Below are 288358 nucleotides of genomic sequence, written 5' to 3'. Positions count from 1 at the left end.
AGACAAATACAAAAAAGTTTATTTTTTTCTTTATGGATGGTTACCCCCTTCACTGGCTCTTCATTGTAGCTCATGTCACATAATTGGGAGCCCCCCACCCCTCCCACCCCCACATAATCAATGTGACAGCTTGCTAAACAAGCGTGCTGGTATTTGTAGATAACTTAGCATTCCAACCTCTTGTTCAAATATGCAACTCTCAAAAAAGATTACACTGCAAGACTGGGAAGACTAATGTTGAATTTTCAGATGACCACAATAACCATAATAGTAGTATTATAATATAATATTTGACCTGTAAGCGACTTGTAGTTCAGCGCAATTAACTACCACAAAATTTCGGTAAACAGAAATAAAACATTTGGGTAACAAACTGCACTTTTTCAGGAGTAATACATGTAGCAAGTTCAGCTTGAATAAATATTCTGGTCACAACATACCAACTCTTATTGTTAATATTAATATCCAAAGCATACATCACAGTTTACAGTTGTCACAGATGTTACAGCTGTTCAGTTTTCATGTGAAATTATGAGACTAGCAATATTTTTTCTTCTTCAAACTTCATTTTGAAAACGGGCTGAACTGATGTCTCACTGCTCGTGTTGATTTTTTGTGAACACATTTACAGGTCCTAACCATTGAACAACCAATTCAAATTATAAACACAAGATATAATAAATTGGAATTATCATTTAATCCACTGTGCTCAAGCAGTTTATGGTGGCAATAAAACCTTTTTATTGGTTTTGATCTACATATAGACCTTTTTAAATATTTTAAATAGAAACCAGCCATGAATAGTTAGAGTGGTTCTAGCTCCAGGGTGACTCCTGAAGAAACTTCCTGCTTCTGGTTGACTGAGGATGAAAATTTTGGGGTCAAAGCACGTTTGAATAGCTTTAAGGCAGCCTGCAACACAGGTTAACATTGAGACTATTTTATTGTTGCTGTCAAATCAGCATGGATTCTTAGTCAAGCCTTTGTCCCTGCTGCTTTACCACCTTCACCTTTAAGTCTTACACGGACATGTCTGTAAAGGGAAAAAAATAGATTAAAATGATACGGTGCTTAAACTTGCAAAAGATTCATGACCTGTTAACACAGTGGGGGGCAAAGTCCGATATGCCAGCGTATCCTATTAAACCCAGGCAGGGTGTGCATTAAGGAGCTGGTTCTCTTAAACATACTGATCAAAATATTAATGGTCCCTTATAAACACTGTGCCTTTATCTGACGGGGATTTACTTTATAAAGACCTTAATCCAAGAGCACAGAGCAGCTCTGCTCATTAGTACTGGCCTTTAACTCACACTCCAGGATGACATACACACAGGTGGACGCTGAGCCCAGAGTGACTATTGTGTTTATGTTATCTTTTCATAAGCTTTGTTTGAAATTTGTCAGACTGCATCACTGTTTAACCATATGCCAGTCAAACCTCACATCCCCAGATGGGTGCCTTTCTGCTAACCCTGCCCAAGGCTGTTCAGCCACACAACTTTTCTCCTGCATCCAGAGCACAAAAACACTATGCTGACTCAAATTTCCTTTTAAATGGAAGCGTATGCTGCCTACATGCAAAGGTTTAGGTCCCCCCATGATAGCTGCAGAGAAGCTGACAAGACAACACTGTAAACGTCTGGTTACAGGAAATGTGTATCAAACGTGCAAGCATGTTGTCCTGCTATAAACCTACACAATCAAGCGTAGGTGAAGAGTGATCAGTGAGGTGAATTCTCAAATGTATTTCAAATGTTGCATTGTTGTTGTTGTGCTAAACTAATAGGCAGATGCTACAGGTATAGCTCTAAAGAATGTCGCATCATAGGCAGTGTAGTCCGTGCTGCAGGGAGAATGGACTGCCATACCCGTTATGTGTCTGTGAGCGAGGGAGGGAGAAAAAGGAAAAGTACGAGTTGTCATCGAGCAAAAACGGGAGCTGGAAGCATGGAAATATAATAATAACCACTGCAGCCAAGAAGAGTGCCTGACGAGCCCAGTTGTAAGTAAGCTATTAAGACTCGACTGTACACTGTGTTCGTGTTTTCCTCCGAAACAATAAGTTCCGTTGGAGCAGCCTTTCAATGCCTCTCTCTGTCTCTGGCTAACAAAGTTGACCCAGACAACAAAGTAAAGCTAGTTTTCGGCTACGAGCCGACACGGAACCCACCGTATTAGCCAGAGGTCCCTTTACTACGGTTCGGAGCCGCGGACCGTCAGTAACAGTAATAAATCACAGCAATAGTACATTCACGTAGTTGTAAACAGCATATATTAAGTAATCCAAAGTATTCAGAATACGTTACTCTCATTGAGTAACGTAACGGAATACGTTACAAAGTACATTTTGGGGCATGTATTCTGTAATCTGTAATGGAATACATTTTAAAAGTAACCTTCCCAACACTGTGTGACAGTCATATAAACAGACTAGTTGGCTGTGAATCACTGTGAAAAAAACAAGTACACCATTACTGCTTTCATATTAATTAACAGAACAAGTAGCAGCCAGGTGCTGCGAATCAAATGTACTTAATTAACTGATTTCCAGCAAGTTTGACCATGAAAGCTGAAGTTTTGGCAGCCTGTTGGTCTGGAGCATTCAGGTGTGTGTTAACACAATGCCACAGTCCTTCCAGTAGTGGATTTACAAGCAAAGTCTCCCCAAGGTCACATCATGCAAAGTATTACTTGCATGATTACTTCCTGTTCTCTTCTCTCTAAACAGAACAATGCAGCACAGGTTAAATTTGCAGATTGTCATCTGTCCTTTGGACAGACAAAACCATTATGTACAATGTGATGTTTAGCAAAAACAAAAAGAGCAAGTCCACCACATAATCACTCTAAAGCACAGCGATGGAGGGGTTATGATCTGGGCTCGTTTCAACCTCGAGCACTTCTGTATACCAAAGTATTCTAGAGTCAGACATGAGACCACCTGTTTGGCAGCTAAAACACTCCAAAAAACTGTGTTGTTCAATGGTATAATGATCCAAAGCACCCCAGAAAATCAACAGCAGAATGGCTTAAAAAAACCCAAAGAGTCGAGGTGTTGCAGTGGTATAGACCAGCGGTCCCCAACCCCCGGGCCACGGACCGGTACTGGTCCTTGGGTCATGTGGTACTGGGCTGTGAGCGTTGAGGCTCGGGTGTGAAATTTATGGTTTTCAGGGTTTTTTTTATCATTGTTTTTTTTTTAATCATGTTTATCATTAACTCGGTTTCCCTGGGTCTTTTCCAGTGTGTTATGAATAAATCTTCTGTTTTTTTGGTACCGGTACTGGTTTTATTTTGTTGTATTTACCCGCGACACCTTAAAGGTCGGTCCATGAAAATATTGTCGGACATAAACCGGTCCGTGGGACTGCTGGTATAGACCAGTGTCCAGAACTCAACCTGAATAAATTAGTTAAGTTATCCCTACTATGGTGGTGTCATCGGGTGTACTTAGTTATTCAGAGGACTCTTTAAAAACTTTATTTCTCGCATAATCACATTGTGATATATATGCATTTTGTTCTACTTGCTCTTCTCTACTCAATTCAAATGCTCAAATCCTCATTCACTTGTTTATACGTGTGCTTTTTTCCTCTGCTAATACTCAGTGTTAGGCTAACGATACTGAACTCAGAGTTCAATATCATCCCCAAAGGATATTTTGACATGTAGGTTGAGAGAACCAGGGACTGAACCACTGACCCTTTGCTTAGTAGACATTCGTCTCTTGTTCTTGAGCCGCAGCAGCCCACAATTTAAAAAGAGGTCTCCCTCTCAATTGCCAAGGCATACTTAAAAGGCCATAATCATTGGGATTCGCTCTCTAATATTATAAGGTTTACCGTACGACTATAGTGCCTTGAGGCAAGTGTTAGACCACAGCCTAGCTTTTGATATCCTTGACCACAATATTTTACTTTAGCGATTAGAAAACACCGGTGCTATTAAAGGAACTGTGTTGCAGTGGTTTGAATCATATCTACATTAATGGAAAAATTATTCAAACTCCTGTTGATTTTGTAAGTTTGCCCACTAACAAAGAAATAATCAGTCTATAATTTCAATGGTAGGTATTTTGAGCAGTGAGAGACAGAACAACAGACAGAATGCATTGCAAAAAAGTGATGGTGACTATTCAATTCAATTCAATTCAATTTTATTTATATAGCGCCAAATCACAACAAAAGTCGCCTCAAGGCGCTTCATACTATGGTCCCAGCTGCCTTGAGATCACTGACAGGTTCCTCCTGAGAAGTTCTGGGCTGGTTCCACACCGTTCTCATTGTCATTGAAACTCGAGGTTAGATCTTGCGTGGAGCTCCAGACCAAGGGAGTTATTTTATGGTTCTTCTATGTTGTCACTGTTGTCACCGTCTCACCTGATGGCTTGCAGATGGTCTTGTAGACCAGTCCAGCCTTTTGTAGGTCCACAATCTTCTCCCTGACATCCCTGGAAAGCTCTTTGGTCTGGGCCGTGGTGCAGAGTTTGGAATCTGGATAGATTGATTGTTTTGATAGACAGCTGTCTTTTATAATGTCAGGTCGTTACCTGTATAAATACACCTGGGAGCCAGAAATCTTGCTGATTGATAGGGGATCAAATACTTATTTCCTTCATGAAAATGTGAATTAATTTAATTAATTAACTTTTTTGAAATGCATCTTTCTGGATTTTTTTGTTATTGTTCTGTCTCTCACTGCTCAAATAAACCGTTGAAATTACAGACTGATCATTTCTCCGTTTGTGGTCAAACTTACAAAATCAGCTGGGGTTCAAATATTTTTTCCCTGACTGTATCTGACAGATTCCAATTCAGTTCCACTGGGGTTCGGTGCTGGAACCAGTACTTTTTACTTTATACATGCTTCCCTTAGGCAATATTACTAGATAACACTGCATACATTTTCATTGCTATGCAGATGCTACCCAAGTTTGAAGCCAGTTTATGCAAATCAACTGGTTAACCTACATGCATGTCTTAAAGACATAAAGGCCACCTGGGGAACACAGCTGAACAGAATCTAACTAATTAGACAGGGAAAGTAAAGCTGGACAAGTGACTATCAAAATAAAGCCGAAATTAGCAGGAAATCACTGACAGTGAGACCAGGACTAATACATATGAACTTGAGACAAAGACAGAAAATAAATACAAAGACTAGACTGGAAAAACAGAACACGATTAATAAACCTGTCAACTAAGCAATAGGGATACTAACAGCACAGACAACAGGATCATCATAAGCCCAGGAACATAAATATAACACTATAACCAGAATACTAAATAATACAGAATGCAAACCCAAAACACATGATTATCAAAAATACAAAATCAGAAAACCCCAGATATCCAAGACCAAGCGATCATGACACTTACAGACTTTATTCTCCTAACAAACATTTCACTATCAGACTGCTGGCTCACCTGTGGTTACTGCAGTTTTCAAACTTAGAATGGGAGGCAAAGGCTTCGGCTTTCAGGTCCCTCTAATATGGATCTAGCTCCCAGTTTGGATTTGGGAGACAGACATTACCGGCATTTAAGATTAAGCTAAAAACTTTATTTTTGACAAAGCTTATAGCTGCCCTCCCTGAAACTGGTTTAGTTAGAGGCTATTCTTCACTGTCACAAAGTGCGGCTCACAGGGGGATTCGGCCTAACAGGCAACTGTTGCTGTGAAAATGGTACTATACAAAAAAGCTGAACTGAATACAACTAGGGGGTCCTTAAAAAAAGAAACATATGAAATAAAATAAAAATATGCAGATAATACACTCAATAAAACAATTTATTATCGCATAACCACAAGAACAGATCTGATACTATTAGGATATTTTATTAATAATAATAATAATAGTAAGACATTGAAATGCAGATTAATAATCAGTCTTCAAACGTTCTTAGTCCTGGGAGGATTTGCCGACAAAAGGAAAATAAGTAAATATAAGTAATAAGTATAATTTAACCAGTCTTAATTGTTTGTTTTGCTAGTTTTTCAATAGCTCTAAAAGTCTTTAGGTGAATTTCTATACAGCATTAATGGCACCCTCAGAAAACATCTAATCTCACATAGTCAGCAAATATGTGAAGTCTGTAGTGTTTGGTTAAACTCTGGACCTTTCAGTACTAAAATTATTTGTAATAATTGGACGCTTTTTCAGTGCAGGCCAAAATGATGGTGAACGTTGCCTAAAAATGTCCTGCCCCTGCATTTATCTAAAGCTCTATAATTATGCTCATCATTAGAATCACTCATCAGACAATTTTGGAGGTCCTACAGTGAAATTAAGATGTTAACAGGTCAATTGTTGAAATGCAAAGAAGGAAAAATCATCCTTAGAAACCTCAGTCACTTGATGTTTTTACTTTGCATGCGGCATTTAGGAGTCGACTTTCCCCAGAAGACTGTCAGAAACAAGCTCATAAAGGCTCACTAAACTCTGTATTTTCCTTCGGAGGACACACTTGTTGTGTTGTTGCACTAAAAAAGGACCACAAATCAAGGCAAGAAAACGCTAACTGAAGCTAGCTGTTGTCCACAGCCGTGCACCGTGCCATTTTAGACAACCGTGAGTGCAGCTGTTTGAACAGATGTAAGGCAGAGTGACTCAGGAATCTGTTTTGAACAATCATCCAAAGATTAAGGACGTTAAAAGCAATTGCGAGCCTTTGTTTTGACAAGCTGAAATATTCCTCAAACATAATATTTACAGCAGACAAGCATCTTCACACTAGACACTAGACTGCATGGATGAGCTCCGTAAGTGCCTTGCATCAATTTAGCCTTGTAATGTCCAAGTTGGATCTTGAGCTGTACTCTTGTCATCAAAGGCCATAAATAAGGTGAAACCTAATGTGTTTCTCTGTTGCCTTCTTCTCTGTTATTGTAAGCGTTACTGGATCTAATGATAGAGAGGCCTGGTTGGCGGTATCAGCCTCGGCTCCCAATCTAAACACTCTGACAAAGTGCAGGTGTCCGCAGCCTCCTCTGGCAACTCGGTGGAAAACATTAGATTGGGGCAGGGCTTCCTTTATAGTTCTTAAATCGAGGTGCAGGTCAAGGGCTCCCATCCGTGGCTCTGATCAATACTGTGACCCCAGCAGTCTGCCTGGAACAGAGAGAGAGGGAGAGAGGTGTAAACCAGATGCTGACCGATGACCCTCCTGCCAGACATGCTGCACCTACAAAGGAAGCCTCTGATGGATGGCAGTTCGAGATTACTCTTTTTGCATGTTTGTATATAAGAATAGTCATTTCCCAGCACTTCTTGTCTCCTCAGTATACAGCAACTTCCTTCTTAGGGTTTTAAGGGCATCCATTTTTCAACCACTGAAGTTAAAAGAACGTTGAAGATGCGTGCTTTTACTGCTTTTACGATTTTTTTTTTACACAGTTAGCATAAAGTACATTTCAAATGAGTTGGCTTTTTTTTAAAAAAGCCAACTCATTTGAAATGTACTTTTTAAAAAAAAAAAGATTTGAACTCTTTGAACTTTTCTCTTGTAGATTTTATTATGGCAGTCAATGCATTACTGCTGATAGAGCTATACCAACATGGTGGTAACGCACTAGCCTACTTAATGTTATGGGACTGAATATACACTCAGCTACAAGTTTGTTAAGTACACCAGGCTGGAGGTCCTTTTGCTTTCAGAACTGCCTGATTTGTTTTTATTTAACAAGGTGCTGGAAACATTCCTCAGGGATTTTTCTTTCGCGTTGGCATGATGACGTCACACAGTGGCTGCACATCCATGATGTGAATCATTCCACCACATCCGAGGTATTCTACTGGATTGAGATCAGGGGACTATGGAGACCATTTGAGTGCAGTGAGCTCATTTTTGAGTTTTGAAATATGGCGTGTTATCAACCTTGAGGTAGCCATCAGAAGATGGGCACACTGGACAAAAGGGGATGGGCATGGTCAGCAGCAGTCCTCAGCTAGTACTAACAGGCCCACACACAAGCCTTAATCATTACAAGGCAGCATGGATCCATGCATGAATTTGTTTACCCCAAATGCATTTCAGCAGAAATCGAGACTCGTCTGATCGGGCAACTTTTTTCTAATCTTCTGTTGTCCAGTGTTTGTGAGCCTGTGTGAACAGCAGGCTCAGTTTGCTGTTGTTAGCTGACAGAAGAAGCACCCAGTGTGGTTTTCTGGTTCCTGTTGTGCATTCAGACATGCTCTTCTGAATACCTTGGTTGTAACGAGTAGTTTTGTAAATTACTACCCCCTCCTTATCAGCTCAAACAGTCTGTTTGACATAAAGAAACATTTTCATCTGAAGAACTGCTGCTCGCTGAATATTTTCTTTTTCAGACCATTCTCTGAGGATTTCAGGAGGGCAGCTTTCTTCCACTTTATGATGCAAGGTTTGAACTTCTTGATTGTTTCTATATGTCTAAATGCACATGCATGAGATATTTGTTAGGTACACCAGTTCAACTGCATGTTAACACAAAGTGTCTGGTGAGTGTAAAAAGCATACGTTGGGCACGCTATATCAAAGTTTTAAATTTCCTGTTCCTTTAGCAACATAAAGTGATACATGGAAAAATAAAGAAGTAAAAAATTTATTATTAATTAGTAGATATTAATTACTGCATTTAGTAACAAAGCTTGGTGTTACATGTGCAGTCTTACACTTGTGGTTGGTCAGTTTCACATAGGGTGGAAGTGCTTTAAAAAGTTCTTTAAACAAGGACCTGAGATTGCCGGTCATCACAGGCTCCTGTGCTATAATGTCAAGCCCTGTTTTTAGCCTGGTGCAATAACATCTTTTTCTCCTTCATAACAACCGAGCAGGAAGTGGCTTTACAAATCTGTTTTTAATTACATCACTATAGTGTCATGTGATAGTTACACGTCCTGATGAATTTTCCTCATGGTTTCACACAGATGTAAATATAAGACACATAACACAGTATTGTATTTAGCATCTTTCGTTAGTTAGCATAACTTAGCGTCAGTTCACCTGCGCGTTTCACTAATGTTAGCTTACAGCTGATGGACGCAACATGCTGTGACGTCTCTGAAAAAAGGAACATTTTTCATAATGTTTTTAGGTTGTAAAATGACGACAATAAGAAAGACAAAACTCGTGATAAAAACTTTGGCCATTTTTTCCTCAGATCAAAGTAAAGAAGAGCAAAACAGTTAAGTGCGCCGCCAGAGTTTGACCCAAGTGAGTGCAATCCACTCCCAGTGTGTTACACTAACAGCCACATTGCCCACGCTTTGTTCTCTACAGTTTAAGAACTTTATCTACCTCACATCCATGGATGTAGGAGGAAGCCTATGTAAGCACAGCCAGCTTTTCAACCAGCAACCTTCTTAATTTTTCAAACAAGCAATTTTTAAAAACATTGCTTGTACTAAACTGAGAGGAGTGGACCTGTTGAATGTTTCAGCCACAATAACGCCAGTTAGCCATTATTAAAGCTTGCTACATGCACTGCAAACCACTATTATGATATATTCATCATGACCAGCTACTTATTTTCATTGTACTTTAGAAAGAACATTTACCTGGTTGTAGGCCGAAGCACGTACTGTTACACTTACTGAATAATAACTTTGAATTTGTAGACTATATCTCTGATGTTGCATTTGCTCTCCACACCTTTGAAGAATAGCAGTGACAGTTAGCAATCAATGTAATCTCACACGTTTGGACAGCTCTGAAAACATTCCACACCTCCCGTCATGCTGGAATTAATAACTGCTGAGTCGTATTTAATGCTCGATTGCTTCTCAGTCACTGCAGACAGAGCAGCTCTGTTTTGTGTTGACAAGAAACAGCCTGCTGATACAGTCAGTCATTTTTTGTGCTTCATTCATTTCATTCATCTGTGACAGATTTCATCCTATTCAGGAGAATCACTAAAGACACCAGAAGACATCTTTGTGCCTGTACTATACCCACTGCAGGAAGACGGCAGCGTTCACGTCATTGTTAAAAGTTGTTAATGTTTTTCTTCAAGATGCCAAAGCAGCAACTCCATGGGATGAATAAATCCAGTCAGCCTTGGATCTGAGTCATGAGGTTTCAGGTTTGAATGGATCGTGCCATAATTCATCATGAATTCATACCTTTCAATAAGACATTTGTCACCATCTGTCAAAGTCATAGACTGAGCCATTTTCCATGTCTTCAGCCTGACCACCTCACAGATGAACATTAACGCTAGTTTGCTCGAATAAAGCAGGCCATTTAAACAAATGTAATCTATTGCAGTACAAAACCGAGCTTACAATTTACAACCGCTACTGTAAACTTTTGTATCGGAGATTAAGACTTTCTGTGGCTATTTTATAGAACATTAATCGCTGAAAAAACATGCGCCTGTAGAGGCAGGGGGTTTAGGCTAGCACACAAACTCCACTATATGTGATTGCCACACCAGTCCAATACCATTGCCAAACTATTGTTAATCTTATGATGTCCAAAGTCACTAAATTCTCATTTAGTGACTTGTGACTGCAGTGGGTAGCACCATTGGCTCACGACAAGAGGACCCTGGCTTTGAACCTACCAGGCTGGCTGAGGCCTTTCTGCGTGGATGCTGAATGTGTTGGGTCTCACTTTGCACACTGGCTTCCAAAGACAATCCAGAACTGCTGATTTTAAATTGGCCACACTATCCACCACACTACGACTGCTGGCACAGGGTCCTGCTTACAGATAAGTGGAAGAAAATTGATAGATTGAAGGAAGGATGCCCCAAGTGGTGTGGGATCTTGACTGAGAACAGAATATAAAGGCAGCTGGGAGCTTTTTGAAATGTCCTTTGCAAAGCCTGGAGAAGTATTTCTGAAGACTACCTAAAGAAATGACAGGAACGCTTCAGGCTTATGGTGAAGTCTGGACTCTGAAAGAACAGTTATTATAATGTCCATTTGATTTATATTTAATCAAGACAATGCTCATGCATGGGTAGTTTTTTTCAGCATGCCTTATTGTTAATCACACTGGCATTTAGTAATAAAATAAATGGTTTATTAAACAAACAATGAGACCACACACAGATATGATACTCACCCAGTGCCTGGGACAATATGTTTTGTCTTCCATACTAATCACTATGATCCCATTGTAGTTGTAATTCTGTGCTTTGCAGTCATCGGGAACCAAATGTATTATTTCACCATACTGTTATGATAGCCTAATTCCCTGGGTCTGCCCCTCAGCATGTGAAACACAGCATAAACTGACATACAAATGCAAACAGCCGAGCAAGCCGCAGGTGTTAAAACACTCCATTGAGCAGCGGGTAATTTTGACATGTTTTTGTTTCATTAACGCTGTATTAATTCATCTGAGCGTCCAGTACACCTGCACTGTGAACAGAGAGATTTCCCTCAATACTACGGCATTCTTCAGTGACAGCTTGACATGTCACGGCGCTCTTTCGCCATGTCCCCACCTGTGGTAGTCACAACAATGTACCCCTCAGACACACACACGTTTCTCCATCCCAACACCAATCTCCTAGAGATGTTGTTTTGACAGACTGTGTTTAAAAGACAGCTGCTGGAAGCGTAGCTCAAAGTGTCAAGCATCATGTAAGAGGTCGCCTGAATGTTGGCTGACACAATCAAATTGCAATCCATTAAGAGCTCGGGGATGATAGCAGCAGCAGTTTGTAACTCATCAGCTTTGTTAATGGCCTGTCTTAATGTTCACTGTTAGCTGATGTCATGGCACGCCAGTCGAGTCTGAATACATAAGTCGGAATGTGTTCTGTCGTGACACGCAGCACTTACAGCAAACAGGATCATTTTATGATCATGTCTCAGTGACTCACTCGAAGGTGCCTCGAGGTGTGAAGTGACAATCTAGATAAACAGGAGGTGCTTCTAGTGTAGGCACTCTAAGATATTTAATTACTCTACTAACTAAAAAGAAAATGTGAAATATGCACAGAAAAAAAAATGCAATTGAAAAAGCAGAAGGTTGTCTCTGATTCAGATTTGTGGCCAGGTGATTGAGGATGAGGAAAAGGAATATGAAACCACAAGGGTTTTTGCTGAATTTTATAAAATTGTTTTGAAATGTATCTCATTATTATTCTTTGACATAGCAAAACAGAAAATATCGACAAGTCCTAAACGTTTCCAGTTATAAGTCTAGCTTGCTAAGCTACAGGTTACATGCAATCCAGTAATCCTAGAGGTTTTCTAAACCACCACATGGCCTCACTATATCACTGAGTCATGCAGTGTGTGTTTTAAAGTATCCACAACTTAGTTACTTAACTATTACTGATCACTTTTGCGTCCTTTGAAGTAAAGAGTTTGCTAATCTTTGTGTAAGCAGTAGGTAGGCTATCTATAACTTACCTTTTGTCACTTTCTCATGCATGACATGAACCCAGTTTGTTTCTATGCAGTCCTGTGACAAATGATACCCTTACTGCTTCCATAGAAATTAAGAGGATAAGCAAGGTGCTGCTAATCAAACACATTTGATTAACTGTTCATCAGCAAGTGTGAGCACGCCTAATAAAACACAAGTGGCAGTTTCCTGATCTGGAGGATTCAGGTGTGTGTTTACATAGTGCTACAATCTTTTCAGGATGTCACAGCAAATTCATTCCAAGCTCAAACAAAAGTTACATCAGACTCTACAGGTCTTAATCTGTTAAATGTTCATGACAATACAAAGGGTTGCAAGAAGAAAGCCTCTTGTCTCGTCTGTCTCTGCCGTATATATCACATGTCAGCACAAACACCATATACTGACTGTGAAATAAGGTGGTGGAGGGCAGCTGATTTCCATTGCTTTGCAGCCACAGGACCTGAGCATTTGAAGTCACAGCTCCTCCTTATAGAGGCAAATCTGAGGCCATCTGTCCAACAGACAGATCAACAACAACAGGAAAACTGCTGCAAGCTTACCAACAAATCTACAACCCCATATGGAAAAGATATATATAAATCTTATAAAGTTTGTATCTGTCTTGTGTGAAACTTGTATGAAAAGCATACAAGAGTGAAAACAGATATAAGATCCCTTGAAAAATTATATAATGAAACTTGTATGTTTTGGATACTTACTAAAACAATATATGAAAGTAATGAGAAAGTGGCCACTTTCATGAGTAAATCATGTAAGCCTTATATGATTTACTCATGAAAGTGGCCACTTTCACGAGTAAATCATATAAGTTTTTACTATTTCTTTTCCATATGGGACAGAAAGGCTGGAAAAAGAAAAGAATCAAAGTGTTGCAGGGGCACAGCGCAGTCCAGACCTCAGCCTGATTCAAACACTGTGGCGGGACCTTAGGAGAGCTGTGCATAAACAAATATCTGCAAACCTCAATGAACTGAAGCAGTGTTGTAAATCATTACACATCTTCATAGAATCATTAATTTGTCTGTTACAATACTACAATCATTAGCATAACAATAAAGAATGCTTGATATTAATATATTTATATTTATATCAATCTATTAACCAAGTTAGCATCTTTAAATAAAACTACAGGTGCAGCAGTATATCTTCCTCTTGTACATGTCCATAAAACGTAGTCAGTCAGCTGCTGTATTCCCTGTTCTTCTACACAGTTCAGTTGTTTCTGCCTTGCTGTGACAACAGAAACATCCTAGCTAACTATAACTATAATCCATTGTTTGCCAAACCTGCAAGTCTAAGGTCAATGGGAACTGTTTGTGTATAGCAGCTGAAGAAATATATTAAACATCTGCCTTCTTGTTACTGCAATGTTGTGGCCATAGTCAGCTGTGGTTATTTCAATCTCATAGCAAAGTAGTGCTCTCTGTCTCTGAGGGTGTTTCTGTCTCCTGTTAAGAGGCCAGCAGCTTTGATCTGTTGGTTTGTGCATGTTGCTTGTGGATGAATCTCTGGTCTTTGACGGTAAACTGAGGGGAGACCAGAGTGAGAGGCGAGCTGGTCTGCTTTCACTGCTCGCAGATCATTTACAATCTATACTTTGTATGGAAACACATCTAGCATTAGCGAGAAAACAAGCTTTAGTGATTCAGCAGCGTGATAGAAGTTTCATCGTGTTATCCACCTTAACCAACATGTGTGATGCAGAAAAGATGAAACTGGAAAAATGTGTTAATTAATCCTTTAACATATTAGCAAGAAAAGCTGTGACGATGATGGAGAGTGAAAGCGACGCTGACAGCACAGTCAGTATGAAGGCAAATCGTCTCTGCTGGCCTTTCCCATCACTGTTAAGCACTAAATGAACAATGCTATATGATGGTTCAAATTAGCCATGTATACCTCTGGGCAACAGTAATCCAATAATTTTATGCTTCTCTGATAAGTGCTGAGTATGAACTTGAAAGTATTTTTCTATTGTGGCATATCTTCATTAATGCTGACCACAGCACCTCTGCTCTATGCTTAGCAGGAGTTATAGATACATGAAAATGAGTGACATCACTGACCATGTTGAAGTAATAAGGGTGAACACAGTTTAATTTGTTGCTTCCACTGATGTGTACTTGTTTGAGAAGCGCTCATCATGCTTGCCCTCCCATGTGTTTTTTTTTTTGCCAGTATCATAGCAATGAGGCTGTATTTGGCTTTGGGTGGTTCAGTCATGGTGGCTGAGTGACGTGAACCTTTGCTGGCCCCTCTTAAAGAGGACATGCTGATTAGGTAATCACCTGTGTACACAAAGCCCGCGTACTCCTTTCCCTCCATATCCTCTTTGACAGGCATGAAGGGACGACACAGTTCTGCTTTCACACCCCTTTTCATCACAGCGCAGATAACAGCTTGGCTGCAGCCTGCTAGATGGTAAAACATATTTACTGTCTGAACAGAGACCCACCAGGTGAGGTCTGGCCTGGCCTATTGTCCGTGCGTGGGGAATAAAGGAAATGATGAAAAGTTAATCTTTTAATGTAGGCCACATAGAAGCTAATTATTGGCTTACCTCTGTTGCTACAAAGCAGGTTATTATATTTTATGAAGATGTTTTCTGGTTAATCCATAATGCAGCCTTCAACTTATATGGTAACGTTTCCCAATATTAACCATGTAATTTTTTTTTATTTTGGGTGTATTTTCCAGTATTTAGTGAAGAAATACATAGTGAAATTGAAGATTTTAAAAGAAAGTAGACACAACTAACAAGTCAACCAAGCCAAAAAGACAGGTAATGAGAACCTTTAGGGTATATTAAAGAAACGCCAAGACATGACTACACAAACATTTTCAGGTCTTATACAAATGTGTGTTTTGTGTTGTGTCCTGTGAACTAAAGGCCACACCAAAGCTCTGTAATATATATTACAGCCACCAGTTAAAAATAATGTGTAATTACAATGTAAGGAGCAGAGATGGGCAGCAACGTGCTGTAATCCGATTACTTTTTCAAATAACGAGTAAAGTAAGGGATTACTATTGCAAAAAAGTAATTACATTACTGTTACTTTCCCGTAAGCACGCTGCATTACTGGATTACTAAACCGTGATTTTTTTTGCAAGAGTGTCTCATGACAATGACGTACGAGTGTGTGACGTCCGTGGCAGCAACAGACGTGTGCAGCTCAACAAGGGATAATATGGAGTGCAGGAGAGAGTACGACCGTGCAGCGTTTAAAGTTTGGAAGTACTGACATTTGAGTTTGATTCTGTAAAAAATTACAAAAACATTAGTGTCCGCTGTTCACTCTGTGTGGGAAGAAAACGTCTTTCTACAGCAAAAAATTAAACTTCAAATCTGAGCGAGCTCCAAGCACGCTGCCACGGGAATGTGACATTCACAGAGAAACCCCCGGATCCTCCCACTGACATGACCACTGTGGCACCGGGCAAACCTCCACCCGCCCCACTCCTGCTAAACAGGTGACAACAGATTTAAGAGCGACAGGACTCAGTGCTGCTGAATCTTTGATTTTATTTATTTTTTGCTGTGTTTTGCTTGCATCTATTTGAAAGAGTGAGTGTAAACACAAAACTTTGTTTTATTTTATAAGCTGGAATATGCAGGAAATAGGTTTAAATGTTTACCCCTTATCTTTATATTTTTACATGCTGTAGTGCCATTTTGGGAGTATTTCAAGTTGCTATACATCAATACAACCATTATAGCCCAAATTTTTATAATATGTATGCATTAAGTCCATAGTAACCACACAAATTGCAAAAAAGTGCAATAAACTACAAAAAAATTTAAAATAATTTTTGTTTTTTGTTTTTTACATATATTTCTAGTTAGAGAAACTTAAGAGGTTGATCCCTCAAAACTGTAAATACAAAAAAGTTGCACAAAATAGTTTCCTACCACAGGAAATTTATTTTGACTGTCTTCATAGTTTTATCTTTCAGATACACCAATTTTTATATACTGCAGGAAAAACGAAAATAAATATTATAATGCAAATTTGCAAAGAAAAAGCATGTGCATCAAAATTAACTTTTTCCAGCAGTGCAACTTGAGTTCTAAGCATCCCAGAAACGATACAGAAAAGCATGAAGTCAAACATGACTTTTAAAAACAACAGTGTAGGCTTATAAGGCCCTAAAGGTAAAAAAAAAACCTACATTTTCCGTGAAAATTACATCACTTCCTGTTTCGGGCGGGTAATGGTGGACATGCGATAGTTCGTGCTGATGTCTATTGCAATGTAGGAAGTGTTACGGACAGCTGATCGGATCGGCAAAGCGTGTTTCTGGAATATTATGTTTTGTTGCTTTTATGTAATTTTTGCAAAGCTATATGTGGAAGGAAACGGTGACCTAAGATGTAAGTACAACTCCTCCGGTTTCATATGCAAAAAAATTATTGCGCTAGCTTACGTGGTTGCAGTTCTACAGGGATTTAAAAATAGTTACGCAAAACGGAGCGTGCCCGTTCCGACCGGCTTTAAAGGGTTAAACACATTTCTTCTTGCATATAATATAATTTTTAGTTGATGCAATGTGCATAAAGTTAAAAGATTCAAACTAATAAAACAAGTTTTTAAAAGAGACTTTTTCATTTGATCGAATTTTATATGATGGATTATGCAGAAAAAATAGAATTGGGCTGAAAGGTCTGTTGCTTTACAATGTATTCAGGTTGTGTATCATGTTTTTAAAAAGTAACTAAGTAATAAAGTAAGTAATTACTTTTGAAAATAAGTAATCAGTAAAGTAACTGGATTACTTTCTTGGAGAAGTAATCAGTAATTAGTAACTAATTACTATTTTCAAGTAACTTGACCAACACTGGTAAGGAGTGGACGTTATAATACTCTGTGATATCCACTAATAGCATTGTGCTATGACAATGTATTTAACAAGCTTGTGACGTATTCATGGCATAAAGATAACCCGCATTCTTTTAGCATACTCTGAAAGTAGTCATTCCTATCAGAAAGAATCAGTAGGTCATGTGTCAGTGCAGCAAACTGCTGTTCACAAATGTGATCTCAGCCACACGCACTGCCTGGATTGCCATTCATGATACGCTAATTAGCTTAGCACCACTAGCAGACGAACTGGGTTGCTAAGAGGAGAAGGCCCCGGATGGACCGGCTGCCCTCAGAGACGTGATGTGGCTCAAACCTGCGCTGCTCAGCAAATTGATTCAGTGGCACGCTCCGCGCTGAATAAAAAGAGCAGTGAGTGGGGGCAGTGAGAGACCAGCAGTCCATTCATTAATCACTGAGGTAAACAGGCCATCCAGTGACACCTGGTCGGGTTAATGCCCAGGACCCCAAAGTAATTACCACTCCCCTCCCCACCCGGCCCCAGCCAGCCACTCACATGAAAGCTTGTGATTATAAAGGAAATGGGAATTAGCAGAAACATTTCAGAAAGGCGGTCTCCAGTCCGCTGGTAGTGGAGAGGGCTCGCAAAAAAGCAGGGAGGGAAGGGGAAAAAAAGTCGGTAGAGATGTGGACTGATTGGAGTTTTCCCCAAGGGGCGGGAGGAAGGGGGGGGGAGGGAGGACGATGGCGGGGTGGGGGCGGTGGTGGCAGGGGTCAGGCCCACACCAAATTAGTAGTGTCTGTTATTTGAAACCAAAATAAAGCAGGAGCAGCAGTAAATGATTTCCCCAATGCTGGAGTGCTGGGTTCTGGGTTCTCTGTTGAAATTACCGAGAGGCCACTTCGCAATTAGTGGTTTGTTTCTTTTAGACTGAAATATGGCCATAATTCATAGCTTTCAAGCCATTTCATTGGGAAGATGTATTGGCTAGCCAAAGTGAAGAGGTAATTGTAACACATGATATGGCAATTTGTTACCCAAGCAGCAAGTACACAAGGTATTTGCATGGAGATGTATAATGGCAAAGTGGTATTTCAAGGAATAAAAGCCATTTGTTTCCAGTCGGATGTAACTCAAAACTCAGCGTTGCAGTTATTGTGCATCTATTCATTAGAGAGGTTTGAGGTGTAACACTCCAGTGTGTTGCTCAGCTTGTAATGGTTCCAGTTAGTGTCTTTAATGTCAAAATGAGCTAGGACGTAACATAGCTTACATTTCCTCTAAAGCGAATGCTCTCCAGAGCTTTGGCACAGTCAGGGCGAGGCCTTCATCTCCACAACGCTTTGTGCTCTCTAAAGAAAACAGGTATCGGTTACTGTGTGTTTACAAAAGCAAGAAAGAAACATTATTTGATAATTCTGGATGTTGTTCTGCACGCTAGGTGCCCTCCAGGCCCTTTGTTTCCTGGAGATTAACAAGCTAATCTTCTCGCAATGACTCATTACGCTCTGTATGTAATAATTACTGTGTGAAGTAATGATCTAAATACAACTGTTTCCACTCATAATGACTCTTTCATTTTCCAGAACGTTGACCTGGCTCGGCAGCAGTCGAGCTTTTTTTTTGCCAAAGTGGATGCAGAACATTAAACTCCTTTTCCCTCCCCCCGCTCGTCACAACATTTACAGTAAAACTTCATACTTCCCAAGTGACTGCATCAAGGTCAGATTTTCTCTTGGTGGAAGTGAGCATGCAGTTTTAATGCATTTATATAGAGATAATATGTTGTAGTAATCTGCAGGTTAAACTTTGGCAGAGTTTGCCTGCAGCACACTGAGCTCCGTCTCTCTCCAGCCCTCCGCCTGTACCGCAGGGGCTATTACACAAGTCCCTTAATGACACTTAATGATTTAATTGTGCAGAAATCATGGAAACAAAGTGATACATGACTTACTCGTGTTGACATATAGCAGACGCAAATCCATGTGTTCTCTCTCCCTGAAAGGAGGGACTATGTGCTTCTCTCGCCTCGCCCTGTCCCTCTCACCTATCTGCTAGCACTTCATTAGGCTAACCACAGGTATTTAAATCAAACATAACCTACAACGCTAATTCTTGGGAAAACAGTCAGCGATGTTGATCGTCACAACACTGGAAACCTGTGGTTATATGCCCTCAAAGTGAAAGCCAAAGCCGTGTGATGATATTTTAGGAATAATGTGGTCTTTATCATATTTTTAGGTTGTCGCTGCTGAGCTTAGCCTTCTCCTGCATGCTCCACTTGTTTCCGGAGGTTTACGTAAAATACTCAAAATCCGGAACCATCCCAAGGCAGAATCATTGAAAATGGTAAGCAGATTAGCAATTAACCGCATCGCTGAAATTCTCAGGGATGGGAGCGCTCTCTCGTACATCTGCTTGACTGCTCCCCAGCTGGTGATAAATGGAAAACTACACTTAACATCCTCGTCTTTTTCTTTTTTAAAATTTGGAAATGGGAATGTTTACAATTACTCTGCAATAAATGTGGCTTCAAGTGCACTTAAAGTGACAGCAAGAGTGGGTGTAGAAGTCCACTTTTGGACTGAGTACCTGAGGATCTACACCCAGCAGCTTTAGCCTTAACCTGGATCAGAATCAGCAGCCCGCTATCAACTGTTAAATTCATTTTAAATGGCTGAGAACCTGACATGAAAATATGTTGTCCAGGTAACGTTCAAAAGGAAAGGTGACTCGAGCATCATGAAGCGACATGTTCCAGTTGCTGCTTTTTTCAATAATGACATTCCTGCCCGTTGCTGTCTTTATAATGGGGATCGTTTCAGCCTGACACAGTGAATGTCACAACTGCACCACTCTCCACATGTTATCACCCGGGGCAAAAACAAGCGAGCTGTGGTCAAACGTACCAAATCACACTTACTGATTTTCATATATGGACACATTTTAACAGCAACAGAAACTGTGTGAATTTTCATTAGGATTAGAGGATCTGTCAGTACTGGGTACAAATCCAGTACCAACTTTAAATATTGTGTAACTGCTTTTGGATCATAAATTGCAAATAAATACATTCAAAAATATGAATATTGAACTTGTATATTGACTTATTTTAATTAATAAATAGAAACCAAGAAAAATGCAATGAAAATTTAAATAATTAAGTATTTATGTTATTTACCTGACTTATTTGCACCATTTCCATAGCTCTATTTAAAGACTAGTACATGCACTCATAGCCTGAATGGTTCATTGTTGCACGGATGTACAGATATTAGATTCAATGATCCAATCCATTTATAAATCGCAGGTTTTTTTTATTAGATTTTTGCTTACACAGATTGTGTGTACAAAATGAGCAGCATGCAGGAAGTGAGTTTACTTCAGATGTTTGTGTCTGAACCATGAACTGTAACTGAAAACCTAAAAAGCTAGAAGAGCTAGTATCTAGGTCTGAAAAATAAAGCCAACATGAAAATGCCTTCAACTTGCATTCTTCATCATGATCACCAGGGGGCGACTCTTGTCGCTATGTGTAAAAAAATACTACTCACCTTCCTTGATCTAGCGTCCGTAAGCAACTATCTGCTGACTTTATGTCTTTTATCAGTTTCTAGTTAAAAATATTGTTACATTTTTATGAAATATGGAACCTATCAGCAAAAAAAAGGATGATTAATAATGGTATGATTTAGGGTGGAGTCAACCTCCACTGTCAGATCTTCCTCGTGCTAGCGGGGCATAGTTTTAAAAATCTAAGAATGACTTCAGCTCAAAACTCAAAAACTCCAGCTTTGCAAACCAATGAGCCATGTCATGTGGCGAAATCCATCTTTTGTATACAGTCTTTTTTTCCCCAAGGGAAAAGTTTGGAAGCAGGCTCAATATCAACTGGTATTTATGTTTATGATATGCTATGTTTCCATCATTTCACTCCATTCATTACAGCTGACAGAAAGCACAGTTAGACCAACCAGCTCACTGTAACCTTCATTAAAACAGCAGGATTTCTGTGTTGAGATTCTCACAATAATCAGAATTCTTGCAAACAACATTTGTAAAAGTGTAATACAGCAGTTAAATGAGTTATTAATACAACTTGAAATGTGCCCGGTGTGAGACTGCACTGGGGAAAAATTCACTCCAAAATCCCGGCTACATCCCGCATCAGAGATGTGCCTCGTCAAACTTATTTTGGTTTTTGTAGTAACCCATGTTTAACCTACTGATACCCACGGGAAAAAACAAAACAATTTTCACCATAGGCCTTACGACACTGTGTGCCCTCCCAGAGTTTCTCTAGCAGCCGAGTTACTTTTGGCTAACGCAGCCAGCAAAATGAACTTGAAGGAATTCCCCCTGGTAAACTGATCTGCTACGAGTTGAGACACAGCAGTAGGAGGGCAAAGGCCTCTCTGGCTGGCACACATGGTCAAAAGCAGCAGAGCATTAGAGTTAAGGATGAAGCTTTGTGTGACCTGCTCTGCATGCATGGTTTTAGAACTGATGATTCAGCTGTTTTTAATTGTTTTAACATGCAGAGTCCTTCTGTCAGACTTCCATGACTACACAGCAAAAACAGGTAACTTTACTCCCTCCTGTCCTGCAGATTTTTTGCCCTTTGGTGCCTCCTCCTAGTTGAATTTGAATCAAGTCATTCATGACTTCACTGAAGGCGCTTCATTGTGTCTGCATTGTTTCCTGTGCAGCATGACAGCTCTGCATTAGGAGCAAAAGGAGACTGAGGGGCAGTTTTTTTCACCTGACAAAAGTTAAGCACGAAAGCGCAATGTCCTTACAGTTAAAATGTTTTGAAGTCATCACACTTGGCTGTTTTTAAAGATGGATGGGATGGCTTTTAAAGAGCTGACGTGAAGGAGTGCAGATACCATGATTAAATATGTCTTGTATACAAAAGAGATTTTATTGCTCCATGGTTTCGGACAAAGCCATCAGCACAGTGCACTTTTCCACTGGGTGCTTAATGTAAATTCCTGCACAGTGTTTATAATTTCCACAGCAGGTGATTCACTCAATCAAAGAGGGAGCTCCACTTTCCAGAGAGCCTGGACTAAACCTGAAATTGCATGCAACATCAGAGGAGTACAAGGTAACCCTGCTTCCCAGGATCCACATTTATTCGCATCCAAAAATAAACCTGATTTGAGCAGCTCACAGATGAGGTTAAAATAGTTATCCAGCTGCAGAACGTACGCTGAATTAACAGAGGTTTCTGCATCGATAATCGTCAATCTTCCATGTCAGAGAGGGTCTTCGGTGCAGGTCAGAGGCTGCCACATGTAATCAGGGAAGATCACAAACTGTCCTGGAGAACCAGAGAGACTCTTACCAAACCCAGATGGGATCGCTGTGGCACATGGACGTCATACATTACCTCAGTCGCTTGTAGGAACAAGCGAAAATAAATAAAAAACACTCCTATACATCTGATCTGTGGGTCCTGAATTTCACTTGTAATTATATTTTTATACACGCGTGCGCACACACACACATTCTATATTACGCTCTGTATGTAATAATATATGTATATATATATATATATCTATATATATATATAGATATATATATATAGATATAGATATAGATATATAGATATATATAGAGATATATACAGAGATATATATAGATATATATATATATATTATTACATACAGAGCGTAATATAGAATGTGTGTGTGCGCATGTGTGTATCTGTTTAAAAAAAAATATATATATATATATATATCTATATATCTATATATAGATATATATATATATATATATCTATATATATATATAGATATATATAGATATATATATCTATATATATCTATCTATATATATAGATATATATATATATATATATATATATATATATATATATATATATATAGATATATATATCTATATATAGATATATATATATCTATATATATAGATATATATATATAGAGAGAGATATATATATATATTATTACATACAGAGCGTAATATAGAATGTGTGTGTGCGCACGCGTGTATCTGTTTAAAAAATATATATATATATCTATATATATATAGATATATATATATATATATATATATATATATATATATATATATATATATATATATATATATATATATATATATAGATAGATATACATATATATATATATAGATATACATATATAGAGAGATATATATATAGATATATAGTCTTTGGTTTTAAATAATATTTTCACTGCTGACTATTTCTCACTAAAGCTTATATGAGACCCAATTACTGCATTTTTTTTAAATTATTAAAAAAGCAATGAGTTTGATTTACCTCCATGGTTAACACAGGGTTGTGTCAGGAAGGGTGTAAAACCTGTCACACTGTGGCAACCCTTGGGAAACAAGGAAACAGCTGAAAGTTTGTTATAAAAGCATTTAATTTCCCAAAGAGTAATTAAAGTATCCCCTCCGGTCTCTGCTGTCTATAGTCTGGTATCGGACACAGACATGCATACAATGTTCAATATCAGTATATCCAAATACAGTCAAAGGGAAATGAAAAGTAAATAATGAACCAGAATTTGACAAACATCAAAGACAAACTGGATTAGAGTTAGTGCATTTTAATATCTCCAGATTTCTTGAAGGAACCGTGCAGCCATGCATTATAATAGCACTGTAAATATCAAAATATAATATAGTGTAAATATACACTTTGCATTTCTTTCTTTTTCTCCTTTTTCTTGTTCATGTATTTAGTTTAATTGCAATCCTCTCATTTTTTACTCTTTCTGTCTGGTCTCTTTCTCTTCATTCACAAAGCTCAAGCTTTCCTTCTTTTTCTAAAACAAAGATAGTTGTGATGTAGTAATAAATATATAAAACTGTTCTGAATGAAAGAAAATGTAATATTTTTACAAACCACGGAAAATCTCTTAATGCTGCAGTTGTTTATCCCGTATCCCCATTAGGCTGGAAGACAGGACTGCTCTTTGCACTTTACAGTATGGAGGCTCACGCTGCTTTGCGTTTGACTCCATGTGCTTTTATTTAAGAAATACCTTGAAGGCCTTGCCAGTTTTCCTTAAACTCATCAAAATCAATACACTCCAGTTACCTGTCTCCCAAGTGTAAAGATTTGTGACATGTTTTGTTATATTGTGTCTTAAATGGTTTCAGCGCATGTAAAACACTGAACATTCACTTACAGCAGTGACTTATTACCATGCAGCCATTAATTCTGCTCACTTGCCCTTAAAAATTAAAGCAAATGTCCTCGTGCCAACTGCACTCTGAAATATGAGGTTTCCACACAGGGTCCTTGTGAAGTGGATGTAAACTCTTAAAACCACGGCAGCGCTGTGTTGAACTTGAGCTGTTTGATGTAGGCATGCCTCTGGGTTATCTCAACAAGCACTGTTTTTAAGATTTACTTCACTCGTATCTGATCGGGTATGAGTGCACGAGGATTTATTTATCTTTTTTATTTGGAACTGAAACGTAATGAAAAGTGATTTCTCAGACATACACAGGCTAATTCATCTGTGGAATTAAATAAGCTTTATCCACACTGCACACCCACATGATACACCACAGTGATTAAGCCATTCCAAACAACAAAAGCATAACAGTGCAAAGATGTAAAAACGTATATATAAAGATCTATCTATCAGTGCACCCTCTTTCAATTATAAGGCCTTATCAATCAGGACATAATGAAAATAATAATAATCTGCTTCTTCTATGTCATTTTGCAATACATAGTCAGTACAACGTGTCTGTTGTAGGTAGCCAGGTGTTGCTAATCACAGGCACTTCATTAACTGATCATCAGCAGATGAACCTCTTTAAAAGCAGCGGGTTTGGCAGTTTGTTGGTCTGCAGGAAAGACAAAAGCAATGATTGTAACATTAGGGGAACATTAGGCACAAGTGATAAAACTTTAAAGACAGCTGACAACTTTCTCAGGCGTGAAACTCACCCCAACCTTCATTTATTTACACGCTGTTTTCACATATTTTACCAAACACAGCATTATAACAAGAGAACGTCTGCGTTGTCATTACATATGTGACTTTTTGGTTTCATTTTTATATCTTGTTTAATCATCCAGGTAAGAAAATCCCAGAAAGTTGATTCTGTTTCATCACTCATCCATGTGACTTCTGCAGGAATATTTTTTGCAGTATTCATTTTCACATCATAAAGTCTGAGTAACACTGCTAACCGTTATCAGTGTTATCACAAAGTATTTTTTGCTATTCATGTCAGCCTTGAATATTCATAAATGTCAGCGCTATTTATTCAGAATCCCAACATTCATAAACGTATTAGCACGCAAACGTACAAACAGCGGTTCCGATGGTTAAACGAAAGATTTAATACGTAAACATAACGCCGCTTGTCCACATCATCATATTACGATATACAGTTTATTACATTTTAGTCTGGTTTTGAGAAAACACATCATAAATTTATGAAAAATTTCTGTTTATAGTGAGTCATTCAGACAGCAATACATGTCTGACATGTGATTGCAGTCATGGTTTGTGTTTGTGCAAAATAAACAGGTCTGTGTTTGTTTCATTGTTTTTATTGCTGCACACTTTGCTGACATCCATCAGCCCTGACCTCCTCATTAAGAAGCTTTGCAGTGTTAGAACAACATCACACTCGGCCAGCTTTTGTTTCATCGATCATAAATCACACGGCCGTTACGTGTTCTTTCTTGTCAGGTAAATAAAGGCAGGGATCTTTCCAGGATTTTTTAAATGGGGTATCACAGGAAGCCCCAAGAACAGGGCAGGGTGATAAAAAAAATGGCATGGACATGAATTTTAGGATCATTCGCGGCCCTGTGCTCACACACATGCATGAACTGAAAAGTGGCTGCACATGAAACATAAGTTTGTATTGAAAACACTCTTTAAGTAAAAGTCATAATTCTACGTTACAACTAATGTACTAAATGTACCTTTACTGAATTATAATTATTAATTATGTTGCAGCTGAAGATTATTTTATTTACTTCTGTGTTACTGAGCACTTTATGTAGAATAATACTGCATTATGTACTGAATATAATAAGTTACTAAAGTTTTAAAAGCTTCAACATGAAGAAAGTGCAAATACTTTTCATGCTTGCACAATATTTTCAGTTCCTATTGTGACTTATTAACCATACATTTAGTACATAAATCGGGTTTGAGTAAAGACAATAAGTCTTGAGTGGTGCTTCAGTTGTGATTTGAATTCCAAATTAAAATCAAACTCTTGGAGAGTAAGCAGGTAAAAAACTATGTTCAGCTTCAGCTGATTTAGCTTGTTTTACTTTTCTCTCTTTCGTCGCAACTTTAATTCTACCGCTGATGCCTGATGGATAAGTGCAACAGGCCTGATTATGGAGCTGACAGTCAGAATAAGACATAATGAAGGCACATCTCTTTGCTCGCAGAGGCAACTAATTAACTGTCCATCTCTCACAGTATTACAGTAACAGTGATAAGGTGGAACATGTTCACAGCTGCACCCAGTGCAATGCTCAGATTGCTCAAAGCTGCAGAGCATTTCTTATTGTCCTGCGTGCAAACATTTTGTGATGACTGCATAAATACACTACATAGGTGTCCATGTCAGTCTGAAAACCTGATCAACAAGACAGAAATCCCACAAAGGCTCATAACTGCATCTTGTTAATCCGAGCGTGGAAAGCAAACACAGCATTAGCTACAGAAACTGCAGTCATGCTAAATTAGCCGGCCTGACAATCACACGGCTGCATGGCAGACTGGGAAGATCCACGTGATTCTCCAGTTGACTTTGAGTCAAACGTTTAAAAGGGCAGAAAGATTTATTTTGATAAGTCGGCACATGTGAGATGGCAACAGCTTGCCTGAAACTGCACATTCAATACTGTCTAATAATGCGTGCAGGGGTTTGGCAAGCGAGACTGGGTGGAGTTTGAGAAGGAGCATTCCAAGTTTTCAAGGCCTGATGAGACATTGTTAGCCTCAACATAGCTTCAAACTGATATCACTTCTTTAAAAAGTTAAAAGCATAAATGATGATCTCAAATGAAATCATCACAAAACCTGCTTGCAAAGCTGTTGCATTTATCCCCACAAAAAACTGCTGGAGACGTGGAACAGATGCTTTTTTGCTGGGGATACTTATGAGTTTAAATCATAACATCTACACTGGCTTAATTCAGTAATTTGATTTTTATATGGTTTACTCACTGTCGTGGCTAAGCTGGACACCTGAAGAGAAGAGAGGCATTTACACATTTTTAATGTCTGTTTTGTCAGTGGAGCTAAACTGATGACAGAATTTGATGATTCTGCATTAGTGTAGCTTTGTGTATACCCAGCATCTATGTGAAACAAAAATTTAAGGGATGCAAATCTCTTTCTATGCTCTTTTCCTGGATAATTGATCATTTCTGACAACTAGTTTTTGTGTAATGGACCATTCTACTACCTGCAGCTAGAGGCAAGGACATAAAGTGTAGCTATATAAGCCCCGGGGTGTCAGAAACATGCGAAAGTATATCCTGCCAGGGCTTCAGGACACTGACTCTGCCTTAAAAAGCAAACAATGCACTTTCTGGAACCATTCCTCCTCTCTTACCGTACCACTGTATAACCTCCAAGATATTATGTGGTCCAGTGACTTTTATGTTCAATCGTAATATCACATCACTAAAATTACATCACCACACACGCCTCATTCATTCACCAAATCCTTAAATAAATGCTAAGTGATGCAATAAATAGACTGTCTATTAGCGGTTTACACGCTGCTTTAGCTAACAACCTCGTGTCGTTAACATGGCATCTATTAGAATGAAAAAGGTGGCTCAAAGTGCAGCTTAGCATTTGCTACTATCTGTTTTATCTTTAGTAACTACATCACTGTCTTCATGTGTGTCAAAGATTTCATATCAGTTAAAACTTGGAGTCCTGATATGGCAAATTCAGTCATTTCATTTCAGTCTTTTCTCCCTGATACTGGTATAGCTCTATCACTACGGCCATTTTTCCTCTGCATGTCCACAACTACATGTCCAGTTGGTTAGAACTCAACAAGTTGTCCGTCTGTATTGGAAGTCCCACAGGATCTTAGCTTGACCATTCTCATCCATCATAGAGTGCGTATCCCATTTTGACCTTCTCTCTCCCCAACTGGTCACAGCAGATGGCCCCGCCCCTCCCTGAGCCTGGTTCTGCTGGAGGTTTCTTCCTGTTAAAAGGGAGTGTTTCCTTCCCACTTTTGCCAAAGTGCTTGCTCATAGGGGGTCATATGATTGTTGGATTTTTCTCTGTATGTATTATTGTGGGGTCTGCCTTATAATATAAAGCGCCTTGAGGCAACTGTTGTTGTGATTTGGCGCTGTGCAGTTACATTGAATTCAATTGAACTTCCAGGCTATACTCTATATGGTTAGGCTTTGGGAGATTCAGGCCTATGCAGAACAGCAGTGGATACAGAGCATCTCCTTGTGCAGTTGGCTTGAAGTTGGCCTTTAGTAGGCTCTTAGGATCCTGTTGATCTTGTATAGTTCTAGGCATCCCAGGATCTATGTGTGAGCCACTGAGTCATAGGCCTTCTTGTAGTCAATCCAGGTGGTGCACATGTTGGCCAGTCTGGTCTCAAGTGACTGCTCTATCTACCAGGTGCTGGCATTTTGCCCCTCTGGTGTTTGTGTCAATTCTTTTCTGGGCCATGTGTTTTGAGCCATGTGTCTATTCGTCTTAGCTGGTATGATACCTGCCAGGAGCTTCCATGTGGTGCTGAAGCAGGCTATTGGGTGGTAGTTGGAGGGGATGAGTCACTTTTAGGGATCCTTGGGGGTCATGACTGTCCGGCCTTCAGTTAGCCATTTCCGATGTGCCTCATCTATTAGCAGTTGGTTCATTTGTGGTGTCAGGTGCTCGTTTCATGTGGTTAGCTTCTTTAGCAAGTAGGTGTGAATCATGTCAGAGCCTGGTGCTGTCCAACTCTTCTTTCCTGAAACTCTTTCTTGGATGTCTGCCACTGCAATGTTTACTGAATCCTGTTCAGGAAGATTACTGTGGTGGTTCAGGAAGATCCACTAGCCACTGAGCATTGTTGCTATGTGTTTATACAGCAGGTAAAACACGTACTGATCATGTCACCAATTTCATACCCCACCAGCTGCATGTCTTTGGACTGTGGGAGGAAGCCGGAGTACGCGGAGAGAACCCACGCAAACACAGAGAGAACATGCAAACTCCACACAGAAAGGCCTGGGCCTGTTGGTGGAATCGAACTCTGGACCTTCTTGCTGGTGCTGATCACTGTGCCACCGTGCTGCCTATCACCAACTACCCAGTTCCATACTTTATGATTCTCATGGGGGTTATTGCAGAATGAATTTGGGGCCAAAGGGTCATCTGTTTGATAGTGTTATTTGTATAAAAGTGCCTACAAATGTTTACACCATCTTTACCAAAATATGCAATCAGTAGAGTGAAATCTAGACATATTGATGGACACAGCATTCAAATACAAACAGTGCTTCAAATAGGTCCATAACAGTCAAAAACCTTCAGTCATTTCAATTTGTCTGTTCTTTCTTTCAACTGCTCCACTTCCTCTCAGATAAAAGAGAATTTAGACCAGTTGAATGCTCATTATTTTCTAACATTTACGTGATTGTGGACCATGAATTTATTTCCCAGGCTAAGACTGTCAGAGTTCTGCTGTAAAGTCCTGACGTGTCTGAAGGAGAACATTTAGTGGGAACATGTGCCGTGCTATGTAAGCTAGGGATGTTTCTATTTAATGGGTAGGGTTAAATATTCACTGTTCAAGTTTAAGATTAACATCCTACAATATTCAAATGTTGTTTTAAATTTTGGTGAAGTTTATAGGACTGCAGTGGGCCAAATATAAATCTGGTTTTTAACTTTTTTGATCACCCCTCATATAAATAAAATTTTCTACATCATTAAAATCACTGACAGGTAACATGATTAGACCTGATCATCACATTATAGTGTAACGTTCTGGAAGTTCTTTGGATCAGTGCATCTTTAAATTCATACACAAAAACATATTTGCATGAAGAGAAAGAGACTGGAAATTTCCCCGAGGCTGTACTAGCCTAGATACTGTTGCAATACAGAATGAGCACAAGATCATTTCAACAAAGAGATTTTTCACCCATTGACCTCAAAAACAGACACAGTAAAGCATTTTAGCAACAGGTTTGTGTTTGAATCGTGATTATTTCCTCATTCATCACTTGTGTGACAGGTTTATCCAAGGAGAGGATATGCCTTTTGAAATAGTCCGATTCACTGCTTGTGAATCATAAAGACAGATAAAACACAGTCGGTTCACGAATGATGGTGCTTGTGTGAAGCAAATGGCCCGTGGTGAAGTTCAAACACCGACACTGGAAAGAAACTGGTTTGTGAGTGTGTCATAAATCTCAGAGATACCGCGTGTGGTGACACTGTATCCACATTTCACACTTAAAGAAATCACAGGCGCTAAATAGCTGGTTATCATTCACCCTGTTCAGCAATTAACTCATTATTGGCTGTGTTTACCGAGGCTCTGGTGTGAAGGAATTCCCCTGGAAATAGTGATTTCTGTGCGCTCTGGAAGTCATTGGAAGACTTTGTCCACCACAGTTAAGTTGTCTTCTGTCGTTTTTTGTTGGGGGGGGATTTTAGCAGCCCTGCAAATAATATTTCATACGTGGCTTCAGACTGCATATAGCTTCCCACAGGGAGAGCAATACAAACACAGCAATTACAACTGCTCTAGAGAATCAACATTACAGCAAAAAAAAGGAAGCAGACTCTAGTCCCCACCGTGTAAGCAGTGCCAGAGGTTATTGTGTTCCCAAGCTTAATTATCCAAACTGCTGCTGAACTACACTGTAAAGCGTTTTGTCACTCAGATTTAAAGTTTGTGAGAACCTACAACGTCCTAGTGAAATCTACATGTGATGGAAAACAATGCAGCCTTGGCTTTCCCTGGACGCTGTTACACGGTTACAAACTGGATGTCTTTTGTAATTTCCTAAAAGCATAAAATCTTATAACCACACTTGGAAACTTCACGCTGAGCTTTCGCTTGAAAAGAAGAAAGAAAAAAAGTTTGTGTGTAATCATGTGTAGCTGCAGTAATTTCTTAAAGTCCTTCAGACTTGAAGCTGTCACTGCAGGCCGTATTATTAGCATACAGCAGGCATCTTGCTGCATGTTATTTTCCTGGTGGGTGGTCCGTGCTTTGCTTGATGTGGAAACTGAATTAGCGCCCGGCCAATTTTGTCTGCGATCTGGAAACATTCTTTACCTTCCAGAAATGAGCTTAATATAGAGCTGTAATAAAACACCTCCAGCCTCTGGCGTGTTGTTTTACCAAATAACATCTAACTGCCCATTACTCCCCATTAAGGCTAATGGTCACACTAATTAGGATAATTCCATAAAAGGCCCTGTGTTTAGACCAAACTGTGGATGAGTATTAACTTAATGACAACAGTGACCACTCTCAAACACTGCCAGTATGCCCCTTTTGTTTTTTGTTTTTTCAAACCCTGCTTTGGGTCGAGTCAGTGTTGAGAAGCGCTCGCTCAGCTCTGTGAGGTTGTTGCTGCTCATGAGGTCATGTTACACTTCATTTCTCTTCATAATGTAACAGTCAATTAAACTGGTTTTAAATGCTAATGATGTTTGTGTAAACAGCAGGATTGTCATGACAGGCTCTTATTGAAGTGATAATAATGGGAACTGGTGCTCAAGATGTTTTGGCTGCTTGTTTGCTTTTTTTGCACATTTATGATGCATGTAGTGACAAAGTCACAGCTAGGTTTGTAAAGCGCGTTATTTTGCCTGACCATCTCACACCCTTCATCTGACATCTTGCAACTTGAATTTTTATTTCACTAGATGAACATTTATTTATTTATTTTTACCAGTTTTGGTACAGTTCTCGAAGTACACTAGCTGTAAGTTTCCCCTTCCATGATCAAACTAGGGCTTTTTCACACGTTACCCACTACGCCACTGTGGTAGGATCCAAATTTGTCAAGTGACCAAAATGATTCCAAATGAAAAGTAAAATCGATGTGTAAGTACACAGTTTACTGATGTTCAGAAAAATGTTGCGATGGACAGGTGGGGTTGAAAATCTTGGTCGTGTAACCCGTTCTATCTGATGAGCCAACAACTCTTTCTTCTGAGGTCCTTGCTATGACTTAATTACTGTGACACTTAAATAAAAATAGGGTAGCCACTCACATCCTGTTTTGCATCCACTGATTGAAGACAACTGCAAATGACCTCCTGGTCCATGAGGTTCACATACAAATACCCGTGCAGATGCAGTCGTGCCCAAAAGCTTGATATTTGTTGATTCAGGTTCTCTTAATCTATTCTTAAGATTGTGCTTTAGGACCAGTGTTGGTCAAGTTACTTGAAAAGAGTAATTACTGATTACGTCTCCACTAAAGTAATCCTGTTACTTTACTGATTACTTATTTTCAAAAGTAATTAGTTACTTTATTACTTAGTTAATTTTAAAAAAACATGATACAAAATCTGAATGCGTAATAAAGCAACAGACATTTCAGCCGCGTTCTATTTTTTCTGCAGCGTTCATGTCAGTGGGAGTATCCGGGGGTTTCTCTGTGAATGTCACATTCCCGTGGCTGCGTGCTCGGTATTTGCTCAGATTTGAAGTTTAATTTTTCGCAGTAGAAAGAAGTTTTCTTCCCACGCAGAGTGAACAGTGGACGCTGATGTTTTTGTCACTTTTCACAGAGTCAAACTTAAAGTAATGTGAGTACTTCCAAGCTTTAAACGCTGCATGGTCGTACTCTCTCCTGCTCTCCATATTATCCATTGTTGATCTGCACACGTCTGTTGCTGCCACGGACGTACATCATTGTCATGAGACACTCTCACAAACAAAATCCCGGTTTAGTAACACAGCGTGCTTATGGGAAAGTAACAGTAATCTAATTACTTTTTTTGCAATAGTAATCCCTTACTTTACTTACTGGAAAAAGTAATCGGATTACAGTAACACGTTACTGCCTATCTCTGTTTAGGACTCATGATGTTTTCTGGTTATAAGTTAAATCAGCCCCGTCACAAATTTGACTCCAAGAATATCGTCACGGTAACGCAGAGGCTGAGGTCGTCCGTTAGCCGTGATGCCAAAATGATATAATTAGCTGCTAACATCCTTAGACGCTAAAAACAAAATGAGTTTTCTGCTCCCCACACTGTCTGTGTCACTCAGTTTGATCAGTTTGCCCAAAAACCTCCTGCAGCGATGGTGTGACGGAGCAACCCTGAGCAAATTCCAGAGGATGTGTTTTTGTCGAACTGAAACACAAGAAAGTAATTGACTACAGTGGAGCAAAGAATGCTTTTAACACTGTTTGGATTTTCCCCCCTCTTTCATCCAGTTTCCATGCAAAGTCTTTGAAATCCTTTTAGCAATCAAGGCGATTTTCTCTGGATGTGCAGCACAGTTTTTCCCAAATGTTTAGAGCAGTTTAACGCTGTAATTTTTTGTTTTCATAAGCGAAGCAGCATGAACACACAGAGAGCCAGCATACCGTATTAATTGTATTTTTGCGGGTAGTGCTGATTGCCAGTCTGCATTGCCACTCATTAACACTGGCTCTGGAATGGCCGCTGTTGTCCCAGGTGCTCTGTGTTTGGAGAGAGAAGGCTTCCAACATTAAATACTTCTCAGAGGAAGTCTCTCCCAGGGCCAAGGCTGCGCAGCCAGACCACATTGAAACACTTTCTGTGTGCTTTTACTTCCTCCGCTTTGTGTTGTTAAATGTTAGGATTTATGTAACGCTGATCACAGCAAGCACTGGGCTGAAGTCACAAAATAAATTTGAAGGCTGAGTCAAGAGCTGGAATCGGGAGGCAAGTCAGAACAATTAGCATTGTTTTTTTTACCAGAGCATCCAAGGGTAGTGCGAGCGAAGCACGCTCCAGACATTTGTTTGGATCTCTGCTATGTAGCTTTCAACATACAAGATTAACCTGAATTGTTGTCAACTGATTGGATGGAAATTGTCGGATTAGTGCTTCGCTGTTTAGGCTACAATTGTCATATACAATAGACACAACAGCTGCTGCAGACTAACAGGCCCAGCAGAATAATGCGGTACTTACCTCTCCTACAGCATTATCGCATTTTGCTCGTTTTTGCTCCACTTGGAGCCAGAAACGAGCAGATGATTTGCAAGAATCTCCAACAGTCTCGCCATTTCCATGCTGTGCTCATTTGGACTTGTGTGAGGCTGTTAAATGTTGCTGGCAGCACTCCAGCAGGCCTAATAAAATAAGTGTTATTATTTCTGACTGGACTTTTGAACGGCGGCCTGAGGCAATCGTGCTCGAGTGTATGTGTGTGCGTGTGCTCGCTAGGCTCAGCGCGGCTCAGGTCTTCGCCAGCTGAGGAGCCGCTAAATGGAGTTGATTAGTGCAATTGGAGTATTCAAGAACAGAGCAGCTGCTTTGATTCGGCCTGATTGCTGTTTGAAGGAAATGGCCAAGAGAGGCACTGTTCTGTCAGGAACTGTTTGGAAGACTCCAGATGCCCCTCCCCTGCTCACACACTCACAAGGACACACACACACTGCTCGCAGACCTCCCACTCACATATTTTCACTCCATACTCCTCAGTCCGCTCAATTCAACTCGTGCCATTGGAATATTAGCCGTGTGTCAAACTAACCATGAAATAATGAGAGCAGTGCTCCCCGACATTAGCCCATCGACTCATGACTCATGCTGGCTCTGAGCGCTCCACAACCAAAATGGCACAAAGAAACACACATGCTGTAGACTCAAACTTGCTTTAAACGAGTGCCTTTAAGTTCATTTATACTACTTTTGAAAGTTTACCGACTGAGTTATCTGTACTTCTGCTGAACTTTTCTACCAATTTATAAAAACCAGTATTCCCAAAAATTGGGATCACTGTCTGTTAAACTGTAAGTATTGTTTGCAGCGAGTCTTGCAGTCAAGAGACTCCATGGAGTGGAAGATTTGGTTTTGCTTTGCAGCCACAGAACCTGTACATTGCAGCTGAGTCAAATGTGAGGCCATAAGCTAGAACGTGGTCATGCAACTGGACAATAATCCCAAATATACCAGCAAATCTACAACAGAATGGCTGAAAAAGAAAAGACTCAAGGTATTGCAATGACCCAGTCAAAGCACAAACCTCAACCTGATTAGAATACTGTGGCAGGATTTTACAAAAGCTGTGCATAAACAAAAGCCCCACGAACCGCAGTGTTGTAAAGAGCGGGCCAAAATTCCTCCACAACAATGTGAGACTCTGATAACGTCATGCAGAAAATGATTACTTCAAGTTATTGCTACTAAATGGGTTTAGCTTTTCATGGGACTGCAGAGTTTTTGTTTTTAATGTGTTTAACTTAAAACAGTTCTTCTAATTTATTTAACATATCCTTCTTTAGCACAGCGTGTAAAATCATATTGTTAGATGCAGATTGCAGATTTCAATCAGCTGCATTCGGTTTTCTTACCCTTCCCAGTTCAAGTGCATAATCCCAGCTATGGTAGCCAGTGTAGGACAAGCAAATATGCCAATATGCCAGGTATTCACATGTATTTACTTTGTAAATCTTTGTGGAAGGAGTCTTTTTGAGGCTTACTTGTGTCCAACGACAGCGATAATGAGTTATTGAGAATATCTTATTTAGGGTTATAGACCAATCAGTGTATATTTAAATACCACATTCTTTTTTTTCTATTAATAAACCTCAAAAAATTACTTAATGAACTTTTAAGTAGTATGCACTCAAAATGGAAAAGTTCACCAACTTAAGTTGATGTTACTTAAATTTACTGTATACACTTTAAATCAATCCAAATAACAACCTCACTTGATCTAAAGTGCCTCTAATTTAATTTGTATGATTTTTTAAAGTTTAATCAAAGTTGTGTATTTGTTGCTTGCACAGAAGTGCATAGTTGTACTTGTTTCATTTAATAATTTGTAGTTGATTTTTCTGAATACAGAACACTTTTGGCTAGACTCATGGGACTGTTGGTTTAACTTTACATCCTCGGGTTAGTAGGCCTGTCATCCATACTTAGGGTATGTTGTGTTTAGAGTAGAAGTTTTGTAGATATGTGCCAAAGAACAGTCCGACAGTTTAGCTAGCACTATGCCACCATGACTGAGACTCAGACTTCCAGTCAGTTTTCTTTGTCAAGATTGCTGTTCAGATGTAAACTGTCACTCTGAGGTTTTTTACACAGGACTGCCTCATGATTTTTAGCTTTCTGTCTCACTACATATGGTAAATACTACAAATAAGTACTCAGCTTTTTAAAAAGGCAGTCATAGTGTTTTTTTCTGATATTACTGTTTATAAAATTCTTAAACTGAAGTTAACCTAAGGTTACTTTTAAGTAAAGACAACTTTTTTTATACATTGCAACTCTGTGCAGTCTTAAATTGATTAAGCAACGTTAAGCTATAGAAATACATCCATTCATTTTAAATCATTAACACAACATTAAGTAAAAAATTTAAGGTAAACTTTATGGTTTCTATTGAAGAAGTGTTATTACACAAATCAAGTAATGTGCAGCTATGCACCTTTGGTGCAATTTAAAAAACTAGAATTAATTAAGTTCAGCAACTCAAATCAACTAAACTGTATATGTGTACATTGTTTGCATGTACAGGGTGGCACAGTATTCTTATATGCTTCCTAAAGCAGACACCTACATCAGCCACTATAGCAGTGACCCTCTCAGTCCTGTGATTTTCACCCGAGCAGATCTGTGCCAGCGCGGCTGGACAATATCAGTCAGGCATAGCGATGAGGATCACCTTCCAGATCTGCTGGGTAGATGCTCATTTTTCCCCTTTCTCACTGGCGCTAATTCTTAAGTGATGAATGCTACGCTCCCGATAAGCCATTTCAAAAGACGAGAGAAATGAAGCGAATGTGAAAAGAATCGGGTTGTGCTGTACTCAGGTGTGGCTGCTTCACGTTTCCCTGCTAACTGTTTTCTTAATCCTCAAAAAGTATCCCATAAAAGAAATGGGAATTCTTACACCGCGATGATTTTGTCACACAAAACTCTTGCTCAGACGTTTCCACCGAAAGCCACAGGCTCACCAGAGGCAACCGTGCAGCAGTGGAGCTGCAGTACTGTGTGTACTTTGTTCTGGCAGTCACTCACCGAGCTCAAACACATTACTTCTCCAGCCATGCCAAGTCTGCAGGAATGAATGTACATACATGCTGCTGTTTCCTCTGCCTCCCCTGCTGCTGTTGAAACATGAATGACTCAAAAGCAGTTCGGCGCATATTTCACTAAGCTCGCTCCTTCTCTCAGAACCAATCAATCAAATGCCATTTATGTAGAAGGGTAACATACGGTGAGGTAAATGCAGTATTATTGTGTAATCCGGCTCACTTTTATCTGGAAATTACCCTCCAGTAAAGGGAATGTCAGGGGAGGAAACAGATTTTATATTCCAAAACTGACATTAATTTGCACTTAATAACAAAGTATCCGTTATATTTCTATTTATGTTTTCTAAAAGGTCAATAAGAAAAGATTTTATGTTCACATAAATTCTTTGTGAACTCACCAGGAGAAGTTTAAAGGACCATTAATGGAACTCTAGTTGTTCACTTCCTCTAAATACACTGCTATTTACAGGCCATTGCTGGTGACAGGCAGTACTGCTAGGTTAAATATGCCTTCCTTTATGCGCATTACATACATGTCAAGTGCACAGGACCTGCCTCTAATTTACATCATTAGGCCTAAAATTATTGCTTCCTTCAGTTATTTCAGGAACCAGATCTAGCAGGGAAAATGCAATTATCATGCTCAGAGTGATTCCAAGTGGAGAAAAAACATGGATTTCTGACAGCAGTCCTTTAACCTCACAGAATTTGAAGCTTTTCTGGATATTTTTCCATGCTTTGGCTAAAATATAAAATCTGACTCAAAAGGTGTGGACTGTGGAGCGGCAAAGGAAAGCCAGACCTTCTTCAGGAGATCACAGAGTTAAATGGAGGCAAGACTGAAAAAAGTCTGGAGTAGGTTGTTAGGTGTGCAGGAAACAGGGGGTTGGGCACATCTGAGAGCAATCCCAGCATGTGACAAAACGCAGACATAACAGTCTGCTCAGACACTTGTTACCCCCACATAAACACTTGCCTGAGTGAGATAGCGGTGGAGGGTACAGCAGTGGAGGGCTTGTGTCAATCTGTCATTTATCAACTGCTAATTAACTGTTAATTTGCCAACCTTTGGGTTCAAGCATGCAGTCGATTTATTACTCCCAACAAACAGTCACTCCTGAGGGGTCCCACCGCCTGCTCACACCGACCAGCTCACGGCCTTGGAGAGCCCTGCGTGAACCATCTGCTCCCTTTGTTCACCTCTGCTATGTCTTTTCAGTGATGGAGGTGATGGAGTTGTAAGGCTTGTTGTTATGTGTGTTTGTTTATTGCTACATTTAAAGACATGGCTTTTCATTTCCAAAGATACAGCAAAAAAATAACACACAATGTAAACATAGCGTTAGACTATTTTTTTAAAGGGAGTTCAAAAAGTTGAAAGCTCTCGTACAGCTGTTCCAGATGTTATCGCGAAGATATAAGAGAGAGGTGGTTCTCTCGGAATAATACAATACAGAATAATAATCAATTAGCAAAGATATAAGGGCAATAAAAAAGGCTGAAGTAGCTCCAGTCTGCCCAGAAAAGAAAGATAAAAATGAGCTATACATGTTGTTGAACTCACCTGTGCTCACAACAGTTTTAGCTGTGTGGTGGTCCCATTATCCACGTAGAGATGGTAATATATGCATCTTTGTTTTTTTGTCTTACAGGATCCATAATGTACATCATCACATTAAGTGCTCAGACAGAATAAGCCAAAGATGTTAGCTTAGTCCTTTTCAAAATGAAAGCTTGTAAACTGTAAAATAACTACCCAAAGGCATTCAAATATTGGCTGTCACCAGATGATTTTGCTTTTCAGACTTGGCAAGCTAGCGAGGAAATATGTACTGTATGCTAACATGTTAGCACTTAGCATGTTAGCATGTAAAAATGTACATGTTTATATGCTAACATGTTAACACTTATTATGTTAGCATGTACATGTTTATATGCTAATATTTTTAGGACTTTGTGCTCTGTTACAGTAGCTATTAAATACTTAATAACTAAAAGTATGGTAGCACCGGCCCTAATGGTAAATGCAGAAACATGCACGTACGTGTTACTTTTGCACTATTTTAAACATAGTTTATATTTATTTTTGGGTCCAAAGAAAGTTTACTTTGCATAACATAACAAACAATCAAATTAACTCTGAAGCTAGCATGATGCTTTTTTAATATTATTATTGCTGTATTCTGATTCATATTTTTGCTAAAGATTAACCCACGATCCCACATGTCCCGTTTTGATCACTTGTCAAACACAAGCATGAGCACATTTTGGGTAATCCTTTTCGTTCTGATACCTAGACTGACCAAAATTGATAAAAACTGCCTAAACTGCTTATTCAGTCTGACCCAAAATTAGTGATTGAGACTACAAATTCAGCAGGAAAATGTTTACAAAGGTCAAGTGAGATCATCGTTTGTGGTTGCAAGTCTTTTTGCACCTCCCCCGGTAGCCTTTAAAAAGAATGCACTTAAAGAAGGCACTTCAGTGTTTTACTTGTCAGAGCCAACTTTTATACTGTAAATACCTGCCAGCTGACACCAGCTCCAGGGTTGTCATGTGGCTGATGGTATTATGTCTCTCCCATCAGGTTACTTCTTTAATATTTAACATGCAAATGTTCATCAACAATATAAAGACACTGACAAGCTTACACACTAACTGTAACATAAATATATAATACTGTCATATTGAAAGCTAAATACACTGTGCATGGCAGCAAAGAAAACACACTCTTGCCATTTAATAGTGATATGTGATGAAAAATGTCTTTGACTTTAGAGCCAAGTCTGTAAATTATTCTGGTGAAAAGCTGTCAGCAAGTGAAATATTCAGAATCCGGTCCATCCTGATCGTTTTCTTGGCAGACAGCAAAGGGGGGGTGTTGGTGATATCTGAGAGTGGGTGTTCTCCCGAGTGTGTGTGTGTGTGCCAGTGCAAGAGAGTAAAACAAACATGGGTCTGCCTGTGTCCATGTGTGTGTGTGCTGACAGCAAAGGCTATTAAGCCAGCAGATGGAAGCGCCTACCACACTGAGGTGACAGCACATGTCAGAACGACAGAGGAAATGCCCCCATAAAGCATCACTGTTGACAGCTACAGCTTGGGCTGCCTGACACCCGACATGAAGCTCTGCGCCTGGCCAGGTCACGTCTGCTAACACACACACGCACCCCTCACAGATCAAACCATTCTAGCGGGAGGACAGTTCAACAGGTCTCCTCAGAACCACCACAAAAGCCTCCAGCCTGCACAGGATGGTTGGTGTTAGCTTCACCACATACATCATACATGACAGCAGGCCAACATTAGAATCCTCATTCTCTCTGCTGACAGCGAGAGGAGGGAGATACGCTCTTGCTTGTTGTGCAAATGGAAAATAATTCCAATAATAAAACCAACTCTCCACACTAATCTGTTCCTGTGCATGCTCCACTTAAACATAATTACAGTGAAACAGAATGCGTGGGGCTAATCCCTTTAAAATGAATCAGAAACTCAATGATAAATCTGCAGCTCATGTAAACAGAGGAGTCCAATGAGGGCTATTTGAAATCCTAATTTCTCAGGCTAATCACCTCTCGGAGCAAAGACAGACTGGGATTTCAGCGGTTATTACGGAAAGGTATGCCCAGAGATAGCAAACTCAAGATTGGATTCGGGTGCCCCTTCACACACACACACACACACACTTTCACCCACTTCAGCAATTACGCTCACTCAAGCGCGCAAGTTTGAAGCCTGGTGCCAAATGAGACCGTTTTGCAGGGATTTCACTTCCTTCTGCAAATCTCGGAGGCACTTTTGAGAAACGACAGACTATTTACTAACAGTCTGATTGCATGTGTTGTGGGGCAGAGGAGCAGCACACCTGTTGGACACAGGCACACACACGCACATACACAACGTGAATGACAACCTATGTGGAATCAAAATAAAGTAGCTGCAGTGAAAGCTCATAAATTTGGTCCGCCCCGGCATGAAGGCTTTGAACCTTTCCGCACTGTATTTACCTCACCCTTACATTGCCATGTGATGATTAACATCTGCATAAGTAATTAATCCTCGTTCCATGTAATATTTGTGAACCAGGTAAATGAAGCCTCTTTTTCCAATTTGCCTAACATATTTGTCTTGGGATTAAAGTGGCTGCATTTAGCGGCTGCTCAAACATACTGCCTCAGTGTGCTCACCATTAGACTGAGCATGCCTGATTGAAGGACAGGGCATGCTCAGTCTAATGCGCCCTCTCACAGTCCAACCAGAGGATTTCCTTACACCAACACCCTGGCCGCCGCTCGCTTGATCAGACCCAGGACTCAGTGCATTCATCCCCTGAGCGTACGGAGGGGAGGGGGGCGTCAGCGTGTGAGAGCTCACCTCGGTGGTAATGACAGCCCACTGAAAGCAGACCTGCGGTGCACTCGAGCTAGCCAGATCTTTTCAAGATGCCTGCAATCAGGTGCTCAGGACCATGTCATTGCACTGGCACACAGCACCGGTTCGAGCCCACTGACGGGCGATGCTTCCTCAGACTGTTCCTCGGTGAAAACGCGTGAGTGGGCGGCTTGGCTGATGGGGATTCAGAGTGAAAATGTTCTTGTTCTACTCCTGGATTTTTTTGGCCTCTTTGCAGAACTCCCACTTTGCCAACCGTACTTTTCACATCCAGCTTAATTATAACTGAGAGCTGCTGGATATTGCTTTTTCTTTTTGAGTGTTCAAAGCTTTGAATGCTAACTGTTGTAAACATCAGAACCATTAAATGTGCTTTACATAATCTTACTCAGGGCAACGGTGAGGCGCATCTCTCTGAAGTTTATTTCCTGTAACACATCATTTAGGGCCAAGCGTTCCCAACAGGTCATTAAAATCCCTATATAAGGACAAAACTGCAAATGTTTGTGCCACAGGCTGGAAAAACAGCGTTCAATCAAAGCACTTTAATTTTAATCATTCATGTTTCCCTTGCAGTTTGGTACCCACACTTTGAAATTGAAGAAACAAAAAATAAACACAGCGTTTCTGGTAAAGAAAACACGGACAAATTTACCCCACTTTGTCTTTCTGTCTGTGATTGTTCCATGTGCTGCCCACTCCAACACACCCACTTGTGCCAGCAGAAACATACCACTCACCCACGCACGCACATACAGGTCAGATATGGAGGGAAATAGTGCTACCATTTTCATATTTTCCCACATTTGTAAAAACAAAGTTAGATTTTGAGAAACCTTGACACACAGTTTTTCTCTGCCTTTCGAGATGACCCACAGGAATAATCTCTTTGATAACTTTAGGGAAAGTTCACGGTCTCAGTTCAGGTTAAAGCACCTTTGTCATAATGGTATAAGGTATCCAGCATTTGATTGACCCATCCATCGCCCTGAGGGGGTCGCAAGAGGGAGTCATTGGACATTTCTTTTGCTGAAATGACTCAAGAAGCCACATTTCCTCACCTACAGTATGTTGTAATCATGGATGTAGCTACAACACTCAGCCGTGCTTCTATTACTGGTCACTCATTGTATTGCAGTCAAAAAAGCCAGTTTAAACCATCCTTAAATAATTCAGTTTTTATTTATGTAGCAACTGCAACACTCACCCCAAGGAGCTTTATAGTATGAGCTAAAGATTCGACAAATGTAAAAGTGTTAAACCTCTCTGGTCACAATATCAGAAGCTCTGGGCTGAGTGTTAGTGATGTGACGTTGTTTTCTGGGTTAAATCAAGACAGCAGCCAACGCAAAGCTTTAAAAAGACATCCCATTTATGTCTCAAAGGAAAGGAAGGAAACTTGTCTTTTTAAACTACAAACACTAGTATGAAAAACAAACAGAACTTTTGAAAGTTTGGTCGACCAGATCAAACCAACAGTTCTTCCAAAACACGTTTTTGATGTATTTGACAGATTATAAATAATGTTGAGCTCACCTGTATACTGTTCCCAGGGAGTTTACAAAAGTATATTTTGGACAAGACTTAGACATAAAAGGTCTTTCCAACATAAGAAAACATTTTATGCTTCAAGCCAATCTCAATGTTGTTTAGATGTCCGACAAAGTTGTGTTCAGTAAAGATGGCTGTGGCTCAGGAGGAAGAGCAGGTTTGCTACCAATCAGTGGTTCAAACCCTGACCATGTTTCAGTTACCATTGGGCAAGACATGCAACCCCAAGTTGTCTAAGTGCATGAGTGTGTCTATAAGTACAGAATATTAGTGAATGAGGCTTATACTAAAAAGTGCTTTGAGTTCCCAGTTTGTGACATGAAGACACATCTTTTTAGCAAATTAACCAACTAATACTTCAAATTGTACTAACCACCGATAATCCTTCTGAACTTCGACTTTTTTGTATTATACTTTTTTATCGAATAGAAGAAAAAGAAGATGAAATCTTCTCACCTGACTAACAAAGAAGAGTCTACCATGACTCAAAGTGAAGATCGAACATGCTGACATCCATTTCTCCTCCTACTGAGTTAACGTTCACGGTCTTCATCGACCTTACCCCATTAGGCAAAATCTCGTATGGAGATCCACACCGAGGGCGACTGATGGTCATTTTATTTTTCTACTATTTCCAACACCAACAACTGTCACCTTCTCACCAAGCTTCTTGCTGATGGTCTGGTAGCTCATTCCAGCCTTGCACAGGTCTTATTCATGAGGCAGACACTGATTTTGTGGACATGTGCGCTTTTTACCTTGATTGATTGTAATCTGTGTGCCACTTGGGCCCACATCCAGTCTGTGGGGGGCAGAATTCTGGTTCAGTCACCAAATACTTATTTCGCTCAATGACATGCAAATCAATTCGTAACTTATATATTGTATCTCTCTCCATTGAAATGAAATTACCATAAAAATGACTGTTAATTTCATTGTAAGTGAGCAAACTTACAAATTCAGGTTCAGATACATTTGCCTTCTTTACTGGAATAATATGACCAACATAATTGCATTGAGATGGTCGGACACACATCTATTGTATGTGTACACAACTTTAACGTCTTTGTGATTGAGGAAGAGTTACACACGTGACCAGTTTTGACTGAGGAGATGACCTCAGTCATTCAGTTATGTTTTCTTGGTGTCCAGAACTGTATGCATTGTATGGCGTCTAGGACAATATACGCACTATTTTTCCTCCATAGTCTTAGGTCTGCCATACGAGGTGTTGCCGTGAGGCTTGGGCCATGTGCGGACACTGTGCAGGCTGCTCTGTGGTCCAGCCTGCTCCGCAGCCCTCTCTGTATTATTACAGCTGTAAGTGTGCCAGCCGGGGGAAATTTGTCTGCAATTCACCTGAATTAGAAGCGCTAACCCAGCTCTCCCGTGGCATGCTGTAATGGTTTGTTTATTTTTGAGGTTTTGCTTTTAGCAAATCATTCCTTATCTGTCATTTGCTTATTGTCCCATTGAGAAGCTCCAAAGGGGCTTGGCGTGGGGGCGGGAGGTCGTTAGCGCACGGCCCACGGAAAACCCCACCTTTACACTCTTTGGCTAAACAGAGCGACTCTGTATGGGTAACACATCCATCTAAGTGCCTGCATGATGTTTTCTCTGCTCCACACACCCTGGCTTTTTGTTTATCTGGCTTGTTTAAGATTTCCAACAAAGACAGACTTTGAATAAATGCCACTGTTATTCTAAATGAAAGATTCAACCTGCCTAAAAATAGATCTTGATTATAAAGTTTCTCTCTGCTCACGCTGACTGCAGCACACATTGTTTTAGCAGCACAGCTTAGTCTGTAATCAGTGAGGCGGGCTCTGCAAATCCCCCTCAGTAAGCCACATGAATGAGGCCATCAAGATGTAAATTATCACATGATTGTCTATAAATCATGTCATATGGTGCACAAATATGGTAATGTGGTGAACATCTCAAATCACTGAAACGCTATATTTTCTTCAGACAGCTCAAATGAGCATGGGATAATGTTATGCTTATCAATTTTCCATTACGTGTTTCATTTTCTGGGGTCACTCAGAATTTGCTTGTTTCCATAAACAACGTTAAAGCAATTGGCCGAGAAAAAAGAAGGATGAGGATGATGTGAAATCGCCCAAAGGGGAAGAAATAATTAAGATACAAACAGCCGTTCTAAGGGGGTTTAATGGGAGTGACACAGCGGCCGAGCGCTCCTTGATGTGTGGCTAAGTGTGTGTGTAATGGTCCTGCAGATGTCTTTAGCTTTCCTGCCTATTGCGATGTGGTTGGTGTGGGATGTGGATTGTGTTGGGGTTTTTTTTTTTTTTGTAGCCGGGGTTGAGCCGGGCAGCTTTGCTGTTCTAAATCAGTGCGTCACACACCACTGCCTCCCTGTCAGAGGCCTATCTGCTACCACTTACTCAGAAATGCAACAAATTTTCTTATAATTGCTTAAAATTCTGTCGTGCTTGTAAATACTTGTGCTTTGACAGTTCATTTATTTTGTTTGATTGCTGCCGACTATATATAGCGCAGGGCCGCCTGCATGCAGATTCCATGTGTCATCCAAATTCTGCAATAAGACAAAAGCAGCTGTGATGATTATCCGCTGGTTTCAGGGTGTTTATTTACTCACTGAGGTCGAGGAGAATTCGGCTATAATTGACATGCGTTCGAGCTCGGGATGGCATCTCTTATGGCTTTCTATGGGAGTGTCTGACAGAAGCATAGAAAGCTCATTATCTTGCTTCTCGTCATTTTCTAACCCCATTTACTGTCAGATGCGATCAGGTTTGGGAGCTGGTGCACAAACGCAAACTAGTGGAACCTTTCAGACAGAGTAGTGTTAAGTACTGGATCTTTATCGAACCTCTGAGTTTAATCAGGACAGTCAGTTTACAATATTTATTGCAACACTTTAATTTAAACCCACGTGTGCAGCTCATGTGACTCTGAGCTATGAAAACTCCTGAGCTGCATTAGTTGCTTTTGGGGGTTTTATACACACTGATTATTGATTTTACACACTGATACTGAGTTTTAAACTTATTTTGGGCAGCTTTTAGGGGGGAGGGCAAGCCCCTCCTTGCTCCCCTGTAGAGCTGCTCCTGTTTAAAATGACAATAAGACATTATCCTGTGGACATAAACACTGTATAAAGTAAAAATAAATTAAAATGAATCCACATTCAAATATTGCCCAATTCTGCAAATCCCCTTTGCTCAGTCAACTTTAATGTCATGTACTTTCTTGATTTGCTTTTGTTGCTTTTATTGCCCATGTCATCAATCTTGCTTCCACCCACATAAAACTGGTTTTTGGTGGGAAACCTCAGCATGACCTGTGCTAAACAGCAGACAGAGTGAGGCTGGTAACCAGCTAATGAACACGGTCGAGCTCGAGCGTTAAACATAGTAGAGATGCAAAAGTGAGCCAAAAGAATAACTTCCATTTAAGGTTAATTTTGACTTATTCGTTGAATCTGTGGCTACATAAGTAGCTGACACCAGTATTTACACCCCTGTGGCTGTGTAGTTACATTTCTATGAAAGGCACACGTTAGGGATGGACACACACACACAAAGCAGCCAACAAAGAGAAAAACATTGTGTTGTTCTTGTGTAAAATAAATGCAATGTTTATTCTGACCCAATTCAATTATTTGTCCAACATTTCCTAAAAGATCATTTAAAAAAAAAAAAACAAACGTGGGAACAAACATGTTTTTTATGATTTATTTTATTTAAAAGTGAGTGAAACAAGATTACATTGTGACTAAATGACCTTTTAGAGGCTTTTTCTTCGAAGGCTCTTTACTCTCCGTCTATTCTCTGACACTTCTATCCAAGAATTTGTCCACCAGTGACAACAGCTGCATCTAAGCCTCATCTCTGCTTCTCCAGCACACAGACAATTAAGCACAAAGGAGTGACAATGTGGCTGCTGTCCATCCCGAGAGAGCCTCCAGCGGCTGCCACGCTCCATTTCAGCTCTACAAACACGCGGTAATGTTGTTCTGATTAAAGGCCTGATAGTGTGGCTGTGGATGAACAGCAACTGCTCTGCAGTCAAACAGGGTCACTGATTCTGTGGGAGTCAAGATGGGAAGATGAAGCCAAGACTCCTTCAGATACAATCAAATATGTTTAAGGGATGCTTCACTGATTGCACTTTAGATGGATTACAAAGATGCCACTCGCTTTGACAGATTTCCACAACAATGAGCTCTAAGTTGTTACAAGTGATCCTAATGCAACACAGAGTTCAGCGGTTGGATCGTTTCTCCTCAGGGCTCACACTCAACTATGGAAACGCCTAACGAAAGAAAAATAAAAAACAAAATCTCTAAATATGGGATCATTGGCCTGATGTAGGAGATAAAAAATGAAAAAACGGTGGCAAAATTGGAAAAATAGAAATGTTTTGACACCAAAACTCAAAGTTATGAAATTAAAAAACATTAAAAATTGTCACATGAAAAAGTAGAAAGATTTGATGATTCATATTATGTAAACTATGTAAGGTAAAATTGTTTTTTTTTTTATTTGAGGCAAAAAATTTAAATTATAAGAGAGAAAGTGTAAAAACAATTTTTTATTATGTAGTAAAATATGAAATCATGTTGAAAAATACATAAAAATATATTTTTAAACTTTGATTTTTTTTTTTAAATCAAATAAAAAAGATAAAAACTTAATATAATTATTGACCAGTGAAAAACATTTGGTCAAATTCTCAGCTTAAATGTCACGTTAACGCTCAATTTAAATATCAATGTTGTTATTATAAAAACAGGTCTCATTAAATACAATCGACTGGAAAAAGAAAAAAAAACGACTCGTTCAGTCGTGTCCATGTCAAAGTCAACAGGTTCATACAAACCTTTAAAAATCATTTGAATGTATTTTCTCTCGTTGGCCTAGCATCACATGGCGAGGTTGCACGCTGAATGCCTCTTAAACCATGGTGGCCTCCTCTCTTCTCTTAAACCAGGCCTGCAAGATAACTGCACAGCATTCGTCTTCATAATAAAGCCTGGCTGGATTTGTCCCCCATTTAGCCGGGCTAAAGGAAAGCATTACAGCCAGCAGGCATGTGACCACATAATTTCAGCCAGAGAGGCCTATGCTTCCTCTGTTTGCTGTCATTATGCCCTCTGTAAGCCACATAAAGGCCCAGCCATCCTGAGGAGATCGCTGCACTCCTCACTGCTCGGCCTGATTGGCTATTATCTAAATGAACCAATGTTCTATATCAGGACTTCTGACTACATAACTACCCTGTTAATATTCAGAGGAAGTGCTGGAGGTCAGGGAGCTCTCAGTCGCTTGACCTCGGGGTCGCAGGAACCTGAGCTGCAGAGTGGCACATGGCAATGAATGAGCCCTAATGGTTTAGATGGTATCTGTTACACAGCCGGGAGAAAGCCAATCTCTCCGGGCAATCTGACTGTGGAGAAAAAGCAGAGGCTCGAAAATAAACCCCACTTGTTTCAAAGTAGGATAAAGCTGCTTCACCAGCGCCCCATTGAAATGCCCATCTAGAATGACGAATAATTACACACAGATGACCGAACGGCGGCTTCAGATGCGGCGCGCCTGTACGCGCCGTGTGCAGCCGCAGTTGTTTCGAGAAACTCGTCCAGGAAATGCAGTGACTGATTTGGATTGTTTGTTTGTTTGCTCAGTGCTTAAGTGACTTCAGCACCCTGTTAAGGAGGCCACATGCTATCTGGGGGCCACTCTCAGGAGCCTGTCTGGAAGGATTAGGTGAGCATTTGCTTCGTTTGGGCTAAAAACCGGGCCTTTGTGCAGACGTTTAAGATACTTGTTGATGCGTGGCGGAGCTTTGAGTTCCCTTAAAATACTTTGGTAAACATTGGGCTTATCCGCAGCAGCAAAACCATAACCTTAAAGAGCGCTTTCAAAAGCAATTTCCCTCCCATACTATTGCGTGTAAACAGAGTAATTGTACTTAGGAGACTCCCACTGTCAGCTGAGTGTAATTTAAATCCACATCATCCACAATGAAATCAGAGCCACTTAAATAGAAATAGCAGTGTCACTCAAAAATATTCTTAGTACTGCTGCCACTGCTTATGTTAGAATTTATAGTAATGGTATTATTTAAGGTTTTTCTTAGTTTTCGACTAAAATTGCAAAATAAGCTACAATTTTCTTATTACAGATCCATGTGATACTTGGATAGCAGAACTTTTGAAGAAGAGAAATAAACAAAAAGAGCACTGAGACATGCTCAGATGCCTCAAGACAGTTCATATTTTAAGGTAAAGATCCTGCAATAGCAAAACCCAAAGGAAGGAAGGAAGGAAGGAAGAACTCCTTTTTAACACCAGGGCCAAATATCTCCAGCCAAGACATGTATAGAGACACCACAAATGACAAATATAATGTCAACAAAGCTTCTTTAAATATTTCTGTACTGTATTTTATACGGTGGCCCTGAGAGGCCAAACGGACTGCAACTTAAGAAAACACAAGCAACAAGAAAAACGCTGCAAAAGCACACAAAACACAACGGCAATAGGAAAAAACAAAACAGAAATAGGAAAAAAACAGATTTCCAAAGCACATGGGAAGTAACCCGACAGACCAGTTGCAGGAACCAAAATATGCTAAGAGTTGTGCTGGGAGACAAAAGAAGTGGAGGATCTGTCGGTTTTGTGAGGAAAGAAAAGATGAGCAGTAAGTGTGTTAGCCTAACTATTAGCCTAAAAATCTGTCATCAGTATCATATGAATCATGATAAAACACACCTACCATGTTTTGGGTTCCTGCAACTGGTCCGTTGGGTTTTGTGTGCTTTTGCAGCGTTTTTCTTATTGCTGGTGTTTTCTCATGTTGCAGTCCGTTTGGTCTCTCAGGGCCACCGTAACTTTTTCTGTATAATGACACATCTGTTATATTAAAGCTACTAAAATACAACAAAATTACCATTGTGTCTTGGTAATAATAACAACTACACTAACTATCTGTTTGCATTACAAGTCATTACCTCTAAGGATAATAGTGAAGTACTGCTCGACTGAGCTGTTCCCAGCAAAGAAAAAAACCTCTAAAAACAACTGGTCAGCTTTGCTAACACATGTTTGCATTCATACATTTCAGAGCTAAACATGTCGCATGTGTTGTTTGGCTCCGCTGTTTACAGGGCGCAGTGACAGCGTATAACCTCGCCCACCCCCGTCCACATCCCACACACACACATAAAGTGTGTTAACCTCTGAAGCAATTTGCATTTATTTACCATGTGCTGCTACATGTGTCCCGAGGTTGGAGTTGGATACAAATAATGTGGAATGAAAAAGACGCAGGAGGTCTTTTCATTAGAGAAGGAAAGGCGTTTAACCGGGGTCCTGTGGAAAGATGTAAATGTGCTGCAGCTACCAAAATATGGATTTACACAACGTGGCAATAACAAGGAAAACGGTCATTAGAAAATGTAGCACTTCAGTTCTGAAGAAATTTCAACTCCATTTATAATTCAGAAGGAGATAACTCATTTTTATGCATTTTAAAAATATTTATTAAACTGAACTGGAGTTAATGGTTGAGCTTGTGTGGTCCCACCTGAGGACTCCAGTTCCACCCAGACAGAGTCATGATTGTGGTTATAACAGAATTACAGAACCAGCTTAGTAAGAGTAGAGCATCTAATTCCATCTTTAGTTATGGTTAGCTGTAGCTGTTTCACAAAGCAGCTACTCAGATATGCAGTTGTAATATATTTTTGTTTACCATTAGCGTCACCGCGGTTCCCTCAGCGAGAAACAGGATCAGGATTTTTCCTTTGGCATTCTGGATTATTGGAGATAATAAAGTGTGGGATACTTTAATAATAAATAAATACAGACATGCTCAAATTTGGCATCATTTACTGTTTTTCACTGGAGCTGACCAGAATTTGCTGGAGCTTCTACCTAATTGAAATCATTTTAATATCTATAAAAATCACAGCCAGCTGTGTTTGAACAAGCCCTACAAGCACATTATATATATTTATTTATTTATTTAATCAGTGGCCATTACTATTGCACACTGCGAGCTGGTGTCGCACCTGGAGCTTAAGTCAGTTGTTACAGCTGACAGGAAACCATCTTTGAATAATTTATAAAGACAAGAAAATATTTTCCCTTTCTGTCAACATCACACAAATTCAGTATCAAAAAAGTGGCACCTGCAGTTCAGCTTGGTTGTTTTTCATAGAAATAATCCACTGCTGCATTATATAATGACATCTCACTCATATCTCAAGCACTGAGTGTGTGGTGATATTTTAATGAGTATGATTCTTTAATGTGGCACCGACTGAGACAAAAAACCCAAATGAACCAAAACTGTCATGTCTTACTGAGACGGCTGCTGATAGACGCTGTGACCACTTAGTGAATAAAACAGCCTTTCTGCGGAGGCCTTGATCACGCTCACATTAATGATACTTTCATTTGGGTGGGCTCTTGCTTCACTTGTGACAGTCATTTCCTTGATGGGCAACAAAAATTAGCGATGACGTGTTGTTTTCCAGGTCCAAAATTTATGCTTGCCAAAGGTTAAGGAAACACGCCGCCATAAACGTGAGCCTCTGTGTTTGTCTTGAAACTGGGCAGCAGTTGCTTGCACTTCTCGAGCTGTCGGACATTCGTCTGCTGCCGAGGCAATGCTGTGTTTTGTTTGACAACGGTTTTTAAGTTTCAGCTTCCTCTCAGTGCTCGACTGCAGGAGAAGACTTTTACAATGTGAGCCTTGTATACACTTGTTAGAGCAGAAGGATGCCAGCAAACCTCACCTGCTGAATCAAACATGTACCGTGATAATCACTGATGGTAAGTAATGAAGTATATCTGCTCAGGCTGCTCTGACATAGTTATACTTTGTTTGACAACTTTAGTTTTTTTCAGTTCTCCTGGGATGAATTGTATGAATCCATGGCATGTTAGAGGCACCGTTTTATTTATTTTCCAGTTTCAGGATCCTTTTCAATTAAAGCTTGTAACAATATTTGACATAAGAAAAAGATTATAATCTGAAGGATTGATTAAATCTGTGGTCTTTAGGTCTTTTTGGGTTGGCTCATATAAAGAAGGGCTGATCCATCCATTCTCTTCCACTTTAGATAGATAGATAGATAGATAGATAGATAGATAGATAGATAGATAGATAGATAGATAGATAGATAGATAGATAGATAGATAGATAGATAGATAGATAGATAGATAGATAGATAGATAGATAGATAGATAGATATTATCTGAAAAGTTTTGTAAAAAATACATAAATAAATATAATAAAAATAATAACAGTAGTGCCCAACACATGCATGGACATGGGGAGGGTCTAACTGTAAAAAAATGATACAAAATGAGCACTAAACATTAATTTCACTAATATGTACTATTGTTGGACGGCCTGTCATATAAAACAAGAAAACACAAATATTTTATAAATCCTTTAAAACCTTTTTTAAACCAAATGTTTATGTGACGAATAACAAAATGCATTCACGTTTGTGCACCCAGATTTAAGCTGGCACACTGGAAATGAATCAAGCATTCAGCCCCTGTACATAACTGTAATTTTCAGTCTTAACATATGAAAAACTATTAATATGTGTTACTGTTTTTCAGCTACAAACTGTAAACTTGGAAATGTATGGATGCTATGCTGCAATAGACAATGGCTGCTGGGGAACTTCCCATAAGGCACTGAGCACCTCTACTCATGTCTTTGTTCATCGCTGCTGCATCCTGTTAACTTTTGTGTGTGTTTTGTCCTCGCCTCCCTGTGCCACAGGCAGATCGCTGCCTGCTTCTGTTGGGGTCTCTTCCTGTTAAAAGGGAGTTCTTCCTCCACACCGTCACCGTCAAGTGCTTGCTGATTTCGATGGGGTTGTCTCCCTAACATGATCCTTGAGGTGATTCTTGCTATGAAGTGATGCTTTATGAATACAAGTGAATTTAATTGCAATAACATTAAAAATAAAAATCCATGTCTTAACATAGAACAGGCGCTTAATTTTGATACTTTGTTATTTGCTGATATTAGTCTTGGACTTATTTCGAGTTAATAGCCACGGGGGGTTGTAGTTCTTTCACCGTCAAGGTTAACTTGATAGATTGTTTTTTAAGAAGCAACCTAGAAAACACAGGAAAACGGTGTATCTTTGTGCGTTTGGGTGTCAGCAGAAGCCAGACATCTCTCTGCACCTCAAAGCTTCCCGCCAGCAGAGGAGTTCCTGCTGGCTGACAGAGCGGTTAATCCACGCAGAAGGGAGCAGCTCCAAACAATTGCTGAAAATTGCAAGCGTTGAGTATGCCACTTCTCATCACGAAAACAGGCTCTGTAAGCTTTCCCAATGTGTTGGTAGAAGAATGACTGCACATTATTGCTAATGACAGGCCTGAACTGGGAAGAAAGGGATGAATAAAAGGCAAGAGGAAAAGTGTGGTCGCGGTGGTGTTTGAGGGGTGATTCTGCACCATTGCACGCCCAAACAAAAACAAAACTTAACCTGACATTCCTGCGTAATTTACACATCTCTTACATCTGGCACATTTGTCTTGACCAACTGGGACTTCCGTACAGGACCGAGGGGGTGTTCAAAGCAGTGCAGGGCAGCACATTCACATCTGTGATCGCTAAGGCCCCGCCGCACGGCCATGAGAGCAGTTGCACTGTAACACTCTGCAGGCATTGTTTTTAATACGCTGACATTTAAATTGTGATCCCACTTGCCCTCTGGAGGGGACAGATTTTGGCAAAGAAACAAGTGAGGAGAGGTGTTAAGGGAGCCGAAATTAAACAAGGGAACTAAGATTTTTGAGCATGAACAAAGATGGTCTGGGTGCATTTGAAAAATCTGTTTTTCCTAATTCTACATTTCCTACAAGTGAATTGTTTCCTTTTGTATCAGCTACTCTTAACAATTACTAAATAATAACTCAATACTGACTTGGTTCACTTTGTGCAAATAATCACTGCAGGTAAACAATCATTTGAAAAACCTAATGCTAAAGTCAACTTGTTGCCCTGTCGTGTGTGTAGCTGTGGCCTGTAATCAGCGGGCCGATGATGCTCGGCGGCGCAGCACTTTCTTCTCCTCCCGTGTGCGAAAAAGATCCTGAGAGGACAAACTGTGTATGAGATGCTTTCATTTGTCAGAGCACTTTGGCATTTTTGTGTTAACAATTAGCTAACAATAACAACTCACTTTGATGCTAACCAGGGTGGAAACGGGGTCACGACCTTTAACAGCCGCCTTGCTTCGCTACACCCACAGATCTCCTTCTCTCTCTCTCTCTCACACACACACACACACACACACACACACACACACAAATCTAATGGACAAATTCAATAAAACACCAGTGTGGGGAAATGCAGATTCCCATGAAGGTTTAATTTTGATTAAATCAATTGTGTCCAGATGTGCTATTAGTCCAGGCTTAAAACGGCAGGAAAGAAGCGACACAACGTACGAGGGCCCAACTTTCCTATTACTGCAATCAGTGTGTAATTACGCAAATGAAGAGTCCCTTGACTTATTTTTGTTGGCGACGCTTGTTTTAAATGTGCTGATTAATTTTCTTATGATGCCTTCATTCATGGTTAAGTCGCTCCTTCTCTTTGAGATCGGCTTTCTTTCCTTCTCGGTGAGAAAAATTTGGTTAATATGAAGTTTGGTGCAGAATGTTTACGGTGAGAATCCAAAGATAGGATCTGGTGCTGTCAGCAAATGTTTTCAACACATTGTTAAAAAATGAAAAAATGTAAAAACTGTACAGCATGCAAAAACAAAACTCCACTGTCAGCGAAATGTGAAATGAAATGACAAATGTTTACCTTGAATGGTGAAGCCTTCAGATGAAGCACATGCTGTCATCTGCCAATTATCACTGCTGTGTTTTTATTTGAATCCTTCTGACCTTTACTCAGTTTAAGAATTCTACTTACTTTTAATTTGTAGTTTAACAATACAACGTTTTAAGATTTTACATTAAAATAAAATAACAGAATAACTGATAGCATTTCCAGTCATTTTACTTCCCTACACACGAATAATCATTGTTGTTTCAGGGCTTCACTACAACTTAACTATTAGTGTTTTTTCACATCTGTGGGGGAAATATCATATGTAGGAGATGGTTACCTTCGGGGTTTTCTTCCAGAAGGCAAAGCCACAGTTTTATTTTTTTTAGTTACAACACAAACTGTAACTAAGTATTTTTTTTAATCAAGCAGAAAACTGAAAATAAAACAAACAAATAAACAAAAACATTTAGCTTCAAATCTCAAAACAATGAATCATAAAAGTCTATAGTTACTTTCAGATGTGGCACAGACATCATTAAGTTCACCTTTAAATCCTCATCCTCAAGAAACAAACATCATACATCATATATATATGATGTATGATGTTTGTATAAATAAATAAGTAAGTATAAATAAATAAATATATATATAAAGATTTTCAGATTTCTTTAATTCTACAATAGTATTATTGCATCAATAATCCTATCATTCTGAATTATCTAGACCTTTTTTAAATTGTATATATATTCTATAATTTGGAAAATACAAAAACATATTTTTAAAAAAATGACATAATTACACTCATTATCACATCTGCCTTACTGGCACAATATGAATATTGGATTTTTTTTTTATATATATTAAGCTTAATGTCGATGCACCTCTACTCTGAAGAGTAATTAACGTAACCATTTTTACTAACATCCTCTCTGCTGGTAAAAATCTGCACCTATTTCTTGTATTTCTCCATGTGCTGGATTTGAAAGCTTCCTCTCCATAGACACATTTTTTGACTCCATCTAGTGGCACAGACTCGCTGTTGCTCCACTCTTGACTGTCTGACTGCAGATTTAAGAACAACGTCAAACGTCGCGAGGCAGTAAAGGTTTGATGTAGCTCTCTTCACTGAGCACATTCTGCGTCTTCACTTCTTGCGCACAGGACATTTAACCGCAGCCACACCTGCTGTGAAAAGAGTCGGACTGCTTTGGAGCGCTTTTTAAGTTAATACAGTTTTAATGGTGTTGACTTTGGCCTGGTTTTAATTAATGACTCGGCTAGAGCTGTGGGAGGAGTCCAAGAGCCGTTAATCGATGATGTGCGTAGTGCTGGATTTGACTTTTAAGCAGGACAGTGTCAAGCAGGAAAGCAAAAAGAAACCATGTTTAGTGTTCACCACACAAACTGTCACAACGCAGGTGGGACAGGAACACATTACAAAGTAGGTTTTCCACAGTAACTGTATTGCAAAAGTAAACAAGGCGGACAATCATATCATTCAACAACAATATGTTTGTTCCTCGGAGTTGAATTTGCCATTTCTCCATGTCTTAGAAAAGTGAGCTATGATCTCCAACAGAATCGTCTAAATACAGAAAAATATATTTCAGGTCAAAAAGGATTGTAAATACTTGGTAGTACTGTGAAGAACAGTAAGGGAAGACAGCTACAACAGGTATCATTCACTGTCCTGGCACAGTGGATGCATTTAATAGGTCGGACATACAAAAATAAACCACAACAAAGCAACACACGTATTGTACAAAAGAAAAACCTGAAAAGAGTGTTTGATCAGAGCGTTTCGGAGACGAAAGCAGAGCGCACTGAGACCATGTCGAAAATGTCCTGACCAAAATAACGTGGAAAAAAACACAACCCAAGGTGTGATGGAGGTGTGGACGCGGCTGCTTCGAACCATAATATTAACAATAGTAATGATAATCATGTCACATTGGAAATGGTTGGAGACAGGATGTAGATAAAAAAGTTTGCCAACGTGGGTTCTAGTGTGTCAAATGTTCGTGGTGCCCCCCAAATACACAAACGCCTAAAAAAGAAAGCAACAAAAAGTAAAGGGTAAATTCACAACTTGATGAAATATTCAAAACCAAAAGAAAACAAAAACTCTTTAGAATTGTACAAGTATAAAAAAGCTACAAACATTAATAAATTACATCACTGACACATAAACACTTCACAAGGTGCTAGTAAAATAACTCCAAAACCCTTCAGGATACTAGAACTCGAACAAGAGGCTGGTCATAGAAACTTTAAGTGTTGCTTTTTTTAATCCTTTTATGTAATTTTCCCTCAAAGCTTCGTCTCTCGTTCAGACAGAATCACAATACAATTAGCTTTGTGTATGTAAGGCCATATGACAATAAAATGTATCGTGTCTTCGATTGTTTTCCAGGCAACACCTTTACGTCTAATGACAACATAATACTAATAATAATAAAAGTGAACCTCTGTTATTAAAAAAAAAAATACAAATAAAAATTAGGACTATAGTGTATATCCATATATATACTTTTATTCATTTATTCTTATTAGCAAAACCGGTAAAAATGCTGAATGAAGCCTTATGGGGGAAAGGATACAAAAAGTAGTAATTTAAAAGGCTATGTACAAGCTACATTCTATATACTGTGATGTGTGAAGCTATAAAAAATGCAGAGATGCGCCTATGTTGTCGGTGCTGCCTGGGAAAGCAAAAGAAGAGAGAAAGTATCCCCATGTAACCGCAGACGTGACGTGGATGAGGCTTATCATCAGCGGCAGGTCCCGTGTAGTGTCAGTAATCCTATGGCCGATCCTCCTCCGTCTGACTGCGTTCGCTTTGACAAACATCTGGACGGCGCTGCCCGCGATTCGCTTTTTGTGCTTTATAGTCGCTCCTCATTTGCGATCCACGGCTCGGCACAAACGAACAAAGGTTCCCGCCGACAGAGACGCACGCGCGCTAATCGATTCTGATCAAACACGAGGATGTTGGGAAAGGAGGAGGTGAATTTTCCCAGTTCAATCGAGCGTGGCAATGATAAGCCGCATCCATTTAGTAGGAAATAACCCCCACCCTCAAAAACAAACAAACCAACAAACAAACAAAAAAACCCTGACCCAAGCGCACATGCAACTGAATACATGCAAGGGATACTTTCACAAATCTTGGAATGACTGCAATGTAATTCTACTTCATGTTTTAGCAACCCCTGATAAACTCACAGCTGTAGTAAAATGAGACATGTTCTCTTAAAAAATATTTATAGTAGGTTCTGTACACTTTTAATATCTGAAAGTTATAAAGTATAAGTAGAGGCAAAAACCTATTTGACTGATGTTCTTCTTAGAAATTCAAAAATGCATGATTTTCTTCTTCTCCCATCTCGTTTCAGTCTTTTATCTCTTTTCCACGTCGTTGGCTTTAATCGGTGAACGGGGGGGTGAGGTTGGGATGGGACCCAGCTCGTGAATTCCCAGTCCTACGACAGTCCGCTGCATGCTACAGAAGGAGCTTTCCATTTCGATGGATCTTTAAAATCTTTCCAAGTCTCTGTTTGGCTGTTGCCATGCCTTTCTTTAGCCGCTTAGCTGCAGGAAAGACAAGAAAAGACAAGAGGTAAGATGCCGAGCCAGCTTACAACATTTTGGTGATGCATCCTGACATGTTCGCACCAATATTTGCTAGCTTAGTGGCCTTTATGCTGGAACATGTTCATTGACCTAATAGCAAAAACATGTTTAACATACTCATACCCAACAGGAGCCCCACAGGGCAACTTTATTTTTTCAGTTCAATTCCATTTTATTTCTACAGCGCCAAATCACAACAACAGCACCTCAGGCGCTTTATATTGTAAGGTAGACCCTACAATAATACAACAATCATATGACCCCCTATGAGCAAGCACTTTGGCGAGAGTGGGAAGGAAAAACTCCCTTTTAACAGGAAGATAGTGATTTTTCATCAACAGTGTCTGAACATGTTGTACCAGACTTTTGCTTGTGTCTAACAGACAGTGGAAAGACTTACGCTCACCGCATACTTTGTTAGGAATGTCTGGTCCAGCTACGAAAGACAAATATCTAATTACACAGTCACATGTCACCACATGACCTTTTGAAGTTCAGTCCAAATAGAAAGGGGAAAGAAAGGTGATTTAAGTGCCTCTGAATGGACTGGTCTGAGAAACTGCTGACCTACTGGGATTTTCCCTCACAAGCATACAACCATCACCAGGGTTCACACAGAATGGCTCAAAACAGAGAAACTATCCAGTTAGTGGCAGTTCTCTGGGTGAAAATGCAATTCAGTTCAATCTTATTTAAATAGCGCCAGATCACAACCACAATCGCTTCCAGACGCTTTATATTTGACGGTAAAGACCCTACAATTATACTGATAATAATGCCTTGTTAAGGGCAGAGGTCAGAATGGCCAGACTGCTCTGAGCGGACAGGACAGCAGCAGCAACTCAAATAACCCCTCACTACAGGAAAGGCAAGCAGAAGAGCATCTCTGAACCCACGCCATGTCAAACCTTGAAACAGATGGTTACAGCAGCAAAAGACCACATGTGGGTTAGTAATGGAGTCAATCACTAATGTCATGTTTGTATTATTGATTGATTGATCATACTTTATTCATCCCGAGGAAAATTGGGTTAAGGCTGCCAGCCGTGCCAGCGCCAATGTTTATATTAAACATTATAACCGTTAAACACACAGGAGTGGCTGTAGCTCAGGAGGTAAAGCAGGTCATCACTGACTTTACCTCTGGGTGCTGCAGTCTACATACCAACTATACTTGACAAGATACTGACCCCAAGCTGTTCTCTGATGCTTGTTAGACACAAAGCGTAGCACAAAGTGCCTGCATGAATGAGACTAGTTTTACTGAGTGCTCAGGTAGAAAAGTGCTATATAAGCATTTGCATTTGTAATATTACTACTTTGCTAGTAACATTAGGCAGCATGCAAACTCAGATCATGCAGCTCGCTGCTGCGTTAAGTGTCTGTCTAATCAAGCCAAACTTGGCTGAATGGACTTTGGCCACGAGGGGATAACTACAGTAAACAACAAGTGGGATTTGCAGCAGAGGGACTGTTTGTGCTTTGGCATCTTTCTTCTGGCTAATTTTAGTTAATGCCAGTGCGCCTGCTATTTCTGACAAAATGGGCACTTTTAAAAGTTAATGCCAAATTATAGCATGTTGTGTTGTGGCCAGCAGAGGGGAACAAGACAGATCGTTTAAAATTCTGTTAAATAACATGTCTAAATGTCATTTCAATACTGGCGGGAAGAACCACATGCAAATGTAAATTAAAAAGCAATGCATTAACTAGAAGCAACCTAAAAGGATCCCTAGAAAACCTTTAAGTGAGACGCATTTCCTGGAGGAGGGAGTCACTCCCACTAAGTATCCATCATTGGCAGTTCACAACAGTTCACACAACTGTCTCTCATTACAATAGCGTTGCACTTTACATGCTCAAAGAGCAGCAGCCGCCAAACCAAACTGTTATTTGCTAATTATTATTGATTACTAGTCCGGATGAAGCTTTAGAAATGCTAAAAAAAAAAAAAAAATCCTGGAAAGAACTTTCATTTGGCAAGATGGAAAACATTCATTTCCTTGAAAAACTGCTCAATTTAAAAGCCATTAGATATTCATTCATTACTGCTCCATTACTGAAAAGCTGCTACAAGAATCTCTGTGTAAAGAAGGCGAGTGATTCAAATTTATTCACGGGAAGTGAAATCTTAATCCCACAGATTACTAAAGCTTTAAAGACTTTTAAAAGCAGCATTTGAAATTTTCTAATGAACAAATAGCCGTGCATGTGCTTAAAGGGGACCTATTATGCTTTTCCTTTTTTCCTCTCTTGGAAACACACTGTTACATTGGCGTTAAATCGCTCATAATATACACTGCAATGGTTTAAAGGGAAATATATTTACAAGTCATCTCTGTGAGGCACAAAGTTCTGTCTTGTTTCTGCATGACCAACAACCAGTGACAGTTGCTCTGAGGATGACGGGACCATCCGTTTTCTTCTGCACACTCCACACTCTGTACACGTGCTCACCTTTGGCGTCTGCTGAGCCCACACGATCACCCTTCGCCATGCCGCTGCTGTTGGTGCTTGTGGAGTTGGTGCTGTTGGGAGAGGACATGGACGGCCGTCTCTGGCTGAGGAAGACCCCCGGTGCCATGGGCTGCGGCCCTCCCGGTGACTTGACCGTTCCAGTGTTGAACTCGTGGTCTGTCAGGCTGCCGTCCTGGGAGTCCAGATTGTGCTCCGGCGAGCTACTGTCCTGAGAGATTTTCGGGGGCTCCTCTATTACTAGCGCCTTCTTTTTGGTGCTTTTCTTCTTCTTCTTGGTTTTTTGTTGTTCCTCCTTTTGACACATCATTTTTTGTTTGAGCAAAATGATCAGAAATATCTACTGTTGTGTAAGAATACAGTGTGAGTAATTTACCTGGTGGGAAAGCTTTGCTGCAGCCGCAGCCAGGCCTGTTTCTATGGACGCCACCCGGGCTCCATCTCTGGCTGGCCGCTCGTGTCGGGGAACTGATGGTCCTACGCGGGCTGCCAGGACATCCATATTGGGGTTTAGAACATATTTCTTTCATAAAACTCTGAAGCCAAGATGCTTCTTAAACAATGCCAGTGTTCACCTGTGGGGCTGTACGGAGTGTCATCGCTGCTTTTCCGTTTCTTTGATCTCGATTTGAACACAGGATTATCCTCTTCGGACTCCAGCGAGGGGTAAACTAAAATCGAAACGTGGAACAGATTACTCACATGTCATGCATGTTAGCTCATTGCTGAGAAGTTGCAAAGTAAAGCTGCAATTACTTCAGTTTTCTGTAAAACGGAGGAGATGGCAGCATGCGGTGCAGCTGCAAAGCAGCTGTTGACTGTCGGTTCACAGTGCAGCCATTCCAATCTAGACCTTTTAATATCTGATAATTGGATGATCAAGATAAAAAATGACCTGTTTATAAAAGCAGAGCAGAGTGCCAGTCTGTGGGAGAAGCTTCGGGATTTCACAGCGAGAATGTTCGTGCTAAGAACAACTAATTGGACCAATTAGAAGTTCAAACAGCTTGTAAAATAACAGTTTGGAACGCGTGTTAATCGCTTATTAACAAGCTAGGAGGCTCCAAACAGCTGTGTTTGGATGGGCTTCACAGGGAAAGCATTTTGCAGGAAAAAAAGATAAACTGGAGCAAAAAAACGAAGAGACGCACGAAAAGTAAACATAAGCCCGTGTCACGTACACGTAATGAAAAGCTCCAGGCCAAATTGAGAAATTAAGCTCCACAAGCAGATACATAAGGGGCCAATTTGTTTTTAAAGCACCTGTTAGCAGTAGTGAGGATCAGACATGGCAGATACATTATTTTCTCATTCATGCGCTTGAAAAATGACACCAGACTGAACTCACAGAGCTCAGATCATCTGCACTGTTTTTAGTTTTTGAATAAATCAGCCCTCCTGCGCATTCAACTTTATTGATGTAAAAAACAAAACGAAACAAAAAAGCGCAATAAAATAATAGCGAACCACTAAAAGTACTGCAATTTAAAAAAATATATAAAAATAATAATGTAACAAAAATGTATTTTAAGGTCCTTTAAGACCCAAATAAATATAAATTATAAAATATAAAAAGACATTGCAACTACTGTGTTTTAGATTTATGCATTTAGAAACAGCAAAACGTGAGAAATCTCAGTGAGGGAGTCTTTTCGTTTTTAGTTTTTCCAACAAATCCTACAAAATATGTTTCAAAATGATTAAGGATTGCACTCTTAAAACTGGTTTTGATGCCACGGACACGTCCTAAAATTGGCAGATTGGGTCTAACAAAGAGCACCTTGTAGAGGCAGAGCTCCTTAATAGTAAAAAAGGGCAAAAAAATGCATCTTCAAATAGCTGAACAATTTCAGAATAATGTTTGACGATGTCATCGTGTGTCATCAGAAGAGTCTGATAATGTGAAGAAATCAGTGCTGATATCTGTGATCTTCAGGCTCTCGGGGAGCTCTGCAGTAAAAATGAATGTGATTCTCTCACTGAAATAATTGCACAGGTTACTGTCTGTGAACACAGTCACCTTTACTTTAGTTACTTTTAGGATCTTCTGATTCTAAATCCTTTGTATCAAAACTATGGACAAAACTAGGATTATGTTTTTCATTTTGTCAGGTCTGAATATCTGTTTTCCCACTTAGCCAAACAGTTATTCAGTTCAAAGCAATTCTCAGTCTCTTGTGTGGAGCTACTTTTCATGTAATGCTTAAAGACAATTATTGGTGCATTAATATGAAGGTGAATAACAGAACAGTTCCAGTACAAACCTTCATGAAGCTCGTTTTTAAAGCGTATATTTGTTTACATTTTGCAAGATTAAGTACACAAACCATCTCTTTGAAGCTAACAGACGCAATGACAACATCCTGATACACATTCCCATTCCTGATCCTGATTACAAGAATGTTTTACCATGATTAAAGTTATCCCACTTCTAATTAGAGAAATCTCTTTATGTCTGCTCTCCAAAGTCATTCATCCTACGCCCTTCAAAGCTGGTGGGTGTAATCGGGTGTAGCGCTGAGTGAGAGGTTATTTGGATGAGCTGTTTTAATATTTTGGTTAAAAGGTGTTTTCTGTTAGAGTGACGGCTTCCTGCTCCACTCTGTGTGTAGGGGGAGGAGCACACATAAACATACATGTTTTTTTGGAGACATTTTTAAGATTAATGCAATCCCAAGACTCCAGCATATGAAATGTTTACCTAGTTTCATCACTCTGGTGGACTAAGCTTAGAAAGACAGCCATCCAAAAACACACTCACAAAAACACTTTTCGGTTCGTGTTTTTGTCTCATTTTCAGCATTTTCTTTTGGTTTCCTGTGGTTCTGCCCAGGCACACAGACAATAGGTAGGTGTGACTTATAAATTCATAAAGTACACTGTAGCTGAAAAAAAACAACCTGGGTACAATAGGGCAAAACAGGGAATGCTTTGGAACTTGACCAGCACCAGTATCATGGAAAAATGACACTCGTTACCGCCGTCACCCCACCCTGCCCACGATGACAGGAAAATAAGGAAACAACAACAAGTTGGCATTTGTCGCTTACCGTAATCCGAGTCCTTGAAACACGCGTCCATGTGATCTTGGTCGTCGTCATAATCTAGACTCTCAATACTGCTGCTCTTCCTGGGTTTCTTTGGGAGACGTTTAGTCGACCGCTTGCTGTTGTTTCCGCCTCCTCCTCTGCCGGCCTTCTTGCCGGCCTGCGAGCTGTGCGAGTTGTTCTTCGACTGGCCGTTGTTTTTGGCCTGGCTGTTGCTCCACGGCTGCTGCAAGCTCTCTGAAGACGACAGGTTGGCCATGGACAGCATGCCCTGAATGGCCTCCTGTGTGCTGGGAGATGCAGGTGGCTGACTGTAAGTATGTCAATAAGAAATACACAACAACACAGCCATTACATGGTGGTCAACACGCTGGCAGAGGTCAAAGAAAGAAAGAAAGAACTGAAGAAGGCTCTGAACCAGATCTCAGTGTAAGCTAGATTACAAACTGAGCCTCAGTGGAACAAAGAGGCAGGAAAACTGTCAAAAACAAATATCCTCTTTAAGACATCGCTCCCAAAATGAATCCACACACCCATTAAGCTATCACCTGCTGAGCTGCCACAAGAAACAAAGCGACTATCACACACCGCTATAATGAAGCTTCAATCCCTCTTCAAAGCACCAACGATGTGAGAAATTAACATATTTCATCAATGTTTTCTTTCTTTCTTTCATTGCTCATTTGTAGCTTTCAGTGTGGTGGAAATAGACCATCAAGAGCTCGCAAACAGCAAAAGGCAAAGGGAAGAGCCTGGAGCCACGCAGCGTTTGATAGATTAACACGGGATGAAACAAACACTGACTTAACACAAACTGCTGACAGAATCGGTGTAAACTGTTGCTCCAGCCGCTAGCTGATTTTTCAGCTCTGAGCGAAGCTGTAAAATTCAGCTTTTTCATCCAATTACATCGCCGCTGAGTAGGCCATTTGTTTGTCATTGCCTCGGTCCATTAAGAAGAGCTAAAATTCATTTGCTAAAGGAAAAGGGGGTCCAGCGGGAGCCATTTAGAGATTAATGCTGCACATGTACTCTAACTCAAATGAGTTTAGAAGTCCAAGTTCTGTTGGCGTTGATGGGAATGCTGCAGAAAATTGACATCGGGGTTAGGTTAGTCTACCTGTTGGTGCCGTAGTCGATGCCACCCACTTGCTTGCTGGCCTGCAGCAGGTCCAGAATTCCTGCGGCGCTGCCGCTCTTTTTCTTCACCTTGGAATTGCGACTTTTGACCTCAGGCTTGGCCTCCGTGTCTATGTGCAGCGTCTCTTCATCTGAGGAGTCTGTGCTCTGGTGTTGAAGGAAGTGAACGTACAGGAAAGAGATATGAGAGAAACTTCAAGTTTCTTTTCTTTTCTGGCAAAAAAAGGAAAATCCATGTTCGCTTTTCTTGTAATGGCTTCTTTACTGCAGTCTCACTGTTTATCATAGGACTGCCGCCAGAAAGTCTCAGTAGGAGGCCCCAGGGCACAAATGAGCCGTCTGCCCCCGTCAACCCCCTTTTTAGTTATTCACTTTAACATAAATGTTTTTAGAACGATGCAAAAACAGGCAATATTGATATTTGACTCTTCTGCTGTCGACTACATTCTCATTTACTAACCCCACACAAAGACACTCTAAGCAAATGTAGGGCACTTGCAGCCCCTCAGGACTGGACCCCTGGGATATTTGCCCACTTTTTCCATCTGCTGATCCAGTATGGAACTACAACCTTGTTTCGAAGAATAGATTTGTGAATAAAAAAAACTCACATTTTAATGTTAATAGTGACAGTTTATCTAACAGCTCTTTTAGGCGTATTTGGGGCATTTTTTTAAATTTCAACTTTCTTTGTACAACACTACAGAGATTTAGGACGACACCAGTTGCTTTAGTGTTAAATTACAACATCTTTTGGCATCATTTCATGAAATGCCAATAGTTAGTGGGGGACACATGTGGACTGTCACCCAGCCACTTTAGCATCAGGGCTCTTCTTCTGTGGTTCTGTTCTATTGGAGTGTGTATAGTAAGCAGTTTGATACTGTCTTGCTAAAACATGTAAGGCCTTGGCTGAATATTTTGTTGCCTAAATGGCAGCATGTGTTTTTATTAAACCTGAACATATCATTTAGTATTAATGGTGCCTTCACAGGTGCACTCATGCTTCTCATGCCATCAGAAGGCAGCATGAGCAACACTTTCCACTTTAGTCTTTTGGAGCTCAGACGCAGAAAAGAAGGCAGAGTTTCTGATTTCTTCGTTGTGTGGGGGTCTTTTAACTTCTTCTTAAAGCCTTGCTGCCTGAGGGCTTTCAGATAGTGATAATCTAACACTGGTTTTCAGTCTTGTCCCTTTGCTACATAGATTATTTTATATTCTCTTAATCAATAATTAATTGCATGAACCACAAAAAGAAGTCTTAAATCAAATGTCCTCCTCATCGTGATGAACCTCTTCATATCTTCTATTTTACCAGAAATGTTTAAGCTACTTTCTTTGCACGGTTCGGTCACAGCAGGAATACACACGTTTCATTTAACAGGTTTTTATACCAAATGCTCCCAGTGGATGGTGTCGTGTCTCCTCCCAGGATCAATCAGGAGACCTGTTCACATGTTGTATGAACCACTACAATATGGAGTCATTATATTTACTTATATCCAGTGTGATTAAATAAAAATGTTCCTAATTAATCACATTAGAGCTAAAATGTTTTTTTTCCTTTTTTCAGTCTTCTGTTTTCTCGTCCCAGCTTCTGTGAAACATGTTGTTAAATTCAAAAATATATTTTTTTTCATTAAAAAGACAAAATTCAGTTTTAACATCTATTTATAATCTTTCATTTTAATATGTATTTAAATGAGTGGCATGGGATCACAACAACAAAGAATTTGAAATGTCCGGGGAAACTGCAGATCAAGGCTGTGATATGGTTTCTAGTGACCTCTCATTAGTAAACTTGGTCTAGGCTTTTTCTTCCTCTTCCTCCATTCATGCCACAGCTATTTCTCTCATCAGTGTGTGTGGCTCCACAGCACAGGAAGTCTCCGCCTCTGAGTTAAAGGAGCACTGCAGAAATTTTTCACAGTCTGTTTATGTATTACATTAACGTCATAACTGCTTAAGTTTTATGGATAAAACGCCAAAACATTAAATTCTCTGTTAAGTGCAAAAACTTTACATTTATCGAGTGTGTGCGTCTGTCCAAAGTGATTCCACCACACAGGTCGTGTGTATTATTTTTTGGAATTACTAGTATGCTTCATCAGCACATAGCAGGCCTTGAACTTACTGTAGGTGGGCAGTGAAAGTTATTTTACAAATAATAAATAAGTATAAAATATACATTTTTACATTTTGTCATTCTGTTTGAATTTCTCATAAATACTGATGTACATATGTTAAAGCTTAGTTTAAAATGTCATCATATATAATAAAACAAAGGCGCAGAACTGGAGCTTACATCTTACTGCAGTTTGCAAAAGGACAACTGTTTATTGAGAATCAACCTAAACAAAAATTTAAGCACTAAATCCTAATTTTGTATTGATTATTTTTCTCATTAAAGGTGGGAGGCTGACGATTTTCAAGCTGGGCCTCAGTGTTCCAACGTTTGGGAATAGCAGATACAGGTGATGTCGTACATACCTTAGTCACCGAGGGTTGAAACTTTGTTTTTTTGGCTGGCTGAATAGGTTCTCTGATGTCTGATAAAACTAGGGAAAAACAAATGTAACAATCAGCACCATAACATCGGAATTAGTAACATTTTAAGACTAGTCTTCCAATAAGATTAACAACTACGGATGGGTACCGGTATCCGGTACCATTATGGCACCAGACCGAAAAGCAGCGCACATTTTGGTGCTTTATTTCGGTGCTTTTTTTCCCTGAGATGTCATACACTTTGGATTCTAGCCAATCATTTTACCTTTGCAAGCGTAGTAGGCGGGGCCAGGTTCTTTTAGAGCAGAGCTACAGATTAAAAATGCCCAAAGCGAAGCGGTCAAAAGTCTGGCTGTACTTCACAGCAAAAGATGCAAACTCAGCAGCCTGCAACGAGTGCTTTAAGCTGATACTGTGATACTGTGCAAAGGAGGTAACTCCTCGAATCTGATGAAACACCTGGCGACGTATAGCATTTTGTTAAAAGCCGAGAAATTCACCGTATTTGATAGCTTGCTGCGAGACCTCACACCGAGCACATCTACTGCGGGTGTGGTGCCTGTTATCAGACCCGGAGTTAGCAACATCCCCCAAGAACCCGAAGAATAGAGTCCTGGCCCCTAGCCCTGCCAGTGTAGCAGAAATGATGACGGATGATGATGGCAGCAGCAGCCGTTCTTCTCTGCGTGAGTAGCTTAATGTTGTTCGTGTGTAATTTACGTTGAGTAGGCTAACCACGTTATTACATTAATGCATGTAAGGTGAACTAGCAAACACCGTCGTAGTTACATGCGGCTGTCTTCTTGTTTGATGGCAGGTACTCCCGTCACCCTGGCCAAAAAGGCTAAAATGACCAAAGAAAAAGTGGGAAACAGCTAAACATGAGAGGTTTTTGGACAAAGTTGGTGTTTTTTCCATTGTTTAAGCACTGCTTCCAGCCAAGAGTGATGCCATATATGCCCCATAGCTGCAGAAAAGGCTAACATTGTTATCTTTTTACAAAAAAACAGCTAAACATGAGAGGTTTTTGGACAAAGTTTGTGTTCTCCATTCTTTAAGCACCGGTTTGAGCACCGTTTAAGCACCCGCACCGTTTCAAAAGTACCGGTTTGGTACTGATATCGGATAAAACCTAAACGATACCCATCCCTACTCACAACAACGCTGTGGTAACTCGTGCTACCACAAGTTAGAGATTTTTAGAGTTAAAGTGGACACTTTTGTTATTCATACTTCGTCTTTAGCTGAATTTCCTTCAGCTACAGTCACAAACGAGCTGTATATACTAACTCGTGACAAAACAGGGCTTGCTCTTCTTTAACATTACATTATGTAAATGCAAGTAATTCGACTTGAATTGTCGAGATTTTTTTTCTTTTTTGTAATTTTACTGAAAATTTAGTCAATCATCTGATAATTATGTCATTAAAAAAGTAGCAAAACAGCAGTGATGCTTTGTGCCGTGTAGGCTGATGTTGTCACAGTTCTTAATCTCTCAAACAAAGCTTTTTTTTCCAGATGTTAAGCAAAAACTGAAATGTCAGAATGGTTGAACAAAAGCCCGGCTTTAACCATTATTTATGTACAAAAATAAACCAAACTGTTTATTGCATCTGTCTTAAAAAATCATTTTACATAGCTAAAACATGCCCCTAAATATGTTTTAATTTAAAACAGGAAATACCAGATCAAGAGTATATCAACTTCATGTCTAACGCTGAGTAAATCTTTGGCACTTTTTGATACATACGCATTGAAGCTGATACTCTGAAAATTGCCCAGTCTAACTTGATAATTTAAACAAACTGAAGCCCAAAACACTCACAGGAAAGATCTCTCTTAACAGTGTTCTTTTTCCGTCTGATGGGGAATTCGTCAATCTTCAGCTCGCCTTCATCTGAGACGTACTCATACTCGTCTATCACTGGCTTGGTTTTGTCCTCTTTTAGGTTTTGTAATGATCCAAAAACACTTGAGTTGGTCTGAGGTTTCAGGGTCTTGGAGCTGAAAATGAAACCGCAGGACAATAAGGGAGTGATACGAGGCTCAGCCAGGCGCTCGCAGCGAAAAGTCCTTGAATTAGCGCTAATGGATATGCTGCTGATAGCCACATGGCTCTACAATCACCAAAATACACCACATGAGAAAGCTGGCGTGCTCGTCTCTTCAAAGACCTGAAGTCGAACATTTACGTGGCGATCGCAGCCATTCCATACATACCTCAGCAGTTTCCTGTGAGACATAGTAAAGCTGAATCTGTCTTTATTGCTTGACAGCAGTGTTCTGTCAAATTTGCATTCCTCCTCCATTTTCAGCAGGGAATCAGGTTTACTATTCTGCAACATTCCAAGGAAAATAATGTCAGAGAAGCTAAAAGTAATCAGCGTTATGTTAAAGAACAGAGAGGATGACAGATATCTTGGTGTCACTATTTCTGGTTCACTGCATTAATGAGAACACTTCATGCCAATTTAAACCGACTCTGTACTTTTATTTGAAAGGAAAGATTAATTGCATATAGCTATGTTCCCTCAGTTCTACAGAGCATCTGAGCCTCTCTTAGCTCACTGTTTTGATTCTAGCTGAACTTTAAAGGAAATGTGGCCTCTGTCCAATGCCTTCATTTTTACACTTCAATGTAAACGTAGCTAACTGGAACTTAAAAAAGTAATCGTATAAATGAAGAAATGATCTAAAACTTGGCACATAAAGATTCTCGGTCCTTGTGTACTTTAGGAAACCTGTTAAACAATCAGAATTTAAAAAAAGAAAAGAAAAGACGCTGTCATTAACTGTTTCATCAACTCTTAAAATAAACCTTGCTGTTAAAAGAGTGAGTACCTCATGATGTTAAACCCAACAGGTCAAATTTTCTGACCCAATTTTCACTAAACCAACTCCACAAAGAGGAATGCAGAACGACTGCCATGAAAGTCCCCACTGATCACACTGTAATTAACTGAAACCCAAGAACATCCATTTTCACATTTTCAAATATTCACTCCTCAGCTGTTTTTGTTTCCTACGCGCTATAATCTGAAACAGAAATTTCACACTGCCGTGCCACACCGATGAGCTTTATAGACCTAACAGAGAAGCTGCGAGCCTCTTCACAAATGAACAGTGATCACAAGTGAAGATGCGGTCGTCAGTGACCTTGGTAAAGGTCTAACGGGGTCTCTTCCCCATCTGTAAATGTTTGGCCTGACGTGAACGAGCAGTGGGATGGAGGTCCTTGGAGGGGTTTAATACATTCCACAGCAGTTTGGCATTGTATTTTCCAAGAAACTAAAGCCCTCTAATGTCTTCCGTTCACCAAAATTACACTTTCTTTTTCTCCCCGCTAAAAACTTCCTCCTGTTGTTCTACAATAACGATACAACACGCTTTAAAAGGAGATGGGGGCATATGTAAATACTTAGATGGAATGCACTGGATATGGACATGGCGTAATTCCATTAGGTAAACTCTGGGAGGGCGGACGTTTCTGGAGAAGCCCTGATGAGGTGCAGGCCTCAAATGTGCGACTTGGGCCGCATCATTACTTTGGCTGATTGCTTTGAAGTGAAGTGTTCAAATCATTGTTGGATGGTCCTGCATTTTTTCTGTTCAGCTGCTCAACTTGTAACCTTCATAGCTTATTGCCTAAAGAATTTCAAATGCATTGGCTGTTGCAGGCCAAGGCAAAAGTCTTCACCGCCATTAGTTTAAAATAACAGCTCCGGTAAACTTACCTTGTACTTCCATTTCGCTTCAGTCTTGTTTTTATTCTGCTCTCTGATATCAAACTTTTCCACATTGTTCTGCTTTGACATTTCCTTCTCAGACATGCTCAGGACATTCTTAACAGCCTGGAAAATGAAAGCAATTACAGAGAAACATAATTTTAACAGAACGATCAATCGGTGAAACTGTTCTGCCCTGCAAAGGCAGAAAGTGGAACTGCAGAAAGAGTTTAACTGAACTGTGTATCACATGTCTAATCTATAAAATCTTAATTCAATGCTTATACATACAATCATTTTCACAGATGTTATGTTACACCTCTGCAGTTAAAAAACGATGACCTGGTATATGACCGAGCAACGGCCACCCTTACGTAGACATAGACGTACTTCTTTGATTAAAAAAAGCCTGTTTAACATGTGCACCAGTTAATGCATACTAGCAGGGAAAGCTGTGCAGCCAGTTATATATGCTAACACTTTACAGCTGCCTGCAGGCAGCAGCTGAACATTTCATAGCATAATCAGATACAGAACGGTTGACCTACAATGAAATTAGAAACCATCATTTCTATAAAAAAAGTGCTAACATAACTAAATGCTCACCTTGGGCTTTTTTGGCTGGTCCATTTTACTCAAAATGTCCTTTGCATGGGACTCCAGCGCAGCAAAACTGGAGGGTTTAGGAGGTGGTGATGACTCCTTTGCTGACTTTGCTTTCTTCTTTCCTCCTTCCTTGACCTTTGGCACCTTTGGAGGCTTGGGCGTCTTTGAAGGTTTGGGAGGCTTGGGGGGTTTAGGGGGTTTAGGGGGTTTTGAGCTTTTCTTTCTGGACTTCTCTCTGCTGGGTGAGGGGACATGTGCTGGAGAAACGGCTTCTTCAGGCTCGGACTGGGTGGACAACGGTTCCTCAACTGGTACCTTAATTGGAGCTTCGCTTTTAATGGCTTTTGTTGTGTTCTGTAAAAGAAACCAAGGTCAACTTTCGACTTTGTAACCTGCCGTTAAACCTTCTGTGAGTTCATTAAACCTAAATTAGGATTTTGTTTTTATTATTTAACTTTATCACTGGTGTGATCATTTACAACACTTCAGAATGTAGTTACCTGGTACTGAACTTTATTTTCTACATAAAATTACCTGTCACAGGGCTAAAACATCGACACAGACACACCTATGGGCAATTTAAAGTTACCAGTTAACCCAACCCCACTAACTGCATGTCTTTGGACTGTGGGAGGAGAGAGGGAACCCACGCAAACACAGGGAGAAAATGCAAACTCCACACAGAAAGACCCCGGCCTGATGGTGGAATTGAACTCAGAACCTTCTTGCTGTGAGGCAACAGTCCTAACCAGTGTGCTGCCCAAAGCTTACAGCACCTGGGATTCCCAGGCGGTCCAGGTGCTCAGGAAGTGTCATTTGATCAAATTTAAAGTCTATATGTAATGTTCTAATTCATTTCAAAGTTTTATTATTCAGATACTGGATCTATAGATGTGATAGATAGATATCTATAGATATGATGTGTTGCTGACATAGGGATGTTTCATATTCCAACATGTTTTTAAATGACAATAATTCCATGTTCCTCAATATTTTACTAGATATTAAGAGCAGGTCGTTTGCAGTGTTGTGCTCTGGTTTTCAGTGATGAACTATGTTGGATTGATGCAGGGCAGAAAGATATGACCCTCAAGTCTAAACTGAAACTTATGAGAGAATTCTAGATAGAACGAAAGTTTTATGAATACCAGAGGAGAAGCTTTTAAAATCCCATCTGTGTGAAGAGTCAGCAAACTCTCTGAATATTCGATGCATAAAGTTTTTTGTGTCCTGCTGACCTTTAAAATGAAAGCTAATTTAAATAATGCTTCAAGGTAAATGCAAATATTAGTGTTCAGATGCTTTTTAATATGGCTGCTAAGTAGGAGGACTCTCTTGTAGAAGATGTCATTGATTTAAGTGTATCATGTTCTTTAGTAAAAACTGCAGAATTCCATCTTTATACTGTCAAGAAGTTACAAAGCACCCGTAATGGCAAACGTAACATGAGCTTATATATATGTATAGGAGGATGTAGTTGTCTCTGCTACACCTGAACCTAGGGACCCCCACCTGGCAAATCCTACTTTAACCACTGGGCTAACTGTATGCTCAACTAAGACATACAAACAAAACATAAAAACACATTCTTTCTATTCACCATTTGGTTGCAAACACAATGCCACTGTGTGTTGCAAGCTAATCTTTTAGTAACAAGTTATCTGAACAACAGCTATTCATAGCACTAACATGGTATTTAATGCTAGATAAGCTAGCTAACATTTAGCTATCAGCTAAATGTTAGCTGTCGGCTAAATGTTAGCTGCTAAGATTTGGTTTGCTTTTAGTTGCTACCACATGTAACAAAAGAATAACTTTTTGCCAAAAGAAAGTTCCAATTTTAAAAGTAAAGAAAAATTTAGTAAAGTATTTTTTATCATTGAGATTAGCGGAAAGACGAAGGCTTCATAATCTGCAGAACATCAGCCTTCTTTGATGGCAATAAAATTTTCATTTTTTCTGCAAATCTGACATTTGAGAGTTTATGGACAGGCCTAAGTGGAAAGGGTTAATTTGCAAAAACCAAATATGAATATTAAGCTTTTTGATTAGCAAAAATAAGGCATCGTCCTCTAGATTTTTGGCAAACCTGGTCAAGAAATATTAATGCTATATGGCATAATATGAAACATTAATTTCTCCTGGAGCCAAAAAACTATGAAATTACCACCTAGAAATAAAAATACCTCTGACAATCTGATCTCTTTGGCAAGATCCTTAATGAGTTGTGATGGCTTCATGTTCTCTGGAAGCTCATCTTCATGTTCCAGGAGAGCCTGTTACAAAAAACAAAACAAATACAGAAAAAGTTTCTAAGAAAATAGACAGATACATGACACTAGATACACTCTATTTTGTATTTAGTTGCCTCCATACCTGCTTTTTAGTCCAGGCTCTAAAGGCTCCATTGATGATTTTGGCACCATGTATCAGGTATGGAGCTGGCTGCTTATTCGCTTTATGTAAACCTACAGAGCAAAGAATGCAAATTTTATCACTGAGTGAATCCTGGCCTTTTAACTGTGAGCAGCTGGGACTACTGCAGTTAAAAAGAGCACGACGGACAGTGTAAATTCCCAGTGGTGGCGAGATTTACAGGATCTAACTGAAATAAGCCTTTGATCAACAGGAGAACAGCTGAGAGAAGATAAAGCTACTGCACTCCTCAGTGTACAGAAGAGGGACTCCCATCAACAGGGCGACTTTGTGTTTAGACAACACTGTCCTGTTACCTTAATTCAGACGTGCAGATCAACCCCAACACAGCCAAGCGGCATGTTAAAGCTCTTAAGGTGCAAGCCACCATCATCTTGCTGCTTTACTCTGGATATTATCCTCTACTAGACCAGCTTTTCATGACTCACAATCCCTATTTATCTCACGCTGAGCCTAGCGCAGCTCTGTGTGAAACAAGCCTCTCCCTTTAAGGCCACCGTTTCTGTAAACCAACTTTCCTGTGACTGGCTGCCCCTCACAAACAAAGGACTAGTGGGTGGGGCTTCTGAGATTACCATATTGGGGTGTATTTCCTATCTTTGAGGAGAGCAGAAAATCACTGCCTGAGAGAGCCGTCTGAAGGATTACATGCAAATACACTGAACTCATTATTTGAAGCCACGTTCAATATGTGTGTCCACGACTGAACCGTATACTACATATGACAGAAAATAAGGAAAAGCATAATAGGTGGCTTTTCAAAAGAATAATGGCATATTAATGACAGAGCTTTATAGTTTGGAGGTGGCGTGCACTACACAAAATCACAATCTGGTTTTAACACATGAACATACACAGAAAATGCTGGAAACATAAACAGTTGGGCCACGCCAGCTGAAGGGAGTTTAAACACAGGCTTGTAATGGAGCAAGTGATTCTAGCTGGGCCAAACCTTTTGAAGCTAATCATCTGTGAACTCTGCGATTCACCGATTTAATGACTGAAATAATATTAGAGCATCCAGCTCCTCATCTGCGCTGCAGACATGCAGCCACATGCTGAATGTGCAGCCCAGAAAAAAAGATGCATTTCTGACAGTGTTTGTGTTTTCTCCGCATTCACGCATTCCTCTGGAGAAATATCGAGTGAAACGAGGATGAGTGTTTACATTAGAGTACCACACACCGGGGCAAAGCCGGAGTCTATAACTACACCGACGCGATTTGAGACTTCACCTTTGAATCGTTCGAGGAGGTGTCGCCCCACATACCAGCACGCCGTCTCAAAGTTGGGGAAAGGAGTGAGAGTTTTGACCTTTAGCCGTTTTTCAATTTCATATGCCCTGAGGAAGATAAAAAAAAGTTTCAGCTAAACATCATCACGGATTACTAACAAAGGATGGAATTCACAAAGTACTTCCAAAGAGGGAGAATTCATAAACAGATTTGGTGGAATTTGGAACAGGAAAGAATTGGAAACTACTGAATAATATCAACCGAGGCCTTTAAGGTCACACTGGATCACCACAGGAATGTCTGCAGGAGGCACGGTGGTGGATCACATTATAACCCAGTGCACTAAAAACAAGCGTAAAGAATGAATGTGTGTGAAAAGGAAGGTGCCCAAACCTCATCTGCATCTCCACACTGAGGTTGTGGACAAAGTGTCCAGAGAACGCCAGACAGTCGACAGGTGTCAGTATTGCATTGATCCAACCTGAAGGAACCAGATGAGACAAGATAATCATCCAGTATTTACAAGAATAACATCAATGCAGCATTCTGAATGCAAACAACAACATTTCTTGCATTTTTATTGTTAAGGAAGTATTACCTATATACTAGTGCTGTCAGCGCTAATCTCACTAAAATGACGTTAATGCCATAACCGCATTAACGCGGCAAATCTCTGTTAGTGAGTTAACGCAGATCGCCCTGTGGGAGGGGCTGCATGGCGCTAACGTGTTAACGAGCTAACCGACTGATGCGTTGATGCCGTGCAGCCCCTCGCACGGGGTGAGCCACGTTAACTTGCTAACAGAGATTTGCCGCGTTAATGCGTCTATGGCGTTAACGTCATTTTAACGAGATTAACGCTGACAGCACCAGTATATGCATGTTTTATGACTAGCCACATGGCGATCTGTCCTCACCGGTTTTAAGACAAGATAAGCGTAAAATAAGAGAGTCCAATTTTAGGCTACCTGGCAAAAATATCGGTCACTGCAGTTCAGTATCAGATCAGACCAAGTAACAACAAGTCCTAAACAATGTGAAAAGGAGAAGCTGCTGAAAGTGGACTGCAAAGCGGCTTGCAGTTTACTTTGGGAAGTGCACCTTCTGAGAAATGTAACTACACGTCGGGGCTGACAGTCTGCAACTACTGTGATCGGCCTGTTCTGGACCACTGATTCCTTTTGTGCATTTCCAAATACTTTTTTTGAATTCATCAGTGAGAGAACAACAATAATCGCTTCAGTATAAAGAACAATAATCACAGCATCGATACAAGAATCACAACTGTCAGCAGATTCCTAGAGGGAGATGCTGAAACTATCAGAATAGATGTGAGGGAGTGTACAAAGAGCTGAAAAACCTGAGGGACAATTATATTTGCTTCTGGGGAAAAAACAAAAAAACCCGAAGATACAGGCTCTACAAAGATTCCCCGCACAAGTGTAAATCAGGCTAACGTCATACATGATGCACCAGCTGAAGATAACAGCTGAGCTATGAGTAAAAAGGGGCTCATACTGACTATCTTATTAGCTGTTACTTAGCTAAGTTAGCTTCTTTTCCCACATGTTTGCACTGATTAGGAGATGCTCTGTATCTCATTTTACATCTGTATAGTGACAATAAAGGCATTCTATTCTATTCTATTCTATTCTGTTCTATTCTAGCTGCTGCTCAGGAAGAACAGCAGGTCGTCAGCAGATCAGAAGGTCGGTTGCTTGACGCTCAGCTACACCTCAAACTACCCTTGGGAAAGAAAAAAAACTGGCAGGCATGTCTGCATTGGCCTTCGTGCTAACTGTCTGATGATAAAATTTACATCACTGAGACCAAAGTGGACTCAGGGACACGGGAAGTATGATTCCTGCTTGTGATTGAGTCAACAAGGCTTCTGTCTGTCCCATTCATTCATGAGAACAGGAAAAGAGCGAAACGTGTTCAGCTAGATTCATGAGAGGAGACCAGCTCTGACCTGATGGGATGAACAGGGACTGGCCTTGCTTCAATGTGCATTTGTAACACTTGTCCACCTGGTCAGCAAAGAACATTTCGCTGTGATTGGACGACGACCTCCAGCGCTCGTACAGAGACAGGTTGGCCGAGGTGGGCTTAATGAGGAAGAAGATCTTTTCTCCCTGCAAACATAATCACATTTTCCAGCGTCATCGTCATCATATGAGCAAAGGAGTGAAATAAATTCCGTGTTTCCTGTCAAAGCCTCAGAATCAGTGCCGAATATATTTTGACTTCCCATCATCCCGACACACTTCTCTAACCTTGAGAACATGGTACCAGACAGAGGCGCCACCGCACTCGATGTGGAAGTCTGTGTAGCTGTCTTTAACACAGATTAGACAGTATTTGGTGACTTTTGGCTTCCCGAGCAGAGCGTCATCGGGCCAGTAGTTTTCTACCCAAGATAACCGCCGCACAATCTGTGGACTCTCCACTATGCTGTTCATCCTGTCCCAGACAAACAGAAAAAGAAATTAGCACTCTGAGTTTTCCATGCAGCCGGCATCTTTAGAAGCCAGATCTCATTTTTCAAACATTGCCTTCGGGCAGAGAGCTAGTACCTCGTGTCAGAGAACTCCAGGTTGATGATGTTTAATACTTTCTTTCTGTTTGTGCTGTAGTAATAGTCGACAAACTCTTTGAGCTTCATCTTGCTGTCTGTCTGCTTCGTGACATCCACCACATCCACGCTGACATCGGGACCTGAGACAAAGGCCAGGGGTGAGGAAGACACAATAAAACGAGCTGAAGGAAGAGTAACCACCTACAAGCTAAACATTTTCTTTAGGCGGAAAACTGTTTAACAGAAAATGTCTGCAGCACAGAGAAGACAAGAAGAACACGCGCGCCCCCTACTGAAGCGCAGAGAGCATTGTACAGTTTTTTGTTTAATCATGTCATTTGTTTTAGTTTTAGGTCATCGACTAAAACAAATGACATTAGTCATTCGTTGTGCCAACATTTCCCTCTCATATTCACACACGTGCTGCATTTTAAAGCCACAGCCCGTGTTGGCTTCAATCGTGTTTGTAAATGAAGATGCTCTTATGACTGTTAAAACAGGGGATCTGCACGCTTTGTAAAATGTTAAGAGTAGAAGAAGATCTAATGTCAGCAAACGAAACTTTTCTCAGCAGTGAAAAACACAGAATTACAGCAAAAAACATTTATAATATTAACATGGATCTCTTCCAATAATAATATGCATCTCCATCCAACAACAAGAAGCCAAATCACATTAAATTTTCTCAAAAGATAATAATCACAATGTTTCATGCAGTGAACTGTTTTGAACGTTTGGAAACAGCAGGTTTGAATGGCTAACAAATGCTATGAGCTACACTTCAAGACGTGTGTCCTTCAGTTAAAGTGAGTGAAATTCCAGTATTCTTTAGCTGTTACTTAGCACTTAGCTAAGTTAGCTAAGCTGTTCATTACACCAAAGCCATCTCGCTAACATTAGCTGACAACTTAGCAGTCCACCTTCTTGTTCAAATGTCAATTCTGACATGTGTCCTGGTGTCAGCTGAAAGGTTAACGCTCAGCCTACACGTTCAATATCATTATTACTGTTAAATTACCTTTAATGTTACTACACTACAGTTTTTTGTTAGCATATTTTAGTTTTGTTTCCCTTTCTCTTTCCCATTTGGTTTTAATCAAGTATTTTGCTAGTACTCACAGTAAGCTTTGTGTTTCCCTTCTCCTTCATGGACTTGCATGTTCTTGTCCTGGGCTGTTAGATATCTTTACTTATAATTCTTTTATATGACTTACAGGACATACTGCAGTATGTCAGCAAGAGCAGATAAAGTAGTAACAAACAGATGCTGTTGTAATGCACCAGCAGCAGTTAGAAGAGTAATAGAAAGAGCAATAGCGGCTGCCTCAGTAGAAGTAACTGTGAATGTCACCCGTTGAATGCAGCGGTTGTTATAGAAGGATTAGTACTAGCTTCAGTCATAGTACTGTATGGTTTGGTGACAGATGTTCTTACCAACATAGTTCTCCACATCACTGATGTAGAAGGTGGGGGCGGGCATGGACATGCCCAAACCGTCTTTCTTCTGAACCAGGATTGGTTCATTGAAGCCGTTCTCCTCCAGGTAATCCATGGTCAGCTGACTGCCACTGAGCTTCACCACTATGTCATCAGCACTGATAAGCACACACAGCCAGATAAGGAGAGAACATCTTTAATGTGCTCTAAGCTGAAGAAACAGAATCACATCTGAGCTCTATGTGAGCAGCATGTGACACTATCTGAAAGCAGGTCTTTGAAATGTTACCAGGCAGTGCCCCCTAGTGGAGTTATTCAAACCTGGAACAATACACGCAATATTCCTTCATCAGTTTGAGTCATAAATATGATCACCTCAATTATAAAGAAAGCTTTACTTTCACCATTTTATCTCATATTATTTAAGTCGAGCCACATATTTACAACACCACCTGAGCACAACACATCTGATGGTCTCAAACACATTAAAGCAAGAAAGTCAGTTTGTTCTTTATAATAAACTGTACCAGGTGATGGTCTTATGAAGCTGTGGTTAAAATAAACATGACACACACTGATTTGTTTACACTTTTCACATTGCAAAATCCCATGTGTGATGTTTTATAGTATGAATGCCTGGGTCAGTAGGGGTGTGGCCAGATACAGTCAAGGAATCAATTCAATTCTGTTTTATTTATGCAGCGCTAAATCACAACAACAGTCACCTCAAGGCACTTTATATTGTAAGGTAGACCCTACAACAATAGCAAGCACTTTGGCAACAGTGGGAAGGAAAAACTCCCTTTTAACAGGAAGAAACCTTCGGCAGAACCAGGCTCATCTGGTTTTAAGTTTTCTTTTTTTTTTTTTTCATCTCTTAACATCCACCAGTTGGTTTCACAGTTTCACTTCTAACCCTCCTTATGGAACTGTCTAGACTGACTTTTCATTTTGTCTGTTTAACAAAGTGTAACCCAAAATAAATTTAAAAGATACAAAAAAGGAACTCACAGAGGCCTAAAGTTTTCTTACTGTAGAGGAAGAACATGAAAAAAGGAACTGTAATGCGATTGTTCTCATGTAAGGAGTTGTTCTGTGTTTTTACCTCGGAAACGTTCTGCTGCGGAGCTCCTTGATGAAGACCTGACTGCCGTTCTGAACAGCTTTGATATCTGTGCTTTGGCCTGTGTCATGTTTGCTCCAGTTCTTTTTCTTTTTCACTAGAGAGCAAACAAAAAGAATCAGTCAGAACTTGACAGCAATCAAATCTAAATTGTTCCAGCAAATGAGAAGAGGTGGAATGATCACACCACAGCAAATTTCAATCATTTGAATCAGTGCAACTCCTCACATGTGGATTTGCCGTGGGTCTTCTCGCAGTTTGGACAGTGATAAATGTCGATGTCTGGAGCATCGTCTTCATCAACATCGACGCAGCTGAAATGAGAGAGGAAATACTTTTTAATGGCGAGGAACAGCCTTCTGGACATGAACTAAAGCAAAATTGTGATTGGCTGTGGCCAATGGCTGTGAGGAAAAAGCTTGGGTAGATTATTCATCTTGGAAATGTAAATTTTAAGAATTAGGATTAAATCATCCTAAAAGTACAATTTCAACAACTGGTCTGTTCTTCCACATTATAAAGAACTGCTTGTGCAGCAAATTTAGCTTTCAGCTTTTTCAACTGTAAAAAAAGAAAAGACGGGATAAAATAAATAGTAAATTAAAAAGGAAATTTTTTGCTATTTCATGAGATGTTAACATTAAAAAAATGCCAGAATTCGTGATTATTTGTCTATTACATACTTAGGTCTATGCGAGGTCATGACATCTCATGGTGGCGTCTTTTTCAGTAAAAAGACTAAAAGTGGAAAAAAAATTCAGTTAAAAGTAAAAAATTTGAAGCTGCCTTTTGAAAAAACCTTAAATTACTGAAAAATATTCAAAACTTTTCTTCTGGCTCTTTCTAAGCATATGCATATAAATCGATTTTGTATACGTCTACAATAGAATTTGTAGCGACATGACATGAACAGATGTCAGTGTCTGGACAGAGGAGGAAAGAAAAATCTACACTCCAGCGTGGTCACCAACCAAAGAACATCAGCATGGTCCTTTGAAGTGATGCATGGTCTACGCTGACAGACAGCAGAGGGCCATCAAGACCTCAGGACAGGAACATGTATCAGTAGCCTATAAATATCCATCTACACAGATGCAGAGACAGTCTATATTGTAGCTCTGTGGTTTGTACCACAACTGTAGTAAAAGGAAATGTTGGTTGAGTTAGCACAAGGGCAAACTGCTAGTCGTGAGAAAATGACTGTTGCTGTTGCAAAGTTGCACTTTTGAAGTGAAGAAAAAAACAAGATTTTTGCAGCTCAAATGCAGCAAAGGAAAAATCACCAAAACTGAAAGATATTTCAAGAAAGCATTAGTGTGGTTTGTTATGATGACAGTGATGCGCAGCTCTTCCCTTCTCTCTCTAACTGCTGCTATCCCGGACTCCTGCAAGTCCAAATTCCTCCCGTTTGGAGCCGCTGTTCTCAAACTCGGTGAACTGGGAGTTTCTACACAATGTATTCTTTTGACTCTTTGTGGGAGCTCCACAGCTTTACTACCAGGCCCTCTCACGTCCACTAGAGTCATGCAGAAGAGTGGGTGGGTGTATTTGGACAGAGGGACACATGGCTCTTCATGACATTTTCACATCAGTGGCTTTAAATCCATACTAAATGTGAAAAGTGCACAATTTTCAGTAACAAAGGAAATTATTGACACGTCTCACAGTGACAAACTGAATTCACACTCATGTTACCTGTTGCTGCCTCAGTTTACAAAGTGATTGTAACAGAGCAGGATGTATTTTTAAACCTGGGTCAGGTCTGAGCTACACCAAAGTTCTTTCATCTCTTTGTGAGTGCTGTATTTGAGCAGTTCTGAAACTGACTTTGACCTTTTACCCTCCTGTGTGAGGCACAGCACTGATGCTTACAATATCATTCTTCATTTTACCACAGGTTCACACAATTCAGTGCACAGTATGTATCTCACTGTGGTCAAGTGTATACTACAACATGCGGTAATATAGAATATAAGACAACAAGGATTCCTGTGTAGTAGGGGCTGGGCGATATGGCCTAAAATTGCGGTATCATTTGAAGCATATGCGGTAACGATATATATCGTGATATATTCTTTTCTTCTGTATACCATATTTTCCGCACTATAAGGCGCACTTGCAATTCTTTAATTTTCTCAAAAATCGACAGTGCGCCTTATAATCTGGTGCGCCTTATTTATGAATTCTGGTTGTGCTTACTGACCTCAAACCGATTTTATGTGGTACACGGCGCTCAAAAATCTGTCTAAAACTGTTTTAGTACGACTTTGCTAAGCTACGAAGCCGCACCGCTTGATGGATTGTCAGAGCATGACGGCTACCGCAGTCTCGCAGAGTAATCTGGGTCCAAAACGCCGTCCACTTCAGATCCCAAAGTCTAACGAACACTGCAGCATCACTGAGAGTTAAAAACAGTCTACATTCTTTCATCTTTAATAAAATCATCAGCGTTGCTGCTCTACCAGGTGTAACAATTAAGTTTAACATCCAGGCATCCATGAAAACAAATTTATTAAATTTAACGGAGTCAGAAGTTAGCAGGAAGTTAGCTCGCTAGTTTCCACCTAAACATGACATACCATGTTCTGACTGAGAGATTTCTGAAAATTAAAATGTACAGCTCTGCTATCACTTCCAACATAAATGAAGACAGAAAACTAAACAGCAGTGACGTTTGTAGGGTTACTGAAGTTGGACTAGCTGGTATTTAATGATGTGCTACGTGATCGCTAGCAACACAGCTATGTTAGCATAACATAAACACAGTGAAGCTGGAGGATGAACACTAGCTTTTTTCCACTGGATAAAATTTAACATGAGAGTTCCTGATGGTTAGAGACAAATGCAATCACATGGCAGGAAGCTATAAACGGACCAAACTTCAGTCAGGAGAACAACTGAGATAATCCATCCACAATACGAGGTTAGTCATTAATGTACTGCAACAACATGGGAATAGAGCAGCTGCGAGAGAAATCAGCATTAATGAATCAATGGTACGGAAGTGGAGGGAGCGCAGTTTTTGGCTTTTCTCATATTCCAAAACGTGTTTCGTCTCTTTGCTTTTACTGTCGCCCGGCATTATTTGGAGATGATATTGCTTGCAGCCGCTGCAATGCTTTCGACCAAAACAGGCGCAAAAACAGGCGCAGCTTGATGACACCATCAACATGCGGTATTGCGGTAGAGCGGTATAGTCAAAATCTCTACCGCTGGCCAAATTCATATCGTTTCTACCGTATACCGTTTATACCGCCCACCCCTACTGTGTAGTGTGATTAATGCAAAGCTATTTTAGTACAAACCTACTAAGGTTGGGCGATATGTAAAATTTTGCAGCCAACAATCGTCAGTCCAATAGCTGACGATAGGTGATATATTCGCACACGCGCAGACTTTTTGATGGGCAGAGCAATGTAATCATGCATGGACTTTGTGCATTTAGAACACAGAAGTCCAAACATGGACAAACTAATTACCAAATTGCACACTGGAGGAGAAATGGACCGTTATCTCAGCGAGATGGTCATAGATGGAGAAGACAATCAACTGGTTTGGTGGAAAATGAAAAACGTTTCCCATTGATGTCACACATGGCACCAAAATATCTGCGTGTACCAGCCACAAGCACACTTTCAGAACGCGTCTTCAACACCGCTGGTAATGTTGTTAATCACCTGTGCACACTGCTAAAACCTGAGAAAGTAAACATGCTTGATTTCCTGTCAAAGAATTCATGCATTTTGTTTGGAGGGAATATTTTACCTTCTTTTCTTGTTTGTTTCAGTATTAATTTATTTATTTATTTGATATGCGCCAAATCGCACAAAAGACTTATGTTTACGTTGGAGATTTTTTTTTAATGTTTGCTGGAAGAGACATTTTGATTTTTAGCTAATTTGTTGCTTGGTCGAGTGTGTGTCGAGTGACAGATACGTTTTTATTTAAATAAAAGGCTTTTTTTCTGAACACAGGCTACTGCTGTTCTTTTTTCTGTTATGAGTTTGAGTAAATGAATCACTGCTGCATTTGAGTGCACTCTGAGGAGGGTGCCGTTAAAACAGCGCTATTATTTATTTCTGTTGACTGCTTCTGTTGGCTTCAACCAACATTATCAAAAAAATTACTCATGGACAAATAAATAAATAAATGGCCCTTGTAAAAACTATCAACGACAGGGCAGCCCATCAACGATAGTCGATATATTCGTCCAATTGCCCAACCTTAAAACCTACAATAAGCAAACTGATAATGTTCATAGGTTTCAGTAAAATAGTATATGAGCTGCTTCTTATAAAGTGCTTTTCTACTCTACCTGAGCACTCAATACAATATGCCTCAGTCACCCTTTCACAATAGAACTTTTTTCTATGCTTTCAAACTGATATTCATACACATTCACTTGGGGTTAGTATCTTGCCCAAGGATATTTGGCATGCAGTCAAGGATCAAACCACCCATGTTCCAACTAGGAAGCAACCTGCTCTACCTCTTGAGCTACAGCCACTTGTTATCAAAGTCCCAGACAAGTGAAATGTGCAAGCATTTAAATGGTTAGTAAGAAGAAAAAGACGGTTAGATAAAGAAATACAAAATAATACATTCGTTTATGATTATTTTGTCATGACTTTTTTTTAGTATAACAAACAAAAGCGAGCTACTTTACAATGAACGACACTCTTGAAGAGGGGTGTCCTGGCAAAGATTCCAATCCAGCACACTGGAATTGGAAAACGTGAGCATAAATGGCATAAATTTTGGATTTCCTACTGATAAGGACCTGACACATGGCCATTCATAAAAGATGAAAGTAATTAAGTTTTAAACAATTAAATAACAGAAACATTACTGGGTTTTATACAGCCCACATGAGACCAAAGCAGGGTGTATGTGGTTCAAGACTAGTTTGACATTCCCATTCTACACACTTTGCTCTTCTGAGTTGCAGAGTAACCTTAAGAAATCAAACTGAACATATTTAAAAATCCAGTGATATTCATTTTCTGAATACAAAATGCTTCCTCTCTGTTGTCTTAGTCTTATATATCTTCTAATACCAAGAAACTTTTGGATATCTTACTTTATGTGTAATACAGAATGTAGCTCTAGACCCAGCAGTCTTAGCTAATTATAGGCCAATCTCCAACCTTCCTTTCATATAAAACATCCTTGAAAGAGTAGTTGTCAAACAGCTAACAGATCACCTGCAGAGGAATGGTTTATTTGAAGGGTTTCAGTCAGGTTTCAGAGCTCATCACAGCACAGAAACAGCTTTAGTGAAGGTTACAAATGATCTTCTTATGGCCTCTGACAGTGGACTCATCTCTGTGCTTGTCCTGCTAGACCTCAGTGCAGCGTTCGATACTGTCGACCATAATATCCTATTAGAGCGATTAGAACATGCTGCAGGTATTACAGGTACTGCACTGCAGTGGTTTGTATCATATCTATCTAATAGACTCCAATTTGTTAGTTATGGAGTTCCACAGGGTTCCGTGCTAGGACCAATTCTGTTTACATTATACACAATTCCCTTAGACACTATTATTAGAAGGCAGAGCATACATTTCTACTGCTATGCAGATGACTCCCAACTTTAACTACTGTAATTCATTATTATCAAAAGTCCTAAAAACTCACTGAAAAGCCTTCAGTTAATCCAAAATGCTGCAGCAAGAGTCCTGACAGGGACTAGAAAGAGAGAGCAGATTTCCCCTGTATTGGCTTCCCTCCATTGGCTCCCTGTTAAATCCAGAATTGAATTCAAAATCCTGCTCCTCACATACAAGGTCTTAAATAGGAAGGCCCCGTCTTATGTTAATATCCATATCACCCCATTAGAGCTGCAGTCTGCTCTCAGACTGCAGCTTTACTTGTGATTCCTACTATATTTAACGGTAGAATTATAGGCATAGCTTGCAGCTGTCAGAGCCCTCTTCCAGGTTCCAATTTGGATTCAGGAGACAGACACTGTCTCTTTACTTTTAAGATCAGGCTTAAAACTTTCCTTTTTGCTAGAGGATATAGTTAGGGCTGGATCAGGTGACTGTGAATCCTCCCTTATTATGCTGGAATGGGTCTAGGCTGCTGGGGATTCCATTGAGTGTTTCTTCTCCAGTCACCTTTCTCACTATGTGTTTATACACCTCTCTGCATTTAATCATTAATTAATTATTTAATCATTCATCGTTGGCTCTCTTCCACAGCATGTCTTTTGTTCTGTCTCCCTCGCAATCACAGAGCACAGACGTCTATGCTGTCAGAGCACAGACTTAAATGTTCTGCCACCTGCATGCTCAGCAAATTTCCTCAGGCTTTTATTGTGAAGCAGTTGCAGGATGTGTTGAATTCGGCTTGTGTTATGTGCAAGACTTGCTGACAACTGTTTCTGTACTATGCAAGTCCCCATACATCCAGCTATGTAAAGCCGGTGAGCCTTAGTCCTGTTTGAATTCTCTGTTTAGCTTTAATAGTGCATTTATTTTACCACAGTCAATCCAGCAGTAAGAAGTTCATATAAACCTATTGTACAGCAACTCCCCAGTACCCAGTGTGGTCAAAGGGGGCCTTTCCCTGTGGCTAGTGTGGGAATGACACATAATGCAACTGTGGTTCTAAGCAATGACCACACCAAAACCATGGTTTTAGTTAAAGCTTTAACACAGTCAACGCCAGGACGCACTGATGAAGCCATTCTGTGAAAGAAGACGTTATATCATAAAGCAAACGTTTACAGGTGGCATGTTCTTGAAATCAAGTCTCCATCACCAGCTCGCAGAATCTGTTTTCTTACAGTACATCAAAATATATAAACATATATTTTGATTAGGTAAAGTGTCTGCCGCTGTGAGGATAACATCTATCTAATAAGCAGAAAAAGTTTTGTATCTTGTTCCATATAATACGTCACACCGAACATCATCCAACAAAGTGCAGATTTGCTGCAGGGCATGTTATATATTTCAATAAGTTAAACAAAGCTCAAAGTCATCAAAACCTGCTTTTAGTGTTGAGACTTGTTTGCTCTGAGGAAAATTGCAACCATTTGGACACCAATTTAGCTTAGTGGGTCAGCAGGCTGCTACCACATGACCAGAGTCTGACCCAGCGCTGCGTCTTCCCAACTATCTCTCTCCGCTTTCCTGTCTATCTCCATTATTCCTACCCAATAAAGGCAAAATGTCCCCCCCCCCCCCAAAAAAAGACTTTAAAAATGTCAATCATTGAAAAAAAGAGAAAGAGATGGTTTTCAAGGGCATTGGAGGGCTATGTAAAGTCAGTGTGTGCCAGAGCAGGGAGGAATAATTACATACGATAAGTACATGTATATACAATCATGTTGGCTAATAAGTACTTGCTATTAATTCATCAGATTTCAAAAAGCTGCCAGATAATTGCTAAATTATAAAGTTGCCATACATTCTTTATTTAATTTATAATGTTACTTTATGCTGAAGACTGCAGAAGCTCCTAACTCATTTTCAATGCTCTGTGTTCAATGACAATAAAGATCTAATCAGAAAATGTTTTTTAAAAAGTGGGGAAATAATTATTTGATGTCCTGCTGAATTTGTAAATTTGCTCACTTACAAAGAAATGAACAGTCTACTTTTTATTGTGGCTTTATTTGAATGGAGAGAGACAAAATATCCTCTTAAAAATCCATAAAAAACACATTACATAAAAGTTATAAAATGATTTGTATGTCATTAAGTGAAAAAGGTATTTGAGTAATTGGTGAAAAAGCCCTTGTTGGCAAGAACAACAGTAAGAACGTGTCTTGTAGTTGGTCATCAGGCTTCTACACATCTGTGGAAGGATTTCGCTGCTCTCCTCCTGCGTTAGACTCTCGAAATCCTTTAGGTTGCTTGGCTGCTGCTTGGCAACTCAAAGCTTCAACTCCCTCCATAGATTATCTATAGGATTGAGGTCTGCAGACTAGCTATGCCACTCCGTGACCTTAATGTGCTTCTTCTTTAGCCACTCCTTTATTGCCTTGGTAGTGCCCATCTACGACCCATCTTCAGTGCAGAGGGAAGGAGGTACACGTCCAGGACTGATTACTACATTGACTCGTCCACTGACTTCTTAATGCGGTGAAGTCATCCTGTACCCTAAGCAGAAAAACAGCCCCAAAGCACTTGACAGTAGGTATAGTGTTCTTTACGTCATACTCTGCATTTCTCTTCTTCCAAAGCTGATGGGCTGAGTTAGTTTCATCTAACCATTTCATTCATAGCACTGAATCATTGAAATGTTCACTGGCACAGGTTCACAGGTGTGTACATGGGCCTTCTTGAGTGAGGGGAACCTTGCAGGCACCGAGAGACTTCAGTCCATCCTCATGAGGCAAGATCTTGTATGGCACTCCAGACTGAGGGCAATAGATGGTCATTTCATATTCCTTCCACTGTCAAATAATCGCACCAACAGTTGTCACCTTATCACCAAGCGTCGTGCTTCCAGGCTCGTGCAGGTCTACATCTTGTCCCTGATGTCCTTTGATAGCTCTTTGGTCTTGAGCTGGTGGTGGAGAGGTTGGAATGGAAGAAATTGATTCTGTGGACAGGTGTGCTTTATACACATCAGCTGAGATCAGGAGTATCTGTAATTGATTGATTGATTGTAATCTGTGTGCCCATGTGGCATACAACCAATCCTGCGGGATCAAATACCTTTTTCACTCAATTGCATGAAAATCGATTTATAACTTTGTGACATGTTTGTTCTGGATTTTTGGTTGCTAGTCTGTATCTTTCCGTTAAAATGGCATTACTATAAAATTTGAGACTGTTTGTGTTTATAAGTGACCAAACTTACAAAGCTGTTTCCCCCACTGTAAACACAAACACATGATATCCCCTTTCCTGATTTCTTCCCATATTTGTTAAGATTGTCATACTAATTTAAACATGCGCACAAATATAACACAAGTAAATACAAAATGCATTTTAAAGGAAAAATGATATCCAAATCTACCTGTTCCTGTGTGATAAAGTAAATGCCTTACATATATCTAATCACCATTGATAGCGAGAACTCGAATCAAGCATTTGCAATGACTGGCAATGAGTCTTTCACAACGCTTTGCCTCACTTTTCTTTGTAGAATTGGTTTAATTCAGCCACATTGGAGGGTTTTCAAGCATGAAGGACATATTTAAGATCATGGCAAAGCATGTCGACAGGACTTAAGTTGGACTTTTACTAAGCCACTGTGTATTTTGGATCTTTGTCCTGCTGCACAACCCAGTTGTGCTTGAGCTGATGACATTCTCCTTCTAGATTTTCTGGTAAAGAGCAGAACACATGGATCTATTAATTACGGCAAGTTGTCCAGATCCTGAAGCAGCAAAGCAGCTTCAGACCATCACACTACCACCACCATGACTGATAGGATGTTCGCATGATGTTCTTTTTATGAAATGCTGTGTTAGTTTTATGCCAAACATCCAAAACCCGAACTTTTGTCTTTTCACTCCACTGACACTAACTGAGGTAACTGACCTTCTGGATGAGCTGTTGATACACTCATGGAGTAATTCTGGTAGGCCAAAGACACACATGTGTTACGGATGTTCCTGCTAAATAGACAAAGTTCAACATTGTCCAAACAAATACACTGTGTGCATTTTAGTGGCTATATGAAACCATTAATTATCTTCCCTGTTAAACAATTCATGTTTTAAATGTCGCTCAGTCTGCTAGCTAACCCCAGCAATGCTAGCAGTCCTAGCCTTGGCTTCTTCAGTGCTGGTGTCCACACATCTTAGTGCAGAATGTGGTTACACCTGGTCTCAGTTGCTTGGTTTTATTCCAGTTTGACAGCCGTTCGTTTAAGTAGAATAGAATAGCGCCAGTTAAGACGGCTGTCCCCTGTTTACTTTCCCTCTGCTCATTTACAACTTCACTACACCATGTAAATGCAGAGCATGGTTAATGCCAGTGTTTCACTCATTCACACGCATTAACTCACCGTGGCTGCTGGTCAACGCACAAATTCAAAGTAAGGAACGTTTTTGTTACTAATTACCACAAGCATAAAGTGAATTCATGCAGCGCCAAAATAACTGCAAACATCTTTTCAAGTGGGAAGAACAATTGCTCAAAATTGTAATAAGGTAATATATAATATGTATTACAGTATTAGTTTAAACATTATTTACCAATACCTGATAACAAGTCATATCACAGCCATGTTCAAACACTATTCTCTTGAAATACATATTAACATGTTGTATTTTAATAAAGAATTATCCAGAAATATTTGGTTAAGACAGCTTTTGTTACAATTTGACGGACTTTAAATACATAAATGTTGGTGTTAAGCAACATATCAGTTGTCTTGGAAATGAATGGCCTTGTATATTTATATAGCATTTTTCAGTCTTGCTGACTCAGAATGTCACAACATCAAACATTTTGTAGTCAGCGCCAGTACGAAGAGAATTAGATGATTTCAGCCATAATTATTTATTAAAATGTGATTTAAGCCACTGACATGGTGTTGGTAGAACATTTGTTTAAAATGTTAACATTATACTCAGTTGACAGAACATAGACTGAGATGTTAGGATGACTGACAGGCAGCCTACTGACAGTCCTATAAGACATAACATTAGTTATGTCATGTTAGCTTCAGCATTTATATAATGTTAACCACTGCAAACATTTTAGCCTTTGGATCATAGCTGATTTTACAACAGCAATGACAAGTGTCTCAGACAAAGTGGTAAAATGTATTTCATGATAACAACCCAAACTACTTCCTGATATAACTCTTACAGCCCTTCTTATCAATAAGTCAGGGCAGAGTTATTGTGGCAGCTGCACTAGTTGCGATCTTCGGCTTATAGTTTTTGCTGTTCAGTGTGTTGTTTTTTCTGTGCTGATGGGCATGTTGCATTTTCAGAATTTTGGTATTCTTTTATTCTACATGAACACCCGTCCAGCTCACATCCATGGGTAAGAAGATCCATGGATGGGCAGACTGCAAACATACAAACTAAACACAAAGGACCTAGCTGAGGTCTGAACCAGTTATTTTTCACTGTAACAACGTGTTCTAAATCCTTATTTTTACTTTTTTTTTCTTTTATCTAACAACTGATCACCACCTCCTGAGAAAAATATTCCAACTACTACTTTTTGGATAAGCCATCACCAGCTAGCTTTGTCACTAATTGTGGGTTTATTGTAGCTTATTTGTTGAAAACAGCTGCTTGCTTTTTGTATCAAGGGTTGATAAGTGCAGTGAGACTGAAGCCAGGTGGTAAACTGAGCTCCCACGAGTATTAATAATGAACTAAAACAGACTAAAGCAGCCTTCCTCAATAAAGACACTTTTATTATAAGGTTGATTTTTATTTTTAAAAGAAGTTGCCATTTTAAAAATGCAACAAGTCCGAGGCTAACTCACTTGGTTTTGTTCATTTAACATGAAGATAAAACAGAAATGTACAGTGAAAACCAGACAGTGTGGTTTTAGGAGCAGTTAGCGTTTGAACTGTTTCCTGATCAACAACAGCTGGGTGCCATGACTGCAAGAAGCATCTCCAAAGCGCTGTCCTGAACTCAGTGACTCAACTGTGGCCCAAACCAAAATGACTACAGGATATAAAAATGAATGCATAAAGGTTGTAGGAAAGTAGAGTGTTGTCAGACATGGCAAAGCTAGGCTGCTGCAGCTCTTTGCAGAACTATTGTTTCTGACTCTAACAGCCAATGTATATGTGATACCCATACACGTATGGATCACCATGTGTATAAGTCCCGGAGGATTCAGTGATCACTTAGATGATAATGATTAGATTTTGTTCAAGTTTCTGTTACATCACATCATCATGTGTGGACTCATGCTAAGACTGTGAATCATAATTATATTGATGATACATGTGAACTTAACACATCCGCTCCTAACAGCTGAACATGTACATGAATATTATTTTAAAATGCAAGTATTTATCAGTGGTCTATCGCTAATATTAATTTGAGAAGAAATGCATTACTCGGTCCAATATTTGTTAAAATTTTTTTAAGGGGCCCTGATTTTAGTAACCTGATTTATTCCTCATGATGGTCCACCTCAGGGGCCTGAATAATTGGAGCGCCAATGTACGGTGTGTGCAAATCCACTTTAAATATACTTATGGTTTGAAAAATGCAGTTGCTCTATTTTTATCAGGATCACAAACTTACAGAATGTGACAGGTAAGTGAAAATGTGTGATGCAGGTAATAACACAAGCAGAAATACGATGTTCCGGGGGGGGGGGGAGAGAGAGAGAGAGAGAGAAACAACATGTATTTTGCTGGTGGTTTGGCTTGTAGGTCTTGGACTATTCCCATCCCTTAATTCTCGAATGATTTAGACAGTGTGATACAGACAGCGGGCAGCCGGCCGGCGGAGGAACATTAAAGGGTTAACGTTCAGGCGCGTAAATACTGTTCAATGCTCTGAAGGGCTTGTTCACCGAAAGAAACGCGATTAACAAATGACGGGTTAACAAAAAGACAGGCAGTGAGCAGCCGAACAGCTCTAAACACCCCAAAGCAAAGGCCAGTCCAGACACAGACTCGTGTAAGAACAGATATAACGACAGCAGGCAAAAACGAAAAGATGATAACTGGGATTTGGTTGAGACCATTACAGTGTGTGTACAGCAGGGAAAGTGATGAGCAGCGGCGGGCGATACGTTTCGCACTATACTCGGGGAGACGTATGAGCTAACAGTCGTAGTCTACACAAGTGACAAACCAGTCAAACCAATACTAATAATTATTTCCCTTCCGCTGCTGAAGCTTAGGACATCCAGCACGGGCTATTGTCAGCCATAGCTGCCGCCTGGCAGGAAGGCTGCGGGGCTGAGTTCGGGAAGCTCGGACTCGAGTCGTGATTTTCCACCGCGCTCGGTTAACACGGCCGGTGAAAACTGGAAGAGCGACTCGAATGTGACAATATTTCCCGGCAATACGCACGAAATGTTGCCCTTAACGTGTCTGGAAGGACGAGCATTTGTCACAAAAATGAGCGGCGAGTTTGCGGAGGCTTCCCCCGCTGTCGTCCGCTCCTTACAACGGGAAGGCAGGCTGGGGCTATGCGGGGATGTTAAAGAGCCGTTAAGTGCAATTAATAGCCGAAGCTCACACCGAAATCCTCCCATTAACCACCGTATTTATTCCAATAAGGGAAATCTGTTTTGTGTTATTCGCGAAAAAATGTCACAACCCCGGTCGGCTATATATAACTCCGCCTTCTTCTTCTTCTCCAAGCGGCCTCTCTTCAGATGTAGACGGGCGACTGAGAGCCACAAAGCTGTCAAACGCAACCGAGACCTCGCCATTTTTGTTTGTTTCCCACAAATGCAAACCGCCCCAAAATACAGTACGGCGAACAATCGAGACTTACCTGCCGTGGAACCAGTCCTTGCAAGCATCGCACTCGATCATAAACTGGGTCACGTCGTAAGGTAATCTGCAGATGCAATATACTGGTACAGTCGCCATGTTCAATTCACAACTACGTCGGGATAGACTGGGGGGGCTGCAGGAGGAACAACGTCCTGCAAACAATATGATCCAATATGATCTTCCCCAGAAAAAAAGCCAGGGGCAGTCCCGCCGGACACATGAACCTAAGCGCACAGCTCCATCACGCCGCGGCCGGGCTGGCGTTTGTGCGGGGAGCTAGAAACGATGGAGGCTCGTCGTAGCAGGCTTTCCTCAAATGCATTATTATTGTTATTATTACTATGTGCATGCCCCCTGGTGACTGCGCGGCACCGAAGCGCTCATATTAGGAGCCACAAGAAAATGTAGTCTCGATGTCGCTGCGAGGTAAATAAATAAACAAATGTAAGTTACGTCAGGGAGCAGCTTTAGATCCGATGAATGAGCGTAAAGATCGATCTAAAATGGACTTGCGGATTTTTTTTCCTGTGGTGGAACGCTCAAATGCCGAGAAATAAACGCTTTCTGTTCCCAGACAGTTTATTGTTAATCGATGAATACAATTTAAATGCCGCGTTCTTAGCCGCCATTAGGAAATATATAATTGTTTAATTATTACATAATCTGTTATTACGAAATTACACACTATTTCCCTACATCATGATATCCTCTCTATAAATACAGTTGTTATTATTATTGTTGTTATTATTATTATTACTACATTTCATGTATTTGGAATTTAATAATAATAATAATAATAATACAATCATAAAAATATTTCAACATCATCTCAGCAAAACAGAATCGAAATCAAATGACATTTTGTAATAAGGTAGTTGAACTATAAGCTTGCAAGAACAGATGATTCCCTGTCAGACACATGTTGCATTCTTCACAAGTCCACTGCCCTTCCTGGCTGACTGATTATAAACCAGCATGAGGTTTTGTCCATGACACCAAATCTCAGTCTGCACCTTTTTATGTATTAAACAAGCCATTTTACAGTGGTGTGAAAAAATGCAGTATGCGGTATGCAGCCTCACCTCTATGAAAGCAGAAGAAATTCACCCCCAATCAAACCATGTAATCTTCAGGGAAACAAAACCCCCGCTACAGTTAGCATGTTAAACATGTTACATTTAGAAAAAGACCAAACAACTATGGCTTGTCTGAAAGCCTTTTGTCTCTAAAGAAAACATGGCAACATGGCTTTGGTTTGCAAAGTTGCATCTGAAGAAACCAAAAGATTACTGAAATAATGTCCTTTGGATAGACAAGACCAAGGCGAAGAAGTTTGCCCAAAAACCCAACACAGCATATCAGCATAAATACTGCATACCATCTGTAAAGCACAGTGGTGGGGATGGGGTGATGATTTGAGCTCGTTGTGCAGCCACAGGAACTGGGTACCTTGAAGACATTGAGTTGACCATAAACTCCTCTGTCTACCAAAGTGCTTGAGCATCAAATGTGAGGCATTTTGTCCAACACCTAAAGCTTGGTTGAAGCCGAGTCATGCAACAATACAGTGATGTCAAGCACAAATCTGCAACAGAATGGCTGGAAAACAAAAGAATCAAGGTGTTGCAGTCACCCAAAGTCAAGCACTCAGCCAAACTGAAATGCTGTGATGGCACCCTAAGAGAGCAGTATATAAATGAATGCCATCAAACGTCAATGAAATGAAGCAAGGTTGTAATGAAGAGTGGGGCAAAATTTCTCAAGAACGATGCAAGAGACTGATAATGGCATACAGAAAATAATTACTTCAAGTTTTTGCTAAAGTGCTTCTACGAGCTATTAAATCATGGGATGTGTACTAAGGTTTTTCCATAGAGTCCAAAGAAAACGTCCTTTTTCTTACAGCTGTTAACGTGAGGGTTCCCGATGGTTAGAGACAAATGCAATCGCATGGCAGGATGCTGTAAACGGGCCAAACTTCAGTCAGGAGAACAGCTGAGATAATCCATCCACAATACGAGGTTAGTCATTAATATACTGCTGCATGTGCTGGGCTGTAGTTACATGTAAGGTTTTAAAAACTGAGCTTTAAAACATGCTGCAGATGAATAGTGATAATAGAAACCGAGAGAGGCCGACAGTGATCACTTAAAGACCGGATGACATCTTTGTTTGACACACAGAGCTGTGTGGGAGATGACCACAGTTTGTGGTCTCTTCTCTTTCATCCAACAAGTAGTTACAGCATACGGCTGCACCTCCCCAGGTGTAGTTCTGACAGAGGTTTCTTCCTGTTAAAAGGGAGTTCTTCCTCCCCACAGTTGCCAGGTGCTCGCTCTCTGTTCAGTCTCTAATATTGTGGGCATTTTTGGATCACATGGTAAATACACTGACCTTATTATCTGAAACTTTGGCCATGCTTAATATGATCATCCACTCCTGGACAGTTTATGTATGATAGATAATAAGGTAAAGTACAATAGGCAGCTTCATCCTGGGCATCATCCATTCTCCCTGGGGTACCCAGCTCTCTTCCCTCCTATGATGTTGGGAGGTGGGGGAGTAAAAAGTGTGATATTGCACCGCTATTCTTGTGCCAGTAGCTTGCTAGCTTTTGCAGTGTATCTGCTTAGCCTCGCGGAAGACGGGCAATGGGTGTAGGTGCAGAATCTTTCTTTTGACTGTCATTTGGATATAAAAAAATAAAAATTTGTGTAAACTTAGCAGCCCACCACAGTGTTATGACTACATGTCCCAGTGTTAAGAGAGATCAATAAACCACCAACAGTGTGTACTAAAAGAATATAGTTTTATTAAGCATTGTAGCTAAGTTGCCTTCAAGTACACCACACCAAAATCCACGAACATTCAACCAAACCCATCAGCAGTTCATTCTTTTACAATCCAAGAGTTAGGCGGAAACTCTGATCAACTTACACAGAAGGTAACCCATTTAGCTCTTGCGAGGGGGACTGGGGTAGGAGATTACACCATCTCTCCAATCACTAGTGGTAGATGAAAAGCTTTGGCAGTATTAAGTGAAAACATGAAATGATGATTCTGGTGCAGAGGAATTACAAGTGTATAAATAACACTAAAGGAAATCTCCCTAATGATTACTGGTTAATGGCTAAAGTTTTGATTTAAAGGTGGAGCACGCTGCCTTTTAGCTACACAAAGGGTGAGTTTCATTTTTTTGACTAAAACAGGAAACAGTAACAGAACAATATAGCATGAATACACTACTCCAAAGTGGCTAAATAACCTTTTTTTAATGCAACAGAGGTCAATATCACAAGAAGATTCCAGGTTAGAACAACTACTTTTTGGGACTTTTGTTGGTATTAGATGTTTCATTAATTTGTAATTGGGCACCGGGAAGAATGGAAGAAAAAGGACAGCATGCATAATAACTACACACTGGTTAGACTGCGAACCATGCAGAAGATTTCTATCAAAGTGGTAACACTACAGCTCTACATCTTCGAGTACAGCTCAAAACCCCAATTCAAGCTTTCTTTTTTTGCGTGTGATTCGAGAGCTGTTTCTCGAGGCGTTACTTACAGTTAAATAAGCGAAACAGCGTGGAGCTCACGTCGAGTGAGGGACAGAGCTGTTTAAACATGAACACAACTCAAAGTGGTGATGGAAGCACAAGATTATGCCTCACTTGTTTCACTGAGCGGTTACAATGATAACACAAAATCCATACCTGCAACACGGTAAGTACTAGAAGCAGGTCAAACATAGATGAACTCATATTTTCAAATTAAAGCGTCTTCAAGCAGTAACCTTCCGATTTGAAGTGACAAGGGAGTGAGTGACTCCAGGTTACCGGTGTTAGGATCTCGTGTGTTTAGAGAGAGGGATCCGAATTACATCTCGTTTCTTTGTTTGAAAAGAAAAAAGTACAATGAATGTAAGCTTTCCATATTTCCTCGTGTTCCTAACCTTGCTCCATGTTTCATCCTTCACCCTCTCTAGAAAAATAGGTTTAATCTTCTGTTGAGACAGTGACCTCTAGACCTTCATCTCTATGGCAGCCACTGTCTACATTTAGTGCATTTAAGTGAGGATTAGTATTGCACGTCTTGGAGTCACTGCTAAAGGCACTTTCAGGTTGGATAAGAGCCCCACATTCCTCTCTCTCTCCGTTCAGCTGCTCTGGCTCCTTGTCCTCCACACCGTTCTCCATGGCTAAGCTCTCAGCGTGCTGTGCAGGGGAGGATTTCTTTTCCTCCTGCTTGGGCTTCTTTTGGTCCTTCACTAGGTTGTTTCCAGATGTTTGAGCAGGCTTGTAAGCAGGCTTGCTCTGGTAGACAGACAGAAAAAATGACGGTGAGAGTTCTTCAAAGAAATCCTGAGAATGCAGACTTTATCATCCACCCATTTTTTTCTATTTATTGCCATTTGGACATGCTGCCTATGCAACATGTCCAAAAGGCAAAGCTCTAAACAGGTGAAGTGTAGGGATAAAATGCATGGATTACACGCCATCTCAAAGGTGACACTGTCTGTTACTTAAACTAGTTATGCTAGAAGAGAAAGCTCAGCAGCATGCAGTCATGTAGCTTGCCTAAAATATAGCAAAGCTCGAAAGGGAACACGATTGGCTACAGTGACTTAAAATCTTTTAGGAAAAAAGATCAAAGAACCCATTTGGTTCTTTGATCTTTAGACTCTTATAGACTACATAGATAGAAATAACCGAGGGACATAATTTGCTTCAAAAGTGAAGTCACCCCTGTTTATTTACTGTATTTTGGCCTAATGTGTTGTCAATGATGCACATTGACACTTGTGAAATGAAGCAAGCTGTTAAGTTTTGCACAGTCCAATGGCTCTAACCACGTGTAACATCTCCATATTGAGAAAGGTTTAAACACTATAAACCTGCTTTCAAATAGATTAAGCAAGTAGAGCCTGTGGTGTGATGGTCATCAGCTATAATATGATATTTTTAAAAAGCTGTAGATTTCTGAGTTTGGTAGGTTAAAAAAAATCTCACTATTGTTGTTTATACTGCATTTATATAGTGCCTGTTCACACCAATGGTCATCTAAAGAAGAGCCTGTAATAATAAGAGAGGGAGAGAGCCCCAGCAATCTAATGATCACTTGCACATGGCAAAGGTGGGGAGTAGGGCTGGGCCATATCATACCGTTCACGGTAATACCGGTATAATGTTGGGCAACGATAAGAAAATGAAATATCGCGACAGAATGTGGGTAAAACGCGCATGTGCAGTGCCTTTGTTTTCATATGCACATGGCGGAAAAAGCATGGCGGCGAATGAGAAGGGCGAAAGCGGATCGTTGAATGAAACAGATGAACCAGAATTGGTTTGTAAAAATGCTGCAACTTCAGTGGTGTGGAACTGGTTTAGCTTTTGCCCATCAGATACACAACAAAGCACTATTTTTGGTAGCGCATGCTAGCGGGCCGTCGTTATTACCGTGTTTTTTGGAAAATACGGCGCACTTAAAATCAATCCTTTGATTTTTCTGAAAATCGACAGAGCCCCTTATAATCCAATGGGCCTTATGTATGAATTCTGGTTGTGTTTACTGACCTCAAAACGATTTTATGTACACGGCGCTCGAAAATCTGTCAAATGTTTCAGTACAACTTTGCTAAGCTACGAAGCCGCACCGCTTGATGGATTGTCGGAGCATTACGGCTGTCGTAGGCAGGAGCCTCGCGGAGTGATACGTACTGTGCTTCAACATAATGTTACCGTATTGTGTGTGTATAACCTCTTTTGAGTTTTGTGGATATTAAACATGGTTATGCTGAGGATATGTCGGCCAATTTCCACTTGGTTAAACTGTCAGCAAGGAATTTGCATTTGCACTGTCAAATTTTTATATAACTTTAATGCACATAAAAAACAGCTGCTTGTTTAAGTGAAAATACATAGATTTTTTTTTTTTGCACTAATAAAATTGTGGAGTTGTAAAGTATTTTGTCTAGTGTCAATTACATCGTCAGTTATATCGTTATCGCAGGTTTTCACATGTATATGGTGATAAATATTTTTGGTCATATCGCCCTGCTCTAGTGGGGAGGAAGAACTCCCTTTTAACAGAAAGTGGTCTCTAACAGAACTAGACCGCAGACAAACAGCCATCTGCCACAGCTGGAGAGAGAAATATGGAGTATAGAGGGACCAAGCGAGGTGAAGAAGATCGATTTTGGAGACAGTGGCACTGACAAAGACACAGGAGGCTAAGCTGAAGACAGTATGGAGACAAAGTTAGAGGCAAGGCTGAGATGGCTTAGACATAAACAGGGACAGTGAATGTACTGGACAAAGCAGACCTCAGAGAAGAGTTATGGATGCAGTGAAGGAGGACATACAGCGCGGTGGTGTGACAGGAGCAGAATGATACGGACAGGCTGAAGCAGGTGATCCGCTATGGCGCCCCCTAAAGGGAGCAGCCAAAAGAGAGACCAACAGCAAAACGCAAACTATAAGATAGAGAAGATATCTAAAAGAAATCAGCAGTTTTTGTGAGTACTTGGACTACATGCATAAAATTAAACACCAGAAGTGCTGAAAACAGAGTTGTGGGTCTTCAGAAGATTGTCATTTTATATCAGCATTTTTCTACTCTTTACTCAGAAAATATCAGACAGAAAATATCAGACAGAAAATATCACTCTCATTGTTTCTTTTAAATGATAACAGTCAAATACAGCCATTTTTATACTGGTAGAAATGATGATAGTAGATGTTAGATGCAACCAGTCAAAGACCCAGAAGGCACTGTGCACACAAGTGATGACCTTCATAGGTCAGAAAATGTCGGAAACATTTAGAAACACAGAAACAATGAAAATAACTTGTGTGTTTTCAATGGTGTGATACAGTAGAAGAGGATATTTAGAGCTTATTAAGGCCCACATTGAAAATCATGTGCAGCACAGAAAAATGCATTTGTGGGTTGGAGGTCCTGCCAACAAACAAAAGGACTCAAGAGTTATTTAGAAGTTAATTAGCAGCAAAAGGAAGCCCAGAGACATGCAGGGAGCCTGTTTAGTTCCCTCTCATGTTCCCATGCTGAAAGCTCACACAATGGTTGTGTTCTGGTTTTGCACCGTAATTAAACAGTGGAAAAACCAACAGCTGCATCGGGAGTTTTGTGAGGTACCTTCCTGGGAAAGCAAACTACAGGCTGAGCTTCAATTTAGGAATTATTCATTTCTCTGGTACCAAAATCCACGTGTGACAAACACTGTGAGAATTTCAGACACTAATGATCATCTTGAAGATTAAAGCTTCAAATGGTCGATGATGGTCAATAACCAATGATGGCAAAAGTACAGTCACTATTGCTTTGGTCAATATTTTAAACTAGATTAACACAATTACTTATTAATATAAGCATTCAGGTTTCAAACTCATAAACAAGCTTTTACACTGGACTGTAGTGCAGTGTGTCCTTCAAAAAGATGAGAAAACTGAAAGCAGACAGAGATCTAGCAGTGGCCTGACAGATACATCCGGCACTAATTCATAAATAACACATTCATCTGTTGTTCTTAATTAAAGAAAACAGAACAAAATGCTGGGATTTGCCACATTACACAAGAGCTGGACTGAAAATGTGGCAACAGGTCTGATAGAGCGATGAATGAAATGTGAAATTTGGCCTCAAATCGCTGCCTGTATGTATGGAGGTCAGTGGGGTACAGTTAGGTCCATACATATTTGGACTGACATTGTGGTTCTGTACATTAACACAATGATGAAGTGCTGACCTTCAGCTTTAATTCAGTGGGTTGAACAAAAATAACACAATCCTTTCATTTCAGGGGCTCAAAAGCAACAGGACAGATTGAATAACTGAAAATAAAAAGTTCATTTCTAACACTTGTATGAAAACTCTTTGCTGGCAATGACAGCCTGAGGTCTTGAACTCATGTATGAACTCAGATGTTGGGCTTCTTCCTTTTTAATGCTAGTAAACACTAGTGTGCCAGTGCCGCTGACAGCCATCACACTGCCTCTGCTGTGTTTTACAGATCATGTGGTATGCTTTGGATCATGAGCTGCACACCTTCTCCATACTTTTGCTTTTTTTGGCCTTTTATCTGCTTAACTGATAATGACATAACAAAGGAAATGCCCACACCTGCCAGTGAAATAACACTTTGAGTAAACTGTCCAATTACATTTGTTCCCTTTAAAAAGAGGGTGGCACATGTTAAGTAGCTGAAACTCCTAAACCCTTCATCCAGTTTGAATGTGGATCCCCTCAAATGAAAGCTGAGAGTCTGCACATTATGTCCATAATATAACTATATCTGGAACATGTTTCAGTAAACAGGTAAAAAAAACTAAACTTGTGTCAAAGGAACTTGCAAAGAAAAGCGTCTGGACTTCTTTAAGTTACTTGAAGACGTTTCACCTCTCATCTGAGAAGCTTCTTCAGTTCTAAGGTCAAATGGTGGAGAGTCCCAGATATAAACCTAGTGGGAATATCCCCCCACACCATTCTCCACCATTATATCTGGGACTCTCCACCATTTGACCTTAGAACTGAAGAAGCTTCTCAGATGAGAGGTGAAACGTCTTCAAGTAACTTAAAGAAGTCCAGACGCTTTTCTTTGCAAGCTCCTTTGACTACGATGACCTGGATGACTGAGAACCTTCACAGACATAAACTTGTGTCAGTGTCCAAGATGTATGGACCTAACTGCACAACAGTTAGTGTTTATCTGTTGTGCTGGGGATCTTGTCTGGATCGATGGATTTATAAATCCAGAGCAGTGTTATTGTTTCTTTCATAGATAATGTTTTTTTCTGCACAGTCCCTCCAAATAAAATGAAATCATGACTGACTTACCAGGTACGTTCCCTGGCTCTTGAAGGTTCGGGCATGGTACCGTCCTCCCCGACCAAACGTCCTTATGAGCGGTGTAGAAATCACGCCTCTTGGACGACTGCAAGAAACAGACAGATGTCCACTGTAGATTCATTTTAATCTGCTGTTTTTGCCACATTTTGAATCTCTACATGAAAAACAAGTCGTTTTTACATGAGCTTATAGACAGGAAGGCTTAGACCAACATCAGGACCAGTCATAAAGTGTATTACAAAGAAACCTGATCGTTTTACACATAAAGTTCAGATCCGAAAAGTCTAGAAAAATGTGTGAGTTCATGCATCGAGCCGTATTACTTCACTATGGGCGCGATATGCTGATGTGTATGACACTGTCTCATTTTCTACAGCTGTAAAAAGAAGAAAGTGGTGTTTTCTTAGTTTGCATAACGTAAATGATGGAAAAGTCTGTTCTCAAAGTAATATGAGCGAGACATTCGATCTTTCTGCCGTTACCCTCTGTTTGGTCCACCGACAGACACCACCTGCAGAGGGATGCCTCCTCTTCCTCGGCTGCGTCGTGTACCAGACCACTGACCCACCACAGTGCCGGCGATCTCCAGCTTCCCACCTTGTGTTTGGACTGCTTCCAATCCTTACAGAAACAGCGAGAAGTTGGCATCAAATGTTAAGACCACGCTTTGTTTCTGAAGACTTGTGAGAAATGACCTTAAACTGGGCTACATGTTTTAAAGAGCAGAACTCACCGGGCACCCCCCTGCCTCTCCCTGCAGGAGGCGTCATTGGAGGCGGGTTGTAGAAATAACCAGTGGGAGGGTAGAAAGGCATCCCGTGAGGAGGCAGAGGTGGCGGTGGGGGGAAAGGAGGCAGATGAGGTGGCCGAGCAAAGTTGAGACCTTCCAGGATACTCTGACGCATCTTTTCCACCCTGGCCGCCAGCTCAGCCTGAAGAGAGAGATATCACACAAGTACTGGCTTAACATAGAGAGCTCTTTTTTGTCTGTGCAGTCATCAGCCTCTTGAATCAGCAGCTATAAAATCAATATCACACTGCTGTCAGTTAAACATGGTGCCTCCCTTTAACAGCTTCATTAGATCAGCTGCGGTGCTCGCCGTCTGACAAGAAAATGTTCAGTGTCTGATTAAATCACGGTAAAATGAAACCGGCCTTTCACCCCGATTCATGAGATCTGGGACAACAGGTGCTCAACAGTAGTTTCAACAAAACAACAGGAACAGCCTTAAAATTTTTAAGAATGCGTTAAACTAAATGTGCAATTTTAAAGATTAATGATATGTGTGCAGACTACCGTTAATCTCAGGCATCTTCAGTCAGTTCCCTATTTTCAGGCACTCAAGAGACGACCCCCACACTCTAAAGCTGCTGTGTTGTGGTGACTGTCGAGGCCGTTTGAGTGCAGTGAACTCATCATCATGTTCAAGAAACCAGTTTGGAATTATAGGAGCTTTGTGACACTGGTGCTTATGCTGCTCGAAGGAGCCATCAAAGATACGTACACTATGGTCATAAAGGGATGAACGTAGTCAGCAACAATACTCACAGGTAGGCCGCGATATTTAAATGATGCTGAAAATATGTCCACACACCACCAGCAGCTGCCTCAACTGCTAATACAGGCAGGATGGATCCATGCTTTCATGCTGCTAACACCAAATACTGATTTTAGCATCCAAAATGTCACAACAGACATCGAGGCTCAAACCAGGCAAAAGCTGCTCAATTTTCTCATCCAATTTTTATGAGCCAGTGAAAACTGGAGCCTCAGTTTTCTGTTGTTAGCTGATAGAAGTGAACCAGTGTGGTTCTCTGTCTCTGTAGTGCATCTGCTTCAAGATTTGTGCGTTCTCCTGCAGACCTCGTCTGTGACAAGTGCTTATTGAAAACATTTCCCTTTAGCTTTTAGCCTTCTAGTCATTCTCCTCTAACAACAGACATAAATAAGGCTTTTTCATCAAGGGAACTTTTTTTGGACCATTCTCCGTAAAACCTAGAGATAGTTTTCAGAAACTTCCCACACAACTAAGACCAGCCTGTCTGGAACTGATAACCGTGTCCTGTTTAAAGTCACTTAAAACAACTTTGTTTGTCATTCTGAGTAGTTACATATATCGCTACATATGTAGCTACTCTTCTGAGTAGCTACATATGTAGCTACTCTTCTGAGTAGCTACTGCTTTGCTGAAGAGACCCTGCCCTCTATGGTCAGTTTTAGGAACTTCATCACCAGTGTGGAAATCACGCTTCCTTTCTCAGACACATTTCAGAGCTAATAAAATATAGCAGAATGCTTTTCTAGGCAAGATGCTGGAATATTGTTAGCTGTTCTTTGCCGTTGTTTAATAGCAGGTTGTACCCATTTTTTACACTCCTTCATTTCCAGTTGTGGTCAGAAGTTTACATACACTCGTGGCATGAATGTTACAGCAATTTTAATGATTCTTTTGAACTGTTCTGTTTCCAGGGTGGAACAACTGTACAGCACACATCTTTAATGATTAAAAAAACTGGGCAATGCAAAGGTTTGAATTGATTATATATACAGACCTTCACAATAATATCCAGTTAAATACCCAATACCAAGTTGTACGTTATCCAGGTGCTTTTGTTACCAACAAGCTAGAACTGTATGATGTTTGATGTGTTTCCTGTTAGAACAACCAACCGTGTCCATGTTTCACAGTTTCCCAAGCGTTCTCGGAGCCTTGGTGGGTTGTTCCTGAAAATCCTAACCAATTTTCTCTCATCTGAGGATCACAGTTTAGGCCTTTAAATACAACTTTAAATAACTTGTACTTATATACAACTGTTTTTTTTAACTGGCACTGAGAAACCTTTCTACAATTCTCCTTTCAGCTCTTCACTGAGCTCCTTGGACTTCTCCACTGTTCTGAGTACTGCTCCATCTAATGAATGCTGTCAAACAAACCCTATTTATGCTGGCTAAGAGAAACAACCTGTTCACTAACGAGAAGTTAATAGGCCTTGGCCTTCTCTCTTATTAAAACAGTGAGCAAATGTAAATATCTGAGCTTTTCTTTATATTTTTGACCCTGTGTGGATTACAGAAAATTCTAAATTGTGCACCTTTTTTTTAACGTCATTAAAGCAGCTATGCAATTATTCCACCCTGGAGAGAGAACAGTTCAAAGAAATCATTAAAGCCCCAAATTACCACGGCACCCATGCTCACGATGAGTTAATGCAAACCATAACTGTAAGTCTTTTAATCATTTTTACATGTAAGTAGGTCCAAATAGGAAAAGATGGCTCTGCACACACACCACAGTTATTTGTTGGACTGAAGATGGTCAGCTGGAAAATTAGAACATATTGCCCAACTCTAATGTGAGCATGAAGGTAAATAACCAATAGCAGCACTCGGGGCTGCATATACTTATCCCTCTGGGTTTGTTCAAAATCACTACCCTTTCAGTTTGTTTGAGGCCAAAAGTGTCCACCGACAGATTAGGTCTGTCATTTTTATTATTTTTATGTTTTTTTGCCATTTTTTCTGCATAAAGCTTTTAACTAACTTCAGTTCTTTTCATAAATATAAAATAGTTATTACGTTTTACATTTTTAACCCTTTAAACACCAGTTTGTTTGTCCACTGCACTAGCTGGAAGACAACCTCAAATCTCACAATTTTATATAATTGCATTGCTACTGAAATTTCTTGTATTATTAATAGCAGAGTCTGGGACATGTAATTGATTCACATCAACATTGATTATAATGCATTCTTATTTTTGTGCAGGGAGAGCAAAAACATAAAAACTCCCTCTCAGCTTGTTCATGGCCACCATAGAGCCCAGAGGGTTGATTTTTGGGCAAATGGTATTCTGTTTATATATGTTTTGAACCCCATACAGGACACAGTTTAGGGTTTGTTTTGTTCAACTGTTTGATTCCCTGAATGTCTACAGCACAGCTTTGAGAGTGTAAAGTTAGCATCACTCATTAAGCTACAACAACAATATTAATGGAAAATACAGCAGGCTCAAATACACTAGAAGCATGAGAAAACCCTATCCCAACCTTGATACTGGAGCGTATTTTGCTGACGTGAGACTGGTGCGGCTGAATCTACCTGACCGTCACAGAGGTCGATGAGCTGGGCCTTCTCCCTGCTGGCCCTGACGAGTTTATTCTGAAGCAGCTTGCCATCAAAGTACATCCACGGGCAGCAGTGCTCCCAGGGAATCGGCTGCCCGCATGCGTCATTGGCGAACAGAGCCATGTCAACGCCGCTCATGAACAGAGCAGCCAGCTGGACTCCCCTAGGGTCCAGGTTGTCAATCTGTGGAAGCAAAATATGAAAAACGTCTAAAATGCTGAAATGAAAATAAAAAACTACCAACCCCTAACAGCCCTACTGACCATTCAGACTGAAACGGGGGAACTGCAAAGCAAAGCACAGAGCGGGTGTATGCAGCCCATTCACACTCAGCTGCTAAAACACAGCGACGAACAAGCTAATCGAGCCAAGACAGAAAGCCAACACACACAACCCAGATGTTCTGACACAGGCTGAGGGGAGCTACACACACAGAGACCACAAAGAGGAAAGCGCACAGCTCGTGTGGATGGTTCAATTAAAAAGGGTCAAATCAAAGAGATCCAGCTTCTCTTGAATTTATAAACCATCCACACACGTCACTGAAATCCCGCAAAGCTCTACAAATACATCTCTTAACACAAAGCTACAGCTTCAGTAACAACAAGCTCTACAAAACAGTGTTTTGCAGAGCTTGTTTTTAGGAATATGAGGAGTGTCCAGAGAAGAGAAAGAGGTGGAATACAAAGCAAGGGAACGGCTGACTGAGCAGCAGATTATAGCCGAGATATTCCCGGATGCAGTTCTCAGACGCTCCTCATATAATCAAGACTATAAAATCACCTTAAGTTCCTGCAGCTGGTCAGGTTCATAAAGTTTAGGAGAAAGTGCTTGAGCTAGGAAAGCGTCAAGTTCGTAACGACGCAAAATTCTTACTCCTGGCCAATGTAACATAAACCTGAAGCAAAACACAGAAGATTAACAGTGTTACAGAAAGCGGGAACCGATCGAGCCCGTCCTCATCAATCCTCACTCCCTTAAACTTTAGCATCGCACTGCTTCCAGCTGTCAGACTGTGGCTACTCACCGGAGCACACAACACAGCACTAAGAGGGGCGTGGGGACGTTGTCGGGGTTCAGCATGGCCGGGGTGTCAGAGCGCATGCAGGCCAGGAACGCCCTCATCCTGCGGTTCTTGTCCTCCACGGCTTTCCCCAACCACAGCTTCTTGAGGTTGGGACATGTCCACTCCCTAAAGGACAGAGCCTCCACCAGCTCTGGAGTGTGGGGAGATTTGCCTTTGTAGGCAGCCCACTCTTTAACCATGACATGTGTGTCTGCAGGAGGACAAAGAATAGTGAACGATTCGTACTTTTATAACATGTAAAAAAAAAAAATGTTTAAAAGCCAGCTTTATATCAGTATTAGGGCTCAATAGCTGTTATTTACAAGTTGATCATGAGTCAAAGGTTCCAGTCAAACCTAAAGACATAACAGGTATCAACAGAGATGCACTGGTCGAAGGGACCGAAACCAGAATCGGATGATTTTCACCAATCTTGGCCTAGGCCGGTGACGAGTCAATCGCTCAAATCTGATTATATGCTGGTCCCTTTCATGCACAGCGGTCACTCGCACACACTCACAGCCAGATGTGGTTAGCATGTGGCTATGGCTGTAATCGAGTTCTTAACTTTGAATGAAGAAGACACAAAGCTCACCAAAGTAAACCCAAATCAACAATACAGAATGTAAGCTAGTCTGGGCAGGCAGGTAAAAATAATATTTAGAGTTTTCCGAGGTGAGGAGTTTATTTACAGTGTTCTCTGTGACATGTGAAAGTTAGACCTCCATATTAAACAAACCAACACAAAAAAGAAGCAGCACACATCATCTCCTCACCGGAAACAACCTCTGACTGACTCTATGTAGGCTGTCAATCCACAGCTAATTAGTCTACCCAGTACCAACAGCTCAAACCTGTAAATCTAACGTGTACATATGAAAATCTCATAACAGTCACTAAACAATCACAGCTCATTAACACAGCTAAATGGGTCCCTATAAAAGAAAAATACACATTAAAAGAAACAAAAGAAAACAATTCTACAAGTAGAGCACCCTTCTGCTTGGTTTAGCCCAGTGATGTCAACAATGACATCACTAGCACTATAGGTCAGGAAACACCTGACCTGCATGGTGGCTCAGAACAAACAAACACAATGCCAAGTGGTTAGCGCTGTTGCCTCACAGACTCCACACAGAAAGGCCCGGTCTTTCTGTGTGGAGTCTGTATGTTGTCCCCGTGTTTGTGTGGCTCCTCTCCGGCTTCCTCCCACAGTCCAAAGACATGCAGTTAGTGGGGTTAGGTTCAGTAGTGATTCTAAATTTCCCATAGGTGTGAATGTGAGTGTGAAAGGTTGTCTGTCTCTCTGCGTTAGCTCTGTGACAGATTGGCGACCTGTCCAGGCTTTACCCTGCCTCTCGCCCCGTGGTAGCTGGGATAGGCTCCAGCCCCGCGCGCCCTGATGTGCATAATTGGAAGAGAATGGATGAACAATATTTATAACAATATAATACTATAATTATGACTTGTACATGCTTTGATATTAACTGCAACATAATGCTAACACAAACAAACCAAGTTTAGTATGTGAAGCTATAGCAAATACGCACATGTATGGCAGAAAAAACAACATGATGTACAGTGGTCCCTCGCTGTAACGCAGTTCATCTTTCGTGGGCTCGCTGTTTCGTGGATTTTCTTTTCTGCAATTTTGCATTTTTAAAATGTATTTATTTATTTATTTTTTACGGCACATTGTGTTCTGCGTCCTGATTGGCTGTACAGTACAGAATGCGTTCAGCTTGTCAAATTTACATAAATCTTCGATCCTAGCAGAGTGACTCTGAAGTGCTGCACTGTATGTTTCTAAGTTTTCTCCACAACAAACACAACAATGTCAACGAAACGTTTTGCACCGTCAAAGGCAGCTGCGGTAGCACCCAGAAGGCAGAGGAAGATGCTAACCATCGCACAAAAAGTTGGATTTCTGGACATGCTAAAGGAAGGTAAAGTTACCATAATTTTCAGATTATAAGACGCATTAAGCGAAACAAAACAGTCAGATAAGTCAAACTTTACTCAGCTCATTCTTCTTGCTTCCTCTACTTCCGTACCATTGATTCATTTATGTTGAATTCTCTGGCAGCTGCTCTGTTCCCATGTTCTGGACATAAAACAGGGTTTGATCTTTGGTTTCGTTCTATAATACTGGACTGATTTTTCTACGAAGGTTTGAACTTTGAGAGTTTAAACAAGAGAGAAAAGTGTGAAAATGTTCATGCCTGTCTGAGAAAAGTGTATAAAGTGTGTAGTGACGGGTTTTACAGCCTTAAATCATCTATAATAATTGTAAAAAATAAAGCTGGCTACTTCGCAGATTTCACCTATCGCTGGTTATTTTTGGAACATAACTCCTGCAATAAACGAAGGACCTCTGTAGTGTGGAAAATGAACTTGTAATGAAATTATAAAAGTGTGACAGCTGCTCACCCACTTTGTCACAGAGAACTACCACAAAATGGTTTGTAGCAACAAACTTAACAAGACACTTGAATCACTTTCATGCAGCTGACGTTGGATATTCTAAACAAGCTGACAAAGTAAAAGTGGCTGAGGTTGTTTGGAGCTCAGAGCCAGCAGCCTCGGTTTGAACAGTCAGAAAATCTTGGGGTCCATGGAGCGTTTCCCTCGTGTGTCCCATAGCAGTTTTGCTCCTTTTGGGCTCCTTAGAGGAATTCTGTGTGCAACCCATACTGTTTGTCTACAAAAACACTCACTGGCCCATGTCTGCCCAACAACAGTTTTACCTCTCAAGGTCCCAGTGACTATTTTCTAAGGGCCCTGGCTGCTGTGGGCCCAAGTGGGCACACCCGCTTGGGGCCTGTGTGGGTTTGCCTTGTGCACACAGCCCCACAGTGAGCCCGCACAGGCATGTTTGTTGGGACATTTGAAACTTGAAACCAGTACCCCTAAGAGGGAAAAAAACAGTGGAAGTGTAGAGCCCTGCTCTCAGTCTTGCTCTAATCTCAAAATCCCCGCCCGTGAGTTTTCACTACAGTGTTAAACACAGACATAAAGGAGCTGTTTGATCATAACTCACACTCAGGGAGGCAGTTCTTCCTCATGGCGAGTCTCTCAGCCTTCTTTCTGGCCTCTGACAGGCTGAAGAGCACTCCGTAAACATACTGACGGATAGGTCGAAACAGTTGCACTGCTGAAGGCAGGTCTTTGTTGGCTTCATCTTCAATGGTGACAGACAGCTTAATCTCTCCCTGCAAAGGCACACTGTTAGATCAGTGCTGGACAGTGACAAAGGCCGCTCAACACAGGCACTTCACATTCTACCAACATGCAGAGTTTATGCCAAATACAACACATCAAAGATAAAAGCAGTCTAGATGACCTTAGTGAGGACGTGGTAGACGTAGGGGTACATCAGGCCCTTCTTGTGTCTGTGCTCGGCAACCCGCAGGACCTCGGGGGCCGCGGCAGGGAGAGGTGGGATGGTAATGTCCATATGGTTCCTGGTGGGCATGGAGAGCAGGGAGGGGATTTGTGCATTCAAGCCTTGGAGATCTCCATCCTGTGACCCCAGGTTCACAGCAGAGGTCCCACACAGGTCAGTCTGAGGACACAAGGGGGTGTGGGGATGTTCAATCAAGTCTATTGTCAGATTCCCCATCAACCAATATGTAGTACTGGTCAAGCTAGACTCACTTTCGCCCCTTCACCTCTCTCTGGTGTGTTGGAAGCGTGAGCAGCATGTCCATTTTTGTGCCATTCTTCAGTGTGCTTGCTCACGTGACTAGAACAGGGAAACAGGTTTGTTGCATTTACAGGTAAGTGTTCAACATTACTGTCTCTTACAGCAATCAGCCACAAGTCAAATAAACTGGCATTCACAATAACTAGAATCGTTTTGGTACAACATCATACTAAGAAACCTTTGACCCTTTACTTTGTCATGTACTACCTGCCTACGCATCAGTTCCAACAAAGCGTAGCAGTTCTTGATCTTGGAACCAGTCCAGGGAGGAAACCTGAGCTGGTGACAAAGTCATGGCAGTCAAAGGCTCAGTGATATGTGCAAAAGGGAGGCTTATGTGTTCTGATCGCATGAAAAAGCTACTGTGTCAAAAACTTGAAATGTGTCTGTTTGCTGCAGTTTGTGGCTATTTAACCACAGACCAGACAGAGTGCCCAGAGTCCACTGGCAAAAGAACCCACAATCGACACATCGATGTCAGAACAGGACTGAGCGACCGAACAATCTGCTCTGGGCTGATGAATAATATTTCAATCGTGTTGTGTTTCTCTGATACAGATGGCAGCAGGATTGTTTATAGGAAGAAAGAGCGAGCCAGCCGAGACCATCCACCGCTCTGTGGATTATTCTGCTGTTGAATCTTTTGCTTCCATCTATAAAGGTCACAAAACCCAAACATGAGGTCACTCTAACCCTAACTGTATCCCTGACCTTCTAACCCTAAGCCCATTTGCGGATCCAGATGACACCCAGACTGGTAGAGCAGGTTCTTCAAAAGCTGCAAACCAACTCTACCCTGGCTGCTGCTGGTGTCTGTCTTAATGTGATATCTGTCACCGAAGCACGCTCTTTCTATGCTGGGCTCACGCTGCTGTTCTACTGAATTTCTACATATTCACATAAAAGAGCCAAAAGCTGCCAAAAGCAAATTAACTGTATTTTTAGGCCAGGTCCATTGGTCCTGACTGAATAAAGCACAAACTAACTTTAGCTGATTATGAACAGGATACAGCTACCTTCACTTTTGTCCTCTCCCACTGCTGCTGATCTCAAACAGTCAGTGTAGCCGCTGATGAATCGGCACACCATCAGTGAGGACATGCTGTGCTCTACTCACTTGGCAGTTGTGCCAGAGCTCTCATCGTTCTCTGAGGAAGACGACGTGGAGGAGGCATTGAAGAAAGGAGCCTCTATGTGGTTGGGGCTGCCGGCTTGCCTGGGGTTAATGGGAGAGGATCTCTCATAGAGGGGAGTGTGCCTCCCTTCAGGAGAAATGCTGCTGAAGCTCTTTTGCTCTGGGAGAGCTTTCTCAACCGAGTCCACAGACTGGCTGCCCTCCACCACAGCGTCTGTGTGCGAGTGCTGGACCTGAAGGCAGGGGAGAGACACAGAAGCATCAGGAAAGCTGAGGCAGCTGGAGCACGTTGCTGTGGTACTGGCTGGATTTCTTACCCCGTGTTTGTCAGGCTGTGGCGCCTGTGGAATGGCGAGTAGTTTAGGAGATGGCACTGCGGCTGGCACCCCCGTGTGTTTTGGTCTAACTGTGAAACAAACACAAAACCTCTAGTTCATATGAAAAGTAACTTCTACACTTACAAACGTAGATATTTTATTCAACTAGGCTCTGTGCTTCATCACATTCACACTGAAATTTGATAGTGGTTACTAAGTGCCAAAGAACCGTGTAGGAGCAGCACTGCATTTGAAGAGCTTCAAATAGAACTGAACACAGAGCCAAAGAAAATGCACCTGAGCAGGTGGACTGCAGATGTAAACTCAAGTTAAAGCAGAAACTCTGCACGTTAATATCATAAATGATATATTAAAGTGTTGAATCTCAGCGCCGCGTCTCGACGGATCAGTGCTGCTGACCCGAACTCCAGAGTTTTCAGTTTATGGTGAGATGAGGCGAAAACCCACCCAACTGTAGAGGTAAATGTTGGGGCTGGTTGGCCACTGAGTAGTACTCCACTGCCTTCTTGAAGCGGAAGATTTTGTCATCAGTGCAAGACTAAAAGACAAAAATGAGAGAACAGAGTATTTCTTTGTCTAAAATAAAAAAATCTCCAAATTCACTTTCAAACAAGCAAATTCTTTATTCCTCTTATCCTGATTTTGACCACTTTCTACTAAACATGCAGTAAAAATAATATACATAGCTTAGGTAACTCAAATGGAATCAATCACTGCACGCTCAATAATGTGTTTAGACCACTTCATCATCTTCCCATTTTCTGAGCATCCCGCTGGATCCTCTGCGACTACATATTTATCACCACAGCTCAGATCTCACTCTGATCACTTATGTGTCGGTGTCACCAAAATAAAGGAGTAAAGGACAGAAACTGGCCATACAACTAGATTTAATACCAAACTGAAGCCATAATGAAGAGAGACCACCTGTCAGAACCTGTTTCATAATCAATTTTCCCAAAGCTTTCTATTGTTTGTGGTGTAGTGTATGCTAAAGGAGGCACGCGCATGCAGTCTAACTGCACATCTGGCAGATCAACAGATTTTATTTAGAGCACGGAAGTTCTGCATCTTTAATCAACAGGACTACATCTGAAAACTGTCACATGATCATTTTAGCTGGCTCTAGCTCCATGACCCATTCACGGCTGTTTTTTCTTGCTCAGGCAATTCAAAGTCACAAAGAATCACTTTAACATGATGTGAACTGGATTTATTAAAGGATGATCAGGATCAACTGTGACACAGAGACTGTGACTGCCTGAAAATCAAAGGGATTTTTAGCTCACTGATGGGATGAAATGTCGTCATTTGGAGCTTCACAATAAATCGAATCTGTTTCACTAGAGTGTCGTGTTTCATAACCACATATAAGCAAAACTTGATAAACACAGGTTCAGTCCCACATGCTTTCAAATTAGTGTTTGTGGAGCAGTTTCACTGATCCATCATCAATTGGTAGAAAACAGAAGAATGATATTTCTGCCTGGCGGTTTGAGGTTAATGTGACTGCACTGGGAGAACTGCTCATTTATCTCATCTATATCATTTCTTTTCCCCCCGAGCACTGGCTGTGTATGAAGAAGGGCGAACTACATGAGGACGAATTTTAAACATATGAAACTGCCACTGCTACCCTTCAGCTTCCAAGCAGATACACCTACGGTATGAATGTCAAAATCCTACGTTATTGCATTCACAAGATTTTCAGAAAAGGTGAGTAACAGAACTATAGCTCTGAGGTGAAAATAAGTCAAATGCAGTGTCAAGCATACTGTTTTAGCTGGTCCAACCACTTACTGTAAAGCTAAATCATTTATCATATGAATTTGTAAATATCTCACTGTTTGCATTACCAAGGGTTGAGGGGATGACAGGGTGGAGCAAAACATTCAAACTTTGTTCAAAGGGCTTTTGGAAAGTTCATACCTGTGAATTCTTGAAGATGTCCTTGCCAATGGTCTCCAGGTCAGTGATGTCGGGGATGCTGCGGACGTAGTCGGCCACGGCCTTGATTACAACATCACAGGGAGGAAGCACGAGCTGATGGGCACGCACCTGTGAAAGACAGATTGTCCTGAACGCAGCCAAAGCTTATATAACCCTTCACTGCATAAGAGGGAAGGTTACGAATCAATAAGCACAAATGATTTAAGTCAAAAGTAAAAGTGTCTTCTTCCTCTGTAAGTAAAGTACATCTGAGAAGGATTCAGGCTCAGCAGTGTCTGCTGGTTTGTGAACATGTTCAGATGTGTCTGCAGTATGTCCACATCAAACTGAAATGTTGACTACTGTAACACCCGTGTACAAAAAGCTTAGATTGTGCTTTATGTTGTGAATCATTCCACCGTAACAGTGTCAAGTGAACTTTATTCATTAGACTCTCTGGTGCCACGACAATGAACTCACTTAAGTTGGAATTAATGAAAGTGAGGCTGCTTACATTTATGTGGCAAACAAAGAGGAGAACTTTGCATGTTATCTTTTATCATGTGCACATCCACACACGTCCAAGTGAACTCGCCCATCCGCAGCACCACAAACAGAATCTGAATCTTGTGCTGTCAACTTGAGAGCATTTTGACAGCTTCATTACTATATGAAAGAGAAGACTGTTATTTTGAGCAAAGAGGTTTTGTCCGTGTCAAACTGTGCATGGACTGAAGATTTCCAATCCTGCAAAACATGGCTCTGAAACACTCTGTGGGATCTGGACGGTCATACAGACACCATCAGAATCAACACAACAAGCTTTGTGACAGAACAGATATAAAACTCATTAAGCACATGCCTGTTTTGAATGTGAATGCTCTGGATATTTCTACACAGCACTGTGGTTCCTGTGACTTTCATGGACCCGGGTATGCAGATTATGAGGTTTATCCGAGGTCATATACGCGAAACGCTGTTTACACGGAAAACAGATGTTTGGGTTCTGCATGTCCTGTGTACATAATAAATACTAGTATCCTGGTAACTGTGTGATGTTAGTTTAGGCAGGTGTGATATGTCGAGAAACACAAACAAATAGGTAGATGTACCTATAACTATTACCTGAGTGCAGCTGCTGAAACTTGCTGGTACTAATACCAGGATAACATCATAAAAGGGAGCCTAAGTGTGCTTTTCCTTATGACAGCAGTGACAAGGCGAGTGGCTGTGGCTCAGGTGACAGAGCGGGTTGATCACTGGCTCCTCCAGTCCATGAGTTGAACAGTCCTTGGGCAAGACAGTGAACCCAGAATTGCCTCTGGTGTGAGTGTAAGTGCTAGATAAAAACACTGTATGAATGCGTGTGTGACTGGGTTAATGAGACTTGTAGTAGAAGTTTTAGTTAATTTACCATTAAACATAACGGTCAGTGTTTGTACAATAATCTGAGAGCCAAACGCTCAAATTAAAGCCGACTTACAGGGACGGAGACTGGACCTGGAGTCCCATTACCAAATCCAGGTTTAATAAAACCAAAAAAGAACGATTAAAGTTTTTAAATAATCTGATCATGTTTACATGTGCTAACGAAACAACTACATACTTCAAAAACTTTATTATAACCAGGACACGAGTCCATGCAAACACATCTACTGGCCTGAAGTGGGGGTGCGCTCAAATGGGTGATGTCACATAGACGCGAGTACCAATAAAGACGAACTAATAACTGGTGATTAAAATTTGGTCACAGGTGTGACTAGGAGGATGAATGGTTGTCTGTGTGCTGAGCAACGCCCACACTGGAAACACTCATCTTGAATCGCTCTGAAGCTGACAGCTGGTCACCTGCAGACATTCCAGGGTCCAGTTGCCTAGGTAACGCCTCTATTTTCTACCAGGTCATATGTCAATCAATGAGATCCTGCGCTGTTGCTGGTAGCTACTTCAGTCTAGGCGTCGCTGGCGCTTGCTACCATATCTTTGAATGCAAAACATGTGCACTTTTCCTTCCCATCAGTCAAGGATGTGCACTGCACGAGCAAACAAATGACCAGTAACCATAATATTTAAGCACAAGGCCGACAACTCTCGCAGCTCTCAGAGAAAGTCCTTACCTTCAAAGATGCTAAGGGATGCTCTGGACCAAGTAAGCTCCAGTGAAAGGCAGCCAAGTCTTCATCAGGCAGTAAGTGATTCCCTGTCAAAAAGAAAACGTGTATCAGTCAGCCTCACCGGGGCAAACACTTCCACCAACGTTACTTGCTCAAACTACAACACTAACCTAAAAGCGATGCAAAAATGACAAAACGATTGGGGCTGAGATCGAGCTGCCGTGCCACTTCGTGCATCAGGTACTGGCTGGTGGTGAGGTTTTTGCCGTTGCGGCTCAGTTTGAGGATGTGGGCGTTGAAGTAGTATGGGATATTGCTCAGGGCGTAATCCGAGTCGTAAGCCACCAGACCATGGAAGCCACTCTTCCTGCATAAGGCTATCACTTCCAGGTGGTGGTCCTCCACACTCTGGACAACCTGAGGAGAGCCACAGACAAGAATTGAGCTAACGCCTCAAAACAAACCCCTTTACAGACACCAGTGTGCTAAAGCACTCAAAGAATATGCACAGGAAGAAAACTACAATCAAGGAGCACATTCGTGTGAGCTGCTTGGTGAGTGAGCCTTGCTCATAAGTCCCGTATAAGTTTTCACACTGGAGTTACTCATTCCTAGTTAGTTTTTGTTATTTCACTGTTATCATCCTGTGGGCAGACTGAAAATTACAATACGAAACACAACTTGATTACTTTTTGTCATGTTACAGCCTTATAATAAATGTGTACCAGTAGGACTGGAGACTTCTGTCTGTATTCACTGTTACAGCAGAATCACTGTAACCACAACACTTTCACGTTCACTTTGCTGCCTGCTTTGTGGTCACGCTTGAACAGGCTACTAAAAGAAAGATCCTGTGTATGCCATCTTTATTAGGATTAGTACAAATATATAAACAGTTCAGCCATATTGTCAACACATCACTTAGTGCAATGATTAAATAAGCTATCATTGCTCTGAAGAGCCAGAAAACATGTTTATGACCTCAAAGGTCTGTGCCTCAGGTAAAATTAGGGCTTTATTTTTGGTGTGTGTGTTAAAAAGAACACACACTACAAGTCTTAAATGTAAGTGTGAAGTTGTGGCGTACTGCATTAATTTACCAGATTCCAACAAATCGAGCAGCTGTGTGATGGGAATTACAGCTGAGGTGGAGGCAGAGACACTGTCAGAACTTTCTACTTCATCTCATCAGCTCATCGTTTTATTAACTGAGCAGAATGTATCTTTACAGTTAGTAGTTTGTTTGTTTTAAGATTATTTAAACCTCAGCCATGAAGTTACGTTCTTCCAGTGAAACAGGGACTTGTTCGTTTATGCCAAACCTGTCTGGACATCTTTTTGTTCACTCTGTTTACTTCTGTCAGATGGGAGGACAAACAGTGATCGCTGACAGAGGGGGGCCAGCATCTGAACTGGGACTCAGACCAGCAACCTGTTGGATACTAGTCAACCACCGCAGTTGCCCACCCTCGCACAGCAGGTTAGAACTTGTCTAAGTGTGGGAACAGCATCGTATCGTGGGTCAGGATGCTGTGGTGACATGGTGGGCAGCTAGCAGGCTAACTCGGGCTGTGTCCACAGCTCAACAGGCAGACACTGCCGGGCCGGGCTTCCACTCACCCCGACGCGGAACTTGAGGAGAGCAAGTCGGATGCAGTGGGCCATACACACGGGAGGCAGGAACCAGACTTTGGGCGGTGGGGTGCCTTTATTCTGGACGTGGCTGATGATCTGCTGAGCGGTCTGCCTCTCGTTCACCTGCCGCTTGACCCACTCGTGAAGACGGCCTTTCTCCAGGGCGCCATTGAAGCACACCAGGAGCTCAATGTTCCCGTTGAAGCAGGCCTGGGAGAGGGCGGCCAAGTAGCCCAGCATGTGGTTCCACTGGCCCCCGCAGACCCAGTCGGTGTAGAAGCCCCCGTAGAGTCGATGGAGGCAGTTCTCGGCGTCCACCAGCAACCTAAGCGGACTCTGAGGGGGTTTCTGCCGGCCACCTCCAACCAAACTCCCCCGGGCCAACCTCTGGAGGTCCACCGGCACCACAGCGTTGGGACAGTGCTTCTCAATATACTCCAGGAAACCTTGCACACCCATGTCGAGCTTCTCTTAGAAAAGACGGAAACTTAAAAGTGACGGTAAAGAAAGCTGACTATCATAGGAAAATAAACCGGGGGAGGTTGCAGTGCGCCTCTCCCCCAGTGTGACTGACTGCTAGCTGTAGATATTACCGGAGTTGCTGTAATTACAAATGAAATCAAACACGCCTGCTATTTAAATGTGTCCGCTTTCCGGTGAGTTGTTGTTGTTGTTTGTTGTGTTTATTAATTTGGTTCATGGCTTCAAGATGCCATGTGTCGCTTCACGAAGCCATGACTGCGATCCTTAGTCTGTACCGGAGGAGAGCGAGAGGGAAAGCACGTGACGATATGACGCACAGGCACGGAGGCTCGAGAGGCCCACGAGAGAAGAAAGAGAGTACACTGTCGGTGCTTCGCTGTTTGTTTGTTATTGTTGTTGTTGTTATTGTTTGCCTGAATTAAAAACTAAAAAAAAAAATCAGAAAATTAAAGCACTTTTATACAGAGACTGTATATGAAACATGACTACCGTTAGCTCTGTAGTTTTGTGATCAGATTTGGTCAAGAAGTGAAAAATATGGATGTGGAAGGTAGTTCTGTTTTATTAAAAAAAAAAAAGAAACAAAGATGCGATATCAATCCAAATATATTGATGGCTATTTTATTTCATGACTCTGTGGCTGTTGCTCCAGACTGCAGTTTGTCTGTTTCATTATCTTGTGACTTTAGGGTAGAGATAGATAGATTAAGGTTACCGCTCCAGTTTTTAGATGAGTGTGGCTATTTTTTTTTTAGTATAAAAGCTAGAAGCAGTGAGATTGGGAATCAAAATTTCACATTTTTAAAACCTACTGCTGAAATGTGTTGAGTTAAAGACTCAACACAATGGTTGGTGTTGAGCTGCAAAAGCTAATGGGACAGAAGCTAGCCTTGAGAACTGTCTGGCAAAGGTTGGATGTGAACTATCTTGGCAAGTTTCACTCTTTGGGTGTAAAAGCGTTCCTTCCTGATTTGTGGAGGGAGGGGGTGAGCGAAGGTGCAAAGTTGAGTCTCTGTACAATGTGCAAAAATAGTGCTCTTAATAGCAGTTTTCCATCTGCTACATGGAAACGTGTTAGAAGTAACAACCGATCTAGAAATGACAGCTATTTCGATATTCCGAGCTCATTATCGACAAGTCCACCACCCTCTCACCAGCTTGTTATAACAATGCATTAATAAATGTGTTAATGAATGATACAACAGGGTTTAATGACGTTGTTTTACGAAGCCTTGTGAACTACTTGGTTTAACTTAACAGTTAACCCCGAATGTCTCCTTATCTTCCTAGAATGCACAGGTGTTACAGCAAAGGTTTAAAAGAAGCAGAGAACTTATAGTATTACATGCGTTTAAATGATGTTTCAATGATTCGGAAATGTATAAATACAGATGTTCACAACATATCCGCTTGGTTAAGAGTGAAAAAGCAGCCAAAATATGGGAATAAAGTCATTTCCGTTCAGTGTCAACAGAGGGCGGAATCCAATCAGTAACTGCACGTGGGAGCAGTCTTTCTGTGGTTAATACACTCTTTTTTGTCATAAACACGCATGAGAATTTCACTTGCATTTCCAAGTAAATACTCATTTTTCTATCGATGAGCTGGAAACGTTTGTGAGCCCCCTCCCCCTTAGCCTCTTAACCAGGTAACTAGGTGACCAGCAACAGGTTAGGGTTAGGGTCTTGGTGGCCATAATCCGTAGAGGTTACAAAGTTAACTGGTTAACATGTGGCTCTGCTTTAGCCACATGTTAAACAGGCATTTTATTAGAATCTACACATTACATTTCAGAAAGGTTCAAATACTGTAGAAACAGGTGGTTAACTAAACTCAACCCCTGGGTTTCCAGCGACCTGGTGGATGTTAAGAGGTTTGTAATCCTGGTATTCTTTTATATTATATGTTGTAAGTTTTATAATAGAGTGAATATAAATACTCTTCCTTTTTGCTCAGCACTTTTTGATATTGACCCCACTGATTCCAGGCCTAGTCATTTCTGTGTTTGGCTGAGACTTTTGTTATTATTTGTTAAGTTATTATGTTTGCAACCCTTTGTAGCTTTTCACGTGGTCCTTTAAAATCTCACAATGTAAACTACAATCGCTGGACTTACAGTATCCTGGACGGCAATGTTTTTGCCAAACTAAGTCTTCAGTGTGACGGTTAACAATATGAATTAGTAGTAAAATTCAAACCATACAACAATATATTAAAACTGAAACTTGTGTTGAGACTGATGTACTCCCCATTAGCAAACCTTCGGGCTGAAACTGAAGCCAGTGTCAAAGTACCAAAAACTGCAGTTCCTCTACTGGCTCCAAGAGGCTTGTTTGGAAGGGCTGCTGGGAGAAAACAACTGGACTTCTGGAACTATGGACCGCATTTACTAATATGTGCTTAGCAATGATGCTAAACTGCACAAAAAACCAAAGCGTGAAAGCAAAATTACTCTTTGATTTGTCCTATATTGTTCTTACCACCATTAACATGTTAATAAATCAGAGTCATTCTGAACCAATAGCCCTGTACCTGTTTACCAATTGCATACTATCTGCACAACCACAATCTGCTCTCTATGAGCAAATTCATTTACCTTCAGATGAAGCAAATAAAGCAGTGACGATGTTGTAAGAGAGAAGCACGCACCTCTAAATGGAAAGTCATAGAAAGTCCTGACTGAAAAAACCTGAAATAATTGTCCAAAGAGGAAACCAGAAAAGGAACAACTTTTGAGAGTGTTTCGAGGCTCTGGTTAAAATAATGAAGGTTGTGAATACTGTTTCACCTGAAGCACTCATAGAGATGTGTGAACCTGTCTAAACTACAAGAAAAAGAAGAAACCAACATCAAGCAATGATATAAACAATGTGAATTTAAGATAAGATCAAATGAGATAAGCAATACTGGAATATCTTTAGGCTGAAAAGATTCAAGCTTACACCCTTCCACTCCACCAGGCCATCATTGGTTGATCTAGATCAGGGGTGTCAAACTCAAATACACAGTGGGCCAAAATTCAAAACTGGAACAAGGTCGCGGGCTAACATTAATATTTATTGAAAAATATCTTCCTCCAGATTTAAGAATGAATCTCTTCTTATGGACTCAAACAAGTTTTGCTGAAAAACTGAATGTGGAACAAGCAAAGCTTAATACTAAACAATATATATATTAGCTGTATAATACCAGTAGGCCAGCTCTAATAATAATTAGGTATGGCTTTGCGGGCCAAATGTAATTAGGCTGTGGGCCAAATTTGGCCCGCGGGCCACAGTTTGACACCTATGATCTAGATGGTCAGAGGAACTTCTAATTTTGTTCATAAAGTACAAATCTAAACACATTTAGGTACATAAATATTGATAAATCACTGATTTGCATTCTTACACATGACTCATGCACAGGTTTGTGCATGCACGCGGTTAGTAAGGCAGGACCTTTGAGCTGACCATGAGGTCCTCCTTATCCATGCACACTCCAATGAACTGAAGCAACGATGTAAATACGAGAGGGACAAAATTCCTTCACAAAAACATTCGACACAAAACACTTAAAGTTATTGTTGCTAAAGGTAGCTCTACATTCAGTTTTCCATTTTGGTTTAGTTTTTGTTACACAATGACACAGTGGAATCGTTTGTGTCGTGCGTTCCATGTGGTTAAATCATTTCATAACCTGGTAAGGTTTCTGGTGTAATACGATGCACACATAGCTCTAGATTTGTCCACCATATACTAGACGTGGTACAACCACTGGTTTCTAGGGAAATGTGTATTCCCCGACGGCTTGGCAGTTGTTTCTGGAGGTTGTTGGCACTCGGTGGGTGAGATCAGTTGATCAGTGATTGCTTTGTTTGCTAGCAGATTTCTATGGTTGCCTGTAGTTCTTCATGCTTGTCTGGAACCACTTGCTAACTCCCAGCCAAATGATCAAAAGAAAAAGTGCAATGCAAACTGGAAGAAGAGAATAGAGAAGGTAAAAGTGCCTCAGAGGAAAAGCCAGCAGGTATCAAAAGAATCAAAAATTATTGTAGCTATGCATCAAATTTAAATCAGCAAAATTTGAATGAACATCTCATAATTTGTGAGAAAATCTGCCAGAACTGTTGCTCGCCCAAATTCATAGACAACCAAAACAAAAGCTTACAGAGATGTAAAACATATATTGATTGAAAATAATCTTCCCCATCTTTTGAACAGTGGCCTCTCTAAAGGTCTTTTTGTTCATTCATTTCATTGCAGTGCTGTGTTTTTCACCACAGACATATACTACCAGCAGTTTTAAAGGGAAAGTTCAAAATGCTGAAGAGTGGGTGGTAAAAGGTTAACTATTGTGCACAGTCCACAGTTAGGAAAGACAGCATACCACCCTAAACCCCGTTCCTGTTCTGTAATGACTCGGATGTCTAACAATCACTTCAGGGTGTAAAAGTGTTTTTAGCTTCAGTGACAGAAATAGAACAATTACGCCATTAACGGTAGTATTTCACTGTAACGCAAACGGAACGAAAAGAAACTCAAAATAGATTTTTCAAATAAGGTCCAGTATTGAAGCAGCAGAGACTGAAATATCCTGATGTTTAATCTCCAGTGTGGGTTAAACACCGGCTTCAACTATCCTAAAATGCAGCCAGTAGGATTTTTTGTGACTTTTCTTGTCTGGTAAACACTCATGTCTAATTAACAAGTTTATATGTTTTTATATTTTCTTGTAGCCTCTTAGTCTTTTTTCTTTTTAAAACAACTAAACTTTTCTGTTTAATCGGGCCTTTATTCTTTTGATATTGTGTTTGAATTGTTCGTGACTGTTATGTCTGTGAAAAGCACTACATAAAAAACTTTACTTGCTACTTACCGTCAATTATAGATGATCCACGTTGTTGTCATGATAACCACTTCAATAAAAGTTTGAATTTAAAATAACAAAACATACGTCATCCAGTCATTTTCCTTATCTTATCTGAAGTCAGGTCACGGGGGCAGCGGGTAAAGCAGGGAAGTACAGAGCTCCCTCTCCCCACCTCCAGCTTATCTGGAAAAACATCAAGTGGTTCCCAGGCCATCCGACAGATGCAATCTCTTACCCAGGAGGTGACAGCCTCAGACGGCTCCTTTCGATGTGGAGGAGAAGCAGCTCTACTCTGTCGCTCCCAAATGACTGACCTCCTCACGCTGTTACTAAGGGAGAGCCCGTCCATAATTCAGAAAAAGCTCATTTCCATCACCCATAATCTAATTTTATTAGTGTCTGTGAAGGTTCTCAGTCATCCAGGTCATCGTAGTCAAAGGAGCTTGCAAAGAAAAGCGTCTGGACTTCTTTAAGTTACTTGAAGACGTTTCACCTCTCAATCGAGAAGCTTCTTCAGTTCTAAGGTCAAATGGTGGAGAGTCCCAGATATAAACCTAGTGGGAGTATCCCCCCACAGAGGGACAAAAGGACCCCCTGATGATCCTCTAATCGCCTGAGCCAAGGTGTGAAACTGGGTGTGGGTCCCAATCAGCCAGAGTTTCGGGTGTGTTAACGGAAAATGGCTGTATAACATATAGGAAATAATAATTTACTGGCTTTTGGTCATTCATGTGCAACTAGTCCAGTTGTCCTGTCGCACACATCCCTAATAATGACCTCGGTAAGGCTTTCTCCTGGCAACCGTTCTAAACAACCCATATGTGTCTTTATCTAACTTTAACCTTTAACATGAGGCCAGGCGGGTCCTTTAATAAATGAAATCATTTAAAAACTGAGTTTTTATTTGCTCCGGTTATCTTTGTCTAATATTAAAATTTGAAACACTTAAATGTGACAAATATGCAAAAAAAACAAACAAACAAAGTAACTAAGAAATCAGGAAGTGGGAAAAAATACGTTTTAATGGCAGTGTAGCTGATTTTGAGTTTGTTGCAGTTCCTCTGAGCATTGCAGCGTCTGATTTTGAGCTGAATTAGCTGGGATGATACTTTTAGGAAGATTGTGTAACACATTCACAGAGAGGGCAAGTAATGAAGTACAAATACTTTGTTACTGTACTTAGGTAGACTTTTCTGAATTATCTGTACTTTGGTTGAGTTTTTATTCATTTCTAAACTTTTTTACTTCACTCACTACATTTTTAAACAAATATCTTTACTTTCTACTCCCCACATTTTCAAAACAAGCTTGTTACTTTAGGTTTAACACATTAGAGGGAAGTTTTTATTTGCCATCACTGGAAGCCTGCAGACATCAAACTGATTTATGACACCACTGTGAGGATTAAAGTGGATCTGGAACCTCGTTTTTGGTGCAGATTTCTAGAATTTCTAGCCAGCGCTACAGATAGGAGAGAGCATAAATGGAGTAAGTGCCAGGTCATTTCAAATGTAACCTTTCTATCTGCTAATAGCAAACACACAAACTGTTTGTGTGCAGTTTGTCACACAATGTGTTGCTAAAGGTCCAGCAGCTGTGTTTCACAGGGAAAGAGGAGAAAGAGAGCTAACTTCACTCAGAGATGGAGTCAAGAGAGGGGAAAGACAGGACGGAAGAAGAGAGGTTAGATTTGGTAAGGTAAGGACTGCTCAGTGACATTTGATAAAGTGGAAATTTAAAGCTTACGTGTAATGTCCTGATGTTTTCAATCAGATAACAGATCTGTATATGATGTGAAGTTGTTTTCATATTGCGAACTGTCCTGCAGAAAACAAACTGAGGCCTTACTCAGCAGTCGCATGAAAACGCTCGGCAGTTTCGCGAAGGAGTAACAGGTTAGCTTGGTGTACTGCGTACATTTTCAGTAAAGAACTGTGGTGGGCTGGTGTTCAGTGGCTGTGGTGCTCATGGTTAGAGTTATATTTGAATCTGAATTTAAGCTAATGATATTTATCACATATAAATGATATTCATGTATTTAATTTCACCTTTACACTAACTGTATACCATTAACCTTTTTGACATTTATTTCATGCTTTAAAGGGCTAATGCATGGCCGGTAAATCCCCCTCAGAGTGTTTTGTTGCATGCTTGGCCCTGCAGGAATTTCTGCTGACTGAATGACAGAATACCACAGAAATTGAAAACAGAGAAAACAGAGGCTAACTGGCTCACAGAAAGCGAGTGAAAAAAATAAATAAAACAGAAGTACTGAAAAGAACATCCAGGCAAACAGGTAGAAACAGAATACAAATCTTCCCCTTTGATCTCATGCAAAAGCATCATTTCAATACCAAGAACTAAGCTAGCCAGCGGAACAGTTTGTAGGGGTGCAATGTTCTCATTTCCAGTCCCTTTTTAAAAAATCTATTTTCTATAACTTTAACAAAGCAGAAAAATAAAGTTTTCAGTTGTGTGTGTCTGTGTTTTTATTTCAATATCAACAGAACTTCAACATATGTTGTACTCAGTCTTTTGTCAAGTAAATTTTGGGAATGCATAACAAATGTTTTTTGAAATATTTACATAGATATTAACAAAAAGTAGACTGTAACAACATGCTACTCTGAGGAATATATTCCATACACAATATAGTAAAAAAAAACAATGAAGAAAAACACAGATAACCAACAAAACTCAAAGAATATACATTTCCCGTAAGTCTAGAAAAAAATACTTTATACTCTGTACTTAAAATGCATTTTAACATTGGCTTAATTACAGCATCTTGAATGTGCAATTTATATTGATACTGCCTTTTAGTACAAATGCAATACCTTTTTGAAATAACCTGTGCCGGCGGCTTTTTTCTACAGTTGTTAATATTTAAACAGCAACCTGCATTCATCAGCAAAAGCAACAGCATAGTTAGGCTCAGATGTTGTACACTATAAACATGATTAAAAAAAGAAGCTACATGACTGATGAATAAAACCTTCCTCTTCACATAGATCTGTACGCTTGATACTGTGGGCTCACCCTCAGAGATCAAGCGATAGCCGAAAGTGCTGTGCTCTCTGGGCCAGCTGCGTTGCGAACTCTTGAGCTTCGTGAAGAGCTTGCTTATCAGGAAAGTGCAGTGCCGCCTTCTTGGTGGCCACAGCTAGCTGCTTCAGGAGAGCGCACAGGTGGTTGCTCTTACACAGGAGTCTTTGGTTAGACCCTTTACGATGGGCTTCCCTGTACAAAGTGTCTACCAGTCTCTGGCCCACCATAATCACCAGCTTACTTTGTGAGATGAATTTCTCTGGTGGCTGGCCATCCTGAAGGCTTCCCACAAATCCACCAATGGCCTTTTGGAGAGCGCCAAAGTAAAGTCTACAGTGCTCTGACATGGAAGATAATTGCTTTTCTTCGGTGCCACTGCCAGAGTCGGAGGAGTGTTGCTTGGCCTGGGCAGGGGAGAAAAAGAATAAAGGTAAATAAAAGCCTTCTAAGACTGGTTTGTCTGCTTCAGACTAAAATCCTTTTATAAATTAAAAAGGTCTGTTGTACAGGACTGTGTCAGTTAATGAGGAGACATACCTTCGTCGTCTCTGTTCTTGGTGTGACATTCTCTTTAGGTTCCTTCTGCACTTCCCGCTGTTTGTTTTCCTCTTTCTTAGTCTGAGGAAAATTCAAAGGCAATATATTAATAAGTATGCAGCATGGGTTTCTTGTGGCTAAAAAGTCATCTTTATATTATGACAGAGGAGCAGAAGTTGATACCTGCAGCTCCACGTAATCATTGTCATCCTCAGCTAAGTCCCCTTCTTGTTTGGTTTTGTCAGGACATTTTTTTTCTGGAGGATCCGTGGTGTTTACAGACTCTTGATCTCTCTGAGGAGTTCGGAACAGAAGCTTGCCATTGGCGTTGATGATCGATACTAGGCGCTTTACATCGTCTGGAATAGTTCTTGCCACCATAACAAAGCGCTCCAATTGGTCAGGTGTCTGGACCTTCCCCGGTTCCTGACTGAGCTTATTTAGAGGCCATTTGGCCTCATTCAGATTACTCACTGTTTGTTGTAAAATCACACCTGAATCCTCTATGATGGAAAGCTGTTTAAAGAGCCTGGTCTGCAGGTTGGCATCAGTCAAACGACGGGCATTTCCTTTAACATCTAGGGCAAAGTTTAGGAAGCCTGTCAGAGAACAAACAATCAACTCTGCTGCTTCTTTGATCTCCTTGAGATGTTTCTCCAGATGTTCCTTACACCTCCAATGACTGCTGACAAAATGCATGAGTTTGGGCACAGCTTCACAAACAGACTCCTGCAAGTCCAGCAGTTTGCGGCACGCCTCATCCTGACCGAGTGTTACTTCTCGCAGAAGCTCGGGGGAAGAGGAGCTCAGGGCCAGAGAGTCACAGGAGCTGTTGGAAGAGCTGGAGGCCGTGCTGATTCTTTGATTATCTGCTGCAGACAGATGCTTGTTTCGACCTTGCTCATCTTCACGCAATGCAGTTTGCCCGCTTTCTTGAATGCCGTGAAAGGTTGTACAGACCAGAAAGTTCCTCATCCGCTGCAGACGCACTCTTTGGAGTTCAAAATCATTGCTTGAGTTACCCCTGCATTCTATGGGGTTTTGATCATTGGGCTGATCGGTGACACCTTGGATGAGGTGTTCCTCCTTGGCTGGAACCACATATACAGACTCTTCTGTAGGCTTCAGGGTTGGAAGTTTGTTGTAATCTTTTGGTAATACTTTTGTTGTAATTTGGATATCGGGAGATTTTGGTTTGGGTATATCATAAAGCAATATAGGTGGACTTTCTTTTCGATGTGCTGGAAGAGTGTCATACATCTGCCTGGAAGTTGATTTGCTGGACAAGGTATCAGAGATGCCACGGGATGGACTTTGTTTCTCAGGTCCCACTGGCACATCATAGATCAACTCAGGTTTGCGAGAACTGGGAAGGGTGTTGTATCCATCTATCATTTTATTTCGGGATTCTGTGGCTGATGGAATGGGGATGTCATAATTTGGCTCCTGAGAAGGGGGTGGTGGGACCGGATACACCTGTGAACAAGAACAAAGTTGTTCAACACTTAAAGTACAAGTCCTACATCTGTTTTGCGGGAAACCTGACAGTTGAGTTAGTGCCCTGGGACTTTTGTTTCCCAAACCCGATCCAATGAAGCATCTTTTGGATGTTCAGGAACAAACTTGACTCATAAAGGGCCACATTAGCACTTCATCGACCCCAAAAATTTGCTGCTAACATCCCAGTGCAATAAGTCAGATCTATGTCCTTACCATGATAATCAGCAGTACTTTGTTAGACAAAGGAGTAACAGGCAGGTTAATTTTGATGTTTTGACTGATTTTCTGTATTTAAAAATAATAACAGACCACATTTATAAAAGGCACCAGTCCTTGCTTCATTAACCTCTTAACATCTACCATGCTAGTTTTGTTTTGGCCAAATGCCAAAGGAAAAAAAATGTTACAAAATATTAGATTTCAAAAGAAATCTTCATACATTTTTACATCTCTGGTTTTTTTTTTTTGGTAAAAGGCTTCATGTTCCAAACAGGTGAAAATTTTATAGAAAGGATGGACATTAACCAAATCTAAACCATATTAACCTTTGAAAGATATTACGAAATGAATGACTTGGTAGAGAAATTTATGGAAGAGGATTAGGGCCACTGGAAAAAAGTGGGCACGTCTTTTTTTTCCCCTTTTCTAGAATTCTGAGAAAAAAGTCAGAATTCTGACTTTAATCTCGGAATTCTGACCTTTTTTTTCAGAATTCTGGAAAAGAAAAAAAAGATGTGCTCACTTTTTTTTCTCAGTGGCCCTAACAATCAAAACTGCTCCCAGCATTCATAGATGTTTACATCTGCACTGTAACTGCAATAATTTAATCAACCGATTTGCACTACAACCTGGCTTTGCCTCTTATCTGTAGTTAATTTTATTTAATTTAATAACTGTACAGTACTCTGTTTATAGTAACCATTGTTCTTGATGTAAATATGTATGAAAAAAAATTGTGTATGATTCTGTTCTGTGTCCTGTGTACTGTTTGTTTGTATATGTGTCTTTCTGGCTGCTGTTACAACCAAATTTCCCCTTGTGGGACAATTAAAGGATTATTCTATTCTATCCTCTTCTGGAGAAATTAATCCTCTAAAACATCTGAAACTTACATAAGAGTCTTCTGGACTGCTACACATTAAAGTCTCCGGAGAGTTAAGGCCCTTCTCCAGAACTTGCATTCGTGGCATCGGTGTAGGAGGCGTTGTCTTCTGCAAATAGCACATTAGAAAGAAAATGAAGCTGTCGGACCAAAGCCCGATCAAATAGTATCATCTAAAGTTATCTTGACTTTGAGACATTCTTACAGTGTAAAAGGAAGCTCTTTTTGGTTGGTTCGGCACATCGTACATCTTCCCATTTGGACTGGATGCTGTACTGAAGGATGAAGGCTGCAGACAAAACAGTCAGGCTGTAATATTGGAGTTGACTGGCAGCATTTGCTCTGCTTTGATCAAAGCCACTTTCCCCCCACTGACACATGCGTTAACACGTTTATGGGGACAGTGTTTGCTCTGAAGCCTGTTGAAAGTGCTATTATTCATACACCTTGCCAATTAATGCAGCTCTGTAATGAAAACCATGCTGTTCAGCGACAATTAGGTAGCTACTGTAGAGAGAAACAGGACTTCCCTGGAGCAGGAGAGGAAATGGTGAACATGCGGGAATATATCCCCCCTCCTTCTGCTGCAAAGGCAGCCGTACAGACACTTCTGTTTTTCTGGGGTCCCTGTCAGCATGTGCTGCTGTTTGCAGTTAAAAGTGTCTGAAGTCTGTGTCTGTTTGGCTTTTACAGGCCCATAAAGACCCCAGTGCTGCATGCCTGTCCCCATGGAGAGGCCCCTGGTCTCCATCTGCAAGCTCTTTTGTCAGCAGGGGTTTCATTTCTACAACATTTCTACCTCTCTAATCATGAGCATTAACACTTCCTAAGAAGCATGAATGACTTTGACCTTGGACAAACAGACTGGCTATCAGCTACAACGAGCTCCTTTCCAAAAACTGCAAAATAATAATTTTCTAAATATAGAAAAAAAAACTACTTGTACCTTGTGTGCTCCGGGTCCTGCTGTGCTGGGCATAAATCCTGGTGCTTCTGGACCTTTTGAAGCCAATAAGTGAGCAGAGGGGACCTTGTAGATCATGTCCATGCGTTCATAAGCAGGACTGCTGGTGGTTCTGGGGATGCTGGGTGTCTGGTAGATATTTTGCACACTGTCATCAGTTTTACCATGAGTTGACCTGGGCACTTCATGCACTGCTGGTGTCACCATCTGCGGTAAGAGCTTTAGTCTGTTTGCAGGTGCCAGGCCATGTCGTCCATACAGAGAGCACATCCACCACCCGCTGGTTCCAGCCACGTTTGGATTTATCACTGTGAGGATGTCGCCCTTTCTAAAGGCCAGTTCATCTGGACACTCTGCTGTGTTGTCATACAGAGCCTTTGCTAATTGGTTCTAAACAACAACAAAAAAAGAGAGACAAATGAAATAAGGGTTAGAAGGTTGCATGTGGTTCTACCACACAGGAAATAGGCTGTGGTCACGTATAATGGTATTTCCTCTTGCAAAATGTGAGTCGAACTCAGTCGTCAGACTCACAGGGAAAAAAATCATAACCCGATTGAAGGTCTAATTCTTCAGTGGCAACAATGCCAAGCCCAGCTGCAAACCCTACGCTAGCCATAGTCCTGTGTTTTAGGAATAAGCAAAAAATGCTGTTAACAGCTTCTGATATGTATCACTTATACGTGCGTTTTGTTTCCCGATTACCAATAGTTGGAAAAGAAACTAAGATGAGTTATTATGATGGAAATGGTGAAGGTCAGGATTATTACCTGTAATAACTTAGACTTCAGAGATAAATTAACTTGTTAACTTCTTTCAATGACATATTTCTTTGCTTTCACTTCCAGATTGCACTTCCTATCGAGAGAAAAATAGAAAAGCTTCCTCTTGTAGGCGATACATTTTGCTAAACTTGTTTTGAATCCCAGTTGCACTTTCTAAAAGAAGAAGGGCTGCTGGGTCTTGTGAATGTTTTGTAGTTAAACCACTGCCAAGCATTGGTAAGCATTGTTAGCCATCGTTAGTTCTCGATTCCATAAAAGTACCCAGCTCTTCTATGTGTGACGTGTATATATAACATGTGGTGTGTGAGAGTTTCTTGCAGCTTAAGCCTTGTTTTCTGTGGCAGCCGTGTTGTGGGGAGACATTCAGTGTGAGAACACAGATGTGACACACACACACACACACACACACACACACACACACACACCTAAACCAAAACCAATGGGCAGTGTTGAATGCATAGCAAATAGTGGTATGGTGTGCAGCCACCAACACAAAAGAGGAAAGAGAGTGCAGGCACTAACTTAGCTCATAACTCTGTTTTCAATTCTTGTGAATATCGTGCATATCAAAGGCTTTTTCATCTATAAATTTAATTCACTTCGACAATTTTGAAAGGAGCATGGAGAGCCAAACCACTTATTTATTTGCCTGTAAGCAAAGACGTGAACATTGCTACTGACATTATTGGGTTGTGTCTTAAATCATGTTTTTAAGACTCGAAGATTTTAAGTTGAAAGATTTTTTTAAAAAGGCATGTGAGTGAAAAGGAGTGTTTTTGGTTAATGTCTCTCACAAGTCATTAACTAATTATCAAACCATAGATAAACCTTTTTAAAATGTTATCATGCAGAATTTGTGATTTAGCCCATAAACTCAGGAAAGCGTTGATGCAGTTAAGTGGACTGGCCGTATATACAGCAGTGCTTAAAATATTTTAACCATCATATCAGTCTCTAGTTAACACTGACTTGAGCTAAACAAAAATAGAGAACAACTTTTTTCTGGTGGTCATGCAGGTTGTGCATAAACTTCTGGGTTTCCATGGTAAACTGGTGGGAGACCAGCATGTGAGACAGGATGCTGCTGGATCAGCCCTTACTTTGAGATCAGCTGTGATTTGAGCTTTGTGTGGAAACACAGCTAGCATTAGCAAGTAGATAAGCTTCAGTGATGTGTAAGAGATGACTTTTCTCTCACTTAACAGCTCGGTCAGCATATGTGATGCAGAGAAGATCAGTTGTTAACTTCTTTAGCATTTCAACAAGGAAAGCTGTTGGTCTAGTGTAATAAACAGGCACGGCTCAGCAGCACCTTCAGATTAGCTGACTGAATGAAACACGTTTAACCAGCCCACACTTTACCTTCATTTTTCAATAATATTCACTGTAGACAAACTGCTCGAGCCTTTTAATTCAGCTGATTTTATTTTTTTTTATTTGTATATTTTAATTTACTGTTTTTAAACAGTAAATCAGGCCTGTGTTTCTGTTTATTTTCAGAGATACATGATGCCCACAGGTCAGCCATTACAAACAGATGATTTATTGAATATAATGCTGGACACTAAACAGAATATAAAGTATTTAAAATGAGCTTATGATCTGAAACATACGCAGCAGTAATATTAATCCTTTTAACACTGATTAGGAACATTTTTCATACCTTCTGTAAAAATCACAAAATACCACTGCCACTGCTGTAACCTCCTTTTCAATGCTGTTTAAACATTAGAGTCTATGGGAATCGACTCGCTTTTTGAGAGTCAGATGACCGCTAGAGGAAGTGCAGTTTTTGGGTCTTTCTGGTGGTGTAATTTCTCAGCATCAGACGTTTCCCACTAGCTTGTGACTGAAAATCTTCTGAAAAGCTTCGAAGATTGCAGATTATGCTATTAAATTGTTTGCTCACACCTACTCCTGATCTTTAAAGCTAATACGTATAATGAAGGATAGCTGGGTTACTCAAACACAGTTGCACAGACGTTGGGATAAACAAATACCGACATGACCTCCCGCTGATAACTCTGTGTGCGGGGAGAGGTTGGGGCAGGGGTACTCTGCTGGCTCTGCCCTCTCTCTGAGGGTGAATCTTCTGAAACAAAGAGCCCATTCAACATCAGAGACCAACACGCTCAGCACCTGTTGGGATGCGGGCCTGTGTTGCACACTGACCACAGCAGACCACGGCCTCCTGTCAACACACACACACAGACACATGCAGCAAGCCTCAGCAAACTCCCTAATCCTCGGGGTCATGCTACAGACATGCAAGTGAAATACACAGGGTCCGATGACAGTCAGGCACCGTGCCACTGCGATCTACTTTGTACTTTCTCCTTATAATAATCATGCACATTATCCTGAGAGGACAACTGCTGAGCTTCATTATAAACTATCCAAACTCTGTATATTTAACACCCATAACCCATGAATGCACGTAAAAAGACTGACCTAATTGTCGGTGGCCAAATTTCATATATAGCCCTTATTTGAATGACACGCCGTCTGACATTTATAGGTCACTCGTCCTCGGGGGGCACATGCACTCGTCCGTCCTTGCCTTGTGGCCGTGGTTCTGTGTCTGCGTGTTGATCCCTGAATATAGTGACAAAGTCAGATTCAGCTGTGACTCTTTTGGATTCCTGCACGCGCCTGCTTGTGCAGATCATGCCCGTGGACAGCTGGGCTTCAGCACTTCAGCTGGACAGCTGCCTCTGCCTCTCCCATCTCTTCTCTGTCCTGTTCACAAATTAACATCAGCTCACCGGCTCACCAACGCAAGGAGTGGCTACTAAAAGTCAGGTGTAGAAGCCAACGAGTTGTAGCGGTTGTACATCGTGCGCTCTAAAGATAAAATGTCTTGTTCCAAACCTCACCTCACGGAGCGTCCTGGATTAAAAACAAATATGACACGTTTCAAATGATGCGTTTATTTCTGTTGTATTAATTGCATAGATTAATGTGTTGTTAAAAAGGTGAAAGTGAATTGGTAACACTGATGTCATTGTACCTCTTTTAAAAGGTCAACAACAGCAATACCAATGCACAAAAATGCCGCATTTATTTTAGTCATTGTCATGCCAGGAAGCATCATGACTAAATGTGAAACAGTGCCACTGTCTCAAAATGGTAACATGTTAGATTTATTTAAGCAAACAGCCTGGTGTCCAGGATTGAAGTAGTTCAAGGAAAGGAAACTTCTTGATGTTACTCCACAGATATATGACACAAATGGTACATGTTCACATCTCTGTGATGGGCCTTAGGATGGACACAGAGCTCGGACAACAACCGGTGTCAGCGGTCAGGGAAGGGAGGTTGATCTTAGCTTACGCTATAAACTCTTCTTCAACGATGCCGTTCAAAAGCCCAAAACAGGTGTAGCCTTGCTAATGTAACAAAGACAACTGCAAGAATGGAACAAAAGAAACTCATAAACCACAAGTCCTCACAAACAGATCATTCAGTTATAGAATTTCACAGTCAATTATGTATAATCGACCAGCTTCTACATGTATACATGTATACACACACATATTAAAATATGAGCACATATTTACTGCATAGGTGGTAACAATTCAGTCGTTTCTAACAACGAAAGCACAGACTGCTCGGTCATCATAACGTCATCATTCAGACCCTGCACTCTGCAAAGTCGGTGACAACACTGCTAACAGTCTTGGCGTACACGGCTCTGTTCTTTCCTTCCTCTTTTTAGCTCCCTTATTTTTTTGATTGGCTTGCTAACCATAATTTGTACTGCCATTGCACCATTGAAGTACTCTGTAAGACACATGCGGAAAAACAACTCGTTGCATAGCTGATGCTACCAGGTTTAGCATGATTAATCACAAATGACAGACAGCTAGGTCAAAAAGTACAGGTCATATATCTGAACCCAAACCTGTTTTTAATCAGCAGAGTATAAAACAATTGGGTAAAAAATTGGTTCATAGTGAAAATTTGTACTGCACAATAAAGTTAGGCTTAGGTTCACAAAGTAGAACCATGAGTTACACAAATAATGAAACTCTTATGATGTGTGCAACTTGAACTTAAAGCTGTGCCATGTGGAGGGAGGGGCTTATTTTTGTAGTCATGTTGATTGGGCCTTTGAGTCTTTGACTACCAAGCACATGGTGACTGTGGGAAGGACAAACTCTTTTTTAACAGGAAGAGGTATTTTGCAAAACTAAGTCAAAGAAGGCCAGTCATCTGCAGTAGTGAGGGGATTTCAGAAAGACCAGCCTGTCTCAGAGCTCTCCAATGCCCCATTACTGGACTTCTCGAAACTCACCTCTCTAACAAGGCCAATGTTTTCATTTGATCCATTTACTTTTTGTAAAAGTTCTTCGGTTTCCTACAAATGAAGATACAAATCTTCATTACTATTAGAAACTGTTAGTGAGGTCACAGTGGTCAAAATGCAGTCCGTCACAGGCTGCGAGAGAGTTCACATAGAAACTCGTTGCTTCTTGTGTTTATTCATAATTCTACTGCCAAAGTATTTTGTAACCAGTGACGCACATTCAGCGGGTATTTTGTAACTGTACTACAAACTGGGAAGATAACTGGAACTTTTCTTCCTGTATAGCCAAAGAGCATCGTGCAAGTCGTATTTATGTGGTAGTGTGTACCTTTAGAGCCAGTGGAACATGAACAAGCTTAGGATCAGTTCCTAGTGTGGGAACATCCCCCTTTTGGTTGACCAAGACACGAACTCGGGGTCAGGTCAAAGCCTCGTCCATTATACCTTCAATGCAAATCTGTCACACAGGACCAGAGATGCACTAGGATTTAAGAAACAAAAATTCTTTTCCCAGGCAGAGTGATGGGAGTGCAGTGCCGGAGATGAGACATAGCTGAGATCAACTCCTGTCTTTAATGTGTAACGGAAGTCAGCTTGTAAATATGACATATTAGAATTTCCCACAGAAACAAAGACAGTGTTGGTGGGGGCGGTGTGTGTGTTTGTGTGTGTGTTTGTGTGTGTGTGCGCAGATAGAGACAGAAGGAGGAAAAAGCAAAGTGTAATATCCCCATAAATTATCATTTGAAACGTGTGGAATCTGTCTCTGGTCAATCACTTTTTCAAATCTTAGATGATCTTCAGATGTGCTTCGTGGAAAATCACTTTTGTCAACCTTCCCCCAACCCAAACACATCCAAGAGGAGGTCAACACAGACTCTGTGGCAGTGACACCGACTCGCTGCAGCTGCCCTGGTATTTCCTGTATGGGAACTGGTGAGAACTATGTCAAAAACTCAACTAATGAAAACTTCCAAGCAGCTTTTGGTGGACTGATCTATGACTGAACTAAAGAAAAGAGACATTTAAAGTTTCAATACTCGACAGAAAAATCTACTGATGGAATAACTATTGAATTCTTTTGTTAAACCTGATCTCAGGATTAAAACTAGTAAGAAACAAAATATTTCCTTTTACAAATTAAAAGCGGATACATAAGAAACAAACTACACCATTTGGAAATTCGATGCTGCTGATGTGGTTTTTCTGCTACGCTTCACTTGACAAGCGCAGCGTCTGTGGCTGAAAATTGAAGCCAACTCCAGAGTGCCAAAAACTGCACTTTCTCTATTGTCCATATGAGGCTTACTGTTTGTACAGCATAAACCATTAAATGACTCTAAACAAGAATTGGGTGCTCAAGTGTGAATTTATTTTGGATTCCCTTCAAGTGTGGTTAGGTGTGAGTCTTCAATAAAGCGGTGACGCATCCGAACAACTTGTATCTGTTTATTTATTTGTTGTTTGATCTTAAAATATGCAGTTTAGAAATGGCTCAAGAGACCTTTCAGACTTGTGTCAATCTGCAGTTTTCCCTCTGAGATCTTCACTGTCTTCCTTGGATTTTTCCATTGATCTGAGTATTGGTCAGTGAGTGTTGTCAAAAAAAGTCCTTTTATGCTGGCAAAGAGAAACTACCAGCTGATCACTGATGAGAAGCTAATAGGCCTTGGCTTTGTTACATTAAGATACATGGTTGAACTTAATTCACTACTTATTAAAAGATGTAAGTAAAATGTATTCAGACAGCACTTTTTAAGACAAGAATCTTTTACGAAGTGTTGTGTTTTCAGCTGTTTTTTAAAAGAAGCCGCAGAGTCAATGGTGCATAGAGGGGGAGGGAAACTGTTCCACAGTTTTGGCGATAAGGTTTAGAAAGCATGATCCCACTTTGTTTCCAGAAGACCACTAATATTGGATCTAAGGATCTGGTTTGGAGGATGAGGGTGAAGTAGCTCAATGAGATGAGTCGGGGCCTCTCCTCGTAAGGCTGTAAATGTAAGAGTGAGTGTAAATTTATGAGTGTGAGTTAAAAACCTTGCTGTAGCATTTTGGACAGCTTGAAGGTGATTTAGCGAAGTCTTTGACAGACAAGAGAAAAGAGCAATAACAATAATAAATCGGGAATAGAAAAAGGCACAAACAAGCATCTCCAATTCACCTTTGGAGACGTCAGTCGTGGGTTTAGCAAAAAAAACCTAAATAGAAAAAGCAAGTCACACACTTGATATGAACATCAAAAGTCAAAGACTGATCAAAAGTTGACCCAAGATTGTGAGCAGTAGCTTTTACTGTGGACGAGTAAGAACCCAGATGTTGTCTAATTTGGGGCTTGATGCTCTCTGCAGCAACACTCAGTCTTGTCTGTGTTAAGCTGCAGAAAACTGTTTGTCAGTCCATTAGAACAGATAGTTTATCCAGTTTACAAGGTTTAAAAGAGAGGTGCAATTGGATATCATCTGCATGCAAATGATAGGAAATGATTTTAAAACTAATAATAATAAGGCCTAATGGCAGGATACGTAATGAGAATAACAAGGGGCTTAAAACAGATCCTTGCAGAACACTGCATGAAAATTCAGCTACATCTGACCAAAAGGTTTCCACTGACACCAAAAGTGTTCTATTCACCAGAATTGAAATGAACCATTTCACGACAGATCTGGAAATCCGGTATCAAAGGCTGAGCTACGGTCTACACAAGAACATGCTGTACAAACAGTAAGCCTCATATGGACAATAGAACAAGGACTGAGCAGTCACCGCTCTCTGCGGCCATCGAAAGGTCATTTGTGACTTTAAGGAGAGCCGTTTTTGTGGAGTGCAACTTCCTAAAACGCGATTCAAAGTTATCAAGAATATCATGCTTCTCCAGCAGCGCCTTCTCCAGCACCAAACAGCTTTTCGCGATCTGTGTCTAAAGACACAGTTTTTAGATGTACCTTGCAAACCAAACGTTCTAATTAGAAAGCTTAAAGTTAAAGACCTGATAACTTAGCAGTTCATGTCTAAACCACTTGTGGATCTGAAAAACCAAAGTGTTAAAATGACCAAAACGCTAAGAGCGGGGCTGTGCTCAAAATCAGCGAGGGTGCGCCTGTGATACAGACTACAAATGGTAAATGGTAAATGGCCTGTATTTGTATAGCGCTTTACAAATGCACTACAGTGAGATGCATCTTTCATCTGCAGAGGTGTAGCATGAACAGTGGTTGACAGGCTGGTCAAAGTGAGGAGTATTTCTACAGATAACACTCGGGCTGCAGGCCCACTGTTTCCCTGACAGGAACTTATCTCATTGCTTGCACTCTGGTTGTATTTATAGTCACACTTCCTCATGCTCATCTTCTGCATTTTCTCTCACTAAAGATATTCACTACGGGATTGCTCAACATATTTTTTTCTTTGGGATCATTTTGATGCGTTAGTACAGTTGCAGTAGTGAAGAGCAAGGTGACCGTATCAGCTCATTTTTGCAGTAGCCCTTGGGTGTCAAACATTCACATTTCATGTTATCGACGTGTTTTCTTTACTTTTTGCACTCGAGTACGAAAAGGGAGAGACGTGCATGCAAACAGAAGGATTACTTAAATGTTCTTTGGTGGTGAAATTTGCAGAAATGTAGTAAACTTCATATGTGACTTCACTGATAACTGAGGAACTAAAATATTGTTTCCTAAATCAAGAATGATCTCATGAGCTCAAGTATGGCCACTGGGAAGTAAACATAGCTCAGTTTATTTACAAAAATCCCCACCGGGGGACTTAAATGACAGAATATATCTTTAACATGAGCTTTATACCACAGAAGCCACAGGGTTTAGGGAGCATGTGGGGGCGCTCACTATACTACTGACATACTTACCTCAAAGGTTATACAATCTTGAGTTCATGAGACCTGTGTGTTCTATGAAATTAACATTATATTCAGTTCATTAGAACAGCGGTCCCCAACCTTTTTTGTGCCACGGACCGGTTTATGTCTGACAATATTTTCACGGACCGGCCTTTAAGGTGTTGCAGATAAATAAATACAACAACATAAAACCAGTACCGGTACAAAAAAAGAAGATTTATTCATAACACACGGGAAAAGACCCAGGGAAACCGAGTTAACGATAAAAACGATAAAAACCGATAAAAACCCTGAAAACCATAAATTTCACACCCGAGCCTCAACCCGGTACCCAGTGTTGAGGAGTAACGGAATACATGTACCGCCGTTACGTATTTAAAATACAAAATATGAGTAACTGTATTCCGTTACAGTTACCGTTTAAAAAGGTGGTATTTAGAATACAGTTACTTTGTTGAAATAAATGGATTACACGGCGGTACTTCCCTGTTTCATATTGTTGCGGGTCAGGACTGTTTGGGTTTTGTTTGACAGCTGTTCTGTTGTTCCAGGCGGCAGCGTTACGGTTGCCATGGTTACAGGATGACGCGCTCTCTGCGACTGTGTTTCCTGGGTGAGAGAGCGCCTTTTTGTTTTTGTTGTTGTCGTGCTAAGCTAATAGGCAGAATGCTACAGGCATAGCCCCAATCATTGCATAGCCCTAAAGAATGTAGCCTCATGGGCAGTGTAGTCCGTGCTGCAGGGAGAATGGACTGCGTTATGTGTCTGTGAGCGCGAGGAGGGAGAAAAGGAGCTGTCATCGAGCAGAAACGGGAGCTGGAAGCATGTAAACATAATAATAACCACTGCAGCCAAGAAGAGTGCCTGATGAGCCCAGTTGTAAGTAAGCTATTAAGACTCGACTGTACGCTGTGTTCGTGTTTTCCTCCGAAACAATAAGCTCCGTTGGAGCAGCCTTTCAACGCCTCTCTCTGTCTCTGGCTAGCAAAGTTGACCCAGACAACAAAGTAAAGCTAGTTTTCGGCTACGAACCCGAGGTATTAGCCAGAGGTCCCTTTACTACGGTTCGGAGCCGCGGACCTTCAGTAATAGTAATAAATCACAGCAATAGTACATTCGTGTAGTTGTAAAAAGCATGATAATATATTAAGTAATCCAAAGTATTCAGAATACGTTACTCTCATTGAGTAACGTAACGGAATACGTTACAAAGTACATTTTGGGGCATGTATTCTGTAATCTGTAGTGGAATACATTTTAAAAGTAACCTTCCCAACACTGCCGGTACCAAACCACTAACGGACCTACTGGTCCTTGTTCCGGGGGTTGGAGACCACTGTATTAGATGATAATGTTTCAAAAAGCCAAAACAAACTTTTGAAGAGAAACTCAAAGGTCTGATTTAAAAAATGAAATCTGCTGTTTTATCGGCAGGCTGATATTAGATGTTGGCTGATCTGCTGACATTTATGACGGCAGACATTTATACTCTCTGTGTCTTAAAGATAAATGAAATGTAGGCCAGTATATCTGAATATTGAAATCACCAAATATTGGTATTGGCCTTGAAAATTCTCTATCAGTCAGGCTCTATATAAACAAGTATTTGTTGTCCGACTTAGGATGCTTCAGTTACGCTCTTGTGGTATAAATTTCCATTACATTAAAGTACAGCCCAACACTAATACATCTGATATCTGAGCGTCTGCTATAGCGTCTTTTTCTTCACATTCTTTTGTTTTTCACTTCATTTCGGAAATTTTAAAATTATTTTTTAACATTGCAATTTACAGTACGTGCATCTAGGTAGGGCTGTTGCATTGGCTACTATAATATCTCTATAGTAGTGGCATAAGCTGTTTTTTGGTCACATGGGGGAGCTCAGCAAGCTGTGAGAGAAACTTAATTTGGCCTCAAACGACTTCATAAACACATCTAACTCTTTAGCTCATACAGTAACACACTGTGTGCTCAGTGAAGCTTTTATTTATTGCTCCTCACTGATGGGAGTAGAAACCAAAGCAATAAGCTGGAAGACATAATAAAATTCCCTCACATGTGAAAAAAAAGCCATGTAAGGAATGAGCGAGCATGAGCATTCTCCTTGTGTTTGTAGCTGATGGGTTCGTTTTTTTGTTTTTTGTTTCACCACTACCTTTTTGCTATTACAAACTTGAACAACTTGATCTGTTAGCTATGGTTTTCAGATAAACCTCCCACTAAATGAGCTGGATCCACTCATTTATCATTACTGTAGTAATTAGTAAGTACTGTAGTCAGTTTGAGGAGGATCCAGTTACCTACTTTATTAATTATTTCCTCAAAAGTCCTCAGGAGTTAAACGCATGACTGAAGATCACAGGGGTTAAATTAGCTCAAGAAACTTAGATCAGCTTCCTTTTGTGGGTGATGTTGTTGCCACTTCTCCACACCAGCCTCCTGCTGTGTAAACCTCTGTGACTGTGCACTGACTACTGCTCTCAGATGATAAAAACAGACACTAAGCAACACACTAGGCGGCCCAAAATAGCTTTCTGCATCCTGATAAAGGCATGGATCGGGTATAAAACAACCTTCATGTAAGGGAAGTTAGATTGCTTAAACAGAGTTAGTCATCAGCCAAGCCAGACAGTATTTTTAAAGGGAAAATGAATAAGATGAGCACAGTCAAACTGGTTGCTTCGCTTGGGGATTGTCAGAATGATGCATATCCTTTCCCACCACTGGTAACTCCAGATAGGGTTTGGGAAGATTGCGCTCTGCTGTTTCATTCATCATATAGAGGTTTTTAAACTTTTTCTACCACCTGACCTTACACACTGACTGGCCTGAGAACTGTCCAACGCAGCAACTGGAGCAGAATTCTCAGCTCACTTTAATGCTTTCCACATCTGCTGTTGGCCGCAGTGCTCCCCTGATCTGCAACTCTCAGAGTGCTTCAACAAACACTCGTTTCTGGAGGCAGAATGGTGAAAATACACGATGACAACCGTGATACGGTGGGAAATGGTAGGATTCATTACCCAACTGGTGTGGCCTATATTAATGACTGTGAAGGTTCTCAGTCATCCAGCTCATCGTAGTCTAAGGAGCTTGAAAAGCGTCTGGACTTCTTTAAGTTTCCTTGAAGACGTTTCACCTCTCATTCGAGAAGCTTCTTCAGTTCTAAGAGCGATTGGTGGAGAGCCCCAGATTTTAAGCCCTATGGGCGTGTCCCCAAGAGGGTCATTGACCCCCTATTGATCCTCTACCTAATCACATGAGCCAAGGTGTGAAAACGGGTGTGTGTCAGAAAAGGTATTACAGTATTAAAGTGTGCATAAGCCCTCCACCAAGTTTGATTTCTGTAGACTTTAACTTTTTCAGCATATTCCCAAATGTCACAGTGACTGCCTTTCACAATAAAGGCACACAAAATAAAGGCTCCAATAAAATGATAATGGAGGACACTGTGTCATAATGCACATATGATCCTCTCAGGAGATCGTCCGCATCCATCTCACCCTATCCCAGCATCCCCTCCTTCACTACATTGTGAACCTCCTCTGTGGTCTTCCTCCTGCCTGACCGCTCCATCTTCACCCATCTCAGCCTTTCCTCTAACTTTGCCTCCAAATTGCTCAACCTGAGCTGTTACAATAATAAATGATTGTGTAATTGTTCGTTTTGTGCGTATGACAGTTCTGGTTACTGACTCATCATTCACTTGTATTGGAGTTTAATCAGTTTCCAAAAAAGACAACAAACAAATCAACAACTTGACTAACACTTATTTTCTGTAATTTACTATCGATATTAGGATAATATTATAGGGATTTTCTTTAAAATGAGGATAATCATTAAGTTCTGAAGCTGCAGCAGCCCTATTCGAAACAATCATAGTGTTTGGGCTTGAAAACCACAAACATATCTAGAAACCACTGCATTAGTTGCTGCAGTAACTATTTTTGTAACACGTAGTTGATGAGTGAGCTGAGGTTGCAATGCAATCAAGCCACGAAAGTTGATTTTCCACAGTACGTAAAGTTTCGGTGATCAGATGATAGTTTGAATATTAAGAGCTTGTGTGTGTTGGTTTTATCATTCTGAGTATATCCAGCTTCACATCCTCAGTTATCTGCGGCTGAGCAACTTCTAAAGGCTTTTGTGTTAATGAGGCTCTTAGAGTTTCCCTCTCAGCTCTGTGTCAGGATGGACTCAGGTTACAGCCTACAGTAGAGCAGGTCACAGGGGTGTGTGTAGAAATAGGTGGTAGCCGACACCGCGGCTTAAAGCGAAAGCCGAGCAGGTGGTCTACAGGCACATTCCTCTGACGGCAGGACACAACAGGGTGGATGCTGCATTACAAAGTAAAAGCTGAGTAACTGTTGAAGCGCAGAAGCAGCTGCAGCACTCACCATGATCGTTAAGGAAGTAGCTGCATCCACACAGAGAAATAAATCCGTCTGCCGAGGGTCGCAGTTTCAGTGAAGCGTGTGTGTGTGTGGAAAGTCTGCGTGCTGTCCTCTTCCTCCGTGCCTCACAAGCATATTGTCTGAGCTGTCACGGCGAGCCCGGCTGTTTTACACAGGGCGGAGAAACTCAGCTGCTTTCCTGCAGCCCCATTGGTCAGAGAGACACTCCTGCACACACTCACACAAACTTGTGCCCCACCCACTGCTTTTCTTTATGTTTTAACCCATCTTTATGGCACTCTGCACTTCCTTTACCCTCAATTTTTTCTTGTAAAGCAGAAGTACCCTGCTCACCACTAGTCTGCCCTTCCAACTAACTGAGGGAATTTTTCTCATTGCCTTTTATTGTGTTTCCTCTTTATGTTTAAATATGGAACATTTCTCTATATTTGTGACTGATTGGTTTGGTTGGTTTGCCAAGAAAACGGGGGTAGTGACTGTTGAAAGCACAAATTCTTGGGACTTTCCTTATTGTTGTCTGAATGACATACGGCGGGGTCGGGGAGAGCTGGGGAATGCAGAGGGGCGATGGGGCAGCCTGACCTTCCAGGCACAGGTCAAAGGCCACACTAGAGAAGGGAAACCAGGAGCTTTGAGAAGTTTGCTTCTTTTTTCCCCTCTTTCCTGTTTTTGAAGATAAGACCAAGAAAGTTTAGAGGGATCTCTTAAGCTTAACTGTGACAGAAAGTGCAAAATGGCTCTGGCTGTTTGCATGTTGTGTCCATTTGGTGCACCTGACAGGTTGCTGCTCACTTTTTGCAGCAACAACTGCGTTCTTAAAGTATCGACAGGATATCACTGAGACTGTGTTATAAGCTCTGAGGGGGACTTTACACCATCAAATTCATAGAACAGACATTTTACCTTTGGATTGTTTATTAAAAATCAGAATTACAACATAAGGACATACACAAAATATAAAAGTGGAAAACTAATCAAACCTGCAGAATGATATCTAAGAAATGTGAGAAGAGTGTTACCACTGAAGTTTCTACACTCTTTAATAGGTCATAAAAAAGAAAACCACATGACTTATTTTTCCTCCTAAGTACTGTCTCTCTGATTCCACTGTCCTCTTTCCATTGAACTGAAAATGATTGAAGAAGACTGCGAGTGTTTGCTGAGGTCAGGGAAGGCTTCACAACAGTCAGACATCCTCTTGTGGCTCAGTCTGTGGTTGTGCGGCGGTACCAAAAACGGGCCCTGAAGTCATCACTGCAGGTCATGAAGCCCGGGTTGGTTGGTGAGTGGACGATGCAGCGGACAATGTTATTGTGACCCAGAGACAGCAGGTTTTTCCTCTCGGCTGTGCGGGAGTCCCAGCAGCAGAGGCTGATGGTGCGCTCGTCGGGCAGCAGCACGTAGTCCTCCGTGTGGTTGAACACGCCCTGCGTACGGTGCATCTGACGCCCGCTCAGCCCTGCGCCTGCAACAGATGAGCCCGACAGGTCAGTCTAAGTAACTGAGCATTAAAAAAATGCTGTAATCATTTTCATTGTACTTTCAAGTAAATATCAGCTGATAAATACTGTCCTTACTTCCCATGCTTATCAGCTATCATGTGTACTAACAACCAATACCCAAAAACTAAAGTGCTCAAATTATAACAGTGAAGGCCAGATTGTGTGTTACCGAGTTACTCTATAAACATCCAAGTATAGTCAGTCCAACTCAAACACAGAAAATAAGTCAAGCGTTGGAGAGATGCCAGCCAGAGCCTGACCACCGATGAGGAAGCGCTCACAGAGAAACAAGATATTTGGGCTCACTTTAGCTTCTGTCCGTTAGAACAGAGAGATGGATGTGAGTCTGTTTCAATTCAGTACTTTCACATAACAAAAAACTGTCTCATTGGTGAAATGATGTCATGGTGAAACAAAGTGAACTGAGGATAGACACAATATTATTACTGCCTAAAATCACAGACACTGATTCCAAACAGGTTTTCCTTTGGGCCTTTAATAATGAGCGTCTCTGTGCATGTGTGGTATCTGTGTAACACACTGTAGTATGTATCTTCTTAGATGCACTGCACATCCCTTCCTGAGAGTAGGCAGCTCTCAGAGACATGCTACCATAAAACACGTGTAATTGATAAATTGTATAGTTTATGCCAGTTGAGCTGGATTCCAGCCAGTCTATCCTCACTGCTATTGCCCTCATGCATGTGGCGAGTGTCAAAAGTGATACTGTGAGTGCTGGCGGATGGTGTGTTTTGTTATCATTTTGGTTGGTTGTGAACCGCTAAACTGTTGAGACTGAACAGGTTGGATCCTACAGATGTTTCTATGATGACTCACTGCAGAAGTGGAGCAAGAGAGCTGCAATAGTTAGAGAAAACTTTTCAGCAAGCTTTTTAAATCTTTTACAGGAGAAGAGAGCAGCAAGTCAAGCTTGCCTCAAGTTGTGTAAACTATGATGACAACACAGTTTGCATAATAATAACCAAAAGCGCAGACTATAACCGTAAGCCACTTTGCAACCCACCTCAAACGTAGCTCCTCCTTTCATGATGCCTGCACTGTTCTGTGCTCACTACTTCACCGTTTTGCTTTCCCACTGTGGACATAGAATAGTGGGTTTTACGGCTCTCTAATAATCACCTCTGACTACGGTGGCCCTGACTGAATTAAGCTTGCACGGATACACCAAAATATCAGCTGTGGCTTGTAAAGTACACATGTTATTTATGTGATCAACACACAGAATGCCATGATTCTGTCACATTGACTGCCATTCACAAAAAAAGGCAGTACAGATGAGTTGCAACACCTCTAACATCATCACACTGAGCTGTGTACCCATTCCTCTGCTCTTCACTCAGCTGATTCACAACTGCACATAACACCAACCACATTATCATGTTTGTTGCTAACACGACTGCGTTAGCACTGATAAGCAACAACGATGATTCCGCAGATGCCGATGAGCCAGTAGCTGTCAAACTGGTGCACAGACAACCATCTCTCAACGTCAACACAACTAAAGAGCTAATGTTGGATTTCAGGAAGACCTGACCCACTCATCATAAACTGAGATTGTTGGAGGATCAAGTTCGTCTGTGTCCATATAACTGAAGACGTCTCACACAAACAACACCATCTCCTCAACAAAAAAAATTGCTGCAGAAACTACACTTCCTGAGAAGGCTAAAGTTAACAAGCGGCTATGCAACAGCTTTTATCCCAAGGCCGAAAGGCTTCTCAACACCACGCTGCCTACCAGAATCCTCCTTACTGCCACACCCCTCCAATAACCGACTGATAGAAACACTCACTAATGCACAGATACTATATCCAAAGGACATAGACTGGCAGTCTTATACTGACCTTGAAGAATGCACCTGACACCTGTCGTGGTCATATCTCTAAAGTCAAGGCATTATAGTCAGCTTAATCAGCTGTTTCTTCTTTATTGCACTTTTTCTAATGTAATTTATATGTTGCATAAATGTTTTGCATATTTTATATTTTCCAGTTGGTTTATGGATTACATATATTTATTTTGCATTCATATTTGTAAATTTTGGCATCTGAGCATGTTTTGTTATTTGCACTGTGTGTACACTGTGTACATGGCAATAAAGTTTACTTTCACTTAGCTGCTATTTGTCTTTGAGCAGCCGGGAACTTTTTTTCTTCTTGTCTCCAGTGACTGATGGAAGTGGACGTGGAGATGACTCGGTGACTTTAGGAACTATTCATGTAGTACAGCATTTGATTGTGTGCCTACAGCTGCCTGATGTATGTTAATTTGCCACCATAAGAATGGTGATTGCATAACTCTAAAAATGAACCACATTGCAATCTTGTGCATGCATGAATGCTATTGGTTTGTCCCTGTACCCGTAAGAACATCACAAAGATGGAGAAATCTTCTCCACAGGCTAAATGACAGCGTGTTTATGGGTCAGATTAGAAGTTGCAGGGATGATGTGTGTTGCAGATCTCATTACAGATGCAGACACATCTCCGACCTAGAGCGTTACCAGTAGAAATCAATGTGATCTCTATAACACTAAGATCTCCAGCAGTGATGACTTGTCCAAACTTCGCCTGCAGAGTACTCTCACAAAGAATAACAGTACTTTTATCTCATACTGAGATACAGGTTACCCAATTTTCTCCTTTTTGTAGACTTAGGACATTCACAGAGAGCAATCACGGCAGTGTTGCTGGTGTAATTATTCATTTGTTGCCGATTCCCTGCTAATATCAAATGCATAAGTGCTGAATGTTAGCAGGCAGCATTGTAGATACTTGTTATATTGTTACTTGTTATATACTTGTTATATGACAGCAAAACTATAACTACCAGCATGTGAATGGGCAGCTGTGTAGTTAGGACTGCTTCTTCTTATACAGCACTTGTCTAGTCTAACTGAACTCACCTCATTCACAACTATTCACACAGGCATGTTTTTCTGCACCTAAATCTAGCACTGGATGCATCGGAAAACTACTTGGGGTTTGTATCTTGTCCAAGGATCGAACAGAAACCTTCCAATTAGCTGATACTTAGTAGACTAAATTATACAATTAAGCTCTGGTTTCCTGGGTAACCCTTTTTTTTTTTAAATGTGTAGCCTGTGTATAGGCCACACATTTATCTATAGTTATTAATTACTGTTAAATAAGCAGGGCATTGAAGCCAACAGGTTCCTTAAGAAAAGAATCAAAACCACATTAACAATTTTGAAAAAATCCCCCCAGTCTTTGAGCACAACGCATTACTACATCACTGTGTCTGTACCCACCACCCCCGAATTCTCAAAGCACGCCACAAGTGTTTTCTTATCAGATAAACATTCACAAAAAAATCTGAAACTATGATCATTCTTACAAAGGAGGAAGGAAGTGGCAATGCAACACGTCTGCAGACCCTCCAACATAGCGTCATCAGGCTCTTGATTTGGCAGGAGTTTTTGCAACATTTATCAGAACAGCAGTCGAAGACGGAACAGTCACGATTACTCATAATCTGACTCAGTGTGATGAAGATTGTACTTTGTAATGAAAGGGAATGAAATCTTTTTATTCTTACTGAGATCCAGCACTGCCAGCTAAAAGCAACTGTATATTTAAAACACAGCGTGGATCTCGATCACACTGATGTCCCAACAGCAGGTAATATGTAGCATCACAGAAAATAAACCAGTGAAGACACGATGACCTGGTTATTGCAATAAAGTAAAATGTAATCCAATCAGCTGACAACAAGTTCTTCACTGCTTTGCTGCAGTTAGAAACATTAACTCAGCATTGCTCTGCTAGGGGGCAGTGTAGTCTTCGCAAGCCAAAGAGCATCAAACCTAAACAGGCTGTAAGGGAGCAAGTGTGGCATGGACTTTCAAATCATTAACAACGGCAGATTAGGAGAGAAAAAAATTAATAACACACACACACTTCACATTTCACTGTGTGTTGTACTTGTATAACTATGCACGTGTCAAATAAACAATCTTGAATCTTGAACAGCTCATGCTGCTACACCACCATCCATAGATGACACTTTTATTTCTACATCTCCTCACTGTACTTGTCATTTCTCTCATGAGTTACTGAGGATTTTTGATTTTTTTTTGATTTTCCATCAGTAAGCTCTGCTGTTTTTGCCTCTGTTAGCTCCTTTTCACTGCTTTACTGAAACTATATATTTATTCTCTAAATGATCAATGTGAAATGGCCAAATATTACTTGAAACAGATACTGGTGATTTTAAAAATGTAAATAAAGCATAACTTATCTCGTGATAAAAACTCCTTGATGACAGCACTGATCATTTCTATTCTACAGAAATGTTTTTTTTTTTTATGACCAACATAAATCACATCCAGGAGCACTTCATGCACTTTTTACTGTGCTTGTAGCACTTTCAACTAAACGCACTTAACCACACAAACTTATCATAAATTTATCTTTCCTGACTGATGAAAATAATCAGGAGCAGAATGCTTGTAACATTCCATGATTTTAAAGTGTCCAAATAAAGCTGCATGCAGCCTGTGACTCTATCAGAGGGAGAATGTTACAGCCCACCACAGACGATGTTATACTGTCACAGCAACAGGATAACACAGCAGAGAGAGCAGCACTAAGCCACGAGGATGCTGACACACTTCCTGTTGAAATGCCGACACTGGTAGCACTTACAAGAAGGCGCTTTTTTTTTTTTTTAAATCTCTTAAAAATGTTTAAAAAATACTTGAAGTTTTAATTGACATTTTTACAAAATGACCATTTTGAGAATAAATATATAGTTTCAGTAACAGCCATGAATAGCAGTGAACAAAGGTAAAATCAGCAGTGCTTACTGATGGAAAATTGAAGATATCCTCAATAAACTTGCCTCAGTATCACTGTCACAGATGTTAGATGGTAATATGTTAATATAATAAACATCAGGTAAATTTGCAGTGACCAGTGACCGTGGTTCAGTTGTTCCAGGCAGTGACTGCAGAGGCAGAGTCCAGTGACTCTGTCACCCATGTTGGCCTACAAAAGTTTGGAAGCATCCAAACTTTTGTAGGCCTTCGGATCTCGTCCAGTATAACTGTTGATAACATAATGATATAAAGTGTGTGGCGTTTGTTTGTTTACTTATAACTGTCATAGTTTATCTCATCTCCATGACATTTAGTGGGTTTTTTACTCACTTGACATGTTACGCACCTAAAATGGTTGGGAAGTGATAAGGGGTCACATGCCTGCAAAACCTCTATAGATTAGATATTTATAACATCGTGTAGATGGTATCTGCAGAGTGCGTTGAGAGAAATGACAGTACAGTGAGGAGATGTAGAAATATAAAGGGTCGTGTGTGCAGATAGCAGTGTTGCAGCATGAACTGTTGCACATATGGAAGCGTAAACAGAGTTTATGCTTAAGAGTTTCAGACGCCACTTCTAAAAAACTGCCATTTTTATTGATTTGAAAGTCCATGCACACTTGCTCACTTCCACTGACTGTGGATCTACTGTAACATTATATAGTTCCCATGCTACAATACTGCTACCATAAGTGCTTTGTCTCTTTCACAGCATTACACAAGTCATAAAACTGTAGAATAACACGTGAAATTTACAAAGCATTGTGGATCCATGTGACAAAGTGACAAAGGAGCACCCAGCTCAAGTCCATTCAGCTCATGTTTGTATCATCTTAGTGTCTCTCCTGTAACTGCAGCTCATTCCTCTGGTTTTTACAGTGTTGAGCGCCACGTCTCTTTTTTTCTGTATTATTTCCTTCTGATTTGTTTAATTAAACACTATTAAATGTTTCATTATTATAAAAAAATTAAAAGGTGGACAAAATGGCATCATAAGTGATTTTTTTTAAAACTAAGGCAACCTCTAGTGCTGACTGACAAATAGGATCCTTATTACCACTGCATTATGATCATGCTTGATGGAGGCGTTACAGAACAGTGCCTAAAAGCTGATAAATAGGATTAAAAAACCTTTTTACCCAAGCATGGCACGCTAACACGTGACTTATCAAGATGAAACACTGCATATAGGTATTTTAAGGGACAAATGCAAAACATAACACTCTGGATTTTCTCACACACACACAATGTAGGAGTAAGCGCATTTTAATTACGTTGACGGCAGCTAAGCTCCTTACTGTAAGTACTATCCAACCTCTGTCATTTAAATCCTAATAAGAATTTTTAATCAAACCACCTGTTCAGTAGCTGGAGAACAGTAAGCTTTGCCACTGCTTCCGTCCACAGCACGGTTATGAAACTAAGAATTAAAAATCATTACAAAAAAACAACACAGGGACGGCAAACACATGATCCACGTGAAATTCTGTTCAATAGTGCCAATATGATACACAATCGTGTGTGAAATATAGAAATATACATGCTGAGTAACATAGCAAAGTGTTAACAGCTGGGCTTCAGTCAGAAGCTGTGTGTGCTGTGTGGATGCTTCCAGTTCTTTTTTTTAAGTTTTATTTCTGTGCTGGACTAAAAACAGAAATGACATCCATGCTGAAGGTTGTAGAGATGTACAACAGGCACGTTGTAGAGGTCTGACTCCTCGTGCCAAATAAACTTTTGTTAAGATGACTGAAGTTTCTCAGTCATCCAGGTCATCGTAGTCAAAGGAGCTTGCAAAGAAAAGCATCTGGACTTCTTTAGTTGCTTGAAGACGTTTCACCTCTCATCCGAGAAGTTTCTTCACCCGAAACTCTGGCTGATTGGGACCCACACCCAGTTTCACACCTTGGCTCAGGCGATTAGAGGATCATCAGGGGGTCCTTTTGTCCCTCTGCGGGGGGGATACTCCCACTAGGTTTAAATCTGGGACTCCCCACCATTTGACCTTAGAACTGAAGAAGCTTCTCGGATGAGAGGTGAAACGTCTTCAAGTAACTAAAGAAATCCAGACGCTTTTCTTTGCAAGCTCCTTTGACAAACTTTTGTTAAAACAGCCAGAGAGCTGATTTTTTAGTTGGTTAGTTTGTGTTGTTTTACTTTATTTCTTGCATTTTTTTTCTCTTTTCATATTCTATACATTCGTGACAGAAACAATACATTTATATAAACTATATTTCTGGTCATATGTCTCAGCATGAACAGCTAACATGCACACTAGATAAATGTAATTCTTGAGTCATGTCATCATTATGGTGTTAGAATTTTAAATATGAATTTGCCATAAACTTGTTATAATATTTATTTTTTATAGGTTTTAAATGTTGCAAGTAACTCACTATAGGTAAGTTATGCGTCAGCAAACCTGTGACTGTGAATGTTTCAACTGCCATAGTTTAGAATAACAGCAAATCCTCCCTACCTGTGTACTTGACCAGAGTCCTGCCTGTTGAGATCTCCCAAAGTTTGACCACCGAGTCTTTCCCACTGGACAGGATGTACTTGGAGTTCTTGGAGAAGATGGCGGAGCACACCTCCGCTCCGTCATGTGCCTTCTCAAAGGTCGTCACGCAGCGGTTAGAGACACCGTCCCACAGCTTGATGCTGCCGTCCTTGCTGCAGGTGACATAGCTATTAGCTGTGGGGTTGTAGCTGACCCCGCTGATGGTGTCTGTGTGCTGGTCCAGTGGGTTACAAGACACGAAGCACTGGAAAGTGTTGACGTCATAGAGGCGCAGGGTGGGGTGCTGCGTCCCCACTAGCAGGAAGTCACCAGAGGGGTGGAAGGAGATTGAACGCAGCATTTCTGCTTCCTGTGGGTAAATCGATAAGGCGACAACTGGATTACAAAGATTTGCATTTATATACATCAGCTTTGGCACTTTGGATTTGAATATGTCTGACCTGTATATATTTAAAGGCTCTTTTTGCAGAGGGCTTGGAGTAGTCAAACAGTTTGAGGGTGTAATCTCTGGAGCCAGATGCCAGAATCTGTTCGGTGGGATGGAAGGCAAGGCAGGTGACTTCATCGACATGGTCGTACAGCGTCCGAATCACAGGGTGATTCTCCATGTTTTGCTGCGCCGTCTCATTCATCATCACCTGATGTATGTAGAAATGAAAAAAATGTCAGTGCACTGGCTTAAAAACATCCAGCATGCCTGTGCTGTCTGAGCTGCCTCACCTCAATGGGCATGGCACTCTTTGCCAGCATGCGCTCAGTATCCAGGATCTTGATGGAGGCGTCAGCGGAGCCTGTAGCGATCAGCTGACCATCTCGACTGTATGTAGCAACGCGGCAAGGGCCCTTGTGAGATGTGACATAGCAGGTCTCATACTCTGACGCCTCTGGAGACATGGTCTGGACGTCTGCGTCAAATTCCAGATCGATGCCAACACCCGGGGCTACAGTATCTGAGCGACCGATCGCATACTGAACAGCACTATCGTCATTTTCCATCCCTGTAATGGATTATAGGTTGTAGTTAGGATCTGAAGACATACAGTACAAAAACCAAGATGTGGATGAAACAACTGCGACAAAGGCCTGAGAATCTGAGATTATAACCCCAGATAGAGGAGATTAGATAACTAGATAGACAGAATAAATAAAGCCAGTAAAAGTAGCACCAGTAGAAGACTTGAAAAATCTGCCCTAAAAGAAAGTCAGTCACTCTATAATCAGTCATGTTTTTCTTTTTCAAGCTGTTTTAGTGTGTTCGGTCTGAGCTTCATAGTCCTGAATCTTTGTCCTAAGGGCAGAAGGGAAAAAGACAGTGTCCAGGGTGAGCTGCATCCATTACGACACAGCTGACTTTTTAGCACATGTTTCGTGTATATGTCAGTCAGAGGTGGCAGACTGGAGCTAACCTAGCAGAAAAATTAGGAGGAAGCTAAAAGCAAAGGGTCAGCAGTTTGGAGGCATTTCACACTGCTACGTCTACTACGTCAGCCTCTTTTCATATCTTTGCAAAAGTTTTAACTTAACTGGAAACTGTGGTTATGCCACATGAGTGTTTCGGAGGATGCAAAAGGGAAAAGTCCTGCAACTGTAAATGGTGCTGCAGTATGGCACACACTAATGACTCTCACTTTCAATCAAATCAATCAAAATAAGACCAGTACAAACAAGCAACACATGCAGAGCAGAGAAGAGTGTGACTGATAGATGATCCCAAAAGTCTTACTGAGGTGAAGTGGAAGAGTGCATTCTTCAAGCAAGTCAGAATTAGCATTATTTGTTTCACAACAGCTCGTCTTATAATTGAAGCAAAAGCTATGAAGTCGGTGTCGGCTTTTTCTTTTAATTGCACAAAATACTTTTAGGTATCCCCCACCCTCCACCCCAAGATGCTGTTTTCAAGATCAGAACAAGGTCTCAACTCTTACCTATCTTTGCCAGCTGCATGAGCTGCTCAGAGGGAGACACAACGCTCTGTGGCTTCACCTCATTGATGAGACTGTTGGCGATGCTAGTGTATCCATCGTAGAGCAGCTGGCTGATGATAAGCTTGTACAGGTGCTGTCGGTCCTTCAGAGTCGGTTTGGGACGAAACATGTTGGGCCACTGTCACCTCAACCGGGTCGTGACAACTGTGTGAACTAAAGTCGAAAACAAAATGTTAACAACCTGCCCCAGGTCTATATTAGCGGATTAGGTTAATGTCAAATCACAATATTAGCGAACACCGTTAGCTGTAGGTGTGCTAACAGTGTGGCAGTTATAAGGAATGAATGGATGTGTTAGCCTTGCAGCTAACAACGTTAGCTTTGTTGCTACAGCGATGACAGAACTAAAAAAGAACAATGTGTCCATTGTGAACCATGAGCGTGTGCATTGTCCAAAAGAAGCGGCACGTGCTACTTAACAACATAACTGTAAAAAATTATCTGTTTTTAACACTGAAACACATAAAACATACCAACCCTCTTAAAAGTTCCAAGTGCGCTTCTTGATCCGAAAGTCCGTTACGTACTACGTATTTTGCGCACTACGTCACCGCACAGAAAAACGTCATATCCGCGCGACGCGTTTCTGGAGCCGCCATCTTGCTCAGGGGCTCTGGCTAAGGTTTTGGCCTATTCCGATACAAAATACCACCCTTTATGCTGTTTTTTGTTGTTCAAATGAAAATAATAATAGAATAATGTTCAGCTAGTGAAAGCCGTTTAATTTGATACATCATAGTTAGAAATCCTTTTAAGCTAATGGTTTATTGACCCCTGAAACCAAATGAAGGTAATGCTGATTATGTCTGTGAAGGTTCTCAGTCATCCAGGTCATCGTAGTCAAAGGAGCTTGCAAAGAAAAGCGTCTGGACTTCTTTAAGTTACTTGAAGACGTAATGCTGATTAGAATACGTTAAATAAAAAAGAACATATAAAGTAATGTATTGAAAAGATGTTGAAAATTAAGTTTGTCAGTTCACTATATCTGACATTGTGCCCTGCAAATTATTGAAATGAATTATTAAAATGAGCACATTGTAAAATATTTCTCATTTCACTAATGCCTTATACATTAACAGCAGTGTTGGGAATGTTACTTTTAAAATGTATTCCATTACAGATTACAGAATACATGCCCCAAAATGTATTCTGTAACGTATTCCGTTACGTTACTCAATGAGAGTAATGTATTCTGAATACTTTGGATTACTTAATATATTATCATGCTGTTTACAACTACGTGAATGTACTATTGCTGTGATTTATTACTATTACTGAAGGTATGCGGCTCCGAACCGTAGTAAAGGGACCTCTGGCTAATACGGTGGGTTCTGTGTCGGGCTCTTAGCCGAAAAATAGCTTTATTTCAACAACGTAACTGTATTCTAAATACCACCTTTTTAAACGGTAACTGTAACGGAATACAGTTACTCATATTTTGTATTTTAAATACGTAACGGCGATACATGTATTCCGTTATTCCCCAACACTGATTAACAGTTATATATACCCCAAACTCCGTTTTTAATAGACAAAGATCCCGTTGGGGTTGCATCAGAAAGTTATGGTATAGGCTTTAGATGGACTTGTGTGAGGATTCTCAAAGAAGACATTTGTGGATAGAAGCCAATGAAAAAAAAGAGTTTATACCAAACATTGGGCCATTTTAAGTCTGACAGTAATCTTGCATTTTAAAGTCAGTTTGTACAGCAGAATTTCACAAATTCATCTGCAGAATTGATACATTTGAAACATAATTATTACACAAATATTTTAGGACAGTAAGACGGGGTAATAGTGACTGATGGTTTCAAGGTGGGGTCGGATTATACCAGGGATTGATCCACCCCCTAACTGTTTGCAGTGCTGATGGACAGGTTGACAGATGAGGTCAGGCAGGAGTCTCAGTGGATTATGATGTTTGCAGATGACATCATGATCTGTAGTGAGAGCAAGTGGAAGAGAGCCTGAGGAGCTGCTCTGGAGAGAAGAGGATTGAAAGTCAGTAGAAACAAGACAGAATACATGTGTATGAATGAGGGGGAGACAGATAGAAAGATGAGCATACAAAGGGTAGAGGTAGTGAAATTAGATGAGTTTAAATACCTGGTTTCAACCATCCAAAGCAACAGACAGTACACAAGAGAGGTGAAGAAGAGAGTGTAGGCAGAGACGAGTCAGTAGAGACGAGTGTCAGAGGTGATTTGGGACAGAGGAATAGCAGCAAGACTGAAAGGAAATATGCACAAGATTAGCTGCTGTTATGTGTGGTTTGGAGACAGTTACACTAACAGCAGGGCAGGAGGTGTAGCTGGAGGTGGCAGAGTTGGGTATATCAGCTCAGGTTCAGGTTGAGCAGTCTGGGGGCAAAGTTAGAGAAGCAAGACTGAGACGGTTTGGACATATGCAGAGTAGGGATAATGGATATCGGATGAATAGAGGAAGACCTGAGAGGAGTTTAATGGATGTAATGAAGGAAGACATTCAGAGACTTGGTGTGAGAAAGGGAGCAACCAGAGAAGAAAATATCACTACTACCAATAGTAACATTGGTAAGTAAAAAGAAATATTGCAAAAAAAAAAAAAACAAAGCAAAATTTTAAAAGCCAATCAAAAGTTATAGTTAGTACTTTTATTGCTTCTGAATGTGCAAGTGAAGACCAGAGAGAGATGGTGAGCACGTTCATAACATGTCTGTTTCTATTCTGGGACAGGATGTTGATGTGATGCAAGTACCTGATGATCCACTCAGGCACCAGGCTGAACTGGAACACCAACACGTTTTATACAACAAAACGGGTGAGCAGGCTGTATTTCATAAGGAAGGTGAGATTCTTCCAAATTTGCAGTGAAATGAGATTTTCTGTCTCTAATTTGTGCTGGTATGCTGTGCTGATGTGCTGGAGAGCAACATCAAAGCTGGCGACACGAGGAAACTGGATGAACTGATTAGAAAAGCTGGCTCTGTGATTGGCTGGACACTTTGAAACTGTGGTGGAGAAGAGGTCATCCATCATGGCTAATCCTGACCGCCCTCTGCATCACTATAATAATAACAACAACAACAACAATAATATTATTAACACAATTCTAACACTTTTAATGCAAATACGTTCTATTTATGGGTTCAAGACTTTTTGTCAGCCATGATCCAGCAGAGGGCGCAAAAGAGCTCCATCTCAGACACAAAGGGAAAGAAAAGAGTCAAATTTCGGATCACTTTCTGATTCTTTGATTAATGCTGGTTTGCAGTTTTTACACTGACAGGAGTGTCAGTGATGGCAGCTGGTTGTGGACAAGAGTGGGACATGAGGCTGCTGTGCTTAAGCTACTGGGAAGATGAACATGTAAGTGGTTATAGGCCTGCAGCAAATCCCACCCACGTACACATGCACACACATTAATGCTCAGTTACCACTTCCTGTAATGTGGTTCATCACTGCTAGTGCTGGCCAAAAACAAAGAGACAAAAATGCACTGTAATAATACATTCAGATTACAGGGATGATGGTGGAAACCTGCTATGGAAAAGGTAGACTTTTTTGAATGACGCCCATCAAACACCGATGAAATAGGCTGAATACCTTGCAGTCCTTGCAGTGCAGGTACATTTTGAAGGAAGCTGATTGTTTTCTGTCATTTCTTATACCGCTCCAGTGGTGGATGCTCATATTTAACATTGCGAGAGCTTGAAATAATGAAATCGGTGCATGTATAATAAAGCTCAGATTGAAGTCTGAGCTTCACACTGATCGAAACACTTTCTGACGGTTTTTTACTCTCTGTATGCTGTGAGAGGAGATATCCCTGATATTGTCAACTTAGGCACAAAGGTCATGCTGTGAGCACAAAAGCCCCACCTGCTGTTCAGATCTGCTGTTTACAACCACTAAGACATGGGGCTGAAAATGTCTATTTAACGTTTTGTTGCATACGAACATTTTTTGTTACTGATGTTGTTTCTAGAAGTATTTGGTACTACTGTGGTTATACCAACATGGTGTGACTCAGCATGTGTCAGACACTCCCAAGAGCAGCTGGACGCACATGGATAAAAGTCTACATTGCACCAAACAACCATCTCTCTTAAACTATGTTGTGCGTCGGCAGCTGAGAGGCCAGCAGGAGCAGAAGGAACATGTTGTTTGTCTCTTGTCGCTGCTGACCATCAGCTGTAAAACTCGACTCAACCTTGTATCCTAGTAACCTGAGCAACACAGCCAAATAACAATTTATCAACATCATCAGACCTCTGCTGACTTTTTTTCAGCAGACTCCTGCACACATCCACACACTGTGATTTTGTTTCATCTGACTGGGGCTTTAAAACCATGCACTAAAACTGTGCTTCCGCCCTACAGGGCAGTGTGCAGACTGTAGAAAACATGCGTGGTAGGAGGTGTCTTGTTGCCATGTCGACACAAACCATGCTCTTAGCAGACCGGCCTCTAGTTGCCTTGGAGACCGGCTAGAGTCTGTGGCGGTGGAATGATAGAAAAACACTTTGTTTTTTAACAGCAGATGTCATCTGATAATTACACGGCTGATCCCACGTGATGACATCATGTTCAGAATAACAGCAGTAAGGATTTGACAGCAAAATTAAAGCATTTAAAGAAAGATTTTCATTAAAGGGGACATATTCTGCTAATTTCCAACTCCATCTTTCTATTCTTGGTGTCTATAAGACTCCCATTTAAAAAAATTGTGTCTGTCTTATAGCAGGCCTTAATGTAGTTTATATTATGTTATATATTATGAAACATGCCATTTTAGTTTCCCTTCCCACTTTGTTAAGGCCAACTTTGTTCTGTTTGGCTGCTTCTTGCAAACAGAATGTTTGAGTAGCTGGTGGGCGGGGCCCGAACTGGCAACATTAGAGATGTTTTTGGTTGCTTAAATATATATTAAGATACAAATAGAGAAACTGAATATATATGTGTAGTTAATAGTTTTGTGTTAACAGTGGATCGATTTGCTTGTGTGTATTCATCGTCATAGTAACAAATTCATGAAAGGCCCAACACGGCCTGTAATTAAATACATTGACTGCATAGTCACTTTTTGTAAAAAGTACTTTTTGTGAAACTGGCCAGTAGACTCATAAAAATCTAACGCCTGAGAACAACTTAAACTTATAAAACAACATTAGTTTGCATTTTTATACTGAATTGTTTTAACTAAACCTAACCAAAGATACAGAACTGTAAAGTGAAGACAGAATGAAACAAAAGAGGACAAGTGAACAATCTTTAATAAAGGACAGTATTTAAGGTTTGACTTATCCGATCACAGCATCCAATAGTGTTTAAACGATATAAAACCATGAATGAAGATGCAGCTGAATGAATCAGCTACATCTTATTATTTAGTGGGAAGTGAATTCAGATGTTTGTGCTGTCAGCATTCACAATACAAAAAAGGTTGTTGATATCTGGATGTTAAAAATACTACACATTACTCTGTTTTTGTTCTCACCTGTCCACATTTAGTTTTTTTTTTTACCCACAATTGCAAATTTCCTAGCATCTCTTTTTTACCCATGTTTTTTGTGGTTAGCCCAGTTGCAGAGCACTGGCAGAACTAGTAAATACTTGCATGTACAGTGTGAACACATAAGCTTGCCATTAACATTTTTAAGGCAATATATGTATGTAAATAAATACTAATGTTAAAAAGTATAAATCATTTATTGTTAGGTCAAATGTTTGATTGGATCCAAATGATGACTGGTCCGTAGTCTGCCACTGTCATATCAGCTTTGTTAGGGAGTGTGGGCATACTGAAGGCTGTGTTAACATCTTGTTGGACTGCTCCTTTAAAATGTAGTACGTGTCCATCTCCATCATCTGGTGCCGTAGCTATGGTAACGACATTTTCTTGCTGTTAGCATAGGTACAGTAGTGTGAAGCCACCTGCAATGCATTTTGTCACCAACCCTGAAATTAATTATTCGAAATGCAGAAATAAATATAAATAAATAAATGTATAAAAGTGATGCATCTCAAATGAAAATTAATAGAAATTAAGGATGCATGCGTTGAGTCATACTTTTGGCATTGTTAGTCTTCCATACACATGTGGGAATTTGAAGGGTAGGTGTGTAGCCACAGGAAAAGAGCTATGATCTAATGTGTTGCTTGTTGTCTGAGTCTTTAACGATGGTAGAAAATTTCACCATTAGATATTTCTCCTTGTTTTCCACTGCATTGTTTGAGAACAAACCCACCACATTCTATCTTTGCCAGTGTACTCTGGTTCAAGCTAAGGAGAGCTACTGCCAAAAATAACTCCTTGTCCTCACTATTTTCTGTCTGAAACAGATCAATACAGTCAACAATCTGTCTCTTAACATGCAGTCAGTCTCACCAAACCAGTAACAATATATGGAGCAAACCTATGTGAGTCCAAATGGGATAAACGAACATTGCTTTACAAGCACGTGCATGTGAACTCATGTACTTCTGCACAATAATACATGCTGTCTGACGGGGGCTGTTGTTGGAGGAGGGAAATTCACTCCAACCTCTCACAACTCATCCATTTGTTCTATGCTTGAGAGAGTGAGAGCAGCACACGTGCAGCCAAGCAGCCACATCAACATTAGCTTTGCTGCACCCTTGTGTATGTGGGTGTATGAAATACGATGTGTGGGAGGAAGTAGGTGGGGGGCAGCGAGCATATAAGTGAACCAGGAGTCAGGTACTGCCTCAAACTGTTGACGGTAAAGTCAGTCATTCAGCCGCTGAAGGTAAGCTTGCCTTTGTCACTGCACTTCCTCTGTCCTAGCCCGTTGCTTTCACTTTTTTTTTTCTGTCCAACTGTGTTAGCCTCGTATCCTTCCATCTGTGCTTAGGGCCTCACCGCTCATTCACTCCCGCTGATCTCTTTCTGTATAATCTATGTTTTCAACTTGTCCTCCGGAAGTCTTTGTTTGACAGTCACACACACACACACCCAGCCAGCCCTTCTCCTTCCCTCACTCCCCTCCTCTCTGCCTCACCACTTTCAGAGTGCATCTTCTCTCTCATTTGCATTTCTTCCGCTTCCTCGTGACAAGAAGCAGTTCATGTCAAAGAGCCATGAGAGAAGATCAGATTGGAGAGGTGCTAGATGGCAGAGCAACACGAAAGGAGCAGGTACACAGAGGATGGGCCGGTTCACTGTGAACGGCTGTTTAGACTGGATAATTATCAGTGATTGGAGTGCAAAGCGAGACGGTAAGTGACTTCTGCTTTATTGTCTTCTGCTGTTTTTTCTTCTCTCAATTGTTGCGCCTGAGTTTTGACCTAGTTAAACACACTAAGTTCTGGTTTCTGGCAGTGCTGTTCTTACCTAAACACTATGATGGCTGGCAGCACTGTCAGATATTTCCTCTTTTCAAACTTTCATTTTATAAAGTCACATCCATAACTGGAAATGACATTTTCACGTTCCACAGAAACATTTAATACGTCTTCTTTATGTCCCCATGTCGAGAGATTTTTGTGATGTTTTGTTCTTAGTGCAAGCACAGGCTGGTGTTGCAGCACAGCGCAACTTCTTCTTAAAACTAACTCACACATCTTTAACCTCTTAACAACCATTTGGTCAGTAACAACCCATCCAGGGTTAGGGCTGGAATTTAATTTTTTTTTTTGACACATCATAATAAATACAGAAATATCCAAAAATTACAAGTTGTTACTCTTCAAGTTTTAAGTCGGCTGTTGCAAGCTTTTCCACTTGGTGTTCCAGATATGAGAAAGGTGGATGCTCACTAAACCCTAACCTTTATCTCTCACTTAGACTAAGCGTGCTTATAGAATGAAAGCTACCTTCATTTCTCTTCCTACATGAAGTTGCAGCATGTGCACCATATGACATATTTACATAACGGTAAGGAAGTGAAAGCACATTACAGCAGGAGGGTCGAGCTCCATGAATAATGTTGTAAAAGTAAGACACACTCACAAGGGGCTCTTCGCTCACTCAGCCGAATGTGAACAGAGACCAACTTTCCTCAGTTCACAGCACCAGAAAAAGTCTCTGACGTGGGTGTGCTCATGCTGTACAACCAACAAAAGAACGTGTCGAGTGCCAACTGTACTTCTGTGGGTGAATTATGCAAAATCACCATCACAGCAACAGGAAATGAAATTTTCTCACTCTAATGCACAGCTCCCCTTTGATTTGATTTGATCTGATTATTGCACCAATATGACAGTCAGTCAGGACCGAACGCTGCCACATGATACTCTGAACATCAAAGGTTTGCCTTATAATTGATGCAAACTGGTGACAGAGGTAACAGCTAATGCCAGCAGACATACTTGATTTGGCGAGATAAAAGCCCGCCCCAACACACAGACACACACACACACACCACTGTGATACTACATGCGCGTATGTGCACAGTTCTCTCCATGGTTTCGACTAACATTTCCACACGCAGTGCACATCTTAACCTGCCACTGAAATGAAAAAGGAGAGCTTGAAATGCCTTTGCTCCCACTGTGGATATTATTGCTCATTATCACAATGATATTACTCAGAACCAAGTGTGTTTTCATTTTTTTTTTTACATTGCAAAACACATCTCCCTGGATTTTTATCAGGCAAAATCCAGACTGGATTAATTGCTTTATTAGCCATCTGTCCTGGAGAATATTGCATATCTGTCATCAGTACTGTGCTCATTTCTTGGGGCTGGTCACCAGTTAAAGAACAAAACATACTCCAAGAGTACTCACATTTTCCTCTTTAAGTGAGATGTAGCAAAATTCCTGCCCCCTTTTAATCTAACGCAAAACGGAGGTCTAATGCAAACTGTTCTTATCTTACAGGTAATTAGAGACCTGCCACTGGTACATCACGACAGCAGCAGTGTTACCATGGAGACTGGCAAGCCAGGATTGGCGAGTGCTCCAGTGCACATCAGCTCCGTCACAGCGCAGGCAGAGAAAAGGATGGATGTCCAGGCTCCCCTGACGGCTGTTTACATCCACACAGTGCCTGCGCTGCCCGCGCAGCCTTACCCTCAGCCGCCTGCAGCTGCTCCAGAAGCAGCCACACTCCATCTGGGCATGCCGCCGCTCTACACCAAGGAGACATTTCCCATCCTCACGCTCCATATTGCTGGTGGGTTGCAGTCTCAGCCGGGATTGAGCCTGGCAGCTGCTGCTCCCGCAGCCAAACCCAAGTCTGCAGGAAAGCACGTGTGTCCTCACTGCGGACGGGACTGCATGAAGCCCAGCGTGCTGGAGAAGCATCTGCGCTGCCACACGGGGGAGCGGCCCTACCCCTGCACCACTTGTGGAGTTTCATTTAAGACTCAGAGCAACCTCTACAAACACAGACGTACCCAGGCACATGCACGCCTTTCACTGGAGTCAGAGCAGAGCAGCTTAGACAGCATGTCTGGCTCAAGAGAGACTTGCACTTCCAGTTTGTCTCTGGAGGAATGCGTCGAAGAGCCAGGCAGCACAGAGAAGGACTCCTCACTATCTGCTGCTGAAAGCACCGGTCCAGCCAGTACTCCAAAGGTCTGCTCTGTGAAGACACAACGCTGTGTGCAGGAAGACAACGAGCTGAGCCTCACAGTTCAAAACTCAAAACCAAATGGAAGCGAAACAGTAATAAAGGAAAGTGAAAAGCTTCCACCGAGTGTTAGTAGACACCTTCCCCTTCAGAGACAAGAGGCCACGCTGTTTTCCAAACAGTGGGAAAGCTCAGTGTCAAGAGGGAAATCGCAGAGTCACGAGAGCACAGACTCTGGCTTCAGCGAGACTAGTGACCACTATCCAAGCCCTGGCAGTGTTTTGCTCGATCACAGTATGGATTCAGTCGCAGAATCTACCAAAGAGCATCTTGAAGAACCCGCCACCAGGCGCACACCTACAGAATCAGATCACAGCAGACAGGAGTCCAAAGACTCTGCCAGGGAGCAGGAGCAGAAGGCCCTAGAGGAGCGCATATCTAAGCTGATATCAGATAATACAGCTGTTGTGGAGGACAAACAGCTGGAGAATGTGAGGCCACGGAAGACCGTTTTATCAAAGCAGGGAAGCATCGACCTTCCCATGCCATACACGTACAAGGATTCGTTTCACTTTGACATGAAATTAGGTCAGACTCAGAATGTTTTGTCACAAAGAAACAAGAAGCCAGGGATTTACAGTTCTGTGCCCACTCAGCGCTCCTCCACCATGGACCATGCCCCCTTGACTCGCAGCAATTCCCTCCCCTTCAGTGTCACCCTCCTGCAGCCCGAGAGAAGCAGCCCAACCTCCTCCAATCAGAGGGATTATGTAACGCTAGTCCGAAGGGGAAGCTCTGGCCAGATCAACCCAACAGGTTTCGCGATCAAGCCTGCGAACCAGCAATCATCCACCCACCGCCCACTGGTCCGGCAGACAGCCGTAGACTGCAACCACGCAACAGACGGTCTCATCAGGAATTCATCTGTGGAGGAGGCGTGGAGCAGCAGCCTCAGTTGTGACGGGGATGGCGGTGACATTTGTGGAGAACCGAGCAACAGAAAGTTCCGGAGGAAGAAAGCGCAGAAGTTCGCCTACAACAAGTGGTACATGTACGGGGGTGGAACATTTAAAAAGCTATACAATGCTGAGAAAAGTAGCGATAACAGTGTTATCAAAGGCAGGAAATGTTCAGCAAACCCTGAGCATGAGCTTGTTCAGGGTCTGCAGAAAAGGGCACCGCTGGCAGTAACGACAACAGGTTCGACAAGCAACGGTACCACAGTTGGCCCTCCTGCCAATCTCTCCTTTGTCCCTGCTGTGGATTTTAATCTACAAACTAACTCGCTTAATTCATCATGCCTCGCTCTCAAAGCTCCACTCAGGAGGAATCTGTCTTTGTCAGTACTGCCATTACCTTCTATCGGCTCACTGGTTAGTCACAAAACAGACTGTGTGAACAGACCAGAAGCTGGGAGACTGATGAGTGAAGACAAAAAACATAGTGTTTCCACATCGCAGCTGTGCGGAGCCCATATTCCTTCAGACAGGAAAAAGCTGAGAACTGATGACAAAATAATTTGCCCTCTGCAGATGGAGACTGACCCAAACACAATGCTTGCTCATCCCACACCCTCTGTCACTCAGCAGGAAGCGAACCTCACTTACATCAATCTTAACAACAATCCACAACATACTCCGCTCAAAGGGCCTCTATTCAAGTCGGGCATAATCAATGCAAACACAACCTCTGTTAGCACCTCAGCAACTGCTTCTAGTCCCCCTGCTGCAAAGAACAGCTTCCTGCCCAAGTACCAACTCAAGTTACCCAATGTTGCTGAACCTGATTTAACTTTTTCACCACAAGTTGTGGATAAACCACCAGGAACTGAAGCCCACACTTTCACCTCAGTTCTGTCATCTCTTCACATCGAGCGCAGCGTGACCTCGGTCACAACGAGTGTAAAGAACTGCAAAGACCCCACAGCTTCACAGCTGGGGCTAACTTGTGATCTTAAGAAGACGAATGCTTTCAGCGCCGCACAGGACCAGCTTGTCTCAACAGTTTGTCATGCTGCAACATCACGACTCAGTCAGAATTTGCCAGGTAGCGTAGCTGTAGTGCACAAACAATTTGCAGCAACCACAATAACCACAAGCTGCCTGCAAGATTATCAGGCAGGATTATGCAGCACTTTGATCCAGCCTTCGAAATGTACCACGTCTGCACAGCAACCCAGACCTGTTGCACCTGCTGTTGCTACACTTACCGTAACCACAGCGAGCAGTCAGACATCTGCCACTGCCATTAAAGCTGCGTCATATGATCAGTCTAACCCTCCACTCTCTCACATACAACTCTCAGCACAATCAAACCTGCTGAATCCTGTTAGCGTACCACACGTTAGCACAAACACCCCAGTGGTGCCTTGTCACATTGTACCGTTTGACCAGGTACAGCCAGCTGCTCAGAACGTGTTCCATGTGCACACAGCAGACCTCCAGATCTGCCTCCAGATCATATCTGATGAGCAGTTAGCCCTCATCGAACCCCAGATAGAGCGTCTATCGGGTACCAGTGTCTCCCAGAGACAGGACGCTGAAGGTGGGACCTTAGAAGGTGTCCAAAGCAAAACTCTGGGCTTTTTTGCTGCTGAAAGCAACAGTGAGGCAAAAGAGAGTGCACAACCCAGACAACAAATGGACAAAAATGAGTCTTTCCCTGCACTTACCACTGAGAGAATAAGGACTTCTGTGCCTTTGCAATTTGGGAAAGCAGAGCCAAGTTCCCACCTGGCTCAGCAAAGCACTTCCACTCAGGCTGCAGCATCAGCTGAATCTCTCCCTCCGCCACTACACCCACACAAAAACAGTCATGTAAACATGGTCACAGAGACTCAGAGCACTGCGGGTGATGTAATGTCAACTCCTGCTCCGCTTGGAGGTGTAAAGTCAGGAAGAAGACAAACTTCAGTGGAGGAACAGACTCTCTCTCTGAACCGCTGTGCTGAGGAGCAGGTTTTGCTGGATCGGAGGGTCAGCCAAGGTGCAACCGTCTTGCAAGCTCTCTCTGGCCAACACAAGCTCAGCAGGAGCTCTCCCTGTTCCAGCACAGAAAATCAGAATAACTTGAAAAGTGAACTGCTGTGCAAAGAAGGCCAACATAAGCTTAATAATCAGGGCGACTCATGTAATGTCAGCATAATGAAAACTAAGGGCAAAGCCTCCGAATACAAAGGCAGCAGGTTAGAAAGTGGAGAGCACTGCAGCCATTCTCCCTCTCCCGCATGCTCTGATAAAGACTCTGGGTCGGTCTCTTCACTTTCTGTCAATAAAAGCAAAGCTGTGGGACAGCCAAACCCACAAGCATCCATCTACTGCAGTAATCAAGTGGAGCCCACAATATCTGAGACTTTGAATCCATCCAAAGATACAAACATGGGATGTGACAGAGTCGGATCTGTAGGTGATTCCAAAATTTTATTGGACATCACCCCTCATGGATCACAGGATGTAATCAGCTCATGCCACTCAGAAAAAAGACCGACTCACTTTGCTTCAGCGTCCTCGAACATCCAGGTGGACAGATGCAAAGACAACACATCTGTGTGTGCAAGGATTCAGAGCCAGACAGCAGGTACAATTCACTATTTAAATGTATTACTTAACATATATGTTATTATTGCTTCCTACAGTGCAGTTTAGGAATATGACATCATTTTTGGCTCCGCACTGCAGTACAGTGGATTTAAATACAACATGGAATGAGAAAGGAGTGCCTGCTGTCCCCAAACTGCACCTGTCCCCATCTCTTTAAAGTCAACTTAAAGTAATGTGCTGACACTGACATGTCAGTCAATATTAAATTCAAAATATAGGTTAGCTGACAGATATACACTCAGTAAATGATAAACATCTAGCATTAAGATACAGTATAACTAGTATGTTTTATTTGACAGTCATATTTAATTAAGATTCTGTTAAAATATTCCACTTCATTCTGTTATGTATAGTCTACATAGTCTTAAACTGACAAATTGTTTTAAAACAAGGTGAACTGAAATACAAATACTAGAAAATACGCATGCTTTATTGCATTTTTTGCATTTTTTCTCTTTCAACACTAGGTGGCACTAAAGATTCACAGATTTGCAATATGGAGCTCTCATCTGTGCTCGCACAATTACCCAAACCTACAACTTACTGGGAATCAAATGTTTAGGCGAGCAGGGATTTGAATTGTAGGGAAAACAAGCCAGTGGAGTTTCATCTGGAAATGTTTCTGTGGCAGAACATGATATGGCTTCAGTTTTTGATCATCTTTGTCCTTTTCCGCTGTGACGTGTGAGCTGTTCTCAGGCTTTCATGCAGAACTCGTGTGTGTCCCACAGTGTTTGAAAGTGTCATTTGATCACCATCGCAGCATGGATCACATACTTTCCTGCTTTTTAAATGAAAGGACTGAGAGATTTCAGACAGCTACAGGGTTAAAGGTCACCCCAGAGAGCAGAGGATAAACAAAATGCCTGCCACTCACTGACCTCCAGCTACTGCCTCCTGGGTAAAGGGGTTTGTACCTGTCCTGTATCGCTGACACAGAGGTTCGGACACATGGTAGCTGTCTGCATCTGTTTACCGCTAATAGGATTTTCCTGTAGTTTGTTATCATCTCTACCAGGCTAGTGGCACTGATAAAAAAGGTAGCTGTGGACCACAGAGCTTGCCAGGTTAAAAACAATGCATATAACAGATGTGCACATTTATCTGTGTGTGGCACAAGAATGGGCACGCCCACTGGAAAAATATCTTTTTATCGCCCAGTGAATTCTTGTTTTATTGCTTTTACTTAGCTGGAATAAACAGCTTTGGTTTCCACATTTATGCTTCTTCTCACATCGTAAAATCTCAGGTGCCCTTATGAACCAGCTTTCACTTGCTGTAACCCTTCCTCTTCCCCTTCATGTTGAACAGGGACCTCTTTATGTTCACCTGGTTTTATATAACTTGTTTTTTAATAAAAAAAAAAATCTGTTAATGTGGCTGATTCGCATGCAGCCAGAACAGTATCTGCAAATTAGGTTCCTTCTGACCTGTCGAAGAAGAATGTTTGAGAATGTTTTGTTGTGCATTTTTTGTGTAGTATAAGTAAAAGGGAACAAATCGTGAAGCCTCATGTGTGCTCCAGATAAACTTAAATACCTACCAGAAGGAAGATCAGAGTAAAAGCTTCTTTCAACAACCAGCATGAATAATATGAAGAATTACAGTGAACGAAATCCGCTTCAGTGTTCATGTGTGGCTGACTACTGCTTGAAAAAAATGCAGAATGACTGATAAGCAGTAAAACTGTGGATTCAGTTCCTAAAGAAAACAACTGCTTTTTCATTTGTTTTTCTTCCTGGAGGGCTTATGGAGGGAGCCTCCCTGGCGAGGTGTGCAGCCCAGAAGGAGCTGCAGATGCAGGAACATGTAAGGACTCCCGGGCAGCCAGACAGCACAGACTGGAAGCAGAAGCAGAGCCAAGGGGCTGAAGAGAAAAACCACCAATGCCTGGGAGAGCGAGGTGACAGTGGGGTGACGGGAGAGGAGGAGAACAGAGGAATCAAAGCAGACAAAGCTCCAGGACTGTGGGGGAAGGCCGAGTCAGACTGCAGATCCACAGTTTTATCAAACGCAGAGGTGAGAGAGAGTGCATCTAATCAGGATCCGTGTTTACTATACAGTTCTTTTTTTCATATGGTCTTAGTGTTTACAACACACATGCTGATTTACAAGAACAATTACAACACAACAAAAGCAAAGCCTCAGAGCCGCTTAACCTCCAACATCCAAGTTTTATATAAAATTTACAGTTTTCCAAAAATGAAACGCTAATAGCAAAATGCATGAGATTTTATTGAAATGTACCGTACTCTTGCTTCTAAAAAACGTACCTGATGACCTGCATTTTGGAACTGAATGTTTAAGAGTTAACATATAAAAGACTTGTCTGCAAAGGAAATAAAAACTCTATCAAATTCAAACTCAGGAGAATTTGAATGTTTAGACTTCTAAAGTTGAGTCAGTTTTATTGGATTAGTTAATTAATTCAAGCTCTTAGGAAAAAAGCCAGGCTGGAAAATAGACAAATGAAAAACATCCAAACAGAAAAAGAAAAACATAAAAGTATAAAACCACGTAACACAAGACGGAGAGAGGAAGCAGGAAGTTACAGTTAGAGATCGCAAACAGCACAGCTATCACTAACCTTTCTCTCCAGCCGTCACCAGCATGCACAATGAGTTAGGAAAATAAGATGACAAGGATCAAATCAGAATTTAACAGTCCTGGAGTTGACCCCACTGTATTCTCTCTAATTTGCACTTTGCTGCAAGGTTATTAAGCTCTTAACATCTCTCATTTCAAATGTAGAGTCAGGATTAGGATTTAGTTTTAGAGACCCTCAGTCTGTTTGGAACACCCGGCTGAAAAATCTGGAATTGCAGAAATTCCAAAACAAATCATCAGACTTCATTTAAATACCGAATCTTATTCTTCAAACATGTCCTGTTTAACACGTGTCTAAAACAAAAGCCTAATGCTAGATCAGTTGAGGTAAGAGGTTAATATAACGTATCCCCAGGAGCTCATCTCTCTGGCTTTAGCTACACTGGTTTTAGTCCCTTTAGACAGAATAATGAAAACACCATGACTTGGATTATTAGTCTCATTACATTCGTCTATGCAAAACTCTTATAGGGTAGGTACAATATTGATAAATCATAGCATTGATAATGATATAATCAGTTTATCTTACCTGTTCTATCGCCACCTCAGCCACTGTAGAGCTGGTTCTAAATCCATCAGCTGCTGAGGCTGCACTTCTACAGTAGCCTTGTTACTTCCTCAGACAGGGGCAGTGGTTAAAGGCTCATGGAGCTGGCTTCTCTAATATTTCAAGATGGGCTGTTTTAAAATTTGTTGTTGTATCACTGCTTTTCTTTGTGAGGATAAATGATGATTATGATGAAGAAGACCATGTAAGGAATGTTGTCACTGACATAATAGAAATGGGATGTTTTTAGTTTATAAGATTTACATAAACACATGTGCAGTAACGCGTTACTGTAATGTTTTTCAAGTAACAAGTAAAGTAAGGGGTTACTATTGCAAAAAAAGTAATTAGATTACTGTTACTTTCCCATAAGCATGCTGCGTTACTAAACCGTGATTTTGTTTGCAAGAGTGTCTCATGACAATGACGTACGAGCGTTCGACGTCTGTGGCAGCAACAGACGTGTGCAGATCAACAAGGGATAATATGGAGTGCAGGAGAGAGTACGACCATGCAGCGTTTAAAGCTTGGAAGTACTGACATTACTTTAAGTTTGAGTCTGTAAAAAGTGCCAAAAACATTAGTGTCCGCTGTTCACTCTGTGTGGGAAGAAAATATCTTTCTACAGTGAAAAATGAAACTTCAAATCTGAGCGAGCTCCGAGCACGCTGCCACGGGAATGTGACATTCACAGAGAAACCCCCGGATCCTCCCACTGACATGACCACTGTGGCACCGGGCAAACCTCCACCCGCCCCACTCCTGCTAAACAGGTGACAACAGATTTAAGAGTCACAGGACTCAGTGCTGCTGAATCTTTGATTTATTTTTTGCTGTGTTTTACTTGCATCTATTTGAAAGAGTGAGTGTAAACACAAAACTTTATTTTATTTTATATGATGGAATATGCAGGAAATAGGTTTAAATGTTAAAGAATTTCTTCTTGCATATAATTACATTTTTTTGTTGATGCAATGTGCAAGTTAAAAGATTAAAACTAATAAAACAAGTTTTAAAAAGAGACTTTTTCATTTGATTCAGTTTTATATGATGGATTACGCAGAAAAAATAGAATTGGGCTGAAAGGTCTGTTGCTTTATTACTTATTCAGGTTGTGCATCAAGTTTTTAAAAAGTAACTAAGTAATTACTTGCTTTTGAAAATAAGTAATCCGTAAAGTAACGGAATTACTTTTTGGAGAAGTAACCAGTATTTAGTAACTAATTACTTTTTTCAAGTAACTTCACTAACAGTGCTCCTATTTGTATGACCTCATTATTTAATGTTTAATACGACAGTTCACCATTGTTATATATATATGTGGGTAATCTGCAAAGGCAAACAGCCTTTCCCACATTGACTCAGACACATGAACAAAGCTTGTTCTTGTTCTGTACCAAACATTATTTTGGATACTTGTTTATTTACTTATTATTGCTGTATTCTTATTTTACCAAAGAGCGTGAGGTAGGTGATTCTTCCTCTGCTGTTTGAATATAAACCCTCTCAAAACAAACTCACCACCCAAATCTACACACTAAAAACACTCACACTGTGCACAATCCTTTCCAATCCAGCAGTCTTTTGCAATACTTTGTATTTTTAATTTTAATTTTAATTTATTCTTTATCTACTAAAAGTTTGCCACAAATCCCTGGTGCAATAAGGCCGTCCTTATTTGGGGATCATATAAAAGCAGGTTTGAGGCACACTGGGTTGTTACATCACATGATTGTTTTTCATTTTTTAACACATTTACCAACAAAAGCACAACAGCCAAGCCAGAATTTGTGTTCTTTCATTCTTATGAAATATTTGCAGCACCATAAATATAAAACCTCCCAAGATGTGTCACAACACAGAAGAGAGTGGTGCAAGAAAAAAAAAGATTTATAAATATACTGAACAAAAAAGTGTATACTACCAAGCCACACACAGGGGCAAATATTTTGTGAGAATTTATGGGGCATTTGCACTTGAAGCAACAGCAATAAATTCAATTCCGCAGTATGTTAATACTAGAATTAGGCAGCTGACAGCAATTACAAGAGTTTTTTATGGCAGTAATACTTCTGGATTTCGAACTTCAAGTCTTATTATAAAGAAGAGTGTTTGTCACAACAGTTCTCTATCAAATTCAATAGTATTTAGAAGTGGGTCACATCAACCTTTATGCAAAATGTCAACAAGATCCACCATTTTCATTCAATTAAGTTTCAGTTCAAATGTATTTGTACAGGGTCGAATCACAACGACAGTCATCTCACTTCACATTCCTTGTCTATGTAAAAAGCAATGCACGGTATTCTTTAGCAATTAGGTTGTTCACTCCTCATTTGTATTAAGTTGGCTCCAGGCAATACAATTACAAATCAAAGTGTGTTGGTATCAGTGAATGTTGAGTGCAGTAATGTTGATACAGATGTTCCAGAAAGTGTTACAGCTGCATGTCCAGCATGTGGTGCAAAGGGTGTTGGGGATTTATGAATTATCAGTGTCGTCTTTTGGCTAGCTTATTATTATATATCTGATGACCAGGAGGGTGTATGTATTGATGGCTTCTCAGCATCTCCCTTGCCTTCTGGAGGAATTTGGCTGTGGCTGCCCTTTTTGCATGTTTGCCATGGTCTAAGGAGCTTGGAAAGAAAAGCATCTGGAATTCTTTAAGTTTCCTTCAAGACATTTCACCTTGAATCCGAAAAGCTTCTTCCCTATGGGAGTGTCCCCAAGTGAACCCATTGTGAAAGCTAGCCCAACATGTGACTTACTGAGGTCAAATAGCCCAGGATGTGAGTGGGTGTTAAGGCGCCTGGTGTAAAGATAGGGAGTCCATGACCCCCTTAGGGGCTTAAATCTGGGACTCTCCACCAATTGCTCTTAGAACTGAAGAAGCTTCTTGGATGAGACGTGAAAAGTCTTCAAGGAAACTTGAAGAAGTCCAGACGCTTCTCTTTCCAAGCTCCTTAGACTATGATGACCTGGATGACTGAGAACCTTCACAGACATGTTCGCCATGATTCTTATTGGTCTGTGGAAAACCCAGGTACTTGTAGCTTTCCTGTATCTTGGCTATTCTACCTTCTGACATTCAGTCTAGATCTTTCCTCTTTTTGCAACCATTTGGCCACACTTATCCAATCAAAATGACATGTCTATGTCCTTGCTGTAAATCTTGGTGAGGTGGATCAGTCAGTTGATGTGTTGCTTGTGCCTGGCATACAGCTTGATATCCAGCAGGGACAGGATGTGGCTGATGGTCAGTCCACTCCTGAATCTATATCTGTATCCACTGGTAGTGAGGAACTGGTTCAGGGGGTCGATCCATATCCTGAACAGCAGTACAGACACTCCATCGCATGGGTATATTCTGCACTTGGTGATGACTTGTGCGACTGTCTTGGAGCTGGCCTCTCTAGTGTTCCACAATCCCACTGAGTTCCCAATGAATGTTATAAGTGCACTATTAGCCACGTCCAGTATCCATGTTCGGAGCATTGAGTTAAAGACTTTCTTCTAGTCAGTCCATGTGGTGCTCAGGTTGGTCTGCTGGTCTTAAAGTTCTGGTGTGCAGCTCTATCCACCGGTAGTTGATGCTTTGACTCTCCGGTGTTATTTCCAATGCCCTTCTGAGCTATGCTTATGCACTCACCCATGTGCGCACTCCGGTTGGTTATTATGATGCCTGAGAGGAGCATCCATGTTGTGCAGAGGAAGTTAATCTGTCCGTAGTTTGATGGTGTCTTGTGTTGATCCTATGTGATCAGAATTGTTCTGGCCCATGTTAGCCAGTCTGGATGAGTACTTGCTGTTATCAGCCCATTTATTTGTGCTGCCAGGTAATCATAGAGTGCTGTTAGCGTGTTCAGCCAGAATGGATCGTGTCAGATCCTAGTGCTGTCCACCTCTTCATTGTATGTCTGCCTTTGTGATGTTAACTGGTTCTTGGCATTGCTATCTTGGCCTTTGTTTGTCCAGTTATGGCCATCGTGTTGTACTTATTCATCCAGGACCTCTCACTCACAACACCCTACTGCACCTCAGTTGGGTGGAGCGTTCTCTATATGCATTCTTTATTTTTATACCCAAGTGTTCCTCGGATTACTGCGGCAGTACCACTACAAGCTCAGTGGTTTGAGTGATACTGGTAATGGGGGTGGTATATCCAGAGAAGATCAATATCCAAACACTGCTGGGTCATAAAAATTGAAACTAAAAATTGCTGTAAATACTTAATACACTGGCTGGATACTAGACTAGCCCATGTCGACAACGGGATTTTCCTGTAAGATCATTTTACAACAGTTGTGTGTGTGCTTGACCATGGTAGTTGTTTATGTACATGCTTCTCTGTCCAAGTTTGAATAAACTTTGAAGTTTGAATAAATGTTATGAGCTACAGAATCAAAATTAATTGAAGTTATATTCCTGTATTTTATTAAATAATTTAAAAAATCATGTGTATATATCTGCAGTCAACCTTAGACATGTTTTTAAATTTCTGAATGTGTTATAAGTTGTGGTCAGTTGACTGAAGTGGTTAAAATGAATAAATACATTTGGGTAGGCTGTGCTGAACAAAAGAACTCTTGGAATTGAACCAGCACTTATATTGTGCTTTTGTAGTCTGACTGATGACTGAAACTGCTGTCTTTGAGGGGTGAGTATGCAAGAGGTCTAAGACTTAAGCTGTGCAGTATTTGGGTAATCCAGAAAGATAATGAGAGGGTTCAGTGGCTATAAAAATAAAACTCCTCATATTTTTCTCTCATTAAAAGGAAGAAGATCAAAAGGTCAAGAATGATTCCTTTAAAAACCCTTGGCCACCCGAGGAACACCTTCAGCATGTTTCCCAGACGCACTCAGGAATGTCTGAATACCCCCAACTGAGCTGTCAGCAAGTGTTGAATACATCGAGTAATCTCAACATACCTGCGTGCAGCATTCAGACGACCCTTTTCACTTCTCCAAAACTCCCTCTGGAAATAAACCACTCGTATCACTCGCAACACAACTGGGAAAGCGGTGTCACTCATAACCAACCAACACAGGTCTTACCTGAATTCAATTCAAGTCGACATATCAGTGCAGGAGCTCAGTTATCACAAACGCAACATGTTTTTTCAAGAACTGAGCCCACTATTCAACAAACTTTCTCAGTCCCAGACCAAAAGCAAACCAGCGTCAGTCTGACCATTCAACAAGGAAATAGCACTGCAGGTAACAGCAGCACAACAATAAGCAGCTGTAAGAAGTTCAACTTAACAGGTCACCAAAACTCTAATGTTGGGACATTACCCTCCACACACACCGATCAAGTTTCTCAAGCTTGTAGAGTTGCTACTGGAGCTAGAGGAGACATCCAACCATCAAAGATGTATCACGATACTGGGTCTCCATGCAAGCCTTTTCTATACTCTGAACCTGACGAGAAGCATGACACTACAGCCAGTGACTCTGGAAGAGCTGACATTACCAGCAAATATCATTCTTTTTACTTGGCTGGCCCACTTCATGGCTACCAGTCTGCTGAGTGTCTGAACAGTGGAGTGAGGCCTGTGCAGAGCTGCCAGGAGTATACAGAAGACACGAGCAGCAGTGACGATGAAGGAAAGCTTATCATTGAACTTTAACAGACAGTAAAGCATACATGCAGTCTATTATTTGAATTTTATTTGCTGTAGATATTTGTTCAGAGGTTAAGTTGCTCAGGAGGCAGAAGTAATGTCAGTGACTGGGTTAACTCAGTGGCAGAGCTTTATTTAATTAAAAGTCACGATATTGCAATATGGGGCCATACATTAAGGTAAAGTAATGCTACAGTCCTGTCATTTTGTACCACTCTCTTAATTTGACTGAACAGGAAGTTCAACCACAGTATCTAGCATATGGCGCAATAGAGCAGATTTGTTTTTAGCTTTGTTGTCACTTTATGAATACAGAGTAACAACTGAGATAGTCATCATTGATTCATGTGAAAACACTGACAGTCTAGAATAACTGGAGTTCTTCCTCCTCTTTCCCACTCTGCCAACAGCAGAACACATGTAGGGACACGCTTGCAAGCCTACAATGCCATTAACAGGCCTCCAGGCTTGTTTGGAAATCTTACAGTTGATATAAAAGTAGGGGAGTGTTCAAACACAACAAACAAGACGAAGCTTCAAACTCACAGTAAGGCTTTCTTTTTGCACAGAGAGTGAACTCTGAGCTTCTGGCTTTTCCAGTACTCAAACAAACCTGAGGTGCAGGTCATACTATAAGAGGTTATTCATTAGACTTGCATGAATGTAATTGGTCCTTAATGTGTTTTGTTGCCTCAGCTTCAAACCCTCCACATAGGAATCCCCAAAGTGTCCATTGCACTCATGTTCACTCGTATGACAATTATTTTCCTCACCTCAGACAGGTGAGCTATTAGAAACACTTTTTACAGTTAAATCAGCTCTTTTGTAGCATCTGCCCTCAGTTTGAGCTCCTGAGCTCTGTCATAGCTGCTGGAACATTTTTTCAAGCTCAGTGAAAGTCTGACCTGTTTAAAGTCCAAAAATATTTCTGTAGTATCCTTAGTATTTGGAACTGTCAATACACAACCTTGCATTTTCTTAACCACTTATCTGGTTCCTGATGGTGGGAAACTGGAGTCTGTGTGAGTTGTGATAGGCCAAGAGGTAGGGTAATCCGTGGAAAGGTCATCAGGCTATCACAGGAATAACACACAGAGACCAGCATTCACATCCACACCTACAGCCAATTCAGAATTACCAGTTAACCTAAGATGCACGTCTTTGGCCTGTCAGAGGAAGCCAGAGTAACCATGAAAGCAAACTCCACATAGAAAGGCACCAGCTGGCCAGTGGATTTAATCCAGGGCCTTCTTGTTGTGAGGCAACATTGTTAACCACTGCACCATTGTGTGACAATTATGACAATTGTTACATCATTGTTGTGCACGTGATGTTTTTTACAGAAAGACAAATTAGTAGCAATAACAAGACATTTTCTGATACAAGAAGTTGCTGTAGGTGGATACATTAATAACTAAAAATGCTTTTGCAAACAACATTAATCATTTATTAAGTTGCAAGACTTCAAACCCAGGCTTAATTACACCAAAACACCAAAGCTAATCCATCGGCTATTTAAAAGGCGCGTTCATTAAAATGACCAAAACCATTTTGTCTGCCTCTCGGGGGTACACTGTACCAGTACAGTTGAACCTAGCGCTGTCATTGCCACTCGATAGTTGAAAGTTATCAACTATCACTCAGTTTGCTTAACCAAACCACTGAGTTTTCTTCTGCCTCTGAGAAATGTTGTGCGACTTCCATTCTGCTCTCTCACACATGCACATATACACAGACACACAAACAAACTTTGCCATAATTAGTGTCTACCTTCCCACAATGACTCTCTCTGATAAATTGCACTTTGTAACTTTCCCAGACAACACCTGCTTGTGTGAATCATGTACACATGCTGCCAAGTATCTATTAAGTTGATCTCTGCTGTCAATCAGCTCACCCAGGTAAAACAGACACTGGCTGCAGGGCCGTGACCCTTTTCCTAGTCTGGGTTTTGTAATGAGTCAGCATCTACAATAAGGCACCTGGGACAGGAAGTGTGCATGTGTGTAACATTTTTGTAGATAAATCTGCACTCGGCTGCACGCTGACTCGCTTGTCACTCGTCAGCCCGTTAATAATAAAAACCACCTTTTGCACCTGACGGAGGGAACATTGTGTTCAGTTGTGTTTCCTGTTTGGTTTGACACAAAGGAAAGCTATCCTTGTTCGTGTTTCAAGCAGATTTCTCAATGTGTTTTCATTTTCTAATTTTATATTCTTGTTTCATCTCCAATTATTTGCATATTGTTTGATGATTTCAATTATTTGAAAAAAGTAAATGAAACTTTACCCCAAATACTCCTCCTGTTTTCACTGCGTGCTCTCTGTAGCCTGAGCTGCATCAGGCCAGTCATTTTTTTCTTTGTAATTATATCGAGCATATAACTGTCACACTCAGACACACGTGTTAGCACATTATTATCAAATTAAATCTTCATGTATTAGCTTGTTAATTCATGTTAACAGTTGCTAGTTTATACATCCAGCATATCAGCAGTCTTCTTTCTTGGAAACTTCTAGTTTCAGAGGTAATAATGTAATGTCACTCACTTTTATTTTTTCCCAATAAATCATGATTGTCCTATAATTCAAGTGTTGCAGACAGCTGTAAACACTTCGGTTCTTGGCAACTATCGCAGTCAGAAAAATGTGAAACAGCATGGTAGCAAATTAAACAAAAACTGTGATTCAAAACTGATCCACCATCCAAAGACGAACTGATTTAAAGATGCTGTGTTGTGCTTTTTGCATCTTCCCCGTCTCTCAGTCATGCAGCTATTTTGTTCATGTAAATGGTCCCCCTTATGAAAGATTGGTCAGGCTTCTTTTTTAATGCACAATCGGCACCAGCCATTTCAACACTAATGCTGATCCAGTAACGGCACAAGTAAACCTGTGTAAGAAGCAGGGCAACGAGCATGAAACATATTCTAACAAAACATTAACAGAAGCTGAAGCTTGCTTAAAGCAGTATGATCTCAGGGTGCATAAGGTGAGAAAGTTAACCTCGTGAATTATTTCTTAATTTTTAGTTATTGTTTAGTTACAGTCAACAAAGACAGTGAATATTACACTGAACCACAATCGGTCGTTTTCAGCTCCCCACTAATGTGAGTTGTCACACACCATCACAATCTCACCATAAATCATTTGTTAGAGCTGCTGCTTGTCAGTTGAGTCCTGAAGTCTACCATGGACGTTCCTGCTTATCTACGACATCATTCAACACCTTAACCAGAAGGGCATACGCTGTTCTGTGGTCTGTAATGCATTCTCAGATCTCTACTTTGAATTTCTTTGAGTACAATAAGAAAAGGGAACTTCTGCAGTGGAAGATTGAAAAACAATTTAGCTAACCGTTAAGATGGCTGTTGACAGTTAAACTGTACAAATAAACAATAAATAAATATGATACATTTCAATTAATAATTTTAAAAAATTGTTTAGCTTGTTCATCAGAGTGTCTTTAACTAAAATAATAGACTGGCTACACATCTGGAAGGTGTGCTAATCATGCATTAACATTGCTGCTTTTGAAATGTGACATTTCATACTGCATAAAACTGCATGCAGCAATAATAATAATAGCAATTAAAAATGCGAGCAGTAATTATAGGGGCCTTGCACCTTTCAATCCGTTGAGATGTGCTGCATGCTGCAGCTGAGGGAATATCCTGTTGGCATTGAGACTGTTTTCTAATCAGACTGTTGGACAAAATAGTTCCTTATTACTTCCTCTAGGCTGCGTCAAAGAAGACACAGTACTTATATGTCAAATGAAATGTCATGTACATCAAATGTGTATCGCCAAGTCACTACGTGGCGCTGTGAGTGTGACCTTATACTGACACATAGATGTTTCCAGACTTGGACGCTAATCAACCATGTGATGTTTGGCACAGATTACAGTTATGACAGCTTCTGTCAGCAGGTCTGTCCCTGTCTCCAACAATACAGTTTACTGCATTTATTAGATGTAGATTAATATAAATGTGCAGGTGATGGATGTGAAAAACGGTAATAAATAAAAAACAGAACAACAGAAGGGTTGAGTCTAATTAAACTAAATCATCATCTGCGTAGGTTGATTACTGATATTAACATTAAATTTTGGATTGATTTACGGGTTTCATAATAACTGCAAACTGATGACAGCTGTAATGCTTAAAAATGAACTTGTAAACAAAACAACACCGTAAATAACTGTAATTGTCCTTTTTGTGCGCTTTTATACAGTTAAAATAACATGTTAGTCTCACCACCTGCAGGTACTTGTGTTTTAATTTTAATTTGTTAAAAATGTAAATAAACATTGTGATAACATCATTTTTACTTGAAGCTATCTTCCATAAAAGTATTTGGGTCACACTCCAAGGGTGTGGACTAAGAACTGATTGTCACCACCACACTGATCTGTAACTCATCTTTGAACTTGGCATAGTTGTGCTGACACTGTGTTTACATTGTTGTGCTGATAAAAAATAAACCCAGATAGTGTCACGGTGGTGGAACGGACTGGCGCAGACTGAGAAAGCACGGTTCAACAATACTTTATTAATCACACTGGTGCGCTATGTACACATGAAGGGGGGGAAACACCAGGGTCCCGGGGATCAATAGGCTGGGGAAACACACTTCTTCGCACTTGCTCCGCTCCTTGTCCAAACAATCTCCACACAAGCAGCCCACTCACACTCACGGGGTCCAGGGGTCACAAAAGGGCTGATCCAGGTAAACCTATTAACACAAACGAGGGTAAGTCAAAGGCAAGCACGGGAACAACAGAATCACAATGAAGCCAGGCAATACTAACGAGCGTTACTCAATATTCCAGCGACGAGTAGCTCAGAGCCCCTGCCTTAAGAAGAGCTGCAAATCACCGGAGATCAGCTGCAGGTGCGTGGGCCAAGGGCGGGAGCCCAATCAGAGCTCCGCCCAGGCAGACAGGTAGGAGAGAGAGAGCAAGGTGAGGGGAGCAGACAGAGAGTAAAACAACAAACACTTGTGGCCACACTGGGCTGGCCGGGGAGGCACAGGGACCATGACAGATAGCAAACGATAGCTGAAACTATTTTAGGACAAAGATGTTGTCAACCTAAATGTGATCAATCAACATGAACACTAATGTTAATCACTTTTGCACTCTTGGTTATTAACCAGCCCCAGGTTTCATCAGTTTGTTAACACTGATCCAACATTTATTTCACGTTGACCGTAATGATGATTTTTCAGTGTCTTCTCATATGGAAAAGAAATAGTAAAAACTTAAATGATTTACTCATGAAAGTGGCCACTTTCTCATTACTTTCATATATTGTTTTAGTAAGTATCCAAAACATACAAGTTTCATTATATAATTTTTCCAGGGATCTTATATCTGTTTTCACTCTTGTATGCTTTTCATACAAGTTTCACACAAGACAGATACAAACTTTATAAGATTTATATATATCTTTTCCATGTGGGTTCTCTCTGCGATCTGTCTACAGACAGACCTTTCTTCAAACTTAAGCTGCTTTTTGATCTCATCTGAATGTTGAAAGTTTGGTGACCTTGTGTTGTTATGTTGCTGATAAAAATCTGTCCACAGACATAACTGATAAACTTCCCCACACAGTATTTGTGCTTAGTTTATTTCAAATTAGCATATTTGTCCATTAGAGAGCCTATACAGATACCAACACAGAGGGCTGTGCAAGGTGAAAATAATGCCAGTGTACATGCTGTGTCATGCAATGCTTCTTATTAAGAGGCAAAATATCCAAACCTACATGGCCCTGTGTGAAAAAGCGATTGCCTCCTAAAACCTAATAACTGTTTGGCGAGCCTTTGCAGCAACAACTCTACTCAAGTGTTTGCAATAACCTGCAGTTGCACCTCCACAGTCTTTTACAGCACTGTGGAGGAATTTTGGCCCCTCATCTTTGCAAAATTGTTACAATTCAGCCACACTGGAGGGGTTCGAACATGAACTGCCTTTTCAAGGTCACGCCACCGCATCTCAATCAATGACAATCACACAAAGAAATAGGAAATCAGGAAGGGGGCGAACACTTTTTCACACCACTGTAGTATCCAACACACTGTCTGTTGTTCCAGACAAACAACCCCTAAGTTTGCACGGGCACCCAGCATATTATGATCCATAAAATTATTTATTTGTGACAGTACCATTTTCCAGCTTTGTGTAAAGGAGAAAGTATAAGGTGATTTTTATGTCTATACAGTCAGGAGAGAGTCAACAGAGGGAGGAGTTTAGGGTGATGAAAGGCCCAAATGAATCAGTGTTTTTTTCTTTTTTCTAACTATCTCATCAAAGGTCTTCCAACTGATCCCAGACTCTGATCTTTCTAAACCTAAACAGCTTTGTTATGTGCCTGAACGACACCAAGAGGCAAAGCCACTATCTACGATGTTCTGTTTATTTCCATAAGGATTCTACTTGTTGATATTTTAGAAATGGGTTTTTTGTTTGTGCTGTAGTTATGTTGATTCCTTGTGTTTATTTTATTCTGACAACCTTTTCTTTCTTGTAATTCTTACTCTATGTAAGTTATTTCCATGTTATGTGACTTACTGTTTTGTTTTAGGAGGCCTTTGTGTCTTGTATCTGTTTTCAGTTTTACTTCCTTCATCTTATTTCCATTGATTATTGTCTGTACCTTGTTTTTCCCAGCTGTGTCTCAACCCCCTTATTAGCCCTCAGTGTATTTAAAGTGTTGTCTCTCCTTTGCTTTTTGTTGGTGTGCCTGTTTACCTGATTTGTGTGTTTCTGTTTTATTGTTTCATGCTCTTCGCGTACTTCTTAGTTAATGTTTAGTTTGTTGCGTTTAACTTCAAGCCCATCTGTGAGTCACACATTTGGTTCCTGTGTCTTGCTAGAATTACGAGAGAGTGTCCAATCCACAAGGTCCAGTGCGGTCTGTGAAGCCTGAGCCAACATGTCCTGTGTTACCAAAGTCTCCAGTGTAGCCCTGAACTGTCCCTCAGTTTTGCTCTGCCCTCGGGTCGGCCCCCTCACCTATTGCTTGGCTTTGCACCACTTCGTAATTGGCCACCCAAACTGTCCTGCTTTGTTTTACCCTTGGGCCAACCTCCTAAACTGTTTTACCTTCATTCCTGGAGTTTTTGCGTTTGTTTTCGCTTTGTGGGTGTAGGGGGATGTGGGCTGTTGGTGGAAGAAGGGGAAGGGAGAGAAGCACAAACACTGTATAATCAAGTGTTTGGGCTTTATTTAGAAAAAAGACATTTTTATTATCATGAAACACTTTTTTCAGGAACTTTTGATTAAAATGTGTCCTCCTTGCTGATTCACAGCAATGTCTAGAGAAATACATGTTTCAGAGTGATATTCTAGATATACAGTATTCACTTAAAATTTGTTTTCTCTTGTTACTTCCAGTAACAAATCACGACAACAGTCGCCTCAAGGTGCTTTATATTGTAAGGTAGACCCTACAATAATACATTCAGAGAAAAACCCAACAATCGTATGACCCCCTATGAGCAAGCACTTTGGCAACAGTGGGAAGGAAAAACTCCCTTTTAACAGGAAGAAACCTCCAGCAGAACCAGGCTCAGGGAGGGGCGGCCATCTGCTGCGACCGGTTGGGGTGAGAGAAGGAAAACAGGATAAAGACATGATGTGGAAGAGAGCCAGAGATTAGTAATAACAAATAATTCAATGCAGAGAGGTCTATTAACACATAGTGAGTGAGAAAGATGACTGAAGAAGAAAAACTCAATGCATCATAGGAATCCCCGGCAGCCTATGTCTATTGCAGCATAACTAAGGGAGGATTCAGGGTCACCTGGTCCAGCCCTAACTATATGTTTTAGCAAAAAGGAAAGTTTGAAGCCTAATCTTGAAAGTAGAGATAGTTTCTGTCTCCCGAATCCAAACTGGAAGCTGGTTCCACAGAAGAGGGGCCTGAAAACTGAAGGCTCTGCCTCCCATTCTACTTTTAAAAACTCTAGTTTTTAGGACTTCCTGATAATAATGAATTACAGTCGTCCAGCCTGGAAGTAATAAATGCATGAACTAGTTTTTCAGCGTCACTCTGAGACAGGATATTTCTAATTTTAGAGATGTTGCACAAATGGAAGAAAACAGTCTTACATATTTGTTTAATATGTGTGTTGAAGGACATATCCTGGTCAAAAATGACTCCAAGGTTCCTCACAGCATTACTGGAGGCCAAGGTAATGCTATGCAGAGTAAGAATCTGGTTAGATACCATATTTCTAAGATTTTCAGGGCCGAGTACAATAACCTCAGTTTGATCTGAATTTAGAAGAAGAAAATTAGAGGCCATCCAGGTCTTTATGTCTTGAGACATTCCTTCAGTTTAACTAATAATTAAGTTATAACAACATTTCATGAGAAACAAAAAGATTATCAACAAAACCTCCAAAGGTTGATTCTGTTCATCTGGACGTAGTATTTTCAGCGTTTTCAGTGGGAAAACGCTGAAAATACTACGTCCAGATGAACAGAATCAATCTTTGGAGATTTACTTACCTGGATGATTGAGAATGCATCAAGACATGATCAACAGAAATCAAAGATTAAAACTTGACAGATTGATGGTAACGTGTCTCATGAAAGCACCAGAAACATTAAAGTCATGTAAGACCCACATTGACCTCCTGAATTGTAGCGAGATGTCACAACAATAACAGACTTCACTGCAATTCTATCATTCCTCACAGTGACTAAGTCCTGACTACTGCTTCACACCCTTAACAAATGGGAATAACTGTCAAATTATTCATTAACCATATTACTCATCATCCTGTGCTTATAGGCAGGATCTGACTGAGTAGAAAGACTCACTGAGAGTATTTAATGGCACATACTGAAAATTAAGTTTTGCTGACATCACTTACAAAACATCCACAGAGGACGTGATTCAAGGTGATGTGGTAACCAGAGACCATAAAAGGTCAATCACATTCAGCACCTGAGATTACCAATGTGAGCAGAGGATACAGCTGACTGACGTGTAGTAGGGTAGTACAAGGAAGGATAATGATTTTACTTAGTGGGTGAGACGTGAGAGTGAGGTTGTAATGAAAAAAAGCCAGTAATCATGCTTGTAACAATTCAAACCTACTAACCATATCTTCTTTTCGTTGCTCCCTTTAGGGGTTGAAACAGCAGATCATTCGCCTCCATCTCACCCTAGCATCCATTTCTATCATACCAACCCTCTGCACGATCTGTAGTGTATCATAGTTCGTTTTCTTACCATCTTAGTTTGTTTATATTTTCTTAGTTGCTTCACTTGTAGAATATGAGCTCCACAAAGGTATGATATACTGATGCACTGCAGCTGCCTGAAGCTTATGGCCGGGAGAACCCTGTGAGGGAGTGCATCCTTGAAGAGATCCTGACCTCTGCCCTCATGCATCACATAAAACACCCAGCTGCTGGTGTTCTGCAGGCACAGCCCTGTCAAATTGGCAAACCAGAACTACAGGTAGAATAATAATTACTTTCAACATAAAAGCATAAAAGCAACACAAACAATAATACAAAATACACATGTGATTTCTTAATTATAATTAAGAAATTTACACAGATATATAAGCCCTGCATCAGATTAGCATCACTGCATCACTGTCCAGAGTGTATCCCGCCTCTTGCAGTAAGGTAGCTAGGATAAGCCCTATCCCCAGCGTCCTCCTCTGTCACACCAACCCTCTGCATATCCTCCTTCACTGCATCCATGAACCTTCTCTGAGGTTTTCTTCTTGTCCTCCTACCTGACAGCTCCAACTTCAACATCCCTTGTCCACCCACTATTCTCCACCTTGCCTCTCTAACTTTGCCACTTAAACTGCTCAACCTAAGTTGTCACTCTGCTTGATATCTGTGTGCTAGGCCACTATTTGGAGTCACTAAACTGGGTCCCTGTGTCATGTTTGTGCTGTTGGCGCACAAACATGGGTGTAACGCGTCTTTGATTTCAGCAGCGTTCAACGGGGTCTTTTATTTTGAAAAGTGTCTCAGGAAGCTGGCGGGATATCCATGCTCACTTGTCACAGCGGTGTCAGCTCATAACGAACCCCAGTGGCTGTAAAAGGCAAACGGAGTGTGGAAGCGCAGCGGTGCAGAGTTGTATCAGACACATGATGCTCTATGAGGACATCTTTGACTCGCTTCACTGAGATAAGATAACAGCGGCTACTCGAGAATTTCGGACGTTTTCATTCACCTGTTCTCACATTTCGACTTTTTTCGTTTGTTTTTTTAAGTTGATTATTCATTTCTAATGTTTCACGTGTGATGGCTAACGCATCATCATCGCTTGATGTGGGAGTTTTGTTTCTAATCGTGGTGACAGCATCTTTGACCAACGGTGAGTAGTGGTCGGTCCTTGTTGTGTTTGTGTTTTAGTGAAGTAATGATCACACAGACCAGCTGGTGTGCGTTATTGTGCAGCAGTGACAGACAGGTCACAACAGATAGATCAAAACATGCAATTAGACTGAAATCATCGGTATAAGATTATACCGATGATTATTATAACATTGCAATTGACGTCATGATATCTATACAGTTTTAACCTTTTTAAAAGAAACAAAAAAATCCCACTAAAAGTGAGCACATGTTGTGTCTTAGATCTTTTGAAAACTCATCGGTGTTTTGTGACTCCAACGCGTTCAGTATTTTTATTGTTTTAAATCACTAAAACAAGAAATTCACTATTTAAAGTTCCATCAAAGACTCACAAATCCGACTGGGACTTTAAATATATATACATATATTTTCTCTCTGAGACAAACTCTACTCTCAACAGAATTGACCAATTACTGTTATGAAACTAAAATATGTAACTATTTATGCTTGATATTTTGTTTTAACTGCTAAACACTCTAGAATCTGGATCTTTTGTAACCTTTTCAAACAGAAATGTAATATACATGCATCTATAAAGAGCTTTTCCATGCTTTACCAAACGTTGTTTCAGGTTAAGACTATGAGAGGAAGCTCTCATATGCTGTAATCTTGCAGGTTCTTCATTTAAGAAAGATGTGAGCCAGAGGAAGGAGGTGAAAGCATTCGAGCAGAGCGCACGTCTGCCTGGCGGGGTGGAGGATCTCGCCACTGTTGCTTCCCACGTTGAGCCGTGTTCTGACTGCGAGCCACCATTAGCCAGGAGGCGATCCAAGAGGTGCACATGTTACACTTACAAAGACAAGGAGTGTGTGTATTACTGCCACTTGGATATCATCTGGATCAACACACCGGAGTAAGTGTCCTTCTCCAGGCATTCTCAGTTTGCACCAGTTTTTAAGCAAGTGATGTGTGTAGCTAATGTCTTATTAGGTTACTATAGGTTACTAATGTGTTGGGCATCATGTTTCTTAGTGTGCACTGTACACAAATAATACAGAGACAACAAATCAGATGTTGAAACGTAGAAATTAGATTTCTTTGATCATTTGATCAGATCATTTGATCTGCATCACTTCTTACTTTAGCTACATTTTCAAAGTCTTTGTGATCTGGGGAGGCCGGGTGCTGTAGTTTTAAAAGTCGAACATTTCTTCTTGATATAGGGTTTCAGCTCAACAGTTCAAGGCCTCCTTTGTCTTGTGTTTTGCTTCTTAATTGGCTGAATGTTTTCTCAGGCCAGGTTAGCTGGCCTTATTTTTTTTCATATTAGCAATGCTGTTGGAAAACTTACAGAGGGTTGTGTGCAAAGGTGTAACATCTGGTGAGATAGCTGGGCCCAGAAGGTAGCAGGCACCCTGTGAAAATGTCTTTCAAAGAGGGCCCCTCCCCGTCTACATTATACTGGATGCTTCACACAATTTGGACACATAAGATTTTATCTTGCGAACCAAAGCCAAACATTGCTTGAATGCAGTATACATTTTCCTTATGAATTAAATTTCAACTGCAAATATTTACTCAGCCATTTCACATTTTACTGATTAAATTAAGCACCTCTTTCGATTTGATGAAATTGAAAATTTTGATTGGTCAGCTGCCAGGCAAAGTTTGCACTTCACCTCAGTGCATTTAAAAGAGCTTAATACCAGAGACAACAGCATTGTCCTCAGATCTTGGTTACAGTATATTTTCTCTTTAGATGGAAGAGTTTTAACTTCCATTTGTATAACTCTGACAATTCACTGACCAATCAGACTGGCCGGTTGCTGTCTCATTCCCATTAAGTTTTCCGTTTTGTTCTTTGTGAGCATTTTTCTTGAGTAGCCATAGATCGTGAAATTCCTAAATTCTGTTTAGAACAGACTTTAACAGTACGATGGACCCCTCCCCATATTTACTTAGAAAACAAGGAATCTCTCTGGGATTTTATTATTCCTTTGCTTTATGAGATGTTCTATAGAGTACTTTTCCCCCCCAATGGTGACAGTTTTTCCAGTAATTTATTGCCCCACCTATTTCGAAACATGTTGCTAGCATAAAATTCAAAATGACCATATATTTTATATATATATATATATATATATATATATATATATATATATATATATATAGATATATATATATATATATATATATATATACATGCGGGAGTATGGGGTGTCTGGCCCATTGCTACGGGCCATTCGATCCCTATACAACCGTTGCAAGAGCTTGGTTCGCATTGCCGGCAATAAGTCGGACCCGTTCTCGGTGGGTGATGGGCTCCGCCAGGGCTGCCCTTTGTCACCGGTTCTGTTTATAATTTTTATGGACAGGATTTCTAGGCGCAGCCAAGTGGCGGAGGGCTTTCACTTTGGTAGCCTCAGAATCTCATCTCTGCTTTTTGCGGATGATGTGGTTCTGTTGGCTTCATCGGGTGGGGGCTTCCAGCTCGCACTGGAACGGTTCGCAGCCGAGTGTGAAGCAGCGGGAATGAGGATCAGCACCTCCAAATCTGAGGCCATGGTTCTCAGCCGGAAAAGGGCGGAGTTCCCACTCCGGGTCGGGGATGAGTTCCTGCCCCAAGTGGAGGAGTTCAAGTATCTCGGGGTCTTGTTCGCGAGTGATGGGAGAAGGGAGCCGGAGATCAACAGACGGATTGGGGCTGCAGCTGCAGTAATGCAGACGCTGCACCGGTCCGTCGTGGTGAAGAGGGAGCTGAGTGTAAAAGCGAAGCTTTCAATTTACCGGTCGATCTACGTTCCTACCCTCACCTATGGCCACGAGCTGTGGGTAGTGACCGAAAGAACGAGATCGCAGATACAAGCGGCAGAAATGAGCTTCCTCCGAAGGGTGGCTGGCCTCTCCCTTAGAGATAGGGTGAGAAGTTCGGCCATCCGGGAGGGGCTCAGAGTAGAGCCGCTGCTGCTCCGCATCGAAAGGAGCCAGCTGAGGTGGTTCGGGCATCTGACAAGGATGCCTCCTGGGCGCCTCCTAGGTGAGGTGTTCCGGGCATGTCCCACCGGGAGGAGGCCCCGGGGCAGACCCAGGACACGCTGGAGAGATTATATCTCTCGGCAGGCCTGGGAACGCCTTGGTGTTCCCCCGGATAAGCTGGAGGAGGTGGCTGGGGAGAGGGAGGTCTGGGCCTCTCTGCTTAGGCTGCTGCCCCCGCGACCCGGCCTCGGATAAAGCGGATGAAGATGGATGGATGGATATATATATATATATATATATATATATATATGTATATATATATATATACATATATATATATATATGATTTGCAAATCATTGTATTGTGTTTTCTGCAACTGGGCTCTTTTGTCCATCCATTTCCAACTCGGGAGTCCTTTGCATTTTTTTAAAAGCAGGAATGGATTTGGGGGCAACTAAAAATAAACTGGGCTTTTTCTCATATGTCAGTATTTCCTGTGTCTTTGTGAAGTGTAGCGATTACATATAATCCGTAAAGGTCTAGACCCTGAGCCCTCTGGTATTTTAATTCCACTGAGGATTTCTTGCAGGCAGCAGGGGAGGGCTGTGTCCACCTTTTGGCCATCTTGGATGTTTGGATTGTTTATAGGTAGCCTTGGAATGTGAGATAGAAAGAACCCTTTGGAAATTTACTCTAAAGTTGAATCTTAAAACAGAAGAAACGGGTTGTCCAACACCAATCAGATAGGTTTGACTAGCCGAGACGATTGTTTTCCTTCGTCTGTTTTTCACTCATTCAGCATTCTTGTTCCTTTATATTAGCTTAACAGTCTTCAATTTGAAATCTCTAAATATTGCGCTTTTCTTTCCACAGCTGAACTCGCTTTGAACCTTTTCATCACTGATAAGTGAGAGACAAAGCAAAAGCTAATTCACCTGCAACAGAAGACATTAACTAATGCCTATTTGCAGAGCAGTATGTAGATTTAGCCGCCTTTACTGATTTCAAACAACAGGCCTCAGGGCAAGTTTAGCAGTACCCAGACATAGTGTGTTATGAGAATGTGTGTAGTGGGGTGATGGTTAGGGGCCAGGAGGGGAATGGTATCTGGTCATCCATCTACTATCAGTTCTCAGATTTTTGCTTGAAGTGTGGCCATCAGCAGCAGAGTAAAAGCTGTCAGCCTGGTTTCAGTACAGAGCAGCAACTGTGTCCTGTAGCCACATGCAGAAGTACATGTGATCAATAGCGAACATCTGCGATGAGATCAAAGAAGCTCCTTTTCTCTGCAGTAACACCTTACAGATGAAGCCTCTGTGTGTCGGCTTTCTTCCTTTGGTACCTGGGCATTGTGCCATGTGGAGTGAATCAAGATGTCTTTCCTCTTCACATGTATTGCAGATATTAATCAATACTGGCACAGCAGGTTCAGAGCTCCCAATTTTTAAGCAGTGGTGCAGCCAGAAATGTGACCAGGTGTGGACAAACAGGCCAAACTGTTGAAACTGTGGTTTCAAAAATTTGTTCTGAAGGCATTTGATAAAATACAATACTCCAAGTATCCAAGTTTCTCGATTACAAAACTGTTGCATTTTGTATTATTGGGTAGGTTTGGTTCTACATACATGTACAGCATCTGTTACTGTTCAATTTGTTTTCTATTTAAGTATAAATCAACATAGTCTCAAATCAACATTTCCATTGTCTCCTTCCAGTCACAAGCAACCTGTCTTGGGTCAGAGGGAAAGTAGGCTAGACTAGATGCATAGATTAAGGGTAGGGTTACGATAACATTCACTCATGTTATGAAATTTCAACTGTCTGATCTACCCAAATTAATATGTTTATGACAGAAGAACTGCAAGGCCAAAATGCATGCATGTGTGACACTTAATTTGCAAAATACCAACGTTTAACTTGCTCGCTACACATAAAAACAAACTCAGCCGTAAATGGGGTTATCATTGAGGAGGTCAAGGGTCATCCTTAGACATCAGGCATTGGGGTTTACTTTTAACATATCACTTGGAGTAGTCTGCAAACAGTATTTTATGTTTTGGGTAAAATTTCGCATGTTGAAAAGGTGAACATAAGTGATTGGACTAAAATTAGTTTCCTAAGGTTTTCCTTAAGATTTGGGTGCGTTCCTCTGTCTGTCTCAGTCATGTATCATTTTTGTTACTACTAATGTGAAAATGTGTATGATGCATGGTAAGACCGACCTCCATCCCAAGTTGAAAGGCAAAGATCAAACAAGTGTGAGGTATGCATGCTGTCAGAAGTGTAAGATTATCTGGTGACTTTAAAGGTTTAGGTGCAATTGATGTGTTTATAGGGGGTGAAGTTGTTGGGGCTCGCTTAAATAAATCACAGTTATGGTTTTAACATTGCACTCCAGATTTATGGATGTTCAGAATATAAACTAACATCAGAGTCTTAAGCGTGGATGCTCATCCTTTTTCATGTAAATGTTTCAACATTTTTTCCTGTACTGTATCAGAAAACTAGTTTATAAAGATATACACTTTGTAGAGGGTTTACCTAAAGAAATTGTCCCCTAAACCTTGGCCGCCCTTGGCAGCAAGAACTGAAAGAACTGCAATAACTGACTGTGGGTCTTTTACATTTCTACAGAGGAATTTTAACCCACCCACCTCAGCCCGAATGCCATGTTTTAAGGTCATGTCACAATATATCAATTTGATTTAAGTCCAGGCTTTAACTAGGCCACTCCAAAACTTTCATTTTGTTTTTATTGAGTCATTCAGAGGTGGACCTGCTGTTGTGTTTAGGGTCATTGTCCTGCTACACAACCCAAGTGCGACTTGTGCTGCAGGGCGTAAACTGATGGCTCGACATTCTCTTTCAGGATGTTTTCATTTGTGGCAGGTAGTCTATGTCCTGTCATCACACTATCGCTGCGATGTTTGACTGTTGGTATGATGTTGTTTTTATAAAATGCATGACTGGACACACATTCCAAAAAGTTCAACTTTTCTCTTGTCAGTCCACAGAATATTAAGTCTTGGGGATTATCAGTATGTTTGTTGGCAAATGTGAGATGAGCCTTTGTTTCTTTTTGGACAGCAGTGAGTTTTGCCTTGGAACTCTTGGATGACATTTTTGCCCAGTTTCTTTCTCATTGTTGAATCATTAACTGTGACCTTAACTGAGGCAAGTGAGGCCTGCAGTTCTTTAGATTACTTCTCACTTCTTTTGTGACCTCCTGAATGAGTCATCAGTACTCTTGGAGTCATTTTGGTCTGCTGGCCACTCCTGGGAAGGTTTACCACTGTTCCAGGTTTTCTCCATTAGTGGATAGTGTTTCTCACTGTGTTTCGCTGGAATTCCAAAGCCTTACAAATGACTTGGTCACCCTTTCCAGACTGATAGATGTCAGTGATGACAGTTTGTTTTTGGTTCTTGAGGTTGTTTCATGGTACGATGTGTTGCTTTTTCAGATCTTTAAGCCTACTTCACTTTGTCAGACAGGTTTTATTTAAGTTATTTCTTGATTCAACAGGTCTGTCAGTAATCCACCCTGGGTGTGACTAGTGAAACTGAACTTTAATTAATTAATTAATTACATTTTTTGGAAGGTTAACTCATGATTTAACAAGAGAGCACAATTCAGCAGGGTAAGGGCTATACTTATGATGTTTTTATTACAACATCCTGATGTCAGCCTGTTTGTATCTCAAAATATGATGACTTCAGCCTGTTATGGTGTCACCGTGACGCCATCATATTGAGAAAATAAAAAGTTTGTTGTACAGGTATCTCCAGGCACTTTCATTTGAAATGTGACCTCGGGCGCTAACAATAAAGATCAAGGTCAAATGCGTAGCCAACCTTGGTACGCATAGCCTCAAAGGTCTAGTATATTGTTGTAAATTTTGAAGACGGTCCATAAAAAATTGCGGGTAATGTAAAGTTTTGACAGATTTTCACACTTGGTTTTATCCTTGACCGATTTTCACCAAAATTAAATCCACTCGAAATGTTATTGTTATCTACCATCACACAAAATTTGAACATAACATCATAAAACTGTGGATGCTACACTGCTAACATGCTAGAAAGACAAACAAAGGGCCAGGCAGGTTTGGATAGTGTTTTTTTTCCCTTAAGGCAGCTGTGGCTCAGGAGATAGAGTGGGTCATCTACCAACTGGAAGGTCAGTAGATTAATTAGCCGGCTATTTCTTTCATCCCACGATTTCCAGAACTTGGAACAATTTAAACAAACAAAAAACAAACAAGAAATGTTGTGATTGCACGGGGTTAGGGTCATCAGTGAAGATGACTTTGACCTCAGATGGTTAATGATAGAAATCAGCCATGTGGAACAGCTATTTTCCTAAATGTATGAGGTCTCATCATGTGGGGGCACTTTCAGGCTGAGTTCATTACCCTACATAATCATACATACAAGCTTGTTTATGTATGTAGCTGACTTTATGAAAACTCAGTCACCCGAAAAAGCTGTTTTTTGCAATACCACCAAATCTGTAACAACTGGGCCTCTGGAGAACTTCAAGACATGTTGAGGAGCTAATCTAGCCATTTAAATCTGCTGTGTTGGATCAAGGACACATCTAAAACCTGCAGGACAGGCCTGGCTTTACCTTACCACAACCTTATACTCACGATGGGTCACCAGTAATCTGGTGGATGCAAAAAGGTTAAATACTCAGAACTAGAGTAACAATCAGTCAGACTGCACTTCTCTCTCCAGGTAGAGTTTACCTGATTTTACCCTCAGGGCTCATTTTTGGACCTCTAGATAACTATGGAGATGCACGCTTGCATGTGAAGATGACCTATGAAACTAATTATCACACTGGGGAAAAATGGTCATTTAAATAACTTTCAGTGTAGTTGGTGCCAGACAGGCAGCTCAGAGAATTTCAGAAATTTCACTGACAGGTCGTGCATTCCTGCTCAAGTTGAACACTCAAAGCATTTTCAATTAAAAATATCATTCACCCAGTTACACACACAGTCATATGACTCTCGCACTCTGATGGTAACATTGAGGGCAACTCTGGGTTCAGCATTCTCCGCCTCGACAGGTCGACTGGAGGAGCAGAGGATCGGTTCATCGACCTTCTGCAACACCCGAGTCACAGCCATCGCAATAGATAATACTGTATATGTTTAATAAAAGAAAGCTTACAATGACAAAGATCTGTACCCAGACATGTGACAAAGCCACATCATTAAACTCATACAGAGGTATGGATAATGTCTTCTCCACTGACTCTGATTTAAAACCCTGATGCAGATGCATGTAAAGATACTAACTGACTCAGTTCTGTGTGGACAGACCGTCTCTCCTTTCGGAAGTCAGTAGATGAAACATTTTGTAAGAGAAAGGATCACCCACATGCTGTTTCTGTTTGTAAGAGTAGAGAAGAGGAGGTTCGTGGTCAGCGTGACGCCCCTCCTGCAGCACCACAGCTTATATTGTTCAAGAGACCCGCTTCTGAAGTTCAAAGGAAACAACATGTTCACTGTGAAGTGATCTGTTTTTCTAGCTCGCACTTTATAGCAGTTTACAGCCATTTAGGGAGACTCCAACAAGACTGGACAGCAAGGTCAACATGATGAGCTTACATGTACAGCGTGGTTCTAACTGGTCTGGTTTTTGTCATTTTTTGTTGTAGTACTGATAGACAAACTTAATTATGGAGATCTGTGTTTGACATATCAGGGGAAGAAAGAGAGGGGATTTGGTGACTAGTTTGGCCATCCACCAGATGGAGGACATCAGTTTAGGGTTGTAACACTGGAAGCGCTGGGCGAAAAAGCCTATAGGAGACCATAATTGAAAGGCAGCTTCTAGTTTGTGAAATGCTTTTTTATCATGTGGCTAAAATGCATTCTAACACTGACTCCACACCTAGAAACCTGGAAACCCAGGTGTTGCGAAGTTAAAATCTCAGTGAAAAAATTTGTTACGTTAGTCAACTTATTTGGAAAAGAAAAGAAAGTGAACGATTGATCGATAGATGAGAAATTTAAAACATGAAAAAAAAACCATGTTATTAGGGTGCTGCCAAGATACCCTTATTCCTCAATGACTTTATATCTCTGGAACTTTACTATAAAAAGCACAGGGCACCAGTAGTGGACCATCAAACTCTGGTCTTCTAAGGCAAATGCCGATCGGGCTCCATGGAGCCGGGCACTGAGCACAAGCCCCACTAGAGGACGCCGGGTCCTCAGGCTGCCCTCATGAAGTTTGTTTGTAATCGTCTCATTGTTCCCCCTCTAGTGCACCTGTTAATTTTATTAATACCAAAGCAGCTGAAGGTGATTAAACTTAAGATTAACTGACTCTGATTAGAAAGTGTACAAAGTTGAGCTTGTTTTTGATTCAGTGAGCCTTCACGACATCTAGATGGAGTCGTTGTAGGATAACAGTGATCAGTCACAAAAACTTTGGATTTGCAATGAGTCTTCCCTCTGAGGTGTTACATGGACCCAAACCACAGCAGCATAACAGTGTAGCTGCCTCACATCTTTTATATCAGCATTTTATATGGGCCTGTTTGTTTGACCAGTCCATTTTTGTCTAGCTACAGTTAACAAAGAAAAACAAAACATATATTAAAAAAAACTGCAATAAATTTGCCTGATATCAGAAAGAATTAATCTCCTTCCATCTTTGGATTAGCACTGCCTCCATTCTTTGGCACTGATGGCTAATCACTAGTGCGCTCATTTTTCAAAGGTTGCTATGTATGATCTGTTTTTCAGTTTTTATTAGGGATTAGTAAAAATATGAATTTTTCATTTTGGACTCGTAGGACATCGTACTATTTGAATTTTGAATGTTTTTTAATGTGAAAGTTCAAAAACATAAAACATAACTTCAAGCTCAAGGAATTAAGAACTAAGTATCTCGGGCTGTCATCCTAAATGTATAAAAAATGCCCACAAAAGAGAAAACTAACATGGACTTTGGGTTCAAATCATTTAAAAATGCATTAAAAGTTATAGCTTTTACTTTTGCTGCCATCTATTAGATTGTTGATATAAAATATAAAAAAAAAAAAAAAAAAAAAAAGAGTACCTTCAGCTCACTAATCCACAGCGTTTAGGATCAGTGGAATCACCTGACCTAAACCCAACTGTGCATGGTTTTCACTTTTCGCAGAAAAACGCCTGAAAAAGCAGCAGTTGAGGGCATTTGCAGTTAAAGCCTGACAAAACATCATGAAAACAGAAACTAAGCATCTGGCAGTGTCCATTTGTTCCAGACTGAAGCCAAAACTTGCATGAAGATTTCTGTTTCCATTTACATTAATTTGTCCATGAAAATAGAGAAACTGTGCAAAAGTTTCTGTACTTGCTGATATATCATTTTTGTAGAAACTGAGACGTTACATCTTTATTGTTTCATTTCAAGTCCAGGAAAAACTCGTTATATTTCTCTCCTTTTTGCTTTTCTCCAAAAACAGACAATTAGAGTTTGGAGCTACGTTTGGGACTGAGGTTGGAGTCATAGCCATGGATGATGACTTAGACTTAAAAAAAAAACCCAAAAAGCTAGCGTGGTGTTGCGTTTTGTTTTATACACATGCTCAAAAAGCATTTCCAGAAACTAGAAAATGTTACAATTCAAATGAAGTCCTATACGTTTTCACATTACTGTCTGTTTGGTCTAAACCAGGGGTCGGCAACCTGCGGCTCTTTAGTCCTTATAGTGCAGCTCCGGGTGGTTTGGGAAAATAAATTAGAAGTATTTAGCTGAAGTGTATTTTATTTATGTTAGTTCTTTTTTTAACTTGTAGTTCTAAATTGGAAGATTATTGTGATCTTGAAATATAAAAATAAAATTATATTCTATTATTTTTTTATCGATCAAAATAAGCGTCACACTCGCGGAAGCGGGTGTACCCGCCGAAACGCCGTGCATTTATCGAGACTTTCAACCTCAGGTAGGCCAATTATGGATCCACATTATGTCAGCAGCTGTTCTCCACCGTGAACTATGTTAAAAACAAACACCGCTCACGCCTCACAGATGACAGCTTACAGTCCTGCGTAAAGTCGCTTCGTACAGCCCCGATTTGCAGACGCTGTGCGCAGAGGTTCAGGAGCAGAAGTCCCATTGTAAACATATCACGGCAAACCTGACGATGTTTGCATGAACACGCTTTTCAGCATCTCTTTATTGACCACTTTTCACACACGGTTGCTGACGCATACAGCCGGCTGTAGCTTTTCAGCTCACAGCCCGACACACACCAACACAACAGCATAGGCTGTATCCCAATTCAGGGTCTGCAGCCTTAAAGGCCGCATTTTAAGGCCGATTACGTCACAGCGACGCGACGAAGGCTGTCCCAATTCGAAGGCTGCTCGAAATGCGGCCCTCTAATGCGTCCTTCATTTCCCTGAATTTTAAGGACGTGGCGGTGTAGACTTCGTGGCCCAACATATCCCAGAATGCATAGCGCGGCGGTGGGTGTGGATAATTTTGCCGAAAAAAAACGGCGGATGAGGGGCGCCGAAGAGTAAACTTTAAGTAAGTACTGAATATTATGTCACTTATTTATGTGCAAATGTTTAATAACGAAGAACATCAAAACATTACTGTTGGCCACATGTCGGCAAAGTTATGTGACATTAGTGACGTTTGTACTAACTTGGTTTTAAAGCCTTTACTTTAAAATATACGCCGTTCAATAGCTGAGCTTAATCTTACAGAGAATGATCAAAGCTCATGTAGAAACAAACAAACAAATGAACAAAAGATTTTCTCCTTCATTTCTGTCAAACAAAGCTGTATGACACGTTTCCAGCTGTTAGTATCATGGTTGCTAGGCAACCTGGGCAGCGCAACGGAGGCTAGACCGTCCCATTTCACAAGCCTCGCACTTCCGGCCTTAGCGGTCTTTAAGTACGCGGCCCTTGAGGATCGTTGAGGCTGCGTACTTTAAGGCTGCAGACCCTGAATTGGGATACAGCCATAGATAGCGCAGACGTAAAGGCAGCGAGGCGTGATTGCGGGTGCCGCTCAGGTGCGTCCGCCTCCCCTGCAGCGGCGCTGCAGACCACGCCCCGCCGCACACATTAACCAGGTAAAATACATATTTAGGCAGAATTTTGCAAATATCTATTTTTCATTTTTCAGCAGCATAGTGCTTTTTTTTTTCCAATTATTTTCTTAAAGTCAGGTCAAGGCTCCAAAAGCCCAAAGGCGATATAACAGTTTTTGTTTGCTACATGGATCATTTTAGTTCAGCTTTCCTTTTGTTATATTTCTTTAAGAGTTCAAAATGTGTTAATTACATAAATAAAATGTAATTTTCTCTGTAGCAGTTCATGGATTTCATAAGCAACACACTTTAGTTGTTCAAACAAAGCATAAAGGTAAAAAAAACAATATAGTGTTATCTTCATTTTGATGTCAAAAAGTATTTGCGGCTCCCAGTGTTTTCCTTTGCGTGGAAACTGGGTCCACATGGCTCTTTGGGTGTGAAAGGTTGCTGACCCCTGGTCTAAACTAACCAGGTGAAAATTCCATGAAAAAGAACGGATATTAACTGAATCCTAAACTTAGATGGCTCACCTGCTTGATGTTAAGAAGTGAATAACAGGGATATTTTTAGGCAGCAGTGTCGTGTTGTGGTCACGATGTGCTGGGTTGAATTGTTCCGAAAGGTGTTTTATATATTCTGCCCCCATTTTTTATCACAGACTTGGAAGACAGAAATTAGAACCACCACAGAGTACCTTTACCCTCATAAAAACCACAACAGAGTGTAAGCTGCACCCCTTTGATGCAGAGTCAGAGAATAAACATCCCAAGGCCAGGATTATGCTTGCTTGTGGACATGCACACAGGCAGCTGGGGAAGCCACAGAGTAGCTGTTCTCTTTTGTTCCTTCCTTGAGGGTGCATGTTGGTGCTTTGTAGTGTAGTGTCTCTGCAGTCACAACAGGGGGCAGGTGATGACAAAATTCATATCACCCAGTAAAGTGTACTTCAGAGCAAATGTGGAAACTGTAACACTGATGTATGCTTCCAGCTGTAAAACTCATAGTTCTGTGGTCAGTAAATGCATTGTGTCTGCTTTTCTTCTTTTAGGCACACAGTACCATTTGGTATGTCCAGTTACCAGGGTTCCCTGCGTTTAAGACGCTCCACTAGGACCGAGCGGGTGAGGATAGGGGTGGAGGCTCAGCGCTGCGTGTGCTCACAATACAGCGACGTGGACTGCATCAGCTTCTGCAAGATCAGGTAGAGGTGCAATACAAAATAAAACAAATGAATGTGTTGTATGCCAGTATTATTCTATTTCTTTAAAAACATTAAAAGGTCTTAAAATGTCTTACATTTCCCAAAATGTTGCTGTAGTATAAATAACCTACCTAACAGCACAATTTTCATCCTCTTCTGCTGTGCCATAAATAACTTCACCACAGCATCCAGATGGTTCTAGCATGTCGGAACAGAGACAGCATAAAGAGGAAGTAACACATGATATACTTGGAAGACAGCATTGAATCATCAGCTTTGTTCACATTCGGTGACAGATATTTCCATCCATCCTTTTCTGTTCTTGTCCAACTTAGCATCACAAGGGGTCTGAAGCCTACTGCAGTTGTTATAGGTGGCCAGTCAATCAGAGGATGAATGATTTAGCCTCCTGTATTTAGTGAGCATCCTGGGGATGCATCAAATTTACGCCTCTAACTTTACAGCACAAGGAGCTTAGGGGACATGACGGAAGTGGAGAGCTGAAAAACCTAAACACTAGACTGGGAGTACAAAACAGTCAAAACCTCTTACTGGGCATAAATATAAAGTAAATACACAAAAGTGAAAAATTAAACTGCAACCAAACAAAGACTCAAACTGAAACACAGGGTCAGAGATCCAGGATCATGACACCGTTCTTTTCCAGTGCAAAGGAGTTCAACCTTACTGTTACCTAATTAAACTTATTCAACTAACAGGTATATAATTCAAGAGAGGGCCCTGAAAACTGAAGGCTCTGCCTCCCATTCTACTTTTAAATACTCTAGAAACAACAAGCAAGCCTGCAGTGCGAGAGCGAAGTGCTCTAATAGGGTGATATATAAACAATAATAATGATTATAATTATATTAGCAATATTTCAGAAACGATCCTCTTTGAATTTGACTTTAAGATGTGTGTTGTTTTTCCACAGTCAGACGAGACCACACACAGCATTGCCAAAAACAGACGAGAGGACAGCAACTCAGCGGAGTGGCCCTGCTGTGAAATAAGTGCATTAAAAGCGGCATGCCTATGAACTGAAAAGTGGTTACACATTCTAAGACATAGCGTGTATATCTGCGTTTCTGTAGGTGGATATCTTGTAGTGTCTTGTCATCAGACTGAAGGAGGTGTAAAACCAAAGGTGGTTGCACAAATCTAAAAGCCAGCAATTCCACGTTGGACGCTAACAGAATCTCCGCCCCTCTTCTCTCCTGCCAACCTCTGCTCATCTTTCAGAACTTGCTGCCTGTGTCTGTTCAGCAGGTGTGCATGATGGTTTCCATTACTCTGACACAACTGAAGCTAGTTTACATGGCTGATTTGTGTGGCCTATAAGACATTTGGTTGCTCACACACAATGTGGATGCCTCTGCTCCAGGGACATCACTGAAACTCCATGGCAACATTGGCACAACATCAAAGCCAGGAAGTCAGCATTACTTTCTTTTTTTACAAATTCAGTTTGTCACAGTTACTGAAAGAGTCAGGATATCTTTTTTTTCTTTGTATCATTACATTAAGGATGTTCTTTATTGTAAAGCACGTCTGAGATTTTTGGAGGTAACAGAACTGAAAACAAAAGTTAGCAGTCTGTTTTATAAGCTGAATCCATTCCACGGTCGTGTGTGTGTGAAATGTGTTCCAATATATAAAGGCTATAAGTTATTTTTCATACAAACCAAATACGATAGTAAAAGTGTGTGATAAGATGTTGTATATAGATATATCTGATTATTCTAGCCAGCAAGTCTCTGTATTGAAAAATTTAGAAAAGTACAAAAGTTTGTACCACAAAGTAAATTTAAGGTGCCACTTCTTTTTCGTCTGTTTTTCTTAACCTCTTAACATCCATCATACTGGCAGTAATCTTTTGGGGAGTACTGGCAAGGTTAGATTCACATCTACTCTGTTATATTTACCTCTCTGGCATAGCACATGGAAATCTAACAGAAAATCTCTAAAGCCAAAGTGCATGTAAGAGAGTTGATTTCAAAGTTTCACTTTCTAAAACTATGCTTTTTTTACCACGTGACTAAATGTCGACTAACTAACTCTACCACTAAGTGGTTAACTGGCACCCTGGTGGATGTTAAAAGGTAAATGACTGCACCACGGAGTAAACAGCTGACCACCTGTGCAGGAGGGATGTTAAAATAACTAAAACTAAAACTAAAACGCAGATGAACTTGGACAAATGGAAGACTTCTTTGCTTCATGTTTGAAACATTCTGATGAACATCAGGCTTTATTTAAAGATATTTAAAATAAACTTGATACCTAATTAACATGTCTGATCAGAGGCTCCGTAACACAGGGATAATAAACTGTTGCAACTAGCTGTTGTATATGTTCTGATAAAGTCAGCACACCATGTTTATTGTATTGCACAGCGAGGTCAGTACTATTTATAAATATTATCCTGCATTTGAGTAACTGACATACAGAGCTATGCAGCATAACTTCAGAGAGCTTTAGCATTCATATTAAATCTGCTGTATTTATGTCTCTGTAATAAATAAAGATAAAATATTAAAACTCTGCATGGTTTGTACATGCCGATGATTCCTAGACAGGGTAACATTAATGTTATATAGTATGCACATAAAATAATCCCAAAGAAGTGCCAGTATTTGCCGTATATGTATTTAGGCATCTGTCAAGAGTAGTCAAAAAACTTTTGTGTTACCCGTCAATAGAACTTAGCACAGTTCATACTGTGTCGTAAAGAATTTCACTAATTCTGAAGAACATGAAGTTGGGTAAGGGGTATTGCTCCGTGCCAGTGTAAGAAGCAGTCAACACTTTGTGAAACTAGGAACACTGCACATGGTTGTGAAAGATGGATCTGTATTGCAATTTTCCTGCAAAAGAGTAAAGAAGGATTTGCATCCTGTCACACTCCAGCAGACGATGTGTACTTGTTGTCCTGTTGGATGATGGCTTGGATCAGTAAGTGCTATTAAATGGGTGTGCAGTGACTTTTTCGCACACAAGAGTTTTGTCAAAAACACTTCAGACTTGGTTTTTAACCATGACCACAAAGATCTCCTAATCTTTGTTGTTTTTTTGCCCAGCCTTAATTATGGTTTACGTGGCATAAACCCAGTCTTAGACGTACCGTGGAATGACAGATTACTGACCACCTACAGCCTGGTTTCTGAAATAAAAGTTTTTAAAAATCAACCAAATTTTATATCTCTGTCAATATGCCACTCTTAGCAACATTTAGTAACAAAATAAGGCAGTTTGTGTTTTAACTGGAGATGCAATTAAAATCCAGGGATTGCATTACACGGTTCCAATAATGGTCTGCACTTGTATACGGTGGTAATTCAAGGTACTTGCCTGCCATCTGAACAACATGGGATCTTACCCAAGGGCATTAACCTTACAGCCCCCCCCCGACCCCACATTAATTATATCTGGACAGTTTTCCTCATTATGGCAGAGGAATGTACCTTAAACACATAAGAGCCAGTTCTTTCGTATTGTCTGTAACTTGTGACTGCAGGGTTGTTGCCAACACAACATATTCAAGAATGTTCCACATAAATTAAAGTACCCACTTTGCCCACACGTGCTTGTAATGAAAAGAACCATTCGAGTACGAGTGATAAATAGAACAATTATGTGACTAAATTAAAAAAAAGCTTGTGGTTTGTGGTTGTTCCTGATATTGGCAGAGGACAGTCTCAAGCCAAATAACAAGTTAAGACACCTGGGAAAATGCTGGAGTCAGTCATGGAGTAAATTCATTCATGTTGGTTATTCTTCAGCTTTTTTCATTATGTTTTGATCTTTTAATAATACATGGTATGAGCATTGCTTTGAAGATTTAATGAACATAGCTCTGAGGAATGTATTCTATTGGTACGGACAGATGTTGTGTTCTCAAATAAAACTGTGAGAATAAGACTATGAGAAGTTTTTAGTGCAAACTAAATTGTGTTTGCACAATACTGATGGCACACACTTAACAGAAACCCTCTCACATTTGGAAATGTTTACTTTTTTGATTAGATGGTGTATTCATGTTTTCCTTTTAACCCAGAAATACATTATTGTGGCGCACCCATCCTCACTCCTTGGGTGGGAGTGGCTGGTGCCCGGTAGGGGTCGGCATCCGTTCCTGCTCCCCAGAGGAGGGCCGTTGAGCAACAGCCACGCACCTGCCCAGCCAGAGGTGGAGGACTAGGCGTGCGAGACCGGCGCAGCCGAAGATGGAGGTCGCGAGTGCTGCGTTGCCGCTGCTCGCCACTCGGGTGGCCTTCGCTGCAGGGAAGGCGGATGCACCTGAGCAGCATCCACAATCACGCCTCACCGGCGTAAAAGTCTGTGACTGTTAAATGTGGTTGTTGTTGGTGTTTGTAAGTTCGGCTGGTGGCTGAAAAGCTGCAGCTGTGCAGGAACGACAACCGTGTATAGAAGCGAGTCAATAAAAGTATGCTGAAAAGCACTGAATTGTGTCTGCCATGGCGTTACTACAATTACATTACAGTACATTACTTAATTACTCACTCAAGAAAGTTATTCAGAGGGCCCGGTGGCGCCAGTGTCCGGCAGCCTCGCCTCTGTCAGTGCGCCCCAGGGCAGCTGTGGCTACAATGTAGCTAACCATCACCAGTGTGTGAATGTGTGTGTGAATGGGTGGATGACTGAATGTAGTGTAAAGCGCTTTGGGGTCCTTAGGGACTATGTAAAGTGCTATACAAATACAGGCCATTTACCATTTACCATTCCGTAAAATGGCCTGAAACACATTGTCTCATGGCTTTCAGTTAACAATATAAATCTTAGGCTGCAGCTCTGCACAACATCTAAGCCCTAATGTAATGAGAACAAACATACAGTCTTTCTTTCAGTGTTTATATATGAACACAAAGCCAACGACACAAAGCAAAGATGAAAACCAGCAGAATGAATCTTTAAAGTGATGACTGCAGTGATTCTACTTTAGAAACATGAACAGGTAGGAATGGAGGTTACAAGCCTGACTGCTCATCACTTCTTTGGTTACCTGTTGAAGTTCACTTTCTGGCTGCTGGACAAGGGTAAGCATTTGATGGTCTGAAGACTGAAGACTTTCTGAGGGACTGTTTCAGTTCCACTGTGTTGGAAGAGCCCTGTTCCTCACGGGGATGATACTGATAGCTTAGGTCAGCACTGACCTTGCATCTGATAAAGACCCTCGTGAGGCTGGTCCTCAAACATCTCCACCCCACAGTGAGGTCTTCGTTGGATCCGCTGCAGTTCACCAACCAGCCTGGCTTTGTGAGCTAGGTGCCTCCTGCACCAAGCTCTGACCCACCTGGGGAAGCCTGGACATACTCTGAGAATCATGTTCTCTGATTTTGCCAGTGCTTTTAACACCATCCAGCCTGGACTTCTGAGGGACAAGCTGAAGCTGTCAGGAGTGGACCACCACCTGTCCCAGTGGATACTGGACTACCTCACTGGGCCCCCACAGTATGTGAGGACACAGGGCTGTGTCTCTGACAGGCTCTGCCCGTCTCAAATTACCCCAAAACATCAAAGTCCATAATGTCTTCCATGTGTCTCAGCTGAAACCTGTCATCTCCAGTCCTTTTTCTGAGTGTACACACCTTCCTTGGATTTCCCTCCCTGGAGTGTTTGGTGAACCTGCCTGAGCTGAATGAATGTGGAGTGTCTTGTATTGTGGATATTTGGCGCTCCCTCCAATGTGATATTTACAAATGGTGATGGGAAATGGGGCCTCCAGGGATCCAGGGAGGAGGGAGCGCCAAATATCCAAGACACTTTGAACACTCCACATTCACTCAGCTCAGGGAGGTTCACCAAACACTCCAGGGAGGGAAATCCAAGGAAGGTCTGTACACACAGAAAAAGGACTGGAGATGACAGGTTTCAGCTGAGACACATGGACACATGGATTTGTAATGTTTTGGGGTAATTTAAGATGGGCAGAGCGTGACCTAATAATAGAGTCAATAACAAAAGGGCCAATCTTTGGGCAATAACATGAGTAGAAAGCCAAACTTGCTGATCAGGACTGTAGACAGGATCAGGGACTTAGTTGCAGTCCACCATTTATTCTCTTCCTTTGTGCAGAGCAGAGCAGCCTGGATGGCCCTCCAGACACGGTGGCACCTGCGGAGATGATGTTTAACAGATGGAACAGAGAGCTCACCTTTGAGGGATAGGAAGAGATGAGGTTGATAGCCAAGAGATGATTCAAATGGAGATAGTCAGGTAGCAGAAGAGGTCATAATGTTGTGAGCATATTCAATTCAGGACACCTGGGAGCTCCAAGTGTTTGATTAGTAGCGACGATGTAGTGAAGGGCAGTCATCAGTTCTTGGTTGGGCTGCTCTGCCTGACCTTTGGTCTGGGAATGAAACCTGGAAGATAAACTAGCCGTAGCACCCATGGCCGAGCAGGACACAGCCTACACGTGTGAGGTGAACTGGGGTCCCAGTCAACAACGATGTCCAACAGTATGCCATGAAGCTGGAATAAATGATTGGTAAGGAGTTTGGCAGTCTCTAGGCATGAAGGGAGTTTAGGCAGAGCAACAAAATGTGCAGCCTAGGTGAACCAATAAGTCCAGTGACAAAATCAAATATAGAGCATGCTAACACATTTTCACAGACATCCTTGATTAGTATAGGCCACCAGAACAGGTGCTGGATGAATGTTATGGTTTGGTAGATTCCAGAGTGACAAGAGAATTCGGCGATGTGTGCATGATGAATTACCTTGGAACGAGTGGAGGACGGAACATAGATGGCTGGGAGAGAGCATCCGGTTTGACATCCCAGGACACAGTCCTGTAAGTTATTGTGAAATTAAATTGTGTGAAGAATTTAATTTCCTGGCTTGACGAGCGTTGAGCCACTTGTCCGACTGGAGGTAAGCCAGGATCTTATGGTCAGTCCACACAATAAAGGGATGCTCAGCTCCTTACAACCAATGCCTCCATTCCTCTATGGCCAGTAACTCATGATCCTCCACATCATAGTTGTGTTCAGATGGGGAGAAGTAACAAGAATAGAAAGCACAGGAATGCGCAGTACTGTCCTGTTGTTGAGAAAGAACAGCCCCCAGGCCTGAGTCGGAGACATCTCCATAATAAATTGATGGTAGAGGTCAGGTTGAGATAGAGGTCAAGTTTTCTGAAGATGGGACTCTGCAAAAGCTGAAAATTAGACATCAGCAAAGGCAGTGGATATTTATCTTCCGCAGTGATTGTGCTGAGACCCGGGGAGAGAAAGAGAGTTGAATTATGCCAGCAGCTAATGAATCCTTAATGTAGTTCTCCATGCATTCATGTTCAGGTTTGGGTAAACTATGCAGGTGTCTAGAGGGTATGGGAGCACCCAGAGCAGATCTATCGCACAGTCATACAGTCTATATGAAGGAAGAGATAGACCCAGATCATGACATACAGGAGGAACAGATATAAGGTCCGCTGAGTCTGGAGAGAGTGAAGGGGGTGTGAAGTGGAGAGGTGGATTCTAAACAAAACTGGTCGCAACGAGTCATGTGTCCTTTGCTGAACCTCAGGGTAATGGCCGCTCTTTGCAAGCATCTGCACCGACAGCATGTCACGAATACTGGGCTGAGAGGATTCAATGGCTGGATTCAAGAAGGTCAGGTGTAGTGAGTTTATTTACAGTGATAATACCAAAGTGATATATACAACAGATGATGGGGAAACGGGGGCTCCAGGGATCAAAGGATGAGTCAGAGCAATAACCAAAAAATCCAGAAAAATGCATTTCATAAAAATGATGAATTAATTCTCATTTTCATGGATGAAATAAGTATTTGCAAAACATGCTTTAGTACTTGGTGGCAAATCCTCCAATTTTGTCCAGCTCCTCCTTGCATATCCTCTCCAAGTCATTAATGTGGAGACTGACTAGGCCACTCCGAGATCTTAATGTGCTTCTTCTTGAGCCAATCCTTTGTTCCCTTGGCTATGTGTTTTGGATCACTGTCATGCTGGAATACCCACCCGCGACCAATTTTCAATGCCCTGGCTGAGGGAAGGAGGTCGTCACCCAAGATTTGACAATACATGCCCCCATCCATCTTCCCTTTGATTCAGTACAGTTGTCCTGTCCCCTTGACATTCCCAAAGCATAATGTTTCCACCTCCATGTTTGACGGTGGGGATGGTGTTCTTAGAGTCACAGGCAGCATTCTTCCTCCTCCAAACATGGTGAATCATTGGGATGTTCAGTGTAAACTTCAAACAGGCCTGTACATGTACTTTCTTGAGCAGGGGTACCTTGTAGGCACTGCACGATTTCAGTCCTTCACGGCGTTACCATTTTCTTGGTGACTATGGTCCCAGCTGACTTGAGATCATTGATCATCAGTTCCTCCTGAGCAATGTTCCCTCTAAACTGTGCGCGTGCGCAATTGCGCACTGCTGGCACGGTCTCTGCGCACAGAAAATCTGCATTGCGCACAAACAAAATCTAACCTGAATTGAAATTAAAATTAAAACTTTAACAATTCTGTTTTGCAGTGTTAGTCAGTAAGTGACTGGCTGCTCCCGTATGGGATTAGAACAATGCCACCGTATCCCATAGTCCAGCCAATGATGCGATTCACATTCGTATATACGCAGCTAATCCACGTCGTTGACAGGCTATGACAGCGTCCTTATGTGCCGACACCGGTGTTTTAGCTAGCAAAGCGGCGTGGCTGATGTGGAGTGAAGCCACGTTAATGACAACGTGTAAAACCATTGGAGATGTGAGCAGGACAGACGGAACAATTGAGGGAAAAAGTGTGGACTTTATACCAGTTTTTAAATTGTGTTGATCGGCCACGTAAAACCAGAATTATGATAAAAATATCTGCAATGTTTGGTTTTCTTCCTGAATACTGACGTTGTTTATATTTACTGCGGGAAGAAACGGTAAAAACTGTGTTTTATAAGGAAAACGCTCAAAAGCCTGTGAGCAAAAACAAAACCAAAAAAACTCCACCCTTTCCTATTGGTCGAAAAATGTACCATGTTGACCAATCAAAAAGTGATAAGGCAACATGGCCTTTAGTTGTTTAGGAAGGGGGAAGTTTTAGGAGTGACAGCGGTGCTTTGAGATGTGAGAGATTTGCGACGTTTAGCGCAAATCTTGTGTAGTTAGTGTGTAGTGTAGTCAATAGTTTTGTTGTGTGTCAGAACAATGAGGCGACTGCTGAATGTTACAGGTGTTACAGCAGTGATACATCTCCTGTTGTCAGGCCTGCAGGTATCAGGCTGTTGTTCTCCTTTATCTCATAGTGGACAGAAATTATTTTTTGGAGTGGCACAAATAATTTGTGTGGCATCAAATTTGATGCAGAACAGCTGATTGTTCTGTAAATAGTTTGAAATGTTTATTTAAAAAAACACCTTGGCTGCATTTTTAGGTAAACAGCTGCAAAAAACTGTTGTTTGCAAAGCTCAGTTACTTTTTTGAAGAAGTAACTATATAATTAATTGCCCAACATTGGTCATTATATACTGTATTTTGCAGACAGAGTTACAGGACTCTCTCCCAGACCACAGACTCATAATACAAGTCAGAGCTTTATTTAAAAAAGAAAGAAAGTTGTTTTCAAAGTTGGCGTTCAAGTTATTTTTACTTCCAATAGTGTTAACATACTACACAGGTCATGAACAAGATTTTTTTAAATTTTCATTGTAAGTGGGCTAAAGCGGTTAATTAAAAGTAGTCTAACATAAATGTAAATGCTGTAATTTGATTATTTTAATAAACCATGTAACTTGGATGGATTCGATGCTGGCGTGACCACAGTGCACACGTCTGCTGTTGCTCACAGTGGTCCAAGGGATCGCTCAGGGAGTTTGTGTGTTCGCTCAGACACATGAAAAATTAGAGGGAACATTGCTCCTGAGTAGTTCTGGGACGGTTCCACACCATTCTCATTGTCATTGAAAGGTGAGATCTTGTGTGGAGCTCCAGACCGAGGGAGACTGGGAGCTATTTTATGGTTCTTCCATTTGCAAATCACAATCTTGTGATTGTGATTTGGTCTTGGCCATGGTGAAGAGTTTGGAATCTGTATGGGCAGAACTTTGTGCCAGAATTTGAATAAGTTAAATTCGAATTTGAGTTGCTCAGATTGAATCTTTATGTCTTCTTTATTTTTGTAGACTAACTATTCACTTTAGCTCAAGTTATTAAGTTAGCTAAAGAGCTGGGATGCTGTGTAAGACATAAATAAACCTAAAATACCATTGTTTGGACATTTTTTTGCACATTTCACCTACTGTAGGGGTCTCTGCAAGCACACAGGGCTCTGAGAGGGTACAAAATAACAACTTTGGAATTCTACTAGAAACAGTCGATCATATTTGTTTGTCAAAGCTGAACCAAGGGCAAACTACGCTAAATTAGCGTTTTTAGCTAACAGCTACAATAAGCATAAAAGTTACTGTACATGACGCTTCTTCTCACTGGGGTGGCAGTGGCTCAGGTGGTAGAGCTGATTGGAAGGTTGGTGGTTCGATGCTTGGCTTCCCCACTCTTGCATATTGGGCAAGATACTAACCCCAAGTTGCCCTTCGATGCATTCATCGGAGTGTGAATGTAGATTAGTTTGTACTTGTGTTTAGAAGTGCTTGTATGAATGGGTCTATGTGCATGTTGTATACAGTGCTTTGAGTACTCTGGGAGACTAGAAAAGCGCTATATAAGAATCAGTCCTTTTACCATACATGTATTACCAACCTGAGAGTTTATCCGCTGGTCATTTGACATGACTTCTTAGGTCTTAATCCAGCTCCAGCTCAACATGCTGTAGATTCCTGTCCGTACACTTTCAATCCGCTGGTAAAATGGAGTTCAATTAATCTGCACTTGATTACTCTGGAACCGGAACCGGATATAAGTCCCAAAAAACTGAATTGTGAAACTGAAATTATTTGAGAGCTACATTTTTAAGGGATAAAATACAGTTTCAAAGCAAATGAATTCATTTTCCAAATATAAAATTCAATGTCAATTTAGTGACGATCATTTTCAAACCAATATATTGAATTTCAAATTAGGCCAATTCAAATTCAGTTTTAAAAAGCATTTATTCAAGTTACAATTCAGATTCAATCTGAGCAATTCAGATTCGAATTTAACTTATTCAAATTCAGTTTCTGATGGCACAAAGTTCTGCCCATGAATCTGGATATATTAATTGCTTCTATGGGCAGCTGTCTTTTATACAGGCAATGAGTTGAGAAGGCTCCAACGTCAACTCGTTACCTGTATAAAACACACCTGGGAGCCAGAAATCTTGCTGATTGATAGGGGATCAAAAACTTATTTCATTCATGAAAATAAGAATTCATTTGTAACTTTTTTGAAATGCTTTTTTCTGGATGTGTTGGTTATTGTTCTGTCTCTCATAGCTGAGGGTTTGAAGGCATTCATCCTCACTGATCAGTCTCACTGGTCCTGCTGTTCAAAAATGCCTCATAAACATGCTTTACCATTGGTTTTAATGGATTAGCTTGGTGTTTTGTACACTCTGAACATGCTGTAATGTGCCTTTTACTCTTACCTCACGTGTCTGAATTTACAGTCATGTTTTCATTTTGACATACTGTATTAACACAATTGATCTAAAACCAGACAAAAAACATAAAATCAGAGTAGAAAAAGTTATATTTTTTACTGTAACAACCACAAACATGTTTATTGAATCATATTTCATAACTTTAAATGCAGATATAAATTGTCAATTTTAAAATCATATGCACAAGTTTTGCAAACAACAAAGTTATTTGCATCCATTTACCTTTTACCTTGATTTTTTAAATAACCATTTCAAACTATTTAGAGAACAATCAGCTGTTCTGCATTCAATAAGATGCCACACAAATTATTTGTGCCAGTCCAAAAAAATTATTTCTGTTCACTATAAAGGAGAACATCACAGCCTGATACCTGCAGGTCTGACAGCAGCAGGTGTATCACTGCTTTTTCTACCTGGAGACAGCAGTCACCTCATTGTTCTGACACACAACACAAAATTGTCCACAACACTACACGCTAACTACACAAGACAACACATTAACTACACACTCCAAACACGCTAAACGTCACAAATCTCTCACATCTCAAAACTCGCTCTCTCTCTTTTTCTGCTCTTTCTCTCTCTCTCTCTCTCCTCACCCCTAAAACTTCCCCTGTTTTTTTTGGTTTTTTTGGGAGGTTTTTTTTGCTCATAAGCAGCGAGTGCTTGCTGCGCTGTCCTTAGACAGTAAACATGACGAAACTAGGAAAAAACGCTGCGTAGATATTGTTCATCATGACTCTGGTTTTACGTGGCCTATCAACACATTTTAAAAACTGGTATATGTCACCTTGTTGCTTTGTCTTTAAGTGGTCATGTGATCGGTCAAACAGCAGCACTCATGCGATTGTTTTGCCCCCTGAGCTCCAGGTATTGTGCCAAAAAGTGATCGGGAGCGCGCAGCTGCTTAAAGCTGTAGCGTCCAGATTACTTACAGCTACTTCCGTGCAACTGATATAAGATGCGGTAAGATGAAGACAGCTTCAACCGTCTATTTGTTGAAAAATAGTAACGGACCGCATTTTCTTATTAGTAACTGTAACGGCGTTGTAACAATAGGAATAGTAGTTAGTTAGATTACTCGTTACTGAAAAAAGTAACGCCGTTAGTAACGCCGTTATTCCCATCACTGATTATAAGTGATTATCAGTAGTTTATTTTTGAGTATACTTTGCTTCATATTTGTCTCTTTTACCCCGCTATTACATCTGATTTTGAAGTGACTGTTGAGGGAAACCACACCATTGTTTTGATGTTTTGATGTTTTTTATTTATTGTGGGCCAGAGTTGCATGGACTCCACACTGAGATGAAGAGAAGCCTTCCCATGATGCAGTGAGCATGTCTTCTTCAATCAGCTTTCTTCACACCTGTCATAGTGTGCTGTGTGATAGGCAAGGCAGGACTTAAATGCAGGACCTAGAGACAGAAATGATGCAGGTTTATTGCTGTTACTAAACACAGAGACACAGAGACCAAGACTGAAACATGTGAACTTGACAGGGGATAAACAGGCAGAGAAATGACTGGGAAGAAATAAAGGAACTACAAAAAATGATGACTAAACATAATCACACAAGAAACCATGAACCAGAAATACAGATAATAAAACGTAAAGGCAATAGGAATTAAAACCAAACAGGAGACTATGGATTGCAAACACAAAAACTTATGTTAACCAAGAGTGTACCCAAAAATCTGTAGAACAGGATTAATTGAAAACCCCCAAAACATCCCAAAACTTAAAACTCTGGATAAATGAACCAGGTACCATGACAACACCACGTTGCATTTAATCATTAGTTATTGTTATTGTCCCATCTCACTTCCCTCACCCCCAACTGGTCATGACAGATGGCTGAGACTGGTTCCCCTGGAGGTTTCTTCCTGTTAAAATTGAGTGTTTCCTTCCGACTGTCACCAAGTGTTTGCTTGTCTGATTGTTGTTTTTTTCAACCTATTACTATAAGATCTTTACCTTATAATATGAAGTGTCTCGAGATGAATGTTGTGGTTTGGAGCCATACTGAAATGAAATTAAAACTGAATTATTGAGGCGAATAAGAACAGCGGAAACTTTCGAGATCGTTTTATAACCATGCCTTGTTTCTCAGCATAATTCAGTCTCGGCAGTCTGCACTGAAATCCCTGAACTTCATAGCTTGTCTTGACTCTGTAAGTTATGGGGCTTTTTATACAAAATAGCTCTATGTCTAGTCCATTCATTTTGCCACAGGTGCATTCCAGGTGGCTTAAGTTCTGTTGCATATGTATCTTAAGGAGTATTTAAGGAAACTATATGGAACATCAAAGGGCTGAAATACTCGTACTCGTTCGTACATGGCTGCAAGCCAATAGTGAATACTCAAATTAACAGAACAGTGAAGTTTTACATGTTTCCAATTAAACTTACTTCCTAGAGACATCTGTGGGGAAAATGGCAGAAAGTATGTAATATCTTTTCACATAGACCACCGCACAGTTTTATGTCTATAACATAATGGGTTTGATTTATGTCTCTAGTACAATATCTGTGTTAAAGGCTCCAGCTGAAACAACTATACATATTTTTCCTCTTTTCGTGACACATGCCATACATTTATGTTTCCAATTGGGATTAAAGTCCCATAAAAGATCACACAGACACATGTCTGATCAGATGTCATGACACCACCACCTGTACAGTTTGAGATTGCCTCGGGAATCAACAGCTTTTGCACAAAGCCACATGCACATTCATGCAGCACTTTTTTTGTGCATTTAAACATGTGTGATACTTTCTGTCTTAAAACACAATCCGAGGTTCAGCATCTTTCCTGAGGACACTTGGAGACCAGACCAGAGGAGCTAGGAGTAACTACACAGCAAATCCAGCATGTCCAAATTAACACTGTCAGATTTGATTTCAACACTATTAAAGTGTCTATATGGGTCCACACCAGAGAGTGTTAATTTAACTCTTTTTGGAGAGTTGGTACGTTAACTCTGATTCAGTGTTAAACACCAAATCTGTCTGGAGTTGATAATTTAACACTTACTAATGCTAACTAGGTGTTAAGAGTTTATATATTAACTCTCAAAGAGTATTTTAGTTTAACTACGTAAGAGTTATCTTCTAATTAATTCTAAAAAGCGGGAATTTTACTGTTCTGAACTTCTAGAAATTTCTTTTGGAAATAAACATTTATTAAAAAGACGCAATGGTTTTTGAAAAACATTTATTCTGAACTGTGCACCACAATTTCAAAACATTTTCTGAAAGATGTAACAGTATACATGTTCTCACTTTCATTAGAATTTTGTTTACCAAAAGGTCTGACATAGGTGAGCTGGTAAATGCAAATAACAGCATCCTCATCACTTATTTCTTCAATACAATATGCATGTCCTTCATTCATCACTTTGTGGAACTTCAACGCACTTCTGCTCTCCCCCATATTCCATCTTCACAAGCATATCCTATGTGGAGATTGAATAAAAATTAGTTGACACTAATTAATGGCACAAATAATCTGGTAATCAATTGCAGCACAGTAAAAAAAAAAAGGAATCCTTTTTGAGCCATTACTTGTGTAAAGTATTTTCCCAAAAGACAAGGACACAGGCAACAGGTAATACTGAACTAAATGTAAAACCTCAACCTTTTTCATTTTTACCTAAACCGTGTGCACACAAAAAAATGCTAACGTAGAACCCAGTCGGGACATCTGCTACTACCGTTTGCTCGTTTTTGTTTTCATGGGAGATCATTTTCAGGCTTCAAGTAGCACCATTATACCAACATTTCATATTCTAGACATTGTTTTAGGTGTATTTGACCAAAAATTTGACTGAAAATTCACATGCAAGCTTTTTTTCAAGGCTGTGGTATTTGCCCGCAAACAATACCTTTCAGCTAGCTAAAACAGAATATTATGCTATCAGCGAGCAACATGGCTAATGCCTTCCACACAGCTTTGTCTCAACTCCAAAGAGCCACAGAAGTAAAAGTTGATAATAATAATAATTGAAACAATCTTTGAAAAAATGACTTACCAAGCTTGGCAAACAACTCAAATATGTAGAGCAAAATGTTCTGAAACAGCTTCACTTCAGCTTCGATTGGAGCCTATGGTGCTGGGGGCGGAGTCTGTGAATTTACTCTATTAGTGTCATAGCCCCTCTAGGAGTTCAGAGTTAAGAGGTCAAGAGTTAATGTTTCCATTGTAACACCTCCAGATTTAACATAGAAACACTCATTTTTAACACTCGATTTTAACTGCTATCATTTTACACCTCAGAGTTACATTAAAAGAATGTGACTCTACTTAGAGTAAAATTAACTCTACTTTTGCAAGAAGACTACTAACACCAAAACATTTAACACTTTTGAATTTGTCAGTATACTGACAAATAATTCACTCTATGTCCTGAACCATAGGCTGCTAACAACAATCCTTTTCACACGATAAGTAATTTTGCTGACCTTATAAAATGATAACATTGATAACATTTAAGTCCCATTTTTGTCATACATGCAAGGCTTGTTACAGCTGTGGTTTCATTAAATTATTAAGGAACTTTTAAATACCGAGTTCACTTGAGTTGTTTCAGGACACAGATTCAGTCCGAATCAGGCACAGCGAGCATGTAGCAAGACTGCTAATCACTCCCAAGCACTCAAATGCTTCCTTAAATATAGCTGCCTCGATAAAACTCGCTGTCAGTTAATAAGGTATGTGAAAGGACCGTGTATCACTGCTTCCAAGAACTGTCCAAATCAAACTATAAAATCACAAACCTCATTGTGTTCTGCAAGAATGCTTTTTATGAATGTATGTGTGCATGAAAGAGGGGAGCTGAGAGGCTGAGACTCACAAAGGATACGTAGGCTTAGATCTTGGAGTATAGTGCGAGTTCAGGCTTTTAATGATTTTTTTTTTTTTTACGCTGCGTGGATTAGGGAAAACCTTGAACAAATTCAAACTGGTGCACCCAATTGTTGTTTTTAAAAGTCATTAAAGATGCTGTGCAGTCACAACAACAAAAGCCTGGTATGACCATGCCATTTATGTACATATAAACTTCAAACCAGAACTATATCTCTACTGTATATTATGAAATGAATTAGTCAGAAGAAACGTTATTTTCAGATTTCAGGTGGTCATTTGGTAATTCACAAAGAGCATAAGACTACTACGACTGAATCTGTTTAGTCGTAATGTGTTTTCATGTGTCATGTTGAAAACATGTTAGTAGGTCTAACCCAGCAGGAATTCTGTTGGAACTTTTTTATTTTTAAGAAAGTCAACCAGTTTGGTTATTTAGTCATAAGTGTCACGGCGGGGTGAGGTGGACCCAGACGCAGACACGGTGGAGACAAAACTAAGTTTCAAAAATAAAGCGAGCCTTTATTGTGGCTGATGGCATGAGAAAAACATGAAACTAGGGAAACTAAGAAGACCATGAACACTGTGTTAACCTAAAGACTTTGACACTCAGTGAAAAAACTATGAAAAACTATGAACACGGAGTAAACTAAGAGTAATATGAAACACAGTGAAACAATGAGGTAAACCTATGAAATCTGTGAGGATAACGGACGACCTGACAATAATTGAACAGAACCACAGTGACTAAATACACACAAGGGTGAGTAGGGGGAGTGAAAAAACACGAGGAAACAGCTGATACACATGAACCTAATGATGCTACAGGGGAAGTGAATCTAAACACGATGAACAAAGAACACAAGACTCTTTCAAAATAAAACAGGAAACATAACAAGACGCAGACATGACTCGAACTTGACAAACAAAGATAACTCGGACATGAAACATGACAGATAAACACACGTAGACTTAACATGACGAGCCGACACGGGAAACTTAACACAGGGATGAGACAAAAGGGAAGCTTGATAAATCATGAACTAAAACTGTAACCTAGGCATGACAGAATGTAACTAGATAAACTGAAATGGAACTAGACTCAAATGAATAACAAAACATCAAGAAACTCAGAACGCTGGGTCACACGACCCAGCACCATGACAATAAGATGATGTGGAAGTATTTTGAAGACTGCAGTGTCCATGGAATGTACCAGGGATGAACATAAAGAAGTGAACTAATGTTGTACTCATCTTGTACTCTGTTGTGTGCATGTTTTAACAGGTAGCACATTTGGCATCGTGTGCTGTGTTACGTAAGCAACAGAAGGCTCTGCAAGCCTCACTCATTAAGATGGTGAGGCTTTCTGCTTGATTGGATCAGCTGGAGCTATGTTCAGAGTTTTAGTTTAAAATGCGATGGAATAGCCACATTTTTCACTAATTCTTTTACAGTTTCCGGTATGTGCCATATAGATTCTCTGCTGAAGGAATGTGTTATATATGCACCCTGTGGAGCTGAACACAACCAAATGAACCCCAGCTGTAAAAGTACTGTACCGCAGCACAAACTGTATGTTGCAGTGGAATTTGCATTTGATTGGTAAAAATGCAGAAAATCTATATTTTTTTATGCTTGATAATCTATTGCCAAACTCATCCATCCATCTTCTGGCGTTTATCAGGGTTCGGGAGGTCTAAGCACAGATGCCCAGATTCCCTCATCGTGATCATCTCTGACCATGGCCGTCTCTTCCAGCTCATCTGAAGGGAGACTGAGTCATTTCCAAACCAGCTGAAAGATATAATCAGAGAGTCCTGCGCCTTGCTTGGGGCCTCCTGGTGTGATATGCCCAAAACACCTCAACTGGCTTCTTTTGATGTGGACGAGCAGCGGCTGTACTCTCCCTCTTCAATGACCAAACTCACACAGCTTAATGCTCCTGAAAGATTCTGAATACTGATGGTCACTAACCCTGGACTTACCATCAATACATACATACACAGTTTTACCTTCAAGGCACTTTACGACACTGTATTGTCTCAAATAACCATAATACTTACAATTGTCTCTCCCTGTAAGGAATGACATGTACTGTTGCAACATGCAGCATGGAAGAAATGGTGACCACATTTTGCACTATGCTACACAGCCTCATCAACTTCATGTGCCCCAAAGGTTACTTTAATCCTAGAGTAAACCTTCTGGTGTCAGGAATTACAAGAACAGTATATTTTGATATCACACATGTTGAATTTTAAAGTGTCCATCTTCTGCTGTGCTACATGTCATATACATGTTATAGATGTTCTAAACATCTATAACAAATCTCAGTGTTTTGTATATGAATATGGCCAGGAATGCTCTTGTGCTGAAAAAGCCCTTTGTGTGATTCCACATTCCAGCTTGAGAAACTCAAATACAGCAAGTGAGAATTGCTTATTTTTGCTCATTCTTGTGATTTTAGCACAAAGCCCATTTTTTTAAATCAAGTATCAGAAGTTCAACATTAATTTTCAATCTGAATTTTCATGAATGTGTTGTAAGCTTTATCCTTCTTTCTGAAGAATCAGTGCAGAGAAGGAAGACTTGAGCTGGCTGTCTGATGCTGTGAGAGACCATAACTTCAATTTAGATTCCAGAAGCTCACTTTTGTCCTTACTGACCTGAACCTTACATTCACATCAAAGAGACGCTTGTTTGAAAATTCCCCAAAAGAGGGGTTGTAGAGTTTATGTTTACACCGAGAAAATTACAAGATAATGCTTAATGGTAATGCTAGAGTATATCGCAAGTCTTTTCGAGAGCAAGTCAAGTCTACTTGTCTAAAGAGAACTTTGGAGAGTAGATGCTGAGGGAAAGATAAAAACTCAGGCAAGAAAAAAAGCTTTTATTTCCATAATACAATTTTAATTTCCTCTTGTTGTGCTTGGCTGATTGTGGCTTTGTGTTTAACACGGTTAAAAATGTGCTGTTTATGTAGTGGGAGGGTGATCAAATTGTTGAGCTCAAATGTTCAGAGCAGGTACAGTACATCCAAGTTACATCTCACCTGCGTTTGATAAAATTTCAGCTGACCTCTTTAAAAGTAACAGTGCTCGACCTTTTGCCCCGAACCAAGAAATTAATGTTTCTCCATCCTCATCCACAGTAGTTTGCTATAATCCCAATGGAAGTAGTAGAAGTCTCGAAGACCCCAAAATGCCGTCCTAGAGTCTGTAGGTAACTGTTGCTTGAGTTAGGGATAAATACATAATACATTACTGTAAATACAGTAATGTATTTACAGAGCTACATTGGAGTTGTGCCAGGAAAAAGTACTTGCTGTCCAAAAAGAACAGAGTAAAAGTGCACTGATGAACACAGAGGCAGGAGCAGAGTATTGGAACTGTGTGCTCTGAACAGATGAATCAAAGATAGAGTTGTTTGGCCAGTAATACTAGACAAGCTTAGAGCAAACCAACAGTTCATTTCTAGGATAACATTCATAGTTACAAATGTTTGGTGAGGCACGGTGGTGGAAATGTTATGGTTGGGATTCCTTCTCTGCCTCCAGGATCAGTGACTCAACTCTGCATCACATCTTTAAAATAGTGTTCAGCCATCTGCTTAACACTGCAGGAAGAATAGATTTTTAGTTCCAGGAATGGCCACAATGTTCAGTGATTAGCAGCAGTTGACATCAGTTCACTGTCTGCAAATCTGATGTTCACCTTTGCCACTGAGTTTTAGTTGTGTTCACACGCTGTAAGGTTCAGCTGAATGTTAGCCAAAGGCAGCTTAGTACAGCTAAGCTTTCGGCATAGTGACAGATGTTTACGTCAGCTACACATGATATAATAGACCTCCCCATGATATACATAACATTTATGGCACAATGATTGTTGTAACCATATTAAAAATTGAGTAACTGCAGTATATTTTTAAAATACGAATCATAAATGCTAAATGCTGTGAATGTGGGAGTAAATGGTTGTCTCTCTGTGCTAGCCTGCAACAGAGCATCTGTCCAAGTGTGTACAAGTAAAATTCTTAAAAGTTTATTAATTGAGACAGGACAGGGTAAACAAATGTGTCTTCAACTTAGTTTTAAAAGCCTCCACAGAGCATGCCTGCCTAACATCCTGATGGAGGTTGTTCCACAAAAATGGGGGCACGAAAAGAAAAAGCACGCTCTCCAATTGTCTATTTTCTGGCTCTAGGAACCTTTACAAGGCCAGAGTCCTGAGATCGTAGAGCACGGGATGGAATATAAAGGTGTAAAAGGTCGGAGACATATGAAGGTGCCAATCCATTTAAAGCCTTGTAGGTGAGCAGCAGGACCTTAAAATCTGCTTGAACCTGACAAGGTAGCCAATGAAGAGATCTCAGTACAGGAGTAATGTGCTCAAATTTCCCAGTTCTTGTTAAAATGCGAGCAGCTGGATCTGTAGGTGTCATGGCTAGACGGTCCTCACCAGTCGCCTTGCCAATTTTTGTTGTGTTTGTGTGTACTTTGTGGTGTTCTCCTCTCCATCCTGTGCATGTGTGTTTGTATGCTGGAACATGTACTTCCGGAAGCCGTGGCACGGAACGGCAGCTGACCCGGGGGGAGTATCCTGAGCTGGAATCGTCGCACCTGTGCTTAATCACTTCGCCGGCTACTACTAATCCGAAGCAGACCTATTTAACGGTGCGGTCGAGTCACAACCAACGCTGGAACGTTGAGCTAAACCGGGTAGGGTAGTCGCGATTAGCATACCTAGTTTGTGAAGGAGAGAGAACGTTTTCATGTGTTTTTCTCATCTGCCTCCAGGATCCAAGGATCGGAGGAGGAGCGGGCACAAGAAGGAGTTGTTTTGGATTGTCACTGCACTGTCACCACGGGGAGAAGCCACCGTATCACTGCACTGCCCTTTTGGATACAGACTCGAACTGTTGCCTTATTTTTTCACTGTGAATAAATTCACTGTCACTCTGCAAGGAGTCTCGCACCTGAGCCCTTTAACCCAATTCACCATGACAGTAGGCCTCTGAAACTTTTCTTTGGTTAACTCAGAAAGAAGAGCATTACAATAATTAATACGTGAAGACACAAATGCATGGACAAGAACCTCTGCAGTGTCGCTTGATAAAATTTGTCTGATTTTGACTGTGTTCCTCAAATGATAAATGCGGTCTTTGTTATCTCTTTAACATAAGACTCGAAGGAGAGCACCATGTCGAACCACACGCCCAAGTTTTTTACCTTGTCCCTGCAATTTATGACACTGGAGGAACATAAAGCTGCAGGTCATCAGCGTAACAATGAAAGGTTACATTAAAAGAACACCAAGAGGCAGCAGATAAATAGAAAACAGCAATTTCTATGTATCTGCTGCAGCCTGTCACTGAAGGAGCTGTTCAGTGCTGTCAGAGTCTCCTGCATAGGGTGGGAGATGTTGTCCAACAGCTTAGCCACCATTCTCCTGTCACTCACCACCTCCACTGGGTCCAGAGGGCATCCTAGAACAGAGCTGGCCCTCCGGATCAGTCTGTTCAGTCTCTTCATGTCCCCAGCAGAGATGCTGCCCCCCAGCAGACCACACCATAAAAGATGGCTGAGGCCACCACAGAGTCATAGAAAGTCTTCAGGAGTGGGCCCTTCACTCCAAAAGACCTGAGTCTCTGCAGCAGGTACAGCCTGCTCTACCCTTTCCTGTGGGGAGCATCTGAGTAGTGAGTCCAGTCCAGTTTATTGTTCAGATGAACACCAAGGTACCTGTAGCTGTCCACAGCCTCAATGTCCATACCTTGAATGTTTAGTGGTTGCCGTGGAGGATGTTTGTGCTTGCGGAAGTCTACCACCAGCTCCTTGGTTTTTCTAGTGTTGATCTGGAGGTAGTTCAGCTGGCACCAGTCCACAAAGCCTTGGGTCAGTTCTCTGTGCTATTGCAGACTCATCAGAGAACTTCTGCAGGAAACACTGGTTGGAGTTGTGGGAGACGTTTGCAGTGTAGAAGTCTCAATTCTCAGAAACCTGGCAGAAAAAACTAACAATAAATAAAAACATTCCACCATAATAAAAATATAAAGTGCAAAAGCACATATGAGTTTCTAAAACATCTGTTGCCTGACTTAAATCCAGCAGAAGTGGTTTGGGTTATTTCAAAGGCAAAACCAACGTAAACTAACACAGCACACTGACACGCATTCAGCTGTAAGTAAGTGTCTTTGAAGAATGGCAGATAATTCAACACATATAGAGAAGGATTGAGCCTGTCATAAAAAAGAAAGCTAATATAAAAACACAAGATTTGACTTATACAGCTATACAGCCTTTTTATTGTATTACTTAATATTAGGTTGCCTGCAGTTTTAATGTATTAAATCTAAAATCGATAGTGTTAGATATTTCACAGCTAAAACCCTACTGTCAATCTCTTCATAACATAACATTCAATTAACAAATATAATAACAGTGAGATCAATCCAAGATTTTTGCTTTTTGTCCGATTATTTTCAATTGATAATCCACCATAACGTTTGTGTTTATTGCTTTGGTTAGCTGTCAAGCTGTCAGCAGATTTCAGTGTAGCTGGATCCTGTGAATCGCAGCTGGACTCAATCAACTTTGAACAACAAAAAATATTGGATCACTTTGCTTTCAGGAAATAACCAGCTCCTCTTTTCTTCCCCGACAGCTCCTTAGAGAGAGAAAGACTGCTTGGAAAGTGAATTTGATCGAACTCACACTGCTCTGTCTATTTCTCTCCCATTTGTTCTGGTTATTATCTGGCTGTTTAACTGCATTTTTCAAAGCAAAGTCTAACTGAGCAGGCCAGTCTCACTGATGTTTCAGTGCTACGCTGATTAGCATTGGTCTGAAAGAAATCCTGGTTAAATTTCATGACCTATTTTACCACGCAGCTCTTGTTCTGCCCGGAGATTCACAACTAGTTCCTGCAACGCATCGAGTCGGCGTTTCTGGGCTGAATTAGAGTGGCACAAAACGTGCAGCTGGCATCAGTTGAAACAGTTTCTAATGTAAGAAAGACTAAAACCAAAGTCTGTCAAATTCTTCCTCCTTGTGTTTTTAATTTTTTTTGCTTGCACAGTTGTGCACCAGCTTGTAAGATGATGACCTTGAGGCTGGTTTCATTCTGGTTATACTGGGACAAATCGTCAGTATACTTTAGTATGAAGATTTTAATATCCACCAGGTTATTGGCAACCCATCTAGGCTTAATTCTAAGGTTCAGTTGCAAGTTAATGGTTTTTAGGATCAGTAGAAATTGTCTATTTAGTAGAACCATACAAGTACAACCATAACCCTTGACGGGTGACTGGTGAGCTGGTAGATAAGACTTTGAATAGTCTTTATTTTTTTTTTAAACCCAAAAATAATATTTGTTACACCTATCCAAATAGGTTTGATTACAACTGACCAAGCTTTGATTTTAAGCAAAAGTAAACAGCCAGGCCTGTTGCTCATTTGTCGTTGTCATTTTGTGACTTCTTAATTTAACTTCTCAAAGCTCAGTGGGATTTCTAAGCATTCCACAAGTTCCTTAATTGATGGAGTCCGGTGACACTGTTCTGTGACCTACAATCTCTGAGTAATGAAAGATACGAACCGGACGCAGTAGCATAGTGATTGCTTTAAAAGATATGTTTGAAGCAGTGTTTCAAGACCAGACCTGACCTCTGTGTCTCGATGTTTAGACAAATTACAGCACTGGGTCTCTAAAGGGACTCGTTAATCTGCCGAATGCTATCATTTATGAGGCAGAAAGCCCAACTCTCTTGGGCAAAATTTGTGGAATGTGATTTCTGTGCACTAGATGCCGAAATATTTATGCGCCCTTTTATTTAAGGTATGCAGAGCATCTTTCCACTTGGAAAGGTGAGCCACAGGGCAGTACTCAAAAGTCAATGCATAGTGGGAAATAGATGTGCACACACACATCCTCCCACTTACACATCATATTGAAGGAATGCTAAATGTTAATGTTAAGGGTGAAGCACAGTGTCACGACATATTGCTCTACACTAGTGACACTAAGCACCTACACCATGTGTGTGAAAAAGAAAAGGTTTTAGAAGGCACACAGAGAAGAATAAATAGGCATGTGAGAGAAGGGGCACTCTGAATCCATGGAAAGTGCTTTCAGTGCATACACGTACGTATGATTTGGCACCTTCCTGAAACTCTGTTTGAGCTGTTTTAAGTTGATTGTGACAGAAATGTTTTTATTTATCCTTAATATTTAAAACTTGGAAACTAGCTCACAGATGAAATTTTTCCAGAAAACCAAAGATCTGCTTAGATCCACTTTGTTGTGATTCACAACTGCACGTCCCTTTTTGAAACTCATAGCATATGATATGAGTCCAGAGGACAACAATAAAGACCTCGGACGACTATTAGCAGCATCTCACTGGCTCCAACATCCTACCTTTAAATAGCTACATGCACATTATAGTCCATCGTACAGACTAGTCATGGGGTTGATATCAACATAAGTCCAATAATTTAAGCACGTAACTTCCTCTGCGTTGTTTTTTTTCACTTAACAGTTGTTAACAACTGACTGCAGGACAGTGTATGTTAGATCATTTCATTAGATAACAGTTTATAAGAAAAATGATGGGCCAACAATCTCAAGCCCACACATTAGGGAGGTAAAAACATACATGACCTGCAGAATCACAAATGAGTGGAATTGTTTTTAGTTGTCTCAGCTGGACAAAATATGTCTCAGAGGATGCTTTTTAGTCAGAAAGGAGATACTATCTTGTTTAGGGTCCATCGGCTACATATGAAATCCATAATATCAAGGGTTATTGTAGTCATGTATTATCCATGTAGGAATGAAAATGTATATTTACTCCATATGATATGCCCCATATTGTTAAAGAGATAGCCCCATGTCTTTCTGAAGGAGGTTATTCCTCCACTGTTATATGTCTGTGAAGGTTCTCAGTCATCCAGGTCATTGTAGTTGAAGGAGCTGGAAAAAAAGGCGTCTGGAAGTTTCCTTGAAGACGTTTCACCTCTCATCTGAGAAGCTTCTTCAATTGCTCTTAGAACAAGAGCAATTGGTGGAGTCCCAGATTTAAAGTCCTATGGGAGTGTCCCCAAAAGGGTCATGGACCCCTTATTGATCTTTGAGCAGAGGCTGTGGCTTACGACACCAACTGTCTGCCCTCTATAATCCATTTTTGAAATCCTTTCCAGACGCCATAACGCCCACTCACATCCTGGGCCATTTGACCTCAATAAATCACACGATAGGGTCGGGCTAGGTTTCACAATGGGTTCACCCGAAACCTTGGCTGATTGTGACCCACACCCGTTTTCACACCTTGGCTCGTGTGATTAGTTAGAGGATCAATAGGGGTCCATGACCCCCTTGGGGACACTCCCATAGGGCTTTAAATCTGGGACTCTCCACCAATCGCTCTTAGAACTGAAGAAGCTTCTCGGATGAGAGGTGAACTTCTTCAAGAAGCTTAAAGAAGTCCAGATGCTTTTATTTTCAAGCTCCCTACCCTCCACTGTTACTCTCACAGAGGTTATCTCATTAATAATATTAGATCCTCAGTCCCTGGTTACTTTGGCTCCTCTGAAAAAGAAGGCAACAAATCGCAGATGCTTGACAGATATAACTCACAAACGTGCTTCTTAAAGCAGATGCCTTGTAAGATGTGTCATTATGTACAGCAAATTTAATAACTGATCATATTTACTTTACATATTTACTCACTCCATCAATCTTTTCAAGTCAGTTGTTGTAATTTATTCCTCTAAATCATTGGTATCATCTTAGATCACATTCTTATTGTTTAAAGAAGTCTTACAATGAATGAATATTTTATTTTTTATTACAGTACCACAGGCTTTTAAGGTTGGCAGTAATTAAACCAAGACCTTCCTTTTAATTCCAAAATTCTTGAAAGAGTAGTTGTAAAACAGCTCAGTGATCAGTTTCAAAGTAATGTTTTATTTGAAGCGTTTCAGCCAGGATTCAGTATTCATCATAGCACACAATGAGAACTAGTGAAGGTTAAAAATGATCTTCTTTGGCCTCTGAGAGTGGACCCTCACTGCAGCATTTGTTCATCACAGTGTTTTTACTACAGAAATTAGAGCAAACCATTGGTATAAAAGGAACTGCACTGCAATGGTTTGAATCTGTCTGGCAGGCTGCAGTTCGTTCATGTGAATGGGGACAAATTCTTTGTACATTATTTATGCGTCACATCTGCAAAGTTATTGGAAAAAAATGAATGCATTTTAATTGTTATGCAAATGTTTTCTGTTTCAAAATTTGACATGCTTAATATCTAGAAGTTTCAACTTAAAACGGGGTTTCACATGTTGGTGCATTCTAGTCATTGTGTAGAGCCAAGCCAGTAACACTGGTGTGAGAGCAGAACTCCACACCAACCGACCTCAGCCCTGGTCTATGCCTGTGTCATGGATATATGAAGGCTACAGATTGATGTGGCCTCTGGAGCTTTTATGTATTCATGATATGTGGTCCTCCAAACATTTACATCACCAACCACCAACAAAGTCAATCAAATAAAAATAAAAACTGGTGCATTAATCACGAAATAGGCTGTTGTTTCTGTGTCAGATATACATCAGATTATTGAAAAATACCAGCTGGACATATGTTATCCACAAAACTGGAAATGTTTTCAGCTTATATCTTATGGAGAAACTGCACTAGCATACTGCCAACCACTCAGAACTGGTGTCACAACTGAAAATAACCACATGCAGTTATGTTGGCTGAAGATGAGCAGAAGAGCCATGACTGATGTGTCTCTACATTAACTGGAAACTTTCTAAGCAGAGTTTCCCACAAGAGACTAGAGGCTGAGAAGAATTATATGAACATTTATAATCCTGGACAATAAAACATTTGCATAGTTTCCTGGCAACATCAGTCCAAAGTTTAAAAGCTTAATTCATCCAGTGCCGTGGTCACCAGCTCATTTTGTCCTCGTATTTTAGTTTCTCTATTTAATAATAATAATATCACTGTAGGTGTCCACTACAGCTGTATGTATTAATGAAAGCCTTTAAAACTACTACAGGAGACAGCTTTGATTAGAGCCTGAGTGAAATTTTTGCAGCTGGAGTTTATTTAACAGCTTTGCAGAGATTTAAAGAGCAGATTTAAATATGGGGCAGAGGTTTGGAGCTTTGGTTGGGGGGTCATTGCTTTTGTTTTTATTTTAATAGAAAAACTATCACACTTAGTTTGAAATGGAAGATCTTCTAGTTTTAGAGTATTTGTTTATTTAGCTCAATTCAAACCCTAGATTGGTTGCTAGTGACCTGTTGAATGTTAAGATGCTAATGGTCTGTTGTATTTGCCTTTTAGATATACTAGTCTTTATGTCTGGAATTTGTGAGGTGTCTTGGAGAGTTTTCTTTTGTCCCTTGTTATACATTACACAAAAGATGACCTATTTCATCTTTTCTTTCCTTACCACATGAATATCATATTTTTGTCTCTACTTAGCATAAGGCACAACACTGCAGCACAATCTAGAAAAAACAGCGATACCTAGTTCCAAATTGCCTAGGGCTTGATGCCTGCCCCAAAACTGAAACCACATTTGTTTAAAAATACTGTCACTAAGGGCTTTAACTCAATCCATGCACAGACCTTACATTACCCTACATTACATTGCATCTCCAGGGCATTATCTTTTCATCATCAATTGTGTTGCTTTGCAGCACTGAGGACGTAATGCTAGGACAGATACAGTATGTTCCTACTTCTCCAAGTGCTTATGATTGACATCTCTGTTCAGCTCAGGTTTCTGTGCCACTGCAGTTCTGCATCTTGAGGTCCAGTACCAATGTTCAGTGCAAATACCGGTCCTTGCAATGCAGGAGAAAATACAAGTACAAAAAGGTGGAAGTACAAAGAGGTGTCCAAGTTTAATTTCACTAATTTAGGTTGTTATCTATTCCAATCCAACTTTATTTATAGAGCACTTTAAAAACAACATGGTTGACCAAAGTGCTTTCCAGTAAAAAACAGTGGCAAAAGTTAAAAACCATACATTAAACAAAGAAAGTCAAATAACAATAAAATAAATGAAAAAAAAGATAAAAATGAATCAGTAAATATTAAAACATGAATAAAATAGACAATAAATAAAAGCACAGAAGATTAAGAGCAACCAAAAACTGACTAAAACTGACTACAAGCTGACTCGGGTATACACTGAAAAAAAGGCCATGTTGGATTTACTTAATTCAATAAACATGTGCATTTTGTGTTCATAAAACGCAATTGAAACATGTTCAGATGGAGTAAGTTGAGCTCTTGGAATATTTTAATCCTTCACAAATTTGTCATTTGATTTCAGTACTACTTGGTCACTTAAATACTATATGTTGTCTTCATATTACACAATGTTCAACAAAGTCTAGATCCTGGTTACCATAAAAATTGAATGGGTCTACAACAACTACCATCCTCCTATCTTTATCCTGGTTGCAGGGGGGCTGGGAAATAACCCTGAAGTGATAGGTTACGAGGCAGGGTACACCCTGGACAGCTCACCAGTCTATCACATAGAAAAAAACAACCATTTGCACTCACATTCACGGGTAATTTAGAATCACCAGTTAACCCTAACTATAATAACTACATGACTTTTAACTGTGGGAGGAAACCAGAATACCCAGAGAGAAACCACTGCAAACTAGCCAGAATGTGGATTTGAACCCAAGATCTTCTTACTGTGAAGCAACAGCACTAACCACCATGCCAACAATCTAGGAAACACAGGAAAGCTATGATTTTCTGTATTTGATGCAGACTTTTTTTGTTTTTGTCCTTGACAGGTTAATCCACAATAAATAGCAATAGCATGCACGTGGTGTGTGTGTAGTTGTCTACCTCTTATAACTCCAGTGATTTTCCTGCAGTTTGAAATCTTGTGCGATCTTGTGAATTTCATGAGTTCAGCAACTAACCACTCTCACTAGATTGTATCATGACATCTAAACAAGAACAAATTAAGTTGTTGAATTTTGTACAGATCCTTCATGATTTAATTACATTCATAGAAACATGAAATTATTGTGTTCAAATTATAAGTTAGACTTTTTAATGTAACAACCACCCAATTTACTTTTTTCAGTATACCAAAGAAAGTAGAGGTGGCTGCTCGACTTGACTGAGATGGATGCCTTCCTGAAACCACGATCCAAAGAGCGTGAGACTGAAACCCGTGCAGTGTCGCGGGATTTAACATTGCCATATTATTGACTTACTTCACTTGAACATGATATGAACAATTTAATGTACCCTCTCTGTATATCATGTAGTTTCTACACTATATAGTTACACTTAACTTTAAAGCATGAGGCAATTATGTTAAATACACGCAAGATGCTTATGTAAATCCAAAAGCTGGCCAATCCCTTTTTTTTCAGTGTACTACTCCTAAAACGCCTTGGGAAAAGGATGTGTTTTTAAAAGTGACTTGAAGATTTCAAGTGTTGGGGCCAGCCTAATATGGAGGGACAACTTATTCCATAATTTGGGGGCCACAACAGCGAAAGCTCAGTCCCCCAGGTGCTTCAGTCTCGTCTCGACATGGGGACAGCAAGGAGTGCCTGGTCAGTTGATCGGAGAGATGTTTGTGGAGTCCATAGGTGTAAGAGGTCTGCCAGGTAAGTAAGCGCCAATAAGTAGGATTCCAATGCAGCAGAGGTGGGCGGAGTTTAACATAAAAGTGAAAACATTTCAAAACAGCTTCCATAGGCAGAAAACAGGAAAAGGAAACAGGTCCTGGTTCTTCTTTCTTATCCCAATTCAGGATACGACAAGTCTTACTGTGTCTCAGGAGGAGAAATTTAAAATATTACTGTCTGCCAGCATTAACCACAGTTATATCACACAGGCCACAATGATGTCATAGACTCAGATCTTAACACTGCTGGGAGGGAATGCAAAAGAAAAATATGATATTATGGTTAGTTTGAATATTTTGTCAGGTTAAAGTTTCGTTGTTGAAGCAACTAACAGTGAGGCAAAACATGGAACAAAGGAGTTAAGTACAATATAAACCTTTAGATAACAGCCACACACAAAAGACAACGATGATGCACAATAATGAGACAAATATGTGGCAACAAATAAACCAAGAGAATCGACAGACTGAAAATAGATTTGTAACTTATACAAATGACTTTTATTAGTGAAACATGATCTGAATGATGTCAGTATGTCACAAATAATTTACATGTTGCAAAATACTGTGTTGTGACTGTAATGTAGATAACTTATGTAGAATGTAGAATGTAGAATAATCCACAGACAGGGCAGGCATCACCAGCTTTCCAACTTGTTTCGGCAGGAAGTGTTTTGCAGATCTTTCATCACTTTAATTTATCTTGGCATGAGACGTGTTACTGAAAACAGCTCAGAGGGTCATAAGGTTGCCTGGAAGAGAAAAATGCTAAAGGAATAAAGAGGGGAGCTAATAAACAGCAGGTGTTACAAGAGAATGTGAAGAAAGCCAACACTACTGCACACTGATAAGAGTGGCGCTTCAAAGACAAGCTTTTTAGATATAATTAGCTTTAAATGCCAACCCTGTATGCTAGTAATAATATATAGCATATAACTAAACTTGAACTACCACAACAATATTATAATTTCTCACTGTTGCTCTGACAGGTAGGAATTGTGGTGTGTGGTAAATGGTACGTGGACTGGTTTCTTAAATAGCACTTTTCTGCTTTAGCGGAGGACTCAAAGCACCGATGCAACATACGAATGAGTCTTTTATTCCGAATTCATCTGAGGTTATGTTCAGGGCTAAACCTGCGGGGTTTTTCCCCTCACTTTTAAGCATTTTGTCTAAATGCTGCATGAGGTGTGTGAAGCTTTGACTTCCTTTGTTCTATTCGCCGGTGCTTTTGTAAGATGAGCTTTCATCGCCGTTGTGAAAAATGTTATGCTGTAATATACAGCATAGACGCTTCTGTGAGCGACAGCTGAGCAACGAAGTCTCTTCTGCCAAGTCAACAACACCTCTCTGAGCCAAGTCTGTCAAAATAAGCATCTCTACCGCACACATAACATTTGACTCATATCCTCCAGATTTGCCTGCACATTCACCTCTCTGACGGGACATATTCTATACTTAAGGACAGCCTTCAGTAAATCATCACTGCAGCGCTGGAGGTTAGGATGATGTGGGAATGACAGCAAAATGAGATCTTTCTCCAGAAAGCTATTAACCAATTCAGGCTCGCAGCAGGAAGGAACCGTAGCCTCACACACGCATGCACAATTAACATGCCGAGGAAAACTTGTAGCATTTCCACGTGGGTAGTTCAGAGTTTCACATTTTGAATTCAATAGCAGATAAATTAAAGTCCTCTCCCAGGGAGTGACAGCTGTTGAATGTGTTAATCCAAATGTTGCAGCAACATTGCTGCTTTCTGGAGCACATGAGGGCAGCTAACCTGCAAACTGTGATTAATATGTCAGTGTAGCTAAGGCACAATTAGAGCCATAGGGTTGGCCTTTGATACAGCTCCACACCGAACTGTCAAAGCCACTATAATTTACACATAGTTTATGGATTTATTTTCATTCCTCTCGGGTGTGATTAATTTTCTTCCTGTAGTCTGGTGGAGGCAAACAGCGTGGTTGTATAATCAATCATCGGCTCAGAATGCCAGTGTGTCACTTTCATTTCTCGGTTCCATCGCGTGTCTCGTTTGTTATAATTGTCTCACATTTGAGACAATCAGCAGGTTCCCATCCTTTGACTCATAAACTCATCACTCAGAGCTGGATTCAGGCCTGAGTGCGGTGGCACGCAACCAAAGTCAGAGAAGAGAGTGAACCGAAACCACCACCTCTGCCTCCTCACACACACTCCGTGACCGCTGTTGTCCCTCCCTCTTCTTCCCTCGAGTTATTCGTGTCCTCCCCGTACTCAGCAGCATGTCAGACAACGGAATTAAACCACAATGCTGTTATTCATTTTGTTCCCTCTGCCTCAGGTCAGCACGGTGGGTGTTTATCATTCAGATTCCATCTAAGGATGTAAAGTACGTCTCACCTGAAGAAAACTAAGATAATAGAAAACACATGAAAACCCAGCAGCTGTAGAAAAACTTCAGACCTGTGTGCGCATACATTTATTCTAAGACGGGATACTAAGAAAGATTTAAGAGCACAATAACTTTCCACCAAAATACAGAAGGAAAACAGAATCAGTGCCCCACTAAAGAATGAGTGCTGCACACATAAAGGCATTTCCGTGTTCTTGTGTTTGTGCTGTGTGAACATACATGACTGAGTGACCACGCTTTACTAGGCTGCGTGTACTAAAGGTAACATCACTGAGCACTTTGGTGTGTTTCGGCTTAATCTGCACCTCCCATTTTCCGAAAGCAGGCAGTAGAGACTATATTTTCATAGCCTTTCCTGTTTTGGCTTCTTTTATTCGTATTCCATCAGTGAAGTGATGACATTTATTTATTTATTTTTGTCTGAGCGCTGTCACCTGTCCTTTTGGAGTGGCAGTTGTGTTTGAAGTTAAAGGGCTTTCATGAAGCGTTCCAACAGCCAGTCAGGGTATGCTCATGGAAAATAAGAAAACACTATCAGTGTATCAAAAACCAAAGAAAAGCTCTTGAATGTGAATGATTTGATGATTTAACTTACATTACATACACATAACATTTTTGTTTTTTAACACAATATCCTCATTGTAGTTTCCACCCATGATTATAAATGTTACAGAATTGCCAAACGAAAACTCTGAATAGTATTGTGTTGTGAATCAGTAATTACAGGGCATGTTATTACTTGTATGAAGGCGATCGATCGAGGCAGTGGGTGCAGGCTCTGACTCTGCAGTGCCACCTTCTGACCTCAACTACAAGAACTGATTTTATTTTAGTAGTCTACATAACTTTGATCAACACCACAGAGAAAGGACATAAGATAACTGTCTAATGCAAACATGTATTTTATTTTAACGTATCTTCATAGTCCCCACTTCTATAATGAAGGGAAGGCATGACATGTTATTTGAACTACTCATAATCTCTCTTTCAGTCTTTCCTTTGTTGCTCACTCTGGATAAAAAGTCCTGGCATCGCTACATCAGTTGCTTTTGTTCTGACCTTACTGCAACCCCTCGATTCATGGACTGGCTTCTTCCGGGGGGAATGGCGTTACTTAAGTGTATTTGACATTTGACTCTTCACAACACAACTGAAGACAAAAGTGGATATATTTTGGTGGATGCTGCGTCTTTGCTTGTGAAATACATCTTTGCTGCGACCATGCTCAGGTGCTCTGACCCATTCCCAGTTAAAAATGCTAAACTTCTGAACAGCATTTTTTATGTTGATCATTTTAATTCCTATTAAGAATTTATTTCGATTGATTTCTTCCCACAGCATAAATATAGTTCTTTTAAGTTTTGATGTTTAGTGACTGTTCTGTTACTAAATTAAGCTTATGCTAGCTTAAACCATTTAAAGAAAAAAAGGATACAAGTTTGAAAGTACATACTCAAGTTTACTATTTAATCACTGTGTGTCACACATATTCAGATTTTTATTGTGTGCAGGCCTCGGCCTACATACACAAACATGCATTAGGAAGCCCAACTCTCACTGCACTGATGCTCTTCTCCAGTAAACAGCAGCTCTCACTGTGACATGCAACTACGATTGATGGTGCTGCTGCTGCTGTTTATAGGAGAAGTGTGTCAAACTCTCAGGTTTTACTTATTGGGAAAAAATTAATCAGAAGCAGTGACAGAGCCCATATTCACTGTCTGTCTCCAAAGTCTTCACACAAGCATTAACATCTCCTCCTCTTGATTATTATTCTTTTAATAAATGTATTTGTATATCTGTATGGATATGTTTTGGCTGGTCTGCAGGTTTGTACAGCTGCTGTGTATATGTGTGTTTTTTCAATACATCTAAACTCTCTTCAGATGAGTCATACTGTACGATCTTTAATTATAACCCGAGTGACCTCGGATGTAGTGCGCAGGCACAAAGTTTCTTTTCCAAATAAACACTACAATCTAAACTGTAAGCTGTAAACATCCATCATAGTTTAAACTTCCTGTTTTACTGTTAACCAACTACAGATTTATTGACATTATGGATGTATTTGCTCATTTCTCCATTTATGTGTGTTGCTCTGTAAGGCTTTTAGACATTTTCAGAAGGCAAAGATGGCTAAGGCTAATAAACAGTTCTTACCCAAAAAATACTTCATTATAAATTTCTAGAGAATTTGTTTTTCAGCTACTGCGGTCCACAGCACCACCTCGAGGTGCACCATCAAAAAGCACCAGCAGTTAGGAGTTAAAATTGTACACTACAGATAAAGGGTGTAATTACCCTGTAATTACATGGAATTCCATGGTATTTTATTTTAAATTACAACATAATAATATTTCTCTACAAATACTAAAATGTAGGCACACAGAAAAAGGGGCAGCAAGTCTGAATTTAACAGGAAACAAAGAAATAATTCCCTCTCCCTGGCCACCTCCTCCAGCCGAGGGATATAATCTCTCCAGCGTGTCCTGGGTCTGCCCCGGGGCCTCCTCCCAGTGGGACATGCCTGGAACACCTCACCCAGGAGGCATCCTTGTCAGATACCCGAACCACCTCAACTGGCTCCTTTCAATGTGGAGGAGCAGCGGCTCTACTCTGAGCCCCTCCCTTAGGCTACGTCCACACGTACCCGGGTATTTTTGAAAACGCAGATTTTTCTATGCGTTTGCACCTTTCGTCCACACGTAAACGGCGTTTTTGGTCACTGAAAACGGAGATTTTTAAAAACTCCGGCCAGGGTGGATATTTTTGAAAACTCCGTTTTTGTATTTAGGTGTGGACGACAAAAACGCAGAAAACGCAGCGTCAAAGGTGTGCGCATTTTTTGACGTCACACTGTGCGCCACGTTATTGTTTCGGTGAAATTAATTTCTACAATGGCGGACGTAGACAAAATACTGTTACTGTTAATTTTACTCTCTGCAGTGTTTAAATGCTAAAACACACACAGTTACTGTCCCTCCACACATACGACTCAGTTCTGCTTCTATGCGCCATCTTTGTTTACGCTTTCCCACCCAGGCTTATTGACTTCTGATTGGCCAACATCTCTACACGGATAGGAATATAGCGCCACCTGCTTCTTTGGCATGTTCCTAGCAGTGTTTTCCTTCGTTTTTGTGTGGACGGGATTTTTTTTTATAAACGAAAACGGAAAATCTTTGTTTTCAAAAATACCCGTGTACGTGTGGACGTAGCCTTACTCTCAACAAGCAGCGGGTGCTGCCGTGGGCACCTCGCCTGTGCCAAAGCACTCACAGGCGACGGATTGTCATCACGCAGCAGTCGCCCCCAGCTGCTGTCAGAGCAGGAGATGTTGACCCCCTACGCAGTGTTGCCAACTTAGCGACTTTGTCGCTATATTTAGCGAGTTTTCAGACCCCTTAGTGACTTTTTTTCTAAAAAAAAGTCGCTAAAAAAAGACGTGAAAGCGCGTATCGCTTTTACTCTCAACAAGCAGCGGGTGCTGTAACGCAGTCAGTTCTTCTTTTACTCTTTTACTCTTATGCTGTTTTGTTGATCACAAGGTTTAAAACTACTTGTAAACACACACACACAAAGTAACTCAACCAGAGTGCCTATTTCGGGTCACTTTTGCCGGTCCAAGCCCGGGTAAAGGAGCAGGGTTGGAATTGTGACATTAAAAAAAACCAATAATTGCTAAAAGAAATTTAATTTGTATTTCTAAATAAACTCTAAATGCATTTAGGACATTTTTTACTCACTTTATGTCTCTTCCACGATGTTATTTCTCTCTCCAACAACTAGGTTACAATTAGATTAGCATGACCAATTATGCAAATTAGGCGATGACGTCATTTAGCGACTTCTAGCGACTTTTAGGACAACCAATAGCGATTTTCCTTACTGAGGAGTTGGCAACACTGCCCCTACGCCTCCAAAACTGAAAATGAATTGTGCATGAGCGAAGCCGCTAGTTTGCTGATGACACTGCCTTATTTCTAAGGAATGTAAATATGGTCTCTACTGCAATTAATAAAATCCTTTCATTCTCAAAAGCATCCGGCTTAACACTAAACCTTAAAAAATGTGAAATCTTAGCTGTACACAGCTGTAATCAAAATACTATTAACAATATTCCAGTAAAAGAGGAAGTAAAATACCTTGGTTTAATAATCAGTAAAAATACTAATGATCGAGAGAATAATAACATAACTCCTAGATTAAATGTAGTTAAAAAAATATTTAATCATTGGTTAACACGTGATTTATCCATATTAGGTCGTATCTTACTGTCTAAAGCAGAAGGACTTTCAAGACTCATATACCCCTGTTATTCAATTTTTACATCTCCTAAAATGATTAAACTGTCCAATTCTATTATATTCAGCTTTATCTGGAAGAATAAAACACATTATATATGCAAATCACAATTAGTTAAAGACTATGAAAATGGGGGCTTGAAAGCTTTAGACTTTGAATCCATTATTGCTGCATTCAGGCTCAGATGGATAAAAGACTGCATTTCCTATCCTCAATCTATGTGGTACCATATTCCAAACAAACTCTTTAATAAGGTCGGGGGGTTAGATTTTTTGCTCAGATGTGATTATGAAATATCTAAGATTCCTCTTAAGTTGTCTAGTTTCTATAAGCAAGCTTTGAATTTTGGGAAACTAATTTTCACCCACAATTTTTCACCTCACAATTCTGTGTTGTGGAATAATAGGGTTATAGTCATCAATAAGAAGTCCTTATTTAAATCAGACTGGTATGATAACGGTGTATGTTTTGTTGTTGATCTGCTTGATAAAAATGGAACTTGCTATCTTATGAAGAATTTATTGATAAGTATAAAATAGAGATTTCATTTAATAATTATAATAAGGTTTATAAAGCGATACCCACACCGTTGTTAAATCTTATCGTAAATACTTTAAAGTATTCATTAATAAGAACATGCTTACCTTCACTGACGATAGGTAATACCTCAATAAAGGACAAACAATTTAATAATAAGTTCATCTCTAATACCTTTAAGCAAATAGTATTCTGCAACTACAATGTCAATGTCAGACATGACCTTGATAGTATGTTGAAAGAAAAGTCATTTTCTTTTTACCTAAAATACCCACTTGCGCCTAAAATGAAAGAAACACACTTCAGAATCATATCCGGCATTTATCCAGTTGGAGAATTCCTGCATAAAAGGTTTAATTTTGAGGCCGACTCTTGTTCTTTCTGTTCTTCCGATCCAGAAACTCTAGAGCATCTATTTTTCACTTGTCAGTATGTTAATGCTTTTTGGTTTGAAATACACTGTTGGGTTTCACTCAGAATTTCCAATGTACCTGCCTTTACATCTAAGGATATTCTTTACTTTATGGACAATCTGGATTCTGAAATCTCAGATGTTGTCAATTTTGTAATAGTGCTATGTAAGTTTTTTATTCATTTATGTAAGTGGAAGAATGCCTCTCCTATGTTTACCGTCTTCTTGAATTACTTTTGTCAATATTTTAAGTCACTTAAGCTTATTTCAAATATGAACAAAAAAACTGCTGTACTATACTGTAAAATCACAAAATACTTGCTATTCTAATTTTCCTGCCTGTGTCAAAAGGTCTATGTTCCTTATTACTTTACCCTAGAAACTTTTATTTTCTCCCTGTAAAGTTATGATGACTTGCTTCACCATCTTTATAATGTAAATTGTTACAATTCTGGTCTGTTTCCTTGACTTGTTTTGTATATGAAAATTTGTTTCAATAAAAAAAAAAAAAAAAAAAAATGAGCGAAGCCGCTGCTCCTGCCCTGACTGTAGCACAATCAGATCTTCTTTTACTCTTACTTTTTGTGAATCACAAGGTTTAAAACTACTTAAAAACACACACACAGAGTAACTCTGCCAGAGTGCCTTTTTCGGGTCACTTTTGCCAGTACCAAGCCTAGAAAAAGGAGGTGGGTTGGAATTGTGACATTAAAAAACCACCAATTGCTAAACGAAATTTAATTTGTAGTTCTAAATATATTCTAAATGCATTTATTGTGTTTTTTACTCACTTTATGTCTCTTCCACGATATTTCTCTCTCCTACAATGTAGGTTACAATATACTATGTGCACCTTAGCATATGCTACTTCCGGTAGGGAAACTCCTATAGTGTGCTTCGTTTCCGGTGTGATATTCACGTCTTGTTTACGGTCAGGTTTTCCAAAAAAAGTCAACCAAATGGACGAATCAAGCGACGATTTACATTTCTCAAGATGTCTTGGGCATTTACCGAATATATCTGTAGATGATGTTCATCGACTTGTCGATATTTTTCCCTTGCGCCTCAGAGCAAAAGAGAGAAGGGATTGAAATTTCTCAGTATTTGTATATAGAGTTCCCTCGTTTATCGCGGGTGTTATGTTCTAAAAAATAACCAGCGATAGGTGAAATCTACGAAGTAGCCAGCTTTATTTTTTACAATTATTTTAGATGTTTTAAGGCTGTAAAACCTGTCACTACACACGTCATGCCTTTTCTCAGACAGGCATGAACAGTTTCATACTTTTCTCTCTTGTTTAAACACTCTCAAAGTTCACACCTCCATAGAAAAATAAGTAAAGTATTATAGAATGAAATGGAAAAAATATCTTAAATCCCTATCAGATGTAAGATGTAAAATGTTCACTACTTAAAATCACCTATCCGGTCTTTAAGTCTGACGTCATTAGCTGTGCTTGGGCCCAAACTCAGCTTCAGGTCCTAAAGTCACACGATCACTGCAGCATCACGATCAGCGTTGCTGCTTTACCAGGTGTAACAATTAAGTTTAGCATCCAGGCATCCATGAAAACAGAATTTATGAAATTTAACAGAGTTAGAAGTTAACAGGAAGTTCGCTCGCTAGTTTCCATCTAATGATAAACCACCATGTTCTGACTGAGAGATTTCTTAAAAAATTAAACGTACAGCTGTGCTATCACTTCCAACATAAAAGAAGACAGAAAACTAAACAGCAGTGACGTTCGTAGGGTTACTGAAGTTGGTCTAGCTGGTAATGATGTGCTACATGATCACTAGCGTCACAACTATGTTAGCATATGTTAGCATAACAGAAACACAGTGAAGCTGGAGGATGAACACTAACGTTTTTCCGCTTGATAAAAGTTAACGTGAGGGTTCCCGATGGTTATAGACAAATGCAATCACATGGCAGGAAGCTGTAAACGGGCCAAACTTCAGTCAGGAGAACAACTGAGACGATCCATCCACAATACGAGGTTAGTCATTAATGTACTGTTGCACGGGCTGGGCTGTAGTTACATTATAAGGTTTTAAAAACTGAGCTTTAAAATGATTAGCTGTAATAAAAACCGAGAGAGGCCGACAGTGACAACCTTAACAAAAGCAGAGTCGTTATGGCCCAGAAGCAGGTTTCATCACGTCATCACTTAAAGACCGGATACAGTACTCAAATTTATAGTAATTTCTGTATTTCCTTTAAAAAAAACTGACTTGTTACCCCCTTATTTTAATGTGCCTAGTATTTTAAGGTAGATATAATTACACTGTAATTTCAAATGCCCTTTTGTCCCAGGCTGTATTATGAACTATTACCCCCCAAAAAAGAAACTGCTAAATGCTTCTCGATGTGTCAACATGAGCCTATTGCTCTGAATTTGTTATTCCATTAAGCTGTTGACTTCGACCACAATCATTTAAACTAAACTACCCTGAAAATGCATAAGAAAGAGATCTTCATAAGTCCAGTGTGAATAAGGAGATGAATTCTAACAAGATAGACATTATGGATCCACGGCCTCCTCAGGACCCGAGACCTGAGCTAAGATTTCAGATCTGGTGCTTTCTGCTTGTGTTTAGACATTAAGTGTTATAGTGAAGTGGACTTGGGAAGACCCAGATGAAATCCTTTCATTGTTTATGATAGCAAGTGAATTCTTAATTATTATTAATAAATACTGAATTATTTATGCAATAAGGGGAATAACACAAAGCCTGGGTGTATGTTACCAGCTTTTATTAGCTCGAGGGATGGATTATATACATCACAGCCAAATACTGTATATAAAAGTTGTCTGTGGTAACATCAACTACTAGTTCTCAAATGCTTGTTGCGACTCCTCGAACTGAGCGATCAACTTGCCGATCAAACAATAAAGGGTAAACTGTTCTCTTCACTCAATTTACAAAAAAATCATGTTATAATTGAAAAGAAAAAGGTTAAAACTAAAAATTGAAACCATAAATTTATCTGGAAAGTGTTAACCGAGGTCACAGATAAAAACTTCAATACAACTGAAATTCTCTTTTCAATCAGTGAGGTTAGCTCTTACTAGCCATTAGACAGAATGGGAGTTGTATTGGTTTCCACATTAGCTACTCCCATCTTTAAAATCCGATCAGTTGTCATGTCGATAATGGTTTGGCATTTTTTGTTTCTACGTGCAGCTTTATACTAACAGGCAGGCCTGGTTTGGTTCCAGGTAGTAAACTCAGAAGATCTTTTGAGTGTTTGCACCTGTTTTTGAACTGTAAAGCTCTCTGCAGAAAGAAAAACCTTTAAAGAAGTAATTGGGAAGACCATGTATTCCTTCCATTCTTTAATATGGTTGTATAAAATATACTTTAGTAAGATAAAGTTCTAACCACACCAACGAATTTCCTCTTTTCCCAGGCTGAGCTGACATTCGAGCCATCATTCAACCTGATCCTCCTACTGTAATTTGTGTGTGTGTCTTAACAAATGTGTAATTGAAGCTCTGGCACATTGTGCTCCCATCTGAACAACTGAGTGCTGCAGTCAACATGTCAGCATGTGGCATTTGTCCCCAGATGCAGTGATTTGTTGAATTCCAGTCATCTCTTTAAAAGGCTGTTAATAGCTCTGATTTCATCAGTGGACAGAGGAGAAAGACTGTAGCCTCTCAGCTCAGGTTTTCCTGCAACAGTAAGACACAAAAAAAGGTTAAGAGATCATATAAGACTGACTTAAAATAAATGTAGTCGTAGGAACAGAACAATAGAGATCACTGTGACTGAGGACTTTTCCCAATAATAATATGAAGGACTTCCCACAGGAATAATGACTGAGTCATAAGGCCTCCCTGCTTATTCCTCCTAATCTAAAGGTATCTGACTGAAGGCAGATTGGACTCAGTTTCCTCTCCTGCTTCCAACAACAGAACCACTGGGAGAAATTCTGCGAGTTTAATGATGTAAAGCAATGAAACCTCCATCAGATAACACTGCACTTCCTGTACAAATAAGTTACTGGAGACCAGACAAGACATTTTTGCTATGGAGGCTGCAGGAATATTCCAGATGTCATGGAATTATTTTTTTTTACAGACAGCAGACTCCACATAAAACACTTAAAAATGTCATTATATATTCAGACTTTCCACACATCCTTCTATCTACTACACTGACTTATGGCTGCTTCAAACCTATGACTTTAACCCAAATCTGAGCCATTTAGATGTTTGACAGCAGTGAAAAACCTAAATGTCATTCTGTTGATGGATTTTCCTAAAATACATTAGTAGCTATTTATACAGGGAGTGCAGAATTATTAGGCAAGTTGTATTTTTGAGGAATAATTTTATTATTGAACAACAACCATGTTCTCAATGAACCCAAAAAACTCATTAATATCAAAGCTGAATGTTTTTGGAAGTAGTTTTTAGTTTGTTTTTAGTTTTAGCTATTTTAGGGGGATATCTGTGTGTGCAGGTGACTATTACTGTGCATAATTATTAGGCAACTCAACAAAAAACAAATATATACCCATTTCAATTACTTATTTTTACCAGTGAAACCAATATAACATCTCCACATTCACAAATATACATTTCTGACATTCAAAGACAAAACAAAAACAAATCAGCGACCAATATAGCCACCTTTCTTTGCAAGGACACTCAAAAGCCTGCCATCCATGGATTCTGTCAGTGTTTTGATCTGTTCACCATCAACATTGCGTGCAGCAGCAACCACAGCCTCCCAGACACTGTTCAGAGAGGTGTACTGTTTTCCCTCCTTGTAAATCTCACATTTGATGATGGACCACAGGTTCTCAATGGGGTTCAGATCAGGTGAACAAGGAGGCCATGTCATTAGTTTTTCTTCTTTTATACCCTTTCTTGCCAGCCACGCTGTGGAGTACTTGGACGCGTGTGATGGAGCATTGTCCTGCATGAAAATCATGTTTTTCTTGAAGGATGCAGACTTCTTCCTGTACCACTGCTTGAAGAAGGTGTCTTCCAGAAACTGGCAGTAGGACTGGGAGTTGAGCTTGACTCCATCCTCGACCCGAAAAGGCCCCACAAGCTCATCTTTGATGATACCAGCCCAAACCAGTACTCCACCTCCACCTTGCTGGCGTCTGAGTCGGACTGGAGCTCTCTGCCCTTTACCAATCCAGCCACGGGCCCATCCATCTGGCCCATCAAGACTCACTCTCATTTCATCAGTCCATAAAACCTTAGAAAAATCAGTCTTGAGATATTTCTTGGCCCAGTCTTGACGTTTCAGCTTGTGTGTCTTGTTCAGTGGTGGTCGTCTTTCAGCCTTTCTTACCTTGGCCATGTCTCTGAGTATTGCACACCTTGTGCTTTTGGGCACTCCAGTGATGTTGCAGCTCTGAAATATGGCCAAACTGGTGGCAAGTGGCATCTTGGCGGCTGCACACTTGACTTTTCTCAGTTCATGGGCAGTTATTTTGCGCCTTGGTTTTTCCACACGCTTCTTGCGACCCTGTTGACTATTTTGAATGAAACGCTTGATTGTTCAATGATCACGCTTCAGAAGCTTTGCAATTTTGAGACTGCTGCATCCCTCTGCAAGATATCTCACTATTTTTGACTTTTCTGAGCCTGTCAAGTCCTTCTTTTGACCCATTTTGCCAAAGGAAAGGACGTTGCCTAATAATTATGCACACCTGATATAGGGTGTTGATGTCATTAGACCACACCCCTTCTCATTACAGAGATGCACATCACCTAATATGCTTAATTGGTAGTAGGCTTTCAAGCCTATACAGCTTGGAGTAAGACAACATGCATGAAGAGGATGATGTGGACAAAATACTCATTTGCCTAATAATTCTGCACTCCCTGTACTTCCAAAAACAATCTGTAGTTCAAAATCTGGTGTAGACGCTCATTATGAAGATATTCTGGACCAGACCAGACTAGGTATGAAAATATGACCAGTATGTAAGGATTAAATGCAGCTCAGTGTCTCTGTGTTCAGAAGATCTCTTGTGAAAGATCCCAAACATACTGCACACCTTCCAAAACCGTTTGGCATTTTATGAGGCTGTGATCCAGGGACCCTCATAAATCTAATTTATCGATTGAACTTTATCGTGTGCAATGTTTGGTTCTTTCCCAATCGCAGTTTGTGATCAAATCTATCTTTCAAATAGACTTTCTGGATTGTTTCCTCCTGGGTACTGACTAGTAAGAGCTTCTGAGGCCTCTATTTTTCTATACAACCAGAATGAAAGTGATTTTCTTCATATATTCTTCACATTTAACTAATAATACTCGTGAGTTTGGTGGGTTTATTGGGGGAGGGGTTACCAGGATGTCCTTCAAGGTGCAAATTAAACAAACTAATACTGCTTTCCTTTATGTGTGGAATATTATTAAAATTAGAAACATCTGGTCAGAGTGTCAGAGTCAAATGTTTAGACTGAGACATTTTACTGTTTCATGAAAGATATTAGCTCATTTTGAAGTTGATGGCAGCAACACATCACAAAAAAATGAGATGGGGCAACAAAAGGCTGGAAATCTAAGTGGTACTAAAAAGAAATAACTGGATGAACATTTTGCAACTAAACAGTTTAACTGTTAACAAGTATTATGTATTATAGTAAGAGCATAGCTTACTTACCTTGCATCTCATTGAGACGATTCACTTTTGCTTTCAGCCCTTTGCGAAGATCATTTATCTCTTTGTCCAGCTGCTCCTGGTCTAGACACCACAACAAAGATCAAAAGAGTTTAGGGTGATGTGTTCTTAATAAAATTGCACATGTAAGAGTCAATGACTTAGAAATGTTTTACCTTTCTGAATCATCTCTCTTGTCTTGGATTTGGGGAATTTGATAAACATGCTTCCCAAGCAAACCTTGACTTTCTCTGCAAATGTGAGCAGTGTTTTATATCATTCATTGCATAAACACACATAGAATAAACTTTACACCTGGCTTTCCTATCACTGTGAGGTTTTGTGTTTTTAACAGCTTCTCTTGTTTGACTCTTTTAGTGGCACAGCTGCTGGGAGAGGCTGCTCACCTGAATCTGCCACATCATGTTTCAGGGCATTGAGTGCCTCCCTGTTCCTGTTTCTCTTTGTGTCCAGGTCCACAATCTAGAAGAACAACAGACGGCATTAGTTAGCAACATATTACAGTATGTAACACACACACACAATTGGATAAAACAATGAGAGCACCAGTGAATGTACTTCTATTTTGCTTTGATATGGAATTCAAATTATAACACAAATACAAAATACAAAGAATACAAAATCTTTCATTGTAAATAGCAGCTTCATAATTTGACTAAAAAGCTGTATCTGTGAAAAATGTCCACAACTTTTTATATTATATAGTATTTTATATTATTAAAGTCTCCCTCTCTCTCACTCTCTCTCTCTCACACACTCTCTCTCACACACACACACACACACACACACACACATACATATATATATATATATATTACAAAAAATGTGTTTTTCTCTCATCCATGAGCTGACAACTTAGCTAGCTAGCTTAGCAGCTAACGTCACTGGCTACGTTAGCATACCTCTGTAACGATCCTCCCGTGTGAACGTCCTCAGCTCAGTATTTACTTACCTGCTGTTTAGTGGTGAGAACATCTTCAGCTGCCTCTTCGACTTCTGTCAAGTACTCCAAAACACGCTGGGACACCTCGTCCATGGTTGCAGTGCCGCTTCCAAAATATGTCCGGTGTGAAACAACAGCTGAACACTACAAGGACCGCTCGGAAACTGGCCGCAAATGTTTCTGTCATTTCCAGCCGTTTCACGAGAACGTTTCTACATTTCAGTTGAAAGACGTGGCTCGTTCTGCAGCACATCTCATGTGTAGAAATGTTATGTGGAAGAGTTGATTTCAGTAACTGTACTTGTGCAATGCGAGAAATGATTTGATTTGATGATGATTTCGCCTCTTTGTACTTCTTTACCTGCTTGGTAAAATCATCTCACGCGTATACTCTCTAAAGCTGCAGGGGGACCGATAAACAGCAATATTTAAACACTAAATTTAGAGACACTTTTGAGTACATTTCTCTGTCTGTTGGTCAGTTTTGGAGCCACAGCTGTAGACTCTGGGCTTCGCATTTGTATTTTTTTCTCTCAGTAAGTAGATAAGTTGCCTCACAGGATACAGCAGAACTATATACCACTATTATCATTGTTATTCTGCTGCAGAATAACTTGAACTGTACGAAACACAAAAATCTCCCCGTGCATAAACGCAGACTAGAGAGGGAGAGGGGATTCACTGCATTTCAAACAGAGGGACAAAGAGCTCGTATCTGTATTAATAACTTTGAGGAGATTTAATATGTGGTCACCTCAGACTGTGCATAACAGACAGACATAGTCTTTGGCTTGATTCAAGCCGTGTGCACACTGGAATTGATTCGCTCATCTCGCATCACTTTGAGGCTGACAGCTGGTTGCTTCCAGTCATTCCAGGCTCTCTTCCATATTTATTGCCAGGTCATATGTCAGCCAGTGTCATTCTTAACTCTTACTCACTTGAAAGTTGTGAAGAGTTTGCCATGAGTCCTATCCAGTTCAGTTCTAAGTAACCACTCATGAAACAAAGTTTGAGAGACCTGAGATAACTTTTTTCAACCTCAAGGCCAACGAAACTAGCAAGAGACTGACCTTTCTTCCTTTTTTTTCTTAATCCACAGCGACTGTCTCAGTGGAAAAAGTTGTTTTTAAGTCTAAGTTTTTTAAGTATTTCAGCTCACCTTATTTTTAACCATCATCACATCTTAGGGAACACTTTGGAAATGTGCCTTCCTCATCAGGCACAAATATCTCTTTCATCAGTCAGACTTTCCTCTGCTCTCTTCCTTTTTAGTGTTGCAGGCTCTTACTGTTTTCTCCACTTCACCTTGAGGTACATGTGTTTCCTCATATGGGGAAATGTAGAAGTATGCAGACTGCAGCAGCAAGCCAAGCATGTTGATTTAGATTGATTCAAATTGATGGTAAGAACAAAAATGATTTGTGCACGTTACCTTTTGTGCAAGGTAATAACGTTTAACATCCATACAACTGTAAGCCTTTCCACATCCAGAGGAAGTTAGCTCCATCTTTTCTGTACAGTCTATAGGCGTTACCGATTCCGTGTTGCACCAAAAGTGACTCATCTTCAAAATATCTGCTTCTGTTCCCACGTTATGGCCAGACTTGTGTTTTTTCATTTGATGTTTAATGATCTGAACAGACGTTTGTGTCACTTTCTTTCATAGGCGTTATTCAATCTGATCAGTTTATCCTTTAGTCTGATCCAGATTAGAAGAAATCCCTGTCATGATCTGACTGAGTGGCTGGTGTTTTGTGGGCGGAGCCTTGGTTCCTCACCTGTTCTGCTCACCTGCCATCCAGTCAGCGAGGCAATACTTAAGGCCAGCGCAATCATGCACTCTCCGCGATTTTATCAGCTACCTCATGGAGGTAACCCAGCCTCGCTGCTTTGTAACTTTATGTCTGTTCTGTACTTACCTTGATTTAACTGTTTTCAGTTTCTCCACCACAACACTGCTTAAGTGACCTGCGGCTCAATTCTCACTACATCGCCACCTTCCTCTCGGAAACTAAACTTTTCTCCGCTCTCACCCTCCTGTCCTCCTGCCCGCCCTCACCCTCAGTTTCCTGGAAACATAAGGTTGGACCATCTCTCGATCACACACCTCTTGTACCCCACGCTCACCACCTACAAGTAAGCCTGCGAGTCCAGTATTCACCTTTTCTCCCCGCTCAGCATCATACACCATCTTCACAAGACTGTTTGGTATTCTTTAATAACTTTTGGTGATGTTTGCTGCTTCATTCAAAAGACTAATAAACCTGAATTGCTGAAAATCATATCATATGATCACATACAGTACACGATGCTATCTGGGTTCTTTTAAATAAAGCACAAACTTATCAAACTTGGATATCCAGCGGCTCTCTTCCATATCTGTGTAAACATCCCCCACAGCACAGAGAAATAATATCACATTAACAAATGAACAGTATTGCTGACTGTACATTCATAATAAAACTTTAAGGTGATGACAGTATGTAACATTCAGATTACACATTCATCACTGCACCTGCTGTTATGTGACAAACTCCACCTGTTTGGGCCTGCTTGGCCTCTGTATAGGAGAATATTTGGATCCTGGTAAATTGTCTATTATTGCAGTGACAGCATCAGGTTTTATTTCCTGTTCTTTGAGGTTAGCCGCTCTCCTCCTCTCAGCTCCTCCTTTTCTACACTCAGAGCCGCTCCGTTTTTTCTCCCATCCGTTCTGTTTCCTGTCTCCTCCACCTCTCCTCTGCTCTGAGCCGCTCCTCCTCCGAAACCCACCCATCCTGTAGTCCCACACATCCCCCTTCCAGGCAACCTCATTACAGTCGCTGGCAGTGTGTTGAAGGCTGGTGGCGGCACCTTGGACAGGGTTGCGGATGTTTCCTGATGCCTGCATTCTCCTCAGGTGGCTGTTGGTCCGCACAGGGCTGCTGAACCTTTGGGCTTGTGAGCCCCTCTCTGAGGAGTGCACCCGGCTCTCGCTGTAGCTCCTTTTCGGGAGTATTTTGGGCTCTAGCGGCCTGGACTGACGGTTGTGGCTGTAAGTCGAGCAACAGCATGGTGCACTACAGCGGGAGCAGCGGATCCGGCAGAGAGTGCAGGCGCAGCCGGAGAGGAGGGCGGAGTGACTAGCCAGGGAGGAGAGGAAAGTGAGGGGGAAGGCACGCTGACACTGGAGGATGCACTTGGGAGAGCTGAGACGTGATGTGGCGGCAGCAGGGGACCTGTGACAGCTGGATATCACTTCTGATACTGCCGACTTCCCGCTCTCCTCCTGGACGGTCTGGATCTGACGCCACTCCAGCTGCAGCAGCTTCTCCAGATACCTTTCCAAAGGGCCCACAGGCCTGGGCCGGGGGGTACCTCGGCCTTCCATGTTGTAGAAAACAGCCAGCTGACTCAGGCTCCACGAATTAAAAGGTGGAGGGAGGAAGTCTGGGAAGTCAAAACCTCCATGGCCCTGCAAATTGGATCTGTGGCTGCGAGAGGAGCAGTCCTCGGCCTCGATGACCTCTGGCCTGAGCTCGAGCCGAGGAGGAACGCGACTGCAGGCTGACACAGGAAGTCTCTCTGACTCAGACAAGTCGGTGTCGCTGTCATCTTCTCCATGGCGACTCAGGCGTCTGACCTCCAGTTCTGGCGAGTGTCTTTCCAGCTGCTCAGTGCTGCAACCACACATGCAGTGGTAAGAGACGGCTGCTGTGTGTCTGCCCTCTCTGCTCCCCGCATGCTTGTGCTGTCTGTGGCTGGAGCGCTTAGTGACCGGCAGCACCTTTGGCTCCATCCTGCCCTCTGTGGGGGACACTGGAAGAGCCTTTGACTCTGAGGATCTGTGAGCGCTGCAAGGCAAAGCAAAGCTATTATCTCAGCACTGAGACAGCAGCGAACAACACAAACTTTGCACAAACTGCGACCTCACCTGTGTTGAGAAGTATTGCGTTTAGCTGAGGAGTTGTTAGACTTGTGCTTTCTTCTTTGTTGCAGCCTCTGCAATTACAGACACATTATGTTCAACTTATCACTTAAACATGGTCATGGTAATGTTATTACCATGGTAATAAATTGAGACTTGTTGACATTTTGCCTGATATAAATAGTACACTATTGTGCCACAGAAATGTGTCATTATGTGGAATAAAGGAAAAAATAGCGAGATGTAAACAACACTCACTGCAAACGTGTAGGTGTTACTTTAACAGCAGCTCTGTATCTTGTATGAAAGCAGTCATTATTTAATGTACCATCATATAAAACAGAACTGGAACACCAGCTAATTTGACTGATCTTGTGTGTGATACAGTGATCCGATCCGAGCCCGTTCACACTCACTTTCTCGCTGTTATTTTCCTGACTTGGGAACGCGTGCTGCGGCGGTGTGGGCTTCCTCTGAGACTGCCGCCTTCCCATTATGTTACTTGAGAGAAATAAACAAATCTTCCGAGTTAAATGTGACCGATGAAACACATGAAATGTAGAAACAGCAGCACAGGGCAGACATGGCGCTCTTCTTTGTTCACACACGTACACAGTGAGCATTTACACATCAAAGTGCAGTCACACACCACCGACAACCAGTGTCTGTGCCGCCACCGAGGACACGGCAACAAACAGCAACCATGTCTTCATCCGTTACCACCGTGTAACCCCAATAATAAGCATATCTGGCGGTACCTGCCCACATTAGGCCCGGCGATGCTCCACAGATCCTTCTTCCATTTCCTCTCCCTGCTGGAAACCCTCTCGGCACACCGCTGTGCCACTTGCTCCTGCAGAATGGTGCCCATCCCAGCTTCCAGCGGGCACCAATGAAATGGGCGAGTGAGCTGTTCACGCGAAACACGGTGCTGTGATCATAATGAGTAGTGGGCTGAAATGAACCAAACACAACTGTTTAGGTATGGATCCCTGTGTGCGATTCACCTGCCGCCCAGCAGAGGGCAGTGGGGCTCACAAACGCACGCACGGTTAATGTGCAGAGTGGTTCATACATGTACCGGCAGCTTAAATGCCTCCGTGTATTTAAAATAAAGTAAATGTAGCGAGCTGATGGACAGCTTTACCAGTCCGACCCACTCGACATGAAATGTGCTCTACATTACCTGGAATTGGATTTGACACCTTTGGTTTATACTGAGGACAATCAGTTCAATGATTCACAAGAGAGAAGACCCAATGCACACACCAGAGGGCTAAACAATAAATAATACACATCAATAGATGTATAGGGGGATGTGCAGGAACCTGGATCAGAGCATTTGACTGTTTCTTCTGTGACTTCCTTGAAAACTTAGTGTATGAAGGTACAAAAAAAATAAAATGTGCTGAACTAAATGTAAAATATACTCAGTTCATACCAGATACCTGCTATCCGGTTACTGAGTTTATATTAGACAGTTTATCCAAGAGAATAAATTAAATGTATGTAACGCACACAGAGGTTCTAGGTCTGACCAACCGTCTCGGCCGTGGGAAAAAGATGACAACCAATAAAATTCTAAAAGATAATTTATTAGTACAATGATCAAAAATTGGAAGGATAACACAGTTCAGTTTCCCACTTGCAAAAGAGATTAAAAAAAATAATAATAATATAAGGTCAGAGACAGCGATGCCTCAAGTCAGTTGGACTTTACGTGTCAAACACTTTAACAGGGATCAGCAGTTGTCCCCCAAGTCTCACCACCCTGTAAGTAGAAGGCCAGTAATCACTCCAGCCTCAGCAACCCAACTCTCCCTTTAGACTGCAGCATATGGTAGGCCCAGGCCTGTACAGAGACAAAATGTCACATCTTCATTATACAATTCACAGAGCAGCAAACTATCCATCATAAACACATTTAAATCAAGTCATCTTGATGACACACCTGCACAGAGAGACAACATCACAGCAGTGTTTGTAGTGTGGACTATAAGTAGACTAGAGTATCAGTGAAATCAAATACGCCTGCCTTCAATTAATCCAACCCCATCACAGCAAATGTGACACACAAAACCACCAGTGCAACTTCCCACAACAAACATGGAGGTGACATTAGTCCACCATGTTACATGTATTTTAGTAAATACTAAAAAATATATATTTAGCTCAGATACTTAGTTGGTATCGACTATTTTCCTTGTGGAATTGTTTAGTATTTACTGTATATTTATTCATTGTTTTGCAAGTATTGCCGGGACCAAAATAAAGCTTTTAACAACTAAACAGAAGAGGGCAGCAGCTCCCCACAGCGGCTACTGCGGCTGCCGCTGTCTACGAGAGGAGAAGAAGACTTCGCTTCTTCGCAGGGACCAGCGCGTCTTCTTGTCCTCCAAAATGTCCAAGTTACAGCAGCTCAGACTCTTCGTGAATGAGCGTCTGACAGCAGCAGCGGAGGAAATCTTCGGCGCCGTGGAGAGAACCATATTAGAGTTTCACACTGACAAAGCTTTTGTGTCCCAGTCAGAAGATGTGAAGCCCAACGAGCTGCTAACGCTAGCCGAGGCTCTGAAAGCGGAGGAGGAGGAGGTGTTCCCGGCAGGTTGGTCTATTATCACCATGCAGATAAGCAGGCTGCTGTCAGCCATCAGACCCGTTTTAATGTGCGTGTAGCCTGGGACTACAGTCAGCATAGACTGCAGTCACAGAGCTGACCCCCGGATTTTCTTAAGGCGGACGAACCATCTAAGAAACAGCGTTTTTCCCATGCAGCGGTTAAATGGACCGTTTTAGGTTCAGAAGAGTAGAGAGTGACCCAAATACATATTTAGGCGTTCATGGTGTTCTCTATTAATTAAACCTAATTTGCATATCAAATTTCATAAAGGCTGTAATGTAAACATTTTTTAATTTAGACAATTATCTATATATTTATTTAAGCATATATGACTCTGTATTAGGGGCTTTACAGAAAATGAATAATGTGAAGAAGTTAAAATAAATAACTTAGTTCCTATAAGGTTTGGTTAGATTTCTTTTTTGAGGGGACATTACATCATAGATTGGCCTTCTTGTTTTCAGTGGTGATGGACAGTTTGACATATGAGCTCAGCGAGGAGTCTCTCTGGACGTTGATGTTCACAGGTGGAGGTGTGCTTTGGAGAGGAAAGGAGTAAGAGTCAACAGAAGCAACACCGTGTGTAAAAGAGAATGAGATGAGTGGAAAAGTGAAGGTGGATAAGTTTAAATATGTGGGTCAACTATACAAAACAACAGAGTTCACAAGGGAGGTGAAGAAGAGAGTGCAGGCAGGGTGGAGTCTGTGGAGATGGGTTAAAGGGTCTGATTTGTGATTGAAGGACAGCAGCAATAGAGAAAGAGAAGGCTTGTAAAGATGGCAGCGGGACCTGTTATAAGATATGTTTGGAAAAATGTTTACGTACCAGGGAAATGATAAAAATAATACTTAGCAGGTCTTAAAATTGGATAAATGTGACTTCAGATGAACAAAAAGACTTGACATATTACAGATGTGTGTGGAGATTCTTGGTAGTCTGAAAGAGCTAGAAAGGCTTTAAATCTGCAGCCATTTACAGTTAAAACACGTACTGTTGTAAAGAGTGGACTCTTTCTAACACGTGATTGTTCTGCTACCTACCAGCTTCATGTGTTACTGGTAGGTAGCATAACAACAGCAGTCACTCCAGACATGTTCGCAAGTGTATGGGACACGTTGGACTATGATATGGACATATGCTGTGCATCCTAAGCACTTGTCAACATTGCAAGTTTTGTAAGTAAAATGATATATTTAGCCATGAATTAAAACATTTACCACAAGCTTCCATGTGTATCACTTTAAACAGTAAGCCTTTTGTAAATGTTTGTCAGTGTCATATCTTTCCCTGTCATGTCTGCAGGCTCCCAACAGGTGAGTGTATCCGAAGCAGACGTCTCCACACAGACAACATATGCTCAGGCCAGTCAGCTGTTGGTGAAGCAGGACACACTGAGAGCAGACTTTCTGGTAAATCAGGAACACTGGCCGAGAGGAGACAAAGGCCAGCTGCAGGATCTGTTACACTGTGAAGCTGTGGCTTGTTTCAAATCTGAACAGAGCGCAGGGTCCCCCTCCTCATGCTTTCAGAGCCAAAGTGTGGCAAGCACACAGGGAGTAGTGCTTTTCCCCCATGCCTCAACAGAGTCTAGAAAAATTAAGCAGGAAGCAGATGGATGTGGAGGATCGGATTTCTGCCAGCCCATCTCCTCAGATAGTGGGGCTGAAAATGATGCCTGTGATAATGAAAGGATGGAGAGCAGAGCATCCAATTCAAAGACAGTGCAGCCAAAAACAAAGGCAAAGCAAAAGCAGAAGCAGAAGAGTTCCAGCTTAAGCACTAAGAAAAGGACAAGTCCTTTCTGTTGTAAGCTCTGTGGAGAATCTTTCTGCCACAGGAATTCATTGATGATTCACCTGAAAACACACGGAGACTGTGCGCTGCAGCACATAGAAACACACAAGGAGGACAATCTGTGTCACGTCTGTGGCAAAACATTCACCACAAAGACCCATTTAAAAAGGCACATGCTGATCCACACGGGTCAGAAGCCTCACTGCTGCAAGGAGTGCGGCAGGAGATTTGCACGAGGCGAGTGTTTGAGAGTGCACATGAGGATCCACACAGTGGAGAGGCCGTACACATGTGGAGTGTGTGAGAAAGGATTCAGACAGAGAAGTAATCTAATTACTCACATGAGAAAGCATACGGGAGAGAAACCTTACCGCTGTGGCATCTGCTCAAGACCATTTGCATACAAGAAGGACATGCTGAGACACACGCAGATCCACACAAAGACGTGAAAAACTCAGTCCACCGTGATAAGCTTTGGTCTAGTACTTCTGAGTTTAACTTGTTTGCTATTATGAATTTTTTTTCCTTTTGGTTAAGTGTGAAAAAAGAGATGGTGAAAGTGTGTTTATTAATAGAGCAAAGTGCATTTTCAAAATGCTTGTTGTAGATTGCAAGGGCTAGGCAGTTAATCCCATTTTAACCTCCTTTACTACTACGACTTCCAACAGTACTAAAAAAAAAAAAAAAAAAAAAACCCACAAAACTCCACATTTCATAAATATTAAAAATAAGCGAGTCTGCTGCTGCCTGGATGTATTCATACCTGTCTGCATGGTCAGACATCTCAGTTGAGACTGTGGGCCACCAGAAGCTGCCCAGTCTTCTACCAGAGAAAAGTGTCTTTGTCATTTATTTGATTTCCAATTGAATTATATTTTTTTGACAGCTTTGTAGACAGCAGGCCTACAAAGTGTCTCACAAGAGCAACATAATATTACATGTCATGGGTGGGTGTGTGTGTGTGTGTGGGGGGGTCCTGGATGTTTTTAATATAGCTGCATTAATGTGTAGAACCTCTCTAAAATAATTAATAACATCATTTTAGTGTGTTCTGTTTTTAAGGGTATCAACAGGGCCCTGTTCCAGAAAACTGTTTTAGCTAACAGCTCTGAGTTATTTAACCCTGAGTTTCTGTTCCAGAGTCGACTTCAGTTCTGAGTCAGTCACGAGGGTTATTTCCTCACTATAAATCCAAGGGTTTTTCTGTTTTTATACATATGGATATATCTATCCATAGATGTAGATATATATCTTTTCATGGGACAACACTGAAGATATGACACTTTGATACAATGTAGAGTAGTCAGTGTACAGCCTGTACAACAGTGTAAATTTGCTGTCACCTCAAAATAACTCAACATACATCCATTAATGTCTAAACTGCTGGCAACAAAAGTGAGTACACCCCTAAGTGAAAATGTCCAAATTGTGCCCAAAGTGTCAATATTTTGTGTTGCAACCACTGGTCTCATCAGACCACAGGTAATCCATGTCCTTAGTCTGCTTGTCTTCAGCAAACTGTTTGCGGGCTTTCTTGTGCATTATCTTTAGACGAGGCTTCCTTCTGGGACGACAGCCATGTGATGCAGTGTGTGGTGTGTGTCTGAGCACTGACAGGCTGGTCTTTGACGCCTTCTGCAGCAATGCTGGTACTCACTTTTGTTGCCAGTGGTTTAGACGTTAATGGCTGTATGTTGAGTTATTTTGAGGTAAAAGCAAATTCACACTGTTGTACAAGCTGTACACTGACTACTTTACATTGTATCAAAGTGTCATATCTTCAGTGTTGTCCCATGAAATATTTACAGAAATGTGAGGGGTGTACTCAATTTTGTGAGATATATATATTTTATTTTCTTCTCCCCTCCTGCTTCTTAACATAGCCATCGTGATCCACACTGACACAGTGATATTCCTCAGTCCACTGGATTCGAAGTGAGGCTGTGCTTTCTTGGAGAATCTTGGTGTCAGAGCTCCTCTGATGATGGTTTTCTTTCTGTACTCATAAATGTGCTCAATCCCATCCTGAGCATACTCACAGTTGTATTGAACTAACTGGTCAGCTCTTCTGGAATGAGAAGCCCAGAGTTATTGACACTTTATTTCTAAACTCAGATTTTGCTAAACATGCTTCCCGGAATAGGGCTTTGGTTGGGTCTTCCAGAGCCCTATTCCGGGAGCGCGTTAAGGAGAAGCCCCCAAAGTCACGGAAGCGATCGTTTACAGTGTGTGTGAACCCTGCTTCTCGCCTGTAGGTTCTTATGGACTGTAGGAAAGTCTTCAATGTTGCTGTTGGAAGAATTCAAATGTTTTTTGTGTAGCTGAGGATGAGTGCAGTTCTTTGAACTCTGTGTTAGCTCCTACCTCAATGCTTTTTCTCTCAGTATATGAGGTATAAGTGTGTCCAATGATTGACTGAATGGAACATGGGCAATCGCTAAAATGTTTGCATTGTAAACAGCATTTGTTTGAAAAAATGATATCAGTCCAATCCAATCCAATTTTATTTATAAAGCACTTTAAAATACCCAGCACAGGAACAAAGTGCTGTACAGAAAATAAGCATTAATAACATGAAGTAAAGATCTAAGAATCTTCTTAAACCTGAGCCTGTATAAGAACTTGAGCAAAGCTGTCATCTGTCTGTTGTGAATGAGTTACTTCTGTCAGTTTGAAGATCCCTCTCAAAGTACTCTAATCAGTTAAACTTGCAGTTACATTTGACTTATACTGCTATAAAATAAGGACACAAATGCACCTTAATTTGCTGTAGCGTAGATTTCCATATTCTACAGGTTTTCCCACATATAACGTTTAATGTAATAAAAACATTATCATACTTAATTGCATGCTCCCCTTTCACCACAGTTAGTGGCCAGAGTGGGTCCATAGTTTTTGGGGGGCATACACCGTTTTTGTAGTTTTGCTGATATACACAGCTGTTTAAGTCAGAATATGTGATTGAAGTGCAGACGTTTAGCTTTAAAACAAGGGGTTTAACAAAAGTCTTGCATTAACTGTTTAGGAATTACAGCCTTTTATTTTCTTTCTTTCTTTTCTTATTCATTGTCCCCAATTTTTTGAGGCCCAGAAGTAATTAGAGAATTGACAAGTAGTCAGACATTACTAATAAGAAATTCTAGCGTGGCTTTAGTGATACACTTTGGGTCATTATCAGTTTGCACTGTGACACAATCAGTTTTGCAGCATTTGGCTGAATCTGAGCACGGAGTGTAGCCCTGTACACTTCAAAGTGCATCCTATCAGCTACTACTTCTATCAGCAGTCCCATCATCACACAATAGAGAGCTGGTTCTTTTAGCACTTTGTGGTAAACGCTCTGTGTTTTCATTGATCACCTGACAGTGACACACCTACCTCATCAAGAGTGTTCTTAAGTTTGTTAGATGTGAAGTTTCTTAAACCACATCTTTGAACTAAAATTACAATGAAAATCTATGAAATCCAAATTCTACACCTTCAATCAACTTATGATATGTCTTCCTCATTTGTAACAGAGTATCGGGGGAAGTGACCTAACCTGACCTAAGTCAGTCAATTGTCTCATTAGTTTTGCCTCTAAAAATGGGGGACTATGAAAAACACAGGAAATCCATCATTGTTAAATGTCTGTTATTAAATCAAAATCCTATATTGATTGATTTAAAATCCACCATGGTGGTATAAGGAGGAAAAACTACAAAAATTATCTTTTTCTAACAAACGATAGCCCTAATCCCAACCGCCTCTTTCCATAACGCCATCAAAACACCATATTTAAATGTAATTAAATGGTTTAAGATGATGAAGGGATGCTGTTTGAGTGAATGAGATCCTTTAAATAAACATCGAATGATGTATTTTGTTGAAAGAAAGTGTATATGTGCTTTTCAGGCATTAAAATGCATGTAAGATGTTGCTGAATGACATGTTTTCTGTAGACAATCATGTACAGTGCATTAATCAAAATAAATGTAATGTGCCTAAGGTTCCTCAAAATCCAGACGTTACATTTGTTATATTAAAAAAAAAAAAGACTGAACACAGATGAATTACACCAATCTGCAGATGTTGGTTGTGCAGCAGTTTTAATTCGTAACCAATAATTGTTATTGGAAATGTTACGTTGCAAGACTTTTCTGACCTAATGTAAGCCATATTAGAAATTAAAGATGTATTAAAATAAAAACCCTTTTAGTTAAATCACAGTCCACTCACTGAGCTACCAGCTAGCATTCACCATTTGTGTAGATCAGAACAATCCTCATTACAGCGTGGCTCAAGGCTCTGTTACTGATTATTCAACATGTTAGACATACTTATCAGTTAGCATATTAAGGCACGTACACTTTTAATGCCAACATCCTGGTATCGCAGTGTGTTTCTCTAGCAATGTCCACACATGTCTACCTGAGTCTGCCCTCTTACGGTCTTCTTTCTCCTGTGATATCACCTAATACTCAATGGTCACTGCCTTTGTCTTCAGGTATTCGTTGAGAGCTTCTTGTCCTGGTGGAGAGACAAAGATACTGATAGTAAGCACGAGCACCAGTCACCTATTGGTCACCACAGGGTTGAGTGCACTGGCTCAAAGCAGGTACCAGTGAAGACTATGGATGTGAATGATTAGTTAGTACTACTAATGCTTTAGTAGTACTATCTACTGTCTTACTGAGTACTGATTTGTGTCTGTGTGTTACAGACACAGAGTTTGTGGATGTGGCTAGCTAACTAAGCATGGTGGTATCAGCTGATAACATTGCACTCCACCCTACTGTGCTAATATGGTGTCTTTAGTATGTGAAGTTCAAACCCAATGGATGACATCACAATGTCCAGCTTTTATATGTGGTCTATGATGGCAATACAGCATAATGTTGTAACTTTTATGGAACAAATGGGAGAAGATGAAAAAATGGCAGTTTGAATGGAATCAGAAATAACAGCCTCTTTCTAGTACCGTATTTTCGGATTTTAAGGTGCACTGTCGATGAACGGGTCTGTTTTCATACATAAGGCGCATTAAGCAAAACAAAACAGTCAGATAAAACTGAGGTTATTGTACTCGGCCCTAAAAATCTTAGAAATATGGTATCTAAAAAGATTCTTACTCTGGATGGCATTACCTTGGCCTCCAGTAACACTGTGAGGAACCTTGGACATGTCCTTCAACGCACATATTAAACAAATATGTAGGACTGCTTTCTTCCATTTGTGCAATATCTCTAAAATTAGAAATATTGACGCTGAAAAACTAGTTCATGCATTTATTACTTCCAGGCTGGACGACTGTAATTCATTATTATCAGGAAGTCCTAAAAACTCCCTGAAAAGCCTTCAGCTAATCCAAAATGCTGCAGCAAGAGTCCTGACAGGGACTAGAAAGAGAGAGCAGATTTCTCCTGTTTTGGCTTCCCTTCATTGGGCTCCCTGTTAAATCCAGAACTGAATTCAAAATCCTGCTCCTCACATACAAGGTCTTAAATAATCAGGCCCCATCTTATCTTAATGACCTTGTAGTACCATATCACCCTATTAGAGCACTTCGCTCTCGCTCTGCAGGCCTACTTTTTGTTCCTAGAGTATTTAAAAGTAGAATGGGAGGCAGAGCCTTCAGTTTTCAGGCCCCTCTTCTGTGGAACCAGCTTCCAGTTTGGATTCAGGAGACAGACACTATCTCTACTTTTAAGATTCAGCTTCAAACTTTCCTTTTTGCTAAAGCATATAGTTAGGGCTGGACCAGGTGACCCTGAATCCTCCATTAGTTATGCTGCAATAGACGTAGGCTGACGGGGGATTCCCATGATGCATTGAGTTTTTCCTTTTCAGTCACCTTTCTCACTCACTATGTGTTAATAGACCTCTCTGCATTGAATCATACTTGTTATTAATCTCTGTCTCTCTTCCACAGCATGTCTTTATCCTGTCTTCCTTCTCTCACCCCAACTGCAGCAGATGGCCCCGCCCCTCCCTGAGCCTGTTAGCTTAGCACAACAACAACAACAACAAAAAGGCGCTCTCTCACCCAGGAAACACACAGTCGCAGAGAGAGAGAGAGAGAGTGTCGCCCTGTAACCATGGCAACCGTAACGCTGCCGCCTGGAACAACAGAACATAGCTGTCAAACAAAACCCAAACAGTCCTGACCCGCCACATTATGAAACAGGAAAGTACCGCAGTGTAATCCATTTATTTCAACAAAGTAACTGTATTCTAAATACCACCTTTTTAAACGGTAACTGTAACGGAATACAGTTACTCATATTTTGTATTTTAAATACGTAACGGCGGTACATGTATTCCGTTACTCCCCAACACTGATTATAGGCCAGCTAGACCAACTTCAGTAACCCTTCAAAAGTCACTGCTGTTTAGTTTTCTGTCTTCATTTATGTATGAAGTGATAGCAGAGCTGTACGTTTTAATTTTTTCAGAAATCTCTCAGTCAGAACATGCTATATCATGTTTAGGTGGAAACTAGCGAGCTAACTTCCTGCTAACTTCTAACTCTGTTAAATTGAATAAATTCTGTTTTCATGGATGCCTGGATGTTAAACTTAATTGTTACACCTGGTAAAGCAGCAACACTGATAATTTTATCAAAGGTGAAAAATTTTAGTTTTTAACTCTCACTGATGCCGCAGTGTTCGTTTGACTTTGGGACCTGAAGCGGACAGAGTTTGGACCTGGATTACTCCGCCAGGCTCCTGACTATGGTAGCCGTAATGCTCCGATAATGCATCAAGTGGTGCGGCTTCATAGCTTACCAACGTTGTAATAAAACATTTTTTGACAGATTTTTGAGCACCGTGTACCACATAAAATTGGTCCGAGGTCAGTAAGCACAACAAGAATTCATAAATAAGGCGCACCGGATTATAAGGCGCACTGTCGATTTTTGAGAAAATGAAAGGATTTTAAGTGTGCCTTATAGTCTGAAAAATACGGTACTAGACTGCTTCAGATAAAGGTGTGATAAATTCTGGCAAATAAAATCTACACTCACTGTTTAAGTAAATTAGTATTTGTTTATTTAATGGTTTAAATACGGGGTGGCTGTAGTTCAGGAGTTAGGTCATGGTTCAATCTCTGGCTGCTTCAGTCTGCACGCCAAATGTCCTTGGGCAAGATACTAACCCCAAGTTGCTCTCTGATCTGTCCACTGGCGTATGAATGTGTGTGAATGTTAGATAGAAAGCACTTACATGGTAAAAAGTGCTATATAAGAACCAGCCCATTTACCCTACAAACATGACTTTGTCCCCACTGCTGGTGTTGTATGTGAAAATGTTTTGACATAGGTTGAATAGTATATATTTTTTCTTTTTTTTAAAAAATTTGTGTTTCTTGACATGAAAGAATACATCTACACAATAAAAGCAGTAGTTTGCCTTACCCAGGTCTTTACCAAATCCGGACTGCTTGAAGCCTCCGAAGGGCGCAGCGACGTCAGTCTTGTTGTAGGTGTTGACGAAAACTGTGCCGGCATTGAGCCTTTCACTGACATACAGTGCTTTGCTGATGTCCCGTGTGAAAACACCTGATGCCAGGCCATACTCTGTAGCATTGGCCCTCCTCAGGACGTCATCCACTTCACTGAATTCAGGAAGATGGAGGAGGCACACCGGACCAACACAACAGTGAAGAGACAAAAGGTCAGTCTTATGTTGGGTATATGAAGCAAGCTGTCATTTGAGCAATCATTCAATTTTAACTAACCCGCTCTTAAACTTGGAGATGATCATAACAGGGCCGAAAGACTCCTCTTTAGCAATGTACATGTGGTCCTGCACATCAGTAAACACTGTGGGTTCAAAGAAGAAACCTGGAGGGAAAACAAACATCCAACGGCATCTGTTATATCAGAGTTAGTCCATCCTAACCAGTTCTGTTTAGAAACTTCTGCTGCCTTACCTGGTCGTTGTACCTGTCTGCCACCACAGACCAGGGTGGCTCCCTCCTTGACGCCAGTCTGACAATATTCCACCAGTTTGTCCAGGTGGGCCTTGTGGTTCTGAGGTCCATGGTCTGTTGAGCGGTCCAGTGGATCACCAATCTTCATCTTTTTGACTTCCTCAACCTAAGATAAGAGAGATCCAAGTGGTCTTTAAAGAAGTAAGAACTAATTACTCACATGAGACAACATACGAGAGAGAAACCTTACCGCTGCAGCTCAATTTGCATACTAGAAGGACATGCTGAGACACACGCAGATCCACACAAAGGCGTGTAACTGCTCAACCTGCTCAGTGTGCTCATTTCTAAGACTTAGAGCATGTGTTTCAGTTTCATTACTACCACCGACAGTGCGTTACTGGCCTTGCTCTTTCAACACATGTGAAAAAAGTTTGAGATTATTTGACTGAAAACAGTAACTAGCTGATAAAGTCAAGTGAAAGACATATAGTTTGGTGAGAAACACCTCAGCACAATAGCAAAATAGTCAGCGAGCCATCAGCCTATTACGTCTGAAGGTGAGAGACTGATTTTTAAGGTGGAATGAAAACACAACATGACATTTTCACTGTAAAAAAGGGAAAAAAAAGTCAAAGTAAAGTTTACTGCGTGTTACACCTACCACTTTTTGTACAAACAGGTCATGAATGGAGTCTTCCACAAACAGTCTGCCAGCAGCGATGCAGTTCTCTCCCTTGTTAAAGAACACTGAGCTCATGCCCTGTAACATACAGACAACAACATAGTGGATGCACAACTTTTTACTCTGTTTTGTAAAAAAAAACAAAAACCCACAAAAACCTGCCATAAGATAAACACACCATGCGCACGGCCTTGTCCATCTCGCAGTCACTGAAGATGATAAGTGGTGATTTTCCTCCAAGCTCCAGAGAGACTTTCTTTACATTGCTGACTGCACAGCTTCAAATATATAAGAAAACAGACACGCAACTGTGAGCGATACTATAAGACTTTGTTAAACACCTTGTGTAAGGTTTACGTTACCTCTCACCTCTTCATGATGTGTTTACCAATCTCTGTGGAACCTGTGAAGCCAAGTTTCCGGACGTCGGGATGGTCGGAGAGACGCTGACCCACCAGGGCACCTAGAATAAAGAACAAGATGCATAGCAACTCACGGAGCTTCATTAGGTGACCTCAGCTTCATGTAATGAATGTTTATGCTCCAACCTGATCCAGGCAGAATGTTAATCACTCCTTTAGGCAGTCCCGCTCTTGCTGCCAGTTCAGCAAACTTCAATGCTGTCAGTGGGGTGACCTGAAAACAAACAACAACATGAATGACCCTGTGGTTTTAGCTTTTGTGGGTAGCATGTGTGACATGGGAGTCTGACCTGTGCAGGTTTGAGGACCACTGTGTTTCCAGCTGCCAGGCAGGCTGCTGTCTTCCAGGCCAGCATCATTAGAGGGTAGTTCCAAGGAATCACAATGGCACAAACTCTGAGGACAGATAGAGAGCATTTGAAATACTTATCACACCCATTTTATAACATTTTGATTGAAATCCACCTGATTGAAGATTTTCTGTCAAGCACATATATAGTTTGTTCTTTACAAATATCCCTTAAACTACTAATGTGGTTCATAAAAAGCAGTAGTTTGTTCGGCTTTTGAACCAAAGGCATGTTAGCTTTAATGTAAATGTACAGTGCTGTGAAAAAGCATTTGACTGAAATGCTTTGTTAGTTTTACATCAGATGCAACAGGGTGCAAACCCTTCAAAAGGTCCACAGAATATTTTCCTAAATGTAATTATTTTGCAGGTTCCACTGCAATGCTGTGTAGGGTATGACACTTTTCAAAAATCTATTCTCACCCCATTGGTTCCTTCTTGGTAAACGTCAGGTTACGATTGGGCCTGGCCTGGTTGATGGGGATGGTGCTGCCCTGTAAAAGAACAACATCATGTTGTTTGCATGTATTTACACATCTGTAACAGATGTATCAGACTGTCAACTGACAACGTGACAGGTCCAGGCTTTTAAGCCAGCTGTCTTACTTGGATCTTGTCACACCAGCCAGCAAAATAGCGGAAAGTCTGGATGGACATGCCCACGTGGGTCTTGAGGGCCAGAGTGTACACAGCTCCAGAGTCAATGGCTTCGATAGTGGCCAGCTCCTCCTGGTGCTCCTCCATCAGGTCAGCCAGCCTGGAGGTGCGTTAACAGCGAAGACATATTATGAAACACAACTTAGATAACAACTTTTCTTCACTAATACTATCAAAGACAAACAAACCTACTGAAGGCATTTACTCCCTTATGAACAAAGATATTAAAGCGGTTCATTCTATGGAGATGCTCACTTTACCGTAAAGAGAAATGGGCCATAAAGCTAAGAAAAAAAATATGGATGAAGTTTTTTGACACTCCAGGGTCATATATCAGGTTTTGTGTTTGTGCACTGACCTGTAGATGAGTCTTCCTCTGTCCCTTGGGTTCATCTTGCCCCACTCTCCCTCTTCAAAGGCCTCTTTAGCTGCAGCCACTGCCCTGTCCACATCACTGATCTGGGCCAGAGACACATCGCAGATGGCCTGCAGGACACACACAGGACAGACAAGGAAATTAAAGATGGCAAACCTCAGTTATGAAGACATGGCCTCCAATCCTGATGAGATCACCTTCAGCAGTGGAAAGAGAACTTCCCTTTTTTGTAGTTTTTTCCCCTAAACCTTGTTAAAATAAGCTTTAAACAGACTGTAGCACTATTTTTGGCCATCATCATTTGTTGGTCACTAAAGACAGGGGATTTTAATATTTGTAACCCGAAAAAGAATCAACAGCTTCAGCTTCCATCATCAGTTGAGAAAATAAATGGTTGCTTTTCATTATAGATCCCTGCCAGTGTATGACGCAGGACACAAAGTTATTACATTACAGAGAAGACATTACTCGGTATAATAAAATATTATATAGGACATAAATTTTGCATTTTTTGTAATTTCTTTTTCTCTCACCGTGCCGTCAGTGGGGTTGATGGTTTTGTAGGTCTTTCCTCCCTCTGCATCAACAAACTCTCCGTTGATGAATAACTGATGAGGCATCTTTATTGTCATGTTGTTTATGTTCTTCTCCACCTGAGCAGGTAAATGATACACATTAACACACGGCTGTTTCCTCTCCACGTATCCATAACTAACAAAGGGAATTTCAAACACTTACATAGTCGACTACCAACTCCTCTTCATCGTCCTCCCCTCTGAGCTTCCTCACACACATTTGGATGAAATCCTGAAAGGTTGTATTCATGTAGACATCCTCGTTCTGCAGCTGGCAACTGCTGGCTCGAAGTTTCACCTCCTCCACCAGCCTGAAGACAGAGAAGAGGCAAGATGGAAGATGGGGGATAGAAAAGATATGGGGGACAAGAAAAAGAAGAGAAGATTAGGTGAAATAGTGGTATAAGAAGGAATGCTTAGATTAAAGCACTGATATCAGGTTGTAAAATACTCTTTAAGAAGAAAATGACCTAAACTAAAAACTTACTTAAATAAACCTACACATATAAACCTGCACACATATACATAATATTATTGGATTGTAGCTATCTGAGGTGGATTTATGCATTTAGCCAGGCTTTCTTTGCATTTGCTGGCTTGACAATACCTAAAGCCTCAGTTGTAGATAACGGGTACCACATACTAGACATCGAGCAAAATCCAATGAAATTTGGTGGAGAGGTAGAGCACAAGCGCAGAAAGAATGAGTTACATGTTGATGGAAATTGGTTAAAAAGTATTTTGGACATTAATGAATATGCACAGGCAACCCGCTCAGTACCTGGTTTCACTGAGCCCAAACAAAACTGAAACTTAAAGCTGCTGCTTGTTTGTTACATAATTCTGTCATTGTTTAATAACTTTAATGTATTAAGATTTGTTCTACACCATAACGAAATAAAAACACTAATTACAAATTGGTAAGGCCAAAGTTTTGACTGGAACTGTATGTTACATAAGTGATGAACAATAAAAAGAAAATTGACATGGTTTTGTATTTTTTTCTGTATCACCTGACCACATCCATGGAAGCAGCACCAGATTTGAAAAAATCTGTGGAGTCTTCAATCTGGCTCACATTACTCAGGATACTCTGCCACACTGCCTGGAAGACATGATGTTAAAAGTCAGCACAAAGACAAAATCTAAACTGTCAGCTTAACATTTTCTTGAATCAGTGGGAGAGGAGGGCCTACCCTCATCTGTACAGCGAAGGTTTTCTCCTCCTCAGTGAGCTCCACAGCAGCACTGCTCCCAGAGCGAAAGTACTGCGCTGCAGCAATCATCTTTCCATCCTCAAACTGCAGATTCTTCACCAGCAGCTGCAGAGAAACACAAAATGCGACACCACCTGTTTTAATCAATGCTGTACTTTAATAACACTTCAATGTCTCCATTGAGGTCAACAGAATACGTTGAATGGACCACAATTTTAATCAGAATTATGATTTAAACATTTTATTCAATTCTTCTTGTATATCAGGATCCATTAGATTGGATGGGAAGTTTCCATGAAGCACCACCATCACCATGCTGAAGTGACTCAAACCTCTGCAAGCAGTTTAGTGAAGAAGAGGAATATTTGGCTAGCTTACCAACTTTGCGTATTGTTATAGCTCTTAAAATCATCATACAGGCACAGGTAAAGTTTATGTATAAAATAAATTATCACTCACACACAGACACACACTCCTATTGTACTTTTTTTATATGCCCAAGCTCGTTGTCTAACTTTTAACACACTCCAGTGAATGCATCAGGGACAACTCAGGGTTTAATATATTGCTCAAGGACATGTTTATGCGAATAAATGAATGAGGCAAGTTGTATGAAGAACTTTGAGTGCTCAGGTAGAACAGAAAAGTGCTACACTATTACAATTGGTAGACAACCCACTCTAGTATCTGAGTCAGAGTCATATAGAAAAATAATGATCCTAAAAAATAGTCAGCATTATAACAGGGAATTTCAAGGCAAGTGACTGCAGTGTGTTCTGCAATTCAGACTAAGTAAATGGTAAATGGCCTGCATTTGTATAGCGCTTTATTCAGTCCCTAAGGACCCCAAAGCGCTTTACACTACATTCAGTCATTCACCCATTCACACACTGGCAATGGCAAGCTACATTGTAGCCACAGCTGCCCTGGGGCGCACTGACAGAGGCGAGGCTGCCGGACACTGGCGCCACCGGGCCCTCTGACCACCACCAGTAGGCAAACATGGGGTTAGTATCTTGCCCAAGGATATTTGCCTCCTGGCATGCAGCCAGGAGTGGCCATGATTAGTGGCTGACCTGCTCTGCCACCTGAGCTACAGCAAAGTCCAATGCTTCATCAGTGATCTATGCAATGGAATGCAGTTTTTTTTTTAAGTTAGCAACATTTTTATTGAAAGAAAAATAACAAAATTAAACAAGAACTCTGACTAAACAACTTATTTTCTGCCTAATTTACTTTTTTGTCAATTCCATGTTTTGAAAGTCCTCACAAAGGCCAAGTAACGAAACCCCAAGTTGCTCTTCAAAGCATCCACTGGAGTGTGAATGTTAGCTGGAAACTACTTAAGCAGAAAAATCAGAGATCCCAACACCAATTTTATTTTAGTGAGCAAATAAAAATGGTCAACTTTTCTATCAGTGAATGACTGAATTAATGAAGACAAATGAACGAGAATGAATGAGAATGAATGAGAGTTCAGCTCTAGACTAGCTGAACTCTAGTGCGTGCAGTCAGTTTTACCACTGACTAGTTTAATCCGAGCCTAAACGTGCCTAGAGAGCATTTTCATGCATGTTGACGGTACAGTGTCCTACAAAGTCCAGTGCTCTAGAGGGCGCTGTGACCCCTGTTACACACTGCATAGACGGTCACACATCCATAGGTAGCAAGCAGGGCGAGCTGAAAATAACGGAGAAGCCTTACAATGGCCACAGCTACCCTTCAGACATTTAACGTGTTCCTGACGGAAAGACTAACCGCAGCTGCGGTGGACATCTACGGATTCGTCGAGAAGACCCTGGTAGAGTACCAGGAGGAGGTGTACCGAGCCAAGCTGGAGAACCAGAGGCTGCAGCGGCTGCTGGACCTCGTCTACAAACCAGAGATAAGGCTGCACAGGGCAGGTATGTACCCCAGGTTACTTCAGCCAGTTAGCATCTTATTAATAACCCAATAAGTGACTCAGCGACGTCGGACAGAAAGTTACATTTATATTCACAGCATTTAGCTAGCAACATTAGCAAGCAGTGTTAGCCATATAGTAAAGGAGCGTTAAATTTCCGGTGAGCTTATTTCCAATGTCCTCAAATAAAACAGTACAGTAAGGATGCTGTTTATCGAAACATGAGTTCAAATGACAGTCAAACTGCGGCAGGTCGCACTTATCATATCAAAGAGGACTGTCGTTCATTGTGGTTACTCTGATCTCAGCGTGTGCGCGTTACTCATAGGACGCAACTTAAATCCTCCTTTTATAGTTCAGCGTACATGACCGCCGGAGACACTGCACCCTTTGAGCCAATCAGCCCGCGAGTTTAACACTTGTTCTTAACATTGTTTGGTGTAGTGAACACATCTGTATATAATTATAGATACGGACAAGCTGTTTTGAAGCTACGTACAGTATGTAATATGTCATATATATACACACATGTCATAAGCTGTTTTGTATTATTTATGAAAACGTCAGTCTTGTACAGGAGTGTCAGTTGTGCTCTGTACAGGAGTTCTAGTGTAACTGGTTTTCATGTTAACTGGTGAGTTTTCTTCATGTTGTCCAGATGTTGCATCTGCAGGTTCCCTTTACCACAACTAGTCTGCACTGCCCGACAGTGTGCCTTCAACTTTGATTAAATATTATAAATATCACCAAGTTCAGATATTTATGTGTGAATATTATCTTCAGATAACAATCCAAATTATTCTGATCAAAGGTAATTCTAATAAATTGGGGGGGGGGGGAAGCAGCACTCAGACAGGACTCGTACTTGTATGTTTCTGTTACATAAATCAAAAGCGATCTGACCACCGATCATTTTAACACACTTTGCAGGATGTGACATCATGGCATTGTTTTGTATAAACTCTCAACTCATACAAGCTGGTGAAAGCTTATGTTTGCCTTAAGAATCACTCCTAGTACGTCTATTACTCTCTTGTTTTTGGATGGATCCAGTAAGAAAGTGTCGGGATTATAATGTTGATACACTTGTAAACTAATTTAAGGAAACAATGTAAATATTTATTTTGTAAATGTTACAATAATGCCAGTGAACAAGTGCTGCAACGATTTATCGAGTATTTAGAATGATTCGATTGTTAAAAAAAATCTTGATACAAATTATTTGATTCGATGCTTCACTTAAGGAACGGCTCTGTAGCGCGCCATTGTCAGTGTCACCATGGAAACACGAACGCGAGCGTTTCACTCACATTAGCGGCTAAAAACAGACCTGCGATACAAACGTATTTAGGTGAAGCGTGTGGATTATAAATCTGACAACATTAAGCCCACTCAGGGGTCCAGTTTGAAACAAAAACACTGAGAACACAACAGCAGCAGTGATGATGACCCTGGCACCGTTAAACGTGGACCCCGAGCCTGTTTACACACCGCGAAGAGCAAAGCGGCGGAGCGGTTACCGAGACGGTGAGCTCGGGTTGAGTGATAGAAAACAGCGGCGCTGTTCCTGTGATCACCATTAAAACCTTTACTGGGAAAAAGCGAGCGAGTCCTTCATCAGAGCTCCTGGTTAACAAACTCAGACGTGAAGAGAAACACATTTTGTAGCTGCTCCATCCTTCATCGGTTGTTTTACACAGAGAGAAATCTGCAGTAAGCCTTCAGAAGTTGTATTAAAATATGCAGATGAACTGTGAACTCGGTGTGGTACATGTTTAATTATACAGCTTGTTGAATATGGCGTTATTTTTGTGCCACTATTCTGAGCGCACGTAAAAAAAAATTTGAGCGCACGTAAAAATATTTTTTGCAGGTGCAAGTGTTGCATTTTCAGGAGAAGTTTATTTTGAGTGAAGAAAAGCTAAATTTGAGTGAACAAAATTAATTGCTGTGTGCAAAAAATGTATTTAAGTGTTTGCTATTATCCATATATGGATAATAGCAAACACTGAAATACATTGTTTAATACACTGAAATACCAGAACATCCGAAAACATTAGAGCACTTTTTCAAATATGTGATGTCTTGATAAATCGAGCAGATATTTGAAGTTTACACAGCACCATTCTTGCATGAAAATATCTTAAAAGTTTATTTTGTGACCCAGAAAGAGTAATATTTCAAACTCCGACAATACTTACATATATGTGTAAAAAAATGTACGAGCTGTGATAACTGTGTCTGATAGAATGAAGAGTAGACTGATATATTAAATATTCCTTTATTGGGTGAGAAAATCATACCATGTCATAACTGCTTTAAGTCATACAGAATAGATATCAGAGCCTTAAACAGGCTGACTTCTGCTAAATGGGTCAAACTGGGCAGAAAGTATACAAACACATAACATCCTTATAGAATATGATGTAACACTATAGATCTACTTACCTCAGAATATATAAAGCATATAAACAATTACAGCAATATGATGCAACAAACACAGCAGTGCCACTAATCCAAAATACTCAAAGCTTCATAGAACTGAAACAAACATTTATTTTTAGCTCCATTCTGCTGCTGATACATACTTTAGGTTTCTGAATATTAAACTTGTTGCTGCCTTTCATAGTGTGTAACTTGAAGGCCCTGAGTACTTTCTCCCACACTGAAAACACTGGAATGATCAAATTATTTGAACATTACCTAATAAGACTGATTCAGGACAGACAATTAGTTATTCTAAACTTTCCTAGCAGTCCTTCACAAACAGGGAACAGTCTGTCTATTCTCTCCATCTGTCAGCTGCTGCTGGCTCTTCCTCCTCCTCTTCCTCACACACTGCTGAGTTTGTCCTGGTGGATCATCAGGGGTGCAAAGCCTCACAGATGATGTGCAGCAGTGGGTCCCTCAGTCTGTCCTCACTCTGGACACTTGCAGTCGTCACACATGGAAATCAAATGTGTGATAAGCTGCAGGATTCAAACACAAGTGTAACTTATAAATACATGTTCATACTTTTATTACACAATCAGAGAGAAAGAAACAGAGAGAGAGAGTGCAGGACAGACAGACAGGTGACAGTCTCAGGTGTACACACTGCTACAAAACAGCACAAGAGAAGGAGGATTTAGTGTTTGTGTTATTACGAGTGCTAAACAAGAAGAGTTCCCAGATGGTACAGTGGACACATGTGACTGCTGTGATTAAAGCATCTTTCTTTCAGCTTAACGAGTGAACCGTCAGCTCGTTCAAACGCACGTTAAAGTCCGTTTAGCTCGACACCACCGAACAGAGGCAGCAATATAACATAGCTAACATTAACAGTGCAGTGAATCCTGCTTGTGCCGTGATATTCAGGACTGCAAACCGAGCAGCATCACTGACTTTCAGCCTGTTGTGTTTGTGGATATATGACTGACTTTAATTATCCATGAAATCATCACATTCTCTGTAAGATTAAGGTCAACTATATATATATTTTGAAGTAGAGGCTTTAAAACCAAGTTAACGCTGAAAGTACAAACATTACTGATGTCACATAACTTTGCCGACATGTGGCCAACAGTAATGTTTTAATGTTCCTCATTATTAAACATTCGCACATAAATAAGTGACATCATATTCAGTACTTACTTTTGACAGCTCACTCTTCGGCTGCTCCGCTTCTGCCGTCTGCCGTATTTTGCCGCAAAATTATCCACACCCACCGCCGCGCTATGAATTGTGGGATATATGGGACCACGAAGCGTGCACCGGACCACGCTTGATATTTGGGGAAATCAACGGCGCATTTGGAGTATGCATTTGAAGTACACTTCGGATTGGAACAGCCGTCGTCGCGTGGCGGTGACGTAATCGCACTCAAAATGCGTACTTCAAGCGTGCGGTCTCTGAATTGGGACACAGCAATTCAGGGTCTGCACGCTTGAAGTACGCGCACTACGCGTACTACGTACGGTGCGTACTATAAGTACGAGAAGTGCGGAAGTGAGAGGCTTGTAAAATGGGACCGTCTAGCCTTCGTCGCGCTGTTCAGGTTGCCTAGCAACCATGATACTAACCGCGAGAAACGTTACATACAGCATTGTTTGACATAAATGAAGGAGAAAAAATGTTTTGTTGGTCATTCATTTTTGTCATGACATCACTTTGATTAGTTGAGTATCTGAGGCAGAGACCACGGGACTGTAAAACATGATTGTTGGGCTTCACTTCTGTACTGAACAGTCATTTCAAGATCAGTTAGTAAACAACAATTAGCTAATGTTGTTCATGAGACTAAAATCATCTCACTGTGGTAATGTAAATATAATATGGCCAGTATTATAGTATTGTCAGATTATTATGATATATATATATATATATATATATATATATATATATATATATATTAGGGGTGCAACGATACTCGTATCGATATTGAACCGTTCGATACAGTGCTTTCGGTTCGGTACGCATATGTATCGAACAATACAAAATTTTTAATTTATTTTATCAACTTTTCTTCTGACGATGCTGTCTGTGTTGAGCGCTCAGTGGATCTGCGCTCGACAGTGCAGCCTAGGCGGAGTAGTCGAACGCAGATTCACTGAGCGCAGGGCAAGCTAGCGAGACAGAAGCTCTCCTTGTAACATGGCAAATTGAACCTCCCCCACCCTCATTCAGATCTGGCGTTTGGAACTATTTTGGTTTTCATGTGACGTATGACCCTGAAGGTAAGCGCGTCATGGACTAAAGTAAAACAGTATGTTGGATGTGCCACGCAATGCTCAATTACATTGGTGGGAACTACTGCGTTAGCGCAGTTAGCTCGTTAACGTGTTGGCCGTCCAGCCCCACGCACGGGGCGATCCGTGGTAGCTCGTTAACGGAGATTTGCCGTGTTGTGGCGTTAACGTCATTTCAACGAGATTAACGCTGACAGCACTAGTGGGAACACAACGAATATGACTGCACATTTACTCCGACATCATCCCAGTGCAAAGACAAGTGGAAACAGACAAAAACAACAAGCACGCATGCTACAAACTTTACCCGAGTCATTTAGACAGCCGTTAGCACATGATTCTCCTTATGGGGACCTGATATGTTTAATATGCTGCTGAGAATATAGCCCAGAAGAAGCGTATAGTATAGCTTTTATTTTGGAAAGAGCCATTTCTCTGTAATAAACTCTCTTTTCCAAAGATGAGTGATTTCTCGATCAGAGAGATTTATTTTTTTATTACTTTGTTGTTTCAGCAACGTTAAATTTAAAAACTGTACTTTTGCGTTAAAATATATATTTATAATTTTAATAAATGACAAATTAAAAAGTCATGAACATTTTTTTGTATCGAAAAAATATCGAACCGTGACACCAAAGTATCGAACCGAACCGTGAATTTTGTGTATCGTTGCACCCCTAATATATATATGAGGCTCTGAAACAACGAACATCACTAATGTCACACAACTTTGCCGACATGTGGCCAACAGCAATGTTTTAATGTTCTTCGTTATTAAACATTCGCACATAAATAAGTGACGTCATATTCAGTACTTACTTTTGACAGTTCACTCTTCGGCCGCTCCCTTCTGCCGTATTTTGCGGCAAAATTATCCACACCCACCGCCGCGCTATGAATTGTGGAATATATGGGACCACGAAGCGTGCACCGGACCACGCTTGATATTTGGGGAAATCGACGGCGCATTTGGAGTACGCATCTGAAGTACACTTCGAATTGAGACAGCCGTCGTCGTGTGGCGGTGACGTAATCGCACTTAAAATGCGTACTTCAAGCGTGCAGACCCTGAATTGGGACACAGCCTCTGTGTTCCTCCGCCACAGCCTCGTTTGAGTTTTGGACTAAATGGATTCTGGGATATTGCATTTCGTCATTTCGAGCTGATTGGAGAACAAAACAGCCAATCAGATTTTTTTGCATCCAAGTCTGTGATTGGCTGGTTTTGTGGCACAAATATAACGGCGTACAGAAAGAGTTGAGCGCGCACGGGCAGAACTGTTGAGACTGCAAACAACACATTGCGAGCAAGCGCAAATGCAAAAACTGAGCGAGAGGGGCTGCTATTGTGTAGTGATGTGCGATACCACTGATTTCCTTTCCGATCCGATACCAGGTAATATTCAGGGTGGTATCGACGATACTGATCCGATACTTTGTACAAAAACATATTTTATTTATTGTATCTCAAATTATAGCGTCATAATGATTACAGGACAGCAGATTACTTGTTCTTATCACTTAATAATGCAGAATTCATCATATAGAAATAAAAAAACTGAAGTTGTGCGCTATTTGAACACCTTGCCTGCCTGCAGCACTAAAGGACTCCGTGAGAGACGTCTGTCTCGCCCTAGCAGCACCTGTCCCTGTCTACTCCTCCTCTTCAGTTCGCCTCAACATACGCTCGTCATATTCTGTGATATGATTTACTCTGAGGTGTTTGACAAATTTGTGGTGTTGCCACAACACCTCACTTTCTTGCCACATGTATGCAAACCACGTCTCGGCTGTTTGAGGATGTAAAATAAGTCCGCACATGACTCCAATTACGCTCAGCCATTGTTGTGAGTGCGCATGCTAAGGGGCCGCAACACATTTATAAAGCCCTATTTCGCACATGACTATGAAAGGCAGAAGAAGAAGTAGTTCCTTCCAATGTAGACAATCCGAATGAAATAGGTTCTTTCCACTGTGTTCCTGTTAATGATAAACTACAAATTTACCCTAAATTGCTAAAATATCGATATTTTAATGTGAGAATCGATTCTAGAACATAAATGACTGGTATCGGAGGGATCGATATTTCAGTATCGATCCGCACATCACTACCATTGTGTGTGTGTGTGTGTGGATAATAGCAAACACTGAAATACATTTTTTGCACGCAGCAATGAATTTTGTTCACTCAAATTTAGCTTTTCTTCGCTCAAAATAAATTTCTCCTCAATTTGCAATACTTGCACCTGCAATTTTTTTTTACATGTGCTCAAAAGTTTTATTGAATAGTGAATAGTGGCAGAAAAATAACACCATAGTTGAAGGCTCACGGCCGCCGTCTTAGTTTACATGGAACCGAACAGGGGTGTGTCTAAAGGGGGCGTGGGGTGCATATTTATTCCAAAGTTTTTGCAACATTTTTCAGATTGAAAGTGAAATAATCTAAAATATTTTGTTGAACTGCATTAATAATACTAATAGAAATTCTAAAAACAAAGGGGTTTTTTTTGTTTTTTGTTTTTCAAACAACCCAATACAAATATACATGGGCCAGTAAAACTCTGAGCCACTGACCTGAACATTGTTAAAGTGGACATCAAATTATGATTAATATTAATTAATGTCTACAGTATACCCATCTTGTTTTCAGCAGCTTAAAAACTTTGCATCAAAGCACAGGGCAAACTATAGTTATATATTTTATATAAGAAAATATTATTTTATTATAAATGTCATTGTAGGGTCTACCTTACAATCTACTGGAGTTGGCCACTCCTGAAATAGTTGAACAGTTCAGCCATGTTTCTCCACACTGGAGCTGTAGCTCAGGAGGTAGAGCATCATCTACTGATTGGAAGGTGATTCCTTGTCTGTATGCCACATATCCTTGGACAAGATATTAACCTTGCTCTCCGATGCATCCATCAGAGTAATAATGTGTAGAGACTCCGGGAGAGCAGAAAAGCACTATATAAGAATCAGTCAATTTATCACATTGTAGATTTGGAAAATTAGCATTCTTCATGAAGTTAGTGGGGTTTATGGAACAAACTTATCAGAACTGGTGTTTTGGTGCAGACTGGCCCATTTTTACCTGATAGACACGATGCAACCCAGTGTTTCCAGAGTAACTTTGGCTCTGGTTTGGTCTGTGTCATTCACTGTGTCAGAACACATGACATTTTGTCAGCCTGTTTTGTTTACTGTTAGCTTGCAGCTTTGTAGAAGTTCCTTAACCACTGTTCATTGACCTGTATATAGTTATCAGCATAAGGTCATGGTTGTGACTTATCACACAGGGCAGTTTGCAGTCTAAGCTGGTGGCTATTTCACTTCACTTAAAAAAAAAAAAAAAAAAAAAAAAAAAAAACTTACCAAAGACTTTTATTGTCTAAACTGAAGTCATAACATACTCCACACATGTGAGTATGTGCACTCTTCTAATAGCAAATGCTGTCCTTTACTTGAAGCTTGGACGCAGCTCATGACCAGTGTGAGGCCAATTGTAACGCTTAGATCTCAGCACAATACTTGAAGTGTAATGCTTTTCTCTCTCCTTTGTTTGCAGATGCCAAACAACAGCCTACTGAGGACATTCCACCTAAACAGCAAGAGTGGAGCTCGAGTGTGTGGCAGGATGAGCCGGGACCCTCCGAGGTTAAAGAGGAGCAGAGGGAGGAACTGTGGCTCAATGGAGGCGAGGAGCAACCAACGATGGAAGACAGCGATGACGGAGATGCCTTGACAAAAGAACTCATCAAAACAGTGCAGCAGTTAGAGGACTGCAGAGCAGCAGAGGAGAGCAGAGAGTTGACGCAAACATCTGCAGATGAACCAAACCTTCTGGAAGAGAAGACTAGCACCACCCTGTACCGCTGCCACATATGCAACTACATTTTCACCAAAAAGACTGTGCTAACGTGGCACCTCAAGACACATGAAAGCAAGCCACAGGAGAGCAAGAGCAACTTTGACTGCCACATCTGCGGCAAGCACATCCCCTGCCAGAGCAACCTGCAGAATCATATGAGAGTGCACACAGGAGAGAGACCCTACAGCTGCCATTACTGCGGCAAGTGTTTTAAGCTGAAAGGACACATGACAGAACACATAAGGACTCACACAGGGGAGAAACCTTTCAGCTGCCACATCTGTGACAAATCCTTCAACAGGGGTTCCACTCTGAGGAAGCACGTTCTAGCCAAACATAAAGAGGAGAGGCCGTACAAATGCGGGGACTGCGATGAGCTGTTTACAGAGCGGCTGCTGATGAAGAGGCATATGAGAAAGGTTCACGGCATTAACCTGTCCACAAGTCAGAGTCCCACCTGAGAGGCGTTAGAGCTGATGGCGCATGTAGTCGAAAATCTGAGTACAGAACTGAGCTTGATTTTTGAAATTTTCAACATGTACACAACAAAATCAGCAAAGCAGCCAGACTGCCATAAATGGGACTGAAACCAAACACTCATGCCAACTGCCAAATGTTGTCCGAAGATTGCAATAAGATAGTAAATATACTGAAATTGGCTTTAAATTTGAAATTGTGGGTTGTATACTTATATGCAGGTTGGATGGAAAATGAACTCTCATGTGTCTGCAGTAATTATTGGACTGGAGTCAAGAGACCATTAGTTTGACTACAAATTATGCACCAGTGTAGGGTGTGACAGTGGATCCAAAGACTTTATTCCGATACTTAATGGCATAATGGCAGCCAGGGCGATGTTGGTTAACCCGTAGAGGTCTCTGTGTCCATCCATGGATATGCTTCTCCAGACCACCACCAATGCAGTCATTCTGAACAATGTCACAAGCAGCGTAATGTTCTCCAGGGCTTCTCCAGACCCTTTCACGTCTGTCACATGTGCTCAGGGTGAACCTGCTCTCATATGGGAAAAGCATAGTCCCAGTGGTGTACCTGCCAGTTCTGGTATTCTATGGAAAATTCCAGTCACACTCCACAGCGTCGGGCAGTGAGCACAGGGCTCATGAAGTCTGTTGATGATTATTTGGTCAGAGACATTCACATGCTGGAGTCCATTTTGTGGCTCTGACAGTGCTCACAGACTGGTTCCATTGGGGGGGGGGGGGTCAGTGGTCTCCACCTGTAAAACCTGTTTTGGGGATTGTCTCATTGTTGCTCCTCTTGTGAACCTCTTGGTAATTTCAGCTGAAACTGATTAACAGCCCTTTCTGCTACTTAACTGACAACATCAATATCCCAGAGATTTCAGTGGCTTAATGTCACACTCTGATTACAAAGTGTTTTTTTAAGCAGCACTTTGTTGTTGTAACAAGACAAACCAGCAGCGGAGGAGCTAAAAGATTACTGATTTATAACAAAACAAAATGGGAACAAATAATAACAAAAAACAACATAAACGAAAAAGACAAAAATACTTTTTTCCATCTAACTTGCATACAAGTACATTTCCCCAAGTGCCTATGAAGTTATGATAGAGGGAACAGTTTATTACCGATCCCGGGTTTTTGCTGAGGTAAGCTAACTTCTTCCTGACTCGGACACTAAAAAGATACTGATTAAAAATGTACTTTTTAAAATATTCCCATTTAATTCAACCAAGCATTCTTAACTACTTTCAGTGCTGAGCAGGACTTTAAACACTGGAAAATACAGGTTTGGACAGTTCAGTAACCAGCACCTGTAGAGACTACATACAAAACACACGGAGATGGCCAGCTGAATATTCGCTTTTCATATGCACAATACTGTAGATACAGCTGGATGCTGGAGGACTGTTTTTCTACTGCTTTTCTGGTACTGTGGACTACTTACTAAACTCTACATTCCTGTTCTGTTCAGAGCCTCTAATAAACACTAACATATTTGGCAAACGCGAGTATTAAACAGATGTCTACAGTGACAAAGTTCAACCTGATCGAAAAATAGTTTTTAAATCTAAATTGCACCATAATATCAAATGATGCTGTACGTCATGTGTTACTGATGTTGCACTGTAAAATAGATTTATATACTGTATATATTTTGCCAAAGTTATTTCACGACGATCCTGTTATGTGAACATAAAAATATAAAGCTAAAAAAAGTCATATATCCAGTGTCACAGTGATCTCTTTGTTCCTTTGCTCTGTCAGGTTTTTCTAGCGTAAATGTTTCAAAATCTTCTCTCTGCAGTCGTGACATGAGTGTGGAGTTTTTGTCTGAGCATCCGTGAAAAGAAAGGATGCAGAATAACGAGCTGTGGGCTGCATTCCAAGACCAAATCACCTCATAGCTGAAGGACTGAATGTGATACTTCTGGTATTACTACACAAGTCAAGCCTAGTAGGAAGGTATTTGCTTTGTTCTGACAATTGTCGTCCCTGCCAGTGAAAAGCACCCGAATATCTGCAAGTGATGTTTTCACCACCGCAGTCAGGGTGGTCTTCAATTCATTCAGTAACAAGGTGTAGCTATATCGACACAGTGATGGGGCCATTGTATGTCTGAGTCAATCATTTCAGATATGTACAGCACTTATCTGTAATGTGAATTCTGGAACTCTAGAACAGTTTCCTGAGATTAATAATCTCACTTACAGTCTTGCCGTCATTGCCAAACAGCACCAGGCCAGATTTAGTGACGATACCCGGTTGGCTGGCTCCAGGGATTTCCAGGGGTTGACCATTAACTGCGGTCCCATTATCCACCAAAGAGGAGCCATAGAAAGTCACTTTCTACAGAGAGAGATGTAAAACGGGACTCAGTCCAAACGCAGTTGCTCATCATGTTTTGATTCTGCATGTCTGCGTGAGCCGTCGCTCTGATCAGGTTCAAATTCAGAAGTATTGTGTCTAAAATGTTTTATTTAGTCGGCTGTACAGGATACAGACAGAAAGCATTAAGAAGCTGTTACCTGTCCATCGACCTCGGCCCAGGCTCCCGGCACTTTGTCGTTTCCTCTGATCCAGTTGTGGAGAGCCTCAGCAGACTGGTTCCAGTCAATCTGTTAGAAATTCAAACAGTCATCACTGCCATTTCAAATCTAAATGCTTCACCACAGCGGCGCAGGAGGAGTGGGATGTCTGCTACTGAGCGTGTTGGTGGGTCGATTCCTCAGCCACTCCAGTCTGCCTGTCAAAGTACCCTAGGGTTGCACTGATGCATCCATGTGAGTGTGTGTACCAATGTAAGTACCAGTCTGTTTACCTTTTACATATTCTATCTACTGGATCCTTACACCACATGCCCTTCATGATGCAACCTCTTAAGGGATTTGCATGTCCTTCCTGTCTCAAACTGGGACTGTGTGTTAGGTAAAAGTGTAAATCACTACAATGTAGGTAACATCCAGAAACTGTACTTTGTTCCTTGTATTGCAGCAGCAAGAAAAAGCTCACATTTTCAAAGGCAAAGGTTTGAATTGAAATGTTTCCCTCCACATGTACAGTGAACTGCTGGTTCATTGTACATGTGACCTTGTGAGATGCAGCCATTGCCACTGCCTTGGGAGTCGGTCTGAGTCTGGGTAATCTGATCTGATATTTCTAAAAGTATGTAGGAGAATTTTTTTAAGTAACAATAACTGAGTTAAAGGTATTACCTGTAGATATCTGAGTTAAAAATTAACAAAAAACTATCAAGAGAATGAGAAGTAATAATCACAGTGACTTTATATCCAAAGTGTTTGCATGTAATACCAATTTGTACCACAGGATGGTAATCTAACCTTTATTTAACGACGCAAAAGAACGCTTTCTTATTTACAACTGTGGTTTTGGATAAGCCTCTTTACATCATGGTCAGTTGAAAGAATAGCAGCACACAGATTTATATGTGTATATATTCACAAAAGATAGAATCAGAAGACAGATAAAGATGGCAGCGCTGAGATGAAGGATGTTAATTCAAGTCAGACTTTGACAGAACAGGAGAGACTGCTCATTTAAATGATGGAATTAATTTCTGCAGTTTTCACAGCAAAGCATCACAAAAAGTCATTTCTGCATTTTGTAAAATGTGCTATAAACATATCAAGACCACATTATTATCAGCATAAGAAAAAAAACCCTTAATTTTAAGCTTAACTAAATATCCCATAAAATAAAATAATAACAATAATAATAATATAACTAATAATATTATAACTATAACTAAATAATATATAAGTAATGATATTTGTAAATCGACGAACGAACGAACAGCAGTGACCGACACTCTGCATGTTTATGTCTGTAGATGTAATGTGGCGTAGCTACACTTGTGTTTTACCTTGGCATTGTCCTTTTTTTGGATGCACTCATACGTGGCTCCCTCCGCTGGCTGTGTGATCTTCGGGGCCTTCCCCTCTGCAATCAGCCTCACAGCTTCCACCTGGAACCAGAAAAATGCAGTTCAAGCTGCGCTATCTTAAATTGCATGAGCTATCTTTCTGAACTTTGTCATCACAGTATTTATGATGTTGGGAAACTCGCAGCAGGCAAATCACAGGACACAGGCAGAATGATCAGTCACATAAAACACAGATAACTAACTCTATAAATATAATAAAACAAACTTCATTTCTGTTACAGGTTGTTTTTTCCAGCACTTCAAGGCGATCTTTAGCTTACCTTTAGCATAGCAAACTGTATTAACTTCACACCATTGCAAGAGAAAGCAATATGACTAGACTGATTCAAAAAGCATGTCCTGCAGCTACAGCATAATAATGATTTCACATTTAAATAAAAAACAGCTTTATGATCACCAGTTCATTTCATAACCAAGGAACTGACAGGATGGTGACTGTGGTCAAGATACACACTATATAAAAGATGAACATAGCCACCATGATGTCACCTATTGTTCAGTGAAGTCTGATTATGAAAACAAGCGCCATCAACCCCAAAAGGTCATGGCAGATGACGCTCCTCCTGGTTCTGCTGGAGGGTTCGTCCTGTTAAAAGGAAGTTTTTCTTCCCACTGTTGCAGATTGTTTGCCAATAGGGGGTAGTCTCCTTGGTTTTCTCTCTATTATTGTAGTGTTTTTACTTTATAATGTAATAAAAAGACCTTAAGGTGACTGTTATTGTAATTTGGTGCTATCTAAAAAACTGAATTCAATAAAATTTGTCTAAATTCTTTTTATGCTGTAGAGCAGGGGTGTCAAACACAAGGCCCGGGTATCAGAATCAGTCCTGCAAACACTCCAATCTGGCCTCCTGAACGGCTTTGGAAAATATGACAGACATATATACGATTTGCACTTTTCCTGTGTGGGCCTTGATGTAAAATGAGTTTCACATCCCTGTTCTGGAGCGACAGACCCAAGGGCCGATAACCTATAGATTTATGTTTTTTACAACCATGGAGTTTCCAAAGTACTGGCCATTAAAAAGAATGAGGGACAATGAATTTTTGCATCGGCATCACCTTTCAGATCAGGAAGTACATACACGAAATATGTCTTATGATGATGCACTAGTCATTATTTTGCATGGACAGTGTTGCATTAATGCTTTTACTTATATTTAAAACACAGGATAGCAGTGCCTCTGTGGCAGAATTAAGTATTACAAAATCTCTAATGCTAACATGAGCCACCAGGGACCAGGTAGCTATTAAGAGGTAAAATAAAAGCATGTTAAGATATAAGTGTGAGGATGAGGATCAAAACAAAGTTGTTTGGGAGAATGCATCCTATCATCTTTGTGGTAGAAGGCCTTGGTGAAGTGTTGCAGTCACATTAAACACAGCTAACACACATTATATTGCACACCTTCCAATGTATGAAATTTGTTTACAATAAAAGTGTCTTTGTACCACACTTTCTTTCTTTACTTACTGTGCCTTTTACTCCCTCTGGGAAGAGAAATCTCTTGTAGATGGTGTTGACAGTGTCATTGGGTTCAACATCACACTCTCTCTGCAGCAGGATGGGACCAGTATCCAGTCCGTCATCAGCCCAGAACACTGTAAACCCGCCCTTTTTGTCACCGTGAATCAGTGTCCTGTGAAGACCGATACAGGAAGTGAAATAAAACAGCTGTCACTGTGTCTTGCTTCTCTTCAACTTGATCTCATGAACATCACTTACCAGTTGATAGCAGAGGCTCCCCTGTGGCGAGGCAGTAGGGATGGGTGGTAGATGATGGAGCCATGTCTTGGGTGGTCAATAACCTCCATAGGAATGAACTGGGAGCAGAAGGGCAGGACGTTGAGCTCCGCACCTGTAGCCTTGTATTGAGTCACCACCTCCTGAATAGCCTGGCCCTTCAGTCGCCAGCGGGGGAACTTAAAGACAGGCACGCCATCCTTCTCCGCTTCTGTGGCTGATAAATGATAAAATAACACAATAAATGAGAAAAGCTGCACATCCTGCAACAGTTCTGTTTTCTTTTTCATGTACTGCAGTTATGTCTGTATTTCTATAAATACAGACATCATATCTATCTATCTATATATATATATATATATATATATATAAAAATTCTGACATGTAGAACTACCCCCTGTGGTGACACTGTGTGAAAAAGGGAGCAGCCAAAAATAACATCTCGTTATCTCTTATAGGATGTCAAATTTTACAAGTCAGAATTTTCCCATTTGCTAAGGCTTTACATGTTTACATGGGTCGGCTTCCAAAAGCAAGCATACAGGAAAATGCCAGAGTAAAGGAGCACAGAGAAGAGTCGGGAATTTACAGGTGTATATTATATAAATACACTGGACTCATACAGCGCTTTGCTACTTGAACACTTTAGACAATATGCCTCATTTACCCATTCATTCAAGTACTCTGGGCTTAAGTGCATTCTATCTAACATTCACACTGCAGTGAAAACATTGGAGAGCAATTTGCAATTCAGTATCGTACCCAAGGATACTTTGGCGTGCAGTTTTGAGAAACCAGGTTCCCTCCTCAGCTACAGCCATCCCAAAATGTAAACAGCCCGCTGGCTGGACTAAAACTTGTGTGTTTTTGTGACATTGTTCAAATAGTGGAAATCTGATAGGCTATCAACATAGAGTTCAAATAGCAGAATATGGCTTCAATCCATCGACCTCTGGATTATGGGCCCAGCATGCGGTGGTAACTTTCTGTATTACATTGTATATAACGTGTATTCTGTCTGTGTCGTTATTAAGGATCTGGAATTATAACCCACACAAAGCAAGAGGTGAAAAATATAAAAAATAAAATAAAAATAAAATTGCTATGTCGCATGTCATAACAATTTCTATAGGGATGGGGTTTTGTGGGAATGACAGTGTAAGAGAAATTGCAGAGAGGCATGTAAAACTCTGCACTCTGGCCCCAACTCTGGATAGTCACATTTTGGGGGGGGGTCATAAATTTGGCCAGATTTGTAGAAATGAGAGCTGCTCCATCCAAAGTGGGATGGGCAATGTCCCAACAAGATCAGATTTTCCCCAGAAAGTTTCCCAATGATCTATTAAAGTCCATTCCTTTTTGGGGAACTAATCAGACAGCCAGTTAGGGAGTGGCTGTTTTGTTAAGTGTTGCCTGTGGATGACTGCACAACCTCACCTGAAATAGTGACCTCACCTGATAATTTCTCAAGATACTAAACTATGTTTGTGTTGTTCTTGTTTTGTTTTTCTAATGGAATAATCTGACAAACAATGTGGCCTTCTGTGTGGTAAAAACTTTCCAAGAAATTTGTGCTTCAGTTTTGGTAAGTGGATTTCTAGTATATTTTACTTAGCATTAATTAGCAGATGTCTATGACAGTCCTTTATTTCTGCACAGACTGTATTAACACCTGGACAATATCTGATCATGACACGATTCTGAGCACTTCCAAATGTGGGCTAGTGGTTATGTTTCTGTTTTTATTATAGTGTACAGCATGTATAGTCATTTGTAAGCAAACCTTACTGGTGTGTATATGTAGTCAAGCAAAGTCTAATTCATTTCCAGTTGTTCCTTATTCTTCTGCAGTGATGTAAATCAGTTACAGATATTTTACTGCTCTGATATGAAAATGCATTCATTTGATACTTTCACCGATAAAGAAAACACAACACACTGCAATGGACAATGCAAGTTTGATGACCGAGCCGCAGAGATAAAACCAGTGGCCCAATTTGAAGTCATAGTTTCATTTGACACCATCATCTGTTTATTCCTAGCAGATGTGCCAAAAAATGCTTGCTTGGAAAGTTACTTTCAGCATTGCTTTGGTGACAGGAGAAAGGCAGTATTCCCATTAATATTCCCATTAAAATGGTGTTGACGTTGTGAGTTCTTACCCAGTGGATCTGCCTTGCCATCCTTGTCAGGGATTGTGAAGACTCCTACAATGGTGTGCCCATCCTTCCTTAGCTCCTTGTACACTTCCTGGCCAAACAGACTCTGACCAATCACTGCAATCCTCATCCTCACGCCTTTATGTGTTCTTGAGTGGCAGACGTGCATGCAGAAAAATGAAATTGAATGGGATTTTCACATTATTCATTGCATTAGAGATGGACTGAACAGATTCCTATTAAACAAACATTTTTGCCATCATACAACAGCAGTTTTGAGTAGACCATTTAATGTTAGAATTTCAGTCATGTTTTTTTCTTTTGTTTTACTTATTAGGAAGGTGCTGATTTGTTCATAGTCAATTTCTACCCTTCAGTTTGTCCCTCTGTGAACCTGTTTGCATACAGCGAGGTGCATTGTTTTATTTAACCTCCTCTTGGTGAAATAAATAGGATGGCCAAAATAATGGAAACACTTTTCAATATGATGTAGAATGGTTCAACAGCATGATAAACTAAAGCCTCTACAGAAACCAGAAGCATTATTTCTAACCACCACTGCTTCATCATGCAGCTGCTGGATTTTACACACACATTAAAACACACCACTCCTGTTTTGGCTTACTTACACTTTCTCAGTCCCTCTCAGTTATAAACCAAAGGCTCTAGAACAGTCTATCCCACATAAAGTCCAGTGCAGCAATTTGTGATTTTCATAATGTTTTTGCATTTCTCACATAGTCTTATGCAATTTCTAGATATCGTAACTATCTGTTTTGTATAGTTTGCTATATTAAGTGACTAAAAGTACTATGAAGAACACCCTGATGGCTTTTAATATGCTCTATAAATAAAAATGACTTCACTGCTTTAGTCTTAGCTGTTGTTGTACTGTCTGTACTTGTTGTACTGTCAGCTGAGTGCATGTTACACATTAGTATCGTTACCTATTTTCTGTGACATCTAAAAAGTATTGCACACACAAGAAATGTCAATGAATCCAAAGTTGTAGTAACTTTATAACTGGATTCCTATCAGTAACTATTACAGGCAGCCTAGTTTGTCCGTGTTTGTGTTCATATATAGACTTGTGTCAGTGCAACTCGATCATTACGCTGCACAGTATTGTACAACTCAGTAATCACTATGACAGTTTATTGACTTTGAGCTGAAAGGGCGGGGCATGGAGGATTGCCTCGGGTGTTGACCAATCAAATGCGCAGAAGAGTTGAACACTTGCGAGACAACTTCAGACAGCTGAAGTGAAGAGCACACTTGCGTTCATCAGAATAAACAGAGTGCTGTGCAGACTGTTACAGTACGTGCAATCAAACTGCAGCTCTCAGCAGCGTCTGTACTACTTTATTATTACACAGTTTTTAACATGCGTGTGAGTGGCGAGAGGCCAATCAGCTGAGTGCACTCTGAGTCTGAAGAGTCTGAAAAACTAAGAGTAAATCCTGCTTCACTTACCGCTGCCTGCAGACCCAGCGCTTCTCTGCTTGCGTGAAAGAGCGACCGAAGGCAAAGCGTCGCTTTTAATTACCTCCCTTCACTCTCCAGCGACCCATTTACATAACATGCACACACAGCAGAGTGATTGGACAGGGGCTGATAATGAGGTTGCGGGGCAGCCAATCAGCTGCCGCTTTCTGTGACGGGACCCTATTCACAAACTATGACAGACCAGCACACACTTCAATTATAACGCAAGTGTTTGGCCTGCAGCTGAGCACTGAGGTAACTTCAGTTTTGTAAAGCTCCAAAAGTGTCCACAGGAGAAATGCCTTAAACTCGTTTAGCTTGCTTTGGTTGTTTAGAAACCTCCAGTCTCTCAAAACATTTCTGTGTATTTAAATCAACATATCAGCCAATCAGTCCAGCAACTATAAATACATGCAGCATAACCACCAACCTGACGTGTATA

At 40.7% G+C, this 288358-nt stretch overlaps 11 protein-coding genes across 16 annotated transcripts; 4 read left to right on the top strand and 7 right to left on the bottom strand.

Annotated features, from left to right (window-relative positions):
- Nucleotides 1-56641: 56641 nt before the first annotated feature.
- Nucleotides 56642-95176, bottom strand: phf2 (PHD finger protein 2). Of its 2 annotated transcripts, none has more exons than XM_084927421.1 (22): nucleotides 94549-95176; nucleotides 81371-81456; nucleotides 81125-81239; nucleotides 80017-80177; nucleotides 78581-78722; nucleotides 78281-78467; nucleotides 77977-78139; nucleotides 76398-76485; nucleotides 76005-76111; nucleotides 74710-74801; nucleotides 74520-74609; nucleotides 72334-72687; nucleotides 71737-71853; nucleotides 70223-70338; nucleotides 69828-70006; nucleotides 67985-68052; nucleotides 65475-65641; nucleotides 64358-64665; nucleotides 61883-61978; nucleotides 61684-61793; nucleotides 61290-61602; nucleotides 56642-58790 (listed from the first exon to the last, which is right to left on the bottom strand). In XM_084927421.1, exons 1-22 carry the CDS (start codon nucleotides 94644-94646, stop codon nucleotides 58702-58704), a joined length of 3246 nt encoding a protein of 1081 aa, XP_084783547.1. In that variant the 5' UTR covers nucleotides 94647-95176; the 3' UTR covers nucleotides 56642-58701. The 2 variants fall into 2 exon arrangements, with proteins under 2 accessions (XP_084783547.1, XP_084783549.1); XM_084927423.1 differs by having other exon boundaries at nucleotides 64358-64644.
- A 2164-nt stretch (nucleotides 95177-97340) lies between these two features.
- LOC146386400 (constitutive coactivator of PPAR-gamma-like protein 1 homolog) lies at nucleotides 97341-120238 on the bottom strand. Its single transcript, XM_084927420.1, has 17 exons — nucleotides 119449-120238; nucleotides 117999-118245; nucleotides 117832-117914; nucleotides 115715-115843; nucleotides 114233-114323; nucleotides 113765-113853; nucleotides 113430-113680; nucleotides 112264-112351; nucleotides 111950-112171; nucleotides 111647-111818; nucleotides 108568-108817; nucleotides 108324-108438; nucleotides 107514-107723; nucleotides 104148-104346; nucleotides 103897-104035; nucleotides 103403-103499; nucleotides 97341-98862 (listed from the first exon to the last, which is right to left on the bottom strand). Exons 1-17 carry the CDS (start codon nucleotides 119920-119922, stop codon nucleotides 98545-98547), a joined length of 3174 nt encoding a protein of 1057 aa, XP_084783546.1. The 5' UTR covers nucleotides 119923-120238; the 3' UTR covers nucleotides 97341-98544.
- Nucleotides 120239-127278: 7040 nt separating this feature from the next.
- On the bottom strand, nucleotides 127279-146127 carry cass4 (Cas scaffold protein family member 4). Its single transcript, XM_084927418.1, has 7 exons — nucleotides 145296-146127; nucleotides 131931-132338; nucleotides 131190-131273; nucleotides 130995-131093; nucleotides 128566-129858; nucleotides 128383-128463; nucleotides 127279-128249 (listed from the first exon to the last, which is right to left on the bottom strand). The coding sequence occupies exons 1-7, from the start codon at nucleotides 145296-145298 to the stop codon at nucleotides 127839-127841; spliced, it is 2379 nt and encodes a 792-aa protein (XP_084783544.1). The 5' UTR covers nucleotides 145299-146127; the 3' UTR covers nucleotides 127279-127838.
- An 83-nt stretch (nucleotides 146128-146210) lies between these two features.
- On the bottom strand, nucleotides 146211-160890 carry cstf1 (cleavage stimulation factor, 3' pre-RNA, subunit 1). Its single transcript, XM_084927419.1, has 6 exons — nucleotides 156663-160890; nucleotides 156126-156338; nucleotides 154921-155198; nucleotides 154641-154838; nucleotides 154159-154549; nucleotides 146211-146778 (listed from the first exon to the last, which is right to left on the bottom strand). Exons 2-6 carry the CDS (start codon nucleotides 156292-156294, stop codon nucleotides 146519-146521), a joined length of 1296 nt encoding a protein of 431 aa, XP_084783545.1. The 5' UTR covers nucleotides 156295-156338; nucleotides 156663-160890; the 3' UTR covers nucleotides 146211-146518.
- Nucleotides 160891-162254: 1364 nt separating this feature from the next.
- znf831 (zinc finger protein 831) lies at nucleotides 162255-182581 on the top strand. 4 transcript variants are annotated; one of them, XM_084927416.1, is made up of 5 exons: nucleotides 162255-162936; nucleotides 163198-163405; nucleotides 165011-169280; nucleotides 171048-171322; nucleotides 177233-182581. In XM_084927416.1, exons 3-5 carry the CDS (start codon nucleotides 165059-165061, stop codon nucleotides 178085-178087), a joined length of 5352 nt encoding a protein of 1783 aa, XP_084783542.1. In that variant the 5' UTR covers nucleotides 162255-162936; nucleotides 163198-163405; nucleotides 165011-165058; the 3' UTR covers nucleotides 178088-182581. The 4 variants fall into 4 exon arrangements, with proteins under 4 accessions (XP_084783542.1, XP_084783543.1, XP_084783541.1 ...); XM_084927417.1 differs by lacking the exon at nucleotides 163198-163405; XM_084927415.1 differs by having other exon boundaries at nucleotides 162255-163405.
- A 5505-nt stretch (nucleotides 182582-188086) lies between these two features.
- Nucleotides 188087-203950, top strand: LOC146386396 (endothelin-3). 2 transcript variants are annotated; one of them, XM_084927412.1, is made up of 4 exons: nucleotides 188087-188445; nucleotides 189102-189339; nucleotides 201507-201665; nucleotides 202594-203950. In XM_084927412.1, exons 1-3 carry the CDS (start codon nucleotides 188373-188375, stop codon nucleotides 201661-201663), a joined length of 468 nt encoding a protein of 155 aa, XP_084783538.1. In that variant the 5' UTR covers nucleotides 188087-188372; the 3' UTR covers nucleotides 201664-201665; nucleotides 202594-203950. The 2 variants fall into 2 exon arrangements, with proteins under 2 accessions (XP_084783538.1, XP_084783537.1); XM_084927411.1 differs by having other exon boundaries at nucleotides 188096-188445; nucleotides 201507-201659.
- A 38244-nt stretch (nucleotides 203951-242194) lies between these two features.
- Nucleotides 242195-247216, bottom strand: pdrg1 (p53 and DNA-damage regulated 1). The gene is made up of 5 exons (XM_084927410.1): nucleotides 247071-247216; nucleotides 246505-246580; nucleotides 246274-246348; nucleotides 246101-246181; nucleotides 242195-243138 (listed from the first exon to the last, which is right to left on the bottom strand). Exons 1-5 carry the CDS (start codon nucleotides 247152-247154, stop codon nucleotides 243056-243058), a joined length of 399 nt encoding a protein of 132 aa, XP_084783536.1. The 5' UTR covers nucleotides 247155-247216; the 3' UTR covers nucleotides 242195-243055.
- Nucleotides 247217-249246: 2030 nt separating this feature from the next.
- On the bottom strand, nucleotides 249247-251983 carry fam217bb (family with sequence similarity 217 member Bb). Its single transcript, XM_084927409.1, has 4 exons — nucleotides 251730-251983; nucleotides 251388-251472; nucleotides 250978-251045; nucleotides 249247-250897 (listed from the first exon to the last, which is right to left on the bottom strand). The coding sequence occupies exons 1-4, from the start codon at nucleotides 251840-251842 to the stop codon at nucleotides 249586-249588; spliced, it is 1578 nt and encodes a 525-aa protein (XP_084783535.1). The 5' UTR covers nucleotides 251843-251983; the 3' UTR covers nucleotides 249247-249585.
- A 1323-nt stretch (nucleotides 251984-253306) lies between these two features.
- On the top strand, nucleotides 253307-259455 carry LOC146386393 (uncharacterized). Its single transcript, XM_084927407.1, has 2 exons — nucleotides 253307-253576; nucleotides 254895-259455. Exons 1-2 carry the CDS (start codon nucleotides 253372-253374, stop codon nucleotides 255833-255835), a joined length of 1146 nt encoding a protein of 381 aa, XP_084783533.1. The 5' UTR covers nucleotides 253307-253371; the 3' UTR covers nucleotides 255836-259455.
- Nucleotides 259456-259457: 2 nt separating this feature from the next.
- On the bottom strand, nucleotides 259458-288000 carry aldh1l1 (aldehyde dehydrogenase 1 family, member L1). The gene is made up of 23 exons (XM_084927406.1): nucleotides 287905-288000; nucleotides 286435-286580; nucleotides 284255-284489; nucleotides 284003-284168; nucleotides 282448-282549; nucleotides 281093-281182; nucleotides 280776-280913; nucleotides 267561-267686; nucleotides 267378-267469; nucleotides 266528-266675; nucleotides 266323-266442; nucleotides 265772-265899; nucleotides 265363-265513; nucleotides 265180-265250; nucleotides 264698-264803; nucleotides 264534-264621; nucleotides 264355-264448; nucleotides 264164-264263; nucleotides 263965-264063; nucleotides 263301-263466; nucleotides 263106-263211; nucleotides 262783-262982; nucleotides 259458-259895 (listed from the first exon to the last, which is right to left on the bottom strand). The coding sequence occupies exons 2-23, from the start codon at nucleotides 286559-286561 to the stop codon at nucleotides 259840-259842; spliced, it is 2709 nt and encodes a 902-aa protein (XP_084783532.1). The 5' UTR covers nucleotides 286562-286580; nucleotides 287905-288000; the 3' UTR covers nucleotides 259458-259839.
- LOC146386392 (uncharacterized) lies at nucleotides 269213-280288 on the top strand. Its single transcript, XM_084927408.1, has 2 exons — nucleotides 269213-269485; nucleotides 277780-280288. Exons 1-2 carry the CDS (start codon nucleotides 269287-269289, stop codon nucleotides 278541-278543), a joined length of 963 nt encoding a protein of 320 aa, XP_084783534.1. The 5' UTR covers nucleotides 269213-269286; the 3' UTR covers nucleotides 278544-280288.
- Nucleotides 288001-288358: the final 358 nt, after the last annotated feature.

The sequence above is a fragment of the Perissodus microlepis genome, chromosome 5, assembly GCF_051167445.1.
Source record: "Perissodus microlepis isolate ML-2025 ecotype Zambia chromosome 5, ASM5116744v1, whole genome shotgun sequence".
NCBI lineage: Eukaryota > Metazoa > Chordata > Actinopteri > Cichliformes > Cichlidae > Perissodus > Perissodus microlepis.
Note: the sequence above shows the minus strand (reverse complement) of the source record. Positions and strands in the feature narration are given on the sequence as shown.

Coding starts and splice junctions, on each gene's coding strand:
- phf2 (XM_084927421.1), bottom strand. CDS start 94,646: ATGGCGACTGTACCAGTATATTGCATCTGCAGATTACCTTACGACGTG. Junction 81,240..81,370: donor GACCCACGGCAAATCCACAT/GTGAGGAGTTGC, acceptor TTTGCTCTCTAG/TGAAAAAGAAAAAGAACTGG. Junction 68,053..69,827: donor TGTTAAGAGAGATCTTTCCT/GTGAGTGTTTTG, acceptor GTTTTTCCCTAG/TTTTATCAGACATCAGAGAA.
- LOC146386400 (XM_084927420.1), bottom strand. CDS start 119,922: ATGGGTGTGCAAGGTTTCCTGGAGTATATTGAGAAGCACTGTCCCAAC. Junction 114,324..115,714: donor ACATCTTCAAGAATTCACAG/GTATGAACTTTC, acceptor TTTGTCTTTTAG/TCTTGCACTGATGACAAAAT. Junction 104,036..104,147: donor GAGAGGCAGGGGGGTGCCCG/GTGAGTTCTGCT, acceptor TGTTTCTGTAAG/GATTGGAAGCAGTCCAAACA.
- cass4 (XM_084927418.1), bottom strand. Junction 131,274..131,930: donor CAGGACCCGGAGCACACAAG/GTACAAGTAGTT, acceptor TTTTGTCTGCAG/CCTTCATCCTTCAGTACAGC. Junction 128,250..128,382: donor CAAGAACAGAGACGACGAAG/GTATGTCTCCTC, acceptor TCCCCTGCCCAG/GCCAAGCAACACTCCTCCGA.
- cstf1 (XM_084927419.1), bottom strand. CDS start 156,294: ATGTTTCGTCCCAAACCGACTCTGAAGGACCGACAGCACCTGTACAAG. Junction 155,199..156,125: donor CATGCAGCTGGCAAAGATAG/GTAAGAGTTGAG, acceptor AATCCATTACAG/GGATGGAAAATGACGATAGT. Junction 154,839..154,920: donor AGAGTGCCATGCCCATTGAG/GTGAGGCAGCTC, acceptor TACATACATCAG/GTGATGATGAATGAGACGGC.
- znf831 (XM_084927414.1), top strand. CDS start 164,987: ATGCAAACTGTTCTTATCTTACAGGTAATTAGAGACCTGCCACTGGTA. Junction 169,281..171,047: donor GATTCAGAGCCAGACAGCAG/GTACAATTCACT, acceptor TTCTTCCTGGAG/GGCTTATGGAGGGAGCCTCC. Junction 171,323..177,232: donor CAGTTTTATCAAACGCAGAG/GTGAGAGAGAGT, acceptor TCTCATTAAAAG/GAAGAAGATCAAAAGGTCAA.
- LOC146386396 (XM_084927411.1), top strand. CDS start 188,373: ATGGCTAACGCATCATCATCGCTTGATGTGGGAGTTTTGTTTCTAATC. Junction 189,340..201,506: donor ATCTGGATCAACACACCGGA/GTAAGTGTCCTT, acceptor TTCTTCTTTTAG/GCACACAGTACCATTTGGTA. Junction 201,660..202,593: donor ATCAGCTTCTGCAAGATCAG/GTAGAGGTGCAA, acceptor GTTTTTCCACAG/TCAGACGAGACCACACACAG.
- pdrg1 (XM_084927410.1), bottom strand. CDS start 247,154: ATGGACGAGGTGTCCCAGCGTGTTTTGGAGTACTTGACAGAAGTCGAA. Junction 246,581..247,070: donor TTCTCACCACTAAACAGCAG/GTAAGTAAATAC, acceptor TTGTTCTTCTAG/ATTGTGGACCTGGACACAAA. Junction 246,182..246,273: donor AAGAGAGATGATTCAGAAAG/GTAAAACATTTC, acceptor TGTGGTGTCTAG/ACCAGGAGCAGCTGGACAAA.
- fam217bb (XM_084927409.1), bottom strand. CDS start 251,842: ATGGGCACCATTCTGCAGGAGCAAGTGGCACAGCGGTGTGCCGAGAGG. Junction 251,046..251,387: donor AGGAAAATAACAGCGAGAAA/GTGAGTGTGAAC, acceptor CTGTAATTGCAG/AGGCTGCAACAAAGAAGAAA. Junction 250,898..250,977: donor CGCAATACTTCTCAACACAG/GTGAGGTCGCAG, acceptor TTTGCCTTGCAG/CGCTCACAGATCCTCAGAGT.
- LOC146386393 (XM_084927407.1), top strand. CDS start 253,372: ATGTCCAAGTTACAGCAGCTCAGACTCTTCGTGAATGAGCGTCTGACA. Junction 253,577..254,894: donor GGAGGAGGTGTTCCCGGCAG/GTTGGTCTATTA, acceptor TCATGTCTGCAG/GCTCCCAACAGGTGAGTGTA.
- LOC146386392 (XM_084927408.1), top strand. CDS start 269,287: ATGGCCACAGCTACCCTTCAGACATTTAACGTGTTCCTGACGGAAAGA. Junction 269,486..277,779: donor GATAAGGCTGCACAGGGCAG/GTATGTACCCCA, acceptor CTTTGTTTGCAG/ATGCCAAACAACAGCCTACT.
- aldh1l1 (XM_084927406.1), bottom strand. CDS start 286,561: ATGAGGATTGCAGTGATTGGTCAGAGTCTGTTTGGCCAGGAAGTGTAC. Junction 262,983..263,105: donor ATCTCCAAGTTTAAGAGCGG/GTTAGTTAAAAT, acceptor TCCTGAATTCAG/TGAAGTGGATGACGTCCTGA. Junction 259,896..262,782: donor CGGATTTGGTAAAGACCTGG/GTAAGGCAAACT, acceptor TCTCTCCACCAG/GACAAGAAGCTCTCAACGAA.